This window comes from Dermochelys coriacea, chromosome 1 (genome assembly GCF_009764565.3).
Source record: "Dermochelys coriacea isolate rDerCor1 chromosome 1, rDerCor1.pri.v4, whole genome shotgun sequence".
Taxonomy (NCBI): domain Eukaryota; kingdom Metazoa; phylum Chordata; order Testudines; family Dermochelyidae; genus Dermochelys; species Dermochelys coriacea.
In genome coordinates, this window is record NC_050068.2 from 282,838,632 (window position 1) to 283,126,989 (window position 288,358).

General features: G+C 41.6%; 2 protein-coding genes across 9 annotated transcripts; one reads left to right on the top strand and one right to left on the bottom strand.

Moving 5' to 3' along the window:
• The first annotated feature begins 46,718 nt into the window (after positions 1-46,718).
• CSRP2 (cysteine and glycine rich protein 2) lies at positions 46,719-61,459 on the top strand. 4 transcript variants are annotated; one of them, XM_043492986.1, is made up of 6 exons: positions 46,719-46,862; positions 54,574-54,693; positions 57,180-57,348; positions 59,991-60,123; positions 60,667-60,760; positions 61,146-61,459. In XM_043492986.1, the coding sequence occupies exons 2-6, from the start codon at positions 54,582-54,584 to the stop codon at positions 61,220-61,222; spliced, it is 585 nt and encodes a 194-aa protein (XP_043348921.1). In that variant the 5' UTR covers positions 46,719-46,862; positions 54,574-54,581; the 3' UTR covers positions 61,223-61,459. The 4 variants fall into 4 exon arrangements, with proteins under 4 accessions (XP_043348921.1, XP_038243422.1, XP_038243423.1 ...); XM_038387494.2 differs by having other exon boundaries at positions 46,755-46,872; XM_038387495.2 differs by having other exon boundaries at positions 46,805-46,878; positions 54,575-54,693.
• Positions 61,460-78,498: 17,039 nt separating this feature from the next.
• Positions 78,499-211,110, bottom strand: ZDHHC17 (zinc finger DHHC-type palmitoyltransferase 17). Of its 5 annotated transcripts, XR_006274484.1 has the most exons (18): positions 208,486-211,110; positions 181,528-181,631; positions 161,128-161,250; positions 157,163-157,240; positions 155,402-155,546; positions 143,583-143,647; positions 142,775-142,937; positions 130,300-130,425; positions 127,032-127,174; positions 118,848-118,948; positions 107,484-107,608; positions 101,307-101,369; positions 95,339-95,432; positions 92,566-92,649; positions 91,760-91,917; positions 84,165-84,259; positions 81,747-81,896; positions 81,516-81,654 (listed from the first exon to the last, which is right to left on the bottom strand). XR_006274484.1 is itself a non-coding variant. In XM_038386999.2 (17 exons), the coding sequence occupies exons 1-17, from the start codon at positions 208,768-208,770 to the stop codon at positions 81,516-81,518; spliced, it is 2,091 nt and encodes a 696-aa protein (XP_038242927.2). In that variant the 5' UTR covers positions 208,771-211,110; the 3' UTR covers positions 78,499-81,515. The 5 variants fall into 5 exon arrangements, 4 of the variants coding, with proteins under 4 accessions (XP_038242927.2, XP_043348942.1, XP_043348937.1 ...); XM_038386999.2 differs by lacking the exon at positions 81,747-81,896 and having other exon boundaries at positions 78,499-81,654; XM_043493007.1 differs by lacking the exons at positions 81,747-81,896; positions 208,486-211,110 and adding an exon at positions 186,982-187,023 and having other exon boundaries at positions 78,499-81,654.
• Between the last annotated feature and the right edge of the window lie 77,248 nt (positions 211,111-288,358).

The following is a 288,358-nucleotide window of genomic DNA, read 5'->3' on the forward strand; positions in this document are numbered from 1 at the left end:
CTTGCCCCTCCCCATCCCTGGGGCTGCAGGACCACACTACCCGCTTCTGGGAGTGGCATGGGGCCAGGGGAGGTAGGGAGTCTGCCTTAGCAGCAGCCCTGCTACACCGCCAGAGATCACGATCGACTGGTTGGTGACCACTTCCTTAGAGCATGGAATGTCTTACAGACATTAGAAGTAGGATAAATACATGTAACAACTATAAGCATTTCATAAAGTCTAAGCACTAAACATGTTATAAGTCCAATACCCATCTTAACCATCCTAACACACAGGTGAGCTGGACTGGTTTCCAGAAATGAGTTTGCCAGTGCACAATTGAGGCCAAAAGCCTTGGCAAGAGCTGGCATCTGGTCTGCCAGCATCACATGGGTCATTTAAAAATGTTCCTTGATTTGAAATTTTGAATTTTGTCCAACAGTTCTTTGTTGTAGTCTAGCTGAAAAACAGCTTGTTACTCTATCTTCAAGTTTTCTGTATAGTTAAATCTCCCTGAAAACCTTGCACTGACTAAATTTAAGAAAGTAGCGGTTATTGCAGATAGTTTTAGGCCTAATTCTGCCATTGATTTTAATGTGACAGTGTTGATGTACAATGACTAGAGGGAGCTTGCTAAGCTGCAACAAGGAGCTCTTCCTTTAGTTAGGTTTACAGCAGAGGTTCTCAAACTGGGGTCTGTGGACCACCAGTGGTCCGCGAGCTCCATTCAGGTGGTCCGCAGATACTTCCCTGTAAGGTGTGCACCCGCACATGAGAGAATGAAGAGCCACCCATCTAATTAGTAGAGCCACAGCTGCACCGCTCCGCTAATTAGGTGCCTGGACACTGGAGAAGACGCACATGTAAGGTGAGGTGATGGCCTTGGGGGGCATAGGGTAGTTGGGAGGGGGCAGTGGGGTGAGAAGATGGGGTAGAGGGAATTTGGGATGTGCAGGGCTGTAGTGGCCAGAGAAAGAGGTAACTTTCCCCAGCTCAAGGGTGCGGCTGCGGGGGAGAGATGGCCCTCCTTCCCAGCCTCAACTCTGGGGCTGCCGTGGTGGGGGAGAGAGGACACATCCATCACATTAGAAAGCTCAGAGTACTACTATTAAAATGAGTTGTGTTTTTACACACCCCTGAGCAAGAAAGTTGTGGCGCTGTTAATTGCCAGTGTAGACAAGCCCTTAGTGCAAAATGCAAAATCCCTATGAAAGGTATTACCTCCTGTCCCTCAGAAAGGACTATCAAAACTAAATGGGCCATTGGGGGAAACCACAATACAAAGACTTTGCTAATTGCCCCTGTACACCCATAAAGAGTGCAGAAGGGCTCATTCTATCAGCTTGAATTCTGGAAGAAGGAAATAAAAATAGTTGACAAAAAAATTCATCTCTTTTGCTGTTTGGACTCTGGCAGGGCCGAAGCTATGAAACAAACAGAGATTCCCACGGTCAACTGGGTTAGTCCTCAAAGACATAGAGAGCTGACAGATTGTAGCACTCTGTCACCTTTTAAAACTATAGACTGTAACTCATTTGTGTATATATGTTTGCTTGCTTTAACCTTGTAATAATTCCCTCATTTCTTTTCTTACTTAATAAATCCTTAGTTCTTTTATTATTGTAGTGGCTAAAGCACTGCGTTTGATGTGAGATCTGAGGAACAAATTGACCTGAGATAAGTGACTGGAAGCAACCTGAATCTTTTGTGATCTTTGGTGTATGCAACCAACCATCACTAAACTCAGCTTGCCTGGGTGGCAAGATGGATTAGAATGACCAAACAGACTGTCTGTGACTCCATGGTAAGACTGCTATAGTGTGTCAGGAGTTCACATTGGTTACTGGTTTGGTGAAAGTGAACAGGGGAGTTTGAGAGAGGATGAAGGAGATCCCCCTGCTGAACAAACAAGGTGCGAGTACTAACCTTGGGGTGAGTGAGGTTTTTTGGCTGTTTGTGTTCATGTTTTTCTTTTTCTTTCAGGTTTTTCAGTTACAGGGTCAACTGGGATTGTGTGTTTGGGGACAGTTTGAGACGTTTTTCCCTTGATCAGCCTCAATCAGCCTTGTGATCACCCTCCCCTGTGTGATTAACGAGGGGGTAAGGCTGACCTAGGAGGGAAGGCCTTAAAAGCCAGAGGCTCAGCAACCAAGGGGAGCAAGCGAACAGGGGAGTTTGAGAGAGGGAGTTGGAGTTGTAATATAATCATTATGGTTAGGAAGGGCTGCATTGCCAGTGCCAACACAGCTCTTGTCTCCTCCACCTGCACCTGTATCCAGACAGAGAACCTTACCATGGATGATCTACCCAGATCCTGGTGTGGATTTGCAGAGATTGTGGCCTGCATTTCCCATTCTCAGAAAGCCAGGCTGGGGGCACCATCCAGTGTGAGAGATGCCTGCTGGTGGAATCTCTCAGGAAGCAGGTGGGAGAGCTACAGGAGGAGGTGGCCAGGCTGAGGAGCATCTGTGCGCATGAGGAATTCATTGACAGTATTTATATGGAGATTTCCAAGGCTGAGGACACGATCCAGCTAGAGAGGATTGCTGTCACACCACCAGGGGAGGAGGATAAGGCTCTGGTACAGGGAGGACACTGGCTGCTGGAAGGTATGCTGCCTGCCAGGGGCCCATATCCAAGCTGTTACACAGGGATTGTTGAGATCATCCAGCCCTCTGACTATTCTCCCATGCTACTCATCCACGTGGACGCTAATGATACTGCGATGTATGACCCTCAGCAGATCAGAAGTGACTACAGGGCTCTGGGAGTAAGGGTGAGAGAGTTTGGAATGCAGTTGGTGTTCTCTTAGAATAATAGAATAGTAGGATATTAGGGTTGGAAGAGACCTCAGGAGGTCATCTAGTCCAATTCCCTGCTCAAAGCAGAACCAACAGGACCTTCAGTCCTTCCAATCACGGGTAGGGGCCTCAGCAGAGACAGATGCATCCTGGAGGTGAATGCCTGGCTGCAAAGATGGTGTCGCCAGGAGGGCTTTGGCTTCCTTGACCACAGGATGCTGTTCCAGGAAGAAGGACTGCTAAACAGAGATAGGTGGACCTCATCGAGGAAGGGGAAGAGCATATTTGACTACAGACTGGCTAAGTTAGTGAGGAGGGCTTTAAACTAGGTTTGATGGGGGCATGTGACCAAAGCCCACAGGTAAATCAAAAACATGGAGACCTGGGAGAAGGGTTGGAATCTGGGGGGAGCATGTTCTATTATAGCAGAAAAAAGGGAGAGACAAGACAGAACTGCGGGGAGAGGGGGAGAATCAAATCAGTATCTTGGATGTCTGTATACTACTACAAGAAGTATGGGGAATATGCAGGAAGAACTCAAAATGCTAGTAAATAAACATAACTATGACCTAGTTGGCATCACGGAGACTTGGTGGGATAATGCACATAACTGAAATATTGGTATAGAAGGGTACAGCTTGCTCAGGAAAGACAGGCAGGGAAAAAAGGGAGGAGGTGTTGCCTTATATATTTAAAATGTATACACTTGGACTGAGGCTGAGATAGAAATAGGAGACAGACTTGTTGAAAGTCTCTGGGTTAGGATAAAAGGGGCAAAAAACAAGGGTGATGTCATGGTAAGAGTCTACAGACCACCAAACCAGGAAGAAGAGGTGGATGAGGTTTTTTTAACCAGCTAACAAAATCATCCAAAGCACAGGACTTGGTGGTGATGGGGGACTTCAACTACCCAGACATCTGCTGGGAAAATAACACAGAAGGGCACAGATTATCCAACAAGTTCTTGAAATGTATTGAAGACCATTTTTATTTGAGAAGGTGGACAAAGCTACTAGAGGGAAGGCTGTTCTAGATTTGATTTTGACAAATAGGGAAGAACTGGTTGAGAATTTGAAAGTGGAAGGCAACTTGGGTGAAAATGATCAAGAAATAGTAGAGCTCACTATTCTAAGAAATAGTAGGAGGGAGAACAGCACAATAAAGACAATGGATTTCAAAAAGGCAGACTTTAGCAAACTCAGAGAGTTGGTAGGTAAAATCCCATGGGAAGCAAGTCTAAGGGAAAAAACAACTGAAGACATTTGGCAGTTTTTCAAAGAGCCATTATTAAGGGCACAAGAGCAAACTATCCCACTGTGTAGGAAAGATAGGAAGTAGGGCAAGAGACCACCCTAGCTTAACCAGGAGACCTTCAATGATCTAAAATTCAAAAAGAGTACTACAAAAAGTGGAAACTTGGTCAAACTACAAAGGATGAATATAAAGAAATAACACAAGTATGTAGAGACAAAATTAGAAAAGCCAAGGCACAAAACAAGATCAAACTAGCTAGGGACATAAAAGGAAAAAAGAAAACATTCTACAAATACATTAGAAGCAAGAGGAAGGCCAAGGACAGAATAGGTCCATTACTCGGGGAGGGGGTGGGGAGAGGGAGAAGACAATAACAGAGAATGTGGAAATGGCAGCGGTGCTTAATGACTTCTTTGTTTCAGTTTTCACCAAGAAGGTTGGTGGCGATGGGACATCTAAAATAGTGAATGTCAGTGAAAATAAGGTAGATCAGAGTCTAAAATAGGGAAAGAATAAGTCAAAAATTGCTTAGACAAGTTAGATGTCTTCAAATCAGCAGGGCCTGATGGAATGCATTCTAGAATACTCAAGGAGCTTACTGAGGAGAGTCATTAACAATTATCTTTGAAAAGTCATGGAAGTTGGGGGACATTTTAGAAGACTAGAAAAGGGCAAATATAGTGCCCATCTATAAAAAGGGAAATAAGGTCAACCTGGGGAATTACAGACCAGTCATCTTAACTTCTGTACAAGGAAAGATAATGGAGCAAATAATTAAGCAATCCATTTGCAAACTCCTAGAAGATAATAAGATGATAAATAACAGTCAGCATGGATATGTCAAGAACAAATCATGTCAAACCAACCTGATAGCTTTCTTTGACAGGGTAACAAGCCTTGTGGTTGGGTCGGGAGTGGTAGATGTGGTGTATCTTGACTTGCGTGACCTTCTGATAAACAAACTAGGGAAATACAACCTAGATGGAGCTACTATATGGTGGGTGCATAACTGATTGGAAAACCATTCCCAGAGAGTAGTTATCAGTGGTTCACAATCATGCTGGAATGGCATAACAAGTGGGGTCCTGCAGGGATCAGTTCTGGGTTCAGTTCTGTTCAATATCTTCATCAATGATTTAGATAGTGGCAATAGAGAGTACACTTATAAAGTTTGCGCACAATATCAAGCTGGGAGGGGTTGCAAGTACTTTGGAAGATAAGATTAAAATTCAAAATGATCTGAAGAAACGGTCTGAAGTAAATAGGATGGAATTCAGTAAGAACAAATCCAAAGTACTCTGCTTAGGAAGGAACAATCAGTTGCACACATACAAAATGGGAAATGACTGCCTAGGAAGAAGTACTGTGGAAAGGGATCTGGGGGTTATAGTGGATCACAAGCTAAATATAATCAACAGTGTAATGCTGTTTCAAAAAAAGCAAACATTATTCTGGGATGTATTAGCAGGAATATTGTAAGCAAGACACAAGAAGTAATTCATCCATTCTGCTCCATACTGATCAGGATTCAACTGGAGTATTGTGTCCAGTTCTGGGTGCCACATTTCAGGAAAGATGTGAACAAACTGGAGACAGTTCAGAGAAGAGCAACAAAAATGCTTTTCTAGAAAACATGACTTATGAGGGAAGATTGAAAAAATTGGGTTTGTTTAGTCTGGAGAAGAAAAGACAGAGGGGACAGGATAACAGTTTTCAAGTACATAAAAGGTGGTTATAAGGAAGAGAGAGAAAAATTGTTCTTGTTAACCTCTGAGGATAGGACAAGGAGCAATGGTCTTAAATTGCAGCAAGGGCGGTTTAGGTTGGACATTAGGAAAAACTTCCTACCTGTCAGAGTGGTTAAGCACTGGAATAAATTGCCTAGACAGGTTGTGGAATCTCCATCATTGGGGATTTTTAAGAGCAGGTTGGACAAACAGCATCAGGGATGGTCTAGATAATACCTAGTCCTGCCTTGAGTGCAGGGGACTGGACAAGATGTCCTCTCGAGGTCCCTTCCAGTTCTATGATTCTACAGTTCTAATCATAGAACATACAACCAGCTTGGGGCCTCACCCGCTCTTATTGAGAGTCTGTCCTGAGGTTGGCACTCAGTCGTAAACCACTCAACAACCCATAACTCATTTTTCTGATAATCTTCAAACTTTGCAGAAACTCTCTCCTTGACCTTCAGAATAACTCTGGAAATTTTCTGGTCAAACCAATTTTCTAAGCCAAAGTTATGGGGAAAATGGAGTGCGTAAAATAGGGCCTCTTAACAGAAACTAGTTGCAACCTTAACTATGAAGAGACTACAGCCACAATCTAATATTGTTAGCAAAGATTATGTTGGAATCAAAGATTACTAAAATTTAATATTCTGGACCATCACTGTAAAATGTTGCATTTTCATATGGTTGATCCTAGCTGTTTCTTGGCTTTGAAATAAGCACTGGGAATAAAGGAGTCTCATCTGTGAGGTCTTTTGATTCTTACAGAGCCAGTTTCATTCCTTTTGTAACTCTACTTATTTCTGTGGCGTTACATAAGGAATGTATTTGGCCCAGTACCTATTATGCTCTGATGTCTCCTACACCATGCAGTTGCAAAACATTAATAGTTTTATTTTGAAGTGATTTCTGTTGATCAACATGCTTGGGTAATTCCAGGCTTTAAGACACTGACAATTGTCATTCCAAACAGGTTCAGGAGCAGACTGGAGTAACATCTGCTAATCTTTGGAAGAGAATTGACAGCACAGCAAGGAGTGCCTTGAATTTTTTTTTAACCTAAATAGGGAATTTGGGCATAATACATTCATCCATTTGTCACTTTCTCCATCACCAGGGAAAAATGTGCCAGTTTTCACAAAAAATTAAACATGAGCTGGTTGAACTATTTGTTTTGAATATTAGTTACAAATTTAGACCATTTTTTGTAAGCAAATCATCCACAAGCTACTCCTGGTTCTCCTCAGATGTATTTGTTATTTGTAAGTATCTGCAAAACAGTTTGGACAAATCATTTTCAGCTAATGAGTTATTCGCAAACTGCTTCAAAACTTGGCTATTTTTGTTGTGTGGTTGGTCATCTAAGTCACATGGTGTTGGTTCCTGCTCTCCGGATGATTGGAACTCTAAAAACAGGAGAATAGCAAACAATTTACAGTAGAACCTCAGAGTTACCAACACCAGAGTTACAAACTGACCGGTCAACCACATGCCTCATTTGGAACTGGAAGTACGCGATCAGGCAGCAGCAGAGACCCCCCTCCCAAAAAAAAGCAAGTACAGTACAGTACTGGGCTAAATGTAAACTACTAAAGAAAAATAAAGGGAAAATTTAAAAAAAAAGATTTGACAAGGTAAAGAAACTGTTTCATTTAAATTCAGATGGTTAAAACCAGCATTTTTCTTCTGCATAGTAAAGTTTCAAAGCTATATTAAGTCAATGTTCAGTTGTAAACTTTTGAAAGAACAACCATAACGTTTTGTTCAGAGTTAGAGTTAGGAACAGTTCAGAGTTACTAACAACTGCCATTCCCTAGGTGTTTGCAACTCTGAGGTTCTACTATATATCCAGCACACATTTTCAGATAAACTTTCATGCTGACATTCATGAAACTTGTCAAACGTTTTCATAAGTAGCTGGCATCTGTCCGAATATTGACTAATTATAAACTAACATGACCATAGCTAATCAAATCTGGCACTTTTATTGATTGAGAATATTTCTAAACCATTTTTAATAACACACCCTTCAAACAGCTCTAAAAAATTATGCTATGATCCATAATCCATTGAAGAAAATGGAAAGACTCCCACTGACTTCAATGGGTTTTGGATCAAGCTCTTAACAATAATATACAGTCTTAACCTGATGGAGAAAGGAACTTCTATGCACTTCAATGAGAATGTGCAAATTTTATTCAGGCAAAAATCAGGGCTCAATTCCCCCCCCCCCTTTTTTAAACAGATTCATTTAGAGAGCTATGAATATTTTAGGCTGTATAAACAATAAATTATTAATAATGATATTTCCTTATAAAGTTCAAATGATGCCAGTACTGATATCTCATCAGTCAAGAAAATAAGTATTTTTCTGAGGTATATTTTTATATCTTTAAATTTAAGGGCTTGGTGCTGTTGCAATCTATTTTACGATTGAAACCACAACCACGAAGGTGACTGTGTACTTGTTTAAGAAAAGTATGATGTGAAATTCTCATTTCCCCAAAGACTAATCACACATCCTTAAGGGTTTACTGAACTGAATCTTATAAGTTTCTACAAAAACACTGCTCAGGGAGTCCGAATTTTGACACGCACCACAATTATGAAAATCTTCTTCCTTGTGTCAGTCCATCAAATGGGGTCTGATCTATGAGTCCTCTCCCTTCAACAGTATGAAAATACAGGCACAAAAGAGGCAGTGAAGTGATGAATCATGTGAGCAACTCTGGATGGCATTTGACATACTGTTAATGGTCATATTGTTCTCAGTTTTACTGAACATTACCAGTTAATCTCTGGAAACTATGTGCTGTTGGGAATCTGTTCAAAGTTTTTATCAAAGCCACCTTACAATTAGTGGCAAATGAGTGTTCGTTCCTTTGGAATTCTTTGTCATAAGCCCACTTTGAACAGGGCCTGATCTTATTCATGTGGCTATGACATACAATTTCATGGGAAATCTGTTTTAATAGTGAATGTAATGGCAAGGGATTCATATAGCAAGCAACAATGATAAACCTTGCACTGTATGTAATGTTTTCATTATCAAAGGACTTTCCAAACATTAACCAATTAATCATCACAACACCCTGTGAGGTACACATGTAAGTAGTTTATCTCCGTTACTAAATTTATACCCGAAGTTAAATCAGTCCTGATGCTCGAGTCACATTGTGATCAGCTTTCTTCTCTACCAGGCAAGGACCACAGCGCAGGGCCCCAGAGCTGATGTGCTGCAGTGGTAAGGAAGGACTCCAGGGTCAGTACACAAGAACGGTTGGGGCAAGACTCCAATACCAACAAGCAGCAGTGGTTGGGGCAAGGCTCCAACACTGACATGCAGCAACAGGAGTACATAGCTCCAGAGGGCCAGGCCTCCAATGCCAGCATGCAAAAGTGGTGGCCCAGGACTCCAGCCAAAGGGCAGTGAACAGTAATTCAGAAATCCTCATCTCACTGAATAGTTCCTTTGTTTGTTAAAGTAGCATGTCATGGTCTGTCCTAGTCAATCATAGATAAAAAAATTTTCATTAAATAGTCTCTACTTTCATCATTTTCCTCTTCCACGTGCTTTTAACTAATTCATCCTCACAGTGGCCCTTTGAGATAATTGTTAGGATCCCCTTTCTGCAAGTGGGAAAACTGAAAGAGAGAATTTGAGTTGCTCAGCTCAGGTCTCAGTGTCAGAGCACAGATTAGGGTTCAGAAGTTTGGCCTAGATCCACAAAGATATTTAGGAATTAACAGAAGGTAGGAGCCTAAATCCCTTTGTGGATCTGGGCTTTTCTGCCCAGCAGTTTTGTGGGCACAGTGCTAGAAAACATCCCCCCACCCCCACCCCCCAATAAGTGATTTCTGTGCTAACCCTTTACTTCACACTCCATAAGAGACCTGATCTTGATTTTTCAGGTCTGGCTTCTCAAAGTTGTGTCAGCAGAGGCTAGGAAAGCCATAGACACGGTAGACTTGCTTTTGGGATCTGGCCAAGCTATAATTGGTGCAGAATTCTACTAAGGGCAGAGGTTGTGGTTACATCAGTTTTGCAGATCCCCAGTTCTGGGGCCAGTGTAATCTAGAACAGCTCAAAGGGCTGCTTTAATTTATGCTCAGCTGACTATGGTCCCAAGGGGACAGATGGAAGAGTGTAGAGAAACTCTGGCTGACCCCCATTTCTCCCAGCTATATACTGGGGGAATTCTCAGCTGGCCAGATCCCCTGGCTTTCTGTCCCCTTTGTGCTATTGGAGAAGTACAAAGGGGCTGTAGTGGAACAAGAAATTGGGATTGTATCTCCGGGTGACTGAAGACAGGAAAGGTCTTATATCACTTAGCAGCAATGCCTTCATCTGTTTCAAGAGTGGTACTGAGGGGCTACAAAAGGTCTCTTCAATAGGAAGTTAGGTTACTACCATACAGGGCCTTGAGGAAAAGATGTGATTAATAGTTATATAAATAGGTAGGATCTTCATTGGCCTGAAGAGGCACACAGATGGGGGAAATACTGTGCCTGATATAATTTCTTCTTTAAACGTTTGCCTAGCTTTGTTCATAACAATGTAATTCTTAGTATCACAGACCATGAGAAATGATCATCATCATCAATACAAAGTGCAAAATACTTGAATACAATTTATACAGCAAACTGCGGAAAACTTTTGATTTTCCTGTGGGTCAGTCAGAGTGAAGCAGATAATTTTTAAAAGACATCAAGACGTCCCTAACATATTTTTTCAGAAAATACATGATGTAGACTGCTGCCTTTAAGAATGTCAGTAATTTGATTAATGAAGAACTTAGAGGTTGAGAATGTAGCCTGGAAATCTTGATTAACAATCACAAAGTTAATGATTGCTAATGATTTATGAGGAACTGCTGCTAGCCCAAAATGAGTTCCTGTAGCAATTGGATGAAATTATATCGGAAGTTACTGTGCCCTGATACACTAGATAAATTATTCCCCAAGTGTGTATTTATAGAAGTAAACTGCACAAAGAAAGCAGCACAATAATTACCAGAACTAATCACTCCTGGAACTGGTGATCTTGTTTACTTTTCATTTGGGCTGTGAAACAGACCAACATAATATCTATGAAAAGCAGCATTCTGTTTAGTTGTGAGACTCAGCATCTGATAATGGGTGCTCGCTTAGAACTCTGCCTGTCTCATGACTAGAAAAATGTAATTTTCATGTTACCTGATGATTCTCTACTTTTAAAACATAACACAGACTTCTAGTAACACACAATTCTGTATTTTTCAGTTATAAAAGCAAGGGAATGGGAATGATTAATAATGAATGTTTCTCTTTTAGAACATTATCCTGCAACAAGATGCATGCAGATTGGCTCCTTGTCCACCCGTAGCTCCATAGAAATCAGTTCTCATGCTAAGATCAACCTTGCTTTTATCTCATTGTAGGATCAAGGCCTTTGACATTTATTCTACTTTGGCATTTTTGCATTAGTGTGAGGGAGGAAATGGCCTTATTTTATGTCTCAAAGAAAACATGTTGTGTACACAGGAAAAAAATTAAGTAATCATAAATTAGTAATGTGAAACTAATACAATTAAAGTAAAAGATGCTTTTCTATTTTATGAAACACAAACCTACAACAAACATGTAAAGCTTTTTGTCATGGGGCTAGATTCTATTTAACAGGATAATTTTATTCCTGAGTGAATGGATGATTCACATGGAAAAAAATGTTCTAAATAGTTAGCATCTGCAGGCAAGTATTGTTACAACATGTACATTGTTGTTTCAGTGAGAGCAGTTTGGCTTTGAAGTTGAATGTGGGCTTCGATGAAAAAAATTTCCCTGTACTACACAAAAATTATTCAAAATTTCAGAAATTAAACCTTATTCAAAGAAGAAATATTGGTCACTAGTTTCTTCTTTTTTCTGAAAGAGCCCTACAAAGTTTACTATATTGTGACAGGTTTCAGAGTAGCAGCCGTGTTAGTCTGTATTCGCAAAAAGAAAAGGAGTACTTGTGGCACCTTAGAGACTAACAAATTTATTAGAGCATAAGCTTTCGTGAGCTACAGTTCACTTCATCCGATGCATTTGGTGGAAAAAACAGAGGAGAGATTTATACACACACACACACACACACACACACACACACACAGAGAACATGAAACAATGGGTTTATCATACACACTGTAAGGAGAGTGATCACTTAAGATAAGCCATCACCAGCAGCAGGGGGGGGAAAGGAGGAAAACCTTTCATGGTGACAAGCAAGGTAGGCTAATTCCAGCAGTTAACAAGAATATCAGAGGAACAGTGGGGGGTGGGGTGGGAGGGAGAAATACCATGGGGAAATAGTTTTACTTTGTGAATGACTCATCCATTCCCAGTCTCTATTCAAGCCTAAGTTAATTGTATCCAGTTTGCAAATTAATTCCAATTCAGCAGTCTCTCGTTGGAGTCTGTTTTTGAAGCTTTTTTGTTGAAGGATAGCCACTCTTAGGTCTGTGATCGAGTGACCAGAGAGATTGAAGTGTTCTCCAACTGGTTTTTGAATGTTATAATTCTTGACGTCTGATTTGTGTCCATTCATTCTTTTGCGTAGAGACTGTCCAGTTTGGCCAATGTACATGGCAGAGGGGCATTGCTGGCACATGATGGCATATATCACATTGGTAGATGCGCAGGTGAACGAGCCTCTGATAGTGTGGCTGATGTGATTAGGCCCTATGATGGTATCCCCTGAATAGATATGTGGACAGAGTTGGCAACGGGCTTTGTTGCAAGGATAGGTTCCTGGGTTAGTGGTTCTGTTGTGTGGTGTGTGGTTGCTGGTGAGTATTTGCTCACGAAAGCTTATGCTCTAATAAATTTGTTAGTCTCTAAGGTGCCACAAGTACTCCTTTTCTATATTGTGACAGTGCGTTATAATATAGTCTTCTCTGACTATATAATAATATACAGTAATACAGTTTGGTCTTGCCAATGTGAGCACATCTAAATTATGTTACAACAATGCTATTGAACCATTCTACAACCCTAGTGTCCTGGTAAGATCTGGTCCTGTCCACACTAGTAAAACAAAATTATTATAACACTACAATATTATAATAATTTGCCCCATCACAATAAATTTAGTAGTGTAGACTGATCCAAAGTGTGAGTAAAATAGTGCCGTAAGTCATAAAACAGCAGTCTGAGAGAAATGCCAGATCACACACAAGTTCAATTTATCTTGTTGGGTTAGAACCCCCTAGCTCCATCGAAAGCAATGCTTCTTTTCTTCTTTGCCCACCATTTATTCAACACAGAAATCTCAATCCAAACTTCTAAAACCAAGAACGTGTTCTGCTAATGGCAAGAAAACCCTTCCCATTCTTCTTAAGAAGCTTCTCAGCTGAGAGCAATAGTGTGGATTACAACCCCATTTAGCTTTTTGGAACAAAAGACATGAAATTTGTTTGTTAGAAGGAGGTTTGTACCTACATTCAGATAATGTGGGAGTTGGATAAAGAAGGCTTTCCTTGAAGAGAGCCGTTGAATTCATGCCAGTAAGTTGAGGAAAAAGTATGGTAGTTCCTGATGGCTTTGGTGGCTGAAAAGAGCTCTCTAATGTTGGTAGTAAAGACATTTTGCATTTCTGAGATATGTATTAACTGTATGCCCCTACAGTAATGGATAGGCACATTTTAACAAATTATAACAGAAATTGTTTAAAGGCAAGAGGGATTCTACTGTACTGAAAAATAACCATATCCTGTCTCGCAGGACTCTCAGAAGGCAAGAGGCCAGAATTAAAATCTGCTCAGTTCATTATGGAACAAAGGGAATTTAAGGAAGCATCATTTCTGTCTTTCAATCTTAACTTCCTGAGAAGCAATGTTTGTGGCCAGCGCAAAGATGGAAATACCACAAACCTCTCGCCCTATCCCAAATGTAAGGCAACTCCTGTTTCAGTCCAGCAAAAATTAGCTACTGGGAAATCTTGCAAATAGGGGTAGACAGTTATCAACAGTCCTTTACTGGTGGCATATTCCTCCCTTCAGAATATATAAAGTATCTACATAAAGTATTCTTGCACTTCCTGATATAACTTATATTGCCAAATTTGTACTGTTAGATACACAGCAACCCCCAAAAAACCAAGCAAAGAACCAGCCTCATTTGAAATGGCTTTATTTGATAGTAAACAGGAAATAAACACTTTAATGTATGGATTTTGAGAACACTAGTGCAAGAACTTAAAAGCCATTTTTCCAGTTAATATCAGAGTAAGAACTGAGTTGCATGATAGAGGAGGAAGACAGCAGAAAACAGTATGAACCATTAAGTCCCTGACCAAACTGGGCTCAAAACCTGCAACCTACAACTGATTCGTGACTAGCAGCTTGTTACAGTGCAGAGAGACTAATACTTTGACACACATCTTTTGCCTTTGCAAATTAGGACTTGATCCTGTGCATTGCTGAATGCCTCCTATGAGGTGCTGAGTGCCCTCAACTCCCAATGATTCAAAACTCCCTTTCTGACAGTTCATGAAGATGTATTTAAGATGAAGGAAATACAGGTCCCAGTTACTCTTCCAACTTTCCTCTTCGGAGCCTTTTCAGGTCTGTGCAAATTCGGATCAGAGCTAAAACTAGCAGACCATCGCATGCTGATAGGAAAAATCCTGATTGCCTGGAAATGGGAGTTACAAGCAATTCCCTCAACGCCAGAACGGCTCCGCCAAGCTTGTCATGTAGCTGGAATGCACAAATTGAGCGGTGACCACAATGATGAAGTTCAAGAAAATGGCCCTAATTGGGATCCATTCTTTGAACATGCCAGAGAATTAAGTAAAACTGATGAGCCTGCAGTGACAACTATCCTGGAAATAACTACAGCAATGGAGCCAATCACAAGCCAGCCAAACAACTGAACCATGAAGAAACATTATCTGAGCTTATTATTTTGAAATTTATCTTGTATGCTCTACTAGAATCTAGCTGGCTTTTATCTAGTATTTCCCAGATGCTTAAGACTTCCCCCCACTTCCTGCATAGGTCCCTCATGACTCCACCCTCGTCTCCTTCAAAACGGTTTTTAAATCATATTTCTTTTGTCAGACATTTCAGCCCTAGTCTTCCTTTCATAATGTGTGAAATTCTCCACTTATACTTAGTCCATACTCAGGCAACTTTCTGAAGTTAGTGGGAGGTTTGACTGAGTACAAATGGAGTAAAGCGCTCAGGATTTGGCCCAGTAGTTGTATGTGTATATATTTTACTAACACTCAACTGTGAATTAATAACCAAAACATTAACATGAGCTTATTGTTGGACCCCTTTCCCAGCCTTCCCTACCTCCTGCCCCAAGTGCTTGTTACCCTCTCTCCTCAGACTGTGTCTTAACTCAGATTATAAATTAATTAGGACAGCTCTTCTACCTGAAATGCACACAGAGGGGTCCCTGAAACTGCAGATCTCTTCCACACACAATACTGGGGGAGCATTGCCCCTGGCACTGATTACTTATTCTTGGCTCCCATCCTAAGAGGGTCCTTAATGGATCAAGAATCTGTGCACAATGGTGACAGGTACACTGTACACATATATGCTATGCCACATCATCCTACCCCCAATCCTGCACAGTTGCAGATGCATTCTTAAGGGGCTAGGTGAGAAGCAGGGAGTCCAGGAACTGGTGCATAGGCCCCACGTGAAAACTGATTATGGATAGGGGATAGCTCTTCATTTTAAACTGGCTTCTCTCCCCTGCTCTAAACATACCTCATATAAGTTGCAGCAGATCAGATCAAAACTTGCTCCCTTCCTGAGGTTTGGTTTCATTTGCAAAATAAATTCTCCATCTTTTTTCTCCCATTCTCTCTCTCTCCCACCTATAGATTCATAGATATTAAGGTCAGAAGAGACCATTCTGATCATCTAGTCTGACCTCCTGCACAACGCAGGCCACAGAATCTCACCCACCCACTCCTACGAAAAACCTCACCTATGTCTGAGCTATTGAAGTCCTCAAATCGTGGTTTAAAGACTTCAAGGAGCAGAGAAGCCTCCCTCAAGTGACCCATGCCCCATGCTACAGAGGAAGGCGAAAAACCTCCAGGGCCTCTCCAATCTTCCCTGGAGGAAAATTCCTTTCCGACCCCAAATATGGCGATCAACTAAACCCTGAGCATATGGGCAAGATTCACCAGCCAAATACTACAGAAAATTCTTTCCTGGGTAACTCAGATCCCATCCATCTAATCTCCCATCTCAGGGGATTAGTCCTATTTACCCTAAATATTTAAAGATCAATTACTTACCAAAATCACATTATCCCATCATACCATCTCCTCCATAAACTTATCGAGTAGAATCTTAAAACCAGATAGATCTTTTGCCCCCACTGCTTCCCTTGGAAGGCTATTCCAAAACTTCATTCCTCTGATGGTTAGAAACCTGCATCTAATTTCAAGTCTAAACTTCCTGGTGGCAAGTTTATACCCATTTGTTCTTGTGTCCACATTGGTGCTGAGCTGAAATAATTCCTCTCCCTCTCCTGTATTTATCCCTCTGATATATTTATAGAGAGCAATCATATCTCCCCTCAATCTTCTTTTAGTTAGGCTAAACAAGCCAAGCTCCTTAAGTCTCCTTTCATAAGACAAGTTTTCCATTGCTCGGATCATCCTAGTAGCCCTTCTCTGTACCTGCTCCAGTTTGAATTCATCCTTTTTAAACATGGGAGACCAGAACTGCACACAGTATTCTAGGTGAGGTCTCACCAGTGCCTTGTAGAACGGTACTAAAACCTCCTTATCCCTACTGGAAATGCCTCTCCTGATGCATCCCAAAACCGCATTAGCTTTTTTCACAGCCATATCACATTGGCGGCTCATAGTCATCCTATGATCAACCAATATTCCAAGATCCTTCTCCTCTTCCGTTACTTCTAATTGATGCATCCCCAACTTATAACTAAAATTCTTCTTATTAATCTCTAAATGCATAACCTTACACTTCTCACTATTAAATTTCATCCTATTACTATTACTCCAGTTTACAAGGTCATCCAGATCCTCCTGTATAATATCCCGATCCTTCTCCGAATTGGCAATACCTCCCAGCTTTGTATCATCTGCAAACTTTATTAGCACACTCCCACTTTTTGTGCCAAGGTCAGTAATAAAAAGATTAAATAAGATTGGTCCCAAAACCGATCCCTGAGGAACTCCACTGGTAACCTCCCTCCAACCTGACAGTTTGCCTTTCAGTAGGACCCGTTGCAGTCTCCCCTTTAACCAATTCCTTATCCACCTTTTGATGTTCTTATTGATCCCCATCTTCTCCAATTTAACTAATAATTCCCCATGTGGCACGGTATCAAATGCCTTACTGAAATCTAGGTAAATTAGATCCACTGCATTTCCTTTATCTAAAAAATCTGTTACTTTTTCAAAAAAGGAGATTAGGTTGGTTTCGCATGATCTACCTTTTGTAAAACCATGTTGTATTTTGTCCCATTTACCATTGACTTCAATGTCCTTAACGAATTTCTCCTTCAAAATTTTTTCCAAGACCTTGCATACTACAAATGTCAAACTAACTGGCCTGTAGTTATCTGGATCACTTTTTTTTCCTTTCTTAAAAATAGGAACTATATTAGCAATTCTCCAATCATTCGGTACTACTCCTGAGTTTACAGATTCATTAAAAATTCTTGCTAATGGGCTTGCAATTTCAGGTGCCAATTCCTTTAATATTCTTGGATGAAGATTATCTGGGCCCCCCGATTTAGTCCCGTTAAGCTGTTTGAGTTTTGCTTCTACTTCAGATATGGTAATATCTACCTCCATATCCTCATTCCCATTTGTCATGCTACCATTATCCCTAAGATCCTCTTTAGCCTTATTAAAGACTGAGGCAAAGTATTTGTTTAGATATTGGGCCATGCCTAGATTATCTTTAACCTCCACTCCAGCCTCAGTGTTTAGCGGCCCCACTTCTTCTTTCTTAGTTTTCTTCTTATTTATATGGCTATAGAACCTTTTACTATTGCTTTTAATTCCCTTTGCAAGGTCCAACTCCACTAAAGTTAGCCTGTCTCACTTTATCCCTACATGTTCTGACCTCAATTAGGTAGCTTTCCTTGCTGATCCCTCCCATTTTCTACTCCCTGTATGCTTTCTGCTTCTTCTTAATCACCTCTCTAAGATGCTTGCTCATCCAGCTTGGTCTACAACTCCTTCCTATGAATTTTTTCCCCATTCTTGGGGTACAGGCTTCCGATAGCTTCTGCAGCTTTGATTTAAAGTAATCCCAGGCCTCCTCTACCTTTAGATCCATAAGTTCTTCAGTCCAATCCACTTCCTTAACTAATTTCCTTAATTTTTGAAAGTCAGCCCTTTTGAAATCAAAAACTCTAGTTGCAGATTTATTTTTGTTAATCCTTTCGTTCAGTTTGAACTGAATTAGCTTATGATCACTTGAGCCAAGATTATCCCCTACAACCATTTCTTCTATGAGGTCCTCGCTACTCACCAAAATTAAATCTAAAATGGCATCCTCTCTAGTCACTTCAGCAACTACTTGATGAAGGAATCCATCAGCTATCGCATCTAGGAAAATCTGAGCCCTATTATTATTACTAGCACTGGTCCTCCAGTCTATATCTGGGAAGTTAATGATCACGCAGTTTCCATTAATATTTACTTTATTAAAGACATTAAAAAGGGCTCTATCCATATCCAAAATAGATCCCGGAGGTCTATAGCACACCCCAAGGACTATCGTAGGAGAGGTTCTACTAGTTATCTTCCCCAATGTAATTTTTGCCCAGACGGACTCTGTCTTATCCATTGCATCGCTTATTTCTTTACATTCTACCTCATCATTGATATACAATGCTACTCCACCACCTTTACCTTTGTTTCTGTCTTTCCTAAACAGCACATACCCTTCAATACCTGTAGTGCAGTCATGACTAGTATTCCACCATGTTTCTGTTATCCCTATAATATCTGGTTTCACTTCCTGCACCAGTAGCTCTAGTTCCTCCATTTTGTTACCTAGGCTCCTCGCATTGGTATACAAACATCTTAATTTTTGCTGTTTGGCCTCGCTCACATTTTGTACCCTATTAGGCACAGTCCATCTACAGCCAGTATAACCTATTAGACTAGTATCCACACCGCCCTCGCTCCTTATATACATTCTCCTACCCACGGCTGTATCCTTTCTTACTTCGTCTTCTTCCCTCTCAATGCTAAAATCTGGCATGGAGATTACCTGGACATCTCCCAACCATCTCCCCCAAATTCCTAGTTTAAAGCTCTCTTTATCAGTTGTGCCAGCCTTGATCCTAGAATTCTATTTCTTTCCCTACTCAGATGAAGTCCATCCCGAGAGAACTGTCCTCTGTCTGTGAATGCCTCCCAGTGGCCATACATCCCAAAGACCTCCTCATAGCACCACTGCCTAAGCCATCTGTTGACAGTCATAATCTTGTCACACCTTTGTTGCCCTTCTCTAGGAACAGGAAGGATCCCACTAAAGATCACCTAAGCCTCAATTTCCTTAAGCGTCTTCCCCAGCCTAGCATAGTCTCCCTTAATACTTCCAGCGAGAATCTAGCCATATCATTTGTTCCCACATGAAGGATAATTAGGGGATTCTTTCCCACTCCCGTTAGGATCCTTTTCAACCTCAGGTCTACATCCCGTATCTTAGCACCCGGAAGACAGCACACCCTTCTATTCTCTGGATCAGCTCTAGTTACAGGCCTGTCTCTCTGGATCAGCTCTAGTTACAGGCCTGTCTATTCTTCTCAATAAAGAGTCCCCTATCACATAGACCTGCCTTTTCCAGGTGACAGTGCTATTCTCCAGTCTCTCCCCTGTTCCCTCTGGCTGCAAGTTCTTTCCATTCCTGTTTTCCCTTATAATCCTCTTCAACCCATCCTGTATCCTCCTGGGGCTCATATTTGGTGTAGTCTCCCTTGACTCTTCCGCTTTTCCTATAGGACTAGCCTCTCTTCTCTTCTTCCTTACCCTTCCACCTTCAACAAGTACCACTTCCTTTAATGAACACTGACAACACAGGTAGAACCCACTTATTTCCCAGCATAATCATTACCAGCTATGAATGTGGAGTTATCAGGCAAACAATGCCAGCCTGTTTTAAATATTTTCGTGAACAGGTATTTATGGGACCAATCTGGGAAACACACAGTTTATGCATGTAAATAGTTCCGGTGAGACTGCTTGTAGGTGGGAAGTTAAATACATGCATAAGTGTGGCAGGCTTAGGCCCTATGCAGGGAAACTCAGTATTAGGGATCAATCAAAAAATATCTCTATGGCAAAACTGGACAATTGGAGGGATCCATGTCGGTTGCTCAGATATTAAAAAATAATGGTGTGGCAAAATTTGGGAACATTTCAATTTAGAAGCATTCCAATCACATAACTATGTCTGACTGCAGAGCTTACCCAAGATAACTACAGACCCCAAAAGCAAACTATCCCAACCCTACCACCTTTACTGAACTGTCAAGAAAATGTGGAACCCAGCGAAACCAAAGGCATTGAGGATTCTCTGATGTATAGATGGGAACAGGAGATAAACTTCCCTCCCTTTACTGGGTCAAATCCTGAGCTCCTCCTTCAGGATGCAATTCTGCAACCCTAACTAATGTGAAGGAGCACTTGAGTAATTAGTCTCATTGACGCCAATGCATGTACAAAGATTACAGTATTGGGGCCTCAAAGTGAGGGCCCAATTCAGCAAACTAGTTAAGTACATTCTTAACTTTAAACACTTGCTTAAGTCTCATTCAAGCAAATAGGACTCAAGCATATGCTGAACTGGGGCCTTACTCGATCCCTACTCAAGCAAACTCACAAGGATGTCAATAGGAATTCCCGGAATCAAGACAACATAAAAACTGAGGCACCAATACAGCAAATTGCAGGCTGACCCCTACACCCTTTAGAGTCTCATTCACTTCCTGGGGCTCACTCAGACACAAGAGTCCAGCCATAAGGAGTGAATTAGACCCATAGATTTAGGAATCAAGTTCTTTATACTTACATGCCACATAGAAAATGGAACAAAACTTGCACCAGTGACCCAAAAAAAAAAACCATAATTGAGCCGTTTGTGTGTTATATGAAAATTAATATTTGATATCTAGTGAACAGCAACAATGACAGCCACTGATCTTGGAACAAATTATAAATGCTGACATTGCAATGAAGCAGGTATATTGCTGCACATGACCTGTAAATACCCCCCTCCCTGACAAAAAAAATTAAACCTTCTGGGAAGACATCCAAAAAAGATTACACCTAATACTAGGGACTAACAGCAACAGAAAATCTAAATCATAACAAAGCAAAATGTTTTTAAGAGCTATGTTGAGTGCCAAAAAACTAAATGAAAGACTTTATCTACTCCCAAAATAACAAACCGGTCTAGTGCCATAAATGGTTTAGCAGTTCTACAAAAAATATTATTTAATGCCAACAATAATAGACACCTTTAATCAAATAGGAACTCCTTACAGTGATTTACTATATATGACTAAGATAAAATTTAGTAAATCATACATGCCTGTGTCTAATCAACACATCCTATTATTTATAAGTATATTTAAATTCTAACATACCAGTAATATCCTGCATCACTGTTTTCCATTATATATTTAGTCTTCCAATAGTTCTTTCTTGTTCTACATCTAAAACATGAATAAAGAATTAAACTGTAAAAATGGAATGGAAAGGTGCTGCTGAAACAAACGAGAACAATACAGAGACTTGATCTGAGTTATTCAAAAAGTTCAATGCAATCAGATAGGAGAAAAGGGATTATTCAAAACTGCGAAAGCAATGAAAAGGATTGTGTGCTAGAGGATGACTTGATCTAGTGCTCACTGCAAGAATAAGAGGACACAAACTAAGAATAGGTTGGGCTCTAGAGGCATTTCATTATACAAAGAAAAAATGAATAAATTGCAAAGGGAATGGAAAGCAATAGGAACAACAACTAAGTTTGAATAATTTAGATGTGAGCTATGGATTTCAATTTCAAATTCAAATGAGGGCCCAGATCTTTCCTGACCAACTTTGATCTCTAGAATACCTCTTTTTCTTCTATTATGTGTTCTAAGATTAGATTTGTCACTGTATAGGCGCTGCTTTAAAGCACTTGGTAAAGCATGTGCTATGCTGTAAAGACCCATGCTGTCCCAACAGCCCATATGAAAATGCTGAACACAGTACATATGGCATTGATTTTTCATCTCATCTCAAACTGGGAATAGCAAAACTAGAAAAGAGCCAAAGAAGGGTTTACAGGTGTGTGGGTGAGAGAGCGGTAGAGCTCCCACACAAAGAGGGATTTAAAAGACGATGTACTGTAATGTGCCCAGCACTTCCCATAATGCAAGAACAACAGAGCATTTCATAGAATTAAAAGAAAAGTCAAGTAAAATGGATAAAAGAAAATACTTTTATATGCAAATAAGTAAACACTATAACAAATTGCCATGGACATTACTGAGGCAGTTAGCTTAGTTAAGAGTCAGGAAAGGGTTAGACTTATCTGAATAAAAACATCATCTGAAGATACAGTAGCTAGAAGAACCATTACAAAAAGCTACCAATTCTCCTCCTTCATGGTCACCCGCTGGAGTCAAGAAGAATTTTGTCCCATCATATAGTGTTGTGCAATTATGCAACATATAGAGACAGGAAAGTATTGATTCCAATGGCACTATGACAATTCACACCAGCTAAGGATCTAACTAGGATGCTGGACTATGTCAACCATTGGTCTGCTCTAGTATGGTGAGCCATAAGAGCTAAATTCACAAAGGAGCATAGGCATTGTGATGCTCAGTGTTGCAGTGATTAATTTTTAGGCAACTGGGGGTATGTCTACACTGTGTCTGATCAATGCCAGCTGACTTGGGCTTGCGGGGATGGGCTAAGGAGCTGCTTAATTGCAGCATAGAGGTTTGGGCTTGAGCTGCAGCCTGAGCTCTGGGACACTCCCACCTCTCAGCATCCTACAGCCTGAGCTCCAGCCTAAGCCAAAATGGCTACACCACAATTAAACAGCCTCTTAGCCCAAGCCCTGTGAGCCTGAGGCACCTGGCTTGGGCCAGCTGCGGGTTTTTAATTGCAGTGTAGACATATCCTAGAAAGCTAAGGGGATTCACAAAGAGAGATAGGTGCCTAAGAATCAGGTTTCAGAGTAGCAGCCGTGTTAGTCTGTATTCGCAAAAAGAAAAGGAGTACTTGTGGCACCTTAGAGACTAACAAATTTATTAGAGCATAAGCTTTCGTGAGCTACAGCTCACTTCATCGGATGCATTTGGTGGAAAAAAACAGAGGAGAGATTTATATACACACACACAGAGAACATGAAACAATGGGTTTATCATACACACTGTAAGGAGAGTGATCACTTAAGATAAGCCATCACCAACAGCAGGGGGGGGAAGGAGGAAAACCTTTCATGGTGACAAGCAGGTAGGCTAATTCCAGCAGTTAACAAGAATATCAGAGGAACAGTGGGGGGTGGGGTGGGAGGGAGAAATACCATGGGGAAATAGTTTTACTTTGTGTAATGACCCATCCATTCCCAGTCTCTATTAGCCCTCACCTGGGATATGAGAGAACTGAGGTTCAAGTCCCTGGTCTGCTGGAGGAGGAGAAGGGATTTAGAACAGGGATTTGCCACCTCTCAGCTGATGTGCTCTAAACACTGAGATATAGGATACTCTGATGTTGGGGCTCCCTCAGCCTCTCCTGTTAAAGATGTTACACTCTGGATAACTAAATAGTCATTAACAGGGGGACTGGATCCTCCACTGCCCCAGTGAGTGCCCTACCCACCAGGCTACAGAGTCACTCTCCTTCTGGCCCAGTGATGATTTATCCATCCATCCAAGCAGACCTATGACAACAGAGGAGATTGAGGGACAAGCCCATCCCACTATTCCATAGTCCAGTGGCAAGGCCTCTCACCTGAGAAGTAGCAGAGCCAAGTTCAAATCCCTGTTTGCCCCATCTGACAGAGTGGGGCTTGAAACCAGTGCTCTTCCGCAGCCCAGATGAACAGTCTAACTGGCCTAAAAGTTATAAAAGGGAAAGTCTTTTACCCCTCTCTGCTTTTTGTAGAGTTAGGTGGCCTCTGCGTACACCTACTAGGTCAGGCCCTACATGCAAGATAAGTGGAGTAAATCCTATCTTCCCCCCTGTTTGTGAATTGCACTGGGGCTTAGGCATCTAGATACCTAGACTGAGGCAGCAGTGTGCATGTTTATAGACACAGAGAACTTTTAGTGCAAAAATATAGGCATCAAGCGAGTTTAGGTGACTCCAGGGTTAGGTGGCAACTGAGTGGCAGTTTTGTGAATACTGGTGGAACCAAAATATGAGACTTATGTGCCTCAAGTGGCAGTTAGAGGCTTAGTCCCTTTGTGAGTCTAGCCCTAAATGCCTATGTAAAACTCTGTTAAGTATCACTATCAGAGCAGGGCCCTAGGCGAATTAAAGCATAATGGGCCTCTCCCCACCTATTACTGGGTTTCAAGTCTCTGTGGTGGTGGTGATATCTCCACAAGTGAACACAAAGGCTGCTTGAACACATACAATCCAACTACCAAGGCAGGAGCACAACAAGTAAAACAGGTACGTGAGCACACTGGAAAAAGTGTGTGGCATGGTGACATGCTAGCCCATGGCCTCATTGCCAGACTTTGAATGGGCAGGTTGGAAACAAAAGGTAAAATTTTCAAATGCCTAAGTGACTTAGAAGACTAAGCCCCATTTTCAAAAGACACTTAGGAACAGATTCTCAAAGGAATTTAAAGATGCAGCTAAGTGCCTAGAGGGATTTTCAAAAGTTCCTGAGAAAGTTAGGCAACTAATTCCCATTGCAACAAATGGGAGCTAGGCAGCTAATTGGGCTTTTGAAAATCTAGCAAGGTACCAATCTGCATCTTTAAGCACCTAAATATTTCTGAAAATCTGGACCGAAGGAGTTGAAGTCTCATCGAAAATCAGTGGGACTTAATCTCTGAAGTGCGTGCCCCATTTGAAAATGGGACTTAAGTTCCTAAATCTGTTAGGCACTTTTGAAAATTGTACCAAAGATGCTGAACAGAAAGGATGAACCACATATTGCTGAGCGAGCAGGTGGTCAGTACATCAGAGGCTCTGTTGCTGGGCACTGGATTTGCCGAGCCCTCTTTGAACTCAAAGCACAAGTGAATGGCTACTACTTGTATTTATCAGCAAATACAGTATCACCAACAATTAAAGTGCTTATTTCTCAGCTGATTTTCCCAGAAATTACTCAGTCTTTCCATTGATTTCAATAAGCTTTGATCCATAAAAAGTACAATCAAACAATAAAAAGTAGTTTTAGTCCATCTTGTGTTTATTTGAAATAAGAAATAGTTGTACTTTGTATTACATTTCACATAAAATGCCTGCTCAGTTTTGATTTTGTTAATATGTTTGGCTAAGAAATTGAAATTGAATTGAACTGAATTGAAAAAGATATCTGACTGCAAGACAAAATAGAAGGAATGTACATGTAAATAAATTAAAAAATAATTTAAATTGTGAATTTCAGAAACAGATAATTATTTGCTTAACATTCAAAGCTGGTTGTGAAGGAATATACACAGTGCCTGAAGGGCATAAGATGGAGTATTACTGCCAAGTAAGAACAGTCTGGAATGAAAGTTCCTGTGTTATAATGTACAATGAAATGTATAAGTTAGATTTCAGGATGCAAAAATAATACAAAACAAGCTTTAATATTACAAAATCCTGTTTGATGGTTATACTTTTGCTCCATTATTTTAGCTATGAAATGCTCCATTTTGTTAAGATACTCCAGGTTTGTTAAATTTTGAATGTTGCCCATGTGGCCAGTGGAGGGGAAAAAAATCTGAAATTGCAGACCAGAAATGAAAAACAGAAGGCTAAAGGAATGGTACCATAAGAATAACCCTGAGCACTTTACATCTTCAAAGTACCAGTTTGCGTATGGGTCTCATGATCTGGCCCTACCTATTTAGGCCTCACCACACCTCCTGTGAAGTTGGTTATTATTATTCCCGCTTACAGATGGGGGAAATTGACAGAGAAAAGGATTAATGGATGTCCAAAACTCACTGAAGTCATTGAGAGTCTTCTAATTTTCTTCACTGGGTTTTGGATTAGGCTCTGTCGTTTTGTCTAGACTAGGATTTAAAGGTATGTATTGTTAGAACATGCTTGCTGAAACATATTAAGTCTTTTGTATACAAGACAGTATAGACTTTAACACATGCTAAATTGGCTAAGCTAAAGCCTAGGTTCCTCACTAAGCTTTAACGTGACTAGTTAAGCATGTGTTAAATGGCATGTGCCTTTCTCTACTCTAGACTTTCAAAATATGTTAGCTAATGTGTTAGGTAGCATGCTTTAACAACATTCTCTGAAATCTTAGCTCTGGGGTTAGGTCGAATTTAGCCATGTTAGGTCGATTTTAAAATGACTGCATCTACACAACCAACCCCGTTCTGTCAACCTAAAGGGCTCTTAAAATCGACTTCTGTACTCCTCCCAAGTGAGGGGAGTAGTGCTAAAATCGACCTTGCTGGGTCGAATTTGGGGTAGTGCTGACACAATTTGACGGTATTGGCCTCTGGGAGCTATCCCAGAATGCTCCAATGTGACCGCTCTGGACAGCACTTTGAACTCTGATGCACTAGCCAGGTACACAGGAAAAGCCCTGAGAAATTTTGAATTTCATTTCCTGTTTGGTCAGTGTGGCGAGCTCAGCAGCACAGGTGACCATGCATTCCCCCCAGAATTACAAATGAGCTTCAGCATGAAGTGAATGGGAGACACGGGATCTGATTGTTGTATGGGGAGAAAAATCTGTGCAGGCTGAACTCCGATCTAAAAGAAGAAATGCTAATATATATGCCAAAATCGCATAGGGCATGGTGGAGAGAGGCTACAACAGGGACATACAGTAGTGCCGGATTAAAGTTAAGGAGCTCAGGCAAGCCTATGAAAAGACAAAGGAGGCAAACGGTCACTCCAGGTCAGAGCCCCATACATGCCGCTTCTATGATCAGCTGCATGCCATTCTAGTGGGGGACCCTACCACTACCCCACCACTGTCTGTGGACACCTGCAATGGGGGAGTCTCACACAACAGAGAGGAGGATTTTGTGGATGAGGAAGAGGAGGAGGAGGAGAATGCGCAGCAGGCAAGTGGTGAATTTGTTCTCCCCGGCAGTCAGGACCTTTTCATCACCCTGGAGCCAATACCCTCCCAAGGTGGGATCCCCGACCCTGAAGCCGGAGAAGGCACCTCTGGTGAGTGTACATTGGTAACTACAGTACAGGGTTTAAAAGCAATAGTGTTTAATGTTTGATTTGCCCTGAAGAATTGGGATGAATTTGCGGCCAGTACAGCTACTGGAAAAGTCTGTTAATGGAGCGGGAATCCTCCACGGACATCTCCATGAAGCTCTACTGGAGGTACTCTGAAAGCCTTTGCAGAAGGTTTCTGGGGAGGGCTACCTTATTTCGTCCTCCACGGTAGGACACTTTACCATGCCAAGCCAGTAGCAAGAAGTCTGGAATCATTGCAGCACAAAACATGGTAGCAAAAGGTCCTGGGTTTTGGTTACATTCAAGCACCATTTGGTCTTTATCTTTCTGTATTAGCCTCAGGAGAGTGATATCATTCATGGTCACCTGGCTGAAATAAGGGAATTTTTGTAAGGGAACAGTAAAAAGATCCTATTTATGCTGGGTTGTTTGCGCTTGGCTAAAAGGGATCATCCCAGAGAATAGCCACACAGTGGGGGGAGGGGTGAAGGGATCATTCCAGAGAATAGCCACACGGTGGGGTGTGGGAAAGCTCTGTGCTGCATATCCTCCCGTAAACCACAGCCCCTCCTTTTAAATGTGAAACCCAACCCATTGCTTGCTATGGGAAAGGATGGTGCTGCAGTTTGAAACCATTCCCACATGTTATGAAGGCGGAAGAAGCCAACCCCAGGTACCCTTTGGCTTATCGTGGCTGCCTGGAAACTGAATTCTGTTGCCCAGGCATGTGTGATGTGTCACCAAAGCAGCAGGCACTCAATATAAAAGGCAAAATGCAACCTTGTACCTAAAGCACATGTGCTGTCTGCTGTGAATTGCTTGATTCACTGTGAAAGAGTTTCCCTTTAGTTTTCAGAAATGTATCATCTTAAATTTTACTCTCCCTTTTTATCTCCCCTCAGGTGCAAATGTTTCTACACTCCCCATATCATCTCCATCCCTGAGGTTATTGCAGATTAGAAGGCGAAAAAACCACACTCATGATGACATGCAGTTCTCCCGAACTGACAGCTTAATATATGGAGGCATTCAGTGGCAGAGGCCAGGAAAGCATTAAGTGACCGCAAAGAGCAGAAGAAGGATGTGATGCTGAGGCTAATGGGGGAACAAACAGACATGATGAAGCATCTTTTGGAGTTGCAGGAAAGCCAACAAGAGCACAGACCCCTGCTGCATCCATTGTATAACCGCCCGCCCTTCTCCCCGAGTTCCATATCCTCCTCACCCAGATGCCCAAGAATGCGGGAGGAATGGGGGGGGGAGGCTCCAGGCACCCAGCCACTCCACTCCAGAGGATTGCCCAATCAACAGAAGGCTGTTATTCAAACAGTTTTGATTTCTAGTGTGGTTACAATAAGCAATGTGGCCTTGTCCTTCCCTCCTCCCGCACCCCACCTCACCTGGGCTACCTTGTCAGTTATCTCACTTTTTTTTTTAATTAATAAAGAAAGAATGCATGGTTTCAAAACAATAGTTACTTTATTTCCTTTGCCAGCTGTGATCGAAGTGGGGAGGGTGATTGGCTTACAGGGAATTAAAATCAACAAAGGAAGCAGGTTTGCAGCAAGGAGAAACACACTACTGTCACACGGAAGCCTGGCCAGTCATGAAACTGATTTTCAAAGCCTGATGGGGGAGCCTGCCTAGCTGTGCTCTTCTAATCGCCCTGGTGTCTGGCTGCTCAAAATCGGACGCCAGATGATTTGCCTCAACCTCCCATCCCGCCATAAACATCTCCCCCTTACTCTCAGATATTATGGAGCACAGAGCAAGCAGCAATAACAATGGGAATGTTGGTTGCGCTGAGGTCTAACCTAGTCAGCAAACAGCTCCAGCAAGCTTTTAAACATCCAAAGGCACATTTTACCACCATTCTGCACTTGCTCAGCCTATAGCTGAACTGCTCCTTACTACTGTCCAGGCTGTCTGTGCATGGCTTCATGAGCCATGGGAGCTGAACTGCTCCTTACTACTGTCCAGGCTGTCTGTGCATGGCTTCATGAGCCATGGGAGCAAGGGGTAGGCTGGGTCCCCAAGGAGAACTATTGGCATTGCAACATCCCCAATGGTAATTTTCTGGTCTGGGAAGTAAGTCCCTTCTTACAGCTGCTCGAACAGCCCAGAGTTCCTAAAGATGTGAGTGTCATGCACCTTTCCCGGCCATCCCACGTTGATGTCAGTGAAACGTCCCTTGTGATCCACCAGTGCTTGCAGCACCGTTGAGAAGTACCCCTTGCAGTTTATGTACTGGTTGGCAAGTTGGTCTGGTGCCAAGATAGGGATATGCGTTCCATCTATCGCCCCACCACAGTTAGGGAACCCCATTGCAGTAAAGCCATCCAGTATGACCTGAACATTTCCCAGAGTCACTACCCTTGATAACAGAATGTCAGTGACTGCATTGGCTACTTGGATCACAGCATTCCCCACTCCAAATTGATTACCGACTGACGGGTAGCAGTCAGGCATTGCAAGCTTCCACAGGGCTATCACCACTCGCTTCTCAACTGTCAGGGCAGCTCTCATCTTGATATTCCTGCGCTTTAGGGCGGGGGAAAGCAACTCACAAAGTTCAAGGAAAGTGGCCTTATGCATGCGAAAGTTTCGCAGCCACTGTGAATCATCCCATACCTGCAAAACTATGTGGTCCCAGTCTGTGCTTGTTTGCCGGACCCAGAATCGGCGTTCCACTGTATCAACCAGCCCCACTGCTGCCATGATGTCCCAATTACCACAGTCGATGCTTTCAGGAACGTCTGTGTCCATGTCCTCATCACAATCGTCCTCACGCTGGCGTCTCTTAGCCCAATTCTGCACATATTCCAGGATAATACGCAAGGTGTTTACAATGCTCACACCAGCAGCGGTGAGCTGAGCGGGCTCCATGCTTGCAGTACTATGGCGTCTGCGCAGGTAACTCAGGAAAAAAGGCATGAAACGATTGTCTGCCATTGCTTTCACAGAGAGAGGGAGGGAGAAAGGGAGGGGCAAATGACAGCATGTACCCAAAACCCACCCTCGACAATGTTTTTGCCCCATTAGGCATTGGGAGCTTAACCCAGAATTACAATGGGCAGCAGAGACTGCGGGAACTGTGGGATATCGACCTACAGTGCACCGTTCCGTAAGTCGATGCTAGCCATGATATTGAGGACACACTCCAACAACTTCATGCGCTTAGTGGGGTCATACAAAATTGACTCTATAAAATTGATTTCTAAAAATCGACTTCAATAAAATCAACCTAATTTTGTAGTGTAGACATACTCTTAGTCTAGACAAGCCTACAGCTTGTTCAACAAAACACATGAAGTTAATATCATAATCAGGATCAGAATTTAGGCATTCCTTTCTCCCAGACTTGTGTGTGTTCCCAGCACCACACTGTTTCTCTAAACAATAGCATGCTGCAGAATGGTCACAACAGGCACTTAGACTCATGAACTCGTAGATGTTAAGGCCAGAAGGGAACACTGTGATCATCTAATCAGACCTTCTGCACATTGCAGGCCACAGAACCACAACCACGCACTCCTGTAATAGACCCCTAACCTCTGGCTAAGTTATTGAAGACCTCAAATTATGGTTTAAAGTCTTCAGGTTACAGAGAATCCACCATTTACACTAGTTTAAACCTGCAAGTGACCTGTACCCTATGCTGCAGAGGAAGGTGAAAAACTCCCAGGGTCTCTGCCAATCAGACTGGGGGAAAATTCCTTCCCAACCCCAAATATGGTGATCAGTTGAACCCTGAACATTTCGGCAAGACCCACTAGCCAGACACCTGGGAAAGAATTCTCTGTAGTAACTTAGAACCCTCCCCATCTACAGTCCCATCTCTGCCATTGGGGATTTTTGCTTCTAGCATTCGCAGATGGCCCCATGCTATTGTAGGCAGTCTCATCATTCCATCCCCTCCATAAATTTTTCAAGCTCAGTCTTGAAGCCACTTAGGTTTTTTTGCCCCCACTGCTCCCCTTTGAAGGCTAGTCCAGAAGGTCCTCTGATGGTTAGAAACCTTTGTCTAATTTCAAGCCTAAACTTGTTGATGGCCAGTTTATATACATTTGTTCTTGTTTCCGCATTGGCCCTTAACTTAAATAACTCCTCTCCCACCCTGGTATTTATCCCTCTGGTGTAGTTATAGAAAGCAATCATATCTCTTCCCTCAGTTTTCCTGTGGTTAGGCTAAACAAGCCAACCTCCTTGAGTCTCTTCTTGTAAGGTAGGTTTTCCATTCCTCTGTCATCCTTCTCTGCACCTGTTCCAGTTTGAATTAATCTTTCTTAAACATGGAAAACCAGAATTGCACAGAGTATTCCAGACGATGTCTTTCTCCTCCTCTGCCACTTCCAACTGATACATCCCCAGCTTATAGCAAAAATTCTTGTTATTAGTTTTTAAGTGTATGACCTTGCACTTTGCACTATTAAATTTCTATTACTCCAGTTTTCAAGATCCTCCAGATCTTATTGTATGATATTCCAGTCCTCCTCCATATTGGCAATACCTCCCAACTTTGTGTCATCTGCAAATTTTATTAGCATGCTCCCATTTTTTGTGCCAAGGTGTGACATTATCCGATTAGAGTATGACCATGCAAATCATTATTGCTACCACTGTTACATAATTACAACGAATCTTATACAACATGTGACGCATGGCCAGAAAGGATTAAGCAGCTTGCAGGCTAACTGACCCAGATTCAACCTTTAGGAACATATTGGTAGATAATGTTTGTGGTTTTGTGTGTTTACATATTTATTGTTAGAGGTTAACAATGTAATCAAACGGTCCCTGTCTAGGCTGTATTTTGTTAATTCAGAGATCAAAAGGACATCTTAACATTTAAATGAACTGTAAACATAGTAATATCACTGTATTCATCTCTCTTTGAAATGTATAGCAAATCACCTTGAATGGTGGAAAAACAGGCAATTGCCTTATGTTAATCCCTGTAGCTAATTACTGCTGATGATTAGGAAATAGATCTACTTCAAAGTCTCCATGATTGCCTATTGTTCACTTAAGGGCTCCGACCTGTCAAGAGAAGGCCTAGAACTGTATAAAAACCCCTTGGGTCCTGATCCTTTTTACCTCAGATCTGCTTGATGCTTCATGCAGGGGAATTTAAGTCATAAAGCTGAGATCTCCAGTCCTAACTGGATTGCCCTGAACATGGACATTGGACTAATTCTGAAAGAACTCTTTGCAACTACAAAGCTCACCATCTCTACTATGACAGGTTTCAGAGTAGCAGCCGTGTTAGTCTGTATTCGCAAAAAGAAAAGGAGTACTTGTGGCACCTTAGAGACTAACAAATTTATTAGAGCATAAGCTTTCGTGAGCTACAGCTCACTTCATCGGATGCATTTGGTGGAAAAAACAGAGGAGAGATTTATATACACACACACACAGAGAACATGAAACAATGGGTTTATCATACACACTGTAAGGAGAGTGATCACTTAAGATAAGCCATCACCAGCAGCGGGGGGGGGGAAAGGAGGAAAACCTTTCATGGTGACAAGCAAGGTAGGCTAATTCCAGCAGTTAACAAGAATATCAGAGGAACAGTGGGGGGTGGGGTGGGGGGGGAGAAATACCATGGGGAAATAGTTTTACTTTGTGTAATGACCCATCCATTCCCAGTCTCTATTCAAGCCTAAGTTAATTGTATCCAGTTTGCAAATTAATTCCAATTCAGCAGTCTCTCGTTGGAGTCTGTTTTTGAAGCTTTTTTGTTGAAGGATAGCCACTCTTAGGTCTGTGATCGAGTGACCAGAGAGATTGAAGTGTTCTCCAACTGGTTTTTGAATGTTATAATTCTTGACGTCTGATTTGTGTCCATTCATTCTTTTACGTAGAGACTGTCCAGTTTGGCCAATGTACATGGCAGAGGGGCATTGCTGGCACATGATGGCATATATCACATTGGTAGATGCGCAGGTGAACGAGCTTCTGATAGTGTGGCTGATGTGATTAGGCCCTATGATGGTATCCCCTGAATAGATATGTGGACAGAGTTGGCAACGGGCTTTGTTGCAAGGATAGGTTCCTGGGTTAGTGGTTCTGTTGTGTGGTGTGTGGTTGCTGGTGAGTATTTGCTTCAGATTGGGGGGCTGTCTGTAAGCAAGGACTGGCCTGTCTCCCAAGATCTGTGAGAGATCCGTGAGATCTCCAAAAACCAGTTGGAGAACACTTCAATCTCTCTGGTCACTCGATCACAGACCTAAGAGTGGCTATCCTTCAACAAAAAAGCTTCAAAAACAGACTCCAACGAGAGACTGCTGAATTGGAATTAATTTGCAAACTGGATACAATTAACTTAGGCTTGAATAGAGACTGGGAATGGATGAGTCATTACACAAAGTAAAACTATTTCCCCATGGTATTTCTCCCTCCCCACCCCACCCCCCACTGTTCCTCTGATATTCTTGTTAACTGCTGGAATTAGCCTACCTTGCTTGTCACCATGAAAGGTTTTCCTCCTTTCCCCCCCCCTGCTGCTGGTGATGGCTTATCTTAAGTGATCACTCTCCTTACAGTGTGTATGATAAACCCATTGTTTCATGTTCTCTGTGTGTGTGCGTGTGTGTGTGTGTGTGTGTGTATAAATCTCTCCTCTGTTTTTTCCACCAAATGCATCCGATGAAGTGAGCTGTAGCTCACGAAAGCTTATGCTCTAATAAATTTGTTAGTCTCTAAGGTGCCACAAGTACTCCTTTTCTTTTTGCATCTCTACTATGAATCTGATCTCAGAACTGTACTCAGATCTGTATGTATATTGATTTTTTAACCAATACTCTCTCTTTTTTTAAAAATACATTTTAATAAGAATTGGCTGTAAATGTGTATTTGAGTAAGATCTGGGAGGTAATGTGTCCAATCCTTTGGGATGGGTAGAACTTTCTTATATGATGAATAAGATTTTCAGTAATCCTCATCATATTTGACTTTGGTGTCTGCGTGGAAGCCTGATGTTGGGTTGCTTTAAGGGAACTGTATTGTTGGCTTCAGAGTAACTAGTGAGGTACTATAGAAGCCCATATAATTTCCCATGTGGAACTCTATCAAATTCCTTACTGAAATCCAGGTAGATTAGATCTACTGCATTTCCTTTGTCTAAAAAAAAAAATCAGTTATCTCTTCAAAGAAAGAGATCAGGTTTGTCTGTCATGATCTACCTTTGTAAAACCACTATTATGGTTCAAACTTCTATAGCCCACATCCATTATAGCACAAGCTGCTTAGAATAGATTTAGCTGGAAAATCTGGTTTTGTATGTTTTAAACAGTCTGTTCAAAGCAGCCAGAAAGGAAATAAGAAGAAAGAAACAAGCAGGAAAACATTTGAAGAAATTTGGGAATCTATGAATTTATTTGTAGTAGTAATTAATCAGTAAGTAAAAGCAGGAAAGAATGTTTTACTTTAGGAAAGAAAACACTAGTAAAGGTACAGAAGATGCAAGGGGAAATATTGCAGGCCATAATTTGATACTTTAGCCAAAAGGGAACTGTAATTTAGAGAAGAAAAGGAATGAGGATCAATAGATAAAATCTCAGAAAAAAGATTTTCAGTGTCACTAGTCATATTTCCATTGGGTTGGGTTAGAAAAAGACAGTTTTTACTTAAATGGCCCACATCTGTTTCCACTAAAGTCTGCTGGGCAGAATAAATAACACTGTATGTGACTATGGTGAATGAAACTTCATTTTGTATATACTAAATCCTACTTAAAATTCTACCTGCTAAGTCAGTCTCTATAAACTTTATTTTTAGACAAATTACTTTTGCATACAGGAGATATACTTTTGGGGGATGAGTTAATAAAAATCATTGTTGATGGTAATAGAATATAAATCAATGGGCTGTTTATTAAGAATACAGGTAATGCACTTCTAGATACATTAAGAGAAGCATCAGAGTACCCAGGGAATTATTCTAACAACACAAGTGGGATGCAGCGCTCAGGAAGAATATAGAAAACTCCTGTGCTTTACAGAAAATGTTTTTACTTACTGAGGCGAGGCAGATGAGGCTATAAAATTAAGTTTCATTTTCGATAGAAAAGGTTTTACAAACCTACTATTAATAGAAGTTGGTATTATTTCTTTTTATTATTTCCAAAATATACCATTATCTTACTGTCCCTACTACTAAACCCTTTGTCAATGGTCTGGTCATCTCTTCCATTGATTACTGTAACTTTCCCCTGTTCAGCCTTCCTGCTTCTTACTGTATCAGATGTAGGCTGCCTCTCCGCATCTACAAGGCCCTACATAATCTTTCCATTACATACTTTTCTTCTCTTACTCCCCATCTTTCTTCTTTCTGCCATTTATGCTCTTATCCAGTCCTATTACATTTTTGCTTTCTTTGTCTTCTTTTGCCACTCTTGCCTTCTTCGTACCTTCTATTGTTCCTGTGATGTTACACCCCATATTCTTCATAGAAATATGGTTATGATATGAATATCTCCTAAGATATATTTTATGTAAGATGGGTCTTGTAAGGTATCATTGGAAAGGTTATATTTTACTGAATGTGATTATCCAATTTGTATGCATGCATCATTTCTGTATCTAAAGTTAGGAATATTGACTATAACAATTACAGCTGTGTGTGTATTTGGGAAACACACACCAGACAATGGGCCATCACAGCCTTGATGAGCTGAAACAATAAAACTGTGAAGATACTAATCTCTCCCCTTCCTGAGGGATGTCCTGGGACATACCTGTGACACCACTAAATCAGGTGGTAAGATCACCTGATACAAAATATCACCTTGGACACTGCTGGTACTTTTCCTCTGTAGGGGGATAGGGATCAAACAAAGGTTTCCCGCCATAGGTAAATCCTTTTTAAGGCTGGGGAGGGGGGTTAATCTGGACTCTCCTCCATTGCCTACCCAAGAAGAAAGACTGCTGAAAATACCTGAGGAAAAAGGCAGGGGTGAGTCCAGACTGAGATGGGGGTCCTGTCTGTAAGAAGAGATAACTGGAACTCTAAGCTACAGTAACTCTGCATCCAGCCTTATTCAACATTTAGGGTGAGAAATTACATTTTGTAACCTGTTTCTTTAGTGAATCAAGTTTAGTTTGAATGTTTTGTTTTATTTGCCTCGTAATCTGCTTTGTTCTGTTTCCTATCCCTTGATCACTTAAAATCTGTCTGTTGTAGTTAATAAACTTATTTCTTGTTTATAACATAACCCAGTTTGTGCAATCAATATCTGGGGGGGGGGGGAAGAAGCTGTGCACATGTCTCTTCACAGTGAGGGAGAGGGTGAATTTTTATGAACTTGCGCTGTGCAGATTTTTCTATACAGCACAAGACAATATACCTTTGGGCCTGCACTCCAAGGGAGGTGGTCACCTGAGTGCTGGGGCAAGTCCCTTGAGCTGAGTCTTCCCAGAGCTGATCTCAGTGTCTATCTCTTTCTGAAGCTGGGTTTGGCCCTGCCTGTGTGTGTGCTAGAGGAGGCTTAAGAGCCTGGCTCAGCAAAACAGGGTAAAGGGGGCCAGGCTGGCAGAACAGGTGGGCTCAGTGGCATCCCAGTATATCAGGTGGCAACTTAAAGGGAGGCAACCCGTCATGTTGCCTATAATGTTCCCCCTGTTCTCACCCCAAGCACCCTCCCTCATCACCATCGAGTCCCCTCTTAAATCCCACCTTTTCAAGCAATAATCCCCATAGTCACCCTCTCCTGAACTCCTGTCCTTGTGTCTCATTTTATTTACACTGCAAGTCTTTTGGGGAAGAGTGAGTGTCCTCCTACATGTGTAAAAGGCCATCGACTTTTAAAATTATTATTATTTACAGTTGAACCTAGAGGTCCCAACCAAGATTAATGCCCCATTGTGTGAGAAATTGCAATGAATTAATTATTTTCATGCACTGTAAGCAAATACAAATAAAATTCAGTTTGTTAAGCTAACCATTCCTCTGCAATGCTGGAAAAGCAAATACTACAGCCTTGTGCTGATGCATGTCAACCAAAATGATAAACTGACTTTCAACAGATAGCGAAATCGATCAGACGCAGAACATCTAAGCTCACTCTCCAGGCCCAATGAAATGTAAAAGCAAACCAATTAAATAAAAGAATTGATTCAAAAAACTATTTCAATCTCAATAATCAAAGTTGCTGCCAGAAGACAGATAAGGAAAACCTTGTAGGTTGTGTGGTTTTTATGTGAGGAATTTCCCTTTATCTGAAGATTCTTTATATCACTTGAAGAAAGAAGACAACATTCTATAGAAATCTCTTTAGTGCTTTCTTCTCTTTTCTACATGAGTGTTTTGTAGCTAGAGACGAGTGTACTGGACTTGTTCTGTTTTGTCTTGGAAAACTAGGTTTGTGTGCTGTTACACAGTGTGTGTTATGTAACTAGGTCCATTCAAAGTGGAGCGCATTGCTAAAGACAATTAATAAGTAAAGGCTTGAAAACAAACCGTCAACGACATGGAGAAGTGGCCCTGAATGCCACCGTACTGCTGTAGCTGTACTGCTGCTGTGGTCTTGTGCCAGGATATGAAGATCATTGCCAAGATTGTGCAATGCTGAGTGACCGTAGCTCTTAGTACTCTTCTTTGATGCACAGCTAGTTTTTCTCAATATGTGAGATAGGGAGTGATATAAATTATCATCCAAAGAAACCACACAAGAGAAGAATGCATTATGATGCCTGGTTACTCAGTGGTGGTACACAGTCTCGGATTAGGTGTCCTATTGACAATAATGAGGGCGCACTGTAGATTACGTTGGCCTATATGTCAACATTAGCTAATTACCATACAGTGACATCTGCAAGCATTCAGTCTTGACATACTTTTCCTGTTGAAACCTCCCCTTCTTTCCCCCTGCCACACACACACAATCAATGTTTCCAGGGTACATTTAATTATTCACACCAGTAAAAGTAGATAATTAATTAATAAAAGAAGTCATTATAATACCTTAAATACCATAAAATACCTAATTAATAAATTAAAAGCACCAACCATAGTAATTATAACACAGACTTAAGAATCATATGCTTCATTCCATTACACAGCATTGATGGGCGCTGCTGAGTTTAAGTTATACCTGGGAAAATACAGCTAAATGGAGTCATCATGTGATAGCTACCACTAACCCTACACACCAACTATACAGGTCAGGCAGAAAAGGGGGACAACTGCTCTCATATATTGTTGTCCCAAAGTAGTGGAATTTATGCCAAATTGGCTGCCTGTGTGTATCCTGTCAACCCCCTCAGAAGAGCCACAGGAATGCAGTGGCACCGGGGGAACAACAGGAGCATGGCTACTGAGCCTGCTGTACCACTAGGAAGCCAGAGAGAAGCAGCGGTACAGCTGCTGTGCACATAAAGACTGAGCTCCTCTGAATTTGAGCAATTCTTAGCCACACGTCCTCAGTCAATATGGACTGGAGACCATGCCCACTGCCCTTGTGGGGAGACGCTGCTATTTTTATATATAGATGTGGGGTATGGCTGCAGAGACCAAAGGTCATCCTCCATTTTGGTTATCCCAGATGTCAGAGGACAGAACAGACAATAGTCGGTTCTGGTTACTGTTAGGTAAAGTTTAAATAAAAATAACTGAATTGTTAAATAGAAGCTCCCTATGCTGTAATAAGAAGCAGAACAAAGCCCTTTCTGCAATGCCACATATTCAGCTTTGCCAGGTGATTAAGGCAGCACAATTCTGGCTCATCAGCAGCCCTTGTATCTTTGAGCATAAGTGTTCTTCTTCAGTAGGTTTTCCACAGAATGGAGAACATCCACCCTTCAATATTTTGCTACTGTGAACTGAAAATGAAGGATTTCTATGGTGTACCTCTGATGCTCCCTATCACAGGTGGAAGAGACAAAACAGGATGTGATCCCACCAAGCTCCTCTATAGAAACTCCATGTCATTAAAACTCTATAATTATGAGGAGACATGCTTGGGAAGAAAGGAGTTACAGAGCAACTACTCACTTCAGTTTACTCCCCTTAGGACCTGGCAGATTTCCTGCCAGAAATCTATTCAGGGAGTTAGTGCCCCTCCCTTTCCATTGCATCGGAGGGGAGAGGTAAGGGTGTGGTCGTTGTGAGGAAAAGACAGTGGCATCATGGATCGTAAGCAAGCCATGCTGCCAAAGGGAGGGAGGACAAAGAAACAGTGTGAAGAGGCCAGAATCCACAGAAATGAGGTATAATTTTCCAGTGAAGTTTAGAATGCTACTGAGTTTATAGATTACAACCCCTTGGCTTCTTCTGTGAGGTTCAGAGTCTCTCTCCGTTTATGGAAAGGTGCAAAGGAAATTCCACTAGGAGAATCTCATGGAATTTTGAATGGAACTTGTGACGCTTCCAGGAGCACCTAGGATCGTGAGGCACTTCACTACCATCTGCCCTTAGCATGAGGAAGCCTTGTCTGTGCCTGCTGTGAATCAGCTCCCCAACTCCACTGGCAACCACTCCCCTCTAGGCCTCACGGGCCTCGCCGTCACAATACAGTTTAGCAATTGGCACACCCCAACCCTCGAGCCCTCCAAGGTTCTGCCTGGAGTGTACAGCCCCTGGTCCCCTGCACACTCAGATTCACTTCTTCCAGAGAGACAGTGCACCCCATCTTACCAGATCCACCTCAGATCACTGCTTCACTTAGCACACACAGCATTTAGATATGTTTGTAGTGAAATGAAGTATAAGTTGAACAAGCAAAGCATAGAGATTCAAGTAGTAGCAAACACAAGTATTGAAAACAAATGGATACCTATAAAATAAATTTATAACATGCCTTCTAGGGCCTAGACTTAATTAGCAAGATACTCTCATGTCTATAGAGTATTGCTCATCCAAAATCCTTCCAGTGCTTTAGAGCCAGGCTGGCTGTGACCCTCCTTTCACGAGATAAGCATACTATGAGTATGCCTGCCAGGTGAAGTATTAAGTGTATCTTCTTGATTCCCAGATATACCACACTAATCCTGTATCTTTATTCATGAACAGGGCACTCCCTGTTGTTCAATTTAATCCCGTAGACTTCTTCTCTTGCAGATCTCTCAGTATTTCATTCATTCAATCCCTGGCTCAGTATGTAAATAGGTACACAGTGTGAGGTATACAATACACAAATGGCCAGACAGGAAGATAGATGTCTGTTACCTTCTGCCTGAAAGGAACATTTTCAAGTTACGTCATCTCCAGGTGACCAGCCTTAACTCCAAGACCTTAACAACATAAGCTACATATAGCTACATAATTCCTTAAATATTATCCATTTCACAATGATTATGATGACCAGTGGGCTACTGGCTCTCAGTAGAGACCTCACATGCCTCCCTTTGGTGAACTATTAGGCAGATATCTGATCCAGGGGATCCCTGTAAAATCCTATGGACTCCCTGTGCCCTCTGCCAGTTGGCACCAAAGGGATCCTTGGGTCCCTCCTCTTCTTTCCTACAAAAGCTTACAGTGGGTTGGGTCACCTAGGACCTCACAGTCAGCCAAGAAAATTAGATCTGAGGTGGGTATGAGAGGGGTTGGTTGCCAGCAAAAGAGGGGTAACACAACCAAGCCTGAAGTGATGCTCTCTAGTTAGCAAACAGAGAATGCAACAATAATCCCCTACTCTGGGGTATTTTCTTTTATGTTTTCTGCTCTTACAGGATATGAAGCTAGATGCAATGGTGCCGCAGTGCTTGGGCAAGCCATAGGGTGCTCATACTGGGAACAGATTTTGTGTAAATATGAGATTTATTTCCAATCTCATTGATCTATTTCGGTTTGTCTTCTGATTTTTCATCTCATGGCAATACTGCCATCTGCTAATCAGATGGTCCCATATCAGACACTGCTGTGTGACCAGTCTGGGCCCATCCCCAGCAAATCTCTCAGCAGTCATGCCACATTGTAGCAAAGTCAGCCCATTTCACCTTGATAGCCACTCGGTATCTGCTATCGAATATTAAAAGCACTTTGTTGCTGTCTTCAAAGAAAGTCACAGCATTATTGAAACAAGCTGTTTGGGACCTCAGCTTTAGTTCAGCACTAATGAAATTCTGTCAGACAGTGACAGCTCCTGTAAATCTCTGAGACCAGTTAAGCCCTCACCCACAGGTTTTTCCATGGCACAATCTGGCCTTGTAAGCAAAGTGAGTAAGTCAACCTTTATTAAGAAAACCAATGCTTTCAACCAAAATTATGTTCCCTGCCAGGAGAGTGATGTCATCACTAATACAGGTATTAGCATTCTGCTGAGCTGGCACCTTAAATGGAGTTCAAGTTTTGCTAAGCTTTTCTGAGATCTCTTCTGAAAACCTCAAACTTGAATGTAATAACTTCAATATTTTGCTCAGCTTCTAAAGCTCAATGACCCTGATAGCATCAGCACCAGCGGTCTGCATGGCAAGTTACTTCACTAGATGTATTTAGGATTAAATACAAATTGTATGTTTTTTTCATCTTCTTTGTGGGTTTTTGATAAGCCTACAGAGACCTCAACCAGGATTTAAACATGGGGTAGAAAAAACAGAATAAATATAAGACATCTGCCTCTTGAAGCAATGTATTATAAAAAGTTGCTTAAACAAGGAATTTCACTCCACTCACGCTTCTTTAATGAGGAGCTGAGCCATTTACAAGAATTCCTTTACAGCCCTGATCAAACTTAGCTGAAAATGTTTTGAAAGTCCACATCTAAGGATTGTAAAACAGTACAGCCTATTTGCAGGCATGTTTCAAAAAACTGAAGTCTTGTGGCTGCAGGCTGGCCTGCATGTGTAGAGCCCGGCACATATCAGGACCCCATTAAGTCAATGGCACTCCACCAGGGCATGAGGACAACTGAGCAGAACAGTTTGCTGAATTGGATTCTGAGAATATGATCCAAAGTTGAAAGATTCTCCTTGATATCCATGGGCTTTAGATCAGGTCCTAAGTACAGATGCAGGTCAGCATTAGTTATCATTTAGAACAAAGCTTATCCTTAAAAATAACCTTTTCTAATCTTAAAAGCAGGCAAATCTTCAATGAGAGCCAATGTGTGAATAACAAACTCCTTTGAAACTATTAGGCATTGAAAGTCATGCTGTATGTCATTCGCAAGGTCACTTTGCATAGACTTGAAATAAGGTCACAAATCTGACCTATGACCTTGATGTTGAGTAGCATCAATGATCTTCATGTAGGTAATATACAGGTAAGCAAAGATGCAATTGTTTGTAGATTTGATAGAACTGTATTGATTAAGGAGCAGAAGATCATGTAATTCAGTAATCATTAAAAAAGTAAGTGCTCATTGTCACTAGGTGATAATGATTTCCATACAGGTGAAACACATGTAAACAAACAGGGCTTTTTAGAGTAGCTAGAATGGTATGAATTTACAAAGAGAACCTCTAAGGTTAGGGGAATTACTTTTAAAAATGTAACTTACTTATACAGAAGCTTCCTTGGACATATATCTCTAACTAACTCTATATTTTGGAACTTAACAGCTCATTCAAAAGTCATAATCATAGATCTTTGTACAGTAAACTCTATAATTATGTTGCCTTCTTTGTGCATTTGTTCAAATTTTGTTGATTTATCATTAGTTTTATATTTTTGTTCAATAAATTAAACAGTTGGTTGAGATTATGACTGAAAAGCACTATGTATGAGGAAAGCACTATTAAAATGTATGCAAATTTAGACAAGGAAAAAGCATATCTGGTGAGGGGAAAATAAAGGTGACAGCATGAACTGCTTTCGCTTCTCTTTCTCACTAATACTGTGTAAAGCTTACTTTTCAATCCCCCTTTGCTATGAACAGGTTTTGAGAAATTAATTGAGATACTGAGGATATCACTGTTTAATACTTGGCCTTAAAGGTAATAGCAATGAGAAGTGCTACCTTTGGCTTTAAAATAATCTTTCATATTAAGTGGGGGGGAGGGATGATTTACAAATCTTTTTATTGTTGTTTTACTGACTACAATATATCAGAATTCACAAGAATACTTTTATTAATAGTACAGGATGCTCTGACTAATAACCAGGTCAGGGTATAACTATCAAGGCTCATTAAAATCCAGAAAGGGAGAACCACAATAATTCCCCACCACACACACACACACACACACACACACACACACACACACACAATAATAACAAGGAGCAGTAATAGAACAGCAGATTGACATTCTTTGTTATAAGTAGACAGAAGTTGGGGCAACACTTATAAAAGCAATCCAGGATAAGATGATCCCAGGTGGGTGGAAAGACCTTAGTGGTTTGTAAAAAGGCTGAAGATTGCAACATACAACAAATATTCTGGAAGCAAACTACGTCAGACAAACTGTGATTTATTCAGCCTAAAAAAAAAAAAAAAAAGAAGCAAAATCTACTGTCATATATTACAGCACAGCTATGACCAAAGATTTGGGGAGAGTGAGCATGCTTTGTTTCAACAGTTTTACAAGTGACGGGAGAGTGCTGCTTGTTTATACTTTCAGAAACTTTATAAAGTCATCAACACAGGCAAGGAAATCAGAAAGAAACAGAATAATACTTCCCTACCAACAATCTAAACCTATATATACCACTGCCATAAAGGGAGCAAAAAAGTCAGTAAATGTTTTCAAATCTTTTTGTCCAAACTTAAAACATTTTTCTAATTATAAATTGCTGAACTCAGAATGACTGCTGAATCCAGGTACCAGATCTGGATTTTTGTGGCTGTGGCACTCTTGCACCAAGGCATGTCAAAGGTTAGGGTAGGGTTTTTTTTACTGGAGAAGAGGGGGAGGGAGGGTTGTGTGTGCAATTGCAGCAGCCAGATTTGTTCTCCATTTAAGCCAGTAGTGGGCAACCTGCAGCCCGTCAGGGTAATCCACTGGTGATCCCAGCTATACAAAATTCTCAGATATACAATACTGTTAATTTTTTTTTCCTGGAGGATTTTGCTGTGTGTCAACACAGTCATTGATGTGTTAACAAACTTATGATTGTCTCCCTTTCCCCGATAGTTATGCCCCTACATTAGACTGACAAAAGATCAAAAGTGGGGAAACTTAGTCTTGGAATTAAGACTGTCAGCTAATTTATCTGAACTCCATAGTGTCAAGCTATTGTACAGGTCTCACCCTCTAGTTACAATAAGACAGTTATTAAAAACAGTGCCAATTGGTTTCTGAATTTCCTTGTGTTAGGTAGTTTCGGACTCTTAATAGAACTGTAAAGTCATTTTATTCTATTTAGATTTCCTTTGTTTATATTTATAATAGTCTTTAGAAAGCTTTATCAAAAGAAAAAACATTCTTAGCATCTGGAGGGGAACCATGGTGAAGTGATAAATATTCTATCTCCAAGGTAGCTCACTGTGGGGCTGGGAGTGGATTGGTCAGACTAGAGGAAATGTGCATTAGACATGATAAACAGAATCTGCAGTAGCCAAACTTCTGGCTCTGTCCCACCTCTTTTGTTCTTTCGGAGGAGATCCCTTCTCTTATTGCAGTGTCAAAGGAAGGACATGAAAGTCAGCTAACAACTGCTGCTTTTTTTCTTTTTCTCAAAAGCCCATAGGGCCTCTCATAACATAAATGCTAGCATTTTTTGTGCTGCATCACTGTGGAAAATCACTTTGGGGCAGACTGTCATGGTTACTTACAATGAGTACTATCTTACTCCACAAGAGAGCAAGCAATGAGTTTGATCCTGGACTAAAGCTCTAAGGAGTGCATAAGCAAGGCAGCAGAATGTGGCCCTTCATCATTCATTGCAGTGAGAAAGAAAAATAATAACAACGAAGGAAAATATCTGTAAGTAATCATCACAAACACAGGCAGCAACTTCTGAATACTAAGTGCTCCTATTATCTCATTCTAATGGGAGAGGCCAGCTAGCATTTGTTCTTGTTATTCACATGCCTGTTGTGCATGTAATTTTTAATCTTATAATACGGACAATTTATTGTATGAATGTGCAGCAGGTGTTGTGGTTTAGGGCTTACACAAAATGGTGCTATCAAAAATGCCATTTCACTTTAGAATAATTATAGTGTTTTGTAAGAAAATGCCCACACATAAAGAGTTTGCTGAGAAAGTACTCCCTGTGCTGAAATAAGATAAAGAGCACCTTTGTCTCAATACTCTGCTGATTTAGTGTTTGGTTAATAAACAGGGCTTCTTCTTGATCAGAGAAAACACTATAGATAGAAAGGAATCAGAAACAATCGACGCACTAGGTCCTGTTGATATTAAAGAAGGAGCCATGTTTAAAATGACATTAAAACACAATTCAAACATGGCTCCCAGAGAACTGTTTTCTAACACAGAATTAAACATTATTCAAAACCCACGTTCACCACTAGTCAATATGGAATTAAGACTTCAGCATGATTTCTTGAGGTGCTACACTGATGGAGGTGCAAGCCGTCTGATCAGATATAAATAGGAGGCTGTGCCCATTTGTGGGCAATAAAGATCCCTCAGCATTTGTGCAAGAGTATGGAGTTTTTAGCCAGGGTTAAATTGTAATTTGGATATGTACTTTTCTATCTCATTATTACGTATAGGGATTTTTCACATCCTGTCCTTCTATCCTGTAACTCAGATGCTACACTCTGCTCCAGAAGTGGCTGCATTTCAAAAGTGGGTGAACAGGTTTCAGAGTAGCAGCCGTGTTAGTCTGTATTCGCAAAAAGAAAAGGAGGACGTGTGGCACCTTAGAAACTAACACATTTATTTGAGCATAAGCTTTCGTGAGCTACAGCTCACTTCATCGGATGCATTGAAGTGAGCTGTAGCTCACGAAAGCTTATGCTCAAATAAGTTTGTTAGTCTCTAAGGTGCCACACGTCCACCTTTTCTTTTTGAAAAGTGGGTGAAGTGATTCATGGCCCATATGCCTTTTGTAAAACTCCTTCGGGTCCTCCTGAATGAAAGGTGCTGTAGAAAAGTAAGCTGCTTTGTCTTATTAGCAAATCTCTCTCTTCCGTAACAAGAAGTTATAGGTAACTGACTTTCAAGAGCAAGAAAAGTGCTGCTCGCACAATTATCTCCTCACACATGTATCCAAAAATAAGGGTTTTCTGCTAGACAGATCTTCTGCTTTACGGCTTTCTTTCTCGATGATTACCACCATCGTCTGACGTGGGCTCTGAAGGATCAGTGCTAAAGGAGCCCGAACACTTACTCCAGATGCCCGCCTTGCTATGGCAGAAAGCAGAGGGGCACGTGCAGTTTAGGGGGCTCACCCCGGATTGCCGTGGTAGGCGGCGTTCAGTCTAGCGAAGCTCAGCTGTCTGACACAGCTACGGGGAGAGAAGAGGGGGAGGGCTGGGAATAAGACCCCGTCTCCAAACTACCTGCACGCCCAGCCCTAGATTAACACACCCCCGTAGGGCCGCGGAGCCTTGAAATCCAGCTCCCCAGCTGGGCACTCCCAGAGCCGCCCGCGCTGAGCTGCTGCAAACCGGGACCCCCACCTTCCTGCACGAGACCTCCGGGGCCTGGGGCTGGGGGAGGGGCTGACGCGGAGGCCGCTGCTTCAAGGTCCCCGGCGGCTGGGGCGTGCGGCCGGGCAGGGGCCTGGCCGGGGAGGCGGGGCTGGGCTCCCCGCTCTAGCTCCGCCCCGGCCGCGCTAGGAGCCTTTAAAGCGGCGCCGGGGGCCGCCCCTAGCGGCGGCTGCCGAGAGCGAGTCCGGCCGCCTCCCCCGAGCTGCTGCGAGCGGAGACGCCGCGCCGCGCCGCGCCGCGGTGAGTCTCCGGCTGCCCCCGGGGCCGGGCCGCGTCCTGGCGCCTTGTGACGGGGGATCCGGCCGGTCCGGGGGCTCCCCCGCGCTGCTTAACAGCCCGAGCGCCCCGCCGCAGGGCGCGTGCCAGGCTTCGCGCTTCCCCCCCCCCCCCGCCGGCTTGCGGCGCGGGTCAGAGACGCCCCCCCCCCCCCCCCCGCCTGACTCCCTGGGTGGTGAGCGGGGCCCGCGGTGTCGGGCTGGGGCAGAGCGCGCCGCCGCCCTGCCCCGGGCGCCTCCTCACTGCCGCCTGTTCCCCAGCCGCGCTCACACCCCGGACACGGGGGCTGAAGCTGAGCCGCTCTCTGCCAGGTCCTGTCACGCCACCCTGCGTGTTGGGAAATCCCCCGCACCCTGGCGTCTCTCCCCGCCTTGGGGCGGGGCCGTCGTGTGGGGGGCCTGCCGCTGGCCCCGCCAGCCCTGGGGGCAGCTGCACCTCCAGGGAGTCGGCCGGGGATTTCAAATGGCTTTCGCTACCTAATGAGAACGAAGTACCACCGGCGTGGCTTTTGTTGTCTCCCAGCAAACCTGAGTACGTGCCCCCGCTGCTGGGCCTTTCTGCTAAACTATATTGGCTTAATTGGGCTAAGGGCTGCATTTGCACCCAAACGTGCCCCTAGGCACAGCATCTTCAGCGCCCACCCTGCCCACAGCTGACGCCCGTGTTGCACAGACCTTTAGAGAGGTCTGGTGCCCCTAGGCACCTGGCTAATGGGAAATCCGGCCCTGCCTTTCTCCTTGGCCAAACTAAATCCCTGGCTATGGGATGGTTAAATAATGCAGATAGCGGTGGGTGCTTGACTAATTAGTATTTTGCTAGTTTACTAGAAATGCCTTGAGCCTGACACATCCATATGGTTGGATATGCTACATTGATACTTGCAATAACTTAAGTCTCCTAAAACGGTGCCCTATAGCATTAAATTAGCTAAGTTCACTAACTGGCAGTTTCTGCGGGGTAATGGTAGTGTAGAATCAGTAGTCCAACTTTTGTTGTGGGGTACTGAGTTCAACCGTATCTTCTACTATCTCTGAATCTCCAACATCTTGGGGGGCCGAGAGAGCGAAGAGTTACTGCAAAATCACTTAAGAATAGTGGGTCTGGAGGGTTTGCATTTCAAAGTTTGAGTTGACGGAAGGCAGGAAGGTGTGAGTGGACTAACATACATGCATTCAAAACATCAGTTTATGAAGCAATCTAAATTCACTTGCTATCTGATACCTGTGGAAAAGAAGCACATACAGTAGAACCTCAGAGTTACAAACGCCTCAGGAATGGAGGTTGTTGGTAACTCTGAAATGTTGCTAAAGTCGTGGTGGTTCTTTCAAAAGTTTACAACTGAACATTGACTTAATACAGCTTGGAGACTTCACTATGCAGAAGAAAACGGCTGCTTTTAACCATCTTAATTTAAACAAAACTAGCACAGAAGAGTTTCTTCATCTTGTCTAACTTTTTTTTAAACTTTCCCTTTATTTTTTGTTAGTTTATGTTCACAGTATGGTACTGTATTTGCATTTTGTGCGGGGGTTTGTTTTGTTTGTTTCTGCTGCTGCCTGATTGTGTACTTCCAGTTCCAAATATGGTGCGTGGTTGACCAGTCAAGTCGAAACTCTGGTGCTCATAACTCTGAGGTTCCACTGTAGTGGATGTGTGTGCACATAGCATTAGCTTGCCCAACTGATTACTTATGTTCCTGGCCAAAACAATTCCATTTTTCAAAAATTGTATTTTTATCACAATGGTTACACTGTAACAAATTTTGAGTAGTTCATGGCTAGAATGGCTTGGTGTAGTCTCTTTTTAAAGCTACTAGAAAAGCTAATCTGATGTATATCTAAAACTGGCTTGATGTAAGATGAGTAGCTTGAAAGATTTTTCTCTACCTTCCCCCCCCCCCCCCCACGCTCTTCATAAGCAAGGGCTCACTTTCACGAAGAAGAGTTCACTTCCAGAAGTTCAAGTACATAGCAGGTAAAACTTGATTATCTAACTGTTAAGTGCTGACAGTGCTGTACAAGACAGTTCCTGCCCTAAGAAACTTGCATGGGGGTTTTTGGTTTTTTTTTTTTTTTGGAGGGGGAGGAATCTCATGCTACAACAGCCTATCAGTAGAAACTATAAATACTAAACACTAGATAGTAAATGCTTCACATTTCCCTGTTTCTAGGTTGCCATTTTATGAAAGCATCATGGAGTTTGTTTTTTATTTTTTTAAAAAACTGCATTGGGGGGGAAGTGTCTCTAAAAGTAGTGCAACATTTTCCAGATTCTTAGGTGAGGCGTTTTTTTTTTTTTTTTTTTTTTTTGGGGCAGTTTTGAGCAGTGTAGTTAAGTTTTGTGCAGATTTGGACAGTTGGGGTAAAGTCTCTTGCTATTTTGTCTGGTTCCATAACTGAATGCTTGAACCAGCTCCGAGTGCTCAGCAAACAAACTTGCAGGGCTTTTGCAGGAGACAGTCCTCTCATCCAGTGGAATGACGGAGAATATTGTGAAGCAACAGTCATCTTGTGGGGTTGAGGGCATGGGGGAATCTCCATTGGCTCAGAGAGCATCTTAGTTTTGCCCTGCTCTTTTTTTTAACAGGATTCCAAACGGCTTACTACCCCATGATCTATCCAAGCAGAAGTGTGTGTTTGTGGAGTTTTTTGTGTGGTGGTTTAGTATTGAAGGTGGCTAACTGCGCTCTTCTGTGCCATGGGGATATTGTACTAGTGCATGCTCTTGTATGGAAGTGTTGTAGTGATAACCCTAGTGTCTGCATACTTGTTACACACACCTAGTTGTAGAAGTGGGACAAATATTGAAGTGGAAAATGGAAAGTGTCAGTTTGGGGGGGCACAGCTGAGCAGGAGAAACTAAGTATAGTGAGCTGTAGCTCACGAAAGCTTATGCTCTAATAAATTTGTGAGTTGCTAAGGTGCCACAAGTACTCCTTTTCTTTTTATAGAAATGCTGCATTTTCTGGATTTTGGAGTCCTGGCCCATGGGAAACAGTTAATTGTTTGCAGTTAGCTTGTGAAGACAACTTGGTCGTGAACAGTTTATGACCATGTGAACACTTCATGCAGCTCTATGTAAAGTATTATGTGCATGGGAGTAGCCCCACTCTTTAAGTTCCTGTTGCTTTAATTTTATAGCTTTTCTGCTTCTGGCTGGCTCTGACAAAACTCTAGTCTTTTGACTGCATCCAGTGGAAACTCAAATCTAGGTATCATATTTTTTAATGTGTAGATAATGTATAAGGTTCCAGGATGGGGAGCTGCCCGGAAGGCATAGCTCTACCCATGCACCTCCTATTGTGTGTACGTATCTCTTCTTTTGGTAGCAAACAGGGTTGGGCACCTAATTGCAGGGCACAGTAGCTGCCTCTAGGTGTTCTTGAGGCATCCTCACTGCCTTGATCCCTTTGAATTGCATGGGAGTATGGCTTAGCACTTTCCCCATAGGCTGCTGTTTAGCATATTGCCTGTAAAATATCTCGATCAATTTTAGCTCTTGTGTCCTTCACTAGTACATTGAGTTCTGTCGTCATTGCTAAAACTTCTGAAGGGTTAAAGTTGGCTTCTTTTCCGGACTGCCGCTTAGGCAAGATGTCCTACTTGTGACTCTACACACTGCATGTTTAAATGCACAAAACAAGAATCCAGTCTTCAATAAGAATCAAAGCTTTAAGGTCAGCCGCCTACAGAATTTTTTCCCAACCCTCAGACAAATACTTTACTTAACCTAGTATGAAATGTGAGTTCCTAGACCAATCACTGAGCAAGGACAAGCAAATCCTTTTCATCTGTTTTTTAATGTAGAATGAAACATTTCAAACACTTGCATAAGTTTATTTTTCAAAAAATTGCTTAAATATTAGTGACTGCTGACTTAACATTATATTCCCATTGGAGAACGGCACCGAACTAGGGAATGGGAGCTGGGTAGTACAGTCATGGCTTTCAACGTGGTGTAAATAAGAGCACCACTCTGAGAAGGGGTGCAGGGGATAGAACTGAGTACTGCTTGGCAGATGCATACTGCAAGTCCAGGTGTATGCTCTCTGGAGAGGAGGGTGGCTGCCAAGAACTCATAAAAACAAAATAGGTCAGAATTATAGGGTACCATTGGCACAAACATCCGGAAAACTTAGTACCACGTCAGTGGCTCTTAAATTCATTAAAGGCCTACCTGAACTAGCAGAAGGCTTATCAAATTCTGCAAGCAGCTTTCATGAGCTACAACATCTTCACTACCCTTTGGAGAACCGAAATCAGAATGCTATTAATCTGCCTGTGGGGCTCTAATGTGTAGCATAGCTCGTATTAGAATAATGTAGACAGAACACATGACATCTAGCTTTTAAGTGGAAAGAATTGATCTTTAGGGCAGGACTGCATACCGTGTTCTCTAGCTGTCTGACCACTCTGAGGTGCTGTATGTGGAACAGATTAACAGACTGCTTCTCACTGAAGTCTGATTTGTCTAATCTTGACTGCTTGGGGATGACTTGTGCTGATAGCTCAAGGAATACTGCTATAGAAGCTCCTATGGAAATGTTAAAGGGGAGGACAGCTGGCCTTGGTCTCTTCAGAGACACCCACCTTCTTGAAGCACTAACCTTTGGTGAAGTTTGAAAATCAAAAGCCTTAAGAACATCAAATTCTGACTTCCTTTAAATTGTCTAGATACTTGCATAGCCTTTATCACAGTAGTATCTGTGCATCTTGTAATTCATAATGGATTTTATTCTCCCAGTGCTTCTCTGAGGTATGGCAGTGCTTTCCCTATTTTACAGCTGGGGAGCAGAGACAAAGGGTAGATTGACTCTCCCAGTAAGGCTGTGACTGAGCTGTGAACCTGGGTCTCAGCCCCTGTACCCAATCACTGGATCTGTCCTTCTTATTAAATATTCTTGTAAGAAAGAAGATGCAATTAAATAATGTGTGTACATAGTGGGGGTTCAAATGTGAAAACCAAAACAAAAGTCAGGTCAGTGCCAAAGCCCTGTGAGGCCCAAGAAAGAAGCTTATTTAATAAACAAAATTTCAACTTGGCCTGTTCTGAGATGCATACAAAGTGGGAAGGAATCTCTCCTCCATTCTGCAGTTAATGTACAAGGGTTTGGAAGAGGAATGCAGCCTGCATCCCTCTTTCAGAGGACCCTGTTTGCCATGATTGATGTCAGCTGCTGTTTGGTAGCACAGCCAAACACTTGAATAAAAGAAATGGAGTCTTAATTTTTAGAGTCTACAGTGATGCCAAGAATGACAAATAGTGGTGTCATAAAACAAATCTTACTAGCCCGCTCAGAATATTAGTTATTGCCAACCCATTGAGAAGCAACTGTGCTAACCTCTTGGAAAGGGTGCACAAAAATTCAGTAATTAAATTAATGTCACCACTACAAATGAACAGCTACTAAGCCACTTCTGTATTAAACGAAACATTTCCTTAAACCTCTGCTTAGGAATTCGCTTAAGATGTCCCAATTTGAGTTAATCAGTTAATCTTGTTTTCTCACATTCCACTAGTGGCTGTTCTTCTCTCTTCCCACCCCCCCATTGAGCAAAGGTCTCTTAGCAGTTACTAAGCAACATTCCTTTTGTAGGGCATGCTGTCACCCTTGTCCTGAAACTGTATTTTCCCCTCTGATCCCCCCAAGGACACTCACTTAAAGGTTTCCAGCTCCCAGCCCTTACCTCTCTGGGCAGAGACCTGTATCTCACTCCCTTCTGACTGGATTTTTTTTTTCAGGCTGTACAGTTCCCTGATCTACACTGTGATATCCCCAGCAAGCCAGTCTGCCTAAAGACTAGTGTCTACACTTGGCTTTCTCTCCAAGGGCTGTGAACAGTGTATTGCTAGCCATGATAAGTTACCACACAGCTCCTTCTAAGCAAGCACATTTACTCTTAAGGGAAAAACATTAGAGGTAGCATATAATAACAATAAAAGAACCTACATGCATGTTTAAAAGCACACCAAAGGTCACTCTAATGCCAGTTTGGGGCTCTGGTAGGTGTCAGTCCTTCAAATCCCACCACTGGGTTTTCCCTGTGGTTAAAGTTCTGATTTGTCTCTAGATCAAGAACCAGAATGAAGACCCCAAGTCAGTTTAAGGTCAGTCCATTTATCCCAAAATCCTTTGTCTATTAATCTCTGGAGAATCTGGTTTGAGCCTCCTAAGCAGGTGGCACTTCTCTGGAGGTGTTTATAACCACTGTGCTTTGCCTTAATCATCCCCGCTGTTGTTTTCAGTTCCTCAAGGAGCTGTGGTAACCCTGGACCCACAATCCTTGTCCTACAAAGATACATAAGCCATTCATACAGCATGGTGTCCCAAAGACAGTGACTCGGAAGCATTCCTTTATAGGACACTAGTCAGCCTTACATCTCCAATTCAAAACCCTGTAGACACAAGTGGAACTATGAAGAGCATGGGTGGTGGGTGGAGCCCCCCTTTGGAGAACTAACAATGTTTTTATCTTGACTGTCTGGAAAATTACATCTAATGAACAGTCTCGTTTAAGAAACACAATCCGGTTGTCCCAAGGGCCTCCCAGTGTCTACCTTAACTGTAGTGCTCTTCTGCTTAAATTGGAATTTTTTTTTCAGCAGTTAGCTTTTTGGCATTCATATAAGTGCCATCCTGCAGCACTAGTTTTCCTTTCTATAGCTGTAGGGGGTGGAGTCTCTCACTGGTTTGATACTTAAATATTTGCTAGTAAAGTGCAATAATGACGGTGTTCCTAAATTTAATGCAGTTTAGTACGTGACAAGAAATAATGCTACATGCTTGTGGTTGTCAGCCATTTTCTTTCACAAAATTACTACTTTCTGTTTGGGCTCACTGCACATGCCTGCCTGGTGAAGGTGAGATTTTTATGTCACTAGCACAAGGATGCCTCAGAAATGATCCCCATTAACCGCTAAATTTCAGACACTAGTTCAGAAAAACACTATTCTTAGCATAGCAAATTGCTCTCCAGTTAGGCAAACCTTATGGTTTATGCCATTTTCCAAGGCATAGACTCTGCAGAAAAACAAAATCCCTTTGTTGGCACAATTGGTTGGCTTCCATCAGAAGAGAGAAACCAGATTAATGAAGCATAGAAACTGAAATTACATCCGTCTGGGAGGGTGTTCATTCAAGGTACAGTAAAGCCATTATGCATGCAACTTTGTGCATATCCAATTCATGTAACTTTCAAAATTCTGAACAGGGAATGTAAAACAGGGAATGTGTTAATAAAAAAAAAAAATTATTTTTTGGGAGGCACTATAGTCTGTTTCCAGGTCTCCTGCTTAATGCACCAAGCCATATTGCATACAACAGTGGGAATTTAAATGTTTAAAGATTTGTTCCTTATGCTTAATTGGAGGCTCCTGCAGCATTACAGATAAGCCTATAAAGGCTATTTGACCCTATGAGTACTATCTGGAATGTAGAATGTGTTTAGTACTCACAATCTGACTACTATAAACACTTTCTTATAGAACTAGGCTCAGAACGGCCAAAAATCTGGCAGACCGGCAGCATTGTGCTAAATGACTACAGTTCTTAGCTCACACTCTTTTGTATTGACTCTTTGAGAACTGTACCTGTGAAATAATTCAGTGAACAATCTCAATCTTGCTGCTCTGTCTCTAAGTACTGGTGTATCTTCCACAGAGTCAGGATGCCAAACTGGGGAGGAGGTAACAAGTGCGGTGCCTGTGGACGAACAGTCTACCATGCTGAAGAGGTTCAGTGTGATGGGAGGAGCTTCCACAGATGCTGCTTTCTCTGCAGTAAGTATTCCTCACATGCTGCTTTTTGTGTTGTGCCAACTCTCGTCAATGAAAGTTTCAGTGGCTCTGTTGCATGTCAGACTGAACAGTGTCAGAGCAAGATGTTCTTCTACAAACTTATCCATAGGGGTTACATAATAAAGGCTCAAAGTTGGCACGTGAGAAACTGAATGGCAGTGCAAGTTACCAGAGTGGTCTAGTTTTGGGGGCCTCCAGAAATGCTATGAATGCTGTCAGATTTAGGTTAATTTGTCACCCTTTTCCTTATGCCTCATAAGGACCTCCATGTCAGTAAAGGGAGAGCTCATCCAGAACCACTGAAGAAAGGTGTTGGACTCTGGTGTGGGAGAGTTCATAAAGAGACTTGTTAAACTGAGCCTAGATCTTTCCTTCACAACCTTATGTCTGGAAAAAGGCAAGGAACATGTTTAGGAGTGAGAAACCTACATCTGAATTCTGTCCAAACAGGTAATGGCACAGCAAGAAGGCTGGATTTGTTTCGATACAGTTCTGTAGAGCCAAGCTTCTACCTCTGTATCTGTTGGAAAGTAGATGGAGGGCTGAAGGAATAATTGAGTCCTCCCTTTCCCTCTTTCACCCAGGTCCATGTAGATTGTGTAGGATATTAAAGCATCAGTAGTTTGGTTGAATTTCTAACTAATACATGTAGCGGAGCAAAAATCCTAGCCCTCCTTGGCATAGGCGGCTGTGGGTTATTTCAGGTGAATAGAGTCCAAGTCACTTTTTTTCAGTCTAACAACTCATTCAGGCATCAAAACTAGCTTTTTCTGCTGTAAAGGTTGTTTGTTAGTTGGAAAAAAGATATTCTTATAAATTCATAAACTGCCTGTCTAACACAATCAAAGTACTTCAACTTATTGCAAATATGCAGTGTCACTTTGCCCAGCTTTCTGGCCTCAACTATCTGGGGACAGAATTAGGGTTCAGCCTTGCTTTAAGGAAACTACAGTTACAAACAGGAAGACTTTCAAAATTAGCTTGCCACTAATATCTGCAACATCCCATCTATGGGATATAGATGTTTGTTCCTTTTCCTGGTACTCTACAGCAATTGTAGCAAATTATTTGGCTGTGGCTCAGTTGGCTCAAGTTCAGTTTTTATAGAAGTTTCTTCTATTAAAACTTGGAACATGCAGTCAAACAGTTGGTTGGTTTAGTATATTTCACTGAGTGAAGCCAAGATCATGTTTAGTTTTGCTGAATTTAAAACATAAAGACTTAGTGTATTTTAAAATTGATTAATTGCTCTTAATTACTATAAAATGCCATGTATCAACTGTCTACTGCAAGGGTTCTCAAACTTCATTGCATCATCTTCTGACAACACAAATTACTACCCCAGGAGTGGGGACTGAAGCCTGAGCCCTGCCACCTTGGGTGGGGGGGCTGAAGCTCAAGGGCTTCAGCCACAGGCAGGGGGCCTGTAACCTGAGCCTCACTGCCCAGGGTCGAAGCCCTCAGGCCTTGGCAAGTCTAATGCCAGCCATTAAAACAGGGTCATGACCCACTTTGGGGTCCTGACCCACAGTTGAGAACCACTGGTCTACTGAATAAACAACATGCAATAAACAAAGGTTTCTGTGTATTTTGAAGCTCTTGCAGCTTTTTTTTTTTAAACAAAGTCTTAGAGAACTGGGTTGTAGTTGGGCTTTCAGTCCAACCTGCATCCTGTACAGACATCAAAATGCTATGACTGAAGAAAGGGCACTAAACTTAGTTACAAGAGCAATGTTTAGAAGAGAGGAGCAGAAATAGCTGTATTCCTTACAATGTGACCTTGAACAAGTCTTAACTTCTGTCCTCCGATCAATCTGCATAATGCATCTAATTCTTTCTTGTCTGCTAAAATGTTGCATGTTCACACATGCTTTCATTCTTCCTGAAATTCTGCATTCCTCCGAAAAGGAATAGAAAGATGCCCAATAATTTCATCAGAGGCTACTGAAAGCAATCTGGTTCTTGGGTTTACAGTTCTAGTCTGGTATCCATAAAAAGTAAACTGAACCCCAGGATCTAGAATAGCAGTACAAAAGCTGTGGGGAAGCAACTTGTCCACGTGAACAGAGGGCCCTGAACTGTCAGACAATTAAATGCTTCTGCACTGATGCAGATGCTTGTTTCCATGCAATATGAAGCAAGAGTGGAAATGGATGACTTTAGTATCTGGTTTTCTGTGTAACCTCATTAATCAAACTACAACAAGTTTCCATTCTTTAAATATCATCACTATGAGGGTGGGAGGAAATAGAGCCTCTTTATGAAGCTAAACATAATTCACCAATTCAAAAGAGAAGCTGCCTCCTCTAATTTTCAGCAGTCCCACAGCTCATTAGGAAGAGTTTGTAAGGAAGAACTGTGGACAGGGGAACCCATGACATCTGGCATTTGACATTTTTGGTTTTCTGCATGTGCTATGGCTGAAAATTGCCCCTTCTGGCAATTTTTAAAACTTTTTTTTTCCCCAGTGGTTTGTCGGAAAAACTTAGACAGCACAACTGTAGCAATTCATGACGATGAGGTTTACTGCAAGTCCTGCTATGGAAAAAAGTATGGTCCTAAAGGTTATGGCTATGGCCAAGGAGCAGGCACGCTCAACATGGACAGAGGTGAGAGACTGGGCATCAAGCATGACAAGTAAGTTCAACTCTTCACTATATCTCCCTGCAAGATGTACAGTTGGCATGTGATCTTCATGTTGTGCTAAAGATTCTTCATGCAAGAATTAAAGGCCAAATGCTCTTACAGATGTATAATGTGGCTCTGCTCTAAACACACACCAAAATGCCAGCGTACCCCATAGCAGAATATTGAAGTAGAGAGACACTATAGGTCAGAGGTGCACTGAACCCATGATGTCTGTTCCTGCAGTCCTGCTGCACACAACTTCCACTGATATCAGTGGGAGTTACCTGTAGGCAAGTCTTCAGGATCAAGCTTTTAATCTCTCTGGATTATTAAAAATTATATTGTGCTGGTTACTGCCTTTATGCAAGTTTAAAGATTACTAAACATGGCTTGTTTAGTATTCAAATCCTACTTACTGGCTGATAGGCTCATACACTAAGCTTTGACAAGGTTGTGTTCTTTTTATGAATTAAAATAAAGGAGGATTTGAGGTGGTATAGAGATTTAATGTCTATATGGAAAACTTAATCCTGCTCTAAATGGAAGTGCCTTACTGCATTTCAGTCTGTCAGGTATAGCAACTAGTTTGCCAGGCAGTAGCAAAAGTGTGATAGAATTGGTTCTTTAAAGCAGGACAGGTAAAAGTATGTAAAGATGTATCAAAACCTGTTCGGAGTAGGAGTTTGCTATCTAAACAGCAAATGCCATAACTAGTACACACTTCTGATGACTTCATGAAAGGCTTAACTTGGACATCTAGTTCCATTAAAGTTCAACTGTTAGTAGCTCAGTCTTGCTAAAATTCCAGCTTCTAGATCTTTACAGTTGAGATGTAAATTCTCATGAGGTTGTTCATTCAGTATCTCCAAATTTAATTTAGAAACTGGCATATTGACATGGGCAATGGCTCACCAAGTCAGTATCCAGTATTAGATACTACTTTGTGGTGTTTACACCTTCTGGGTAACTGGGAAGTACTATGGCATGGAGGAAACTTAACATCATGTAGTCATTCACTAAATACAAGGGTCAGATAGGTCTATTATTATGCCAAATTACCTTAAAATAGCAGCTTCTCAGCATAGAAAACACCATTAATCAAACCAGTTCAGTGTCTTTTTTTTTTTTTTTTTTTTTTTTTTTTTTAAATCAAGATAAGGTGAGGGTGGATTTTAAAGACACATGCATGTGGCTGGGGCTGCAGTCATTATGGATTCTGCCAAAACCTAGGTGTATTTAGTTACAAATAATTATTTGTATGATCATAGAATCATAGAATCATAGAATATCAGGGTTGGAAGGGACCCCAGAAGGTCATCTAGTCCAACCCCCTGCTCAAAGCAGGACCAAGTCCCAGTTAAATCATCCCAGCCAGGGCTTTGTCAAGCCTGACCTTAAAAACCTCTAAGGAAGGAGATTCTACCACCTCCCTAGGTAACGCATTCCAGTGTTTCACCACCCTCTTAGTGAAAAAGTTTTTCCTAATATCCAATCTAAACCTCCCCCATTGCAACTTGAGACCATTACTCCTCGTTCTGTCATCTGCTACCATTGAGAACAGTCTAGAGCCATCCTCTTTGAAACCCCCTTTCAGGTAGTTGAAAGCAGCTATCAAATCCCCCCTCATTCTTCTCTTCTGCAGACTAAACAATCCCAGCTCCCTCAGCCTCTCCTCATAAGTCATGTGCTCTAGACCCCTAATCATTTTCGTTGCCCTTCGTTGTACTCTTTCCAATTTATCCACATCCTTCCTGTAGTGTGGGGCCCAAAACTGGACACAGTACTCCAGATGAGGCCTCACCAGTGTCGAATAGAGGGGAACGATCACGTCCCTCGATCTGCTCGCTATGCCCCTACTTATACAACCCAAAATGCCATTGGTCTTCTTGGCAACAAGGGCACACTGCTGACTCATATCCAGCTTCTCGTCCACTGTCACCCCTAGGTCCTTTTCCGCAGAACTGCTGCCGAGCCATTCGGTCCCTAGTCTGTAGCGGTGCATTGGATTCTTCCATCCTAAGTGCAGGACCCTGCATTTATCCTTATTGAACCTCATTAGATTTCTTTTGGCCCAATCCTCCAATTTGTCTAGGTCCTTCTGTATCCTATCCCTCCCCTCCAGCGTATCTACCACTCCTCCCAGTTTAGTATCATCCGCAAATTTGCGGAGAGTGCAATCCACACCATCCTCCAGATCATTTATGAAGATATTGAACAAAACGGGCCCCAGGACCGACCCCTGGGGCACTCCACTTGACACCTGATGTATTCAGATATCCCCCTGCTCTGCTCCTTTTAAAGCAGTGGTCTACAAACTGGGGTGTCCTCATTGAGGGGCATGGAGGAATGTTCAGGGGATGTGCCCGGGCTGGGAGGGAGCACCACCCAGCCCTGTTCTGCCCTCAGCTAGACTCTGGCCCTTGGCTCCTAGCCCTGACCACAGCTCTGGCCCCAGCCTAGGCCTCCTTACCCCTGTCCACCCTTCCCCTCAAGTTGCAGCCCCACTTCTGGCCCTGGTTCCTGACTGTGGCTTGAGGAAGGTGGGTACAGACAGGGGCAATGGGGGCTTTGACATGAAAAGCTTGGGGACCACTGTTTTAGAGGGTAAATAGGCATACAAGACTGACCTACTATATACCTCTTCCTTCTAGCACACCATCTCCTCACCGACCTACAACAAGTCCAAATACTTCAAAGTTTGCTCAGAAATTTGGAGGTGCAGAGAAATGCTCTCGATGTGGTGATTCTGTTTATGCTGCTGAGAAAGTAATAGGAGCTGGAAAGGTAAAGTAGATTTTGATAAAGTTCTTTGCTAAATAGGGTGTGGGGGGGCAGGGACACGCACACAATCTAAGCAAGGGTTGGCTAAAAACCTGTTGAGCATATTTAGCCAGAAAGAGTCAGGTAGGCCAATTACTGTGATGCAAAATTCCCTTAGTATAGCAGCTTCTCTGCATGGAAAACACCATTTAATCAAACCAGTTCAGTGTCATTTAAACCAAGATAAAGGTGGTGGGGGAGGGTTTTAAAGACAAATGCATGTGGCTGGGGCTGCAGTTGCGTTAGATTCTGGCAAAACCTAAATGTTTTATCTGAAGCATAATATTTCTTTGCTGACTTGCATCTGAAACAATCTGTTAAAAGAGCTGGTCTCTATCACCTATCATGTCTTTGCATTATTTAAGTGAGAAACAGAAAGAAAACTCCTAGAGTAGGATCCTTGTCTGCTTTAGGCTACAGGAGTCTGTGTACCTATCGCTATTTTAAAAGTTACTCTCAAGAGTGTCTAGTAAATACAATGACTTATACTCTTTTTGCTTCTCTTAGCCTTGGCATAAAAACTGTTTTCGATGTGCCAAGTGTGGGAAGAGTCTAGAATCCACAACCCTGACCGAGAAAGAAGGTGAAATTTACTGTAAAGGTAAGCTGAAGAAACATGCTGGAACCCTAACTGTCTACAGTTCAGAGTAGCATGTGCTCTAAGGAGCAGAGATCTCCAGTTTGGATCTGGAGTGGGAATCGTGTGCTGACATCTCAGAAGGATTCCTTCCTTTTGACAGGGTTCGGCACTTAGCACTGCAGTATTACTAAAAATTGTTCTGCAACTATGCAATATTACTTATTGATCTGTTTGAGGAATAGTTAAATGGCTCTAAATGTTCTCTTCTCTAGTATCCTTCCATGAACACTGCTTTGGAGCAAGCAGACTGCTGAGCAATCCTGAGCAATAGAAGTCCAGTAACTTGCAGGCATCCTAACATGTCTTTTCTGAAAACATTGCTTTTTTTTTTTTTCCTTCCTTTCAGGCTGCTATGCAAAGAACTTTGGCCCCAAAGGATTTGGATATGGACAGGGAGCAGGTGCCCTTGTTCATGCTCAGTGAAAGAGTAAAATCCAAGACTGATCATGATTCACAGAGACTCTTCCTCTGCAACAAGGCACAGCTTAAGTGTTACTAGTTACTGTGAAACTGACACTAGTGTATTATAATATTGCTTAGATCAAGCTTTTATCAAATACTAAAGCACTATATATTTCTCTATTTTTCTTGTGGACCACATGTTAATGAACACTATATTAGCACTGTCATTCCACTTCAATAAAGCTTTGCATATTGTGACTTTTTTGTTTAGTCTCTTTAAATTATCAGATAAAAACTGCTACCCTCTGACTCACCAGTATAAAGAGCTTGAGGCCAGTGCTGGATTAAGGCACTTGGACCTAGTGCCCCAGCACCTGAAGTCACATGGTTACACCAGTTTCTGCTTAACTTAAAAAGCTTCTAGCCCTTATGACTGGGGGAAGGAGGAGAGCCTTGAACTGCCCTGTGTATGCCATTGGGGGTGTTCATTCAGAGACATGCTGAATAGGGGCACCCTTGGCAACACCTACTCAGCAGAGGACACTGGCATGAGAAGTGGGGAGTGGGCCCTGCTCACTTACCCCACAACTAAAATGCATCTGCATGGGTAAGTACTAGAGGATGCAGGGGGTATTACTAGGTATTCAATATGGAGACAGAGCTGTGGGGGAGCATTGTGAATGTACCTAGGGCCTTGGGTTTGCCTTAATTTAGTCACATTTCTGTCTACGCTTCTGTTTGCTGCCCACTGTAGAAATATTTAAGTGAAATCTTGTCTCCTTTGAAGTCAATGACACAACTCCCAGTAACTTCAGTGGGTCCAGGATTTCACCAATAGGATATACAGTGCTAGACGTGAAGGATTCTTGGAGAACTAGTGACACTGCATCAGAAGAATAAAAACCTGGGGAAGTGACCATTTCTTTTGCCAAAGCTCTAAAGAAACAATGAGAAGGACTTGAGTCACTGATTTCCTGAGCTGAAAGCATAGGTCTCCACAGCTTGAGCTCAAGAGCCAGGCTCTGTTGGTGAAGGCTGTTAGGCTGATAACCTCTGTCTCAGGCACAGAAAGGGACACAACCCACACCCACTAATGGGATACATAAGCACCTCTGTCCACCCAAACTGGGCTGACAGCCCCTTTCCAAACTCTTTTTTTAGCTTGAAAACAGGGCACAAAGGACCAGCTTTCCCTAAAGTACACTCCTCTCTTCTCTTTTTCCCCCCCACCCCGATCCTGGGGGGGAAAACCCCTCAAGGCTTTCTTTATACATCCAAATAAACTCAGCTTCTCCTTTAAATTTTTAAAGGTGATTCAAAGTTCTACATTGATACTTGGAACTAGATTGGTAGGAAGATACTTTACTTGGAGACCAGTAACTCAAACACTTCAGACTTGATGCAGGCATGGTAGTTTTCCCTTCTGAACTTCATCCTTTTTTTGTGACCCAGCATTGTCCTAGCTAGCTCTTCCTCCACTCTCTTTGATAGAGCTACTGTCTGCAAAGCAGTGAGATTACACAAGGTTATCAGCATAAATAGAATAGTTCAAACTGCTAGCCATTACCAAATTGAAAATATTTCTGTAAGGCGAAAGGAACAGTTGAGTCACATGGAGTTATTTCAGTACTATAGTTAGTGTGTGTGGCTGTGGTCATGGCCTATGGTAGGGAAGAAGGTAAGGCTGTCTGTCTCCTCTTCTGCAGAAGTAATGAAAGCTAAAACTCCAGCTACTTTTACAAAAATAAGAATGGCCATACTGGGTCAGACCAAAGGTCCATCTAGCCCAATATCCTGTCTACCAACAGTGACCAATGCCAGGTGCCCCAGAGGGAGTTATCCTAACAGGTAGTGATCAACTGATCTCCTGCCATCCATCCATTTCCCCCTCTGACAAACAGACTAGGGACACTATTCCTTACCAATCCTGGGTAATAGCCATTAATGGACTTAACCTCCATGAATTTATCCAGTTCTCTTTTTTAAACCCTCTTACGGTCCTAGTCTTCATAATGTCCTCAGGCAAGGAATTCCACAGGTTGACTGTGCGCTGAGTGAAGAAGAACTTCCTTTTATTTGTTTTACACCTGCTGCCCACTAACTTCATTTGGTGGCCCCTAGTTCTTCTATTATAGGAACAAGTAAATAACTTTTCCTTATTCACTTTCTCCACACCACTCATGATTTTATATACCTCTATCATATCCCCCCCTTAGTCTCTTGTTTTCCAAGCTGAAAACTCCTAGCCTCTTTAATCTCTCCTCATATGGGACCCATTCCAAACCCTGAATCATTTTAGTTGCCCTCTTCTGAACCTTTTCTAATGCTGGTATATATTTTTTTGAGATGAGACCACATCTGTACACAGTATTCAAGATGTGGGCGTATCATGGATTTATATAAGGGCAATAAGATATTCTCTATCCCTTTTTAAATGATTCCTAACATCCTGTTTGCTTTGACTGCTACTGCATGACTTCTTCAGAGAACTATCCATGATGACTCCAAGATCTTTCTCCTGATTAGTTGTAGCTAAATTAGCCCCCATCACATTGGAAAAAATAACCCCAACTATACATACAATGTGCATTACTTTACATTTATCCTCATTAAATTTCACTTGCCATTTTGTTGCCCAATCCCTTAGTTTTGTGAGATCTTTTTGAAGCTCTTCAGTTGGCTTTGGTCTTGACTATTTTGAGCAGTTTAGAATCATCTGCAAACTTTGTCACCTCACTATTTACTCCTTTCTCCAGATTACTTTTGAATAAGTTGAATAGGATTGGTCCTCGGACTGACCCTTGGGGAACACCACTAGTTACCCCTCTCCATTCTGAAAATTTGCCATTTATTCCTACCCTTTATTCCCTGTCTTTTAACCAGTTCTCAATCAATGAAAGGATCTTCCCTCTTATCCCATGACAACTTAATTTACATATGAGCCTTTGGTGAGGGACCTTGTCAAAAGCTTTTCTGAAAATTTAAGTACACTATGTCCACTGGATCCGCCTTGTCCACATGTTTGTTTGACCCCTTCAAAGAACTCTAATCAATTAGTAAGACATTTCTCTTTACAGAAACTATGTTGACTTTTGCCCAACAATTTATGTTCTTCTATGTGTCTGACAATTTTATTCTTTACTATTGTTTCAACTAATTTGCTCAGTGCTGACAGACTACTGGTCTGTAATTGCCAGGATCACCTCTAGAGCCCTTCTTAAATATTGGTGTTACATTAGCTATCTTCCAGTCATTGGGTACAGAAGCTGATTTATAGGACAGGTTATCAACCTTGAGTTCTTTCAGAACTCTGGGGGGAATGCCATCTGGTCCTGGTGACTTGTTACTGTTAAGTTTCTCAATTAATTCAAAAACCTCCTCTAGTGACACTTCAATCTGTGACAGTTCCTCAGATTTGTCACCTACAAAAGACAGCTCAGGTTTGGGAATCTCCCTAAGCCGTGAAGACTGAAGCTAAGAATTCATTTAGTTTCTCTGCAATGACTTTATCGTCTTTATGTGCTCCTTTTGTATCTCGATGGACCCCTGGACGAACTGGTGGTTTAGCAGGCTTCCTGCTTCTGATGTACTTAAACATTTTGTTACCTTTTTGAGTTTTTGGCTAGCTGTTCTTCAACCTCCTTTTTGGCTTTTCATATTACATTTTTACATTTAATTTGGCAGTGTTTATGTTCCTTCCTATTTACCTCACTAGGAATTGACTTCCACTTTTTAAAAGATGCCTTTTTATCTCTAACTGCACAAACTAACAGTTAAAGTTGAAACAAATTGTTGTTAGCAGTCTTCTAAAACATGCCTGGGAGAACACTGCAGTCTTGTTCTAAAAAAGGAAAAGGAGTACTTGTGGCACCTTAGAGACTAACAAATTTATTTGAGCATAAGCTTTCGTGAGCTACAGTTCACTTCATCAGATGCATTTGGTGGAAAATACAGTGGGGAGATTTGCACACGCACACACAGAGAGAGAGAGAGAGACGGGGGAAAAAAAACATGAAACAATGGGTTTTATCATACACACTGTAAGGAGAGTGATCACTTAAGATGAGCTATTACCGGGAGGAAGGAGGAAAACCTTTTGTGGTGGTGATCAAGGTGGGCCATTTCCAGCAGTTAACAAGAACGTCTGAGGAACAGTGGGGGGTGGGGTGGCGGGAGAAATAACATGGGGAAATAGTTTTACTTTATGTAATGACCCATCCACTCCCAGTCTCTATTCAAGCCTAAGTTAATTGTATCCAGTTTTCAAATTAATTCCAATTCAGCAGTCTCTCGTTGGAGTCTGTTTTTGAAGCTTTTTTGTTTGAAGGATAGCCACTCTCGGGTCTATAATCGTGTGACCGGAGAGACTGAAGTGTTCTCCGACTGGTTTTTGAATGTTATAATTCTTGACGTCTGATTTGTGTCCATTCATTCTTTTACGTAGACTGTCCAGTTTGGCCAATGTACATGGCAGAGGGGCATTGCTGGCAAATGATGGCATATATCGCATTGGTAGATGTGCAGGTGAACAAGCCTCTGATAGTGTGGCTGATGTGATTAGGCCCTATGATGGTGTCCCCTGAATAGATATGTGGACCGAGTTGGCCACGGGCTTTGTTGCAAGGATAGGTTCCTGGGTTAGTGGTTCTGTTGTGTGGTTGCTGGTGAGTATTTGCTTCAGGTTGGGGGGCTGTCAGTAAGCAAGGACTGGCCTGTCTCCCAAGATCTGTGAGAGTGATGGGTCGTCCTTCAGGATAGGTTGTAGATCCTTGATGATGCATTGGAGAGGTTTTAGTTGGGGGCTGAAGATGATGGCTAGTGGCGTTCTGTTCTTTTCTTTGTTGGGCCTGTCCTGTAGCAGGTGACTTCTGGGTACTTTTCTGGCTCTGTCAATCTGTTTCTTCACTTCAGCAGGTGGGTATTGTAGTTGGAAGAATGCATGATAGAGATCTTGTAGGTGTTTGTTTCTGTCTGAGGAGTTGGAGCAAATGCAGTTATATCATAGAGCTTGGCTGTAGACAATGGATCGTGTGATGTGATCTGGATGAAAGCTAGAGGCATGTTGGTAGGAATAGCGGTCAGTAGGTTTCCGATATAGGGTGGTGTTTATTTGACCATCGCTTATTAGCACCGTAGTGTCCAGGAAGTGGATCTCTTGTGTGGACTGGTCCAGGCTGCGGTTGATGGTAGGATGGAAATTGTTGAAATCCTGGTGGAATTCCTCAAGAGCTTCTTTTCCATGGGTCCAGATGATGAAGATGTCATCAATGTAGCGCAAGTAGAGTAGGGGCATTAGGGGACGAGAGCTGAGGAAGCGTTGTTCTAAGTCAGCCATAAAAATGTTGGCATACTGTGGGGCCATGCAGGTACCCATCGCAGTGCCGTTGATTTGAAGGTATACATTGTCCCCAAATGTGAAATAGTTATGGGTGAGGACAAAGTCACAAAGTTCAGCCACCAGGTTAGCCGTGACATTATCGGGGATACTGTTCCGGATGGCTTGTAGTCCATCTTTGTGTGGAATGTTGGTGTAGAGGGCTTCTACATCCATAGTGGCTAGGATGGTGTTTTCAGGAAGATCACCGATGGATTGTAGTTCCCTCAGGAAGTCAGTGGTGTCTCGAAGATAGCTGGGAGTGCTGGTCGCGTAGGGCCTGAGGAGGGAGTCTACGTAGCCAGACAATCCTGCTGTCAGCGTGCCAAGGTCTGAGATGATGGGGCTTTCAGGATTTCCAGGTTTATGGATCTTGGGTAGCAGATAGAATACCCCAGCTCGGGGTTCCAGGGGTGTGTCTGTGCAGATTTGTTCTTGTGCTTTTTCAGGGAGTTTCTTGAGCAAATGGTGTAGTTTCTTTTGGTAACCCTCAGTGGGATCAGAGGGTAATGGCTTATAGAAAGTGGTGTTAGAGAGCTGCCTAGTAGCCTCTTGTTCATATTCCGACCTATTCTTAAATGATCACTCTCCTTACAGTGTGTATGATAAAACCCATTGTTTCATGTTCTGAGTGTGTGTATATAAATCTCCCCACTGTATTTTCCACCGAATGCATCCGATGAAGTGAGCTGTAGCTCACGAAAGCTTAAGCTCAAATATATTTGTTGGTCTCTAAGGTGCCACAAGTACTCCTTTTTCTTTTTTGTGAATACAGACTAACATGGTTGCTACTCTGAAACTTGAGTCTTGTTCTAATGCTTGAAAAACAGAAAATGGGTTAATAAACTGGTTAGACTTGAACTGACCAAGTGGGCAAGTAAGCCTTGCAAACAAGAACCCCTCCTTTTAATAAAAAAAAAAAAAAAAAAAAAAGTGATGAGGCAGTTAATGGATGTATTCCTTGAAATCCTGCAGCTCTGAAATCAACTATGTGACAGCCCCAAAGGTTGGGGAAGGGCTAGTTGTGTAGAATGGGGAAGAAGGTAACAAGCATTAATGCTGGAACTTCTTTAAAAGTATAGAGAAGATAGGCATGTTGTTCCTGCATTGTTTGTGCACACATCCAAAAACTGATTGACCTCTGCTGCTACTGACAAAATATTAAAAGGGCATCACTCAATCACATCTTATCAAGGAACTTTCACCAGTGTCTCTACATGTAATGACCATTCATATTTTCAGTCTTCCACACTACCATTGTCTCTTATTCTAGAGAATAAGATGGAGACAGCCCTTTTCAATTTTATGACACAAGCCCTTCATATTTCTCAGGCTGGCTCAGTTGAAATGCCAAAAGCAATTTGGGAAAAATTGTCTAAAAAATAGAACTCACTCCCTGCCTGAAATCAAAACTGCTAATCTGAAAACCAGGGATCTATATGACTGGTGTAGGGGACCCTGCTGAAAAACTTTAGAGGTCAGAAACATTTCCCCTTCTTTCTTCAACTTTCTGTGCCAGCCCCACATGCAGCCTCCGTAATGCCAGTATTGCCAATCCTGAATTTATACAGCAAGGCAGAATTCAACCAATTATACTTTGTAAATGTACGTCAAGGGTTGCCTGCAAGAGAGAGAAAAAGTACTGAGACCAGACCACAGTCCCATCCTGGGCTGTACCCAAGATGCACAGTGCTATGGGAGACAGGTCCTTTACACCCCCAATCGTGGGACAGGCCAAGCACCAATCTGGTCCTCAAGATAAATGTGGACAGCCTTAGGCGTGCTGTAATTTAACTCCTGGCTGCCAGTTCTCATAAGGAGCCAATCCAACAGCTGGGGAGTGCCAGGGCATGTTAATACCGCCTTTGCCCAGCTACACTAAAAACTACTTGAAGTGGGGTTGGCGATCCTCCTTTAGCTGATCAATCTGCTTTATGGCTGCTTTGTGCTACTAGAGTGACATGAAGCAGCCTTATTATGACTGAGGATATGGCCCCAAAAGGTTAATTGGGGCATCATTCTTAGTTTCTCAAGGTACATTAACAACTTGGGAAATTTACCTCATTGGCAGACCTAAGTGAGATAGATTTTTCAGGCTGAATGGTAAGTACCTTGCACTATAAAATAGCTCCATTGAGCAGAAAACCCATGAAGCTGCCTCTGCCAGGAGTGTATTTATTTTAAACATGAACTTGACTGGGGAACCATTAGTACTGTTCCTAGGTTGGATTAATTCTTGGTCTCCACATGATCTGTATTCCAGAGGGCATGAGTACATAGGCTACATTTATTAATTGTACATTAATTCTTTACACCTATACATGGAGTGAAGCCCTTCACGTTCTCAGGTGCATGCTGAAATGCTGATGCTGCACTGTACGCTACAAAGAGTCAAAACAATATACTTAAACATATCTGATATAGACTAAACAGAGCGTAATTCAAAGAGTCCTTATCAACTCATTTTCATTATTTGTTGTAGCTACAGTAAGTAGACACAAACATTCACAGACAACAGCATCAGCAAAATTAGGGGATGCTTGGTCTACAGCTGCACATTTTGACATATTGTGCATTGTTCACTTCACCATAAATAACACTGCTTTTAAGTCTTGGAAAGAAAATCAGAAGTGATTTACATCACAAAAATTGGGGGTTTTCTTGACATGCCTTATGGCAAGTCACAATAATTAGTCATGGCTCCATTTTGCTCCTAGTCCCCAGGGCATTATGTTATTTAAACCACAGAAAAGCAAGGAAGCAAAATATAACCATAATGATTGAAATTATGCCTCTCAACGTAATACAGTTAGACTATTATTGAAGTGACTTCATCCCTCTTTCACAGTTATTCCAAATGTTTCAGCAGCAACAAAAACTTTTTATGAAAATCTGCTCTGTCACCACACCTTACGTCTGGAGTAACCCCATTTACTTTAATGGAGTTACTCTGGATTTATACTGCTGCAAATTAAGAAAAATTTAGACCCAGGAGCAGTAATTAACTTGACATCGGTTTGTGGTCTAAAAGGCTCTTAACAGTACTTAGGAGTTTGGGTGATATAATTACAGGACAAAAGTTAAAGTAATTTAATTCCAAGAACTAAATTCAGCCTGGAGTTAGGAAGTCTGAGGGGAGACTGGGTGAGGAAAGTGGTCAGTGGAAGCACGTGACTAAAAGAACCAGGTAGAGGAAAAGACGAGCTAGTGAAGGAGAAAGAGCTCAAGAACATGTTTGGAGTTGGAAAATGAAGAAGGGCTCAGCAGGTAGTCACTGAAGGTGGAAGGGCAGGGAAGAAGAGAAGAGCAGCTAGTCCTACAGGAAAAGGGGAAGAGTCAGTGGAGACTACCCCAAATATGAGCCCCAGGAGGACACAGGATGGGTTGAAGAGGATTACAAGAGAGAATAGGAGTGGAAAGAACTTGCAGCCAGAGGGAACAGGGGATAGACTGGAGAAGAGCACCATCACCAGGAAAAGGCAGGTCTATGTGATCGGGGACTCTTTACTGAGAAGAATAGACAGGCCTGTAACCAGAGCTAATCCAGAGAATAGAAGGGTGTGCTGTCTTCCAAGTGCTAAGATACGGGATGTAGACCTGAGGTTGAAAAGGATCCTAAAGGGAGCGGGAAAGAATCCCCTAATTATCCTTCATGTGGGAACAAATGATACGTCTAGATTCTTGTTGGAAAGTATTAAGGGAGACTATGCTAGGCTGGGGAAGACGCTTAAGGAAATCGAGGCTGAGGTAATCTTTAGTGGGATTCTGCCTGTTCCTAGAGAAGGGCAACAAAGGTGTGATAAGATTCTGACTATCAACAGACGGCTTAGGCAGTGGTGCTATAAGGAAGGCTTTGGGATGCATGGCCACTAGGAGGCATTCAGAGACAGAGGACAGTTCTCTCGGGATGGACTTCATCTGAGTAGGGAAGGAAATAGACTTCTAGGATAGAGACTGGCACAACTGATTAAGAGAGCTTTAAACTAGGAATCTGGGGGAGATGGTTGGGAGATGTCTAGGTAATCTCCATGCCGGATTTTAGCATTGAGAGGGAAGAAAACGAAGTAAGAAAGGATACAGCCGTGGGTAGGAGAATGTATATGAGGAGGAAGGGCAGTGTGGATTCCAGTCTAATAGGTTACACTGGTTGTAGAATGACCGTGCCTAATAGGGTACAAAATGTGAGCGAGGCCAAACAGCAAAAATTAAGATGTTTGTACACCAATGGGAGGAGCCTAGGTAACAAAATGGAGGAACTAGAGTTACTGGTGCAGGAAGTGAAACCAGATATTATAGAGATAACAGAAACATGGTGGAATAGTAGTCATGACTGGACTACAGGTATTGAAGGGTATGTGCTGTTTAGGAAAGACCGAAATAAAGGTAAAGGTGGTAGAGTAGCATTGTATATCAATTATGAGGTAGAATGTAAAGAAATAAGAAGTGATGGAATGGATCAGACAGAGTCCGTCTGGGCAAAAATTATATTGGGGAAGAAAACTATTAGAGCCTCCATTGGGATAGTGCTTGGGGTGTGCTACAGACTGCCGGGATCTAATTTGGATATGGATAGAGCCTTTTTTAATGTTTTTAATAAAGTAAATACTAATGGAAACTGTGTGATCATGGGTGACTAACTTCCCAGATATAGACTGGAGGACCAGTGCTAGTAATAATAATAGGGCTCAGATTTTCCTAGATGCGATAGCTGATGGATTCCTTCATCAAGTAGTTGCTGAACCGACTAGATGGGATGCCACTTTAGATTTGGTTTTGGTGAGTAGTGAGCACCTCACAGAAGAATTGGTTGTAGGGGATAATCTTGGTTCAAGTGATCATGAGCTAATTTAGTTCAAACTGAACAGAAGGATTAACAAAAATAAATCTGCAACTAGGGTTTTTGATTTCAAAAGAGCTGAGTTTCAAAAATTAAGGAAATTAGTTAGGGAAGTGGATTGGACTGAAGAACTTATGGATCTAAAGGCAGGGGAGGCCTGGGATTTCTTTAAATCAAAGCTGCAGAAGCTATTGGAAGCCTGCATCCCAAGAAAAGGGAAAAAATTCATAGGCAGGAGTTGTAGACCAAGCTGGATGAGCAAGCATCTCAGAGAGGTGATTAAGAAAAAGCAGAAAGCATACAGGGAGTGGAAGATGGGAGCGATCAGCAAGGAAAGCTACCTTACTGAGGTCAGAACATGTAGGGATAAAGTGAGACAGGCTAAAAGTCAAGTAGAGTTGAACCTTGCAAAGGGAATTAAAACCAATAGTAAAAGGTTCTATAGCCATATAAATAAGAAGAAAACAAAGACTGAACCGGGACTGCTAAACACTGAGGATGGAGTGGCGGTCAAGGATAATCTAGGCATGGCCCAATATCTAAACAAATACTTTGCCTCAGTCTTTAATAAGGCTAAAGAGGATCTTAGGGATAATGGTAGCATGACAAATGGGAATGAGGATATGGAGGTAGATATTACCATATCTGAGGTTTAAGTGAAACTCAAACAGCTTAATGGGACTAAATCGGGGACCCAGATAATCTTCATCCAAGAATATTAAAGGAATTGGCACCCGAAATTGCAAGCCCATTAGCAAGAATTTTTAATGAATCTGTAAACTCAGGGGTTGTACAGTATGATTGGAGAATTGCTAACAGAGTTCCAATTTTTAAGAAAGGGGAAAAAAGTGATCCGGGTAACTACAGGCCTGTTAGTTTGACATCTGTAGTATGCAAGGTCTTGGAAAAAATTTTGAAGGAGAAATTCGTTAAGGACATTGAAGTCAATGGTAAATGGGACAAAATACAACATGGTTTTACAAAAGGTAGATCGTGCCAAACCAACCTGATCTCCTTCTTTGAGAAAATAACAGATTTTTTAGACAAAGGAAACGCAGTGGATCTTATTTACCTAGGTTTCAGAGTAGCAGCCGTGTTAGTCTGTATTCGCAAAAAGAAAAGGAGTACTTGTGGCACCTTAGAGACTAACAAATTTATTAGAGCATAAGCTTTCGTGAGCTACAGCTCACTTCATCGGATGCATTTGGTGGAAAAAACAGAGGAGAGATTTATATATACACACACAGAGAACATGAAACAATGGGTTTATCATACACACTGTAAGGAGAGTGATCACTTAAGATAAGCCATCACCAACAGCAGGGGGGGGGAAGGAGGAAAACCTTTCATGGTGACAAGCAGGTAGGCTAATTCCAGCAGTTAACAAGAATATCAGAGGAACAGTGGGGGGTGGGGTGGGAGGGAGAAATACCATGGGGAAATAGTTTTACTTTGTGTAATGACTCATCCATTCCCAGTCTCTATTCAAGCCTAAGTTAATTGTATCCAGTTTGCAAATTAATTCCAATTCAGCAGTCTCTCGTTGGAGTCTGTTTTTGAAGCTTTTTTGTTGAAGGATAGCCACTCTTAGGTCTGTGATCAAGTGACCAGAGAGATTGAAGTGTTCTCCAACTGGTTTTTGAATGTTATAATTCTTGACGTCTGATTTGTGTCCATTCATTCTTTTACGTAGAGACTGTCCAGTTTGGCCAATGTACATGGCAGAGGGGCATTGCTGGCACATGATGGCATATATCACATTGGTAGATGCGCAGATGAACGAGCCTCTGATAGTGTGGCTGATGTGATTAGGCCCTATGATGGTATCCCCTGAATAGATATGTGGACAGAGTTGGCAACGGGCTTTGTTGCAAGGATAGGTTCCTGGGTTAGTGGTTCTGTTGTGTGGTGTGTGGTTGCTGGTGAGTATTTGCTTCAGATTGGGGGGCTGTCTGTAAGCAAGGACTGGTCTGTCTCCCAAGATCTCAGAGAGCGATGGCTCGTCCTTCAGGATAGGTTGTAGATCCTTGATGATGCGTTGGAGGGGTTTTAGTTGGGGGCTGAAGGTGATGGCTAGTGGCGTTCTGTTGTTTTCTTTGTTGGGCCTGTCCTGTAGTAGGTGACTTCTGGGTACTCTTCTGGTCTGTCAATCTGTTTCTTCACTTCAGCAGGTGGGTACTGTAGTTGTAGGAATGCATGATAGAGATCTTGTAGGTGTTTGTCTCTGTCTGAGGGGTTGGAGCAAATGCGGTTATATCGTAGCGCTTGGCTGTAGACAATGGATCGAGTGGTATGATCTGGATGAAAGCTAGAGGCATGTAGGTAGGAATAGCGGTCAGTAGGTTTCCGATATAGGGTGGTGTTTATGTGACCACCGCTTATTAGCACCGTAGTGTCCAGGAAGTGGATCTCTTGTGTGGACTGGTCCAGGCTGAGGTTGATGGTGGGATGGAAATTGTTGAAATCATGGTGGAATTCCTCAAGAGCTTCTTTTCCATGGGTCCAGATGATGAAGATGTCATCAATGTAGCGCAAGTAGAGTAGGGGCATTAGGGAACGAGAGCTGAGGAAGCGTTGTTCTAAGTCAGCCATAAAAATGTTGGCATACTGTGGGGCCATGCGGGTACCCATCGCAGTGCCGCTGATTTGAAGGTATACATTGTCACCAAATGTGAAATAGCCTAATCACATCAGCCACACTATCAGAGGCTCGTTCACCTGCGCATCTACCAATGTGATATATGCCATCATGTGCCAGCAATGCCCCTCTGCCATGTACATTGGCCAAACTGGACAGTCTCTACGTAAAAGAATGAATGGACACAAATCAGACGTCAAGAATTATAACATTCAAAAACCAGTTGGAGAACACTTCAATCTCTCTGGTCACTCGATCACAGACCTAAGAGTGGCTATCCTTCAACAAAAAAGCTTCAAAAACAGACTCCAACGAGAGACTGCTGAATTGGAATTAATTTGCAAACTGGATACAATTAACTTAGGCTTGAATAGAGACTGGGAATGGATGAGTCATTACACAAAGTAAAACTATTTCCCCATGGTATTTCTCCCTCCCACCCCACCCCCCACTGTTCCTCTGATATTCTTGTTAACTGCTGGAATTAGCCTACCTGCTTGTCACCATGAAAGGTTTTCCTCCTTTCCCCCCCCTGCTGTTGGTGATGGCTTATCTTAAGTGATCACTCTCCTTACAGTGTGTATGATAAACCCATTGTTTCATGTTCTCTGTGTGTGTGTGTATATAAATCTCTCCTCTGTTTTTTCCACCAAATGCATCCGATGAAGTGAGCTGTAGCTCACGAAAGCTTATGCTCTAATAAATTTGTTAGTCTCTAAGGTGCCACAAGTACTCCTTTTCTTTTTATTTACCTAGATTTCAGTAAGGTGTTTGATACCTTGCCACATGGGGAATTATTAGTTAAATTGGAAAAGATGGGGATCAGTATGAAAATTGAAAGGTGGATAAGGAATTGGTTAAAGGGGAGACTGCAACGAGTCTTACTGAAAGGTGAACTGTCAGGCTGGAGGGAGGTTACCAGTGGAGTTCCTCAAGGATCAGTTTTGGGACCAATCTTATTTAATCTTTTTATTACTGACCTCAGCACAAAAAGTGGGAGTGTGCTAATAAAGTCTGCAGATGATACAAAGCTGGAAGGTATTGCCAATTTAGAGAAGGACCAGGATATCATACAGGAGGATCTGGATGACCTTGTAAACTGGAGTAATAGTAATAGGATGAAATTTAATAGTGAGAAGTGTAAGGTTATGCATTTAGGGATTAACAACAAGAATTTTCGTTATAAGCTGGAGACGCATCAATTAGAAGTAACGGAAGAGGAGAAGGACCTTGGAGTATTGGTTGATCATAGATGACTATGAGCCGCCAATGTGAAATGGCCGTGAAGAAAGTTAATACGGTCTTGGGATGCATCAGGAGAGGTATTTCCAGTAGAGATAAGGAGGTTTTAGTACCGTTATACAAGGCACTGGTGAGACCTCACCTGGAATACTGTGCACAGTTCTGGTCTCCCATGTTTAAGAAGGATGAATTCAAACTGGAACAGGTACAGAGAAGGGCTACTTAGGATGATCCGAGGAATGGAAAACTTGTCTTATGAAAGGAGACTCAAGGAGTTTGGCTTGTTTAGCCTAACTAAAAGAAGGCTGAGGGGAGATATGATTACTTTCTATAAATATATTAGAGGGATAAATACCGGAGAGGGAAAGGAATTATTTAAGCTCAGTACCAATGTGGACACAAGAACAGATGGATATAAACTGGTTATTGGGAAGTTTAGACTTGAAATTAGACAAAGGTTTCTAACCATCGGAGGAGTGAAGTTTTGGAATAGCCTTCCAAGGGAAGTAGTGGGGGCAAAAGATCTATCTGGCTTTAAGATTAAACTCGATAAGTTTATGGAGGAGATGGTGTGATGGGATAACATGATTCTGGTAATTAATTGATCTTTAAATATTCAGGGTAAATAGGCCTAATGGCCTGTGATGGGATGTTAGATGGAGTGGGATCTGAGTTGCCCAGGAAAGAATTTTGTGTAGTATCTGGCTGGTGAATCTTGCCCATACGCTCAGGGTTTAGCTGATCGCCATATTTGGGGTCAGGAAGGAATTTTCCTCCAGCGCAGATTGGAGAGGCCCTGGAGGTTTTTCGTCTTCCTCTGTAGCATGGGGCACGGGTCACTTGAGGGAGGCTTCTCTGCTCCTTGAAGTCTTTAAACCACGATTTGAGAACTTCAATAGCTCAGACATAGGTGAGAGGTTTTTCGCAGGAGTGAGTGGGTTAGATTCTGTGGCCTGCGTTGTTCAGGAGGTCGGACTAGATGATCAGAATGGTCCCTTCTGACTTAGTATCTATGAATCTAAAGTTTCTAGGGTTATGTCTACACTGCAGCTGAAGTAAGCCTCCCAGCCCAGGTAGACACACTTGTGCTACCAAGGCTCGAGCTAGCGTGTCAAAAATAGCAGACTGGACATTGCGGCTCCAACAGAGACCTGGACTAGCCATCTGAGACCACACCCAGCAGGTCCAAGCAGCCACCTGAACTGCAAGGTTCACATTGCTATTTTTAGCATGTTAGCTGAGCCCCACTAGCAAGAGTCTGTCTACCTGGCCTGGGAGACTCACTCCCAGCTGCAGGGTGGACATATCCTCGGTGGCAATCAGTGGTGTAAACTGCTCAGAAAACGATTGTGAATTATACTTGTGTAACTAGGACTAATTTGACATTAGGTGGGCTAATGGGAAAGCAGCCCCTGGGAGATTCCAAACTGTAGACATTCCATAGGGAGTTTGTGGAGGGTAGGGTTTATCTTAAATGACAGGTCTAGGAATCAACCTGAAAGCCCTCAAAAGCCACCCTCTCCCCAGCAATTCTCATTGCTGGCAGCTGTCTCAGAACTACCCACCGCCTATCCCCTTTTTAAAATGTGACTTTCCACAAGAGTGCCCTCTGATGGGAAGGGTCATTATCTTTCCTCCCTGATCTTCATAGAGCTAGTACAAGGACAATACACTTCCTCCTCCGTGACCACAAGGCAGGCTCTGGCCCCAGCCTCAGCCAACCCATTCTTCTCCTAACAGGTCCAAGGAAAAGCGGGAGAGCATTGCCTTGGAGATGCTGTCCCTTTACCTTTCTTCCCTGTGGGATGGGGAGATCAATGCAGAGAGGGTCCCTTCCATGTGCAGTTCTAAGGGGTCTAATCCAGCCTGGGGTATGCTACACATGTGTAACACATGCAGGCTGGCTGGAATAAAGGTGTACCAGGAACAGGAGGATGGAAGATACAGCATGGTCCAACCTCTGTTTCACACCTTGTTTTTGCTGCTGCAGAGTGTAAATTACATTTATATTGCCCATTTGCTAAAATATCTGATTAGTGCAAGTTACACTAATTTATCCCTTCTATTTTATTTTTGATCAATTGACATCACGATCCAATTCTCATCTCAGATTAGTATAAATCAGGACTAATTTCAGTCAGTGTGTCAAATGCTTGGCTGTGGTCATAAGCTACCTTTGCACTGTGCTGATCCCAAGGTCCATCCCAGCATTAGTTTGGTCCCTGATATAAATGACAACATCTTGGGCAAATTTAATTTGTCTGTCAGGAGCCTCAAGGAACTATTCTGAAAGTCCAGGATTTGGCAAGCATAAGGAAGTCTGGGCATACCCGTTTCTCTCCTCCATGTCCTCACATTCAGGAGCCAGGGGTGTGTTTAATTTGCTACTCAACTTTGCACTTAAATTCCGGTGGCTGGCTAAGCTGGCTTTAGGGCATGTTTGTGCTAGCAGAGTGGCACAAAGTTGCCCCAATATGCACAAGAATCAGGTCCAGTGGATGTGAGAAGAGATGTGAGAAGAACTGATGTGAGAAGAGACTCAGACTGCCACTAACTTCTGTGTCTTCTCAGAATCTGACATCAGGAATGGAAACAAGTTATTGTATCTACCAGTGAGGCTGAAGCAAAGATGCCCTTAAAGTTGTTTCCAGTCTTTATTATAGGTGAAGCAAAAGCAGGGGAAGTTTCTAATTTGCTTTCCGTCTCTGCAAAATTTAATTATTAAAAGAAAGGAACCCAGTTTTTCCTAAAAACAGGAATGGTGTGTTGCCAGCATATTCCACTTCAGAGAATGGTACAATTCATTGGTGGAAAGTATTTATTTTAAAACACAGAGCAGATTTACTTGATGCAACCCCACCAATGAAAAGAGAGGTGTGCCAACGTTTATGTTAGCACAGAATTTGGCTCATGCTATCTGTAAAACACTTGGGAATCTTTTTGGAAAGGTGCTACAAAAGTAAATATAAGGTATTACAGTATTATGATATTGCTATTTTTTTCTTCAAAACACTGTAGAAAACAATTATATTATCCTCTCTTCAGAATTACATTGGACAAAACAACATCTGGAAATGTCTTGTGCTGCACAATAAGTTCATTTAGACCCTGTCATGAGACAACTGTTCTCCCATATTGCTGATGGAGCTAGACAGCTTATTGAATAAACTCAGTGTGACACAAAAAGTCAAGACAAACACTGAAAGTAAGAGTCAATATTTATTTGATTAATAACTTACAAAAATTTCACAGATTTAATTTATGTAAGGAGAGCTAATTTATTAAACATTTTACAGATTTTTGTTCACCATGTAATACATCAAGATCCTGACGGTAGTAAAATGATACTTGGCACAGTTATAAATAAAGAAAATACAAAACAATGTATCCATAAGCTTAAAATGTAATGATGCTGTTTTATGCATATTAATTTTCAAAAAGAAAATCTGATGGACACCAAAGAACATAGAAACCTGCAAAGAAACAGCACATGTTTAGGGCTGAGACAAAATTTCCATTTACTCAACCTAGATGAGATAAATCTGATCTGATTTCAGTCTAGATCAGCTTCATGAAGTTTTGGAAGTGATGTAGTTTTGCTGTAATAAGCAAATTGTAAGTTTAATAGTTTACTTGACAGAAAAAGGCTGCAAAGATGGCTTTTCCCATTCTGATGGTTTCAGGTCATAGGTCTCAGTATTCCTCAAGACAATTAACTCTTTGTATTAGAATTATTTATATGCCCTAAATCCAGGACATTTGTAAGTTGATTCTAAACCTATTATATTTTCTATTGGCCAAACTGTGAATGAAGCAAAACTCCCACTAGGGAGCTATGCTCAATTAAAAACTGCAAAATTAACCTCACATTACCACCAAAGTCCACCCTTGTTTTGCAAACATTCTGGTACACAGACTTTGTTAGTTAATTGGACAACTAAAATAATAATGTACTTTACACATTAGATGACTGGTGCTATGAAATGTATTTACTAAAAACTTTCCATTGATTGAAGTTCTTTATGTCAGCCAACCCCAAATAGAAATGGGAAAAAAGTTTTTCCTGGAGGTGCAGAACATTACCTTTCATTGTAAAATAAGTAATGAAATTTTGAAAGCTTATTCCTGCTTTTTTTCCCATTTAGAAATTAAAACGATGAATAATGGTGTCATTTGTTTTTGTTCATGTTAACAGAATAATTGTTATAATTCTAAATTCTGACAAAATGGCACAAACCTCTTGCCACCCTGTAACCAATTCCTCCCAAATATTATATAAAAGATAATGTTGATTTTTCCCTCAGTATTAAACATTCAAGTACACTAACGTTACATTTCTGTAAATCTTGATATCTGGTACTTGCAAACTATGTGAGTGTCTTGTGATCAAAGAAACAGCTAAAGAAAAAAATGTCTACTTGCAAATACTGATCACCACCTATTTACAGTTTCACTGCTCCTCTTACTAAGGCAAGGGGTGGGAATACCACTAGATTGCTTTTATACTTGTAATCTGCATATTACAGAGAATGCTAATTTTGCCAAGCATCAAACATGCAGTGAATTTGCAGGGTATAACGCCTATTAACAGCAATATTGAACATCACTAAAAGCTCATTAGATATCTTCCTACACTTTTTGGTTGATAAAATGAAATGAGCAACTTTAAATATACTAACACGCACTCACAAAGAGAAAACTATTTGATAAATTATTTATATACAGATACACATTCTTTACAGTGGTCTCTATCAACTGCTTCCAGGTCCCCTCTGAAAACTCCCTTCACAGATTTCTCGAACCACTAGGTTGCTACAGCACTTAAAAGAGAACTAATCCAAGTCTCAGTCTCTCTGTAAACAATAGTTAAGGAAACAGTGAATAATTCACCATGAATATAGGAAAACGCCATAACAGAAAATCAGTGCATCACATTCAAAAACAAAAAGCCCATTTGGAATGAGATTTCAGATCATTCCTTACCTTTCAAACATATTTGCAGTGTGAGAACTTAACAGAAAAAAAAATCTCAAGGGTGATTTCCACTTGCTGACATACCATCTTCAGAATGTCCTATTAGATTTTCCATTCATATGTGCTATTAACAGAGATCACACTTTACTTAAGCTTGGATTCAATCATTTTATATGCTAACAAAATGAGTGTTAGTCAGTTTTCACGATTTGTTTTGCAATCACATGGAATTTAAAACTGTTATAAACCTTTCTTTTCCATTACTAAGATTTTGCATTCACATCTTTGGTACCCCTATGCAACTTCTCTTCAAACCTTTCCAGTCACTATGCAATATATTATACTGAATCACTCTTAGTATTAAATGGTTTATATCATTTGTTCAAAGATATCAAATTACATTCTGTTTTATTTTTTGCTGAATATCATATAGTATATATTGTGGTCTATTTTTAAAAGGTATATCATGCACTTAAGTAAAGCTCTTCTGTCGAAGTTAAAGCCCTGCTTACTTGTGCAACCGTTTATTTTCAGACTATACAACCTCGAAACAAGGTCATTACAAGTATTTCACTGTACCGGAAACAGATGGTCATAACTGCTGATAGCCATAAAATATAGGTAACACTTATTTGCGAACATTATATTATCCTCATGTGCCCTGCTTCCGAAGCTTAACACATTACAGTGGATCCCCAATAAAACCACATGATTTTAATCACAGTATTGAAATGCACATTTTCCCATGTACATAATACTATAGAAAATCAATATAAAATCACATTACAGGAACTTAAATGCAGCAATCTTAATGAAGTCTGACTGCATTGTGAAATTTAGTTTTAGACTCCAGATTCTTGCTCCAATGGAATTATTCAAATTGGGAAATTAATATTTCTGTTCAGCACAACATGACTAGGTATGTCAATACTTTAATAATCTCATGCTCCTTTGTAAAAGGTGTTAAATAAAAAAATCCAACAACAAATGCAGTGAATATGTTGTGAATAATTCTCATGTTAAGAATGGTTAAAATCCCTTTTTGATCTTCCTCCTCTTCCTTATCAGGGTTGGCAGTTTATTCTGTCCATTTTTACCTTCGTTAATAAAACTCTGATAAAGAGAAGGTATCATAAGATTCATCGTTAGCCCTACACATAGCATGCTACGGTTCAAAGGATGTGGATTCGAGAGAGAGAAATTTTCAGGCACCACTCAGATATGGTATGCTCACAGGACGAAGGTGGTGCTACACTAGTTGGTAGCCTGCTCCTGAAGTTTGGTCATATTCTATTGTATACTGCCTTGTCCAGTCCACAATAACAGGACGAAAAAGACCACAGCATCTGAATTCAAAGAAGTCTATAATATTCCTTAGACATCCATGGCTAAAAAAAACAACCAAACAAGACGACATATGTTAGTAAGTAACATCACAATTCACTTAGCATAGTACAAGTTTGTCTATCTCCAAATTTACCATGTCTGCTTGCTCTCCAAAAAGTTCCCCAAATGTAGAAAACCCAAAGTGGACGCCGAATCTCTGAGAACACAACTGACTCTTTAACCTTAAATCAGCCATTCCCCAAGTATGCCGGGGTTATATAACAACCACTGGACATCATCCTATCTTAAAGTTAAGAAAAAATGAGAGGGAAATAAAGACTTACTAGAATATATTTGATAGACAAAGCAAACAATAGCAACAACAGAACATTAAATAAAAACAATTGCAGCACTATCCCGCCTTTAATTTCAGATAATGCTATTTTATTTTTTCCATTTTATAATATGTGAATATTACAACTTCTAAGCATAGACTGTAAAATTACATGAACCCAAAAATAACAAAACTGAATCAGCTCAAGAGAAATCCCTGAACCATGAACCAATCTCTACCCCACAGGCAATAGTGTGAACCAATATAACAGGCATTACAATGCATCCTGAAGGTCATACTCTGTTGAACCAACAGGAAAGCAAAGTTCAGAGATGAGTGCAATCCACTAAGATCACAAATAAAATTGAAATTTAGGGAAATATGAGAACAAGAGCTTCCAAAGTACGGAGCATGAGAAGAAGTGGTATTTAGGATAGCTAAGACACAAACTATCTAGAGATTTCAGAGTAGCAGCCGTGTTAGTCTGTATTCACAAAAAGAAAAGGAGTACTTGTGGCACCTTAGAGACTAACAAATTTATTTGAGCATGATGAAGTGAGCTGTAGCTCACGAAAGCTTATGCTCAAATAAATTTGTTAGTCTCTAAGGTGCCACAAGTACTCCTTTTCTTTTTATCTAGAGATTTATAGACAAAAATCAACACCTTGAACTCCACCCAGTGATGAACTGGAAGCCAAGGTAATCTGCAGTGCACAGATGTAATATATTCTATGCCACAAACACTGCTAACTGGGAGGCCTAGCTTAGTGAAGTAGCAGCATCCCCTACAAGGAAGGTGCTTTCCATTTCTTTACCAAGAGAAAGACTATTACCCTCCAGGGAGCAAAAAAAAATTTTATGTTAAATCATCAATGGCTGGATTCATTTAGAAATATTAATAGTAATTGTAATTCACTTTCCATAATCAGATACATTGGCTTATGGTAAAAATAGCTGTTCAAATTCAGCGTTTAAATACTGAAATTTTGGGATCCTATTTTACGCTATCTGAAGTTTCAGAATGGTCTTGAAAGCTAGTCCCACACAGAGTGTACTGGAGCATACCATTCTGGAAGTGGCAAAGGCATGGATAACTTTGTAAGTCCCCTATCCAAAAGGAATCGTTGCACCATTAAGAAGTGCCAGACATGAATATGAAGTGATTGTCCTCCCAGGGTCACCTTCAATATAATTAATACTGGTCTTCAGATTATGTGGTGGTTCAAAGATCAGTGTGAACCCCTGAACACTACAAAATATAGAGTATACACATCTCTGTGGACCTAGACAAGAGCGATAGCTTCCAAGTCCAGCAGCTGTTAAATCATAGAGCTCATGGTCAATTTCTTAAAGTTTTACAGTCTCTAATATGTACAAAAATCTCAGGAAGGAAATTTATTTTTCATCAGAAAGTTTCTGGAAATCAAAGGCCTTGATTTTCTGGAAATCAAAACTTAGGTAACAGGATGTAGACTAGAAAGATCAGAAGTAACAACGAGAATATCTGAATTCCTGAAAGGACATTAAGTAAACAAACCATGGTTGACACCTTTGCTCCATCTTGTAGGCAGTGCTTATTTAGTCAGTTCAAACACTTGTTTCATGATTTTAAGAAGCAAATATTCTAAAAGCTCCTAAGCTGATAGAAATGGCTACAGGATGTGGAATTTGAAATCACTGAGGAAAGCAATGCATTGCATCTGCTCTGGGCACAGCCTTGTGTTCCCCAGACAAAAAGAAATCCGATTCTAAAGCTGCAGCACAGCCGCAAAGGTCATGACCATAAGAAGTCATGTTACTAGTCTCACTTGCTAATTTCTTTTGCATGGTGGGACCTGAGAAGAAATGTTGAAGGCAAGTCCTTTTACTAGCACAAAAACTAGCTTAGTGAAGTAGCAGCATCCCCTACAAGGAAGGTGCTTTCCATTTCTTTACCAAGAGAAAGACTATTACCCTCCAGGGAGCAAAAAAAATTTTTATGTTAAATCATCAATGGCTGGATTCATTTAGAAATATTAATAGTAATTATAAGTCACTTTCCATAATCAGATACATTGGCTTATGGTAAAAATAGCTGTTCAAATTCAGCTTTTAAAATCTGAAATTTTGGGATCCTATCAGCATATGGAAGACAGTTTTCAGCATTCAGCTCAGTTCTGTTGCATTCAGTTGTGAAGTTCATTTGTGGTTTGGCTATCCAAACGAGAAATAGCGTTTTACACATTTTTATAAACTTACTTGAATGGGCTTTCAATAGATGTTGTTGTGACTTTAAAGTGCTTGTATCGTCTTGCATTCATCCTTTCATTTGTAGTGATACCTAAACAAGATATCTAGAAAAGATGGGAGATAAGCAAACAAACACTTAGAATTTCCAAAATTAAAAGCAAACCAGGAGAGAGAAAGGCTGGAAAAAAACCTCCACATTTATTTGCTACTTTATGGTCTTAATTGTGAAGGACTATTTGGTGCTTGTGAAAGTGAGGGGCTGTTTAGTGTGGGACCACACACAATTCAAGCTGCATCGCTCTGCCTGTACATTTCAACACCTGCATTATTCGAGTCTTTCTTGAGTGAACAGAACCAGCTGTGTCAAATTGTGTAGTAGTTTTCATTTTTAATAAATCCTGATATCCAGAAGAAAAATCCCTAATAATCTATATTGGAGATAATAAATAAGATAAGCAATTATTTTTATTATAGGAATATTTAATTATATATTAAATATATATATATATATATATATATATATTATATAATATATACGATATTTAGGAATTATCTTAATCAATTTTGAAACAACTTTTCTTCTTTCTTGGCACTGATACTTAAAGTAACTGAGATATTTTTGTAATTTTTTCCCCTGTATAATTTTGTCTCAATAACAAGAAGTTCTAAGAAATAATAAATTGGGCTGAAAACACCTTCTGCATGGGTCACTTGGCTCAAGAAGTGTTAACAGTTTTCAACAACTACTCCATCATTGTTTTGACCTAAAGAGGGGGAGTCTGAAGAAGTCTTAAATTATGCAAGGCTTGGATTTATGTAGCGTATTGCATGTGCAATACTGGAAACAAAGGTAGCAGAACTCCCTTAACAATTGGGAGCACTATCATAAGCTAAAACATTAGAATTCTTAGTATCATATGGTAACTCAGTCCCATGTTATGGGATCAACAAGCCAGGTCTGATCATCCTGAGCATTCAGGAAATTACACTCAGGTTTACTTGCCTTTTCTGGATATACTGAAGTTCTGTCCCTTTAACAGACAGGTATCTAAAGAAAGAGGACATGATTTAAAAAAAATGAAAGCCTAAAGTTAAGCACCTATTGCCAGGTTCTCTAAGAAGAGGCCTGATTTTCAAAAATGAATGAGAACTTCTGAGTACTCATATTCTCTTTTGAAAAATCAAGCCACTTATTTAGGAGTTTAACTTTAGGAAACCATTTTTGAAAATCTTGGTTAGGTCTTTTAATCTTCTCCAGGGAATAAGGAAGCTGTTTGGAAGACAGGACAGAGAGTGGCAAAGAATGACAGGAGAGTGATCCCATCAGAATGGTCAGTCAAGGGATCAGTCAACTTTACTTTCAAGCCATCAAAGAGGAATCAAGAGAGGGGCTGTGGAGTTAAAAAAGCAGAGAACAAAGCTCCTAAGAAAGGCCAAGTTAGGATCTCTAAGAATAGATTTTGGCAAGTTCTTTTAAGTTACTTTTTATCTTCCTTCACACAATTGTAAAAATAATTATTTGGACACATTTAATAATAAAGTTATTGCACGTTTCATTTTTCATATTTCCTCCACTGCACGTTTTCTGCCTTATAAATAGTATTAAATACTACAATTATAATAATTTTGCCTTCATCACATTTAAGGGTGCAAAGCATTTCATGAGGCACCGTGAGAAAAGTGTTCTTCCAGGTTCCATAGAATTTGAAGAAATATCTACCAACATATCCCATTCTAAAGTAATTTATGTATGAAGTTTAATGGATCCTTGGATTACTGGGGATTGGAAAGCGCACTGTAAAGTTGCATGTTCACATTACTTTAGTACTCTGGTGCTTTATATTGGTTTGGAAGCCACACTGAATAGATGTGGTCACCCTGGCTCATTTATCTTGGGCAGGAAATCTCACTGGAAGGTAGTGTGGTGGCCCTGGTTCACAAGTATAAACTTGGAATCTATATTGGTGGTTGCTCTAAATCATCGTTACAGGAGAGAAGGAAAAAGCTGAGATGCCTGATAGTTTACTTCAAAGTTTGGAGTGTGGATCTTATTTCTGATATAACTGGAAACACTGAAGTGGTAACTAAGCCCTTGTGAAGAGACTTGTGATAAGACTTTGTTCTTTACTGTTAGAATAGATAGGGAAAATACAGCTAATGTGATGTATTTGAATATTATTTTCCTGTCTAAACCTGTAGTTGATAATTCCATTAACTACAAATACTCGGCCTATGATTTTGTTAGGATATTTTAATAAACTTTCTTCCTTTGGCTTTTGTACTGACAGATTGTGCAAAACACACAATGGTCTCATTAGATGGGCAGACATGGGAACATCTGAAATACAGATCCCAGCTCCCACAGAACATATTGAACTGTTTGGCTCATTCCAAGACTACTCAGACAGATTGTTCATCCATGCTACTGTTTTGGGTATTGGTTAGAGTTTCAGTCTGTGTTACAAGAGTGCTGGTCAGACATGGTAATGAGGTGTCTGGGAAGGAAGACTGACAATTACATTCAAAGGAAAAGCTAAATGTCTGATCACAAGAGATCTCTAGTATGAGAAAATTCAAAGAATCTATTTGTATTTTAGCATATAGAATTACATATTATATGAACATATTCATTGATTTCAGTGGGATACGTGATGCTCAGTGATTCTTAGTGAGGAAAATGCACACAATGCATGACAATTGTTTCAGTATAGTGCATCTTTTACTCCTGACAGAATTCTGCACCTCTCTAGGGGCACAGAATTTATATGGTCCGCATATTTCTGTGCCCCACCCCCTGGGCACAGAAAAATACAAAAAAAATCTGCAGGGGGACATACACCTCTTCCCTGGCAATGCGTGTGTTCCAGTGTGCCTGTAGCAGACTCAGACATGCAAATCACTGGGGGGAAGAGGGCTGGGTGTGTGTGCCTGCATGGGAGACCACCATCAGTGGGTAGGGCTAGGCGTGTGTACCTGCCAACAAGTGAGAGAAACTCTGTCCCTCTCACTTGCTACTAAGGCTTGCCTGGCGTGGAGGGGTAGGACTTTTTATTATGCATGAGGTAGACTTTGTCCTGGAGGCAGAAATGTAGCAGCCTGCTTGCATAGTAATATTGTGAATGTTCCTATTGTTAGTTAACTGTTCCCATTCTCAGACAATTCCCCCAGAAGCATAAAACCTCTAAAGTTTTAAGGCCCCTACATTGCCAGAGTGATGTAAAGCCTTATAAATGATGGGAATCAGTAAGGGAATCAGCTAGGAAGATTTATGTGCTTTCTCATTTTTTTCCTGTGCCAAAGTGGCACAATGGAGTTAGTTAGATTACAGCTCAGAATTTATTTTACTTATCCATTTAAAAAAAAAAAAAAAAAAAGACTGCGGGCAAATAAAATATTTACCAAGCAATCAGTACAATGTCAGGGCAATCAGAACCAAGCACTTCCCAAAGTACCCAGCCAGGTCCAGGACAATGATTAGCAAAGCTGAATGACTTTCGTGTGTGAAAGTCTGAGCAATTTAAAATGACATTCTACTCCCCCCCCCCCCCCCGGTTTGGTGTTCTGTAATGTAATTTAAATGAAAATCCAGGATTATACCTGGAATGCAGGATGTCAGTTACCAAGTATTTGTAACTTATCTTTCATGTGTTCAGGTAATGCTGAATAGTTATTGTGACTTTTTTCTGTATTGTAGTTTAAATAAATTACCAAAACAATTGAAACTAGTCTGATTATACTGCATTATTTTGACAAATAAATATGCAGAATTTTGCAGGATTATTAATTTTTTGGTGCAGAATCCCTCCAGGAGTACTCTTTTCCCAATGGAACAGGTGCACAGCTCTTTCCTTGTCTAGATGTCTGTTTAACCCTCCCATGCATGTGTATGGCTCCCATTATCATTTTTGAGAGGTTTAAAAATGGATTTATAACTGCCACCATCCTTTCCCACAAACTATACCAAAATATATGTAAATAACCTATTAACTTTGAAAAATTAATATAGTTCTTGGTATGAGAAATATTACCTGCATAATATCAACTTTGATGTTTTGTATTGTACTTTACAGAGATGTATACATAGACTTTTTTGGAAGAGTAAAGTTAGGTTTACAAAACTGGATCTCATCTGTAACTACTCTGATCTACAGCAAATACACACAATTTCTTTCTTTATTATATGCATTTGTAGTTCTATTACTTTTATTTTATGTAACCAGCCAAGAGCCTGAACTAATTTTGCATTGAGCTAACAATATGTAGACCCAACTTACTATTTTTAGACTATATATGTACTAGGAAAATCACCACTGCTGACAATAGTTAACAATGGGTCCCCTCGACTGGTGCTGGAAACTGTTTAACTACTAGTGTAGATTCCATTGAAAAGGTTTTGTCTACTTAGTTATACAATGCACAACTGACACCAGACTTGCACAGCTTGCATGCACTCACAGTACTGAACAGTTTTAATCATGTTTCACTCTTGCCTTCTGCAATGGTGTTAAATATTTTTGTCCCATTACACAAGCAATTAAACAGTTTGCAAACACGAGTTGAAAAAGAGACAGTGAAGACCTACTACTGACAACCACTATCAGCAATGGGCTAGTTTACCAATGTAGACAAACCTATAGTCTAGGGGTAGGCAACACATACTCTGCTGCAAGCTAAATGCAACATCTGTGGCAAAGCCATTCATATCTGTGTGCTCCAGCAAGAGAAACTGGAAATTCTGTGGCAGTTTCTGCTAAACTAAGGATGAATGTTTTTACTAAATTAAGATGAAATTGAATAATACAATTAGTACAGTATTGCATCTATAATTTATTTTGATATCAAATTTAATTTATTTTAATCCTCTATATTTTCCCTGGGCCACAGGGTTTTTTTAGGGCTGTCAATTAATCACAGTTAGCTCACATGATTAACTAAGAAAAAAACTAATCGTGATAAAAAAATTAATCACACTTAAACAGAATACCAACTGAAATTTATTAAATATTTTTGGATGTTTTTCTACAGTTTCAAATATATTGATTTCTATTGCAACACAGAATGCAAAGTGTACAGTGCTCACTTTATATTATTTTTTATTAAAAATATTTGCATTGTAAAAACGATAAACAAAAGAAATTGTATTTTTCAATTCACCTCATACAAGGACTATCGTGTTATCTCTGTAAACTGTAACTTACAAATGTAGAAATTTTTTGCTATATAACTGCACTCAAAAACAAAACAATGTAAAACTTTAGAGCCTACAAATCCACTCTGTCCTGCTTCTTGTCAAGCCAATTGCTAAGACAAAAAAGTTTGTTTACATTTATGGGAGATACTGCTGCCAGCTTCTTATTTACAATGTCACCTGAAATTGAGAACAGGTTTGGATAGCACTTTTGTAGTCTGATTTGCAAGGTATTTACATGCCAGATACGCAAAACATTCATATAACCCTTCATGCTTTGGCCACCATTCCATGCTGATGATGCTCATTAAAAATTAATGCATTTGTTAAATTTGTGACTGAATTCCTTGGGGGAGAACTATATGTCTCCTGCTATGTTTTACCTGCATTCTGCCATGTATTTCATGTTATATCAGTCTCGGATAATGACCCAACACGTTTGTTTTAAGAATATTGCATAGCAGATCTGACAAAACGCAAAGAAGGTACCAATGTGAGATTTCTAAAAACTGCTACAGCACTCAACCCAAGTTTTAAGATTCTGAAGTGCCGTCCAAAATCTGAGAGGAACGAGGTGCGGAGCACGCTTTAAGAAGTCTTAAAAGAGCAACACTCTGATACGGAAACTACTGAACCTGAACCACCAAAAAAGAAAATCAACCTTCTGCTGGTGGCATCGGACTTGGATGATGAAAATGAACATGTCTCAGTTCGCACTGCTTTAGATCATTATCGAGCAGAACCCACCTTCAGCATGGATGCAAGTTCTCTGGAATGGTGGTTGAAACATGAAGGGACATATGAATCTTTAGCACATCTTGCACGTAAATATCTTGCAACGCCGGCTACAACAGTACCATGCGAATGCCTGTTCTCACTTTCAGGTGACATTGTGAACAAGAAGCCAGCAGCATTATCTCCTGCAAATTGTAACCAAACTTGTTTGTCTGAGCGATTGGCTGAACAAGAAGTAGGACTGAATGGACTTGTAGGCTCTAAAATTTTACATTTTTTAATTTTTGAATGCAGGGGGGGTTTTTTTGCACATAATTCTACATTTGTAAGTTCAACTTTCATGATAAAGAAATTGCACTACAAATTTGTATTAGGTGAATTTATTTTGTTTTTTACAGTGCAAATATTTGTTTTAAAAATAAATATTAAGTGAGCACTGTATACTTTGTATTCTGTGTTGTAATTGAAATCAATATATTTGAAAATGTAGAAAACATACAAAAATATTTAAATAAGTGGTATTCTATTATTGTTTAACAGCGCGATTAATTTTTTTAATCACTTGACAGTCCTAGTTTTTTTTATGACAAGGAACTACATGGAAAATGTTGTAAGCGGAAAAATCTGGAAATTTGGTAAGTTGGGGACCTCAGCACCTGGGAGGACCCTGGTGGGAGTCAATTTAGCTGGAAGCTTCTGCTAAAATCATTAACAATGAACAGTTACTGTTGACATATAAACCATTGCACTGAATTTTTGAAACAAGACTATGCAGATGCAAATTAGATACCTTTTAGAGCATGCCAGCAGGGTCTATCCGGGGCAATTAGACCCCAACATGTTACAGTGCTTTATAAATCACACCCCTCTAGAGAGCTGTGCCGTGCCATGTAGACAAGCCAAGCAGTCTCAAGTTCTTGATGACTGCTCCACTAAAAGCTAGGAGCGTCATGAAGGTGATAGGTGAAAGAGTATCCCCATTTAAGTCTCTTTGAGTGCCATTTAAAAGCACTAATAATTTGCAACAGGCTTTACCATGTAATATGAAATAAGGGTACAGTTTTCAAAAGCACTTAAGTGACTGAGGAGCCTAAGTCCCATTTTGAAAAGTGACTTAGGAGGCTAACTCTCACTGAAAGTCAATGGACTTCGGAGCTTGAATTGTGTGAATTGAAGTGCCTGAATTGCTCTTAAAAATGGGACTTAGGCACTTTTGAAAAAAATTATCCAAGGTTTCAAACCAAGAAAATGTCAGCCCAAAGTGATTGAAGAAAGCCTTCTAATCTAATTCAATGACTGTCCTATTTAAACTATCTTCGCTTGTATGGCTGTCAAGGGAGCTACTGAATAGCGACTTCTGATCCCTTTCACTCTTACTAAAATGATCATTTGTACAGGTATACAAAGAACTTCACACTCTTTCAAATCCCAGTAAGACAATCCCCCTTTTGGTTGGTGACCCTAGATCCCCTCCCTATCCTAAATGAGGCAACCCCTATGACTGACAACACAAGCAGCTTTCTATTCCCTCTGCAAACCTTGTTTCTGTGATCACTGAACCTTGTTTTATAACAATGTTAAGTAAACTGAAAAAGGAATATTTGATGTAATGGGAATGCAAATTTACTTTTAATATTCAGGGTTGACTATAATAAGTAACAAATAAAGTGCCTTTTCATACCTGATACATCTGACACATAAGTAATACAGCCACCCACATGAAATGAAACACACTATTTAGAAACATCCAAAACATCCAAGGTGAACAGGTGGCAATTTGCGTAATATATGTCCACAATCCATCCTTTGTGTAAGTAGTCTCACAGTGGATTCCCCAGTCTGGAAGAAGAAAAAAAATTATAGATTTAAAAATCATATAAAATCCTCAGATCACACATTTTTTCTATATATCAATGTAGTATTTAAATTTGAACTGATCAGAAAACTGACAAAAGGCAATTTTTTTAATGAAATATGGAAATAATTTGCAAAAATCTTCCCAATTTCTCCCTCCTTTTCTAAGCAGCTGTAATTTAAATTCACAGAGATGAAAGTAAGTTAATAAAGGGCATGGAATAATAGTAACAAGGACTACATAGAATTCTTAATTAGACATTTTTCCTAGAATAACTAGGTATTCTTCTATTCTAGAACACCTAACCTGGGCAGTTACTAAAGCATACCTCAATTCCTGGAGGCAACTGGAATGGGTTACCTAGGGAGGTGGTGGAATCTCCTTTCTTAGAGGTTTTTAAGGTCAGGCTTGACAAAGCCCTGGCTGGGATGACTCAGTTGGGGATTGGTCCTGCTTTGAGCAGGGGGTTGGACTAGATGACCTCCTGAGGTTCCTTCCAACCCTGATATTCTATGATTCTATGATCCCAATACAAAAATGGTATCAAAGTATAACTCTGATAGTGCAAACACTCATACGAGGAACTAAATGAAATATTGTACTTAAAAACAATTAAGAAAAAATTTACTCACAAGAGATACAGCCATAAATCATCCAACAGATCATAAAAAGCAAAAAGAACAGATAGCCCATGAAATAGCGATGGTTCCCTGCCCCTAAAGATGAACACAAACAACAGGAATTAATTTTTTCCACCTTGAGAAAAGGTCAGTGACTTTCAATCTATGACTTCTTAGAAGCTTGAAAATAAGTGTTTTTCTGCCTTACAACTTTGCCCTTTCAATAGGGCCAAACATTGTTTTATTTTTCTGTGCTCCTACCATACTGCAGCTGAAATTCACACATGCTTGTTTAATTTACAATCTGCTTTATTGATATCAACGCAACTTTAGTTAGTTAACAGCTGTTAAAGAGCCAGGAAGAGCTCAAAAGCTGTTTTGGTATGTCTCAAAAATACTGAATTTCTTTTGTTTCTTGACAGCAGAGGGCAGGTATTTTTAATAAGATGGACAGAAAATAGAAATCTGGACAAAAATCCACATCCTCTTTTGACAATTAAAGGTATAGGAAAAGTTGACCTTAAACCGCTTGACAGCCAACTGAAAAGAAAACATACAAAAGATGGATAGACAACAATTTAGGTAAACAAGTTGTTAAAAAAACTGATTACATTAATGAATGAAACTTAAAAAAAAATTCTACTTGTAATTGAATTTAAAATTGAGTGAATGACACATACCATAACAGCATTTGCTCAAAATGAAACCACTTTTACATGTGTTAATATAGCCGATAGATGCATTTCTAATATCGTAATACGTTTATTTGTATATATACACTATTCGGAACTTCTCAACTTTCCCTCAATTTGTAGAATACATTCACTAGTACAGCACTCCAATGACTCTAGGATGTGCACTAACCACACAGACACTGCAGATGATAATAGGCTACAAAAGATGTGTCCCTCTGTATCCAAGCAGCAGAGCATTTATGTCAAATATTTTGCCGATTAAACCAAGAGCTTCCTCCAGAGGCAAAAAATAATCAAGTGCTTTTAACAAGTGAAATGAACAAATAAATAAGCAGAAGCAGAAAACCCAAACATACAAATTAGAACAAGCACACAAGGCACTTCCTTCTTCCAAAATCAAACAGCTTCCTTCTCATCTGTAAACATGCTGTACTGTTGCTTTTATAAGCAAAGAAGGTGAGTGTGAGAGACACAGAGACTCTGTGTGTGTGTGTGTGTGTGTGTGTGTGTGTGTGTGTGTGTGTGTGTGTGTGTGTGTGTGTGAGAGAGAGAGAGAGAGAGAGAGAGAGAGAAGGGGCACCTGAACATATGCTGCTGGCTGTGCACACTCTGCTTATCAACTGGGAGGCACTTTAATCTCTCCTGCGCAGCCATCCAAGTGCACAGCTTACAGGGAACAGTTTCAGGGCCACATGGGGACAGGGTGGTGCAGGGAAACATGGGGATGGGGGTGGGGTAGAAGTATGGGGGCAGATGTGCCTGACTGAACGAGAGTCAAGAGAATTGTTCTATACTTCTGTCACCCACACCCAACAACCCTCCAGGTTCACTGCCAGGGTCCTTCCCAGCAATTACTTCCCTTTCCCTCTCCCTCAGCTCCCCTGACTCCCCCAAGCCTTTGTACTGCTTCTGAGGGATGCAGGAAATACTGTATTGTAGTTTAAATGAATTATTATGCAAAGTTTGTATTAATATGCCTAGTAAGGAATCTATTTGTCAAAAAAACATTTCCTGAATCTTTTTTGTTGTCTTTATTATTTCAGACTTCCTTGCTGACAAGTATTTTGAAATAATTTACCAAAATAACTGAAACTGGCATGATTATACTGTGTTATTTTGACAAATGAACTATTCAGCATTGTGCAGAATTTTAAAATATTGTGCACAGAATTTCTTTTTTTTGTGCAGAAATTCCCCAGGAGTAGAAAATCCACCTAGATGGGAAGCCATTTTGAATCTACTGACACATAGCAAGAATTAATTGAGCACTTGACTACAGTTCCCTAATGGAAAATACTTGTTTGTGAGTTTCCTGGTTACCCAGACTTTAATTTCCTAGTACTCCATGCTTCACCTCATATATATTAAAGAGAATAGTTACCACTGCAGTCAGTATATGCACTCTTGTTTTTGTAGGAAATAAAAAAGCTGCTGTATTGATAAGTAACTGAAAAAGTGATTAACGATTTGCTTTAGAGTTCATATTTGACAAAAACATACTTACATACTGTTTATGTGGTGTTATAATTATAGCTGAAATAAAATGTTTAAAAATTAATAAGGATGAAAGCAATTTACTTAGGACTTGTCTACACAGAGCAGAAATGTGCACCAAAGGGGTTTGCTTTCTAAAGCACACTTACGTGTCGTATGTGAAGTGGCCTGTGTAGAGTCTGTTGATGCAAACATTTTAGTTCATGTCAGCAGGAACACCATGGGTCAGTTAGTGCACATCCCTCTAGTGCACATTTCTGCTCCATATAGACAAGCCCTTAGAAACGAAGCTAGAAGTACTTATGCGTGGATTGGTAACAGAGAGGAGAACTGTGAATAATGCAATGAATCAGAAAAAAAGAAAATTTAGGTTGAACATCAAGATGCTTTTGGTGAAATTGAAGACCTAGAATAGTCTCTCTCAGGAAGTTGTCAGAAACCATGTTATTGTGGTCATTTAAAACAAGAATATACAATGTACAGAGGAATATACTGTAGAGAACGAGCCTGCATTGAGAAAGGGGTGGACAAACTGACCTAACTGTATTTTTTCCCCTCTCTATTTGTTAAGATTCCATATTTGAGCAATCACTTACCTACACAGTTACCCACCCACGGGCAATGGTGGTCAAACTTTGCTATACATCGATTGCACACGCCACAATGTTTAGACCTCACTGGCTTCCGTATCTGTTTGACAGATATTTATGGACATATAATTACAAAAAGCTTTACAGCAAAGTGAAAGGAAAAATCTGACATTTATACTGGTGGAAAAAAAATGAATTTTAATACATGTTAAAATACTTTGCTGCTGTTAATCCCTTAGATCAAGGTCAACAGGAATTTAAAAGCCTAATGGGTAATTCAGATTCCATTAAACAATTAGTGTCTTAAAATTTCATCATACGTCAGCTATGATATGCGTGGTATAAAAATCTATTTAAAATATTTTCCCTTAAATAAAAATGTCATATCATAAAAAGTATCAAATATTTATTTCTCTTTCCATCCACCCAAAGCCCTCTAAATCCTCTAGGTATCTGAGTTTTGGGTACAGATTTGTTTCATTTCAGCTATTTTATATTGACAGAGTATTACATTATGATTGAGATGATTCTTTGGGCATTATTCATAAATGAACCCTAATATAAACAGAATGCTGTTAATGAAGCCTATTTACCAAAGACAAGAATATGAATTTAAAGAGAACTTCCAATAGGACTTTTGCTCCAATGTTCACTTTGACAATTTTGAAAACCACTCCCAAACTGAATATATTTTGTAAATTAAATACAACATGGTTATAATGAAAAATCAAGAATACATGAACAAACCTTGAAATACAAAATATATGAACAAACCTTGACATTAAAATACATTTAAACTTTAAAACTAAATATTTAAAAAACAACTTAATTACTTATCCCTTTAAATCTGAGTTTAAAGTTCTATATTTATTATACAAAAATTAATGACATCATAAACGTTATAGAAAAAGTATTTCCATTAGCTGTTTGCCATGTCATTAATTCTTCCATGGGAAGCAAAATGTATACTTCAGGTCTCAGTAGGTAAGTCCAGGAAGAAATTATTTTTTAAACAGTTTGTTTCAAAATGTAAACATAACTTGCAAGTCTAAGCAACTAATCCACAGACAATTAGGAAATGTTAAAACACTTCAGGATTTAAAGAAACTTTCCAGTTAACCTGGAAAATATCTAGACAGTTTTGACACAAAGCAAAAGATACTTCTTTTTCAGGCTCAACGTGTCATTTAACCCAAAGTTTGTTCTAGCCCCATTTTAAAATAAAATAATTGTTTTGAAAGGCTTTGTGAAGCTTACTTATCTCTTAAGAGCCTTTCCCAAATAGATTTTATTGTACATAGGTCCTGAAACAACTAATCTGCAATGCATATACCCAGAGGGGTTTTCCTTTTTACGGTAGAAGGGAGTATAACACAACAGTTCAAGAAGCTTTTACAATAACTAATTATGATTTTGTGATGTTGCCTATATGGATCAACAAAAGACAAAGCCCCATGTGACTAAATTGTATGCAGACCCACATACACGTATGTACGTAGGTACAGCACGTTACAATACATCAGAAAAATCGAAGTACTTCAGTTTCACAAAACCTCTGAAAGTATTCAGAGTAGCAGCCATGTTAGTCTGTATTCGCAAAAAGAAAAGGAATACTTGTGGCACCTTAGAGACTAACAAATTAATGATGCATCCAATGAAGTGAGCTGTAGCTCGTGAAAGCTTATGCTCAAATACATTTGTTAGTCCCTAAGGTGCCACAAGTACTCCTTTTCTTCTTTCTGAAAGTATTAAAATTTTTAAAAAAACATTACAATTCTCATGATTCAGTAGAAAAAGGCCTAAACATTTTGTTAAACCAGCAACGGCAATTCTGAGTCAAACTGAAATGTTTACTGCAAATATTCATAATTCTCCCCTTTCCCCCACCCCCCAAAAAATCACAGAATACAAAGGTACATAAACTTCTCCACATACTTTTCTTTTTTATAATACAAAACTTCTTCAACCAGGATACTTGGGAGAAACTGAATGCTTGTTCAAAATATAACAGTTTTGCTACATAGCTTGAAGTTGCTGTAAGGATACAACAACCAATCACATTGGTTTATTTCAATAAACCTTTTATAAAAAGTTATTTTTATTTGTCAAAACTTTGCAGCTTCTCACAAGACGTGTCCAGTATAAAGGCCAGAAGGGGACACTGTCATCATCTAGTCTGACTTCCTGTCCAACACAGGCCATAGAACTTCCTCACTCTTGTGGCTCTTCTCTCAACCCTCTCCAATTTATCAACATCCTTCTTAACTTGTGGGCACCAAAACTGAACACAGTATTCCAGTAGGGGTCGCACAAGTGCCAAATACAGAGGTAAAAGAACCTCTCTACTCCTACTCGAGATTCCCATCTCCTTTAACCGCAGCATCATGCTGGATGCGCACATTCAGATGATTATCTCCCACATCCCCCATATATTTTTCAGAGTCACTGCTTCTCAGGATAGTCTCCCCCATCCTTTAAGTATGGCCTACATTTTGTTCCTATGTGTTTCCATTTAGCTGTATTAAAATACATAGTTTGTTCACACCCAGAATACCAAGCGATCCAGATGCTCTTCATTATTTATAAAAAGAAAAGGAGAACTTGTGGCACCTTAGAGACTAAAATTTATTTGAGCATAAGCTTTCGTGAGCTACAGCTCACTTCATCGGATGCTTTGTTAGTCTCTAAGGTGCCACAAGTTCTCCTTTTCTTTTCATTATTTATAGCTCCCCCAGTTTTTGTATCATCTGCCTAAATATGGATTCTGATGCCCAAGATTAAGGTAGCCAACTTTGAAAAGGTTGCCAACTGTAGAAACAGGCCCACATTAGGCTTAAGCAGGCTATGGTTTCAAACTGAGTGTGGATTTTTAGCATGAGTGGTAGGACTGAAGCATGTAAAAGGATGAGATCATGAGAAAACACAAGTTATTTGTGTTAATCTTGTAGTGACCCTTAAAAATACCAGTGTTATCTCATTTAAAGTTTGGGTTGAGGTAACAGAAATAAAGAAAATATGGCTAATTGGGCACCAGGCATTGTAAATAATTGGTTTGTTTAGTTTAGTATAAAGAAACGTGTAGTTTGGTATTCAAAGAGAAATGCAGCCAAACGAGATAAGATGCAAACCTTGAAGAAAGAGGCCCAGTCATTAATCTTGTCTTGACCAGGGCAGAGGACAAGGTTCAAACTTAGCTGCTTCATCTGGCGTTAGTAAGGTCTGACAACAAACAATGACATCACCTGTTTGTTATAGTGTATTAAAAAAGCAAGGTTTTCTAGGGGTACTTTGTCAGTGCATTTCCGTATTCCTCTGGAGTCACCCTATGATGGGAAGGTCCCTCGCAGAGCTGATCTTGCTGAGAGTATTTTGGCCAGTATTTATAACTGTATTGCTGTTGGGTACATAATACAAGAGTATATGCTTATGCTCGTACATTGGGTGTAATTATCACTAAGTGGCCATTGAATTAATGAATTAATGAATGAATTAATGCTTGTGTGGAAACCGAGTCGTGGTAAACCTTAATGAACTCATTAAGAACATAATTTCCAATACCAATAATACAATTTTGCATGTTCTTTGATCTTGATTTGCTTTTTCCATGCCAATGCCACATAACAGACTGCTACAAAGGACATTATGCAGCTGTCCCTTCTGTTGGCACTAGAGAGGCAGCAGGCCTTTTGTTATATGGCAGATAGCTCCTACTCCCAACTGCATGGAACTTTAGGTAACAAGATGGGTTCTGCAGCTCAGATAGAACCATTACTATTAAAATGGGGTTAAGATTATTAGTTAAGTGATTTATCTTAATAGCAGCAAAAGGCCAATGCTTGGCCATTTGGATGAATAAAACTGTACTGTATGTGTACATATTGAAGATTTGACAATTTTTTAAAAAGTTGGCATTTTGTTATTAGTATTCCATCTCATGCAAAGCATGAGTATGTACTATTAGTAGACTTTATAGTCTTTTATATTTGCTAATCACACTTTAAAAGGAATGTGTATATTATGTTTTCTTGTGGAACTGGATAGCTGCCCTTGTTTTCTTGAAGCTGATTTCCATTTTAAAATGTTTTGTGAAGGGATGTGAAAATTAGTATTTTTTCTTTTTAAGATTATAGCCAAATTTAAAAAGTCCAGCTTACTTTTGAAGGAAACTATTTTCACGCTCTAAAGGAGATTTTAGTTATGGCAATGCCAGACAGAATGTTGTAAAGTCCAACATCAGAAAAAAAAATGGACACATCAATGTAAAATATTATTATTGAGTTACTAGAAACTTTAAAAAACCGGATTGAATAGAGCATTTAAAAACTGTATAAAATTAGTTATCCAATTCTCCTTTTAATAAAAAATTTAAACGCACATATTTCCTTTAACGCTCTGTCCTTTCTAGTTAGCCTAACAATCTGAAAGTCCTAGAAATGTGAAGATCGAGGAATGGTTCACTAGTTTTCCCAAACTGAAGCAATTACATTTAGTCTGGTTTGGTTTAGATATCCTTCAAAGTTAAACTAAGGTGTTCACAAAGATACAAGATTTAGCGCAAATTTTGTTCCCTAATAAACACGAAGTTAAAACAAAGACCTTGATCCTCCAACTAAGAGCATGGGGGTATACTTTTGAGCCTGCGTGGAAGTTAACTGACTTCCAGTGGGCTCTGCATGGATGCAGCTATCTATTTACACGATATCAGTTGCAGGACTGTGTCAAAGTTAGCAAAACTCAATCCATAGGGTGTTCTCCATCACAATTTTTACCCCATGAGGTTCCTTGATTTTACCTGCTGCTATAGAAACTATCATTTTATCTATAGAAATAGCTAATACCTCATTAATGAGAAAAACAATTTTACATTATACAAAGGCATAATTTAAAGTTGTCATCTTTTTTTTACTGTCAGACAATTATCTAAAGAAAAATGGTTCCTCATACTGAATGACTCCATAAATGATTGTATGCCATATGGAAACTGGTAATCAAAGCACTCCTTTAATATCGTTGATTAAAAAGTATGCTCTTCCAAATAATTATCAAAACACGAAAGGGTTTAAAAGTGTACAGGTATTAAGAAAACAATAATGCTTATAAAGTCATCGGCAAGCAGGCCTGGAAGTAGAAAATACATTTGTTAGTAGCGTGAACTGAGGGTCAAAGCTCTCTCATCAGTGCATTAGCTAAACACAATAAAAAATGAAATGCGAGTTCTTAACTGCAACCCAATAATTGGATATTATTAATCAACTTGCAGAAGTGAAAAAACTATTAAACTAAATTCTGTGGCTAAATGTTTCAGCTCAAGGCAATCAGGATACTGAAGAAACTATTTAACTATAACATTTATCAACAGCATTTAATTTCATTAGTTTTACTGAAATTTCACAAGTCAGTGAATTTAGGAAGCAAAAGACGAAAAGGTGGAAACAGTATCAATTTGAAGAAGGAAAAATGAGCCAACCTATATACAAACTAAACAAGCACGTTAGATGTGAGTCAATGAGATCAAATATTGGGCTAAATTTTGCTCTCATTTATATCAATCAGTACATTCCCATTTACTTCAGACTGGTTGCACAGAGAGAGCAGAATTTCACCCCACAATCTTCATAATATGTAGCATGCCCAGCAAATAATTTTTTACTGGGTAAAGACACTTAGAGTCTAGCAGTGTGTTAAGATTAATAAATTCTCTGCATAAAGTCAAAATTATCTCCCCCCTGACATTACCATAATTCTTATGAACAGACCCACTTGAGCTTTTTGGAAAATACTATTTTGATGCAAGTTTTTTTAAATAACGTTCATCTCTGAAATAACATGGAGAAAAGGGATGGTGGTGTCTCATTTATTATATAAATATCCAGTTTTGCCCACCACACACAACCTCCCACCCCCAACACTGATATTTACATGTCAATTAAATGGAAACAAAAAATAAATAAATAAAAATAAAAAAGTATACTACCAAACAGGTACTGCAGAATATACTGAGGTCCAGACTTCCTGTCTCTGCAAGTTCAACTATTGTCTTCAAAAGAAACAAGAAATAAAATTAGTATTTAAACTTTTAAACACATACCCATCAAATTTCCAATGTTAAATTATTTCTGTAGTTCATATTCAAGCCTGTATGCTCAATCTATCTCAGGCTTTGCCTACACACGGAATATTTAATTTAAATAAATTTTAAACCTATTTAAACTGGAGCAAAACTCTATGTAGACATTTATTTCCAATTAAAAGTGGCTTATTTAGTTTACCTGAAACCTATTCTTAGTTGATTTAAGCTAAATAGATATAAAGCAGGTTTAGACTGACTTAGAACATCCACACAGAATTTAGTACACAGGTTTAACTAAATTGATTTTAAAATCACACATTTAAACAAACTATTTTGCATATTGATAAATCCTCAGAGATTACCTTCCAGTCAGGACCCACCAGTCAAGAAGGAGAAATTTAAATTCAGTGGTATACAGTCCAAAGTCTCAAAGCTGCAATTACCTACTCCATAGAATGTTCTTCTCGTAACCACAAAAGTAGTAATAAAAGCCAAACCTCCAACCCTCTATGCATCATGCTACGCTTATGGCTCAAGTGATATACAATGGTGGATTTCAGTTACAACATCCCAGTTTCCTTACATTAAATTAGATCCTTTCATTTTATATGTCCTTCCAGTATCTATTTTGTTATTGCAATAGTGGTGACTTATTACTCTAGGAAATGAAAATAGTCTACATTTCCAACAAACTTTATATTTCAGCAGCTGAAGATTGTGCCACAAGAGGCTTTTATATAAAGTCTGCAGTGTATGGAAAATGTATATTCACAGGAATTGTCCTGAAAATGTCTTTTGCCAAAGCTACTTTTCTTGGCCCAGGAAGAATTCAGTCTGATTAGCATGATTAGTTAAGGAATAAAATTAAAGACCAATACGCTTGTCTAATGTGTACCTTCAGCCATAGTACACAAAATATATTTTAACCATGGTTCTAGGTTTTAAATGCCCTGTCATGTTGGTGTCTTTGGATCCATATGATTTTAACTCCTTCCTCACCTCTCTCGATTAGAAAAGGAGCAGAAGGTACTTATGACTATTCTGTCAGTGGAACCAAATGAAGGTGGTATGCAAGAACTTGCTAGTTTAGATGATGGCCACCAAGGGGGATACCTCAATCAAAGATCCCCAAATGCCTTCTCAATTCTTCCAAGACACTACATGGAGGAACTGGCAGGGGGTGAATATGGAAATACACTAGACCCTGGGGCTCCTTCTCCAAAGCAACCAGTAAAAGCTACAGTCAAGGGTTCAGGGACAAACCAGGGCCTTATAGTCCTCTCTGCAAAAATCAAAGGAACTAACTGTGGCACGAGGACCAGTAGCCTCTCCTCCCTCCTCCAAACGGGAAGCAGTAGCAGTTTCCTTCTCCCCTTACTCAATCCTCTCTCTAACAATCCCTTCCTCTACGCTACAATTCAATTCCAAGTGACTCCTCCAAAAAACTAATATAAATAAAACAAACAGATGAAAAACAAAATACACAGAACTAACAGGAGGCATGTCTACCATCACTGTGATCACTTTGGGCTGGCTTTTGATACTGTCTTGCATGTTTGGGACCTCTCCAAAGTAGTTCCATTGAATTCGGGGAGTAATTGTAGAATAAAGCACTATTCAACATGGTCCGTTGCTTATACACTGCATGCCTTTTACTCTTTAGGGACTGTTTTCCTGTACGTTTGTTCAGTGACACAATCCAGGCCAGATCCTGATTGGTGCCTTTGGGCACTACCATAATAAAAGTAAATAAATTGCTACTACTACAACTAATAATAATTTGAATGCAGTTTGGAAAGCAGGGAGTTGCCTGAACTACTTCAAATTAGTCTAGGAAGCAGAAAAACGTCACTGAAAAGGGCAAGCATGTCAAAAGAAAAAACATCTGGAAACTCTGAAGCTGCTGGCATTTCCAGATATACTTACCGTGGTCTGCTGGATTGCCTTGCCTATTTGTTCAACAGGGAGGGGAAGCACAAATTATTTGGTGCCCTGACTTTGGTTCACTTTAAGGTAAGTTACGAAGCAATGTGAGGAAACTACTACAATGCCCAGAATATTTTAGCTGGTCATTTTTATGATGGTCCATTCTAGAGCTGAATTAGTTACAAAGTGTGTGCATCAAAAAATCCATAACATTAGCACAATGACAAAATCCTGATGGAAGAAGAATGGAAACTGGCTGATTTTTTTAGACCCTGATTCAGCAAAGCACTGAGGCATGTGCTTAATTTGAAGTAGGTGAGCTGTCCCATTGTCTTCAATGGGACTCCTATGTTTATGTGGTTTGCTGAACTGAGGCCACAAAGGGGCTTACTTACTACTCTACAACGTGTTAAAATTCTACTTACCGTAATTATTTAGTCCTGCTGAAGGAATGGTACTTAGATTGGACTAACCCAGCATCCAACTTGGTGGATGTACAGTAACGGAAAAGCGGTTCTGTATGCCTGAATCTGCACGTTCACTGATATTAAAGAAACAACTGATCTATCATGTAAACAAAAATAATCTAACCAATCACAACCTCATCAGAGATTACTACTCAGCACACGGACAAATATATAATTCCAGGCAGCCTGTAGTCATTCCACTGTGATTTGCAGTGAGTTGCATAGCATGCTGGAGAGTGGGATTCCTAGGTTTGATTGCTCAAAAACTTCATTTAAAAAAAGGGCAAGTTAGAACTGCTAACAGTAACGGGCTTGAATATCAGAAAATGATCATGGTAAAAGATTATAAATGCATCTGGTCATTAATTATATGCCAAGATGAATTACTCTCAAATGCCAATGAAAGCTAATCACAGATGTCTATCTCAACATCAGAACCAAAGAAGAAGCTTAACTCTAAAAGAAGTCAATATTTTGTCAGTAGAAACTCTAGCTTTATTGGTGTAGTATATTTAAATTACAGTAACTTGTAAGTTTTATTCATTTTTAAAACAGAATTGGCAAAATCTTTAAGCAATGACATTTAAAGTGACAGCTAGTGTAACACTGAAAGACCCCGGTCATCAGGATTGAACCTGGGACCTCTGGAGCTTAGTGCATGAGCCTCTACAGCATGAATTAAAAGACAACTGCTTTTTAGCTAAGGCTGTAGAGCAGACATTTAACTCTCTCTAAGTGGTCTTGGTGCCACTAGATGGGACAGAACACCACACCCAGGAGATGTGTGGGTTACATACTTCCCTTAGTGAGGAAGCGCATCCCGAGCTTCAGAGACTTCCCAGTTGAAATCCGGACAAGCTCTTACTTAGAACGCAGACAGACCCCGGTCGTCATTGGGCAGGATCAAACCGGGGACCTCTGGAGCTTAGTGCATGAGCCTCTACAGCAGACTCATTTAATTCTCTCTAAGGGACCTTGGTGCCACTTGATGGGACAGAACACCAGACCCAGAAGGTGTGTGGGATAGATTAGTATTAGAGACAAGATGAGTGAGATAATATCTTTTATTCAACCAGCTTCTGTTGGTGAGAGATACAAACTTTCAAGCTTACACAAAACTCTTCTTGAGGACTGGGAAATGTACTCAGAGGGTATGTCTACAATGCAATTAGACACCGATGGCTAGCCCTTATCAGCTGGCTCAGGATCCTAGGACTTGAAATAAGGGGCTGTTTAATTGGGGTGTAGATGTCTGCGGTTGGGCTGGAGCCCGGCTCTAGGACACTGCAAGGTGGGAAAATCTAAGAGCTTGGGCTGCAGCCTGAACCCAAACGTCTACATCACAATTGAACAGCTACTTAGGCTATGTCTACATTAGACCTTAAGCTGACAGGAAAGAGCTCTCCTGTCAACATAATTAAACCGCCTCCAAAGAGTGGTGGTGGCTATGTCGGCATGAGAAGTTCTCGCGCTGACACTGTGCTGTGCACACTACCAATTATGCTGGAGAAACTTGTTACTCAGGGGCGTATTTTTTTCACACCCGAGCAACAGAAGTTTTGCTGACATAAGTGGTACAGTAGATATGGCCTCAACCTGAGTCAGCTGACATAGGACAGCTGCGGGTGTCTAACTGCAGCATAGACATGAGTCACAATTAAATACAAGGTGGAATAGATTGTTTAGCATAAACAGTTAAAACATATTTCACAGGATCATTCAAGGTGAAGTGGCCAGTTAACACCTCTCCAGTCATGGGGGAAAGCTGGGATGGGTGTTAGTGGGTTATAGATCGGGGTGGGCAAAATACGGCCTGTGCACCAGATCCGGCCCATCTAACATTTCTGTCCAGCCTGCCAGGCTTTTTGGTTGCCCCCTCGAAAAAACTCTGGGCAGCTAAACGTCCCGCAGTGCAGTGGGGGCTCAGACAGGCTGCTTGCCTGCCGTGGCCCCACGCTGCTCCTGGAAGTGGCCGGCTGCTGCTGGCACGTCTCTGCACGCCTCTGGCGGGCAGGGGAGGCGGCTTCGCATGCTACCCCTACCCCCAGCACTGTCCTCACAGTTCCCATTGGCCAGAAACTGCAGGGGGCGGTGCTTGTGGGCACTGGAGCACATGGAGACCCGCTGCCCCCCTCCCTCCAAGGGGCACACAGAGACATGCCAGCAGTTGCTGGCTGCAGCCACTTCCAGAGCCCTGCTGCGCTGTGGTCCGGGGGGCCACCTGTAGTAAGCACCACCCGGCCAGAGCCTGCACCTTGCACCCCCTCCCTCACCCTGCCCCAGGTCGGAATCCCCTCCTGCACCCAAACTCCCTCTCAGACCCTGCATCCCCTCCTGCACTCTGCCTCAGCCCGGAGCCCCCTCCTGCACCTAACTCCCTTCCAGAGTCCACACCCGTCACCCTCTCCTGCACCTCAACATTCTGCACCGGCCCGGAGCTCCCTCCTGCACCCCAATTCCCTCCCAGACCGTGAGCCCCCTCCATTAATATAGTAGAAATGTGCGGCCCATGACAACTTACCAAAAGCTGCGGAGTGGCCCCTGTGAAAATTATTGCCCACTCCTGTTATAGATTGTTGTAATAAGTCATAAATCCAGTGCTTCTACTCGGTCCATGATTTTTAGTGTCTAGCAAAGTTATGAATTTAAGCTTCCAGGCTGGTCTTTTGAAGGTACTGTGCACCTTTGTTTGAGGATGGGGACAGAGTCTGATATAGAGTGATCTCTTTGTGAAAACTGGAGATGATATAGTGCTTTTGTCATTTTTCTGTGCGAGTTCATTCAAGAGCATAGTGATTGACTGGGTTTCACGCACATAGTTGCTATTGATGCATTTAGTACATTGTGAGGTACACCACATGTTGTGATTAGCATGTATAAGATGCAAGGATCTTGAAAGGTATGTTGTGGAGGTGTTGATTACCCCCCGCCCCTAGCTTTTTTCCCCTCCTTTCTTCTGGAGAGGTGTTCACTGGACACTTACCTTAATGGTCCCTTGAAATACATGTTAACTACTCATGCTAAACAATATGTTCAACCTTATATTTAGCTGCGACACGGAGTACATTTCCCAGAATTGAAGAGCTGTGTAAGCTTGAAAGTTCATCTCTTTCACCAATAGAAGTTGGTTCAATAAAAGATATTATCTCACCCAACTTCTCTCTTCAATATCCTGGGACCAACATGGCTATAACAACATTGTATACAGCTAATATTAAGTTAGTCCCATAATTAAGTACATTAGGTACTCAGGTACTACTGCAATGAGAGAGGTACAAGAACTTATGTAGAACAGAGCAGATTTTTAGGCTTCTATAAATGAATCTGGATTACCTAATTTATCATCACTTTCAACCTCATCTCCTCACTTCTTTAACCTAATATAAAGACTTACACTACCATCTCATTAAATTTAAACTATAATTTTGTTAATTAAAACATCATGAATGTTAAATTTAGAAAGTAAGAACTGCACACTATTTGCAAATAAAGACAAGGAAATGTGTAAGATAAATGCAGAATCAACCTTTTGATATTGCTTTTCTTTTGTTTCACAACAATTTACTCTTATTTCCCTGTGCTAAACAGCAAGTGACTCAACATTTGGAAACACACAGGTAACTCATCCTTGAAAAAGGACATGTTATTTTCTCCCCATCCTCCTAAAAAAGTCTGTCGTATTTTTTACCTTTTTCTTTTGTTCTTCTGTGGCTTTAATGATTCCTGGGTCTGATTTCCAGGATTTTCCAAAATTGTAGAAAAGTGCAACGCTATTGGCAAGGAATGGAAGATGTATAAAGAGAAAATTGAGATGTGTTTAAAGTCAAGGAATCTAAAGAAGTTCAAAATGAAAAAAATTATAGAAAGACCAAACTGGGCTGAATTATTAACATGTGTCAATTTGAAATAAGATGACCAAGAATAATTTTGTTCTAAAAAGTTGCCAAAATCAACGACACTTAAAATAAGCACAAAATATTGTGTCCTAAGGACTTCTATTGTACTCTATAGTCTGTAGAAGTTTTCTTAAGGCAGTTTGACTGCCTGTTTATAACTATTTACACTGTGTTAAAATATGAATTATCATAATTCAGTTATTCCTATCTGTTCTTTGTTTTTAATTTAAATTCCATATAATATTATCTCCTTAAAGTATTTCCTGATTTTACAGTAAACATCTAGAAGTTCTATTTATAAGATGCTCATTTGACTGCTTGTCTTCATTGTCTTAGAATTCCAGTAAAATCACCAAAAAGAATGCTTTTAACCATATAAGGGATTGTCTAACAGAGAATGATGTTACACGGCCATAATCCCTCAACCTATGCTCATTTCCAAGATACTCAACTCAGAATTTATACACTAATTTGAAAGCTCTCTCAGGGTAAAGCAAAATAATTGAAAAAGCAAAACTATTGGGTTTTTTGGGTTCTGTTTGAAACATGATCCTCTTATAAGCAAATACTCATATTTCAGACCAATGAAAGCCATTTTAAAATATATAATCCAATACCTATAAAATAAGAATTCTTAGTATTTCTGAAAGTATTTAAAAATTCAAGAGCAATATAAATTCAAGGAATAACCACTAGTTTAAAAATGTTTCCTATGCTAGAATATACACAGCTTTATAATGGTTTAAATCATAGAATTAATAGATTTCCTAGTAATAGCCAATAATGAGCATGAAGTACAGCACTTCTGAGGGACCCAAAAATCTGGCATGCTGGTGTACCATTCCGACTAACATGTACATGAGTAAAGTCACTCGTGTGTGAAGTCCCACTGACTTCAGTTGTCATTGGGACTACCCATATGAGTAAAGTTTGTTATTTATGTACATTTTTGCAGCATCAAACCCTGAATATGGATTGATATGCATAGTGTTTTACATGGCTGTATGTACTAAAATTGGCATCTGAACATTTTATGCATTGATAATCTGTAAAATTTTATGTAAGGAATTTTATGGAAAACTCCAAGAATCAAGCCCACAGTATTTAAACAATTGTTTGCTGAAATGAAGCATATTTCATTAATTCTGTACGTCTTGTACCCTATAGTACCCTAAACAAATTTCCTTGCTCTGATTCGGTTCTCTGAAGGAAGAAACTAGTTGTAGATTTGAACTGTAACTGAAAATGTTTAATAAGCTAATTTTAATTTTTAATATTGTGCTCTTTACAGTAGCCTCTTAGCATTTTAGCTCACTATAAAGACTAATTAACCTTGAATAACAAGCTCTTTTTATACCCCCATGTACACCATAACTTACTATATGCCCCACTGCATTTGATCTCTACTGATTAAAAGCTGAGTTTAATCTTTTTTTTTTTACTAACTCAGTTTCTTGCTAAGTGCATTTTTTGAAATTAGCTCTTGCCAAAAATAAGTTCACTTTATTTATATTGCTTTAAGAGTTTACATTTTCTCTAAAATACTTACTATTTTCACTGATATTTGTGTCATAACAATAAAAAAAGCAGAAACATAATTGAAACATCTTCTATTTAAAATCCCTTAAACAGACATCTGCTATGAACAATAAGGTACAATTGAAAAAAATTACGATTCATTCCAAATTACTAAACGTCACGTCTAGACCGCTAAAAAGAAATAAGCAGAACGACAATATATTTTCTGTCCAGTAAAATGGATTTATAACCTTCAGTTTGTGGCCTTACTTTTAATCCACTGTATTAAATCTACTGTATAAAATTTGGACAACATGTTCCTGTGACCAAAAAACTGCTCATGCACCTGGGCCCCACAAGCAGTAACCCAGAGATTTTTTTTTTTCTGCATGTTCCTCTCACCCTGTGTACCCTTCACTCACACAGATTATATGGATAGAGTCTAAGGATATGTCTACACTACAAAATTATGTCAATCTAAGTTATGGCGACGTATAGCCACCACAGTAATTAAATTGCTTGGGCATGTCCTCACTACGCTCCTTGCGTTGTGGTGTGCGTCGTCACCAGGAGCACTTGCATCAATTTAACTGTCAGTGTTTGGCATTGTGGGATGGCTTCTGAAAGGCAGCAACAATCAAGGTAAGCAATGGAGTATCTACACTGACACCTCATCAACCTAACTACATCAACACTGACTCTATGCCTCTTGTGGAAGTGGAGTTATTAAGTCAGTGTAGTGGGCGAGTTAAATCGGTGGGAGTGACATATTAGTGTAGACACTTACAGAATTAGGTGGATGTAAGTTGCCTTACATCAACCTAACTCTGTAGTGTAGACCAGGCCTAACAGTCCTAAGATAAAATGGCAAAGTTCAACCCCTCCCTTGCTATCTTTTATTAGGAAGACTCCATAAGATAAGTGCAGCATTGATAGAGAAACCATCCTCGTGAAGACAGAAAACAGGCCATTTGCATACTGAAACTGAAAGGAAGGCTGAATGGGGAAGTAGGATTACGGAGGAATGATAAGGTGGTGGGAGTAGGTCAAATCTCAGCAGAGAATTTTGGGAAAAATGAAAACAGGGAGCAAAAAAGTGATGTGATCAAAGAAGAATCTGAGTAGGGGAAGGTTATGCTGTCAGAGGCAATTCAGAAGCCTCCTGGGGAAAAGGGCAGGCACACTCTGGACGGCAGAGTAATTTACTTCAAGGAAGACCTATGGCAATTTACAGAACTTTTAGGACACCTGCAGTGTATGTGGAAAAACACATAACGCTTTGAAACATCTACAGAATAGGTGACATTCTACCTGGAGGCAAAGCACTGATGGCTGGAGCGGGATGAAATTTTCTGGATGAAGAATTTATTTATCAGAAAATGCAGTTTCAGATCTACGAACTATTTGTGAATTCATACCAAGTTCATGGACTAATTTTGATGGAACCAAAAGAATCAAAACGCTTTGTTAATATCAAAATGAAACTTTTGTTTGGACTTTTAGACAGACATTTTCACAACAGCAAGCAAAGGATTCACAAAGATGGTGTCTTTCCCACCAAAAGAGTTAGCCCAGTGGTTAACATGCTCTTATGGGAAGCAGGGAGACTCAGGTTCAAGTCCACACACTAACTGATGAGGAAAAGGGATTTAAACTTGGGATTCCCACATCACTGGACAGTGCCCTAGCCACTGTGCTAAGGGATATTGTGAGATGGGCCTTTTTCACCCTTCCCTCTGGAAGCTGTTTTCTTTTCTTTAAAGGAGCTTATAAGGGAGGCCCCACCTACCACTTCCCTGCTGCCACTTTTGTTTGCTTGCTTTCGTCAAAATGCCTGAACATCTGAATGAAATTTTTCAGGTTAAAAGTAAACATTTCCTTTTGACATTACCAGAATGTTTTGTGTTGAAATTTTTCATTTCGGTAACATTAAAACATTGTGATTACCCCCCCCCCCCCTTTTTTTTTTTTTAATTTCTACACACTGAAAAATTTAAACAACCGTTTTTGGATCAAGCTGAAACTATTTATTTTCTTTATTTTTCAAAACTCCCAATGAACTCAAAACTCCGTTATCTACCCAGCAAAAGTTGTGGCCTCACTTCTTTTCAGCCCTAATATTTTTCTCACACAGACCCAAGTAGAGAGAAGTACACAGCTGTAGAGGTGGCTGCAAAGCTGAAGCATAATGTTGGCAGCAACTGCCCCTCTGCAGATTTCCCACTTGGCAACTTTCTATGCAGTAAAGGGTTAAATAAGAAATATTTAGGTCTTAACCCTAAAGCAAAATACTAAAATGAACTTAACCAAGACACTTTCGAATTTTCATTGTGTGAGACAAAGTGCAAAAATCTATGACCCATTTATTACCTTACTACAAAGTAACACCTTTCACTGTAATTATCAGAGCGCTCTGAACAATTATTACTGTCCCATTTAAGTGACAGAATGCATAAATGGTGATGTGAATATTTGATTAGCTAAGTTCGATCCAAAACTGCAACCTATTTAGTGGCTTCAATTACACACAAATTGCTGTTAATTTACAACAACATATCAAGCAAAATATTGATTGGAACCAGAGCTATACATTGAAGGAGGGGGCCAGAGGTGGGAGAGAAAGAGAGAGAGTGTATGCAAGTGTATGTATATAAACACTGACATATCAGGACACTCTCCCAGAGCATTCTGAAGAAATCCAATTACTCAACAATCCAATTACTCAAATCTACACTTCCAAAACTAGTAGCCTCTTTGTTCTTTTCTTGGATTTGTCTCTATAATTTTGACTGTATGTACGTGGGATGCCTTCATTTTGTAAAGTTTTATTAAAAAAAACTATGATCATCTTATCTGTTCAGCTATCAGCATTAACTGGCCAGCTAGTAGAAATTTGGGGAAGGAATTTCAAAAGCATCTAAGGGAGCTAGAGGTCTAACTCCCATTGAAAGTGAATGAAAGTTTATGCCTAACTCCCTTATCTGCTTCTCAAAATCTGACATTCGGTCATTATAACATGAGGGGATATCAAAGGTGCAGAAAGGCATAAAAATGATATAATGTACTCAGTTTTTAATTGGACTATTGATTGCCATTGATTTCTTTTTTTGACTTACCAGTAAAAATTGTACTAGAAAGGCAGATCTGCTGTATAAACAAAAGGGTTTTCAAGCAGCATTTCTTGAAATAGACTTCATATTGTTCCTAATTCTTTCAGATTGGTGAAGCAAGGCTAACTGCTTAGTAGGATGCACACATGAAGTGCAAGATCAATATATGGTGGAAAATGAAACTTATCTGTTGTTTGGAAGCCAGATAGTATCACGTTCAATTTTTGGCAAATAAGCGCCAAAATGCAGAATCCTTAGACACTGATGATGAACTAAACCATCTCAGATTTGTTTCCCTCTCCTTACAGGTTTTCTTTTGGTTTTTCTTCAGTTGTTTACTTGTTAGATCTTTACTTGGGAATTACATGCCAAGTAAGAACATTCACTGGCAAATAAATGTAGTAAACACAAGAAACTAGATAGTATTATATTGTTTTTTAAAAAGTTAAAGTTGTAGATCATTAACCGTCATTTTGACATTTAAAGGTAAGAGCCTATAAGCCTTTGCAACAACATCATTGTATTCAAAAGTGACATTGTGAAAACTAAGTTACTATTAGTATTTTTTCATTAGGGATGAGTGTTTTGTGACAAGCTAGTTGAGAGACTGAGCTCTGTAAGCTGTCATACTTTAATTGATAATTTTAAGTTAGAAGTCTTTGTAATAAGATGCCAAATTCATTCTAGTTCTTCTGGCAAATTGCCCTATAGCTTTATTGAAAAAAAGAAATTACATGCCTGCTTTATTTTTGTAGCATAAGACAGAGAACTGTGGTCAGAGTAAGAATCTTTATATTTTTACAGCTTTACATGATTACTTAGAGCAGAGCACAATATTTCTTTATTCTCTGTAGTGTTGGTAAAGTGATATCTGATGAAATTCTTCTTTGTGACAGTTTTCATGAAATGAATCTGGCAAGTCATTTTACTCAAAAACACTTCCAAAAGGATTCATTACACATCAAGTTGCTTTATGGGGACTTTCAATGCAATAATATTAAGTAAAAATAATACTTTGCATTTCCACATGATCTCAAGATCTGTTTAGTTTTCATGATCTGTTCTATTTTAAATTTATGTTCATTTCTGAAAGTGTTATAAAGTAATATTTAACATTCCATATGTTTTATAATAAGCACTCTTATTTATATAGATAACAATTCAGTATACACAATTCAATTTCCAGTTAAGGTAATACAACTTTCTACTTCAGAAGCCAGTGAGTTAAGAAACTGAGTATCATGACAAATATTTAAAAACTTTAAGATTAACAGCTGATTTTCTGCAATTCCAGGGTAGTCACACAAAAAGTTAAGCAACTTAGCTAAATCACAAGGTTTCACACATTAGGCTTTCTGTTGTATCTTAAACTATTAAAACTGATTTGTTTGTTCCAATCCCTGTCTGATGTGGCTCTAAATGATGAGAGTGATCACACCATGCAAACAAAATTTATGTTTATTTCTGTGGAAGTGAACTAAAATAATTTAAAAGTAATTTACCTGAAATTACATTATTATAGTAATATGTGATACAGCGGGTCACGGTGTAAGTCGGGGTTGTGTTCCTGAGAAGGGCGACGGATACCGAAACGACATATACCGGGGACCCGCTGGTAGAACAGTGGTATAGGCAGAAGGGGACACTTGGGTGAGAGCCAGAGGGGTAGGAGTGTTCTGGCCAGGGGCTCCTGGAAAAATGGGGGGAGCCGTAAAAATGCACCCCCGCACCACCACCTGCTCTTCCCCCCCTCCCCCAGTGCTCGGGGCTTGACCCACTCTGCCTGGCACTCCTACTGGGAAGGGAGTGGGATCGGGGTGCAGGGGCTTGCCCCACTCCGCGCTCCAGCCAGGGAGTAGGGGTTGGGGACTTGGAAGCCCTCGGACCCTGAACCCACTCCTCGGCAGGAGAGCAGGATGAGCAGAGCAGGGCAAGCCCCCGACCCCACTCCGCAGCTGGAGAGCTGGAGCTAGGCAAGCCCCGGTGCCCCAACCCCGCTCCTCAGCTAGAGTGCTGGGCGGGCAGCGTGGGGCAAGTGCTGAAGCGGGAGCAGAGCCAGAACTGGGGAGGGGTGGGCCTGGATGTTAAGTAGGTGGACTGCGGCCCACCCATGACTACACATAGCTGTCACTCATCAATAGGGAAACGTGTTCCAATTTATGTCAGTCCCAATCCACATATCCATGGTTTGCAACTTACTGCAAATGATGGATATGCGGCTCGGGACGGACGTGAATCGGAACACGTTCCCCTATTGATGAGTGATAGATATACAAAACAACAGCTAAGAGGGAGACATATACCCCTCCCAGCAGTAATTGAAAATGGCTCCATGTGTCCCACTTTGTTTTTTTAGTGTTTACAAGTGGAATTTCTCCCCATATCTGTTGTAAAAATACAGGATATAAAGTAGTGTATGAATAATAAAGCTGTTCGTGCAATCTCTTCTCAAATACAGCTGAGTAAGATGTTTGCAAATAATCCCTAACAAATATCAGAATGCTCTTTTTTAGGAATAATTTTCCAGGATATCTGCATTTCATAAACTAAACTGTTCACAGTATCATTTTTCTCTGTTTAGCCATAGCGTGCAACTGATTTTAGATATTTTCTAGCCTCCCTTTTATACAATGCAAGATTTATAACTTAAAGCAGCTTACAGAATGTGAGCCAAGTTAATTCCAGGCAAAAGAAGTTTATAGTTAAATTTCTCCACTGATATGAAAAGGCATTCCCATTTGTGTATTTTAACTTGACAAGAAAGAGACCAGAAATTTCTTTTTAAATTGGTCAATTTTGCAGGGGAAAGGGGAACAAAGATACTATGTGCAGCATATTATTTCATATTAGGTGTTTTTTTAAGTAACAGTGCTGAATGCAAGACAGTTCATCATGATTTTCAGATACAAATCAAAGAGCCTTCTATAGCGTTATAGAATGTGCATTGTGCTTAAAATTTTAGTGTGTAGCCTTCATTCTTTTCCATATTGTATCTGGAAATGAGAGTCATCAAATTGCATAAAGCCACATTAAAGCAAATGAACACACATCAGCTGGATAAAGAGGATTTAATCTATACGTCTGCTTCCATTTTCATAACATAGCCATATAATACTATAGCCAGTTATTTAGTACAATAATCAGAAAAAACAGACCTAAAATTCTCTTTCCCTTGGTTTGCACAAACATTTTCTATTTGGTTGACACTGCTTCTGTTGCATAGATCATCCATTGTGGATTCTCAGCATGTGTTCAGAGGTAAAATAATTTGCCCCAAACATTCTAATATCCAGCATTCATTCTTCTCACTACTTTTTATACTAGATGATTAATTTCTACACTTATAGACGAGGAGATTACTTATCTGTAATCGGAAGTTCTTTGAGATGTGTGGTCTTTATCTGTATTCTACTGAGGGTTTATGGATGTGCACCATGCATCCAGAGCTGGAGATTTTTCTTGTAATAGTGTTCATTGATCCATACGTGCACCCGTGGCTCACCTCATGGTTTCATCCGAGGTCATAAAAGCTGGGGCAGACTGACTGTGTCTCCAGTTCCTTCTCTACCGCAAATCAAACAGATCTGCAGCAGAGGAAGGAGGGTGGGAAATGGAATACAGATAGGGACCACACATGCTGAAGAACCTCCAACTACAGGTAAGTAACCTCCTCTCCTTTGAGTGATGACCCCCTATTGTATTCCACTGAGGGTGATTAACAAGCAGTATCTAAGTCAGAAGAGGGTGCAAGGACGAGAACAGTTGAGCATAGAACACCATGATGAATGAGGCATCTGTCGCAGAGTTCTGCACCAAGGCATAATGTGTGGCAAAGGTATGTACTGAACTCCATGTGTTCGCTCTACATATATCCTGAGGCAGCACATCACGGAGGATGGCTGTGGTTAAAACAGCAGAGGCAGTATTGATCTTGCTTGCTGACCTAGAAGAAATGTGGGCAGGAGGAACAGATTTTTAAAGCCTGGATTTTTGGCATAGTCCAGTACCCGCACGTGGGTACGGTAGTGAGGGTATTCACGGGGATCAACAATTGGGCCAGCAGAATGGATCCGGAGGATGCTGAGGAGCGCCTTATGGCACAGGAAACCAGTGGCTCTGCAGCAGCTGGAGTGGAGCATACTGCCACAATGTAGAAAGGCTCTGTTGGTACTCATGGTGGCAGGAAAAGATGGATGCCCCCTGACTTTCATTCAAGTCCTCCAAGCAAGAAAACTCAGAGGCTGGTTTACTGGTGGAATCGGCAGAATTGTGTACACAGTCAGAGTGGGGGGCGAGCAAGGCCTCAAAAGTGGCATGTCTGGTGCCAGAGATGATATCTCCCTGGAAATAGAGGGCCCCAGAAGGTGTGGAGACCTTGGCTCTCCAAGGCAAACACTGATTGGAGCTCTGGCACTTCTCCCAACCTCCCCCGAGTCAAGTCCCGGGAACTGGAGCAACAGTCTTTCCCAGAGCGGATGATTCTCTGGCTCTGAGGGATGCCGAAGTGTGTGCTAGTTCCACTTGATACCAGTGGATCCATCAATTTATGTGGCTTCTTTTTGTTTGTGTGCTTTAGGGCACTCTGTCCCTATGACTGAAACTCATGGAAGGAGTCTCTCCCTTCTTAGGCTTAGAGGAAGATTTATAACCTTACCTCCTGACTAGACCCTGGTGCAGGGAACCACAATGGTGGTACTGTTGGTGCCTGCCTCAGACTTTGTAATTAGAGGTGCACTCCTGGCAGCCTCAAACCAATATATCGGGGGGAGAGGGAGGTTGCTTGGCCAGGGTCTGAATGAGGTCTTATAGCGACTTCCCCAGGTGCTTCCATAGCGGAGAGTCTGGCATTCTCAGGTACTACTTGGAAAGGGCTGGTAGATAATGCACCTGGATGAAATGTGGGCTTCTCCCACACAGTAGAGACAGTATTGATCTTCCTTGCCACAACTACCCCAAAAAGGAGCCCCAATCCTACTCCTAAAACTATCAATCTACTAAAGATTACTATAAAAACAATAAAAACGGTAAAAACTGTAAAACTAATTATGAACAACTGTATATTTTTAAAGTGCGTCACATGTAAGAGGACACTAATAGTTCCAACCCAGATAATGAGATGGTGAGAAGGAACTGGAGACGCAGTCTGTCCGCCTTGCCCTTTATCACCTCGGACGAAACCATGAGGTGAGCCAAGGGCACATGCACAGATCAACGGACACTAGTACTTAAAAAATCTCCAGCTCCGGATGTGTGGTGCAGATGTGTAAACCCTCAGTGGAATCCAGTAGGGACCATCACTCAAAGAAGAACTTAACGTTACATATCTTTGACTGATTATGTTAGACAATATTTTAACACTTTTAAACAAGATTCTCAGAGATTTTAGGCACAGTGGCACTCAAACTTGTATGTTTACATCCTAAGAGACATGAAAGACCCAAAAAGAAAAACAAAATTTGCAACACTACTTTTTAACCTCAATGTTGGGCTTAAATAGTATCTAGGAGTAACAGATCACTCTTTAAGCATGAAAAAGCATTGGTAATCAAAGGTATATCAGTGACTGCAGTGATATTGGATTGTCGAGCCATTATCTTTCATAAGCATTACATTCATTTAAAAATACTTAAAACTAGGAGCATTAAGTAAAAATTAAACAGGAGTTAATACAATGTGTTTGTTAATTCTTTGTTCAAATGATAAAATATTATTAAAATGTGTGATCCCAGAGAAAGTAGAATAGAATTAATTCGATTAATATGGTAAACTGAATTTTTGATGAAATCTGACTCAATGTCTACTTTCTTTCTGAACATGGTAAGTTTATGTCTAGGCAGATCTAGTTATATGTTCTGTCTGGTGGCTAATATTTATAAAGATGTGATGTTGTCACATCCCAGCAATTCTAATTATTTTTGTAGAACGTATTCTATTCAGTTTCATAAGCTGTATGTAATATTTTATTTAACACATTTTTGAAGTCCATATAAAATGGAACTTGCAAACTACTTAGGAATAGCTAGTTATGACTGCACTGCCAGTAAAAATGACACCAGAAGTGATAAATATGAGTGAATAGGAAAAATGAAGTTAACTGTTTATCCTAGGAAAAGCATATATGCTATTGAAGTTTAAAGACTATAGGTCATCGTGAGTTCATGCAATTATAACCTTTTTGGCAACATATGGCCTTGATATGTCTATACAACCACTTGCATTTCTCTGCTAAAGAAATGAAAAAAAACCAGAGAAAGTTTGGATAGACATTTTTAAGGAAAAGGTTTGAGGAAAACATTGTTACTGGCATAAAGAAATAATGTAATTTTAAAGCAGTACAAAAATAACCATTAAGAGTTTTGATTACTATGGCATAGTAAAGTTCTATTTTAACAAAACCAATTAAGCATTAAGAATTTTAAACGGTTTTAGTTATTTTTAAATTACTATTCATTCTTTACTTTTGAGGTCATATTTAGAACTCAGCACTGATGTTAAACATATACAAATCACTAAAATGAAAAAGGATATCATTCCAAAACCAGAAAAACCATGTCACATACATCCAGAATTTAGTTGCCAGGTATATTCCAAGAGGCAGTGCACTATGCATTGAGTGATCAAAGAATGATCTGTAAAACAACAGAAGTGATGTCATCACATAGTATGTTCTTTTATACGTAATTTAAATTCAGTATCAGTACACATGAAAAACTTCCTTTTATGTAACACATTAAATAACAATTAGATCTCCAAATACAGTTAGTAAAAGATTTTGCTTCTGGAGATCTTCAGAGCCTGTAGAAGTCCCATTTTTCAAGTTGCCCTGATGCAGAAGGATGGATGAGAGTCAGTTAATGTCACTCCTCAGATGGTCAAAGGGGTAACTATGGTGTAATATAAGACACAAGGGAAACGGGGCTGATATGAATCAAACAATGTTAATGTTTTATGCTATCCCTAGGTCAATGCATAAACTCGTAAAAAGCAATTGTAAATCTAGTCTAAAATAAGATTTTAATGGTTGGACTCAATCTGCATTGAGTTGGACGCAGTTACCCCATTCTCCTCTATGTTCATAGACATCATATCATTTCCTATTAATAGATTCCAAGACCAAAAGAGACCACTGTGATCATTTAGTCTGAACTTCTACAAAACAGAGGTCAAAGAACTTTTCCTCACTGTTAAAAATGTATATCTTATTTCCAGTCTGAAGTTCCAGCCACTGGATTGTGCTATATCTTTCTCTGCTCGATGCAAGAGCTCATTATCAAATATTTTTCCCCCTGTAGGTACTGATGGACTATGACCAAGTCACCTCTTAATCTTCTAGCTGTTAAGCTAAATAGATAGAGCTCTTGGAGTCTACTATTATAAGGCATGTTTTCTAATCCTTTAATCATTCTCATGGCTACTCTCTCAACCCTCTCCAATATATCAACATCCTCCTTGAATTGTGGGCACCACAACTGAACACAATATTCCAGCAAGGATCCCACCAATGACAAATACAGGGGTAAAATAAGCTCTGCTCCTACTTGAGATTCCCGTTTATGCATCCAAGGACTGCCATTAGCCCTTTTGGCCAGAGAATCGCACTGTCAGCTCATGTTCAGCTGATTATCCACCTCAACCCCCTAATTTTTTTTTCAGAGTCACTGCTTCCAAGGATAGAGTCCCTTATCATGCAAGTATGGCCTGTATTCTTTGTTTCTAGAGACATATATTTATCTTTATACATTTTATTTATATATTCATATTTAGACATATTAAAATATGTATTGTTTGCTTGTACCCATCTTACCAATGATCTGTTCTCATTATTTATCACTCCTCCAATTTGTGTGTCACCTGCAAACTTTAACAGTGATGATTTTGTGTTTTCGTCCAGGTCACTGATAAAAATGTTAAACAACATAAGGCCAAAAACTGATTCCCATGGGACCCCACTAGAAAACATACCGCCTCAATGATGATTCCCCATTTACAATTATATTTGGAGACTTATCAGTTAGCCACCTGAATCTTATAAATTACATGTGTAATCAGTGATCAGGCTCTTCACTTTTTTCACAGAAACATCATCAACAACAAAACAAAGAAAAAGGCATTCAATCTTCTGAATAATCAACAAAAATCTTTGAATTGATTATTTTGAAGTTGCTCACACAAGTGTCATGTTGCCTTAATCAGTGACTCAAAATATTTTTAGTAGGATAACATGCTTAGATTATAATACAATACTTCATATGCCACTGACATTACACCATTTTAGAACTGTTGATGAAATGGAGAAGTCTTAACAAATGTTTACTCTAAAGCCATATGCTGACAGCAGTTAGAAATCACTGCTAAAATGCTCACTCAGCAATATTCACGTTGTGGTTATTTTAATAGAGTTTGAAGTGAATTCCTAGCCAAGAGAATGGACAGAAGTTGTGAATCACATTTACACAGGAGATTCCAATGTCAGAGTATTCAAGAAAACCATATAACACAATATATTTTTCAAAAATATATCTAAAAAAGGAAATATATATGCCTTGTTTTCCTCAGTCTGTAGTTACAACAAAAATGTCTGTTTTCTTCTATCTCTTGCTTTTCTCTCATTACAGCTTCAGGCAGAGACTCTTCACAGAGAAATTATCAGAAGGAAAACAGCAGAGTCAGTTTTCCGTTTCATATAATTCACTTATTTCTAAGACAGGAAGCTAGTTCTTCAATTAAGACAAAAAGAAATTTAAGCACTGCATATATGCCAGCTAATTCTCAAGAGCTGTTCTGAGTTCCAGCTAAGAATACCTATGAAAACATTTACCATTAAAAACAATCTCAACTATACATATAAAATGATGGAGTACAAATTAGCTGTTACCACTCAAGAAAGATATCTCGGAGTCATTGTGAATAGTTCTCTGAAAACATCCTCTCAATGTGAAGCGGCAGTCAAAAAAGCTAACAGAATATTGGGAATCATTAAGAAAGGGATAGATAGTAAGACAGAAAATATCATATTGCCTCTATATAAATCCCTGGAAGGCCCACATCTTGAATACTGCGTGCAGATGTGGTTGCCCCATCTCAAAAAAGATACATCGGAATTGGAAAAGGTTCAGAAAAGGGCACAAAAATAATTAGGGGCGTTGAACAGCTTCCGTATGAGGCGAGATTAATAAGACTGGGACTTTTCATCTTGGAAAAAGAGATGACTAAGGAGGGATATGAAAGAGGTCTATAAAATCATGACTGGTGTGGAGAAAGTAAATAAGGAAGTATTATTTACTCCCTCTCATAACACAACACAAGAACTAGGGCTCACCAAATGAAATTAATACGCAGTAGGTTTAAAACAAATAAAAGGAAGTATTTCTTCACACAATGCACAGTTAACCTTTGGAACTCTTTGCCAGAGAACATTGCGAAGGCCAAGACTATAACAGGGTTCAAAAAAGAACTAGATAAATTCATGGAGGATAGGTCCATTAATGGCTATTTGCCAGGATGGGCAGGGATGGTATCCCTAGCCTCTGTTTGCCAGAAGGTGGGAATGGGCGACGGGATAGATCATTTGATAATTACCTGTTCTGTTCATTCCCTCTGGGACCTGGCATTGGCCATTGTCGGATGACAGGATACTGGGCTAGATGGACCTTTGTTCTGACCCAGTATGGCCATTCTTATGTTTTAATGAAAAAAATTGAGCCTACCTGTCACAGAATAGGTCAATCACTGGGAAGCAGGCCATTCAAGGACACACCTCAAGGTTCCTCTCCACAACACCGAACAACTTAAACATCCTTCCCACATCCTGCCTTCCATCATACCTACATAAAATAGTCACCCTCATCCAATGTTCCCTCTAATTTTTTTTCTATCCACATGCAGAATGAATTTGGTTATGTGCACCATATTGAGGTAATGTGCAGATGTGTGCCACCAGTAGAAACAAAAAACCTAGATATAATATATATTTTTAAAAAGTTACCATGGGGATAATTACTCCAGCCAGGACAGGTTAGGCATTTTAGAACTCACTATTCAAACAATTAAATTTAAGCGTAAGAGAAATAAAAATTATGAAATCACAGATCAGTCAAAAAACTAAAATAGTACACTTTGAAAGTAGTATCAACAAGTAACACCACCACCATAAGTATGTGTTGGGAGGTGAGAGAGAGAAACAGACTGTGTGTGAGAGAGAGAGAGAGAGAGAGAGAGAGACTTGCCCCTTTAAACAGATTGGCACTCACCAGGCTAAAGCCTGCTTGTTCAGACACAGCAGCAGCTACCAGCAAGCTCTCTCCGTCCCACTCCTGAGCCCCGTTGTGTCCTGTCCCCGAGCTCTGTGGAGATGGGGTATGGGATGGGGGGGGGCACCCTGACATCAGCAGCCCCCTCCTACTTCCCCACTCTGCAAAGCAAGCAGGAGGTTCCTGTGAGCAGCTGGCCAGGGGCTGCAATGCAGAGGCAGGAGCAGTGAGCTAGTAGCAGGAGGGGCACCTCAAGTGCATGGCACTTGATAGATTGCTGAGTGGCCACGCAGCTTAGAGAGAACTTAGCCCTCATCTACATCACACATTTACACCAAGGGGACTCCCTGGTGGGGACACCCATCTTTAGAAGAATCTTGCTTTATGATTAAAAGGAAAAAAGAAAATTAGCTTTTAGTTTTTTTCAAAAATTTACTTCTGGGGTGCTTTATAATCAGTTTGTAAACTGCTCTGAGGCTCTCCTCTTGAAATTAGCATGCTTCAATCAGAGCTGTGAAACAGAAATAAAACAGACACCAGACTGAGGAACCCTATAACTCTCAAAGGCAACTTTGGAGACAATCAGAAACTTACTGAAGTGGCAACTGTGAAAAGTAAAAACTCCTTTTTCCATAAGTAATTATTATATGATTGCTAAATATATCTAGCACAGTACGTGTCCTACAAACTATCCACAAGGCAGACTGAAAGGGCTTCCAAACATCTTTCTTAGGAAAACCAGCTACACATGCATTTGCTAAACTTTCCTGAATACTTACTTACAGATTGATCTGGGAGTTTGTTTTTAGGTTAAGAATTTAGAATGCTATGTAAGTTTATCTAGACACAAAGAAATCACCACCACAGGAATCAGATAAATATTGTAGCAGTAATATTATATTGTAGCCATCCAATAAAATATTCTTTCCTTAAAAAATAAACAAGGAAGCTAAATACAAAGAGGTTAATTTAATAACATTACAATTATAATGAATCAATAGAAAGTAAGGACTTCAAATTTAAAGGTATTCTGTACCCAAAATTTACACTGAGAGTTTTCTGTTGTAATTTGGTAACCTGTTGTTTGCTCTATGGTGTTGAGACAAAATTGGTGTCTAAAATCTGTATTTAACCTGAAAACTATCAAAATAATACAAGTCTAAAGAAAAAAAAACCTTATAATTATTTGGATTAATTAATTCTAGTTGTAATTTCCCATCATTTTAAATGACTGTGAAACATATAGTATGGCAGCACTAATATTACAGAACATATTAACTTTTCTTCTTACAGTATAGAAGAATCACTGATAATTATATAAAAAGGCAAAGAAAAATGTAATAATAATAATAATTTGGTATACACCTGGTTTGAACTTTAACCCAATCACCAATTCTCATATCCTTTCAACCTAACTCGTTCACATATCCACCAGCCTACTCCCGCAAGCTCACTCACCTGTTTACCAAGACATCCAGTAGGAACAATCCCAGGTTCTGTTCCACTATCTTGCTGTCTGACCACCACTTTATCACCAAAACATGTGTGTCAGCGGTTAATACCCACCCTCCAATGGCTAAGAGACTATTCTTTATTACCTCTCATTTACCCAGAATGGGAGAAAAATTTGTACTAACATCCTGGATTTACACAATTACATTTCTCTTCCAGTCAACTGTTATCCATGCATTATCTTGCTTTTCTTCTCAGTTTGTCTCATATTCTCACTAGAAAGACAAGGTGGGTGAGGCAATATCTTTTATTAAGAGACAAGCTTTCTCTTTCACCGTCAGAAGTTGGTCCAATAAAAGATAATACCTAACTCACACTCTTGTCTCTCTAATATCCTGGGACCAACATGGCTACAGTAACACTGCAAATAACAACGGATCATATCCTTACTGTTATTTAAGTTTGTTTTTAAAAAGAGAGGTTACTTACCAGTAACTGCTGTTCTTTGAGAGTGTCGCCTCTGTGTATTCACACTTGTGGGATTGGCACCTCCAGTCCAAGATAGGGGAGTCTACCAATGTCACTGGGTCTTTGCTGACCCTGAAGCAGAACTGGAAATAATGTGTGTTGTCCTTGGTAATAATGAGACCTAGCTGGGACTTACTCCCCTTGTATAACAAATACTGCCAGACTTATACCTAAGACATTTGTGCTGCTGTACAAAAATTCTGTTTAAATAATCTGCCTGGACATAATTTTTCTCTGGCAAAAAGTTTTGGTCTTGAGCAAAGGGAGAGAGTCTTGCAGGCTAGGCAACCAGCTTTCAACTCCAGAACCATGATGTGTAGACAACTCCTAGAGAGTCCACAAACATTGAAAAGACTGAAAAACAAGGAGAACATGCCAGTCCACTATGTGGAAACAACACACTAAAGGTAAAAGAGGTGAGAAGAGAATTCTCTAATAAGCTTGTGCTATTTTCACCTTTTGCATTTTCTATGAACCAAGACATTAATAGGCCAGGTGTAAGTAGAATAAGAAGCAGTACCTTTGCTATCAGTCTTATGAAGGCACAGACATAGCCTGGATAGTAGTATCATCCAGTTACATTGTTACGGAACGTGTTTGTGGATCAAAGTCTAGAAACTTGTGAAATCATGAACTTGTTGCCACTTACACCATATATCAAACCATTTCAGGCAAGTGGCTTATCAGAGTCAATTGTGCTGAAACCTCAACACCAGACTCAGTCAACCTAAATGGATCCAAAGACCAGGTAGACCTTTGGGGAGGGCAAGCAGGATGGTTGCCCTGGATACCAACTTTTGGAGGTACCTCATCACTATGCCTGTTTTTTTTTCTCCCACTCAGCTTCTCAGGGGGCACCGAAAACATTTACCATTCTGAGAGGAAAAATATCTAGGGCCAGCCCTGCTGAGGACTAATGTCACTTGTATTGGTACTGGATCACTTCACTGAGAAGTTCACCAGAGTCCAGGATGCTGGATTCTAGACACTAGACTCAGTCGACCTAGATGGATCCAGAGATCTGAGTGCCACAAACAGTATGCACTGAACCACTCCTAGTTCTCTAGTCCATGGTGCCAAAGTTTTGGTGCCAGTGCCAAGACTTTGGCACCAAATTAGGTAGACAAGTCCAGATTTGTGGACTCTGGTACTGTGATGGTGCCAGAACCTTCGTACTGAATTATAACAATCCAGCCAGAGCCATATCTAAGGGACTAAGACCACAGTACTGAATTAGATCAACCTGGAGGAATCCGGGGATCTCGGTGCCTTGTTCATGGTTTAAGAACCTTGGAAATGACTGCCAACCAATTAAGACTGAGGAGTTGGATAATATGTAAGCCAGACACAGAGCCACTTAGGTTAGCACATTGCCAGACTTAGCTGACCAGGCCTGAGGAATCTCTTTTAGCAGTAGGGATGTGTGAGGTAACCCTCGTGGTCCACATAGTTCTAGATGAAACCTGTGCAAACAGATATCATTTCTTATTTGTTCTTTTAAATAAAGAAACCCATAGTGACAATTTAACTAAAACAAAAACAGCCCTGAAAGGGCAGAAGAAAACCACTGAGAAAAGAAGTGAGGACACTGCATGTGACCCAAACTAACTACCTCTTTTGGCAGTTAAGAAGGAACTGAGGGACAGTTTTATACCTTTGAAATCCTCCACATGGGGCAAAAGAGGAAGAAGAAAGTAGCCATAGAGGACACTGGGTCACTCAGTGCCAGGGAACACCAAGCTCACATGTGGGAATATTCAGAGGCTACTCAAAGAATATAATGTATAGTACTGAGAAGTAGATTAAGGGTCAAACAGTCCATATACTTTGCAAGTCCTCTGGAGAGCTATGGAGGATACCGATATTTACAGTCATTATTCAAAACATACAACATAATTATTTTAGTGACTGGATAACAGATTTAAAACAACAGATTTAACTAACTTTCTGTTTGACAGTCATCTCTTCTGGCCACAGCAATAATTCCTGATGCTGTATTCCACTTTGTATCAGTTTCTGAATGACTTTCAAAATGTTGCAGAATTTTAGTTCTGAACAGTAATTAATTATTAACCTATTTACAATTCTACCTTGCTTCCCCTATCCCTCTCTAATAACTTTCCTCGACTGTTCCCTTCACAGTTTACACCAATGGTTTAACAGACATCCAGTACCCTCCCTCTGGAGACTGAATGTTTCTCTGCTCCTAGCCTTATTAGATCAGTGCCTTTCATCTAAAATTAATTCAAAGGCTACATTTCTGAGATGACAAAGCATTAGAAAGCCAAATCACACAGACCTTCTTCTGAAATGTAACAGTGATAAAACAGAAGTTCTTGCAAAGAATGCTATATATCCAAAATATGCATACAGATCTGTCAAAGAAATCTAGTACAACTTTTATTAAGTAAATGAACAAGACATATATTAAACATTTGTCTGGGTGTACTAGATTGAAAAAGTTGCCTGATAAAATACTTACTTTGAAAGAAACTGTACCATAGCCCATACACCACCATACATTAGCCCTTTAATGAGCCACGAATCAACATCTAGGTCTGCTATAAACCCAACCAGCCAAATAACTAGGAATGGAGTTCCTAGCATCACCTTCTGACGAAATTCCTGCACAGAAACAAATATTTCAGTAAGCAATTTACAGTTCTTGTAGGAAGTGGTTACACAATCTAACTAAAACAGTCATAACTCATTTCAGTCTAAGCGCCTTAGTATGGTAAGGGAGAAAAAAAGCTGCTTTTCTAAATGTATATTTCTTCTTTTAAGCATGCTCATATTATGCAAGCCATTTCTTTCCTAAATGGAAACTAGAGATTTCCTACTAAAAGATGTCCTGATTTCTCTTCTAGCATCAGTGATTAGTCAAACAATTTTCATGTGTAAAATGCTGTTATATTCAGTTAGACTAGTTAAAGACCAAATTCAGAATTCATAATTTTTGAGCAAATCAAGTAGCACCGTTGACCTCTGTAGATACTTGAGTTGTTCAAATTGGCAACTATGTTTTACACACTAAGAAAAACAAACAAAAGTCATAATGCAATTAGGTTGGAAGTTAGAGACGAATTAAGAAAGTAATTTATTTAAAACATGGAAAATTGTAAAATCATTTGCAGCATTGCATACTGAAATCTAGTTAATAGTAGATTGATATACAAGGGGCAAAAGCAACTATAGTAAAGTGGAGTGGAAAATGGCTAAAAATAGTACCATGATGTTCCACATTTGTCTCTCAATGACCTTAATATCAAAAGTGCTAAGATTAGAACTAAAACGATTTTATACTTGCCATAGCTGCAAACTCACTCTGGGATATAAAGTCAAGTCATGTTCTTTCCGACTAGCACATTATCTCCAGTAACCTTTACCCAACTAAAATATATTTTACGTGTAGCACAGGAGCTATTGAGATGTATAGCTCTATACATCTTGAGGTAAATATTCTCCAGTTGGAATTTAGTTAACAATTCTGCTGATCATGCCCAAGTGGGAACAAAATCCAGCTCACTATCAGTACCATAGGGGCTCTGCTATCCTAACAGGACAGAAGAATAGTAGAAACTTATTGCTGTCAGTAGGCTAATCTAACACATAGGAAGCAGGTTTATGGGATGAGAAAGTTCTACGTTTACATAATCACCTTTTTCACTTTTGTCTCTGTGACAATAGCCACAGTTTAAAGCAAACCTTTTATTTCAGTTATCCCAATAGTGCAGAGCCAGTACACTGAAATTACATAAAGATACCCCAATAGAGATGGGTGGAAACAACTCTCTGCATTGTACTAGACAGTGACATGAAGCACAGGTGACATGCTCAAGAACTCAAAAAGGGTGTTAGCCACACTACCTACAAGAGGCCTTATAACTCTAAGAACAGAATACCAATGACATCTTATCATGAAAGGGCATGGAGTTTAGTGTATATGATGAGAAAAGCAACAACTAAAGCGTAAAAACAAAATAAAAAGATGAAAGTGGTTCATTTTGGTGCACAAATATCACACAAGAACACTACTTTCATGGTAACTCTTGATGATCTGACATATAAGCAAAGTGTAGGTGGTAACTAATAGCCAATTACAATCTAAATATGCAGTTAGGTCAGAATACAGGCTACATGCAAGTTATCAAGCAATCAGCAGAATTACGCAATTACTATGTATTATACGCAAAAAGAAAAGGAGTACTTGTGGCACCTTAGAGACTAACAAATTTATTAGAGCATAAGCTTTCGTGAGCTACAGCTCACTTCATCGGATACATCCGATGAAGTGAGCTGTAGCTCACGAAAGCTTATGCTCTAATAAATTTGTTAGTCTCTAAGGTGCCACAAGTACTCCTTTTCTTTTTGCGAATACAGACTAACACGGCTGCTACTCTGAAACCTATGTATTATACAGTAAATGTTATGAAGCTTAAAAAAAGTAAAACTGCTTACCTAATATTCATGCAACTTTGATCTCATATAGTTAGATTATAAGCATTTTGGGATGGGCCATCTTTTAGTCGTGTGTGTCTATACTGCACAGAGGGGACCCAATTACTGATTGGTATACCAATCCTTAATTGGGGCCTCTAGGCACTACCACAATACGAATAAAGACTAACAATTTAAGTATTTACAAGTCTTAACTTAAAAAGCCTGAGAAAAGATTTTCTCAAAGACTGTAGCTAAGGTTTTCATTACCAAGATACACTATCTTGAAACCAAGAAACAATAATTTCAAGCCACATGTGCCGCATTGAGAGAATATCTGGCATCACAGCCATCTCACTAACAGATAAAAATTAATTCTAAATGGAAATCCCCTGTATATATTTATATAGATAGCTATTTATTACAGAGACTGACAGATATCTCTCCTAAACACCTCCATTTCCCAGTCCTCCTCAAAGATCCTACAATGTATTCCATCCATTCTCCGTCTAAGATTTTAAGTCAGTAAACACCACTCAGCTCAGGTCCAATATTCTTCCTGTGCACAGAGTTTGAAAATAAGCCTAGGCTCTAAATTGTCATTCCCTGGGTAAACAAAAGATTAAAATGTCATTAGCCCACCAGGCCAGTGCACTACAAAACAATTTTTAAAAGCAGTTCATTTTTGTAGAAAATGTATGTTTTTGTTAAATTGAGCTGCTTATTTTTAAAGCTGACAGGTGAATTGCTTATCCATCAAACTAATACCACTGCTAAGGTTAAATATTCCAATTAGGATTCTACCTTACGATCAAATAAAAAGCCTTTGAAAACTAGGGAGCTTCATATGCCACCATTATACTGTTGCAGTCAGCCTCCATGTTGCTTCACTTTGTCATACAACACTCACCAGCACTTACACAGGAGAGCAAAGTTTAGAAAACAGCCTGAAACTTCTATTATATGAGGGTGATTGAGTATCAGATTTGTCGAAGTATCTTGGCTCTCCGCAGGAAGCGTACTGCATTGCTCCGAAGGCACTCTCCCTGCTGCTCAGTCAATGCAATAGCATTGCCGTTGACCCTTGGAAAAAACTACAAGGTTGCTATGGCAGTGATATAGAAGATGGATATAAGACGACGATATGAGATAATCCCCAAACTGAAACATGGGAAAAAGTTCTTGTTAATATCTATCTACACGAGCTCTTGTGCTATGCCAACCACTGTAGTATTGAAGCACCTTTTTTGAAAAGGGAGGAATATGCCAAAAATATGGTTTTACATAATGAAAAATGTGAGGTTTCTTCTCACCTTATCAGCCTTTAGCTTTCTGAGAAATGATGGATTGTCGTATCCCTTTGCCTGTCTTGCCTCCTGTAAGTGGTTGATCATCCAAACATTTTTTCTCTGTTTTGCCAAATCAAGCGGTGATTCTCCCTGCCAGGAGTTTGAAAAATGGGAGAAATTTAATTTAAAAATAGAAAGTACTCAGATCAGTTTTACTTTTAAAATAGAAAATCACCCACATAAAATTATCATCATATTGAAAAGACATTAAATAATATTCTGGTATTATTTCACTCTGATGCTTACTTTGACACCACATAGACCGTTCACTCCCTCCAGTCTTTTTCTTTTCATTTCCCTTATAACTGCGTGAGTGATGAGCACAATGCTAAATCCATGCTCATGACATAATTTCTATGTCTCAAATGTGGCAACAACTGTTGCCTTTAGGGATCCTCTGGCAAAACAAATCTGTGTTTAAATGTCCTGAACGCTCAGTATGCTTATCTGTGTTCCCCCCCAACTATTGACAGGCAGCAGAAACTAAACCAAAAAAAATATGCATTTGTTTCCCACTGGATCATGGAAACTCTCCACTGTGTATGATTACTCCTCGGTTACTTCTCTATCTCAAGGATGACATCATCACTAGAAGACACTAGTACTACAAAATGTTTTCTGTGAGAAAAGTTTCTCACAATTTAATGTTACTAGGTCAGCCCCAGCCTTTGTGGTCCTAGGAAGAAAATGGAAAAGGACAGAAAGTATATTGATTGCTGGCATCCAGTTTATCCTACCATTATGAGGTCCTTATGCTTGGCTTGTGCCAGGTTCTTCACTTATCTTGAAGGGTCCCAAGGCAGCAATGACATTGTCCTAGTTTCTCTCTCATTGCACACTCAGGAGGGGAGTTAGAGAGAGAGTGAGAGAGCGAGCGCATGGACTAAATGGATTTCCATCCACAGAGATTGACATCTGTTTTCTACTCCAAGAAAAAGAGCTAAATGAAAATTCGTGACTAGGGTCAGATGTTATAGCGGAGGCAAGAGACAACCAATTGCAGGTACCTCCAGCTCCAGTTTCGCATTTGACTCCTCCTCTCTTCTACTCGAGTTAACTCCCCTCCTAAACAAAGCATTCATGGAGGCTTGAAAAATAGCTGAATCCTCCATCACTCGGCCATGCCTAAAAAAAAATGAGACAGGTACCAGAAACTGAAGTTACCCAGAAAGGGCACAGTGTACTAGCAACTGAGGAGGAGCCTTTCAAAGGCACATAGGACAGTCACCTAACTACCACTGAATGCCAATGGGAGTTGGGCACCTAACTTCCATTTGAGCCTTTGAAAGTCTCATCCTGAGTCTCCATTAAGGAATTAAGTAGTACATAATGGAAACCCTGAAGTGCATTTTTGTGGCTCCTCTCGGGAGTTTCCTTCCACTTCCTATGTACGAGTGTTGAGCCAGCCTAGTCCATCAGAAAACTTACACCAAAAGTTATCCTTATCCTCATTATTATTCAACCAGAGTATTAAAATATAGGTTAAGCTAGCTCAACCCTCTGAGGAAACAGAAAATTTTGGGGATCAACCATGGTGAATACCCTGTCTAGTCACAGATCGATTGGTTTCTTGGATCACTAATCTCTGGAAAACCCTTGGACACTAAGTTTTTGGTGTCATTTTACGTATCCAAACTATAAAGATTACCTGTGGACAAGTAATCCCCTCTAGGAGTTGCTCTCCTAAGTAAATCCTGCACTTGCCTCAGGGTTCAGCTGATCATCCCTTCTACTAGAGGGCCATGTGACACCTAGTGACTGCTTAGATAAAAAGACTGCAGGAGCTTTAAAGAAATCCTTTGACTATCTTTCTAATGAACTGGCCATTTTAGTATATTCCTGTTATTAATATGGAGGCATGACTGATTTATTAAATACATTTTAATATTTATAACCTACATCAGGAATATCAATTCTGGTCTATCAATACACTTATCTCTGTGCCAGCAAGTAATAACTATTTAGCTTGATGTGTTTCATCATGTGTGATCTTAATGATCTGAAGAAAACAATAGTCTAAGGGCACATTAACAGGACATTCATAGTCAAGCCTTTAAAAGACATGACTGAAACCTCATACCAAGAAAACACATCAAGGATCCACTCTAAGATTCACTAGTAGATTCAGTTAATTCCTCTTTCAGTAAATGCTCTCCTTATTTTAGAAATTCATGATTTAATAGCATAATTATTACTTTCATTCTTCCTTTGGAAATGGAAGACTTTACAAGTATTCAAATAAGATTTCCACTGATTTGTTTTAATAGACAAAATACTTGCCTCATCTATGAGACTACCTCAGTCAGTTCAATAAAGTACGGGTAAAAATACTGGATAACTGTGAGAGAATCATTATAACATGGGGTTACTGCCTAAGATTCAGGCCTTTCTCTCAGTAATGAAAGTCATTCTATCTCCATTCCAATCCAATCCTCAAAGGAAAAGAATATGATCTTACCAACAGGAAGAGTTATTTATCTTCTTATTTTTATTGTTAAAAAAAAAGTTGAAACGGACAACCCCATATTAATTAAATTAGAAATGGCAAATTGATGCTATATCGTCAACCCAGGATACTGCCTAGTGTCATCAGTTCTCCAAGATCTGAGTCTCCATGTCTCTAAGTATCAAGCTGACCAGATTCACTCTAGAAGCTTTTCCATTTCAGTAGAGAGCACTGATTTTTCTCCCTACTGCCTCTTGATCATTGACCAAAATCCTGGAGGTTGTTTTTCTATTCAAAAGAAAACTATTGCCTTACTTGGATAACTGGTTCTGACCTGGGTCAACTCCCTCAAAAAACCTTAGAAGGTAGTGTGATGTCATTTACTAACATTTTTAGTGCCTGGAGCTGACTGCAAACTTTTCAAAAAGTTTGAGCTCACTTGTAACATTTCAGTCTCTAACAAATCAGGAAATAAGATGGGTTTTCCATCCAGAGGATTCAAGAAATACTTTAGCTATACTACATTTTCAGTCAATTCCAAAAAGCTCTCTGAGGAAAGAATTTTACTAGGCAGGGTTATGGATATGTCCAAATCACCATCTGTTCCACATCAACAGTTCAGAACTGATAAAAGATCTGAAAAAAAAAAATCAAAATCTGATTTACAGATAACTAGCTATGATTAAAAAGGCAGGAAAATCTAAAGTTGAAGCATTAGTCAACAGAAAAAGTGGGAACAAGATGGGGCTGACTGTGGACCAATTTTCTTCTATTATGGACATCATCAACTTAATTTAAACCTACATTTCTAAAACAAATTATTCTGAAAAACGTTCCTGTAACAGAAAGCCAGATTTTTGTAACCAGGCCTCCTCAAACTCAGTAAGGGGAACCTACAAATGTAAAAGAGAGAGAACAGTTATTTATTTTACAGTAACTGTTGTTTTTTGAGATGGTGTAGTCAGTGTGGATCCTCATGTAGGTGTGTACGTGCCTTGTGTATGAGACTGGATTCTATAAAATAGAATCTGTTGAAACCATGCATGAGCGTGTGCCTCCTTTTGCTCCCAGACAAGGGCATCAAGGGAGAAGCAGCTGCAATCCTCTCTCACTTCCCTTGCAATTCAAAGCCTCTAGAGCAGAAATTCTGATATTTAGTGTTGTCCTGCATGGCACAAAGATCTATTATGGGAACCTCTAATGATGGGTATACGCTTTATGATGGATCTCCAGAGGGACCACTCATGATTAGCAATAGACTATTTGTTCCAGAAGTCTGTCAGGTCGCTGCTCATTCGCAGGAGGTATAGAGCCATTGGGTATGCCTACGCTGAAATGAAAAACCCGTGGTTGGCCAGTGCTCAGGCTGCGGAACTGTTTCATTGTAATTTAGACTTCCAGGCTCAGGCTGGAGCCCAGGCTCTATGACAACTGCAAGGTGGGAGGGTCCCAGAGCTTAGGCTGCTGCGGAAACACAGAAATCTACACTGCAATGAAACAGCCCCATCACCCAAGTCCCGCAAGCTCAAGTTGGCTGCCATGGACCAGCCACAGGTGTCTATTTGCAGTGTAGACATACCCATTGGGGTAACCCATTTCAGTGATACCATGTCCAGAACTTGATGGCCCCTAGAAAGAGAGGAGACAAGCATGCACCTCCTTGCTTGTTGACATAGTACTTTGAGCTGTTACAGTTGCTCAGTGTTTCTATTCGTGGAACTCCAGTGTTATTAACACAAGCATAGAATGCGGCTTGCTAATTCAGCAAACCTTGATGTTATTCAGAAATAACTCCAGGCATGGTTCAGTGACAAAGGCACTTGGCGAGGTTTATTGCCCTTAAGGCACAGTCCCAGCACCCTGGCTCCACGGTTACAGGTACGCTAAAACGTGAGTGCCCTGTGGTAAGGAGCGGTTCAGTCAGCAACAGGAGTCTCTACTGTCCCCAAGACCACACAAAGGGTTAAGGCAAGGTACCCCAACATTTATAGACTAAGACAAACAACTTGTGTACCTCCTTACATGTTTCATAACATCCACTTGTTACCTCTCGTTGTACCTTGCTTACAGATGTCCCAGGCAAAACATCTCTATTCATCATTTCTGTCAAACCCTCTTATCTGGTGTCAAGTCACGAGGTACCTGGGCTAATCTTTTGGAGTGTGTTTACACACATACCCAGTATTTGTTGCTTCTTAGGAATACTTGTATTTTAGCAACACTAACAATACCTTTGCCAAGGTGATGTATCAGACAGTAAACTTGTAAGGATCTGCTTTAATACATGGCCTGACTTTGGTTCATGGCCTAACTTTGCTGACTATGGTTCAGGCCTCAGATTTTTCACCAAGCCCAGTGCTCCAGGCTCTCTTTCTCCTACAATGTGGAGACCTAGGTCTTCTGAAGAACAGGTCCCCTGAATTTGTAGATGGTACAGATGGGTTTCCCAACCATGACTGATACATTGATGTTAAAGGTCTTGCTGGATTGGTGGAAGAGAATGAAATCCTCTCACTACGAACATTCTTGGTTTTCTTCCACCACCTCAGTTCTGTGATGACATGAGAAGGAACCAAAATATTCTTGTTCAGCTGGTGTCTCAACAGTGAATAGACAGAGCTAGGGTGGCCACAGGTGAAGCCTGGCAAGTGGCATTATGTACATGCACACTGACATATGGCCGAGTAATCACAGACGCACCCATACTGTCAAGGTCAGGTTCATTTTTATTCTGAGTAACAGCAACTGCACCCACAGAAATCTGTTGTCAGGAACATATGCTCTCGCCGACCTAGAATTGACCAAGGTTCCTATGAAGTCGTGTGTCTGATGGGATAAATGATTTTTCATAATTGTCTCAGCTATGCCTCCTGGTGAACCCCTATATGCCAGGCTAACTGCCGTCTCCTTCTAGGATCTCCCCTTGATCAATGAATTCTTGAATTAAGAATAGATTTGAAAGCCCTTCTTTTTGAGATGGTCTGCTACTATGCGAGGCACTTTGTGAAGACTTCGGTGCCATGGAGAATATGAGTGACAGCACCTTGTACTTGTAATGAGCGAATCTTAGATACTTCCTGTGGGACAGGTAGATGGCATATGGAAGTACATATCCTGTAAGCTGAGAGGCACAGATAAGTCTTGAGTCTGAAAAGACGGGATGGTAAAAGCACTATTATACTAAATCTGAGGCAGTATATGTTTTTGTTCAGTCTCCTCAGGTCTAGGGTAGGACAAAGACACTCTTTCTTCTTTGAGATAAGAAAATAAAGGTTCTAGAAGCTTCATCCCTTGTAGTCTGCAGATACCTTTTCTATGGCTCTTATTTCTTCTATGGTTCCCAGCTGAAGCAATGAGGCTATTTCTGTTTGTAATAGTGTCTCATGAGAATGAACCTGAAGAGCGGTGGGGAAAAGGGTGGGTTCAGGGTAATGTGTGGAAATGGACAGGACAACTGTGAACAAGGATGTCTGGCACCCATTTGTCAGCTGTAATTACCACCCAAGCCCAGTGGAAAGGGGCAAGGCAGTTCCCAAAGACACATGTAGGCTCCTGATTGACTCCAGAATGACTCGATTCTCCTGTCAAATTTGCTGCCTCTGAGAGGGAGTCAGGTTAGTAGAGAAAGTGGAAGATAGGCACTTTCTGGAGAACATTACCTTCTTTCTTGTGGATACTTTGGCTGACAACCCTCTGAGTATGATGGAGTCCTCTGCCGGGGCTGGTATTTGTAAGACTTCCTATAAGGGGCAGCATATAATTCTGAAGGACTGTAGTGCTGCCCATGAAGTTCTTGAGGGAATGGAGTGTGTTGTCCACTTTCTGTCTGAAATGCTCAATTCCCATTGACCAGGGGGTTGCGTCACATGTGTCCATGGCCATGTGTAGTGATCGTCTCTCAAACATTTGGCCCTTCTTAATTTTTTCCTTTAAGTCACCCCTGTTCTCTTACAAGATTTTAGATAGGAAAGGAAGGACCCTCTCCCAAGTGAAAAAATTGTATTTAGTAAACGGGGCTTGGTAATTTGCCACCTGGAGGTAGAGTAAAGCTGATGAATATGCCTTGTGCAAAAAAACACAAAAAAACAAAAAAATGGGGGGGAGGGCGGAGGGAGGGGTGGGCCATCCAGTTTTTCGGATCTTTGTCCTTGGGTGTGCCTTTTGTGGACTCTGATTTTTTCCAGTGCTATTGAAAAAATCGGGGACCCCGAGTATGGATTAGCATAAAAATGTTCAAAGCTCTTTGGCTACATCTAATATTCCTCCTCCATTTTTCTGAAGTGAAAGCAAGAATAGTGTAATCCTTTAACTGGTTCCAATATCCCTTCATCAAATCAAAGAGTCTGTGAGATTTCTCACCAATGTAGAAATGTAGTCTCAATATCTAAGGCCTCCATAATGCAGGACAGGAAGCCTTGAAAAGCTTTGAAAACAATTTATTTGAAGTCTGTGGTTGGGGCTGGTGTCACCACCTTGTCCAGTGAGGAAGATGACATCTTGTGTGGAGATGGGGGTTGTTGTGATCCCTCTGTCACTGCTCACCCTTGGGGCTCACATTAAGTTCTGATGTGGGTGGCCTGGCTAATGAGGCCACCAAGGAATGGGATCTCCTTTTCAGGGAAATAGGGAGGAGAAAGGGAGGGAAAATCTGTTCCTTGACATGAGAGAGACAGCAGTCCCCAGTAATTCCAGTATGACCAGGATGGTATGCCATATGGGTACTGGCCAGATCAGTGCCACTCACACCCCAGTACTCTCTTTGGGAGTTGCATTCTTAAGGCAGAGGAGAGGAATCTCCACTTGATGCCCACAAGAAGGAATTTATCTCCTCTTTAAATGTCAGTGCTGTAGAGAGAGATAGTATCAGGACTGGTTCCAGTACAGGAAACACCTCTACACATGATCCAAATTCCTCCAGGGGGTATCTCGCACTCATGCTAGGCTCTCCTTCACAGATTCTGGTGCAGAGGTCAGCCACAAGGGTCTCATTCCCCGTGCTGTTTCCAATCTGACTGAGGAATCCGACACTCTATTCTTTGAAGAGTGATGTTTTGTGCCTGTCTTCCAGAACTTCCCTTCACATACGGAGCTATAATTGGCCTCCATGGGTGAATGCTGTCTTTACGTACAGGCACAGGTGCTCACTTAACTGCCTGGGATGCGGGCGCTATAGCTGCCAATGCCAAGGCTGTCAATACTAAGGCTTTTGGTGCTGAGATTTCCAGGGCTGAGGGCTTTGTCTATGTTGATGTAGCTGCTGTTGAATTAATTGATGCCAGTTCCACTGGTGCTTCTTTTTACCTTCTTTCCAGTGCCTGACCTTGGGGTCTAATTGTGTTTGTGGGAGAATTGGCCAATTCTGGCTTGTCTGGTAGTGACCATCACATCCAGGTCTAACATGGACTGCTCTAGCACATGTAGCTTGAGTCAGGCATCCCTGGATTTGTGGGTCCTGGATCAAAAGCATTTGCCCACAGAGCACCTGTCCAGGATGTGACTCTATCCTATCATCCACCGTGTTCATCCTTAATAGGGATCGGTCTGTCATAGGACGGGCAGGGTTTAAATCCTGAAGGTTTGCAGTCTGCCGTGAGGCATGGTGGATGGTGCGAAGTGCCTTGCCCCGCTGTACGGAGGGGTCTGTATTAACTTTTCTTCCATTTTTTTTTTTCTTTTTTTGTGATACATCCAATGAAAGGATTGTGAAGATGTTTTCTTCACAAACGTAATGAAAGAAATGGTTTTAATGTTTATAAGAAAAGTAGCAGGTTGGACACTTGTTAGTTTCTGTTCCACTGTCACAGGTGATCAGAGGGAGGGTCGTGGCTACCTGCCCTTTATGACCTCTCATAGCAGCATGAAGCAGCACATGTGCAGCCCTAATGGACACTACTATTCAAAAGAATGATCTTGCACCCATGAAGCAAATGTGCACCTTCAGAGAGATCCAAACTGATACACATACGAAGAAGAATCTCAGATTTCGTGTTTTAACCAATAGAGTTGATAGAAAAAATAAATGAAAAATCATCAAAACCTTGTTTTTTCAACATTTTCTGACAAGCTCTAGATAAAAAGGTCTAACCTTTTCCTTGCAAAGATAACCTTGAAAATGCAAGCTGACAAAAGCCACTGTAGAACAACTGCTAGATCTGAATGTACATTACTGTCTTTTCTAGGAATCACAGCTTATTCATGGTTTCACTTATAGCCACTTGGGGGTTCATCTCTGGGAGGGCCCAGAGTAGGACACAGACATGCTGCCAAAGCTGGCATTAGGGCCTGTGCAAGTTCTCTCCCAGTCAGTTATATACAGTGGTCCCTTTTCTGAGCAGAAAGCATAACCATTTGGCCACAAGGAGGAAGAGCGCAATAGCATGCTGTGAGCACAGTAGCACAGGTGGGAAGAATGAATCCAGATCTGGAATAGCAGAGACTTTTTAGCCTTCTCTGAGGGTAAAAGAAACTCGCCCAGACCTTTCAACAGCTGAGGAAAACGGATGAAGAGACAAATCTCTTCACCTGCCATAAAGGGAAGGCACTTCACATTTATCTGACACCTATTACCAAAGGTTGCTATGAAAGACAAAAAAGTCTCTACCTCTTTAGAGAAAGCAACATGGCAAAATTTCAGCAATTACCCACTTCCAAGCGCACAGGTTTTGGAATCTAACTGGGATGGTAGACCCTGGACTTTGATGATAGATTCTTCCCCTCATGTCTCTGATATTTACTAGTAGGTTTAGTTTTTCAGCTAGTGGCTATCTACTAAAGTATTTGAGCCTCACCTCTCCCTCTAATTCTCATGCACAATGCAACAAGAAATTAACTTAAGACACAGCCTGAGCCACTATTAGTGGTTACAGAATTGCCACGGATTTGGTATGCATATTTATGATATCTAATCAGCAGAGATCTTCTATAATTCTACTCCTGAAAACCATGTCCCTTTTATAAGAACTACCAAAGCTTACAGAGAGATAGAACAAGGACTAAGCTAGTCCATTAGACCAGCCTAGTAAAGTTAGAGAGACTCTCATAAAATCTAACTCTGAAAATTACTGAGTCTGATGATTTGTCACATGGAAGCATATTAAGAGTATTATTCCCAATGTGTATTGCATTACATACAAATGTTGTTATTCTTACAAGGGGACACTAGGTAAGAAGTTGCTCTTTGGGTTCAATATTTATTACTGTCTATCTTTACACTCGACATGTAGTTGTGATCCTTTACTCACACACCTTTACAGAACAGACTGCATTTAAAACTCCCTTAAATCTATTGTACTTATCTGGAGTTCTAACTTTCCCCTGAGAAAGTTCTGTCACACTAGATTAGACAATCAAGAAGATCTCAGTTTTTCTTACCCTTGAAAGCATTTTTCTTAAATTGTTTTCCCAGCGTGAAGGGGGATAAACTGCTGGCCCTTTCCTGAAAATTTCCTTTTATAGTGCTCTTGCAAGAAAAAGTTGTTCAAAGGCCAGAGCTTACATTTACTCTGAGAGTTTACTAAGATCTTCATTTAAATCAGGACATGCCCATGCCTCTTTCCCTCCTTCCCCCCCTGCAAAAAAAAAAAATACCCAAAAAACAAAACACCCCCAGCTTTATACCTGGAGTGAGTATTAAAGTTGAACGTTTGGGCTTCGAGACTGTTTGTATTTTGCAGGAGTCACAAAATGGAGCTATCATTTCCAAAACTCAAATTGCCTGATTAGTTCTATAATGTACTAATAAGGACTATTTATGACAAAAAAAGATTCCTTGTCCAATTTCTATTAAAATTAATTATGTCAAAGTTATGGGTTTGTCCTAGGTAGAAAAAGGAGACACTTCCGTACATGAAATATGTACATGGTCATAGTATGGTCTCTCTCACTCCATTATTTTATTAAGTAACACAGTAATAGGAGCTTTTGCCGCAAGACTTGGACAGCTGCTGTGTCTGTTCAGAATCTACCCACACTGTCTACAAAGACCACAGAACTTCACATTAGTGAACCAAGTGTGCCATAAGAGTCATGACCATTTGTTTTCATGACCACAATTAGCTTATTCTTACTAATAAATAAGATCTTTCTGGCTATTTTATTACACAATAGTTTATCCAGCTTTTTAGATCAGTGGTTACATATTTTCTTCTATTCATTTGTAGTTCCTTTCTATATTTGACTTTGAAAATCATAGACTAGGGAGTAAGCACCTATGATAGAGAAAGAATGTCTGTGGAGAACATACCATGATCCAGCAGGTTAAAAGCCTATTTTCTGTCTGACTGCTGCTGCCTGCCAATAACCGAGGAGACGATACAATATACTGTTCCAGACTAAAGGATATCTCTTTATGAAAAGCAATATTTTTAAGTGAAGTGATTATATATAATACTATATATACACTGCATATATGGTCATTTTATAATTAATAGTTGAAGAGATGCCATAGAAAATAGGCACATGTGTGGGCTTGTAAGAGTTGAGGCTGAAAATATAATACATCCATGGTTAACTATACAGGTAACTAGTAGAGTATTACAGCATAGTCATGCAAGCAAATGTGTGAGGCTAGCCACTTTGGTTCAATGCATGGAAAAAGCAAAGTAGACTTTGTGATGAATTTTCATTCAAGACCACCAAGATTTGTGATCGTCTAGAATGCAATAACACAGCTTCAATTGCTGTAAACTTATATTGCACTTGCTTCTAGGTCTGACCCACACTTGCCAAGAAAATGGATACCCTTAACAATACTGTGTGAATTCAAATAAAATATGTATATTACTTAAAGTTCACAAGTTGATTGTCTCTGCGGCTGACAACATAAGACAAATGCCTTGATCACCTCGAGTGAACCCATAGAACAAATTAACTGACCTATACCACATGCAGTATGTAATAATTGCAAACATCGGACTGGGTTCTCCAGTCTGTCCATCCTTATTGTGCCACCCAGGATTCAAGCTAAAAATGGCCACTGGGGAATCCCCCTTGTGGAGATGAACACATCTCTGGCATGCACAAGCAGTAGAGCCTGTTTTTATGCCAGCTGCCACAACTCTAGCACACATGGTGTGCTGAAAAATGGCTGAGGTGTTGCAACTCCATTATTCCAATTATCTATTGATCCCTTAGGGTACATTGCAATAAAAAACGGGTGGTGCAGAGTCTCAGAACCCAAGTTAGGTGACTCTAGCTTGCACAGCTCAGGTTGGGGGACTAAAAATAGCAGTGTAGATGTTCAGGCTCAGGCTGGAGCCTGGGCTTGAGACCCACCCCCCTCCAGGGAGTCTGAGCCCAAACATCTACATCACAGTTTTATAGCCCTGCAGCCTGAGCCAGCTGACTCAGCCCACCATGGCTGTGCCACGGGTCTTTTATTGCAGTGTAGACATAGGGCCTTTGTGCCAGTGGCATAAGTTGGAGCAGCTACTTGGCTGTTCTAATGTTAAACCACAGAACTGTAACTGGTTCCCTGATGACTCCACCCCATCCCTACCATCAAGCAAAACTTAGTCACATGGGAGAAAAATGAGAATTATTTTCCTTTAACCAATATTCTGCAGTTATGGAACATTCTGACTGCCTTGTGAGAAGGTGGCAAATTGGAGCTTCTGTCCTCTTTCCAGAAAGTAGCGAACATCCCACACCTCAAATCACCCCAAAACTTTTAGCAAGATTAAATTTTCAGTCACACTCTTTCAATTTTATACTCAGAAGCATATGCTCCCACAAAAACTGATATGCACATCTTTGAGTGCACAAAACTATTGCTTATGTGTTTTTGCAGATACACATAGTCAAAAATGTATTTTTGCAGATGCAGAATTAGAGAGTATGGGCCACTCTTGCTGAAAAACGGGTCCCAAATTTAAACAATATAGTTGCATAGTTTGCTAAGTATCATCATGACCCCACATCACCTCCTAGCAATTATCTAACTTCTAGTAATAATATTACTGTACATCACTTATAATAAAAGATTAAAATGTTTACCTTGATATTTTGGGCATCAACATTAGCTCCAGCTTCTAGTAGAAGACTAATGACAGTAGTATTTCCTGCTAGCACAGCCCAATGTAGTGCTGTATTTTTGTGATATTTGTCACCAAGATTAATGGAAACATTAAAAGTAAGCAGCAATCGAGTTGGATCCACACTAGAAAAGTAAAAGCTTGATTAAATCTACAAAGAATTAAAAATCACAATGCACTTTGTCCATGGGTTTGATCTACTTAAGCATCTTAGTGCATCAACTCAGACAATATTAATCAGAATACCCCTTTTTTATAGTGTTAAGTACTAATGGCCAATTCTGCTTCCACTGAAATAAATTATAAAACTACTTTTGAATCCAATGGAATCTGCACAGGGCTATAAATTAGTCAATAAGTGTAACAAAGCTTCTTCTAGATGGTAGCAGAGCACATATTTTCACATAAATTCTTGTTTTCTCATGTATCACAAAAAAGTCACAGTATCATTAAAATATAGAATACCATGCAAATGTCTACGTATTTGATGCATAGCAATGAGGGTACAAAACTTCTCTCGTTCCTCATCATCACACAACTCCTATAGAAGCAGCAGCAGAGGAGGGAGAGGGAAGAAAACACAGTAATAATGTTAAACAATGCCCTCTCTTCTTCACTAATTGTCATAAATCAGGCAAATTACAGCAGGGTTGATGGCATTATGGGAATAATTTAGCTAGCTAAAAAGATAGTGACTTGTCTTTGTATTTTATATTGTCTGACTAAGGCAAAGTGCTTTGAACAGGTCTGTATTATAATGAGGTTATTACCTATGTGTTCTGTAAGCTGCCCACATTAAAGGTGTCATTCCATTTTGATCCATCATATCTACATCCTGATAAAAAGAAAAGCGTTAGTGAGATAAGCAAAAACTGCTACAATTTCAGTATACTATAGGAACAGAGGATTTGCCATGCTGGATCAGATATTGGTCATTTAAGTCTCGTATTCAATCTTCAATGTAGACACTGAGGACTTGTCTACACAGCCCCACGGTTAGGACTACAGGGGGATGGACTGCAGCATGCACCAAAGTGCTGTGCTGTAACTGCCCCACCAACTCTGCTGATGCAAACCAAAAGATACCTAGTTTTATAGCACTGGTCTGGAACGGCTGTTAATGCAAACCATGCACCTTTTAGTTCATGCCAACACTGCCCACATGGGTGAATTACAGCACAACTCTTTGGCGAGTGCTGCAATTCACACCCATGTAGTGCATATTGCAGTGCAGTACAGACATAGCCAAACTGATGCTTCACAAGAAAACAAAATATAATGAAGTTGTGCAATGCAAAACCTGGGAGCAAGAGACTTTTCCCCCCCTCTGTACTTGGCATAAATAAGATAATGCCCTAATATTTAAGATTTGATGAATGCCTGCAGGAAGCACAATCAAGCACTTCTGCATTTTAATACATCTTTTGTATTTACAACTCCAGCTTTTGTATCCACAAAAATCAGTATTGAATTAAACTTCTCTCCTCCAGGATATTTGTATTAACTACTGTTGAAGAATACTGGCACAAGTAACATCAACTGTAAAATTAGTGAGCAAGTCCATAAAAAAGCGATATTGCAGTAAACTGCACTTGAGAATGGTTTTAACTGGCAGAAAGAATCCTTACAAGGAAATTTTTAAATATGACAATTCTAAACAGTACCATGTTATAAATAACATATTTTAGTTAGATGAAATGAATGAGGCAACAGAATGTAGTTAGTGACAATGTTAGGTTCTCAGAATGATAACTACTGGCTAAGTGTAAAGTATTTGTGTTTAATTATTTGTGGACAATCATTAAATGAATAGTATGAACATGCTTTCATTCTTTTTCATTTTTGTGTATTAGCAGCCATTTTATTTTCTGAATACTTAAAATACCTTATTTCCCCCTTCATTCTGCTTTTAAATAACATTAATGGTAGGAAAAGGATGTTATATCCAACAACAAAAAATCACTTTTTAAAACAAAATAGATATTATGTATACATATGTCCATACACATAATCCCTGGAATACATATCATAGATCACTGATTATGTTCTCTCTTTTGTAAATTTGAACAAGCTATTTGCTTAGAAAAATGACTGACTGACTTTCTACAATGTCTGGAGTCTGGCTGACACTTAAACCTTTTTTTTTTTTTTTTTTTTTAAAGTATCATGGCCAATTAGTTACATGATCCCTAGCCCAATTCCTGCAATATTTTTGGCTTTGTATCACCACCAAATAAATTATATTATTGGTTTTGAGCCACTGGGGCTGTTTGACATTATTGTAACTAATTTTCCTTCAATTCTTGAATGTGGGCTGCCTTAAACTGCACCATAAGAAACATGTAATTCAAACAACCTAATTTCCCTTTTTGTGTCTGTGATAGATGGTGTCCAACTTGCCAAATATGAATGGTGGCTCCTAAATAATTTTAATACTTAGTATTCTATAGTTATGTTTATGATCAGCTATGCTTTTTAGGTTAACTGCAAAGAGGGTATATCTCAATTTGTATAGCAACAAAGCATTCTAAAAGGGTCTAAAGGCCATCAACTGGATTAATATACGCCAGTCATCTACAAATGGTCAAAAATTTCTGGCTAAAAATGTTCTTTTTGCAAAACTGAAGTTTTCCATATGAAAGTTTTGATTTTCCAACAGGAAAATTGTAATGTTGGCACCTTGGCTGCTTGTCCAAAAGGCTCTTGTCAATTTCACTTTCTGCTAGTGAAACTGAAAAGCTTTCCCTTAGGACTAGTGAAGCACAGAACCCCGCTTGCCTGTTGCCTGTCTCTCCCGTATCCCCATCCCAGCCAGGGGAGCTGGAGAGGCAGAGAGCTCTGATGACAGGAAAACATGAGAAATTCCGCTACCATGGGAGGTGTAGTCTTGTCCAGGAGGATGGCTCACAGAGATCACTGCCAGGTGTGTTCTTACTGAACTGAAGGATACACTTTATAATTTTAAAGGAAGTAAATAGTCCAGTACAACTGAATTTGGAGCTGCTACTGGAGAAATCCAATGGTGCCTTGTCCACATAGAAAATCTCTTCCACTGGGCTTTGTATGCCACTCTGGTTCAGGGTTTCTTGCTTTGGACCAAGATGTCTTGAAAATGCAGCCGAGCAGCTTTTTCTACAGATGTCAGCCAGCTAACATCCAAGATGCCAGATTCAGGGATGTCTGATTTGGATGCAGGACTGGGCCATTGTTCTGCAAGACCAGATTCAATAGGACCAGCAAGGTCATGGGTCTCCATACTTACAGGTTAATAAGGTTTGAGTACCAAATTGTCTAGCCCGTGTTTGTGCTATCATAATGACCTGAACTGTGTACTGCCTCAATTTCCTGAAGAACCTGGGTATCATGGGCATTGATGAAGAGAGGTATAATAGACCAGGAGCCCAAAGAATAAGGAAGGCATCCAAAAGGAAACCTGGGCTCATGTCTCCCTGAGTAGAAGCTCAGGCACTTGTGACATGGTGCAAACTTTTGTAAATCCCTATTTGTGTAAGATGCTTAAGAAGGGCTGCAATCTTGAGGCACAACTGAGGGTTCTCTGATGAGTCAGTCCACCAGTTTGTTCTGGAGCCTAGGAGATGCAGAGCAACATGAGATCCACCAATCCATGGGATCCAGAGAGGGGAATCATAGACGCAAGGGTAGCCATATGGAATTTGAAACAAGCAAAGAAGGTTGAGATAAAGATCAAGGATGGGTCTCCAACCCCTTTCTTCTTTTTGATTAAGAAACAGTTGGAATAAAATCCCTTGCTTCTGAACACTGTGGCATTTCCTCTACCCATCCCAGTTAAATGAAGTAGTCCACTTCTTGCTTAAACAGTCTCCCATGAGAAGGGTTCCTGAAGATGGACAGGATGGGTGAGGAGGGAACAGTAACGTTTTGAAACTGGATAGGATATCCCTTGTTGATTATCTGAAGGAGCCACAGATCTGAGGTTATTCCATGCCAGGCGATTGCCAAAAGGAGTGTTGGACAAACAAAGATGTAAAGGTGATCCAGCCACAGTCTCAACACACATCAAACCTGGTTCTTTCCCGAAGTCCCAAGTTGTGAAGCAACCAAGGAAGAAGCAAAAGGTTGCCTCTCGTAAAATTACTGCTTCTTCCTCAGGATCTCCTCGGACAGTTGCTTAGTACCATACTGAGATTGTGGTCTCTGTTGGTAGAACAGCTGCAGTTGTTTTGGATTCTTCCTCATTGGAGGCTGGGACATACAGACCCAAGAATCTGAAGGTTGTTCTGGAGTCTTTAAAAGTATATGAAGCAATTCATACGTACCACTATTAAAGAGGTAATTCCCCTTGAATAGGGGGCCCTCAATGGTAACCTGGACCTTCCTTGGAATTCCCAATGCCTTAAAACTAAGCAGACTTCTTCATCACTATGGCATCTACCATTGTCCTGGCTGTTGTGTCTGATACACTGAATGCTCCTTGGAGAGCCATTCAGGCTGTGAGCTGGCCTTCTGTCAAAGGGGATTTCACTTCCTCATGCTGGTTTTTCAGGAGTCTGTCCATAAAATTGCAATGTTTGTCCCATATTAAAAAAAAAAAAGCATTTGGGGAACAGCGCCTGATAATTCGTTACTCTCATCTGCAGGCTTGCTATGGGGTACACCTTCCTCCCAAAGAGGTCTAATTTCTGGTCTTTCTCCCAAGGGATGGTCTTAAAGCAGCCTGACTTCTCATGAGGACTATGGTGTTGGTAAAAATATTCCAACCGTACAGCAGGCACCTCTCAGCACTTTTTGATGTGATGTGTCTAAGGCCAGCCTATGTCAAATCACTTTGGCCATTTCAAACAGTCTGTTATTAATGGGCAAGGCTGATTGTCCCATAGAGGAAGACTGCACTATACCCAGAAGTATGTGTTGCTTCTCCTGGGTAACCTGCAACAGGATAAGCAGCATCTCCATGAATCTTTTTAGCAAGTCCTTTTAGCTCATCCACAGAAGCGGTGGATGGAGGCTTAACCACTCTGTCTGGACAGAATGAACTGACTGGAGGTTGATATACTGCTGGAGAGTAGTATATTTTCACCCTCCAGATGCTGAGTTCAATACTGAAGTGGAACCCGAGATGTCTGAGCGGCTTCTTTGGCAAGAGGGACCTGGCTCTCAAGACTGTGGATAAAGCCAGCTTTCTGGAATAGGGATTCACCCCCACTCGGGGGACCAGTATAGCCTCCATTGGTAGGGATAATGAGGATGGCTCATGAGTGGGTAGAAGGTGGAGTGTGCTCTATGGGTCCATGATGATCTTCTGGTGCCCCTCAAATATTCTTCCTTGGATTCTCTGCCTGATTCTCACTGTGACACTCACAGAGGTGTGGGAGCAACTCCAGAGAAGAAGCTCTGCTATGTACCTCTGGGGAAAAAGAAAAAACATAAGCCTCTTCCAACAATGGGACAGATCTATCAGGTGTACTCCATCTTGTGGGCAAGTACCTTAGCGGGTTTGGCAATTACGCCCCATAGTCTCTCAATGAGAGGTGAGTACAATACCATTCCTACAGAGAGATGTCTCACCAGTGGAGAGTGTGGAGGGTAGTGGTGCCGACAGAGAGTTGGCACACAGTCAAAACTGAAGTCAAGGAAAGAGATCTGATTACACAGACACTTGGTGCCATAATTCCCAGTGCCTGCGTGAACAGTGCCAAGATGCTTGATGATGATACATTTGGTGCCAAAGTCTGTGTCTTTCTGTCAAACCTGGAGACAGCACTGTCCTTGGTATAGGAAGAGGCCATTTACAGCAACTTTGGGTTTGGTGCTGGGGCACCGGTATAGGATTCCACTTCAAGGCTTTTGGAGGAACGAGTTTTCTCCGTCCCATGCTTGGAGAGGGGGATTGGTGCCTACCCTGGTCCCTGAAGCGGTGCTTTTTAGGGTCCGTTTCTGAACACATCATCATCTATGTGGCTGACAAGTGGGTCTTATGAAAAGCCACCAAGAGTGGCATCTCAATTCATCAGGGCATTGGCAGCATGGAGCTGACCAGACACCTGGAGCGTCTCTGAAGATCCAATGAGGCTTGCATCTTTCCAAGAGGAAGAGTTTCAGCTTTGCCTCTGTCGTCTGAGTCCTCTTGAAGTATGACATGCAGATTAAGCAGCACTCAAGAGCACAGCCCTCTTCAAAGGACAGCAGACAAAAGGAGTGTCTGTTGTTCATGGGCATAGCAATGTCGCAGGAGTAGATCTTTACTTAGTGACTTAGAGTTAACCATTGTACAAGGGGGCTCTGCACAAAGGAGAGATCTCTTGTATAGAAAGGAAGTGGGAACTATCATTACTATATATAAAACTAAGTACTTCAAGCAATGGGCAAAGAAAATTTATCAACAAGAACTAATGCTAAACTTTTCCTAGTGAGAGAAAGAATTGTGCTAGCTACTTGCTAAGATCAAAGAATGTGGATATTACAAGGTCTAACAGTCACAAGCAATAAAAAGGAACTAACTGCAGGTTGTGGCTGGCCCACACTTTATCATTTCAGATTCAGGGAGCGAAAGTGCACTAAGGGCACAAGCATGGACCCAGTGGACACTGCTATTCAAAGGAATCCAACCTCACATGCCTGAGTTACATGTGCACCCAGAGTGGAATCTGTGTGGATAAATTGCTCAAAGAAAAAATTCCAGTTTCCACACATTTTTACTCCTAATGGTGCAGTGGGAACTGCCCAGGGGAAAAGGGATGACGGTTGGGGCATGCTTATATCCCATTGATCCCTGGCTGCCAGAATGGTCCTTGGAGCCAGGGACATCCACTAATGCTTAGAGCAGCCTCATAGCTTTAGTTGTTCAAGAGAGCCAAGCCCAGAAACACAGGGCCCAAGATTCATGAGTGCAAAGGTTACTTAGGGTCACTACATATATACACACACACACATACACACTCACTCTCCACCTGCCAAGTAGTCCTTGGCACTGCTCAGAATCAGAGTTTCTGAGCAGTACTGCAGCTATGAATGTCAAAAAAATGACTTGGTGCTTGGCAAGGTCTTCATGATCTTTCAACAATTTATGTAAGCAACCTTTGAAATTGGTTTGTACCACTTTATGTAGTGACAAGATAAACAAGTACAGTGGTTTTATTTTAAAAACACCTTACTTCAAGTTTTTCCTCTCTATTTCATTGATCTGTAGAAAGAATCTGTTTTTACCTATAACAACCTAAACTGGGTTGTAGATTCTGATACTTGTGTACAGCTAGTGACAGGAGTCTTGGAGAGACACTGAACACTTGGTAGAGGAAGGTCAAAATTCACAAGTAACACCATAAGGATCCTATCTGGGTAACAGTAATTGCAATTTCCATTCTCAAACAGTGCTATAAAGAAGCAGGTGGGAACCAGAGTGAACATAGGGAGAGCTGAGTGACTTTAGGGCATCAATCCTGCAAACACTTCTGCAAATGAGTAACTAACTTCCTGGATCTGAGTATTCCTATTGAACTTACTCAGTGGGGCTAGTCGTATGCGCGGTTACTTGCATCCATTTACAGGATGAGAGTTTACAAGTGCAATGGCAGAATATTTTCATAAAAGGCTGTATAAAAGTTTTGCTTTTAAAATACACATAGAAGTGTGGTTTTGTAAATTTTCCATTATCTTTCTCTATTACAAAACATGAAATAGTATTTTAACTTCAATAACCATAAATATGTAAAAACATACCTAAATACATAACACCACAATGTTATTGATTAAATTACTATGGATTTTGATAACACATGCAGGCTCAATGCATAATTTTTCAACTTCATTTTCTCAGCCGTTTTCCAAAATAGCCAGAGTAATTAATAGAGATTATAGATTCATCATGTAAGATTAAACAGACATTGTGAAGGCAAAATTGACACTATTTTTAGGTTTAGTAGCAATAATCTTTTACAAAACTCGTGACCAGGAGAAATGTTTCCATGAGGATATTTTTAAATTCCAAAAGAAACAAAATACAGCTACATACCCATACATTCATACCCCCCCTACACACAGTTTCTTTTGAAATAAAATTATATATGTATTTATATAATATGTAACAATTATAAAGAAACATTTCTTTGATGTTTCTGCAACTAATACACAAGTTTTTAATTTATTTATTTATACATTTGTAGTTTGATTGCAATAAATATATATTTTAAACCCAACAGTGCTGCTTTAACCAATGACTTTTGAAAGAAAAAACACTATGCATGTATTACACATACATAAAAAACCTTACCAAAAGTCACTGTTTTACACACACACACACACACACACACACACACACACACTCACACACACACACACACACTTCATTAACAAAATGCATGATTACGGAATTTGCCGATGCAGGGTGAGATCCTTATTAAAAATTCTATTGATTTCTGTCTACACCATTTATGCTGTTCTAACACACGTTTATCTACTATGTTAGGTCAACATCTTCACGAGTATCTTACTGCATAATGAACAGTATAACAAACTTTTTATCTGTTTAACTACACAGAAACGGTTTAATAAAAATTGCACGGCTGTTAATTAACCTCAGTTAACTCATGCAATTAACTAAAAATTAATTGTGATTAATCACATTTATAATAGAATACCAATTGAAATTTATTAAATTTTTGAATGTTTTTCTACATTTTCAATATTGATTTCAATTACAACATAGAATACAAAGTGCACAGTGCTCATTTTGTATTATTTTTGATCACAAATATATAAACTGTAAAAACGATAAACAAAAGAAATAGTATTTTTCAATTCACCTCATACAAGTATTGAAGTGCAATCTCTTTATCGTGAAAGTGTAACTTATAAATGCAGATTTTTTTGGGGGGGGGTTACATAACAGCACTCAAAAATAAAACAATGTAAAACTTTAGAGCCTACAAGTTCACCCAGTCCTACTTCTTCTTCTGCCAATCTCTAAGACAAACAAGATTGTTTACATTGACATGAGATACTACTGCCTGCTTCTAATTTACAATGTCACTTGAAAGTGAGAACAGGCATTTGCATGGCACATTTCTAGCCGGCATTGCAAGGTATTTACATGCCAGATATGCTAAACATTTGTGTGCCCCTTTATCCTTCAGCCATCATTCCAGAGGACATGCTTGCATGCTGATGATGCTCGTTAAAAAAAAATGTGTCAATTAAATTTGTGATTGTATCCTTGGGGGGAGAATTGTATGTCTCCTGCTCTGTTTTACCCACATTCTGCCATATATTTCATGTTATAGCAGTCTCGGATGACCCAGCACATGTTCGTTTTAAGAACACTTTCACAGCAGATTTGACAAAACACAAAGAAGGTACCAATGTGAGATTTCTAAAAATAGCTACAGCACTAGATCCAAGGTTTAAGAATCTGAAGTGCCATCCAAAATCTGAGAGGGATGAGGCGTGGAACATGCTTTAAGAAGTCTTAAAAAAGCAACACTCTGATACGGAAACTACAGAACCTGAACCACCAAAAAAGAAAATCAACCTTCTGCTGGTGGCATCGGACTCGGATGATGAAAATGAACATGTCTCAGTTCGCACTGCTTTAGATCATTATCGAGCAGAACCCATCATCAGCATGGAAGCATGTCCTCTGGAATGGTGGTTGAAGCATGAAGGGACATATGAATCTTTAGCACATCTGCCACATAAATATCTTCCAACGCCAGCTACAATGGGGCCATGTGAATGCCTGTTCTCACTTTCAGGTGATATTGTAAACAAGCAGCATTATCTCCTGCAAATTGTAACCAACCTTGTTTGTCTGAGTGACTGGCTGACCAAGATTTAGGACTGAGTGGACTTGTAGGCTCTAAGGTTTTATATTGTTTTGTTTTTGAATGCAGGTTCTTTTGCACATAATTCTACGTCTGTAAATTCAATTTTCATGATAAAGAGATTGCACTACAGTACTTGTATGAGGTGAATTGAAAAATACTTTTTTGTTTTTTACAGTAAAAATACTTAATCAAAAATAAATACAAGTGAGCACTGTACACTTTGTATTCTGTGTTGTAATTGAAATCAATATATTTGAAAATGTAGTAAACATTCAAAAATATTTAAAATAAATGGTATTCTATTGTTGTTTAACAGCATGATTAATTGCACGATTAATCACAATTATTTTTTAATCACTTGACAGCCCTAAAAATTGATTACTGAAAGCAATAGCTTTGAAAAAGTATTTTAAAAGATAAAAAGAATATACCAAGACCATTTTCTGCTATTGTTGACACTATACAGCAGAATCTAAGTAGAAAGTAAATATGAGGTAAGGATTGATATATAGCAATATGAGATTGAAGATAGTTATCTGTGCTACAGCACCATCTGCTGTTTCATTTCAGCTATTTTATAAAGGAACTAAATATAATACAATATACTCCCAATTATCCAAATAGCATGGGGGACATGGATTTTATCTGGATAAACTAGCGTGTGAATAATCAAGAGGGTAGAAAACATTCAGTAGTGGGATAGCCTCCCCAGCAGCCGGAGTCTCGTCATCATCGTCGTCCTCCTCCTCCTTGCAGTCCTGGCCAGGGGTCTCTGCTCTGCCCGGCTCCACTCACTCACTCCCCTGACAACAGGGCTGCAGAAGGCTCCCTGAATTATTGAAGGTCTGGTGACACCCAGTCTCTGCAGGGGCAAAGTGTGGGGCAGAGCACAGACCCTGGGGCTGGGACTCTGCTCTGCCCTCCAGGACTTCAGTCTTCCCTACACCTTGTGCCTTTAGGGATTGGGTGCCACTGGCCCTGCAGCAGGGCAGGGAGCCTTCTACCGCTCTGTAGTCATGGTCCAACTCATTCACTCCCATGATAGCAGGATGCAGAGGGTTCCCTGTGCTGCTGCAAGAGCAATTTAGCAGCAGGGTAGCCTCCTTCATGGCCGGGAGCTCCGCCTCTTCCTCACAGTCCTGTTCAGGGGGTCTCTGTTCTATTATCCAAACCTTCACATTATCTGAATCCCTTCTTTATGCCCCAGTATGTGATACATGGTGGACAAGAACGGGATTCAGAAAATGCAGAGGTTTGGATAACAGAGTTTTGGATAAATGGGAGTATACTATACATGTTTACAAGGTCAAAGCAGCCAGAAAACAAGAATAAAGTGGAAAAAAGGTTGTTGGAGCTCAGTTATGTCTGGATAGTCATTGCCTGCTACATAGCATTTACCTGGAATGTATTGTTTTTAATTACACAATATGCTGATACTTAAATAGCTATAGGATTATTTGCACAAAGACACCAATTCTACAGGGATAGATCTGTTAGATTCACTAGATTTTGTTGTATTGCTTAAAAGATTGTTTACTACAAACAATGGGTTATAGTATGTAATGATGCGATGTTATTAAATTATTTCAACTTATATTTTACATAAATGCATAAGTGGTAACAGACTCCTTAATTTTTTGTAACTGACTTTTATGGTCATGTTAAATTTCATCAGACTGATTTGAATGAACAGCAGCATAACAAAGATACACAATTGGAAGTACCTAGTAAAAAAAAGAGGGGATTTTTTTTTTTTTAAAATGAGTTATGGAGAGCATACCTGAACTCTCCTCTACCAAGAACAAAACAGTGCTGAGTCATGTGTGCAAGCTAGCCAATAATTAAGGCGAAGATATTTTCATGGATATTTTTTAGTGAAAGTCACAAACAGGTCATGGGCAATAAAGAAAAATTCACGGAAGTCCGTGACCTATCTGTGACTTTTACTAAACATATCCCTGACAAAATGGGGAGCCCAGCTGTGGGGTCTCCACACTGCCAGCAGAAGTTTTGGCAGCTGCAAGGACCACTCTGAGCTATGGGGTCCCCCCGCCACTCCTAGCCGCCAGGGCTCAATTCACAGAGGTTGCTTGAGTCACGGATCCCGTGACTTCTGCAACCTCTGTGGAAAAAAAGAAAATCTTAGCCTTATCTATAATTTACTTTGAAAATACTAATGGTGACTTTGGTTTAATGATAACTTTCAGACACACAAAATGAAGGATTGTGGGTCATTAGATGATTTAATCTGAGAAGCAAATTATTTTTTATAGATGTATTGATACATCCCACAGCAAGGATGGGGAGATTGTTTTATTAATTGTTTTGTTGGGTGTATGCACAAAGGTGTTCAGGGAGCTAAAACAAAAATGTTCAGTCTCATGATATCATCATGCCTCTTTTGCCTTGTTTACTGTTTACGTGAGGTTTCAATGTTTTGGAGATTTGTGGATAAGTGAAATACACTTAATTAAAATGATATTCAATGAAAGTAAGGAAAATAATATATAAATTCACTAGTATTTACACATATTATACTGGCATTAGACACATGTGAACAAAAGCCAAAAAGTGCTCACACAACTGTTAACAGATGGAATATGCTTCAATTAAAATGCAGTAGTCTAAAAGTACAACACAGTAATAATACAAAAAGACATTACAGTTTCCAAAATGACAGAACATTATATTACTCAAATTGTAAGCACAGTTTTTAACTGTTTTCTTACTACTGAAATATTCTCTTTAGGAGTCTATTTATTAAAATGTGTTATTTTATTTGAATTTACCTGTCCCTTTGCTATCAGGTAAGCAACAATAGACGTATGCCCGAACTGGGCAGCCAAGTGAATACAGCTGCACCCTTCCCCATCAATTAGTGATGGATCTGCACCATACTTCATCAGTTGTACAACCATGGATAAGTGACCCTGTCTAAACATAACAGTGAACACAAACACACCTGGTTAATTTTATATATATAAAATTTGGTAACATATTTGGATAAGAAAAATGTTAAATTCAGACATTTTTAATTAAACAATTATATCATTATACCACTCTGAATTTAAGATTAAGATAACTTTTCCTTTGAAAATGATCACTATGCATCTGATTCTGCAAACATGTGAACAACCAAGTATGAGACTACTTAATTTTAAATGTTGTGTGTGTTTTTTTTTTTTTTAAAAAGTATACAAACAGATTAGTTGATTTTTTTAAATTTTATTTTTGCAGGGAGGAGATGCAACGTATCCTTCTATTACGGGGAAAACAAGTGCTGCTTTCGGGCCGACACTTTTCCTGCACTGCAGTAAAAGCATCCATAAAATCTTTTTAGCATAATAGCCATCAGGGTTCTCACCATTTTTGTGATAAGGTGCCAAATATGCACAGCTGTCAGTTAGTGCATAGCTGCAACACCACAAAACAGGCCCTTCCAGTCAATCAGAATATGGCTTTGGTCAATTAGTGTTCAAAGTGACACAAATATTCTCTGAACCTGACTTAATGTAGAGCAATAATAATCTGTTTATATAGGTATTATAAGATGAACTCTTAATCAAATATGATCTTTAACCCAAAAGGAATAAATTAGTTTTAATATTTAAACTAAGCCTAACACATTAGCCTAATGAGTAGATTTTTCATTGCAAAGTATCAACATAATTTAATATTTTAAATGTTCCAAAGGCCAATATCCCAGGCCTTCTTTTTGCAGTACATAATTATGAATATTAGTACATATATACTTCCTTTCCCATTCATTTCTACTCAACTGTATCTGAAGGAGTAACTATTAGAAGATAGTTGTCTGTCAAGTACTGTACACAGGAGTTCATCCACCCCTTTTATTCTTTGACAGTGTCCTACATAATAATTCTGGTCTCCCCTGGTGTTTAAAATGCACCTTTAATAATCTCCTGAATTTATGAGGCAATGCTCTGGCCCGCATCAGACACAAACTGTCTCTTGACTGTCATCCTCCACTTCTGTATTACTAGATACCACCAGATACTCAAGAGCAAGATACCCAAAGCAACAGTAAAGAGCCGCAAATCGACCGCTGACTCCAATTTTTATACAATATATATCCTCGCTTATCATAACGATCAGTCTCTTCTACATCTATTGACCAGTTTGCTAGTTTCAGATGAACTGAATGTCCCGTCCTTAGAGACCAAACATATAAATGTACTCAGTTACTGCCACCAACCTAGATTTCAGAAGAGCAACTGTGTTAGTCTGTATTCGCAAAAAGAAAAGGAGTACTTGTGGCACTTTAGAGACTAACAGATTTATTAGAGCATAAGCTTTCGTGAGCTACAGCTCACTTCATCCGATGAAGTGAGCTGTAGCTCACGAAAGCTTATGCTCTAATAAATTTGTTAGTCTCTAAGGTGCCACAAGTACTCCTTTTCTTTTTGCCACCAACCTAGTTTCTCAAGTTCACTCGTACAAGTATATAATGGAATTTAATTCAAATAATAAACAACAAATTACTGTCTAATTAAACTGGGAGTACAGAAAATCCAATAATTTTTCCCCACCTCGTTGCCCAGTGAAGTGGGGTGGAATTTAAATCTCCTCCTAGCTGATCAACAATAGCACCCTTTGATATGTAGAATCTAAAAAAATAATGAAAAACATACATTTAATCTAAATTGTTTTGATTACAATCATAAACATGAAAGATAAGTGACAAATATATAATTAAAAAGAGACATAAGATGAAAGTTTAAAAAAAAAATATTTCCAGCCTTCCTATAACAGATCTTCTCCTTGAAAATGCAGGTCTTGAATTTTTGACACACACAGCTTTTTGCTGGTCTAGTCTTATTTTAACATTACTTTTATTAACAGCAAGATTGCTAATTTAGTTATCACTATATGTGTTAATGTAAAAAGATTTACATTATTGTCAATAGAGGGAAGGTTATTTACAATATTTTTTTAAAAAACTAAGTTATAATTAAAGTAAGTTCAATGGAGTAAAAGATCTTTGTGTTTGACTATGGAAAACAGACAGGAATATTTGCAGAATTTTAGTGACGGTAAAATACAGTTTTAGACAATTCAATTTGTAGCATGTGTTATCACTGGAATGTCCCTACTGAAATCATTGTTCCAAGAATGAATGTTTCTGTTATGCTTTTAACCAAGTGTAAAGATTTTACACGCTTCTCAATTACAGTTATTAGACAGAGGACAAAAAAAATTAGATACTTTAAAAATGACTGGATCGAAATTAATTTTTCTGAAAAACATTTTTAAGCAGACTAACCACCTGTAGGACAAATTGAATTATCCACATTTAATCTGTAGCAATTCATATTTATAACATATGTGCAGTTTTTGTGAGCTGAGATAATTCTTTTCCCTACTGAAATATGCTTTCCCTGAGAGCTTAAATTAGTAAAATGAGGAAGACAATGTAAGTCATAGCTAACTAATAAAAAAGGCAAACTTTTTTTTTAAAACACAAGTCTTGGTCAGAAATTTTAACAATACAGTTACTTCAATGCAGGTCAATGGAAACCTCTAACAGTTAAAGCTGAATCTTACATGCAAAATTTGGTCTCAGATCCAGATTTCAGGCATCTTAAAATTGGAGGTGTTCAGATCTAAGTTTCTAGTTCAGCCCAGTATAAAGCAAGAAACCATCTGTAAAATTCCGATCTGAACTCCAAAACAACCCTCCAATCCATCACTAACCTGGTGGATGTTTAGATCTGTCATTTTGGTTCATTACCCTCTCAATTTTCAATAAGATACTTTGCTAGTAAATCATGTATGAAGAAATCATACGATAGGGCTCAAAACAACTAGTTACAAGAACATCTAAAATAGAAGAAACATGGAGAATATTGGGTCTCTTTTTTAAATTCTAGATGCCAACAAAGAGAAGTTGTATATCACTGTTTGCCTCTTTCACAGTGAGGCAGGCCTGCATGCAGCCAGTTAGGAATGACATAACTACCAGGTTTACATTTGCTTTTAAATTTAATAAAGAAAGAGGGGAGCAAGTGCATAGTCAGGAGGGAGGTTTTTCATATACAATTTTGCAGATGAATTTAGTGCTTATGAAAGTGAGTGAATAACTACACTACTCAGAACTAGCCATCATGCAGGCATGGTACTGTGCAGAACTTCCTCATTAACTTCAATTCTCACCTACATCACTTCTATACTTTCAGCAAATCCCTGACAAAGGAATGACCTTGGAGGGGAGAATAGTTCTGTTTTTGGAGGGAAGAACAGTTCTGTTTCAGTGCTCATTCAGCCTTTGGACTCTATTAAGAACAGTACCAATTGAGAGGGGAGTATTTGTAAAACAAGCACATGTCATCGAGGATCTCAACATTGGTCAACCCTTGGATTTACTGAATGAATAAGAAAATACAAGCAAGATTACTTTTTAACAATGGCTTTCAGATGCTACTGTACCATTTTAATAAAGTAATATAGATACCAGACAAAAAAAAATACATATATGTTGGTACTTTAAGTTGTTTAAGACTTCTTTGACATTCCAGCCACTGCAGTTGTCACACAAGCCAGAAGGAGAAGGAAAATAAGAAAGGGTCTAAAGAAAGGGAAGAAAAGCAGGAAGAAGAGTCCTGGTTGCTTAAAGAATTCAGGTGTCTTACATTTTATCAATTCTGTACATAGACTCTCCCTCAAAATGATAGGGAGAGGTAGAAGACTGCCTGTTTTTTTATCTAAAAGAAAATGGACATAAACTTGAATTTAGAGATACAGCCACTATCAGTGTGGTTATCCTTTTACACTTTTCCATGACAGTGTAAAAGGAGATTAGTTGCCTTTGCCATGGGAGCTGCAATAACACTTGTTCTTCTGTCTTTCAAAACCAATGACTAATGTACTTCCATGTCTGTATTTCTCCTTCAGCGGTTCTGCATAACGGAAGGCAAAATGAACTGCAACAGGAAAAAAGTGCCCTTAAAAAGCAAATCATTACAACAACTGTTGCTTCGTGAAGGATCTGGTGGCCAAAGAACCTATAACAACAGTCAGGACCTAGAAACTACCTGGAGAATCTCTTTATGCCTCATTTTTGCCTTTTCACATTTGGTTTTGTGTGTGGTTGCACATGCACATTAACAGAGTAGAACTATTTTGAAACCTGCCACTGGGTCAGCGAACTTCATGTCAAGTGCTCTTGGCATCCTGCCAACCCCCAGGTTATACTGACTACCTATCTAGTGTATACACTTAGCTCATTTTTTTAATTAATGTAAAAGGAATCATGTACCATTCACACACCTATGACTTTGCAGAGTAACTAACACTAATGATTATTCCTTACTTACTTTAGTCTCTGTTCTAAAAACCTAAAGGATTTTTTCTTTGGTCATCACTTCTTGTATTGTAGAAGACAAAAAAAAACTGAAATAAGGGAATACTAGAGTTCTTTTTTGTATTAGATCAAAGGCACTTATAAAAACTTAGCTGTCTAGAAAATTCATTACCTTTTTCCATAAGATTTCCTTTCCTCAGGAAGGGAAAATTGATAGTCACAAAAAGAATGAGATATTTCAAGGTCATTGGTTGCAAGAAACCTGTTCTGCTATATCATCTACTGAAAACTAGAAGTGCCATTCACTGGACCTGAGAATTTTCCAGTAGCATACTTGCACTGCAAATGCTGCAACTAAACAGCTGCTCTGACCAGGCCTGGACTTGGCTACTGGGCATATAACCGGTCTTATTCTTGGGTACTACGGCATCACAGAGATTCTGCAAAACATCTAGACTGCGGTTTCTGGCTTTTATTTTTTACTAGGGCTGTCAAGCTATTAAAAATATTAATCACAATTAATTGTGCTGTTAATCAATAATAGAATACTATTTATTTAAATATTTTTGGACGTTTTCTACATTTTCAAATATATTGATTTCAGTTACAAGATGGAATACAAAATGTATTTTAGATTTATTTTTATTACAAATATTTGCACTGTAAAAAAACCCAAAAGAAATAATATTTTTCAATTCCCCCATTACAAGTACTGTAGTGCAATCTCTTTACCATGAAAGTTGAACTTACAAATGTAGAATTATTTACTTTGGAACAAAACTGGTGTACATACAGTACTTGTATGAGGGGAATAGAAAAATATTTCTTTTATCATTTTACAGTGCAAATATTTGTAATAAAAATAATATAAATTGAGCACTGTACACATTGTATTCTGAGCTGTAATTGAAGTCAATATATTTTAAAATGTAGAAAAACATTCAAAAATATTTAATACATTTCAATTGAGATTCTATTGTTTAACAGTGTGATTAATCATGATTCATTTTTTTAATTGCAATTAATTTTTGAGTTAATTACATGAGTTAACTGCGATCAACAGCCCTATTTTTTACCCTTAAAATTGAGAACGAGTGGGCTTAAAAAGGAACTATGAAATCTATTTAGCATTATAGACAAACTCAAAAATTACTTAAAGACATCACTGATGTTTAGCTATATGTTAATACATACTTCACCAGATCTATTCTGTTGTTGATTGCAGCCCAGTGGAGAAGTGTAACGTTTTCTTTGTCTGGCTGCCGTACATCATAACCTGCTTCCACCAACTCTCTACATCGTTCATATATTCCATACCTTGAAGAAAAAAAAATTTTCAACTTATTATCATAAGCAAAAAAACAACATGTAGGAAACAATCAGGTACTTAGATACCAGAGAGATGAGCACAATATAAGAACATATGCAATTACAAGATTGTTCTCACCTGCTGGAGATAACAAAAAGTGAGTAAGAAACAGCAAATTTCTTATGCAGAGGGATTACCATGACAAAGTTTTCTTTTTTCCACCTGCTGCTAATAGGAGGAGAAGCATGAAGATAAGAAACTTGTGCACAAATAAGATGAGACAATCAGTCAACTGCATAAGGAGTTCTTGAAAGACTATATTATGTCTGTGAAAGAAACCAAGATTTTGCTCCTCTGCCATAGAATTTCATTTGTGAACTAATTAACCAATCTAGGTCAACCCGAGACTACAGTTTTCCACCAAGAAGTGCTCTCTTCCCACTTCCCTGGAAAAGAAACCCCAGACAATATAATCTCAGTTTATGGAAGAATCACACAAACAGAAGCACTGAAAGCAGTGACCCTGTGCAACCACATGGAAAACTGATTGTTCTTCATGGATAGTCAATACTATCTGGGACCAAAGTTGACCGACATCAACACTTCCTTTCAGGAAGAAAGCTTACTAATGTTCAGAAGCATGTAGCTGCTTGGGCAGAATTCAAAAAAGTACTACTAGCTACTGATAACCCAGCTAGCTACTATCCTGTCTCCATTCTCCTTTTCATGGGCAAAATTACAGGGAAAATTATGACAATACCTGTACTCTATTAATGTTTGAGTCCTACGTGCTCAGGTTCCAGACTTTGATAAGGAATCGTGACAGCTCGGGTTGCACTAGTCTAGCTCAATGTCACAGTTGAAACACAAACTTTCTTGCTGATGCACCTATCAGCAGCTCTCAACCAAGTTTATCAAGAAGAACTGCGCTGGAACCACAACTCTGAACTCATTTGGAGCTTTGGGGGGGGGTAACATAATGCAGATTGTTGCATTTAATACACAGCCAGCTAAAGGATTATGCCCATCTGTCCCCTCCTCACAGGGGGCAAAGTGACCTGATCTCTCAATTCCTTCACCACTCAGAGTTTCAAGTGGAGTTTCTGAGCTGCAAGTATGGATGATGGGGTCATGGGATCCACATGCACAAAACATCTCAAAGCACACCACTTACTATAAGGTAAGTAACTGTTTCTTTTTCTTCAAGTTCCTCTGCATGTGGTTCCCACTTATGGTGATTAAATAGCAGTTTGGTAAGCTAAGCAGTGAGAGATAGGAGCTCATCTGAACATGGACAGTAGAACTGGTCTTCTAAACTCAGCATACACCCCAGATGCTGATACTAGAGAGTAATGGTTGGTAAACATGCAAACTGCAGACCATGTCACTGCTCTACAAATTTCAATGACCAGAACTCTACTGAGGTAGCTTGGGTACTGGTAGAATGAGCTGTCACTCGAGTTGGTAGCTGTAACTTATTGACGACATATGAAATCTTGATACAGTTCACAATCCATTTGGTTAATATCTGAGATGAGTTTTGTCTTCATTTTGATACATTTAAAGCAGTGGTTTTCAAACTGTGGGTCATGACCCAGTACTGGGTTGCAGAATGTAAAGCACTGAGTTGCAGCAGTTCTGGTCAGCACCGCCGACCGGGCCTGTTCCGACACCACGCTGTGCCCTGGAAGCAGCCAGCAGCAGGTCAGGCTCCTAGGTGAGGGGGCCATTAGGCTCCGTGTGTTGCCCCCACCCGGAGCACCAGCCAGTGGGAGCTGGGGAGGCGGTGCCTGCAGGCAAGAGTTGCGTGGAGCCGTTTGCGCACCTCCGCCTAGGAGCCAGACCTGCTGCTGGCAGCTTCTGGGGCACAACGCAGTCCCCGGTGCTAGATCAGGCGGAAACCCTGCCTCTGCACCACGCCTGTGCCTCTTACTGGGAGCCGCCCGAGGTAAGCCCGCACCCCAATCCCCTGCCCCAGGCCTGTTCTCCCCCCCTTCAAGCCCGTAGCCCCTTCCTGCATCCCAAACCCCTCATTCCCAGCCCCATCCCAGAGCCCTGACTCCCTCCCACACCCCAACTCCCTGCCCCAGCCCTGAGCCCCCCCAAACCCAGAGCCTCCTCATGCACTCCAAATTCCTCATTCCCAGCCGAGTCCTGATCCCCTCCGACATCCCAACCTTCTTCCTCAGTCCAGAGCCCCCGCCCACACCCTGAACCCCTCATTCCCAGCCCTACACCACAGCCCTCACCCCCACAACCCAACCCTCTGCCCCAGCCCTGAGCCCCTCCAACATCCCAAACCCCTCATCCCCAGCTCCATTGGGTCACGGGCATCAACAATTTTCTTCAACTGGGTCACCAGAAAAAAAGGTTGAAAACCACTGCTGTAAAGAGTTTAAGAGATTGTCCAAATGATCTCATTCTAAGATAGTACAATAGGGCTCTTAAATATTTTGACAGTTGTATAAATAAAACACAAAGAACCTTGAACAAAAGGATGAAAGTCTGAGATTGCAATTTTGATGAAGTTAAGCAAAAGTCCTGACTTTAAGCAGCAGAAGATATACCATTAATCCTGGACTAGATGCTCAGAGGCGATCAGATTATTTTGAACATATCCTTAAGGAAAAAAAAAATTTTTTTTGAGCTATGTATGTTTTCCTAGTCAAAGTTTTTCTAACTTTCCATGAAAATTCTCTCGACTTCATTGAAAAATTCTTTATCCAATCATACTAACTTTACATGTTAACTATCCAATCATGTTAACTTTTCCTGGGGGAATTCTGTGCCACTGCAAAATGCAGAATTTTTCAGAAATTAATGTTGGGCATTCAAAATTGCCCCCACCCCCAAAATGGGCTGCAGAGATGTTGGCTGCCACTAGGGGTCACTGGACCCGGCAGAGGCCAGCTCCCAAATAGAAGGCCAGGGGGAAGGAACCGGAGGGTTCCCAGCAGCTTCAGTTCCAAGCATGCCCTGAAGAAAGGAGGAGGCAGAATGCAAGAAACTCCTTGCAAGCCCAGGGACCCAGCATCAAGCTGTTTCTCCCTCTGGATCCCTGGCCTCTAGGAGGGTAGGGTCTAGGAGTGTCTGGGCTGCAGCTGGGCTCTGGAGGGTGTGAGTGTTTGGGCTGGGGGGGCAGAGGATGTGTGTCTGGGCCCGAGGGGGGTGAGATGTGTGTCTGGACTTTCGGGGGTAGGGGGTGTGAATATCTTGGCTGGGGTGGGCCCCATGGCGGGGCTCTGGGGCAGAGGGAGCAGAGAAGCAGGAACTGGGTTGTCATAGGGGTTTCTTTAACTCTCTATTCCTGGGGGAATTTTGTTGTGTGTCTGTATTGTTACAGACATACTTGCTGACAGGTATTTTGAAATAAATTACCAAAATAATTGAACCTGGCATGATTATATAGTGTTATTTTGAAAAATAAAATTTGCAGAGTTTTATAATATTGTGCAAGGAATTTTTAATTTTTTGGTGCAGAATTGCCTCAGAAGTATAACTTGGAAGTTTCCAGGTTGTGAGGTGAAGACACAGTGGGTCCAGATACAGCAGGGGTCAGAAACCTATGGCACGCGTGCTAAAGATGGCACATGAACCAATTTTTAATGGCACGCCGGGTCCCAGCCACTGGCCCGGCTCAGCCCGCTGCCAAACCCAGGCCGGCAGTGAGCTGAGGGGTGCTGGCGGCTAGGACCCCAGCAGGCAGCAGCATGCCATTAAAAATCCTGCCTGCCCTGGTCTGCTCTTCTCTGCCTCCGGCCCCAGGAGCGGGGTGAAGAAGCTTGGTCCTGCTGGCTGCTGCTGCAAGGCAGGCAAGTTCCCCCCTCCCCTGCCTCTTCCCCCAGCATGCTAGGTTCCTGCCCCTCCTCCCCTCCCTCCCTGCCACTGATCAGCTGATGGCCCTTGGGAGGGAGGGGGAGAAGTGGAGCCGGAGCATGTTCGCTGCTCTGGGAAGGAGGAGGAGAAGAGGTGGGGATGGGGCCGAGGAAAATGGGGGTGGGGTGGGGTGGGGACAGGGCATATCCCCTCCAGCCCCCTGCTGTGAGCCGCTCTTGGCTGGGAGCACTCTCAGGACCATAGCCCACAACCCCAGCCCTCTGCCCTGACCCCTACATCCCCCCACACATACCTCAGCCCCATGCCCTGACTCCTGCACTCCCCATACATACCCAACCCCCCCACCCCATGCCCTGACCCCTGCACTCCCCACACATACCCAACCCTCCCCACCCCATGCCCTGACTCCTGCATCCTCTATACTCCCACCCCCAACCTGAGCACCGAACAGAAGCTCCTGCACCCCACCCCACATTCCCACCTGCACCCCTTGCACCAAATGGGAGCTTCCCAGGTAAGCACTCCACACCCAAACCTCCTGCCCCAACCCTGAGCCCCCTCCCTCATTCTAGCTCCTGGCCAGACCCTACACCCCAACTCCCAGCCTGCTCCTTCACCCCCCAGCCCTGTGCTCTGTGCACTCCTACCCTCAGCTCAGTGCTGAGAGAAAGGAAGAGAATGGGCTAGAACCACAGAGAAGGTAGGTACCCACTCTATGTGGGCAGGACCGGGATCCCAGACCAGCAGCGGGCTGAGTGGCAGTAGGCTGAGCCGCTCAGCCCACTGCAGGTCTGGGGTCCCGGCCACCGGCCCCACTCAGCTCACTGCCAGCCCAGGGTTCTGGCTGCTGGCCCCTTGCCAGCCAGCGTCCCAGCCGCAAGCCCTGCTCAGCCTGCTGCCAGCCTAGGTGAACAGACCCCTAGGCTGTCAGCGGGCTGAGCGGGGCCGCGGCGTAAGATCAGCATTTTAATTTAATTTTAAATGAAGCTTCTTAAACATTTTGAAAACCTTGTTTAATTTACATACAACAATAGTTTAGTTATATAATATATAGACTTATAGAGATCTTCTAAAAACCGTTAAAATGTATTACTGGCACGCGAAACCTTAAATTAAAAAGTGAATAAATGAAGACTTAGCACACCACTTTTGAAAGGTTGCTGACTCCTGAGACAGAATATCCATTCTGAGTCACGAGAGTTTATGTCTGATAGAAATGGGAGTTATTGGACAAAATGATTGGAAAGCTACAGTAGATCTGGATACCAAAACTGATGTGTCCATCCTGGGGGTACAAGAATCATCTAAGCACTGTCCTGCTGCACTTTTCTTAGAATCCTGGAAAGTAAAGGAAGCGGGGGAGAACAGACAGTGGGATGTGACCCGGAGATTAGAAACTCATCTGCTAGAGCAGTGGTCTCCAAACTTTTTTGATCGCGCATCCTTATCAGTAAAAATTTTTTGAGCACTCACCCCCAATATATGTATATTTATTTATGTATAAATTATATACATGTACTACTGTACTAATATATTGTGTAAATTGTAAAACACAAAAAAAAACCGATGAGAAAGATGAAATAAACAGTATTTTTAAAATAAAATTTTATTTATTAACGGTACAAAAAACCTTTTTGCTCTCACTAAAAAATTAATAACAATATTTTTAGTGAAAGCAATGTGATTGACTATGCTTTACTATATTTGAAAATCTTGGCTTGACACTTTGTGATACAGCAGGCGCTCAGGGTGGGGTGCAGGGTCTGGGAGGAAGTTAGGGTATGGGAGGGCACTCAGGGTAGGGGTGCAAGAGGAGGCTCAGAGCACTTACCTGGGGCAGCTCCTGTTTGGTGCAGGGGGTGTGCAGGTGGCTCTCCGCAGCGCAGCACCATCTCCATGGCCACAATTCTGGGAGCTGCCCCCGCCCCCGCCCGGCAAGGCCACCGGGAATGCAGGGATTCTAAGAGCTTCAGGGCCCTGGGCTAAGTGGGCCTTGGCCTGCAGCTCTAAAGCCCCTTTCAGAATGCGGCCCTAAGAGCACGGGTCGGAGGACTCAGTAGGAGCAGGGGAAGCTACGCAGCCAGAGAGAAGCAGTGCTTTTCCCTTCAAAGCGCCACTTCTCTTCGGTCAGCTTTGAAGGGGAAAGTGCCGCTTCTTTCTAGCCGCTGGTTGCGCGGCTGCCCCTGCTCCTCCACAGGCTGGAGGACTCAGGGCCACCCCCCCTCCCCCTTTTTTCCCCCTCCGGCGGTGCTCCTTCTGCCGCGCCACCCTTTTGCTCCAGCTGCACTCCTCCTGCTGCGCCCCCCAATCGATCGTCTTGCGCACCCCCTGGGGTATGTGCACCCCACTTTGGAGACCACTGTGCTAGAGAACCCAGACCCCTTGAGAGCAAAAGAGGGCATTTTTTCTTATCCTTGGATGCAAAGATATCTATTTTCTGAAATCCCCATTTTGGAAGATATGCGTTAGCAACGACTCCTTCAGAGACTATTAGTGAAAGGAGCAACTTCTCCTCGTTCATCTGCCAGAGCGTTCGATTCCTTTGGGAGACATATCACTAGGAGAGCTATGCAGTTACTGATGCACCATTCCCAGAGTAGAATGGTTTCTTGACAGAGAGTGACTGAATTTTGTTCCTCCCTGTCTGTTTATGTAATACATTATTGTGACGTTCTCCGTTAAAATCTGTACAGTTTGGTTTCTCCACAACAGTAGGAACCATTTGCAAGCAAAACAAAAAGCTCTTAGCTCCAGCACATTTATGTGAGTTGATAGAGCTACTGAGGTTCACAGGCTGAGAGTCTGGAACTGACCCAAATGTGCACCCCAGCTGCTAATATCAGGGTGGAAGATATGGGGGAGAAGGGCATTCCTAACAAATATTGTTTGGCTCTAACCACTAATGAAGGGACAAGAGTATCAACTGAGGGATCATGATTTGCTGGTTCGTCCTGTGAATGCTTGGATCCAAGATCATAGAATCATAGAATATCAGGGTTGGAAGGGACCCCAGAAGGTCATCTAGTCCAACCCCCTGCTCAAAGCAGGACCAAGTCCCAGTTAAATCATCCCAGCCAGGGCTTTGTCAAGCCTGACCTTAAAAAACCTCTAAGGAAGGAGATTCTACCACCTCCCTAGGTAACGCATTCCAGTGTTTCACCACCCTCTTAGTGAAAAAGTTTTTCCTAATATCCAATCTAAACCTCCCCCATTGCAACTTGAGACCATTACTCCTCGTTCTGTCATCTGCTACCATTGAGAACAGTCTAGAGCCATCCTCTTTGAAACCCCCTTTCAGGTAGTTGAAAGCAGCTATCAAATCCCCCCTCATTCTTCTCTTCTGCAGACTAAACAATCCCAGCTCCCTCAGCCTCTCCTCATAAGTCATGTGCTCTAGACCCCTAATCATTTTTGTTGCCCTTCGTTGTACTCTTTCCAATTTATCCACATCCTTCCTGTAGTGTGGGGCCCAAAACTGGACACAGTACTCCAGATGAGGCCTCACCAGTGTCGAATAGAGGGGAACGATCACGTCCCTCGATCTGCTCGCTATGCCCCTACTTATACATCCCAAAATGCCATTGGCCTTCTTGGCAACAAGGGCACACTGCTGACTCATATCCAGCTTCTCGTCCACTGTCACCCCTAGGTCCTTTTCCGCAGAACTGCTGCCGAGCCATTCGGTCCCTAGTCTGTAGCGGTGCATTGGATTCTTCCATCCTAAGTGCAGGACCCTGCACTTATCCTTATTGAACCTCATTAGATTTCTTTTGGCCCAATCCTCCAATTTGTCTAGGTCCTTCTGTATCCTATCCCTCCCCTCCAGCGTATCTACCACTCCTCCCAGTTTAGTATCATCCGCAAATTTGCTGAGAGTGCAATCCACACCATCCTCCAGATCATTTATGAAGATATTGAACAAAACGGGCCCCAGGACCGACCCCTGGGGCACTCCACTTGACACCGGCTGCCAACTAGACATGGAGCCATTGATCACTACCCGTTGAGCCCGACAATCTAGCCAGCTTTCTACCCACCTTATAGTGCATTCATCCAGCCCATACTTCCTTAACTTGCTGACAAGAATGCTGTGGGAGACCGTGTCAAAAGCTTTGCTAAAGTCAAGAAACAATACATCCACTGCTTTCCCTTCATCCACAGAACCAGTAATCTCATCATAAAAGGCGATTAGATTAGTCAGGCATGACCTTCCCTTGGTGAATCCATGCTGACTGTTCCTGATCACTTTCCTCTCCTCTAAGTGCTTCAGGATTGATTCTTTGAGGACCTGCTCCATGATTTTTCCAGGGACTGAGGTGAGGCTGACTGGCCTGTAGTTCCCAGGATCCTCCTTCTTCCCTTTTTTAAAGATGGGCACTACATTAGCCTTTTTCCAGTCATCCGGGACTTCCCCCGTTCGCCACGAGTTTTCAAAGATAATGGCCAAGGGCTCTGCAATCACAGCCGCCAATTCCTTCAGCACTCTCGGATGCAATTCGTCCGGCCCCATGGACTTGTGCACGTCCAGCTTTTCTAAATAGTCCCTAACCACCTCTATCTCTACAGAGGGCTGGCCATCTCTTCCCCATTTTGTGTTGCCCAGCACAGCAGTCTGGGAGCTGACCTTGTTAGTGAAAACAGAGGCAAAAAAAGCATTGAGTACATTAGCTTTTTCCACATCCTCTGTCACTAGCTTGCCTCCCTCATTCAGTAAGGGGCCCACACTTTCCTTGGCTTTCTTCTTGTTGCCAACATACCTGAAGAAACCCTTCTTGTTACTCTTGACATCTCTTGCTAGTTGCAGCTCCAGGTGCGATTTGGCCCTCCTGATATCTTTCCTACATGCCCGAGCAATATTTTTATACTCTTCCCTGGTCATATGTCCAACCTTCCACTTCTTGTAAGCTTCTTTTTTATGTTTAAGATCCGCTAGGATTTCACCATTAAGCCAAGCTGGTCGCCTGCCATATTTACTATTCTTTCGACTCATCGGGATGGTTTGTCCCTGTAACCTCAACAGGGATTCCTTGAAATACAGCCAGCTCTCCTGGACTCCCTTCCCTTTCATGTTAGTCCTCCAGGGGATCCTGGCCATCTGTTCCCTGAGGGAGTCAAAGTCTGCTTTCCTGAAGTCCAGGGTCCGTATCCTGCTGCTTACCTTTCTTCCCTGCGTCAGGATCCTGAACTCAACCAACTCATGGTCACTGCCTCCCAGATTCCCATCCACTTTTGCTTCCCCCACTAATTCTACCCGGTTTGTGAGCAGCAGGTCAAGAAAAGCGCTCCCCCTAGTTGGCTCCCCTAGCACTTGCACCAGGAAATTGTCCCCTACGCTTTCCAAAAACTTCCTGGATTGTCTATGCACCGCTGTATTGCTCTCCCAGCAGATATCAGAAGATAGAAAAGGTCTCAGTCTCAATCTGACAAAAGATGTCACCTGGGTGTAAGAGCCATGTGACCTAGTAGCCTTAAGGCTACTGAGGGTGTGACTGAAGCAACAGGATCAGATGGGAAAGATTCTGAAATCTCTCCATAGGCAAGCCCTAAAGGTGACACTTCTCAGGGCACCCAGTGCTGAGTCTTTTGTTATCACCTGTCTCCAGTGCAAGGGAGTCTTGCCTGTGTTAGCTGGGTGTTAGAGCCACAATGCAACCAGCCTGTCAGATACTCAAGCACTCTTCTTTGGGCTACACCAGCCCTTTCGTTGCCTTTCAGGTTGACAATATATGCCCCTGAGTCCCTTCAAAGTATCCCCCTGTGGAATCCAGCCTCCGATCACAGGATACCCACAGAAATTCCAGATCCTCTGGTCCCAAAGGAACATAGCTTACCAGTTTTACCTTATTTCAGAGTAGCAGCCGTGTTAGTCTGTATTCGCAAAAAAGAAAAGGAATACTTGTGGCACCTTCGAGACTAACAAATTTATTTGAGCACAAGCTTTCATGAGCTACAGCTCACTTCATCGGATGCATTCGGTGGAAAATACAGTGGGGAGATTTATATACACACACAGAGAACATGAAACATATTTTCACTGTATTTTCCAGAATGCATCTGATGAAGTGAGCTGTAGCTCACGAAAGCTTATGCTCAAATAAATGTGTTATTCTCCAAGGTGCCACAAGTACTCCTTTTCAGTTTTACCTCAGATCACCACTCCTGTATTACACACAGCAATTGAATTCAATTATAAAACAAAAAAATTCATTTAAGAAAGAATAGAGATTAAAATAAAAACTAGCTTAATAGATGGGAACAAATGGTTACATATCAAACAAAATCATAACACACATTCTAAACTTACGAAGTGGATATTCACCCACAAAAGCTTATGCTCCAATACATCTGTTAGTCTATAAGGTACCACAGGACTCCAGGAAGTTTAGACTTGAAATTAGACAAAGGTTTCTAACCATCAGAGGAGTGAAGTTTTGGAATAGCCTTCCAAGGGAAGCAGTGGGGGCAAAAGAGCTATCTGGCTTTAAGATTCTACTCGATAAGTTTATGGAGGAGATGGTATGACGGGATAATGTGATTTTGGTAAGTAATTGATCTTTAAATATTTAGGGTAAATAGACCTAATCCCCTGAGATGGGATATTAGATGGGTGGGATCTGAGTTATCCAGGAAAGAATTTTCTGTAGTATCTGGATGGTGAATCTTGCCCATATGCTCAGGGTTTAGCTGATCGCCATATTTGGGGTCGGGAAGGAATTTTCCTCCAGGGCAGATTGGAAGAGGCCCTGGAGGTTTTTCGTCTTCCTCTATAGCATGGGGCATTAGTCCCATTCAAATAACAAACTAAAGCCCTTTTTGCATTTAAAATATGCAACCTATTTCCACCTGCATGTCCATGCAGTCTTATGGGAGGGAGCAATACTGACAGATTAGTAACTTAGTCAATACTATAGGTAGGAACCTGGGATGGGGACATAGGACAACCTTATCTTTATGGAATACAATAAATGGCAGACCAGCCATAAGGGCTTTCAGTGCAGCCTCTTTAAAACAGGAAGTGTAATTTTGTTCTTGGATGGAGAACCAAGGACGTCAAAGATGCGGCAAGAGACATTTCCACTACTATTACCGAGGGAATTTTCAGAGTAGTGGTCAGCTATTTCATGAAATACTGCATCCTCTAACAAAGACGTGATTCCCATATTTTTATCCAGATGCTTCTGGTCTTCCCGTTCAAATCTGTTTCTTTATGTTCTTCGACCACCCCAGGTTCATCCTCTTCTGAGAGCATGTCTGATGCAATAGTTGGGGATTGCTCTCTTTCCCTGTGAATTGCAGACAGATCCATGAGCTTTGGATCCAATGAATGAAATCTTCGCAAAGCTCTCAAAAGAGAAAAATTCCTTCTGTAATGGGTATACTGTCATTCTTGGTAATGCCTGGGAGAGGGCCAAGAGGGCCATCCAACTCATGGGGGGTGCCAATCCAGCCAACCGTCCATTGCTATTCAATCTCACATTATCTGCTACAGCATGCATCTTTTCCACATTTGTTCAGCAATATATCTTCCCTTAAGAAACCGACAATGTGGCAATTGAGTGGGTTAATCTCTGATTCCAAGTCTGACTGCACATCTGATTTCTGATCCAAGCACGATAGTAAAGGAGAGATTAGAAGTTGTACCATTATACTGGAAGAGCGCAGGGGAGTATTAGGTGGCAGAAGAGGTGGTGAGAGACAATAGCTCCTCTATCCTTCGCTTCTCTGGAGGGGAAATAGTAGTACATAGATCCAAAGAATCTCCTCTCTCTCATGTCTTTATCAGTCCCCTCCAGATCCAAGGTAAGACAGGGCTAAGGATTTTTTCAGTGGATTTGAACTACTACTGTTATGGGAGATTGCTGAGCAGGCTTGAACTGAGTCTGATCTGTGGGACCACATATTAACTGCCTGCTGCATTACATGTTCAGGATACTTTTCTCAATTTAGGATCCAATGATCTGGGATTAAAAGACACTGGATCCACCAATTTCCCCACGTATCTTTTGAATCATTCTTACACACCGAGTCTCCCCTGAACCCAAGGTCCTGGATTTGAGGGAGGTTGCTCCTACAAAATGGCTCCGCTTACAGAGGCTATCCCAATGAAGTCTCTCTGCTTTTCAATTTCAGGCGCAAAGATCTGAGATCTTTGTTAGATACCACAGGGTTCTTGGAGCTTGGAACCAAAGAAAGTTCACACTTTTTGAATCTAGGACTCTTGACTTTCAGACCCAGCATTTGATCCCAACAGCAGAACTGAAGCTCCACATAACAACTAACTAGAAAACTTTAAGAAACAAAACCCAATACTAAAACTAAATAACTATTTACACTATAATCTAATCTAAAATAAAAGATAAAAGCATAACAAGCCACTGTTCAAGGTAAGGATCTTGGCCACTGGCCCCGAATGGTTCCTGATCCACCGGCTGCGGAGGTTGGAAGAACTACAGTAACCAGTAAGAAAGAAGAAGTGGGGCCGCTAAACACTGAGGATGGAGTGGAGGTTAAGGATAATCTATGTATGGCCCAATATCTAAACAAATACTTTGCTTCAGACTTTAATAAGGCTAAAGAGGATCTTGGGGATAATGGTAGCATGACAAATGGGAATGAGGATATGGAGGCAGATATTACTATATCTGAGGCAGAAGTGAAACTGAAACAGCTTAATGGGACTAACTCGGGGAGCCCAGATAATCTTCATCCAAGAATATTAAAGGAATTGGCACCTGAAATTGCAAGCCCATTAGCAAGAATTTTTAATCAATCTGTACACTCAGGAGTAGTACCGAATGACTGGAGAATTGCTAATATAGTTCCTATTTTTAAAAAAGGAAAAAAAAGTGATCCGGGTAACTACAGGCCAGTTAGTTTGACATCTGTAGTATGCAACGTCTTGGAAAAAATTTTGAAGGAGAAATTCGTTAAGGACATTGAAGTCAATGGTAAATGGGACAAAATACAACATGGTTTTACAAAAAGTAGATCGTGCCAAACCAACCTAATCTCCTTTTTTGAAAAAGTAACAGATTTTTTAGACAAAGGAAATGCAGTGTATCTAATTTACCTAGATTTCAGTAAGGCGTTTGATACCGTGCCACATGAGGAATTATTAGTTAAATTGGAAAAGATGGGGATCAATATGAACATCGAAAGGTAGATAAGGAATTGGTTAAAGGGGAGACTACAGCGGGTCCTACTGAAAGGTGAACTGTCAGGCTAGAGGGAGGTTACTAGTGGAGTTCCTCAGGGATCAGTTTTGGGACCAATCTTTTTATTACTGATCTCGGCACAAAAAGTGGGAGTGTGCTAATAAAGTTTGCGGATGATACAAAACTGGGAGGTATTGCCAATTCAAAGAAGGATCGGGATATCATACAGGAGGATCTGGATGACCTGGTAAACTGGAGTAATAGTAATAGGATGAAATTTAATAGTGAGAAGTGTAAGGTTATACATTTAGGGATTAATAACAAGAATTTTAGTTATAAGCTGGGGACGCATCAATTAGAAGTAACAGAAGAAGAGAAGGACCTTGGAGTATTGGTTGATCGTAAGATGACTATGAGCTGCCAATGTGATATGCCTGTGAAAAAAAAGCTAATGCAGTCTTGGGATGCATCAGGAGAGGTATTTCCAGTAGAGATAAGGAGGTTCTAGTACCTTTATACAAAGCACTAGTGAGACCTCACCTGGTGCAGTTCTGGTCTCCCATGTTTAAAAAGGATGAATTCAAACTGGAACAGGTACAGAGAAAGGCTACTAGGATGATCCGAGGAATGGAAAACTTGTCTTATGAAAGGAGACTCAAGGAGCTTGGCTTGTTTAGCCTAACTAAAAGAAGGCTGAGGGGAAGATACGATTGCTCTCTATTAATAGATCAGAGGGATATATACCGGAGAGGGAGAGGAATTATTTAAGCTCAGTACCAATGTGGACAAAAGAACAAATGGGTATAAACTGGCCACCAGGAAGTTTAGACTTGAAATTAGACAAAGGTTTCTAACCATCAGAGGAGTGAAGTTTTGGAATAGCCTTCCAAGGGAAGTAGTGGGGGCAAAAGATCTATCTGGCTTTAAGATTCTACTAGATACGTTTATGGAGGAGATGGTATGATGGGATAATGTGATTTTGGTAATTAATTGATCTTTAAATATTCAGGGTAAATAATCCCCTGAGATGGGATATTAGATGGGTGGGATCTGAGTTATCCAGAAAATAATTTTCTGTAGCATCTGGCTGGTGAATCTTGCCCATATGCTCAGGGTTTAGTTGATCGCCGTATTTGGGGTCAGGAAGGAATTTTCCTCCAGGGCAGATTGGAAGAAGCCCTGGAGGTTTTTTGCCTTCCTCTGTAGCATGGGGCACAGGTCACTTGAGGGAGGCTTCTCTGCTCCTTGAAGTCTTTAAACCATGATTTGAGGACTTCAATAGCTCAGACATAGGGGAGGTTTTTTGTAAGAGTGGGTGGGTGAGATTCTGTGGCCTGCATTGTGCAGGTGGTCTGACTAGATGATCAGAATGGTCCCCTCTGACCTTAATATCTATAAATCTATAAACCACAGACCCCCTTTTATAGCCTCATCCGTTGTGACATTATCGTGGGTAAAATCAGGACTGATAATAGCTGTGTCCTCTCAGTTCTCCAGGCTAGGATGCCTTTTACACTGCTTTGCTGTGAGAGCAACCACTGCTGGCTAGCTCACACACAGCCTCCAGCATGTCAATTACTCCCAGTTATACTCCAAGAGTGCTACAGCCAGGCCACTCTTTATTTACACTGCAGAGCAACACCAGCAAATCCCCAGTCCCAGACTTCCTCCCAGAAGTGTGTCTTGTATTGCTCAGCACTCTCCTGGACAATAGAAGCTCATATAAAGTCCATCATTTTATTAATTGAAAATTATATGCATAAATCTGTTACCCCAAATGGAGCTTCCCAAATACTTCAATCCAAAAATACTGGTCTAAATAAAATAATACAAGTTTATTCACTTATAATATATCTTTTGTAGTTATTACAAGTAATGAAGCATAAAAGTCAGAATTGGTTACAAGAAAATAGAAGTAAATTGCAACTAATGCCTAACTTAAACTAGTGTGAATTCAAAATAAATGTCTCCCTCAGCACATGTTTTAGCAGTCTTACTGGCTGAAGACTAAAGAAAATAGTTTTGGACTGGGGAAGAGTGTGGGGGGGGGGGGACACCAATCAGGATCCCTCCCCCAGTCCAAAGCTATTTCCTTTATTCTTCAGGTGTTGTGGATGCCATGGGTAGAGAGACAGGAGGAATCAATTGCCGTGTCTCCGCTCCTCTCTTTATAGCTCTTTCTCTTCTTTGAGAATCATCTCCAGCTGAGGTTCAGGAGATGGAAAGTCTGTGTGGATGGGAACCCAGCTGCTTCTTTCTCAAGATGTAAATTTTACTCACATCCTCTTCCTCCCAAAGAATAGCTATTTAATCAGGTGACATCCATTTAATTTTGCTGACACCTGACTGAGGAATTGGCTAACCTTTTGTCTCTGGGGAATTGGTTTGTGGCTGCTCCCCCCAGACTTGGAACAAGTCTAGCAATGCCATACAAAGGAATCTTATAACTTTACATGCAACATTGCCACACATATTTTACCAGGACAATAATGATTAGTAAATTATGAGTTTTCACACGATATCTCACAAGACATACTTTGTATGAAATTTATCATAATCTTGTAAAAGGGGTGAACACAGGGGTACAGATGGTCATACCCTCAGAGCATTCAGGAGCACTAAGAACAGAGGATGTGAGACGGCTCTAATTGGCACTGCTACGAAAAGGTTCCACCATCAAAGCAACACCAGTGGCACAACCAATGAGTGGGAATATTCTGAGAAAACTGAAAGAAGAATGTATAATTTAGATAGAATTATGCTTTCCAATATTTTTACTGATAGCGATAAAAAGAGAGCTGGAAGGTGGCAAATTCTTTCACTGAAAAATGGACTTTGCCATACTAAACTATTCCAATGGTCCACATAATTAGTATCCTGTCTTCAACAGTGGCCAACACTAATCAGATGTCGGAATTACTAGGTTATTTGATTTGTCCAAGATATAAATTAGTGGAATACCCTGACTCCCATACACAATAGGTGTCTCACCTGTGAAATTCATGGCCTACTGAAACTAAAGATACTCTGCATGTCTCATCATTTCAGGACAGAGTAAAGAAATCTCAGGGTACTTCTACACTGGGAAAAAACCCATCAACCAACCAAAACATGGCAGTGAGTCTCAGAGCTGGGCTCAAGCAATTCAGGCTAGTACTACAGAACTAAAAATAGCAGTGAAGACATTACCGCTAGAGCTGGAGACCAACCCCCTTTACTGGGTTCCAGAGCCTGCGCTCTTGCCCAAGCAAGAACATCTAATGCTCCCATTTTTATTAAAAAGAAAAGGAGTTCTTGTGGCACCGTAGAGACTAACAAATTTATTTGAGCATAAGCTTTCGTGAGCTACAGCTCACTTCACTGGATACATTCAGTGGAAAATACAGTGGGGAGATTTATATATTTTTTTATTTTTATTGTAGCACGAGCCCTGCAAGCCCAAGTCAGTTGAGTCAGGCTGTAAGACTCACTACCACAATGGGGTTTTTTGCAGTGTAAACGTATCCTAGGTTAATATTATACTTTATAATTATATAATTATATATAATTAATTATACCTTATAATTGTTAATCACTGAAAATTACATTCTTCTTATTATTATTAGTAGTAGTAGTAGTAGTAGTAGAGCACCAAGAGACATTGTTGTGATGAAGGCAATACAAGTTGTTGATGATGATTTCACCAGCAAACCTAATACTAGCTAGTGGCTGATCTGATAGATGTAATCACTGCAACATCATTTATTTGCCTACTGTTTTGCAACTGCACAATGTATCTTTGGGCATTGAGTCCAGAAGTACAGATTTTGAGACTTCCACTACTATAAAAACACTAACTAGTCCAGTAATAAGGCATATTAATGGTTAAGCCAGTTAAGGAACGAATAATTTCAGTACATTTACAATATCCAGTGAAATCACTGATGACTGTGAAACTTGTAAGTCAGCCAGGCCCCAGAATGGGAAAGTTACATTTCCATATTAAAGGGGTTTAAACTACAACAGCAACTCTATAGTAAAATGAGATGGTATTTTTAATCATGGGTGTCAATTATCACCATCTAGGTCAGTTTCTGATATTTTTAACATGTTTTCAAATGTTGTCCAATCATATATCACTGCTCAAGTCTTCTGTATAAAACAAAGAGCTTGGATCCTTTTTTGTGCTTCCAACCCCTCAGCACTGGGGCAAACAGGATGGATTCTGATTTTAAATATCTAGTGGAAAATTCTCCAAGTGGAGGGGAACTTCTCGGCAACAAAGGTAGCAGAGCTGACTCCTGAGCCAGCCATCTTTTGATTCTCAAGCGTGTATGACAACACAGAGATGGGGCTGCTAGGTACACAGTTTACCTCTCCCCTGCTACTCCCATTGGCTTAAGGGCCCTCTAAAACCTAAGCTATTGTAACATGTCTGGACCAGGCACATATAACATCATAACCGGCTCCCTGATGGCCCCTTTTCCCCTCCACAGTGCTAAGAAGAGCTCAGATAAAAGGGAAAATTGAGCCTCAAATATTTAATAGGCAAGAAAGCACAAAAGTCTCTGAGAAAGGGGTTAAGTTGCTATTATTATAATAATTTAAAGAGTAACAAATTTACAAGCCATACAATTAACTTTAAAAACACTCTGCAGAAGAAAAAAAATATCGAGTTCTACATGTGCACACACATTTTAAACAGTAATCTTCCACCCCCACTGTTCTCTCTCCCTGCACTGTTTCTTGTAACTATTCACATTTCTTTCATGCCTTCAGACTCAACTACTGATATGGCAATATGTATCCAGCTAGTGTCAGAGATGTATAGTACACTCCACCATTTCTGTATCTTTTACAGGTGTGTAAGAGCCTCTTCTTGAATGGCCTTAAGATGTGAGAATTGGGGTATTATAAAAATTACCTCTGTATAGTTATAAAACCCTAATAAGACATTCAAGGAAGCAATCACATAGAAGCAGGAGCCACAGAAGCACTTGTCATTGATATCATTGAATCTTAATATTTATTTTTAACTAATGTTAATAATGGTTATTTACCACACTCTCAACAAACAGGAAATAGCTCAACTCCACTGTGAATATGTATGTCTACTGAGATTTTTTTTGAAGGCAATGCAAATCATGAAATAATTATTTAAATAGCTCATGTTTCTCCCTCCTAAATATAAGAAATATTTTTCACCTACGCAGCTTTATAGGTTTACTTTTAAAATAAAACAAATATGAGGCTGCATGCTTTAAGTTTTATTATGCTAACATGGTATTTCTGATTACAATTATAGTCATGTTATTTAAAATGACATTCCAGAGTTGTGTTTTGAGGGGACTATAAAAACTATAAAAATCAAAACAAAACACACTTTCAGGGTTGTCCAAAGCCCCCATATTGCAAATTTCCTTTGTTTACTGGAACAGGGGTGATATGAAAGTAAGGAGCAGGGTGCCCATCAGCCCCATAATCTCCCCTTCAATGTGTGCAAGGATCTGGGGGCCCTTGCCTCACTGGTTGTCTGAGCCCGTCTCTCAGCCTGTCATGTGGAAGATGGGATCTGGGGGTCCTTTCTCCTCGGGAGCCCCTCTCCTTCCCCGCCAGCACATGCATTGGGATTGATGCCCTGTCCCTCTGGGAGGGATCTGAGCTCCTCTCCCTGCCTCCCGGTATGCACAGGGATCAGGGGAGTCCTGCCAATATAAAGGGTCTGAGCCCCTCTTTCTCTGCCCTTTATGTATCTGAGGGACCATATCCCTCTGTTGAGGATCTGATCTCCTCTCCCTGGCCTCCCATGTAAGCTGGCATGGGGGAAGCCCCCTGCCCTACTGACACAACCATATCTTATTCTGCACAATGACCAATAGTAGCCAAAGCTTATTAAAAAACTGTTTTCCCCAGAAAATATAAAACTTTCCCTCTTTACATTAAGAAAATTAGGCAAACTCAGCCTCCCCATCTACCTCCAAAAAGTCAGTGTTCACAAAGAATTAAATATTGGCTGGCTACAGTTCACTAAAGAAATTACCCAGGCTACATCCACCCTCCAGCACTTACAGCAGCACAGCTGTGCCACTACAGAGTGTGTGGTGGAGATGCTCTAAGCTGACGGGAGAACTTTCTCCTGTCAGCTTAATAACTCCTGCCTCTGTGAGAGGCAGTAGCTATGTTAGCCAGAGAAGCTCTCCCACTGACATAGTGCTGTCTAACTGGCGTTTAGGTCGGTATAACTTATGTCACTCAGGTGTGTGAGCAACATAAGTTATATCGAAGCAACCAGTAGTCAAGGTCTCAGTCACATGCAAATGTAAATTTGTTAGTCTCTAAGGTGCCACAAGGACCACTAGTTGTTTTTGCTGATACAGACTAACACGGCTACCACTCTGAAACCTGTAAAAGAATAACGTTTCAATTCATTTACCATGTCAACTAAAGTACAAGTGAGGTTATCTTCACTGTGTTGCAGAAAAGATGTTGCATTGTTGTCACATGGAGATAAACAAAAATAACCACAGCAGTTTAGCAAGCCAAACAAAAAGGCTCAGTGTATTGTCATATTTTCTCTCATACTACTCACAACACAACTCTATATTGTATTGCATGCACTCTGATATTATAATTATGAAAATCATATAAGCATCCAAACTGCAGGAGAAACCACCAGCCTCCCTCTCCACTTTCTGCATTGTGTATTAATATAAAATAACTGCTTCATATTTGAGATAATCTGTTTTTTATGTAATTTAGCACCTATATAAAAATACTTATCCCAGTGATTCATTAGTACAGTCAATGATTAATTGCTACTGTACTACTTGGCAACCAATTTACAGTTTTATGGCAGTGATGAAATTGTAGATTTAAAGGTGATCAGGGGAATCCTTCCTGTGCTCTAATGGTCTAAACACCTAAAATCACAAGCATTTTGTAACTGTGTATGATCCACCCCATCTAGTAATTTATTTGTATTTTAAAACATAAGGAACACCATGAACAGAAAGAAAAACTAATTTCAGAAAGCATTTAATCTCTTCTCCATCATCCAACCAAGCAATAATCTAAATCTCAACACTCTGCATAAATGCTTCTGTATATTTTTATACAGTGTGCATAAATTTTTTTAAATTCATTTTTCAAATCGTGTACTATAATCCACCAGCCCAGGATTGCTGTTTCTGAGGATACAAAAAATAAATTATTCATTCAAAGTTTATGCAACTAAAACAAAAGAGATTTTCATTTTACTATCATTCCACTAATGGAGATATTGACAAATTTAAAACTGCAAAAAAATACACTTACTGTGTAGCTTTGACAATGTCCCATGTGCTGTAATCATCAATGTGGCTTTTCCGTCCAAGAGAATCACTGTATCCATGGTTATAATGGCTTTGGGGCTTGATTTCCTACAAAATGGAAATCTGCTATTAGGACATGAGATTTAGGTTTACTGCTAGAATTCTTAAAATATTTGTAACTGAACAGCATTTATTCTGAAATATTTCCATATGAATATAAAAATACTATATCCAGTTGAACACAGAATAAAATCAGTTAAATCTGGCCAGGATACATGATCAAAACTTTTTAAATGTTGTGAAATGTACCACAGTATTCTTTAATAATTACATTTCAAGACCTTAGTTTTAGGTCTCATTCAAGAGATGGCACACCTGCAGCAGTGCAGTATCACCAAATCCCATGCTGCAGGCATTCATTCAGTACTGTTTTAGAAGACAGAGTGCCTCCTCAATCATAATGGCCATCTTTACAAGTATGTAAAATATGACACCTGATAGCTTTTTAATTATATATCAACACAATCAAAAATGAATATCAAATGTATGATTGTTTACTTTTTGTTGAATTCTGTAACTGTACACTGTTAAACAGCTGCCATATTTCACCCCACAGACGATGCCTATTATATGTGTAGTAGTAAAGTGCTTTTGGGATCATTACTACTATGGTGACTATAACCTAGTTTTTATATTTTATTGTAGCTCTCTGATCATAACTAGGAGCTTATCAACTGGGCAACAGAAATCGCGTTTTAAGACTCTGAGACATACAAAATACCCTACTAACGTGAAAGTGAAAAGAAAAAACTAACAGGAAACGTCCTCATCTTACTTCAAGGGGGGGGGGGGAGGAGTGAGAGTGAAATAGGGATGTAAATATTGATTTAAAAAGTTAACCAGTTAAACAATTAAAATTATATCGTTTAACAGGTTAACCGGGGTTGCTCCAGCTGGCCTGGTGCAGGGAAGCCAGGGCTGGGGGTCCCGCTGCTCAGGCCCAGACAGGGCCAGGGATCCCACCAGCCCATTGCAGCCGGGGCCGCTCCGGCCAGCACAGCCAGGGCCAGGGTCACTCTGGCCGGGCTGAGGATCCGCTGGCACGGCCAGGGCTGGGGTCCCGCCAGCCAGTGCTGCCAGGGCCGGGGCCGCTCCAGCCGGCACGGCGCAGCCGGGGCCGCTCCAGCCGGCACGGCGCAGCCGGGGCCGCTCCAGCCGGGCTGGCGCAGCCAGGGCTAAGGTCCCACCAGCACAGCTGGGGCTGGAGTCGCTTCAGTTGGCTGGGCCTGGGGTCCCACCGGCCCGTCCGGCACTTCACTGCGGGGGTCATTCCAACCAGCCAGCCCGGCCTGGCCACCAGAGCTAGTCCCCCTCTGGCTAGTGCAGGGCTGCCGGGGTTAATGGTTAAGGTCGGTTAACAGTAAGCCTAATACTTACCAATTAACCTTTTACCTCCCTAGAATGAAAGTGAGAGAATGAGAATGTGTGTGTAGACAGCTATTCTCAATTATATAAAAAACATATGACCTTACAAAAATTGGATCTACCAAAAGAGTTAAGAGGTCTAGGCTTCAAAGCAAAAATGGCCTAGTCTGTTCATTGTACAACCTTGATTTAGCACATACATTTCCTAAGTCAGAGACCATGTTTTCCTCTGAGTTGTAGCGCTCAAATTGTCAACATGCAAATAACTGTCAGCTGCAGTGTGTCTCAGCTATTAATTGCTTTAGCTATATCATACCACCTCCCTTTAAATAAGTTTTTTTGTTCTCCATCGTTACTATAGTGTTATCCTGGAGAGCATGAATTCACTCTCATCCTCATCAGCACATTAAGTACTGATAAGCAAAAAATCATACTTAGTAGTCCAAACCAAACAAAAAGACTGCTTTCCCCACCCTAAGTTATAATTTACATAACATTTTAAAAGAAAGATTAAATGTCAGTTATTTCATTTAGAAATGTAGTTTACTACAACTTACAGTGCTGTAAAAGAATGGCTGAACAGCTAGATAATACAGAAAATGTGATTCTTTTCAGCAAGTCTGCAGAATAATGGGCTCAATGCAGCAGAAAACAGGCTTCACAAATAACTTCAACTATTTCCTATTCGGAGAAGAAAGTACCTTTTCCTACAGCAGTTTAGGAATGTTATATTAATAATTTTGCAGCTGCTCCCTTCCTGGGGCAAAGTTTGTAATGGATGATTGTTTGCTCACTCACCACACTTCAATAGGTCCTGACATCCTATTCTTTCCAGTTAACTGAACATTTTGGAAGTCAGACAGTTAAATTGAGAGGGGAACTGTGCGGCCTAAAAATTGTCACTCCTAGCCCTCCTACCCCCAAAGAATGAATCAATGAGGTGACAAATAGGGGAACCAATGTTAGAAAGAACACACATCCAACCTGATTTAACAATAGTTTAACAATAAAAAGAAACTAATGACTCAATTTCCTCATTGTTAAACCAGTAGCTAATAAAGCAGATTAGAAATGGACTCCCAATCACTTCTATTGAGTTTATGGGACAACGTTGTAAATGCCATACTTCAGCAAAATGGTAACCTCCAGCATCAGGCTCAATTGTTCATATTGTATCTTTAAACTTCTAAGGCAAACAAAACATCTTAGTTTATTCATGGTGAAGTGCTTCTTTAACTTGTGACATTTCAGATTGTTGGGATGAATGCAGTTTTACTTAGCAATTTTTCTATTAATATTATCACTTGGTCTCCTTAGCAACACAGTCAATAGAATTTCACCCAGAAATTTCTGCATCAAGCCCAATAACCTAGGCTTGAACCAGAACATATATTTTAGGAGATAAACGTCAGGAGAACTGGAGTGAAAACACAAAACAAATAAGTTCTCAATCCCACTTCTGTGAAAATGTATCCATGTGTCCCACCACAGGATCATAATACCTGCAGCAAAGTTTGTTGTTCTGCCTTGATGGAAATGAGTCCCACTTGAGGTCACAGCCCTGTTTTACTCAACTACCTGGGATTCCCATGAAGCAAGATTCAGAAATCAGACATCGCAGAACATGAGTCAATTCACCCTGCAGGCAGAAATTTTCCAGTTTCGGTCTCTTTCTGGAGGTGAATGATTTAGAAAGTCTGAGCAAAAACTTTTGATCTCAGCATGATGGAAAACTTATTTTTTCCACATCAAAAATTATTGAAAGGGTTTTTTCTTTTTAAACAGGTCTATCACTGGAACAACTGGAGATTCAAAAGTGAAATTTTACTTAGGGATTTTCATCGTAAAGAGAAATACTTCTGAGTGAATTGTTTAATTACAAGCCTCTGGAAAAAAAATGCACTTTGCACATGTATGGGACAAGTGATACTACTTTTACCACACTTGTCCATGAATATTCAGAGAGGATGAATATACAGAACTCCTTAACTTCATGGATTATTCCAAAACTGCCAGGGCAATTTCCACAAGTTTTATGGCAATGCCAGACAGTGTTCCAATCTAGCAGGTTACCAATAAAGTTGAAAGCAAAAATCAGCAAAAATCAACTTGCTCCAGTTCTGAGCTCGGGTTGCCAACATTCTAAACGCACAAAACCGAACACCCTTGCCCCACCCCCCACTCACTCCATCCCCATGCCCCGTCACTCGCTCTCCCCCACCCTCACTCACTTTCACTGGGCTGGGGTTGAGGGTGCAGGCTCTGGGGTGGGGCTGGGTATGAAGGATTTGGGGTACAAGAGGGGGCTCCAGGCTGGAGCTGAGGGGTTGGGAGTGCAGGAGGGGGTTCAGGGCTGGGGTAGTGGGTTGAGGTGCGGGCTGGGGTGCGGGCTCCAGCTGAGGGTGTGGGGTGCAGGAGGCAGTGCCAGGACTGGGAGAGAGTTTGGATGCAGGAGGGGGCTCAGGGCTGGGGTGCAGGCTCTAGGGAGAAGCCTGGGTGTGGGAGGGGGCTCAAAGCTCACGAAGGGGGTTGGGGTGCAGGAGGGGGCTCAGAGTTTTGGCACGGTGGGAGGGGAGGTTCGGGGTGTGGGCTACAGCCAGGCGGAGCTTACCTCAAGTGGCTCCCAGAAGCAGCCAGCATGTCCAGCTCCTAGGCAGAGGGGCCATGGGGCTCTATGTGCTGCCGGGCTCTGCCCCCACAGCTCCTACTGGCTGTGGTTCCCAGCCAATGGGAGCTGCGGAGCCAGTGCTTTTGGTGGGGGCAGTGAAAAGAGCCCCCTGGCTCCTGTGCTTAAGAGCTGGACATGCCAGCCGCATCTGTAAGCCGTATGGAGCCAGGGCAGGCAGGGAGCCTGCCTTCGCCCCACTGCATCACTGACGGAACTTTTAGCAGCCCAGTCAGCACAGGGTCCCTTTTCGACCAGGCGTTCCAGTCAAAAACCAGATGCCTGGCAATCCTACTCTGGGCAATAAAGTTTAATATGTCCTAAAATTTACAGGACAAATACACGATAAGTGTGATGGGTCGTGCAACCCACACAAGGCTTGAAGGGGCCAGGAAAGCCAATTAACTCCCCAGGCTGCATCTGGAGAAGGAGTCAGGGAGCAGGGATCGATTAAATGAAACTCAGCTGGGCAAAAACAGGAGGGGTCTGTATAAAGCCCAGGAACTGAGAGCAGAAGGGTGCTGTAGTGAAGTAGTCTGCAGTCACTCCCTGGGGGAAGGGAGGTGTGTTTGGGGCTAGAGATAGGTTGCCTACAGTTACTCCCTGGGAGAAGGGAGCTTGGACTAGCAAACCCAAGGAAGGGGGAGAACCAGAAAGGCAGGAAAGGGTAAAGGCAGCAAGGTGTGGGGTACGGAAGACCTTGACTGCTGAGAGGGCCCCTCAGCTGGAATCCAGAGTAAAGGGCGGTCCCAGGTTCCCCTACTAGCCACTGAGGAAGTAGTGCAGACCAGACAGTGGAGAGCAGACTGCCTGGGACAGTTCTCCTTGGAAGGTTTTGATATCCAGGAAGAGGAGGACCCCAGTGACCTGGCTAGAGTGCCAAGTGACGAAGAGGAAGCTGCAGCTCCTGGAGCAAGAGGAACTGCAGGATGAGAGAAGATGGGGAGATATCCAGGTGGAGAGATATCCAGAGGAAGGTCTAGCACCTGGAAGGAGATAATCTCCAAGAGCAGCCATGAGGAGCCCTAAAAGACATACAAGGGGCACTAAAAGACAATATTTAATACCTATACTCAAGAGTAACTCAAACCAAACCACACAAGATGATCTAAATTTATGTTTCTATAGAACTTCCTTGTTCCATAGAGCAAACACAGTCCATAATGCTTTGGGGGGAAGGGGAGGGGAGAGATAGGGAAAGAGTAAGAACTTAGTCACCATACTGTACGTCTAATGTTTGTTACACTTTTCAGATTAGTCAGAATGACAACATAAGAATACAACACCTTTGTTTCCTCGATGCCATCCTGAAGATAAAGGATGTAAACCCGTAGAGAATCTATGAAATAAACTTGACCTTATGCTTACACTGGCAGTATTCGTTAGCAAACACATCTGGTACCCAAATCATCAACACATGGAGCATGTTTTCCCATTTCACGGTCACACTACTTCAAACATAGTTCAGTCCTTTCAACATTCCATTAGCCTGAAAGCTAAACAGAAATCTCTATATTCCAGTGCTATGCTGCCATCTATGCAAGAGCCCTAATAATAGCAGCAGGGCACCTACTGCCAAACCAAATGGGGACCAGGCATATTACAGCTGTTGCTCCAGGTGTCTGGGAAGGGAGCCACATTATGTCTGCAAAGGAGGAAGCAGCTTTGCAGAAACTCTCTTTGCTGTCTCAGAATAAATCAGGCTCTCTTATATGGAGGAATAGTGCTGAAAAAAGTGCCAAATATAGAAAGAGTTGTAAGATGCAAATCAAGGCCTAAAATAAAGTAAGACAAAATCCAAACTTAAATGCCTGGATGTTGCCCTTTTTACTTTGAATTTAAAAGGTGATGCCATGCAAAATTATCAAAGTGCCAGTAACTGTATCAGCACTGTTCACCTACAGCTACACTAAGCAACAAGGATTTTGCATACCACAAATCACAGTAATCAGAGCTTGAAAAGCCTACCGGATACATAACTAATGTGAGGATAAACCAAGTAGAGAACAGTTAGTACAAAAGATGACACTACAGAATTCCAGCACAGTACTCTAGTTCAGCCTATTTCTTGCCCTTTCTCAGATGCTTATAGATGGACCATCTCTTTTTCCTATTCGAGCCTCCTAACTGCTGTAAAGCAGACGTTAAGGCTGGAAAACTTCACTATTTCCCCAATCTCCTCCCAGATGTTACTTGGGGGAGTCATGCAACTATGTAGGTTAAGTATTAAATCAGAGGGAAGAGTCTTCCCAACTTAGATATCACTTTCCACAGCACTTTAGTTTTCCATGGTAGCCTTTCCTTCAAATAATGACTAAGCCAATTGTGCTTATTGTATAAAGCCCGTCAGGATTATGGGCCTAAACTCACTATAATCTGTAAATAATCATTTAAACAACATGAATATTATTTTTTTAAGTGGTACATGTTTGCTGGTGAAGTTTTAAAGAAAGTCAAATCATTGGACTTATGGAAGCCCTGGAACAGCGTTGAAGTGCTAAATCAGCTTTTAGCAGTCAGTAGCGCCTTCTGCAGGCCTAGAAAGAATATTTTCTTCATTTCAATTTCTTCAATGAGTTCAGTTTAATGACTAGTTCAAAGCTGAGAAACTGACTGGAAGTTGAAAAAGCAGGAAAGCTTGTTTTCCTCTTCCAGTCTACGAATAAAAACTAGGTGTGAGAGAATGACAGCTACTATAGTGCCAAAGTCTTGAAGGTCAGGGTGACCAGAAACAGTTTAATTCACTAGCTTCAGCTTTAACAAATCAGTTAGTTTTAAATGCAAAATATGTTTTGATAAACTCACTTTTTCTTATATATCCAGCACATTTAAAGAGGTTCTATTTAACTAGTACAATTTTTAAAACGTTGTTTTTATGCGTTAATTGAATTCCAATTTCCATCCAAATGCAGCTTGACACAATTTCATGAATAATTCATCATCATCTAGTAAATGTTAGTAAATGTAACATAAGCAAATGTAAAAGTTAAAAATGTGAATATATGTTTACCTATATAATAGCTTAAATGTATGCGTGTATACACATATATATAGGTATACAGAGAGAGAGAGAATCATCCTGATTACCAGTCTTAACAAATTTAGTGTACTGTAAAGGCTATAGTTTTTGTAAATACACGTTTTAATGGTTGCCAACTAGAGCAGCGTTTCCCAAACTTGGGACGCCACTTGTTCAGGGAAAGCCCCTGGGGGGCCAAGCCAATTTGTTTACCTGCCACATGCGCAGGTTCGGCCGATCGCAGCTTCTACTGGAAGCATGTCCTCCTGGAATGGTGGCCATAGCATGAAGGAGCATGCAAATGTTTAGCATGTCTGGCACGTAAATACCTTGCAATGCCGGTTACACTCTTTCAAGTACGCAGTCCTAGCTCTGTTTTGTAGTTACAGATATTTCACTTACAGTACATTATTGCACCTGGTGCCACTAACATTAAGATGCCTCTACCCTTGTAACCATTTTCAGAACTGGACCTGTGCTAGGTCCTGCTTCTGAAGTCAAAATAGTTGGAACACAATATGGGGAGAAATGTGTAAGAGAAGGGGAGTAGAGAAGTACTTGAGGACCCTCTTACTTTAAAATTTTATTTCATTTGCAGGCAATTTTTAAGTTACTTCCTTTGTGTAAAAACAAGTGAACTGAATTAACAAAATTACAGAAGCTAATTACATTATATATATCTAAATATGAATAAATCTTTGCTGAACAGTAGTGATATTTCAAAAAAAGATCTCTAGTATAAAGTATACAAAAATACGTACAAAAGAGACTTCTCACTGACTCCCCTCTAAGATTTTAGAGAGAGGAGAGAATTCTGCAGACTGATAAGATCAAATCAACTGCAACCACCATGATTTCAACAATTTCCATCCCACCATCAACCGCAGCCTGGACCAGTCCACACAAGAGATCCACTTCCTGGACACTACGGTGCTAATAAGCGATGGTCACATAAACACCACCCTATACCCAAAACCTACTGACCGCTGTTCCTACCTACATGCCTCTAGCTTTCATCCAGATCATACCATACGATTCGTTGTCTACAGCCAAGATCTACGATACAAACTCATTTGCTCCAACCCATCAGACAGAGACAGACAAACACCTACAAGATCTCTATCATGCATTCCTACAACTACAATACCCACCTGCTGAAGTGAAGAAACAGATTGACAGAGCCAGAAGAGTACCCAGAACTCACCTACTACAGGACAGGCCCAACAAAGAAAACAACAGAACGCCACTAGCCATCACCTTCAGTCCCCAACTAAAACCCCTCCAACTCATCATCAAGGATCTACAACCTATCCTGAAGGATGACCCATCACTCTCTCAGATCTTGGGAGACAGGCCAGTCCTTGCTTATAGACAGCCCCCCAACCTGAAGCAAATACTCACCAGCAACCACACACTACACAATAGAACCACTAACCCAGGAACCTATCCTTGCAACAAAGACCGTTGCCAACTGTGCCCACATATCTAGTCAGGGGACACCATCATAGGGCTTAATCACATCAGCCACACTATCAGAGGCTCCTTCACCTGCACATCTACCAATGTGATATGTGCCAGCAATGCCCCTCTGCCATGTACATTGGTCAAACTGGACAGTCTCTACGTAAAGAATAAATGGACACAAATCAGACGTCAAGAATTATAACATTCAAAAACCAGTTTGAGCATACTTCAATCTCTCTGGTCACTCGATTACACACCTAAGAGTGGCTATTCTTCAACAAAAAAACTTCAAAAACAGACTGCAACGAGAGACTGCTGAATTGGAATTCATTTGCAAACTGGATACAATTAACTTAGGCTGGAACAGAGACTAGGAGTGGATGGGTCATTACACAAAGTAAAACTATTTCCCCATGTTATTCCCCCGCACCCTTCACTGTTCCTCAGACCTTCTTGTCAACTGCTGGAAATGGCCCACATTGATTATTACTACAAAAAGGTTTTCTTCCTTCCCCCACCCTGCTCTCCTGCTGGTAATAGCTCATTTTAAATGATCACTCTCCTTGCAGTGTGTATGGTAACACCCATTGTTTCATGTTCTCTGTGTATATAAATCTCCCCACTGTATTTTCCACTGAATGCATCTGATGAAGTGAGCTGTAGCTCACAAAAGCTTATGCTCAAATAAATTTGTTAGTCTCTAAGGTGCCACAAGTACTCCTTTTCTTTTTGTAACCACATCATCTTCATACATAATTACACTCTCGCTCTCAAAAAAAAAAAAGCTTACTAAAATTAAAGGCACTGTAATGGCTCGTTTTCAACTATTAAACTATTGAATCACATAAAACGCATTGTCACTTAAATTTACTTTTTAGGTTTTTACACTTTTTTTTTGGTAATACAGGTTTCAGAGTAGCAGCCGTGTTAGTCTGTATTCGCAAAAAGAAAAGGAGTACTTGTGGCACCTTAGAGACTAACAGATTTATTAGAGCATAAGCTTTCGTGAGCTACAGCTCACTTCATAAATGCATCCGATGAAGTGAGCCGTAGCTCACGAAAGCTTATGCTCTAATAAATTTGTTAGTCTCTAAGGTGCCACAAGTACTCCTTTTCTTTTTGGTAATACAGTCATAGAAGCTAGAAAATTTGTTCCCCTGCCAGCACAGCCCTTTTCCATTTCCCAAACATTTTCTTATACTTTGAGAGATTAATTTAATATGGCTTTTTAAACTTAAATTTTAAATTATTTCAATTTTAAAAGTACTGGATGTCAAAACACAATATCTGTACACCATCATATTGATTATGACCTTGACCCTGCAAGTGCTCCACACAGACAGACCCCTCAATCTGCCTGGAACCCTAGGGAAGTTAATAGGAAGCTAACCAAATGAAGCAGCCTGTCAATCTGATTTTAGAATAGACCAAATTCATCCCAGGTGTCACTGAATTAAATGGATTTATACAAGGGTTGAGTTTGGCCCAATAAATTAATCAACTGTTTTTATTTTCTGGTGGAATGGAAGATTAAAGCATGTGAAAATACAGATTACTTTCCGCACAGTTAACTTAAAGGGAAACTATCAAATTACAAATCCTACTCTCAGAATGTTTTACCTACCATTATTAAAGTAAGACAGACAACAGTAACAAAGATTAACAAAAAATAGCTTCTCATTCCACCCTACTTTGTTTACTTTGTGCATTTGACATGTCTTTATATAGTCAGTTTCATTATTTCGCTGTCACCATTTTTTAGCTTTATGTGCGTTCTTACTCAATAGCAAGGGAAAGAAAAAGATTTTTAAAAACCGGAAAATATGGCTGCAACACACAAAACTGAGAGGTGCAGGTTTAGCATCAGAAGCTTTTTTTTTTTTTTTTTTACTTATTTTTTTAATTGAATTCATTTCAAATTGATGGTGAGTCAACATTTATGTCAAATTTTTACCCTAAAATTTTGTCACTCTCTCTCTTCACAGATGGGGTTCAGAACCTTTCCAACCTAAACAGAAGAGATATTCTCAGTATTTTTCCACATCTAGTGACGAAGATATTCTCTCTGAGAATCATCTTTGAAACATAAGCCCATTAAGAAACCAACAATTTCTAACTCTGTGGCTGCAAAGAAAAAACACCCAACATTAATCAACCAATGCAGTATTGCCTTCCAAATTCAGGAGGACTCCAATCCATCTGTTGCCGCTCAAAGCTTTTACTAATTTCAGCAGTTAAAACTGACCAGATTGTTGTCTGTTTTCATTTCTAATAGTCAGAATGGCAACAGTGAAACTGTCAAGAAGGAGCTCAGTTGAACTCTGCTGCAGATTGGGAAGACTACAATGCTGCAGAAGAGGGAAGGATTGCTGCTACTCAGTAGCACCCTGCTCCCTCTGAATTAGTGAAAAAATTCTCACACTAATTTCATTAGTGCAAGATCCAGACCCAGGGAGGAATACTCATAAATGTGGGGGAAGGGTAGAGAAATGGAGAACCTCACCCAAATTTGTACCAGCCAGGTGGCTCTGAAGTTTGGTGGGTGAAGAATGGAGGAGGAAGCTCCTTCCTTCCACACAAGTGAGGCTTCCACTTACTAGCCAGACATAGTCCAATCCCAAATGTCTACACAGCAATTAAACAAACCCTTAGCCTGTGCCCAGCAAGCCCTAGTCAGCTGACACGGGGCAGCTCTGGATGTTTAATTCCAGTGGTGACATATCCAAAGTGGCTTTTCTGAGAATGAAGAAAATCTTACACACCACTGATGAGTAGGACCAGTTTAAATGGAGATTTACTGACGTGTGGGTTTAAGCTTTCAACCTTAACTTTGAATTAATTTTTTGTAGATACATTTTCTTGTTTCTTTTTAGAAACAGAAACAAGTGATTAGCATTTAAAAAAAAATCAACCTTTCCCACAAAATACACATTGCACAAACAATCCTGCCTGACCATCTTCCATCCAAAGACAAATGCAAATTTCCCCAGTTTTTCAGTAGTAGATGAGGAAAGGGGAGAAGTTTGCTAAGCACATATAGAAGAGGATCCATAGGAAATGTTTTTTTAAAAAGAAGTTTTAAGGTTGTGTGAATAAGTGGTCTAAGCACAGAATACTGAAGCAGTAGCAACTCCAAAGTATATATAGCAAGAGGCAACAAGTAGGTCAACATGCCTGCTTGCGACATAAGGAGTGGAGTAAAATACTGTTGCTTACATGAGTTACATATGGTTGTGGAGGACAAAAACAGATGGCTAGGACTCTTGTTCCTTTAAAATGTTGAGTAATATTGCTGCCAAGGGGTAATGTGATCAAATTTGTACAGTCAGATTCTGGTTTCTGACAAAAAAAGGAGTACTTGTGGCACCTTAGAGACTTGCACATTTATTTGAGCATAAGCTTTCGTGAGCTACAGCTCACTTCATCGGATGCATCTGGTGGAAAATACAGTGGGGAGATTTATATACACACACAGAGAACATGAAACAATGGGTTTTATCATACACACTGTAAGGAGAGTGATCACTTAAGATGAGCTATTACCAGCAGGAGCGGGAGGAAGAAAACCTTTTGTGGTGATAATCAATGTGGGCCATTTCCAGCAGTTGACAAGAACATCTGAGGAACAGTGGGGTGTGGGGTGGGGGGGAGAAATACCATGGGGAAATAGTTTTACTTTGTGTAATGACTCATCCACTCCCAGTCTCTATTCAAGCCTAAGTTAATTGTATCCAGTTTGCAAATTAATTCCAATTCAGCAGTCTCTCATTGGAGTCTGTTTTTGAAGGTTTTTTTTGTTGAAGAATAGCCACTCTCAGGTCTGTAATCGAGTGACCAGAGAGACTGAAGTGTTCTCCGACTGGTTTTTGAAAGTTATAATTCTTGACGTCTGATTTGTGTCCATTTATTTTTTTACGTAGAGACTGTCCAATTTGGCCAATGTACATGGCAGAGGGGCATTGCTGGCACATATCACATTGGTAGATGGAGATTCCACCACCTCCCTAGGTAACCCATTCCAGTGCTTCACCACCCTTCTAGTGAAAAAGTTTTTCTTAGGCCAGGTTTAACACATGGTAACTAAGCCTGACCTAAACATACCTGTATCTATGCTAGGAAAAAGGTTAACACATGTAGCACGATTTTAGCTGGTCATGGAGTAGCCTCGGCTAAAACTCAAACAGATAAAACCTTGGTTTAAAGAGATACCATGAACTTGCGTGCATACATGTGTACACACACTTTCATTGGGAATTTTTTTTCCTACTGTATCACAATATTTTTACTGCTACAAGGTAAGTAGCAAAAATGACAAAAAAATAAGCCCTCTATTCTCCAATAGTCATTATTCAGTTTGTTTACTTTGTGCATTTGAAAACACTTTGGGTATAACCTACTTCCCTTGTACATCAGTTTCTCTTAATTGTGGGGGTCTTTCACACAGTAATAAGGGAGAATACTTTTTAAAAAAAATTAAAGCTAGAAAGTGTGATTGCAGGGAAAGTTTTGTACCCGAAACAAGATTTAACTTTTTTTGGAAACTGAAAAAAGTTCAAGTGGACAGCGTTTCCTTTAAAAAAAAAAAAAAAAAAAAAAGTCAGAAAAACATATTTGAAAAAGCCTTCTGTTATTTTAATTTCAAGCTTTCCAAAATAATCCTTTCACTGAACGCAAAAATTGAAAGTGGAAAAATTCTTCTTTGCAAAGTCAACCACCAAACTAAATGATTAATCCTGCACATTTCCCAATGCAGATGCAAATTTTTACATTACAAAGGGGTGGATAAAGATACTCAACTGGAGACATTAAGCCAGAGGTGGGCCACATGCGGCCTGCGGGACCGTCCTGCCTGGCTCCTGAGCTCCCGGCCGGGGAGGCTAGCCCCCGGCCCTTCCCCTGCTGTCCCTCCTCCCCCACAGCCACGCCGCCGCATGGGCAGCACAGCTTGCACCCACCCACCTCCCATGCTTTCCAATAAACCTGTCCTGCCGCTCTAAGCGGCATGGTAAGGGGGCAGGGGGAGGTTGGATAAGGGGCAGGAGGTCCCGAGGGGCACTCGGGATGGTTGGATGGGATGGAGGTTTGGGGGGGATCAAGAGACAGGGAGGGTTGGATAGGGGGTGGGGTTCCAGGGACAGGGGTCCTGAGAGGAGGCGGTCAGGGGACAAGGAGCAGGGGGGGGTCGATGGTCAGGGATTTTGAGGGGGGCAGTCAGGGTGCAGGAGTGGGAGGGGGCCAGGCTGTTTGCGGCGGCACAGCCTTCCCTACCCGGCCCTCCATACCATTTTGCAACCACGATGTGGCCCTTGGGCCAAAAAGTTTGTCCACCCCTACATTAAGCCAGCCACTGTATTTGGAGGTCAGAAAAATCATGGGATTTCATGAAGAGATGAAGGAGTAAGTCGTGCTTGTTCAAAAGTGAGGGCTTGACTACACTTACACAACAGCAGCACCAGTGCTGTAGCACCTAGTGAAAACACTACCTATGCCGATAGTAGAGCTCTGTCTACACCAGGAGTTAGGTTGGTATACTTTTGTCACGCAGAAGTGTGGATTTTCCACACCCCTGAGCAACATAGTAATATCAACATAAGTTTGTAGTGTGGACCAGGTCTAGTCTACATTACAGCAGTACATTCCTGTGGCACATTTAGTGAAGATGAGCTATGAGCATGGGAAAATGCTCTCCAGTTGGCATAATTACTCCACCTCAATGAGAGGCAGAAGCCATGTCAGCAGGAGTGTGTCTCCCACTGACATAGCGCAGTGCAGACAATGCTTTAAGTTAATGCAACTTACGTCTCTCAGAGGGATGGCTTTTTCACACCTCTGAGCAACATAAAGCTACACTGACTTAAACGTTAGTGTAGACAAGCTGTAAGTGTCCAAAATTGGACCATTCTGATTAGCTGACTTCTAGTCATTCAGTGCCTTTAAAAGCACCTCAAAATTAAAGGATAATATTCATTTTAATACACAAAAATAGTTAAGACATTTTAAAAAGGTATTTCCAAAATATCCAATATTTGAGCACACATTATAATCGTGAGGTATTATTTAAAGACAAACATACATACATTGAAGTTTTACAAACATAGGCAAGGCAAATTTTTTTTAAAAATTGAGTACAAAGCTTGAGCTATTTAAATTAGGAAGTAAGCTAAAAAGGTTAAAATAGTATTTTATAATAAATTAATATTGAGTTTCATAAACTATATAGAAGATCTAAAATTATTTTCCAACAGGAGCTCTTTATATTCATCTTCAAATGTTTAAGCAAAAATATTAACTCCTAATGAGTTTGAATTAAAGTATTTTGTATGCTATTTACTGATTTATTAAAATTATTTTAACAATGCACAAATCCTCACTTTACAGGAATCTACTTATACAGCAATATTTAGCAACTGAATCAAACCTTTGCCATGGCTGTAAGTAACGCAGTATTTCATATCAACACATCTCCAAACTTTAGTTTAAGTTATTAAAGCCCTTCTGCAATGTATGGTACTTGATACAAAATACAGTGCTAAAAACTGAACTTTGTTAACTAGAGGTAGAAGCTTCTTCAGAAACATATTGGTAGTGCGATCACTGTTTTAGTTTTAGTTAACAACAAAAAATACTATGGTGAAGCTGTGCCAGGTTGGACAGGTTCTGAGAAGCGTTGTAGAAATTCCCTCAGTACACGTGATTTCTCCCCTCTCTCGCCTGGGATTGTGATTAAATTATACAAATGGCAGCATCATCTGCTCAGCACCAAAAACTACTGTAAATGAACTGATTACTCCATTCTAACCCAGCATTTTTCTTTACAATAGCAACAACTTACAACACTTTCATAGGTGCCAACACCAATGCAGCTTTTTCCAATTAGTTTGACTAGAGTACTGAGAAAATTTTGTTGAAATCCTCCCTTTAAAGACTTCGCTCTTCAACACTTCTCCTTGTATCTGCAGGGTACATTTGTATATTCAATACTCCTTCTGCTCTCCCAAAAAAATAGCCATGCACACACCTTAAACCTTGCTAAGTGACAACAACATAGTTACTTATGATTTGCACAAAACCTAAATACTTAAAAGCAAGGATATGAATAGTTAAGGACAAAAATATATATCACTGTTCACCAAAAAGCTCACTTCTATTCAAGTATAAAATATTCATAACACAACAACCTTAATCTCAGACCTCTGGATTACAGTGGGTTTATTTTTGTATGTATGTGTTATTGGATATCAGAATCAAAGTATTTTCTTTTAAGCAATGCTTTTAAATGGACAATATTTGCAGTTAAATCAACTGACAGTAATTTTTTTGGTAAAGTTCTCATCACTGCTGTTTCTTGAGAATAATCTTGAACAGGTAGTTATTCAGAAAAGCACATAACTAACATTACGTATGTACAGAAGTTTGCCTTATCAATTTATGTTATTAATGTGTACATATAGAGTTTTCAGTTTCTTTTTCAGGAGGATTGTGTGTTGTGTTTTCATCAGTACTTTCAACATTTATTTTGGATCAGTGTTAAGGTTGTATTGTGATGAAAAATATTTTTTTAAAAAATAAAAACCAGAAGCCTTCATCTTTCAAAAGTAACAAGGGATTTTTGAGCATTCAACTTGACGCTTTAAAAAAGCCTGATTTTCTGAGAGTTGGAGGGGGCCAACACAACTGTTTCGTTTGGCAAAAGAGACACCCAGAATTTCTAATCACTTTAGCATATAGGAAGTTTTAGGATTAATTATACCCTTCAATTATTCATTTCCCTGCTTTTAAGTGATGAGTTGTTGTGTATGTTGTGATAGGTATGCATATTATCGATTTATCAAACTGGCTTTTCAAATGAAGACTTCTGGGTTTTGGAATTTCCTGATTTGGGAATTTACAAACGCATGTTTCTTTTTTGTAGGTAAATGACGATACTTCATTTTTCATAAATAAATGGGATGATGATTAAAATAAAGGGTGCTTGTCAAGCTAATAACAACTCCTGAAAGACAGCCTCATTCAATGCAAACCTAACAAGATGCATTCTTTCACTTTGTAGCTAAATTCTCCACATATTTGCTGAACACCCTAACTTGACTTCGAGCAGTAGCAGAAAGATTAAACCAAAGAATACAACATGTGTCTTCTGGCAGAGAGAAACTGACGTAAATAGATTAGGACAAAGTTGTGGAACCAAGCCACTGACTCTCTTTGTTCATGGGGAATTTGACTGGGGAGAGAGAAAAAAAAAAAAAATCAAGTATACATATACATAGTACATCTGAAGAGCTCAGGGCACTTTACAAGTGTGGATAAGCATTTTAATTTGATCTCAGAACTGCATGAGAGGCACTGTAGCATAATCGTTAAGCCAAGTGTTTTGGGCATTAGAAATCATGATTTGTTCAGAGCTCCTCCATAAACTCCCTTAGACCTTTGGACAATTATCCTTCTGTTCTTCAGACACTCACCTGTAACAGACTTGTGCAACTCCTCCCTCAGGTCAGAGGACAGTTGAAGGGAACGTGTGAGTGAGGAAAAGTAATTTTACCTTATTCTGTTTCTTTTAGGGTTTGAAAAGTAGCCCAAGACAATGCAAATGACAAGGATGAAATTATCCACCATCAAGATTTACTTCCCATATCTGTCAACTTCAATGACAGAACAGTGTCTAGTTTTCAACAGCCATTTTTAAAATACTGTACTATCCCTACCCTTGAAGACTACCTCTTGTTAAAACTTATTTGTGTCAAATTTTGTAGTGTAAAGTTATTTTGTTGGGAAGACAGAGGAACACTATGAAATATTACATATTTTACAAAAAATTCAAAATTGAGACATTTTACTCTTTAGTTCATGAGAATTTCTCTCACATACCCTGTATTTTGCTTTTGGGATTTTTTTTTTTTTTATTACAAGCAAGATCACAATCAACCACAGCGAACGTCTACATATGTGCTGGGAGGTGCAATTCCCAGCTCATGCAGACATACCCGTAATAGCTCTCCTTGAGCTAACATGCTAAAAATACCACTATAGCCAGGGTAGCAAAGGCAGCAGCTTCAGTTAGCAGCCCAAATGCATACTCCCCTGACCTCCTGGGAATGTACTCAGGAGGCTAGCACAAGCCTTTGGAAACAATGCAATCCTGGACAGTCATTAAATCACTGCTGTACTTCAAGTAAATTTATTACCTAATCCATTAAGCATCTTTTCAAGTAACAGGCAAAGGCAACAAATTCCACTCCTAAAAGATGCCAAATACTGAAAAACTAGTTAGAAATAAAAACTAAATCCAACTGCTAACTTCAGCTAACGTAAGTATTTATTGTTAAAAACAACAGCACTTCAATATTTGAAAGCATTTTTTTGCAATTTGCTGCTGCATCATTAGTGATGTGGCAACACCCCAGTGGAGAGTCCCAACATTTCTACAGTCAAGCAGTACATACTATCCTGTAAATAAACACAAATCTATTATACGGCATATACTGTAAGCTCTTTGAGGCAGGAACTGCCTTCATTTTTTGTGGTCTTAGGCCGAACTGAGCAAGCTATCAACTCTAAGAGTAACAGACGAATGTGATTAACATATTCTATCAGACACAGATGAAATTGCAGTAATATATGAGCATTTTCTCTAAAATTCTTTAGTTTAGATGGGTTTCAGAGTAGCAGCCGTGTTAGTCTGTATTTGCAAAAAGAAAAGGAGTACTTGTGGCACCTTAGAGACTAACAAATTTATTTGAGCATAAGATTCCGTGAGCTACAGCTCACTTCATCGGATGCATCCAAGTCTCTAAGGTGCCACAAGTACTCCTTTTCTTTTTAGTTTAAATGCAGATTTTTTTTTCCATAGTGTAGCCCCAAGGAGCCTCACTGTGCTAGGCATTGTATAAACACAGAACAAAAAGATGGTACCTGCCTAAGTTCCCTCTAAGTTGCACAACCACACAGCAGACTGTAAAGGGCCACACAGATGTGCAGCCACAGGGGCCTGGAGAGAAGGTGGATGGGGAGGGGTGCCTCTCCCCCGGCCCCAGAGTTGTGGCCAGCAGGGAGAGGTGCCTCTCCCCCAGTGCTGCTGCAGTGAGAGGGCTGGGGAGGGACTCCTCTCTCCCCAGGGAAGCCTGCACCCAAACCCCTCATCCCTGGCCCCACCCCACAGCCCTCACCCCCTCCTGCATTCCAACCCTCTGCCCCAGCCCTGAACCCTCTTGCGAACCCTGAACCCCTCATCCCCAGCCCAGAACCTGCACCCCCAGCTGGATCCCTCACACATCCCCGCACCCCAACCCTCTCCCTCAGCCCCCTCCCATACCCCAAACCCCTCATCCCCAGCCCCACCCCAGAGCCCACACCCCTGCCAGAGCCCTCACCCCTCTGCACCCCAAGTCTAACCCTCTGCCCTAGCCCTGAGTCTTGTCCTGCACCCCAAACCCCTCAACCCTGGTCTCACCCCAGAGCCCACACTCCCAGCCAGAGCCCTCAACCCCTTGCACCCCAACCCTCTGCCCCAGCCCTGAGCCCGCTACCACACTCCGAACCTCTCTGCCCCACCCCTGCTGGACATCACCCCCATATTGATGCACATAACACAAATCATTCCGCACACGGATGTAAAAAAATTAGAGGGAACACTTTGTCCCTGCCCCAAAGAGCTTACTATCAAAGTAACAAGTTTAGATTTTCAGCACTTTTCTCCATCTCTGTCCCTTATGCCAAAATTCATTATTAATCTCTTGTTTTGCGGCTGAGCTTCTTGTCAACACAAAAATATCAAGTTTTGTCACTTGGACAGGAATTTGTGTCTTTCAACGTTTTTCTGTAAAGGTAACGTTCTACAGTCTACAAAATCCTCCTTAATACTGAGCTGGCAGCGTTGGTGTCCAACATAGCTCGGTCCTTAGCCATAAGGTAATTGGACAAAAAACAAAACAAGTTGTACCAAAAAAAAAAAAATAAAATAAAAATACTGAATTATAAAAAATACCAAAGTAAAATACATGAAAGACCCTTACTGGAAATGGATTACTCTAGCAGGAAAAAAATATATCTCAGAAACAAGAAAGGATCGTCCATATTCTCACATAAAAACAATTCAATTTTGAATTTACCCAAATGAAAAAAATTGATTAGAAGGTGCAGTATGTACTTCAGTATTTATGTTCTAAAGATCTGGAGTCAATGATTCTTTAAAAAGTACCTGGGGATATCTGAGTATTTATGCCCCTATCCTTCAAACACTGAACAAGTAGTCCCAACTGTCTTCAGTAAGATATGCCTGTGCAGAGCTGTCAGACAAGCAAGCGGTTCACAGGATCTTGTGAGTACAACTATTGAATGTCTCTTTTTCAATTCCAGCATCATCATCCATATTCATATCTCTTCTGCTTTAAAAATCATCTGTATTAGGGATTCCAGGACCCGATCCAATGCCCAGTGAAATCAGTGGAAAGACGACAGACTGACTTAAGGAGAGAGAGAGTCTAAAATTCAGTCCTCTGGTTGAAATCTAACCGTACAAAGTAATACTGGACTGTCATTTTCTTCTTTGGATTTAAACAGAAGTCTCCTTCGGTAACATTTTAAAATTTGGTTTGGGTAGAGGCTAGGAGGAAGAGCACAGTTATTGTTTACGCTACTTATTCTATCATTACTTTGTAAACTATTCATTTTCAGAAACCAAAGAAACAGTATCTGATTTTACTTATCACCTTATCACCACCACCTTGGCATATAAAACAAATATGCAAGCAACGTTGAGAATACCTTTGTTTACAATGAACTCTGCAAATATAATTATTCCAAATCAGTAAACAATTTTCAGCTCACAGTAATTCTCCTAACAATTTGTACGTGCTTTATTTATTTGTTCCTTCATATTTTGTCCATCTGTAAATTAGGATTCTGACCTTGCAATGTGATCAGCACAGGCAGACCTTTGCAACTCTCTGAGGACTTCATGTTTTCTCCAATTTTAGAATATTTGACCAATATTTTCCCTTACATCTCACTCCAAAGGAGAAAGTATCAACTACAGAAGAAGGTTACACAAATACCTTAGGCCAATTTTGAAAACTCCATTCATAAAAAGAGATAACGTAGAACTTCTAATACCAAGAGTATTTATTCCAAGTTAGAAAGGAGGTGATCTCCTAGCATGGATAACAATAAGCAACATGCAGCATATTTACTTGCACTCCACCCAAGCTACCATCAAAGGACCTGTTTGCAGAGCACTGCTTGTCAATTAGGCATTGCAATGTCTGATTTTGGAGCCTAGATCTAATTTTTAAATGAGATTTAGGCATTTAGGAGCATACTCCTGTTGACTGTGAATGGTTCCTAAGTGTCAAAAGCCTTGATGAAAATAAGAAGGGCAAACAGTCACATTTAGCACTATAGTGTCTTTTTAGATATCAAAAAGAAAAGGAGTACTTGTGGCACCTTAGAGACTAACAAATTTATTAGAGCATAAGCTTTCGTGAGCTACAGCTCATTTCATCGGATGCATTTGGTGGAAAAAACAGAGGAGAGATTTATATACACACACAGAGAACATGAAACAATGGGTTTATCATACACACTGTAAGGAGAGTAATCACTTAAGATGAGCTATTACCAGCAGGAGCGCGAGGAAGAAAACCTTTTGTGGTGATAATCAATGTGGGCCATTTCCAGCAGTTGACAAGAACATCTGAGGAACAGTGGGGGGTGGGGTGGGAGAAATACCATGGGGAAATAGTTTTACTTTGTGTAATGACTCATCCATTCCCAGTCTCTATTCAAGCCTAAGTTAATTGTATCCAGTTTGCAAATTAATTCCAATTCAGCAGTCTCTCGTTGGAGTCTGTTTTTGAAGCTTTTTTGTTGAAGGATAGCCACCCTCAGGTCTGTAATCGAGTGACCAGAGAGATTGAAGTGTTCTCCAACTGGTTTTTGAATGTTATAATTCTTGAGGTCTGATTTGTGTCCATTCATTCTTTTGCATAGAGACTGTCCAGTTTGGCCAATGTACATGGCAGAGGGGCATTGCTGGCACATGATGGCATATATCACATTGGTAGATGCGCAGGTGAAGGAGCCTCTGATAGTGTGGCTGATGTGATTAAGCCCTATGATGGTATCCCCTGAATAGATATGTGGACAGAGTTGGCAACGGGCTTTGTTGCAAGGATAGAAACTCGCACAGATACAGACAGACATCATCTTCCTCTCCAAATGCAAACAGATGGACATCATACCGAAAGGACTGAAGGTAAAAAATCCATTACAATCTACATACCACACAGACTATGCTGACAGCTTGTGCCACACACTCTCAAAGAAACTGCGGAACCACCTGATCAACATCCTCTATAGCAAACATGGAAAGATTAAGAATGAGCTCTCAAAACTGGATACTCTCATAAAGAACCAACCTTCCACACAAACTTCCTCGTGGCTGGACTTTACAAAAACTAGACAAGCCATTTACAACACACACTTTGCTTCTCTACAAAAGAAAAAGGACACTAAGCTATCTAAACTACTATATGCCACAAGGGGCCACAACAATGGTTCCCGTAACCCACCCAGCAATATTGTTAATCTAGCCAACTATACTCTTAGCCCAGCAGAAGAATCTGTCCTATCTCGGGGCCTCTCCTTTTGCCCCTCCATCCCCACGAACATGATACAGTTCTGTGGTGACCTAGAATCCTATTTTCGACGTCTCAGACTCAAGGAATATTTCCAACACACCTCTGACCAACATATTAACCCACAGAGACCTTCCTGCCAACTCTACAAAAAGAAGGATTCTGGGTGGACTCCTCCTGAAGGTCGAAACAGCAGCCTGGATTTCTACATAGAGTGCTTCCACCGACGTGCACGAGCTGAAATTGTGGAAAAGCAGCATCGCTTACCCCATAACCTCAGCCATGCAGAACACAGTGCCATCCACAGCCTCAGAAACAACTCTGACATCATAATCAAAAAGGCTGACAAAGGAGGTGCTGTCGTCATCATGAATAGGTCGGAGTATGAACAAGAGGCTACGAGGCAGCTCTCCAACACCACTTTCTACAAGCCATTACCCTCTGATCCCACTGAGAGTTACCAAAAGAAACTACAGCATTTGCTCAAGAAACTCCCTGAAAAAGCACAAGAACAAATCCGCACAGACACACCCCTAGAACCCCAACCTGGGGTATTCTATCTGCTACCCAAGATCCATAAACCTGGAAATCCTGGACGCCCCATCATCTCAGGCATTGGCACCCTGACAGCAGGATTGTCTGGCTATGTAGACTCCCTCCTCAGGCCCTTCGTTACCAGCACTCCCAGCTATCTTCGAGACACCACTGACTTCCTGAGGAAACTACAGTCCATTGGTGATCTTCCTAAAAACACCATCCTAGCTACTATGGATGTAGAAGCCCTCTACACCAACATTCCACACAAAGATGGACTACAAGCCGTCAGGAACAGTATCCCCGATACTGTCACGGCTAACCTGGTGGCTGAACTTTGTGACTTTGTCCTCACCCATAACTATTTCACATTTGGGGACAATGTATACCTTCAAATCAGCGGCACTGCGATGGGTACCCGCATGGCCCCACAGTATGCCAACATTTCTATGGCTGACTTAGAACAACGCTTCCTCAGCTCTCGTCCCCTAATGCCCCTACTCTACTTGCGCTACATTGATGACATCTTCATCATCTGGACCCATGGAAAAGAAGCTCTTGAGGAATTCCACCGTGATTTCAACAATTTTCATCCCACCATCAACCGCAGCCTGGACCAGTCCACACAAGAAATCTACTTCCTGGACACTACGATGCTAATAAGCGATGGTCACATACCCATCACCCTATACCAGAAACCTGCTGACTGCTATACTTACCTACATGCCTCCAGCTTCCATCCAGGACACATCACATGATCCACTGTCTACAGCCAAGCCCTAAGATACAACTGCATTTGCTCCAACCCCTCAGACAGAGACAAACACCTACAAGATCTCTATCATGCATTCCTACAACTACAATACCCACCTGCTGAAGTGAAGAAACAGATTGACAGAGCCAGAAGAGTACCCAGAAGTCACCTACTACAGGACAGGCCCAACAAAGAAAACAACAGAACGCCACTAGCCATCACCTTCAGCCCCCAACTAAAACCTCTCCAACGCATCATCAAGGATCTACAACCTATCCTGAAGGACGAGCCATCGCTCTCTGAGATCTTGGGAGACAGACCAGTCCTTGCTTACAGACAGCCCCCCAATCTGAAGCAAATACTCACCAGCAACCACACACCACACAACAGAACCACTAACCCAGGAACCTATCCTTGCAACAAAGCCCGTTGCCAACTCTGTCCACATATCTATTCAGGGGATACCATCATAGGGCCTAATCACATCAGCCACACTATCAGAGGCTCGTTCACCTGCGCATCTACCAATGTGATATATGCCATCATGTGCCAGCAATGCCCCTCTGCCATGTACATTGGCCAAACTGGACAGTCTCTACGTAAAAGAATGAATGGACACAAATCAGACGTCAAGAATTATAACATTCAAAAACCAGTTGGAGAACACTTCAATCTCTCTGGTCACTCGATCACAGACCTAAGAGTGGCTATCCTTCAACAAAAAAGCTTCAAAAACAGACTCCAAGGAGAGACTGCTGAATTGGAATTCATTTGCAAACTGGATACAATTAACTTAGGCTTGAATAGAGACTGGGAATGGATGAGTCATTACACAAAGTAAAACTATTTCCCCATGTTTCAGAGTAGCAGCCGTGTTAGTCTGTATTCGCAAAAAGAAAAGGAGTACTTGTGGCACCTTAGAGACTAACAAATTTATTAGAGCATAAGCTTTCGTGAGCTACAGCTCACTTCATCGGATGCATTTGGTGGAAAAAACAGAGGAGAGATTTATATACACACACACAGAGAACATGAAACAATGGGTTTATCATACACACTGTAAGGAGAGTGATCACTTAAGATAAGCCATCACCAACAGCAGGGGGGGGAAAGGAGGAAAACCTTTCATGGTGACAAGCAGGTAGGCTAATTCCAGCAGTTAACAAGAATATCAGAGGAACAGTGGGGGGTGGGGTGGGAGGGAGAAATACCATGGGGAAATAGTTTTACTTTGTGTAATGACTCATCCATTCCCAGTCTCTATTCAAGCCTAAGTTAATTGTATCCAATTTGCAAATTAATTCCAATTCAGCAGTCTCTCGTTGGAGTCTGTTTTTGAAGCTTTTTTGTTGAAGTATAGCCACTCTTAGGTCTGTGATCGAGTGACCAGAGAGATTGAAGTGTTCTCCAACTGGTTTTTGAATGTTATAATTCTTGACGTCTGATTTGTGTCCATTCATTCTTTTACGTAGAGACTGTCCAGTTTGGCCAATGTACATGGCAGAGGGGCATTGCTGGCACATGATGGCATATATCACATTGGTAGATGCGCAGGTGAACGAGCCTCTGATAGTGTGGCTGATGTGATTAGGCCCTATGATGGTATCCCCTGAATAGATATGTGGACAGAGTTGGCAACGGGCTTTGTTGCAAGGATAGGTTCCTGGGTTAGTGGTTCTGTTGTGTGGGTGTGGTTGCTGGTGAGTATTTGCTTCAGATTGGGGGGCTGTCTGTAAGCAAGGACTGGTCTGTCTCCCAAGATCTGAGAGAGCGATGGCTCGTCCTTCAGGATAGGTTGTAGATCCTTGATGATGCGTTGGAGGGGTTTTAGTTGGGGGCTGAAGGTGATGGCTAGTGGCGTTCTGTTGTTTTCTTTGTTGGGCCTGTCCTGTAGTAGGTGACTTCTGGGTACTCTTCTGGCTCTGTCAATCTGTTTCTTCACTTCAGCAGGTGGGTACTGTAGTTGTAGGAATGCATGATAGAGATCATTTCCCCATGGTATTTCTCCCTCCCACCCCACCCCCCCACTGTTCCTCTGATATTCTTGTTAACTGCTGGAATTAGCCTACCTTGCTTGTCACCATGAAAGGTTTTCCTCCTTTCCCCCCCCCTGCTGCTGGTGATGGCTTATCTTAAGTGATCACTCTCCTTACAGTGTGTATGATAAACCCATTGTTTCATGTTCTCTGTGTGTGTATATAAATCTCTCCTCTGCTTTTTCCACCAAATGCATCCAATGAAGTGAGCTGTAGCTCACGAAAGCTTATGCTCTAATAAATTTGTTAGTCTCTAAGGTGCCACAAGTACTCCTTTTCTTTTTGCGAATACAGACTAACAGGGCTGCTACTCTGAAACCTTTAGATATCAAGAAACCTAAAAGGTTCTTTAAAATATTTGTTTTGGAAAAGTAATACCATCTGTTTGACAAAACCTGGTACTTGGCACACCTATTTATCTTTTCATAGGCTAAGAAAATAAGCCTTACAATCCTCACCATATTAGGTGGGTAAGAGATAACACACAAAACTTTTGTTTATACTATTTACAATGTCCTTCAAAACCATCAGAGGGGATCTGGAGAATGTTTATACATGGTTGACACACAAAAAAAGGACTCTCTTTCAGTATGATACATTACCTAAAGTGACCTTTACATATTATTGAGAGGTTACAGTTTTATTAAAGCAAATATTAAAAAACATGTAGTACACAGATTAAGAAAAGAGCGTCTGTACAATTACTCCAGCTCTTGTCCACATATGTATTGTGCACTGAGGGGGGTGAGGCGGAGTAAAGACAAACACACACAGCCCAGCAAGTTCAGGACTGAGTCGGACCAGGCCCAATTTCTTACAGCAAACTGCAGATCAAGAACAGTAGGAAGCGTTTATTCCAGGTCTGAACCCTTTGCCACCAGTAGCTTAGCGGTAACCCTCCTATGCTGTAAAAACAAGCCCTGCGGTGTCACGGATGGTGGGGAGGAGGGTGCAGCTCCGCCAGGCACCGAGGGATGCTGTGCGGAGCTATGTGCATTGCGGAGTCTCCCACAGGGCCCTGCACGGCTGTGCCCGACCAGCGGAGCGTTCACCTGTGGACCGGGCAGGGATGCCACAGCCTGCGCCTCTCCCCGCGGCTGGGAGGGGACAAGCGCCCCGCTCGCAGGGCCGCTCGCCACCCCGGACGCACCCCGGCGGGACTTTCCCCTCGGCGTCCCGAGGCGGTGACAGGGCGCGGCCCCGCCAACCCTTGGCCCCGGGCTAAGGGAAACGACGGCGGCCCCCTCCCGCAGCGCAGCCGCCCCCGCTCCCCGCTCCCCGCCCGGCCCCCAGGCCAAGGCAGCCGCGGCCAGCGCCCTCCATCCACCCCCGCTCCGGCGGCCGAGCCACCCGCACAGCAGCCGTCCCGGGCCGGGAGCGGAGAACGGGCGGGCAGCCGCGCCACCCACAGCCGGGCGCGGCGGGCCTCACCTCGGGGTGCAGGATGGGGACGCAGCCCGCTTCTTTCTCGTACTCATCCAGAGGCGCCGCCATCTTGGTGCGAGCCCGGCGCCCGCTGCATGCTGGGTAGCGCGCTCCCCCCGCGCCGGGGTGGGGGAAGGGAGGGAGGCCCGGAGCGGGCGGCCGCGGCCGGGACGCTGCGCTGTGGGAGGGGCCGACAGGCGCGAAGCTGGTGACCCAGACTCGCGCCCCTCCCCCCCCCTCCCGGCTCGAGCCCCCTGTGGCGGGAGCTGGGTGGGGAGCGCCCCCAGCCATGACCCGCCCGGGGACGGGGTCCGCTCTCTGCTCCCCCGCGGCTCCGGCTGGTCCCGAGCCCTCGCTCCTTCCGCGGGCAAGCGGGCAGCCCCTCGGGAGCAGCGGCCCTGGGCCAGCCAAGAGCCGAACCCAGCGGGAGGGGGCGCGAGCAGGGCCAGGGTCTTTCCTCCTGGCTAGCCGGAGTCGGCGTGCGCCCGGTCAGGGCGGTGAGAAGGCTGCTGGCCCCCAGCCGCCTGTCACGATGAGTTATAAGGGCTATGTCTGCCCTGCAAAGATAAGTCGACCTAGGCAAGGTCGACTTACCGCGGAGGGCTCCGCCGTGAAACTGGCAAGAATGACCGTCAACCGTCAGGGTAAGGACCACGCCGTCGCTGCACCGACATAAGCCCTACGCCTCTGGATGAGGCGGTTTTATTATGGCAGCAGCGCGGGGAAGTTACATCAGCGGGAGGAGCATCTCGGTATGTACAGCTCCACTGTTCGGGCCACACAACCGTGTGCTGTTGGCAAGGCTTCAGTAATGTGGCTCCAGCACCTCCTCGCAGCCTGGCAGGCACGGGGAAGGGGGAACAATTGTACCAGGAGCCTGCACTCATCCTCCCCTTTCCCTCCTGGTCTGCGATATTTGTGTAAGTAAACCAAAATGGGACAGGTGGGGCGTCATGAATATGATGTACAAGGGCTCCAAATTTCTCTCCAGGGGCCTGAAGGCTAGTCAAACACCCAGCATTGTAACTGGCACGAGTGTCGACATGCTCAGCATGCAAACCAAGGACTGAAAAGGGACAGGATGCTGACTTACTCCTCCCAGCCTGAGGCAGGTTGACACCTGCGTACAGAAGCTTCCACTACCCATTCTTTGGCAAATAGCTTCATAGAGTCTAAGGCTTGTTGATCTCTAGTCTGACCTGTATAACATAGCCAGCCATAGAACTTCCCCCAAATAATTCCTGTAGTACATCTGTTAGAAAAACATCCAATCTTGATTTAAAAGTTGCCAGTGATGGATAATCTGCCAAAAGCTTTGTTAAATTGATTCAATTGTTAATTACTCATACTGTTAAAAATTTATGCTTTATTTCCAGTCTGAATTTGTCTAGCTTCAGCTTCCAGCCATTGGATCGTGTTATACTTTTCTCCGCTAGACTGCTAGGACTTCATCAAGGGCTGTCAAATCTTTCCTGAACAGTAAATTAATTTAAAAACAAATGAAAACTACTTGAGCAAATTATTTATAACTGTTTGAATATGCTTTGAGCCCAGCAGAAGTAGAGGGTTACATTATTATATGGTAGTTAATGGTTTATTTGTGTTTCCTCATTGTTGGGCATCCAACTTGAGAAATCTAAGGTTTAAAAGGGCTAAAATGTAGTCTAGCAAACAGAGCCCTGGATTAGGATGCTGGAGATCACTGTTCCATTCCTAGCTTTACCACAGGTCTGCTGTGCCACCTGAGGCAAAATCACTCCCCCTCTCTATGCTTCAGTTTTCCCATGTATAAAATGGGGATAATGTTACCAACTTCCTTTGTAAGGTGCTTTGAGATCTACTGACAAATATCTAACTGCTATTACTTTTCAGAGGTCTGAGGTTTCTTATAGAGGATACCTAAAGCCAGTGGACATGTTTAAAAAATTTTTGCCCTATTTTTCTGTTTCTAAATTCTTATTTTATAATGCAGTCATTTGAGGTTTTTAATGATCTAGATGAACTGGAAAGCAAAAGGCCCTTGCAGGTCTTAGTCACTCATAGAAAGAAAGAAAGAACCCTCACTTAGAACTGTACTTCCCCAGGCAACTATTTTATTTGCCAACATTCTACCCTTGAAGGCTGAAAGTTGGTAGGCAATGGCTCATTTTAGAAACAAGTTATATTTTACTAAAATATGTTTCTTTTACAGTAAGGGGCAATATTTTATTCTGTAAAAATTTGGTGTTCATGCAAATCAGATAGTTGTAGCACTGACTAGACACAGACACATTACTGGCAGACTTTCACATCTTCCCCACATAGCTATGTCTGGGTACCTACTCTGGAAGATCTTCTGTAAAAGACAGCAGTCATAGCGTATTCTGCCAAATTATGTGTTGGTTTTGTGATGTGCACAAATGTCCACGAGAGTGGCGGTTTTCAACCTGTAGTCCGCGGACTATGTTTAAGATTGCCAAAGGGGTCCACACCTCCATTTGAAATATTTGCAAATGAAAAAAGGTTGAAAACCACTTCACAAGGGATTAAATGAGACTACCATATTCATTTCACTGATTAATTATTTTTGTAAGATTGTTCCAATCTTCTCTTGAGGTTCTCTTGGTGGACCCTTATAATATCTTTTGTCTACATAGAAAGAAAGAATTAAAAAAAATATTTTCTGTATCAACTTTAAGAATAGATTTTAAAATCCTATTAGTTATATGAAGGTCCACAAAGTGTTCTTTCTGATCCTTCAAATCTAACTGAACTGATTGTTTTTTATATCCTGTCATATATCCTGTCCATATTGCCAAGCTACTGTATATACAGCAGATTTCAGGAGTCAAATTAGAGCTTCTGGGAACTAGGTTTTTTATTTTTCATATTTTCTGTTATGAGCTATGCAATAGACATTCAATCCATGGTAGAAATTCTGAGACTGTATGAGTAGTCAAAACCCACACCCTTTTAAATTAACTTTTTTATAATTTTTTGTATTATGATATGTTATTGCTGATTAGATTGTTGCTTTATGTTGTTACTATCTATAGTGCTCTCATTTGTCTTTGTGAAGAGACAAATGATACAACTGTTCATTACTCACTACTGGTTTCATAAAATATAGCAGAAAAGCATCAGTAAAAATATAGACCATTCTAATAATGTTAAAGCTATAAATACCTTTTGCTACGTAAACATATTTATATTTACAACTGTCAAGAAGAAGGAGGATATAAGACTTAGAAACAGCAGGTGGGAAAGGTGACAAAAACCACAGGTATGAAGCCTTGAGATACAGAAGTGACAGATTTCAGAGCAGCAGCCGTGTTAGTCTGTATTCGCAAAAAGAAAAACACGGCTACTACTCTGAAACCTGTCAGTTTGGGGAGGTTAGCCTGGGGCCCACCCCTTCTGCCCGAGGCCCCTTCCCCCCACCAGCCCAGATTTCCCCCCCCCACACACACACACACAGAGCCCACAGTCATCGCCCCCCCCCCCCCGAACCCTAGACTACCGTTTGGCATGCGGCTCCCCAGAGCACTGGGCGGTGCACTGCTCCCCAGAGCAACAAGCAGGCGCCAGGCCCCCCAGCCCCAGAGTACTGGGTGGGCAGACCCCCCCCCCAGCCCTGAAATGGCATGCAGTCCCCCCTCCCTATCAGCCCTGGAGCGTGGGGCGGCGCAGCCCCAGTGGAAGCCCCCCCCCCTCCCAGCACTGGGCTACCCCAAGTCCCAGCCGCACTAGCCCCAGCAGGCTTCCCTTCCCAGAAGAGGAGCAGTGGCTGGGGCCAACTAGCAGCTGGAGGGGGCCTCCGGATGGAGTATGATTGGGGCCACACAGGGCTGTTTGGGGAGGCACAGCCTTCCCCGCTTATTAGACTCGCAGCCTATGGTGGGGTGGTAAGTGACAAATAGGGGTGTGGAGTTTCTTTTTCCTGTATTGAGCTGGCTCTAGGGTATTTGGGTGGCCCATTCCACAATGTAATCTACTTCTCTAGTGGAGTGTCATCGTTTAGTGAAGGTAGTTTTAAGTGTGTATCCCAGACTTTGTCTTCAGAGCAAATTCTGTGGTATCTGAGTGCCTAGCTGTAGATAACAAATTTCTTTGTGTGTCTGGGGTAGTTGCTGGATCTGTGGAGATAAGTACGGTGATCTGTGGGGTTCTTATATATAGTTGTTTGTAGGTTTCTGTTGTTGAAGCTGATTGTGGTGTCCAGAAAGTTAATGCTGGTGTAGAAGAAATGGTTACTTACTGTAACTATGGTTCTTAGAGATGTGATGCAGACATGTATTCCAAGTAGGTATATGCATGCCCTGCATGCCAGAGACTTTTGCCTAGCAGTACCTGTACCTCATGCCTGTAGCCCCACCCCTGGCCCTGTGAGGCAGCGCCTCGCTAATCCCCCTCAGTTTGTTCGCACTGAACATCCAGGGAAGACTCCGATGCAAAGGGGACAGAGGGTGGGTCGTGGATTACATGTCTGCATCACATCTTGAAGAACCACAGTTACAATAAGTAGCCATTTCTTCTGCTTCCATTAGATGCAGACATGTATTCCAAGTAGGTGACTAGCAAGCAGTACCTACATATGGAGGTGGGGCTTGGAGTCTACTTGAGTAAGGATCACAAGACCATGCTTCCAACATTAGCATCTGCTCTGGAAAATTGTGATCACATAATGGTCCATAAACACGTGTGTGGATGACTGCATAGCCACTCTACAAATGTCCAATATGGAAATGTCATTGCGGAACACCACTGACATTGTCTGTGCTCTTGTTAAATGTGCCCATATTTGCTGAGGAGTCATAGCCGACACTATCTTTTATGCAGTCTTGATGCAAGACGTTATCCATCTAGAGATGGTCCACACAGAGACTGCATATCCCTTTGTGCAATCTGCATCTGATATGAACAGGTGAGGTGAAGCATGAAATTGTTCAGATAGATGCTGTCTAGCCTTCTAACATCTTGTGTATGGAGGCATTGCTCCTCCAGGGAGGAATGGGGCTTGGGGGGAAAATACAGGCAAATATGCCACCTGGTTCAAATGAAACTGAGAGACCACCTTGGATACAAACTTCAGATGTGCCACTTTGCCCCTGGAGAACTGCATGTAAAGAGGTCCAGTCATCAGAGCTTGCAACTCACAGACCCACAGGGACAAAAGGCTGGAGAATGTCCACAAGTTTACGAGTATTCTCCTAGAGAAACTCTTCCTAAATACCCAGGGATGAGGCCACCTGATCTAACATGTCCTGAAGTCCTCCAGATGGACAGGGAGGATGAACCAAGCAACACCACATCATGCAGGGATAAGAACGAGGCTGTTGGCTGGACTACAGGCAGGTCTCCAGACAAGGAAACTCCTGTGGCTCCATGGGAATGGGAACCATAGGCGACTGTACTTGCAGATGATCTGTTGGCCACCACTTGCTGATGGCCACCAATGTAGCATAGGCAGGGGATCTCGCATTTGACTTTGATGGCAACTGAGACCTCCTGGAACAAGGAGCTTCCCTTTAGACCCAAGGCAGCCACTGGTAGGGGTTAGGCATTGGTGGCCAATAGGCGCTCGACCAGGGACCCCTATCCCACCCTTGAGGCACATGCTAACCTTGGTAACCATATTCGTCCATCGGTAGCCACCACACTGCCCCCGGTGAAGTAGAGCGGGAGGATGAGGAGCCTGATTTAGAAGCAGAGGGGTCCTGGGACCTTGGAGACATGGGAAGAGAGACTCCAGAGAGATCTAGTAGGCAATCTGACTTATATGTAGCTCAGAACAAGGTCAGGATTGGTGCTCCTGATGTGGATGAAGGTAGTAGTCAGCACCACCAGTGCTGAAAAGGTCGGTGCCACAGGCAAAGTTGGTCCCAGTACAAACAATGGTAGCAGGGCAACTGTGTGCCTCGATGTCGAGGGCAGCAACAGCCTCCAAGGAACCATCTGTGGCGTCGACTGTGGTAACCTAAGATATACATTCATGAGGTTATAAGCACCAACAGCACAGATCTCTGACTCCAGCCAATAGGCTGTGAGAAGGAACTGAGGGGGTGTGGTTAGGGCAGCACTGCCTCAAACAGCCAGGGGAAGGGATATAGGCGTGAGGCATGAGCACTGCCCCATTATCAATACTGCCAGGCAAAAGTCTCCAGTGCACGGCGCGCGCGTGTGCGCGCGCACACACGCACCACTTGGAATACGTGTCTGCATATACTCGAAGAAGAACCAGCACTCTAGGGATAATTTGATTGATGGGTGAATGTAGTGAAGTGGAGTGGCCTCCCATGGACCCAGAGGGAGAGGAGCCCTTCAGTGAGCCCTGGTGGGCAGAGCCAGACCATGCTCACCCCTCCCGCCAGAAGTCTGTGGGTGGGACAGGAAGTATAAAAGGCGGGTCTGGGAACTCAGTTGGGCTACAGCTGCCAGAGAAGCCAGGCATCTCCCAGCTACTGAGCTGGAAGACTGCTGCAGGCTTCTGGGGATCTGAGGACTGGCCGGAGCCATATGCTGATCAGACCATGGAGGAATTGTTAGGACTATCACAGGCCTTCTACCCTGATGATCTGGACAACACTCTACAGACCTAGGTACACCCTGAGGGGGAGTTAGGAAGTGGCCCAAGGGCAGCAGACCTACTCTGGCTGCAGCACCGCCTGAGCTTATGTCAGCGTGTTGCAGTCAGGATCTCCGCTGACTCAGTGGCAAATCCCACTGCCACTCTTAGGGCCCTGAGCCGGGGCGCTGTGGAGTGGGTGGGTCTGTGCCTCCCCTGCCACCCAATCTCTAGGCTGAGAAGCCAGTGCTTATTGACCATCTGCCAGAGTTAGGATGCCTGAACCCCTTGTTGCTCGACCCTGAACACAGCCTGAGCGATAAACTCTCATTGCCCCGCCCTGCCTAAGGGCCTGGGCTCCTTGACTGTCTTTGCTGCTTGACCCCTGACCACAGGCCTAAGCTATAGACTTGAGCTGTAGACTGTTGTTGGCAACAAACAGAGATGAAGTGAGGCGAACTGGCCTCCCACAGACCCAGAGGGGGGTAGAGTCCCTGCCACTAAACCACTACACTTGGTGGAGAATACAGGCACCAGCCCAATCCCTTCAGTGAGGGGTCTCGCAGCAGCCCACCATCAAGATCCCTGATGGAAAAAAGAATGGAGCTTGACAAACTCATTAAATATCTGTCCAAGAGCCTGCAGCAGCTGGGGGCCCAACAGCAGCAACTGGTCTGGGAATTGGGGCCCAACACCAGGAGCAACAGTACCTCCAGCAACTCGTGACTCTTCTGCCCAGACCTAGTGGGCCACCATCAGGGGGTGTGGTTAATCCCCCCGCTTATAAGACTTTCCAAGATGGGACCCGAAGCATTCCTCGTAACCTCTGAGCGGGTCGTAGTGGTTGCGGGGTGGCACCCAGAGCAGTACCCTGTGGAGTACTGGATCTAAGGAGAGAGGCCTGGGAACACACCCTGTCAGCCTCACAGGGGCTTCTACAATATGTCCTATGATTGCAAGACCAACTTGCTCAGGCAGGGGCCCTTGCCCAGGAGAATCTCCAGACAGCCCAAGGGTTCAGGAGCAATAATATAACCAAGAGGCTTGAGACTGAACCTTTGAGCCCAGTGACCAAGTATTCCTCCTTCTCCCCTCAGAGGAGTCAAAACTCCTTGCCCAATGGCAGAGCCCCTACGAAGTGGTCCAGCGAGTTGGGCCGGTCACATATGAAATCCACCAACCAGACCGAAGAACGAAAAAGCAGGTTTATCACATGAACCTTCTGAAGCCCTGGCATGCATGGGAAGGATTGCTGGTCACCCCATATCCTCTTGAGCCAGCCTTAGGTCCTCAGGTCCCGGACATGTCCAAGATCGAGGAGCCCCAGTTGGGGGGACCCCCTCTCACCAGCACAACAGAAAGAGGCTCAGTGCCTGTTGAATGCCTTCCATACTACTTTCACTGCACTCCCAGGCCAGACTAGCGTCGTACAGCCCACCATCCAGATGAACCCTGGAGAGATGAACCCTGGTTCAAGAGACCACCTGCCCACTCCTGCATCAGACATGAGAGAAGGAAGTGTGTGTGGATGGAACTGTGAGTTGTAGAGTGATCGCAGAGCAAGTGGCGTAGTCCCATCATGCTGATTCCGAACCCTGCCGGGACCCTCTGATTCTGCGTAGATTTCTGAAGGGTAAATGCGATCTCAAAATTCGATGCACACCGGATGCCCAGAATCCCGAGCTCCAGGGAGAAAACTGCGTTTGCCACTCCAAGTGGGTTATATCATTTCACCCAGATGCCTTTCGGCCTCCATGGAGCCCTGGCGATCTTCCAGCACCTGATGGACCACCTCCTGAACCCCCACATGGAGAATGCCATGGCCTACTTGGACAAAGTAGTGATCTACAGCCATCAGGGGAACAGTCATTTAAACCAGGTGGCTGCTGTCCTCTGGACCCTGCGAGGGGTTGGACTCACTGCCAATCCAAAAAAATGTTGAATCGACTGGCAAAAGACTACATACCTGGGATATACCCTTGGCCAGGGTCCTGTCTGCCCCCTCATAGGAAAGGTACAGGCGCAAGTGTTACCCCAGATTTTGGACCCAAGGCACTTCAATATTGGTCTTCCTATAATTATAAATTGATTTCTTAATTTATTCTGTCCAAATGGGGAGAAAGGTAGTGACCCGCCCTAAGGGAATTGCCAGGATATTATCAGGAAGTTTGTCTCTGACCCACAGAGGACTCCCCAGAGCAAACTAATCCTGCTAACCCTTGAAAGGACACGGATAAGGCCTCTGATCAAGAATAGGCATACAAGCAGCAATACTTTGAAAACAGAGTCTTATTTATTAAAGGAAAGTTAGATGGTTACAATGTATCTAATAAAGAAGGAAAAGAAAAAGACATTACAATGTAGGCAATAAGGCACAATTGGATTACTTTAAAAAATCATGCATTTAAGAGACTACACAGACAGTTAAGACAAATACAATGTTGCAATATCAGTACACTCTGAACTTTTCATACATATGCTTAAGGCCTATAATACAATTAACCTTAGATGCATTACAATATACCATACAAGTACCTGATGCATATGCATAAAACAGTGTTACAATATAGCATTAAACAAACATGAAACAATTAACAATTACCATTCTGCAAGCAGTGGCGGGTTGCCTACAACAGTGGTCTCCAAACTGGGGTGCGTGAGATGATCCCAGGGGGTGTGCGGCAGCAGGAGCACCGCCAGACGGCACTCCGCCTTTTTTTTTTTTTTCTTCGGCAGCAGCTCTGCATGTCCACGGCTCGTATTCCCCTCCAGCGGACTGCCTGCGACAGGTCTTCCAGCCCTCTTCTGTAGGCAGCGCACCTGTGGCAGGTCTTCTGGTCTTCACTCTGGAGGTGCGTGAGCCAAGAAGTTTGGAGACCACTGGCCTACAAGATTGGGTGGGGCAGTTCTCATTCAGCAGCAGGCATCCGGCTTTATTGACAGGCATACACACAAGCGGTCCTTTTGAATTAAGCAAAAATCAGACTTACACCCCTTGTCTCAGTCCCTCTGATTCATCTTAAGGTCCTTCTGCTCTGTCATTCTTGCACATTCTCCAGTCTCTGATCTCCTCCCTCTTCCTCCGATCTCCCCTCTCTTGGGGGGAGGGATAGCTCAGTGGTTTGAGCATTGGCTTGCTAAACCCAGGGTTGTGAGTTCAATCCTTGAGGGGGCCATTTAGGGATTTGGGGCAAAAATTGGGGATTGGTTCTGCTTTGAGCAGGGGGTTGGACTAGATGATCTCCTGAGGTCCCTTCCAACCCTGATATTCTATGATTCTATGATTCTAGTTTTCTTCTGCTGCTTCTCAATGATCTTCTCCTTCTCTCCCTCCTCCTCTTACCAGACAACTTCTAGCTTGCCAGCTGTCTCCTTCTGTTCAGTTCTCTGACCTTTCCTGATTGGTTGACCTTTCAAGCTGCCTGCTCCCTGCATGGTGACAATTCATTCAGCCAGTCAGCTTTACCCTTACCTCATAGCTACTCCTCTGTTTGACACTTGTTTCTGATTTGCTATTCAGCAATTTAGTCTGTCCTCCATCTTGGGAATTCCTAATAGAAAATAATAGCAGTGACCATGTTGGATTTTTAACTACAAACTATTATTAATTATACTTTCCCTAAAGCATCCAGCTTAAAACTAACTACTATTTTTTGCACACTAAAGCACTCTGATGCTAACACTACCTTTGAAATGCTAATTTGGAGAGGTAAATTGTTAGTCTCTCTCTCTGTCACTCACACACACACACACACACACACACACACACACACACACACACACACACACAGAGAGAGAGAGTTGTCAGTATTTCTCAGAAGTTAAACAAGTGAAAAAGAAAGGTAAAAGCAAACCTCTGGTAACAACAGGCCTGCCCGGCCCCAGCGACAAAGCAACAGGTAGAACAGTTCCTAGGTCTGGGTACTACTGATGGTTTTTACCCCAATTTGCATCGATCCAAATGCCCCTCACGGCACTCCTCACCAAGGACAGCCCACACTGGGTATGCTGATCAACTGACTGTGAAGATGCCTTCTGGACCCTCAAGGAAAGTCTGTGTCGGGAACCTGTCTTATTCAGCCCCAACTTCAATCGGTAGTTTCTGGTGCAGACAGATGTTTTGGAGGTGGGGCTCAGGGCAGTCCTCTCCCAGGAGGTGGATGGAGAAGAGCATCCCATCCTCTATCTTAGCCACAAGCTCTTCCCCTGTGAATGTAAATACTCAGTCACAAAGAAGGAGGCCCTTGCTGTCAAGTGGGGTGATAGACGTGCTCCAGTATTATCTTCTGGGAGTGCCCTTTGTCCTGATCACCTGCCATGTACTCCTTAAGTGGCTTAACACCATGAAGAACTCCAACACCAGGCTGATGCGCTTGTACCTTACCCTCCAGCAATATGCCTTTACAGTCAGGCACCAGCCAGGTAAGGAAAATGCCAATGCTGACTTTTTCCTCCCAAGAACCAAGAAGCCAGCCCTGAAGACCGGGAGCTGGACTAGAGGGCATGTGTGTGTGCAGTGAGGTGGAGTGGCCTCCCATGGACCTGGAGAAGGACAAGCCCCTCACTGAGCCCTGGTGGGCAGAGCCAAGCTATGCTCACCCCTCCTGCTGGAAGTCTGTGGGTGGGACAGGAAGTATAAAAGGCAGGTCTGGGAACTCAGTCGGGCTGCAGCTGCTGGAGGATCCACACACCTCCTGCTTGCTACCGAGCTGGGAGACTGCTGCAGGCCCCTGGGGAGCTGAGGACTGGCCAGAGCCACCAGAGCTGTTTGCTGACCAGACGACAGAGGAGTTGTCAGGACTTCTGCAAGCCTTCTACCCTGACGATCTGGACCCTCTACAGACCCAAGTACTGAGGGGAAGTTGCGAAGTGGCGCAGGGGCAGCAGACCCTAGTCTGGCTGCAGCACTACCTGAACTTAGGTCAGCATGTTGCGGTCACGTTCCCTGCTGACCCAGTGGCAAATCCCACTGCCACACTAGGGCCCTGGGCTGGGGTGGCAGTCTCCCCCCACTCTAGGCTGAGAAGCCAGTGCTTGTAAGCCATCTGCCAGAACTAGGATGCCTGAACCCCTTGTTGCTTGACCCCGAACACAGGCCCGAGCAATAGACCCTCATTGCCCTGCCCTGATTAAGGGCCTGGGCTATCCAACTGTATTTGTTGTTTATAGCTCAGGCCTGCGGTTAGGGCCAGACGTGAGCTGTAGACTATTGTCAGCCCACTAATTCCCCATGGTAGGTGATGAACAGAGATGTATTGAGGAGTACTGGACTCCCACAGACCTGGAGTGGGGGGAGCCCCCACCACTAAACCACTACAGTGGTATTTTTTTGAAGTTGTGGTGGAACTCTATCAGGGAGTTTAGATCTTATGTCCAGAGGATGAAAATATCATCAATATATCTCGGGTATATCACTGGTTTCCTGGTCCATTTTTCCAGAAATTTTTCCTCAAGATGACCTATAAAGAGATTAGCATATTGTGGAGCCATTGTAGTACTAATAGCTGTTCCCATGCGTGACAGGGCAATGCTTTGTACCCTTCCTCTGATGCCCCAGAAACCACTCAGACCCACTGTCTTTTAATGTGTAGTCTGTATTTTATTCCAACCTCTTCTACCAACACCAGTACAGTGCAAGTTTTTAATCCCTATGTCTTTCATTCCCTCTTTACCAGGGCTGTAGGAGGAAAAGAGATCTCCCTGTCCTGGAAATCTGGGCTCAACTAGTCCTGTCCTCCCTGCTCCTGATTTTTGTGTTATGTGAAGGAATATATAACACTTCCTTTTTCACTTTCTCCACACCATTCATGATTTTATAGACCTCTTATCATATCCCCCCATTGTCATCTCATTCTCTTGTCTAACATGAACAGTGCGAATCATTTTGATCTCTCCTCATATGGAAGTTGTTTCATACCTCTAATCCTTTTTGTTGCCCTTTTCCAATTCTAATATATCCTTTTTGAGATGGGGTGAGCAGAACTGCACACAGTACTCAACGTGTGGACTTATATAGTGGCATTATGATAATAAGACAGAAACGATCTATCCCTTTCCTAATGGTTCATAACATTCTATTAGCTTTTTTGACTGCTGCTGTACATTGAACAGATGTTTTTCAGAAAACGATCCACAATGACTCCAAGATTTCTTTCTTGAGTGGTAACAGCTAATTTAGACCCCAGGGGCTCTTGTATATAGAGTTGGGATTATGTTTTCCAATGTGCATTACTTTGCATTTATCAGCATTGAATTTCATCTGCCATTTTGTTGCCCAGTCACCCAGTTTTGTGAGATCCCTTTGTAACTCTTTGCAATCAGCTTTGGACTTAATTATCTTCAGTAATTTTGTAAATCATCTGTAAACTTTGCCATCTCAAAGTCCTACCCCTTTTCCCAGATCATTTATGACTAAGCTACAATTTTGTCAGGGAGGCAGTGGAAGTCATGGAATCCTTGACTTCCAAAGACCTCTGTGACTTCAGCCCTGGTGGGGTACCCCGCAGCTCCCAGCCTCCGTGGGCAAGGGGTTCCCCGCAGCTCCCAGTTGTTGCCAGTGGCAGCAGGATTCCCACAGCTCCCTGGCACGGCAGTAGCAGGGGGATCCCTGCAGGTCCCCAGATGCTGCCATGCCAGGGGGGCACCTGCAGCTCTCCGCTAGCCGTGGCAGGAGAGGGGAACCCCGGCAGCTCTCCACCAGCTGCGGTGGGGCAGGGGGAACCCAGCAGTTCCCCCCACCATGGCAGGGCAGAGAGACCCTGCCAGCTCTCTGCCGTGGAAGGGGATCGCCGCAGCTCTCTGGCATGGCAGGGGGACTCTGCACCTCTGAGCCCCTAAAGGTGGTGGGGGCCGTAAGAGCTCCCAGGCACCCCACAGCTGCCCAGCCCCTTCCCATTTTGTCATGGATATTTTTAGTAAAAGTCAGGGACAGGTCACAGGCTTCCATGAATTTTTCTTTATTGCCCATGACCTGTCTGTGACTTTTATTAAAAATACCATGACAAAATCTTAACCTTATTTATGACTATGTTGAACAGCACGTTGACTCTTCCCCAACATATTATTGTCATTTATATGGCTGATAATTCTATTCTTTACTATAGTTTTAACCCATTTGCCTGGTATTGAAGTTAGGCTTATTGGCCTGTAATTGCCAGGATCACCTCTTGAGTCTTTTTAAAAAATTGACATTATATTAGCTATCCTCCAGTTATCTGGTACAGAGACTGATTTGAGCTGTAGCTCATGAAAGCTTATGCTCAAATAAATTCGTTAGTCTCTAAGGTGCCACAAGTACTCCTTTTCTTTTTGCGAATACAGACCAACACGGCTGCTACTCTGAAACCTGACATACCACAGTTATTAGTTCTGTAATTTCATATTTGAGTTCCTTCAGGACTCAAGTGAATGCCATTTGGCCCTGGTGACTTATTTTTCAATTTATTCCAAAACCTCCTCTATTGACACCTCAATCTGGGACAGTTCCTCAGATTTGTCACCTAAAAAGAATGGCTTCCTCTGCAATGAAGTCTGATGCAAAGAATTCGTTTAGCTTTTTCACAATGGAAAAGTACTTCCGTTGTCCACTGATTTTCCTTCTTCTGATGTCGTAAAAAAAAAAATTGCTCTTAGTTTGTGTGTCATTGCTAGCTGCTCTTCAGATGCTTTTTTTGGCCTGCCTAATTATACTTTTACACTTGACTTGCCACAGTTTATATTCCTTTCTAATTTCCTCAGTTGGATTTGATTTCCTGTTTTTTTTCAAAATGTCTTTTTGTCTTTAACTACCTCTTTTACTCTGTTAAGCCAATGTGGCTTGTTGTTTTTTAGGGGGTCCTCTTACAGTTTATTTTTAAACTTGGGGTATTGTTACCTATGAGCTCTGTGTTCTTGGGGAACCTGGGTGCAGTATTCAGTCTGTCTGATGAAAGACCTTCCCCACCCCGCCCAGCCTCTACTTGAACCAAAGCCGATCAGAAGAAAGACTTGCGAAAAGCAATGAAAAGGCAGTAGTAGACTCATCTAAATCCCTCCAGACAAGGGTGACAGGATTAAGGAAACTTCCCCATGCTTCATTTGCATCAATGATGGAACAGGGAGGCATCTCTAATGGAGAAGAGAGATTCCAAGGCAAGAACCGCACTGAACTCTGGGACCAGAAAAGCAGGAAAGCACTGCATGATGGGGAATCCCTGCTCCGGATGTTAATGAACACATGCCTGCACACTCCCAGCTCAGTAATTATCAGACCAATTCTAATAATGAATCCTTTATTGGTATCCAAAATACTGAAGCTGCCTAATTGTATTGTGAGCTCCCTCGAAGAAACACCGTCCATAGCCTAGAATGATCAGTTCCTATTGTCTACCCTGAACAAAACAATTTTGGTATACTCCCTTGAGCCATCAGTTTACCCATAAACAAATCTAGTGTTCCTCCTTGAACCGCTGTTCTTTCCCTACAAAAACCGCTACCCAGGCTCAAGTAAGTGCTCTGACGCCTGGATCCAACTGATCTGCATCAGTTCCATTGGGACTTCATCTTCTCCTGACTGACCCTGCTGGGGGCTCTGCCTGTCTCCAGCACTCCGGATTCTCAGCTATCACCACCACCTGGGAACCCCGATCGATTCAAGCTTCACGGAGTGGTGAGAACCTCTCTCTCTCTCGGTATAGCCTTCTGCCCCTGATTTATGTGATCAGTTATAGTTTTCTAAACCTGACTTTTGTAATCAAATTTAATTTAGGTTTAATATTATAACTGTTTTGTTTGTTTGGCTCTCCTTGTATGGTTATTATCTGGAAATAAATAACTTTTATGGTTAAGCTCATTGCTTTTTTTCCCCCCTCTCCCTCACCTTCTTTCCTAAGCTAAAGAGCCCTGTAGTGTCCAAAAATCCTGTAGGGTTTGCTCATCAGGTGAGTTACTACCAGAACAATTGTAATGTGAAATTGGGGATATAGACGTGCTGAACCTGAGGCATATAAGGGTGGCAGCTTGGAAGTGCTGCTCTACTCAGCCTGCTGAGTCCAGGGACATATAAGGGGTCAGCTTGGGAGTGCTGATTAACCCGGTCCTCTCAGATGTGCTCTGTTAATATATATATATGTGTGTGTGTGTGTGTGTGTGTGTGTGTGTGTGTGATTCTGGGGCTGGAAGAACCCAGCCCTGGGGAACCTAGATCCTGCAGAATAGCCCCATTGGGAAGGGATTTGCAGAAGGGAGAAGAGCAGCTCTGTATGAGAACACAAGTGACACAAGCAGTACATTGATAGAATTACAGACACTCCCTTCCCCCCCCGAAGAGTAACCTTAATAAATGAGCATACCCCAAAGTACGGGCAAATCTGGTAACAGTATACATATAGTTTGAACCTGTATTATGCTGTTTTTTAAAAGTTTCCAGGCAGTTTGCAGACATTTCACTCTTGTGAACTGTTCCTTTTACTTTCTATTTAACTAGCCTCCTCATTTTTGTGTAGTTTCCCTTTTTGAAGTTAAATGCTACAGTAGTGGGTTTCTTTTATGTTTTTCCCCTACAAAGATGTTAAATATAATTATATTATGTTCACCGTTACCAAGCAGTGCAGCTGTATTCACCTCTTGGACCAGATAAAATCTCTTTGGTCAATATGGAAAACCTTTCACACATCAGATATTGATCATTCATGGTGGCTAAGCATAAGAGATTTTATCAAATGCTTTTTGGTTTTCATGAAGTAAGGACGAAGTAGGGCAAGCCTATAATCTTGGCAAATCATGGCATCCACTGCAAAATTAAGTTAGATTCCAGTCTGATACTATTCATGAATATCAAGAACTCACAATATTGTCTTTCATTTGTTCCTCTTTTTGGGTTAAATTCACTCCTATGCAGAAGGACACACAAGGTTTACACTATTTAATTCCCACTTAAAATTTCAAAATAGACCATGACTGGAATTTAAGAGGTGCACAAGCTTTGTGCTGACTATTAAAATAGATTAATAATTAAAAAATTAATTACTACATGTTTAATAGATACTATTAATTAATATATTAAACTATTAAGATAAAAGTAACTTTTGCAGAGGTAACAAGATCTAATTTACTTAATTATACATATTGAAGCAAAGAGCATAGTATGAGTAATGCCTGCTTGATAATTCCAGCTCATATCTTTTGAGTTGTGAAATTTGATAGTGAAATAAAAAAACGTCCATGATCTGCTTATACTAATTTTAACATATATAATGTCACTGCAATATTTTTATTAGCACATAACAACTAAAAGTGCAATTAAACTGTTTACCTTGCAATTGAAATCTGCAATTAAAGCTAAATGTCTGTGCTCTGCTGTCCCAGCAGTCAAAAACTTAAAATGGCAACGGATGTTAATGCAAACAAACAAAAATAGGTGCTAAGATTAAAATGTGTACAAGAGCAAATATATTATTTTAAAGGGGCATGGTGTTTCTTCTCTTATTTTGCACATGTAACTCCCATTAATACCACTCAAATTAAATTATCATGGGACAAATTCACCCATCTGTTCTACATTCTGGCTGCTTTGCATCCCTCAGTAAACATGAAGCAGACAAACCCATCTTTACTGCCAGTGGTTTAAATATTTAGTGCAGTCTTATGACCCTATTGCATGATGTGAAAGGGCTCTAAAGCAGAATAAGTGAGTGATTTAATGTGGGGTAAGTAACATACAGTATGCATGAAATCCTCAAAACCCCTGAATTTGAATAAAATTATGGGCCTTGTTCTTTTATCTTTATGATTAAACATCTATGTACAGTTTAATCCTTTGAAGCATCCATCTAATACAGTGGTTCTCAATTTGCGGCCCACAGGTTGCATGCGGCCCAATTAGCACACAGCTCAGCTATGTGCTAAGGGCTGGCCCATGTGCCAGGGTCTGCCAGGTTTCCAGCTGCCCAGCGCAGAAGGGTTCAGGATGTCCTGCCGCCTAGTGCTGTGAGGACGGGACTGTGTAGCCGGCCGGCCGCCCTGGCCCTACAAGGTCCAGAGTCCCACACAGCAGGGATCCAGGGTCGGGGTTGGGATCTGGGCTGCTGCTGCCCTGCCACCAGGCCTCTGTGGCCCAGGTGGCAGATTGTGGGTCGCGATAAAGTGACAACTATTGATCTAATACATTTGAATTTCTGCAGGTTAAAATACTGCAGCACTGGCCTATTGCTGAGAGCTTCTTTAAGCATGAACTGGCCTAACTAACAGACTATGCCTCACAAGCTCTGTAGGGCTTTCTTCTCTGTGGGGATTGGCATCTTTATAATTGCCCTAACATCTGCATGACTGAGGCTCACTTGCTGAGACCTCACCGTATGTTTCATGTATTGCACTTCAACAACTTTGTACTATTTCTTTATTATAGGTAAAGTTTCCTCAGTAGTTCCATTCCAGCCCCCTGCTCTGAGTCACTTAGAACTTCTAGAAACTCTCAACCACCAGACCTTATCGCTGCATGAATATCAATGATTTGAGGAAAGTTGATACAAAACAACTCAACCATTTTTGACTCAGGGAGTGTGAAAAATGTTTTCTCCCATTTCATTTGTGACCACCTCTAGCACTGAAGGAACTGGAAGTAGGAGTAGAAAACTGAAGTTTGGTATGGACATGTCTTACACAGGAGAGGTATTTTGGGCATTTGAGAGAAAACATTGATTTGACTGAGGTATGAGCCTGTGCACATGCATTGTGTAGTTCATAGCTTTTTTAAAGAAAAAACCCACCATGTTTGCAATTAAAGGTGCTATATGGTGCAGTTGTTGTGTATCTTAAAAGTAGTTCCAGGAATGATTTCCAAAGACTCATAACAATGTCAAACCTAAATGAGTTTTCAATGGACGATTCAAAGACGCTTCTCCTCAGTAAGACCCTTTGCCTTATTCAGTGGGTAAATTGGAACATGTATGGGATAGGATATTTTTGGTTCTTTTTAGTTAAATATTTCCATATTATAAAGTGTCTTTTTTATTCCTTTTTTTTTCTAAAAGTTACATTTTAAAAGAAGTAATCTAGGTTAAGAAAATGTTACAAATACATGGCTAAACACTCAAGTCAGGAATAGTGAGGTTGGGCCTATGCACAACAACAAAGATTGATTCTACTCATACACCAGTTTTACACCAGTGTGACTACAATGTAAATCATGACTAACTCTCCTAAAATCAATGTGTCCAGAAAGGAAAATCAGGCTCAGTGTCTTTAATTACATGATCACATACTATTTTGCTAATATTACTATATACCATCCAACTTCAGATAAACGGAACTGTGAGGTGCTACCCTAGTGTGCTACTGGGCATGCCAAACAGAATCAGAAGTCACTAGAAAAGAAATATACACAATAAATGGAGGAGATTTTCATAGATTCATAGATACTAAGGTCAGAAGGGACCATTCTGATCATCTAGTCTGACCTCCTGCACAGTGCAGGCCACAGAATCTCACCCACCCACTCCTATGAAAAACCTCACCCATGTCTGAGCTATTGAAGTCCTTAAATCATGGTTTAAAGACTTCAAGGAGCAGAGAAGCCTCCCTCAAGTCAACCATGCCCCATGCTACAGAGGAAGGCGAAAAACCTCCAGGACCTCTCCAATCTGCCCTGGAGGAAAATTCCTTCCTGACCCCAAATATGGCGATCAGCTAAACCCTGAGCATATGGGCAAGATTCACCAGCCACATACTGCAGAAAATTCTTTCCTGGGTAACTCAGATCCCATCCATCTAATATCCCATCTCAGGGGATTTGGCCTATTTACCCTGAATATTTAAAGATCAATTACTTACCAAAATCCCATTATCCCATCATACCATCTCCTCCATAAACTTATCAAGTAGAATCTTAAAACCAGATAAATCTTTTGCCCCCACTGCTTCCCTTGGAAGGCTATTCCAAAACTTCACTCCTCTGATGGTTAAAAACCTTCGTCTGATTTCAAGTCTAAACTTCCTGGTGGCCAGTTTATACCCAGTTGTTCTTGTGTCCACTTTGGTGCTGAGCTGAAATAATTCCTCTCCCTCTCCGGTATTTATCCCTCTGATATATTTATAGAGAGCAATCATATCTCCCCTCAACCTTCTTTTAGTTAGGCTAAACAAGACAAGCTCCTTAAGTCTCCTTTCATAAGACAAGTTTTCCATTCCTCGGATCATCCTAGTAGCCCTTCTCTGTACCTGCTCCAGCTTGAATTCATCCTTTTTAAACATGGGAGACCAGAACTGCACAGAGTATTCTAGGTGAGGTCTCACCAGTGCCTTGTATAACGGTACTAAAACCTCCTTATCCCTACTGGAAATGCCTCTCCTGATGCATCCCAAAACCGCATTAGCTTTTTTCACAGCCATATCACATTGGCAGCTCATAGTCATCCTATGATCAACCAATACTCCAAGGTCCTTCTGCTCTTCCGTTACTTCTAATTGATGCATCCCCAATTTATAACTAAAATTCTTGTTATTAATCCCTAAATGCATAACCTTACACTTCTCACTATTAAATTTCATCCTATTACTATTACACCAGTTTACAAGGTCATCCAGATCCTCCTGTATAATATCCCGATCCTTCTCCGAATTGGCAATACCTCCCAGCTTTGTATCATCTGCAAACTTTATTAGTACACTCCCACTTTTTGTGCCAAGGTCAGTAATAAAAAGATTAAATAAGATTGGTCCCAAAACCGATCCCTGAGGAACGCCACTGGTAACCTCCCTCCAACCTGACAGTTCGCCTTTCAGTAGGACCCGTTGCAGTCTTCCCTTTAACCAATTCCTTATCCACCTTTTGATGTTCATATTGATCCCTATCTTCTCCAATTTAACTAATAATTCCCCATGTGGCACGGTATCAGCTGGCTTTTACATTGTAGGAAAATGTGTTCTCGGGGTTAAAAACAGCTTCCAAATGACGACCCTTCAGTTATTCTCTGTACCCAGAAGAAGTAACTGCTAACTTGGCTCAAGGACTCATGTAGCCAGTGAGTTTATTTCTTGATCTAATCTTTTTATTAAAATCCAGTTTAAGTAAAGGTGATTAAACTCCTGCCTTAATGCAGGCTATCAATGACAAGCACTTTTTTCAAAAGGAGCGATTAGGCTTCAGTTTGGCCCAGGTTGCCTGGCTTTTTGTATCTCACAGTTGAGCAATACCTGTTGCCTGTTCAGTTCCCTTGGGGAATGTTATTAGTGCTTTAAGGTGAAAAGGGGAGAGGGTGTCATGGGGGGGGGGGCGGCAGCAGGGTGAGGAGGCGAGCGGTGAGCCAGCAGCACAGCAAGTGGCGGGGGGGGGTCTCATGGCGGGTGGGAAAAGGGTCTGGCAGGGGGGTGAGGAGACAACCAGCAGGTAGGCGAGCAGCGGGCAGGGGAGGAGGTGAGCAGAGGGGGGAATTTCAGGGGGGGGGTGAAGAGATCATTGGCAAGTCAGCAGTGGGTGGGGATGGGGCCTGGGGCACAGCAGGGGTGGAGTGTGGGCAGAGCTGTGGGCCGAAGAGGCAGGACAAGGAGCTTGCCTCCCCAGGGGAAGTTTCACCCACTGCCCATGCCCCAAACCCCTCATCCCCGGCCCAATCCCAGAGCCTGCATTCCCAGCTAGAGCCCTCACCCCCTCTTGCACCGCAGTCCCTTGCCCCAGCCCATTGAAAATGACCAACTGAGTGAGATGGGGGAGAGCGAGCGACGGAGGGAGGGGGGATGGAGTGAGCAGGGGCAGGGACTCAGAGAAGGGGTGGGGCAAAGATGTTTGGTTTTCCACAGTCAGAAAGTTGGCAACCCTCAGCAGAAGGGAAGCCACAGAAAAATAATAACTTCTCAGGCCATATTATATTTTCAGACTAATCAAGCCAATCACAGGTTGATGTGCATCTCAACTTCCCCAGCCAAAAAATGCTCCAAGGGCGGGCGCTGCCACAGAGGTCGCTGACCTCTCCTTTTGCACACAGAGGGCCATCCTCCATATGCAGATCCTGGCAGATCAAATCCAAAATTACCAAATTTATATGATCAGAAGAGTTCTGTGTTTAGTTTAAGATATCCAAGAACATTATGACAATCAAATTAGCATAAGCGGAGAAGGATAAAAAAATGAAAGATGCTATATGCATATCTAAAAAAAATGATTGTGTTTGAGAAATAACTGATACGTAATTAATGATTACTATACTGTGAACACACAAGGTGAAGGATTAAACTACTGTCTTTGGAGTGTTTCATTACGCAAACTTGATATTCTCTTAGGCCTTGTCTACACTGCCACTTTACAGCATGAAACTTTATTGCTCAGGGGTGTGAAAAGACACGAGTGATGCAAAGTGGCAGCGTAGACAGTGATCAGCACTGGGAGCTACTCCCCTCGTGGGGATGGTGCCGTGACTACACAGGCACATTAAAGATTTGCCGCGGCAGCACTTTAACATTGATAGTGAAGACATACCCTTAGTATAGGCTTTTGAATGTAATTATAATTTAATGATTGTATATTGTGCAATAGATATGCATGAAGTGTAGGTGTTCACTAAACATAACATACTAATCTCTAGCGTGCCATTGTTTTTCCTCATCTTATTCTGTTTTCATTAACTGGCAGAATAATCATGCTGTAGTGAATGTTTGCACCCCATCAGTATAATAAAAAAATATAATTCTTTTTCTAGAAGATTTCCTTTGTTGACTTAATGCCAAATGGAATCTGACAAATTTTGTGCAGATCCCTTGGTGTTTTAAATGTATGGAGAGTAAGTGATGTTTTATCTATCTTTACTTCCGAGTGCCTATCTTTTTCATCAAAGATGCTGAAAATCTCTTTGCCAGTCAGCTTGCTTTAAACATCCCCTGCTGCTGGTACCATATAAATGTCTGTGAATGACTTTGTTCAATGCTTTAAAGTCAAAGGACACTCTCAACTCTCTCTGCATGTTACAAGTAGAGTTCTCATTACCTCAGGGAAAATCTGGTTTCTTCATAATTTGGGCACTGTCCCGGCTGCTTACCATTTAAGTGTTTCTAATATCATTACTACCACCACCGAAGCTCAAATCTGACAAGGGACTTAGGCATTACAATACTGCGAGTCCCCCTCTCATGGATCTAGGAAGTTTCTTTCAAGACCAATGACAGTGCACATCTAACTCTACACAACATGGCCAGGGTGGGGAGCAGGAGGCCCCCTTTGCAACTATTTGACCAGGGTGTGGGAGACTGTGGGAGACCACAGTTCAATTCTCCCCTTTTTCCTGATGAAGAGAAGGGATTTGAACATGGGTTTCCAACCTCTCAGGTGAGTGCCCTAACCAGAGGTCAATAGAATTCTCTCTGGCCCAATGCATACTTAATTTTATAGATTCATAGAGATTAAGGCCAGAAGAGACCACCAAATCATCTAGTCTGACCTCCTCTATATCACAGGCCACTAACACCATCCAGCATCTAAACCCAACAACCAAAATATTACAGCCCACAGAGAGAGAATAGAAAGGTCTGAGATGCATTTAAGCCCCCATAATGATAGAGAAAGGATTAAATGATACCTAGATATTTCAGCAAGTGACCCACACCCACAGGCTGCAGAGGAAGGCAAAAACCCCTCAAAGTCACTGCCAATTCCTTCCCAGACTGAGCATGAACCAGCCAGCTAAGCACCTGAGAGCGGGAATGCTCAGTGCCACCTCAGAGCCCTGGCCCACTTCATCCAGTAACCCATCACCAGTCACAGCCATGGTTCAGAGGAAGGAGACCAAAAAACCCTAGAATACATGGGGGAGGGGGAGAAATCCCTTCCTGACCACTGAACCATGAGCTTCAGGAACATAAGAAGTAAACCAAAAGGTACCTGAAGGGCTGTCAAGCTTTGCATCCCTTCCCCACCATAACAAGCAATCCTGTCATACAATCACACTCATATATTTATCTATTTATACATAATGGAACAGCTTCAATAGGAGAGATTGAGAGAGACCCACATCAAAATATCCCCCCCCAGCTCAATTATTAATACCTTTGTGGATTTGGACCCAGATCTAGAACTTTTTCATGCTTAAATGTAGAAGACAATCTGTGATGTAGAAATGAAAGTCATTTTGTACCACTGATAACATTGGGGCTAAATTTAGTATCTGTAAGTAGAAACCAAACAAATATGAAATGTAACCTATGAATCTAACTGAAGGGTTTAAATCCATTGCTGATGTAATAACCTGTGTGGCTGCAAACGATCTGTATACAGACCCAAAGTCCAGAGTCTGGTCAAGAGGTAGAGGCCTAGCAATAGCTAAAGAAAGCAAAATAACCAAAGATAACCTTGCTTTTGCTAAGATATGCCTGGTCAGCAAAACACCAGATGCTGGGGGCAATAATTGTGTCTTATTCAAAGTTGCAAATAGAACAAAGAAGCCCTGTTTCTGTTGTGTTCGTTTCTTCCATAGAGAGATGTTCTTCCCACACATCCAACCTTGAGTTTATGAAAGATTGGAACATGTCAGTATAAGATATGGCCTCCTCCCACCTCCCTTTCCCAGGAACCAATGCCTGCCTTAAAACACAAATAAGCAACTTAAAAGACAATCTTTATTGCCATATACTTTCACTGTTTCTTTGCTTTTACCCCTAGATTTGTATCTGTTGGACAATCAAAGGAGCTACTTCATTCCTATAAACCCCAAATTAAATCCAACATATATTCTATACTAATACATTTATTAAAGTACTAATTAAATGCTAAATGTTAATTTGTTAACTTGAGACCATGGGCAGAGACATTATGTAACCTTTTGACCATTAGCTACCGTGCTATCATGTCTTGCAGCTAAACCTATCCGAGGGTGTGGGACTGCCTACCCCGTCACTTTCCCCACTCATAAAAAATCCATATATTCCATTGTAATCAGTTAATTGACAGTGTCTCTGAGCCTAATAAGTGAGGTGACACTCCGTCAGTGCTGTACGTAATAAACTCCTATGCTTGACCTCTACCTATGGTTTAAGCCAGAGATTTGGAGTGGAGTTGAGATGGCTGAGCTCAGAGTGGTGGAGCAGTTCATCCCCATGCTTCCGGCTAGGGGGAGGGACTGGCTGTTCAAACACCATCCCGAGTCCATAGGTAATCCAGATCATTGAAAAAGTATTTATCTGCAGAAACAGCTCTGGTCACATCACCTGACCAAATGCCTGAGGGCAAGGGGCCTCTTGACTCAAAGGAGAACCAGCAAACACACAGTATGGACTATGAAGTGCCAGCCTCTAAGGGGCTCAGGAGGCCACCAGGCCCTGAACTGAATGCCATTGGGAAATCCCAGCATCTCAGGTCGCAGCCTGGCCTAAAGCCCTTGCGATTCCTGCAGGCTCCTCCAGTGGAAAGTCAGGAGGTGGAAGCAGACTAGCCACACACAGAAGGGCTATTTCAGACATTAGGCTCACGGCCACAGTGGGGGCCCACAGTGGGGGCTTGCTTTTTATGTGGACAGCTGGGTCATCATTATCATGAGCTCCCCTATATGGAGTGTGGGTATGAACATCAGAAAGCCATGCCCATAAGCAAATGCCACCTAAAGTAATGGTCCTTGCTCAGATAAATAGAGCTGAAGTAATAGGGCTGATGGATTGCAGAGGTAGGCAGACCCTGCTCTGGGAGGACTTGGTCCCAAACCCTGAGGCCCACAGAGAGACTATCCACATGTGCAATGGACTGTGGTGCAATAACAAAATAGCTTGTAGTAGGGCTGGCTTTGCCATTAGCCTAGACCATTATCTTGCGGCGGAACTGGGAGTATTTCTGTGAGGAGGTTTAAAGCAGCCCCTGAGGGAGTAACTGAGGTGACCAAGGAGGCAAGATCTCAAACCCTGCAGAGCCAGACCCTGGAAAGGAGGGATCCAGCCAAGGGGAAGCTCTTCCAGAAGGGCCACCTAACAAAGCAATATTGCCCCCTCCTACAGGAGAGGGACATCCTAACTAAAGAGACAGACTTGATAAAAGGACCAGAGGGAGGATGAAACCTTGAACTAAGCTTATGACCAGCTTCCAGTGGTTAACAGGGAGGTGACAGACCCACAATGAGCAGAGCAGTACACCAGGTTTAAGCTCCAGCTAGAGCGACTCTACTGGCTGCAGAAAGACTCACTGATGGGAGAATTTTGGTCACAGCTCATCACTCCCAAGCCACATAGGTGTGAAGTCATGAAACTAGCTCACGCTATCCCCTCTGCAGATCACCTCAGTCATGAGAAGACCCTGGCCAGGATTTTGGATCACTTCTTTTTGGCCTGGCATTCACCAGGAAGTTTGGGACTGTTGTAGCTCCTGGCCTCAATGCCAATCTGTAGCACTTAAGTGAATGACAAACACCCCTCTGGTCCCATTCCCCACAGTCAACCTCCCGTTGGAGGTACATCCCTCTCCTTTCATTGGGCCCTGAGAAAATGTGCAGCTAGGTACAAACATGTATTTGTTATAGCTGATTACATCACTCACTCTCCTGAGGTAATCCCACTTTGCAATACCCATGCAAAGACTATTGCAGCAGAACTGCCAGAAGTCTGTCAGAGTACAGGTACGTAAGGAGAGCTTCACTGATCAAAGCACCAGCTTTACATCACAGCTGCTGAAGGAGATATATGATCTACTAAAATAAAGACTTGGCGTACATCTGTCTATCATCCACAAACAGATTTGACTTATTCAACCAGACCCTGAAAAGAATATTAAAGTTGATTGCTGAGGACCTTTGTATGACGCTGTATGGAATATTTGGGACAGTTTATGATATTGTTAATAACAATATTATAAAATTGCAAGGAATCTGACCAGATATGCCATGTGAGCTATCTGCAAAAATATTATAATTTGCCAAGTATGATAATCTTCTTTATATATTTGTATCACCTTTGTATTATGAGTTATAGATATGTATATTTCCCAACTTGTGCTGTGTTTCTTGGTGACACACCCAGACAGATTGGCATCAGCTCTGCCTAGCCTGTTTGATAGCACATCAAGGGTCATCAGCTGTACAGTGAACACATTGAAAGGCCAGGGACTACACCTTATGAGTCAACAAGACTTGTAGGGGCATGCACAGGGACAGAGAAAAACTGCTTCTTACCTCTGGAGTAACTTTTCTACAAACTGAAGCTCTGGACAAAGCACTGAATGACCCACACAAGCTTTGGATACATTCCAGAGGGACTTTCAAGCCAGCAAACTCACCAATACTGCTAAGAACTTGATATATGGACTTTGAAGTCTCTGTACATATTTGACTGCTTTACCATTTAACAACTCTCTTCTTGTTCTCTTTTTTCTTTATAATAAGCCTTTAGTTTTACATTAAAGGACTGGCTAGCACTGCGATATTTTGGGTAACATCCAACCTAATATTAACCTGTCAACATGGCTGACCCTTCGGGGTTCAAAAGAACATTTTGTATAGTGAGCAAAATTTTTTATATTACTTCTTACTGTACTGGACCTAGGTGCTGAGTGGGAGCCAGAGAACTGGAATACAATAAAGGGGGATATTTGATTTTTTTTTTAAGCTTCTTGATAACCAGGGTTGGAGATCAGAAGCACAATTTGTGACTGGGTTGGTGAGTTTAAGTTCCGTGTTAACCACCAATTTTGGGAGTATCTGCTCTCCCTTTTGCAGCCTGCCCTGCCCTTGGAATTTTCAGTGAGGACTGCCCCAGGCACATCGGGTCACACCCCGTCATTGGGGCAGCTGATCCTTCTTGAGTTATTTGCTATTTGAGAAGTTACCTTAGAATATACTGGCTTCTCCATGTTTGAACTCATATATGGGAGACAGGCACGGGGACTTCTTGACCAGGTTCAAGAGATGTGGGAGGAACAGACTGAAGCTTGGGGACAGGACTGAAAATCTACTGGCCTTTTGCCTTTGCAGGCCCAGGAGCGAGCCTATAATAAAGGGGCACATATACACATATTTAAGCAGAGCCATCAGATACTTCTACTCCTGAGTGCAGAATCCAAATTACTTGCTAAAAATGGCAAGGAACATATGCAGTCGTCTGCAAAGTTGTGCCAGTTAACTATGAAATCAGTCAGCCCAACAAGAGGAAACTAACTCACGTCTACCATGTTAACCTCCCAACACCTGGAAGGAGCAAGAGAGCTTATTTACCACTCTTTATCCCCCTGTGTCAGACCTGGGGGCTCAAGTGCTCACCTTCGAACAGAGGGCCCAGGTGAGAAGCTTAGTAAAAGCCTTCTCAAAGATGTTTGTCTTCTGGCTGGGAAGGCTCATCTCGTGCAACACTGTATCTAAATAGAACCTGGGCAACTCATCTGGGAGAACCCAGAGCCACTCCCCGCAAAATGGAGGAGGCCATGAGGCAAAAGGTCCAGGCATTTGTTATATTAAAACTGCTGGCTATTCTGGATTATTTAGATTGTTGGACAAAAAGAAAATAAGCCAACACTACTCACAAAACCCTTTCTAGAACGGGAGGCAAAGTGTAGCATAGATTCCCAGTTTATTTAAAAGAATGGTTCTTTAAAATATTTGCATGCAGGCAAGTACAATATGTGTAGACCCTAACACAATCAGCTGTGCTATGCTTCAACAAGGAAAGTTGGTGGTAGCTGAACGATCTTTTTGCCCTTTGGAGAGTGCACAAAATGCTAAATTAAAAAAAAAATCTAACCACTTTTAAAATAAAAGGCATCTCCAGTTAGAGCATATGCTTCAGTCCAGTCACTAACACAATCCATCACCATTAACACATGATGCAACTTCTGTATCTCACCTGTAAAACAAAAATAGTACAGTGCGAATATAATGTATTCTGGATCTCTAAAGACTGATTTCACTAAAATGTTAAGTTTAGGAGGCATATAGGATAATCAGCTCCATACTAGAAATGGCAGAAAATGAACCATTTGCATGAGGCTCACTTTTTGGAATTACACAAGAGAACTTGACTATCGCTTTACAGCTGACAATACTGATCCACATTCTAATCTTAAGTGCAAAGATGAGTGCCACAAGGTGAGGGAAATCCATAAATCTCATGTTCCAAGACTGGTTCACTAAAGTGTCAAATGATAAGACAATACCTATGATCAGAAACATTAAAAGCTACAGGGAAAACAAACAATTAGTTGTTTTAATTGTCTTATCCTTCCCAGCTTTTCTGAAAGCGTGCCTATGTGTTAGAGCAATATGCTTAGAATAAAGTGTCTGTCTTGCACTATTTCTGTATTCTACTATAACAAAAACTTTCTTTCAAATTGTTTTATTCAATAGCGAATCTGCACCACTGGCAAGTTTAATATTCTTAGGTTCCAATCCTGTAAGGCAATACCCCCTGAGATGTGCTAGCTGTTCTCAGATCACATGAGCTATGTGTAGCGACATGCATCGATGAAAGGCTCTCGCAGAGGGAAGGCAGCAGGTAAAGGCTTCAGCTGCACCCTGTAGTGGAGCCTTTCTTTACAGTGAGGAAAGGCAGTGGTAGAGGAAGGCAGTTGGGAAAGGCTTTGGATTCCTCACTGCCGGAGTGTCTTACCCTGTGGCAGGTAAAGGCTCCCGAAGCAGAGAGGCAGCCGACCACTACACTGCTATGGGGAACCACACTGTGGGTGAGTAAACAACCATGCAGGGTATGTACTTGAATTCATACCCCCACCCTTCAGGCATGCCTTTACTCACTTAAACCATGCCTCATGGTCTACATGGCTAATTTTTACCCATGCTAAGGGGGCTAGACATGTGGGTACTCTACACTCCGCTGAAGGAGACATGCAGTGCAGACGTAGGAGTTCACAGCACTCCATCTTGCAGATCAGGCCCTCACTCATTTTGTGCTGTAGGTACATTTTAAATCTTTTATTTTTAGCCTGGGCCTTGCCTCCTCCTCCCCCACTTAGCCTTTCAGATAGATAGTGTAACTGCAAGGTTTGGCACACTGCATGAACAGAGCACAGGCATTGAACAGAAGAGAGTATAATTGCACTTTTAGCTGTTACAAATGGATATATATATTGTAGTACAGTGATAGAAAATAATTGAACTGACATTTTATTATACCATAGCCTGCTGCTGTTAGTTTGCTCCCTATTTATCTTAGGCTTAGCAATTTCTGGTAGCTTATACATATGCTTTCAAAAAAGTCTGCAAGGAAAGCTGCACTGGAAAATTGAATTTTAATGAGAAGAGGGTTGACAGCAAAAACAATCAGTGACATTTACAAAGCTACAGATGAACATATTTAAAACGCTCTAGGTTGTAACAAGGTTGGACTTCTCCCCAGTTTCCAATACCCACTGCCATGCCCAGAGTCTCTTTTGAGCAGTTTTATTGTCCAAACTTAAACAAAGCCAGTTCCCCAGCTAAGCTTAGGCTACAACCCACAAAGGATGTTACCCCTTTACCTCTCAGGCTCTCATTGCCTCCCCTCCCAGGCAACTCTGGTAGTGCTGCTTCTATGCTATGTTCTCAGAGCAACACCATCCTGGGTGTTTCTCCAGTAAGGCCCCTTTTAAGAATAGTTTCCCCCCCCAGGGAACTCTGGTGCTGCAGTTTCCTATCTTTGACTCACTGAATTTCCCTATTTTTCCAAGCCCAGCTGCCCTCTTTTAAACTTAATTGGGGACAGCTAACAAGGCACAGGTGCACTGACCCTGTTCCCTCTTAAAGGACCAGTGTCATCCATGACAGGTCTCATACAGATACAAACTCCCCTGCGTAACATACTCAGTATGAAAAATTCCAGTGTCCACCTCAGGAAAGGCCAACATCTGTCCCATGTTATTGGGGATTGGTCCTGCTTTGAGCAGGGGGTTGGACTAGATGACCTCCTGAGGTCCCTTCCAACCCTGATATTCTATGATTCTATGTTATTCAAGTTCTTAGAAATATCTTCATTTTCCTCTATAATCTCAGTCTACCTGTGCTTAGAATCTTCAGTTCCCAACTCTTGTAGCTCCTCTCCTCGCTTGGCAAATGAACAGATAGGCTTGTTGATGAGTCTGACTAGATATTGCAGGGTCCACGTTAAAGGTCTCTTTGCACTTGAAGCTCCACTTTTCATCTTCAAAGTGCATGGAAAATATTCAGTTATATTTAAGTTACCCAAAGTTAAACAGAGAGAAAAATTAACTGCAATCCAATTTATTTTAGCATAATCCATATCTCTGGAATAAAGTAACTATAAACCATTCGAAATATGCCATTTTCCCTAAAGCAAAGCAAAATTGCTTGGCCGCACCATCTAGTGACACTGACAGCTTCATATTAGAAGCAAACTTTCAAGTATTAATAGTAATGCTGTTATAGTATAACATTTTCAAAAGCAGCTAAGTGACTTAGGAACCCAAGTCTCATTTTTAAAAGTGACAAGCTCCTAAGTCATTTAGATGCTTTTGAAATTTTAGCTCTAACTAAAAGCTTTTGGATTGAATTAAGGCCAGACTTTATTCTGGAGTCATATCTCAAGAGGTTCTTAAATGATCGCACTCATTTTCCTAGTCCTAATCAATTTCACCATCCTTCCTCTGTGAATCAAAGTGAACAAGGTCAAAAGCAATTAGGGATGAGTAAATTTGTAAGGACAAAATGGGAATTTCCTGAAGCTTGAGCTGAACCAACCTGAAATAATTTTCTAATTTTTCTGAAAAAGCAAAGTAAATTGGTTAAAATATATATATATATATAAATATATATATATATTTTGTACCACCACTTTATTTTTGGCCAGGACCAGATAATCCCTCTCCCCGAAAAAACCCTACCCTCTTGCAAGTTTGACCTTACCAAGACCAGGACATTTTGAAAATATTGCAAGAATCGCTATTGTTTTTAAGATTTGCAGCTTTATTTTTCAACCAGTGTTCATCTTGTCCTCTCTCCTCCAGGTTTCCCTCTCCAGTCCCACCTGCCCCGCTATCTGCCTTTTCCCATCTTCTTCTCTGATTCTAATAAACTTCTGTAGTCCTCTACAATCAGAGAACATCATAGAGAATAGTAGCTAACTGGTAGGACACTTCCCAAGATAGTGAAAATGGCTCGTCTAGCCCGATTCCTTCCCATGTGATATGGCTGTAATCCAGTAAGATATGCATTCTTAAAAATCTCTTTTTGAAAATGCTGCATCTATGAGACATGCCCTGTGCTGAGCATGTGAAGAGCCATCTCTTGTGACACAGGGAATTTTGAAAATTATTACTGCTGAGAACATAGCAGTGCCCAAAAATATCACAATGTGAAATAAAGATGCAAAGCATTTTAATTAAGTAAAAAATAATCTTTTAACAGTTTTCTTAATTCTTTGCGGGAGAGGAGGAATCTTTTTCTACATATTTAGAGTATCCCAGTTTCCAAACAAATTACTTATTGCCATCCAAAGTTAGAGAAGCGTAGAAACTAGGGCTTAGGATGGAATTCTATATTCAACTCTAACCACAGTCACACTTGCTGCCTTAATTTTAAAACAGGGAATCTGAGGTTGGGTTCTTAGAAATTCTGCTTTATTGGCCATGGAAAGTTGGGAGAATTTGAGAGAGGTTATGAAGATTGTCCCTGGAAGAACACTGTCTGCAGGTGTTTTTGTGGGAGCTTTTTATTGTAGCACTAGCATAAGTGCCCTATGGATAAAGCTTTACAGTATAGGAAAGGGACACATTTATTAGAACAGGGAGAAATGGTAGTCAAAATTAAAAAGCAGTGAACTGCCTTCCCATAGCATCCCTTAGGTATAGTTAGAAAGGCTGAAAAGAGGGAAATGGAAAGCTTTTGTTCTAATGACTGTGGTGTCCTTGCTGCAAAGGAAGAGGAAAGAAATAGGTGCTCTGCTCGTCGGTCATGAATCCACAAAAAGGAAATCTATGGCAGGAAGTGTGTTTTTATGGGGACATTGGACATCATAAATTGTTCTTTTTTTTTAAAATCTGATTTATCACTGGGGTTCATTTTTTCCTGGATTTATAGTTGTGACTTCTATTGGGAACAATTGCAAGGAAACAATATGCCTCTGTTGTCCTGATCTAAATTTGCAATAAAATCTAGTGACTGGAAAAAATTTTTGAATCCGTAAGGGAGAAAATATAACATCCTGATAACTGTTTAGCAATGGTAAAACACTGAGGATGCTGTAGGGTTATGAGGCATGAAATTATAGTTCTAATACCTTGCATTTAACAGACATAATTAATTGAGATGTTTCATAATACATTGAATCACCATGAACTAAAACCTGATAAATTGTGTCTCATTTTGTTAGTCTTCTTAAAAGAACAGAAAGCAATGATCAAATATTTTCTCTAAGGATTTAAGGATTATTTTTCTTCTCTGTTTTTGAGACAGAACCTGGATTGCCACCTCTAAAAGCACACAAGTACTGGGATAAAATCTAACTACTATGGTTTGAAGTGATAAAAACCCAAGCGAAACACAATTTTAGAAAATGCTTGGGAAAAAAAAAATCGGTGGGCCTGAGCCACCACTGTTAGGCCAGTTACACTGATGTAAACTAAAATAACTCAATTGAAATCAATGGAGTTACTGGTGTAAAACTGATAAATCAGGCTCAGGATGTGAATGACTGTGTCTTTTCTTAAAGTTAACATACAGAGGCAAATTCTTAGTTACACCAATATAAATCTAGTGAGGCTCCACTGGCATGAATGAAGTTATTCCAGATTCACATTTGTGTACTGAGATCAGAACCTGCCGCCCATTGCCCTTCCCAGTCCAGTGGAATACCATTATTAGATATCTGTGCTTAATAGATTAGACACTAATAAATAATTACAACCTTAAGAGCTATGATAGAGTAAGATAGATTCTAAACAGGTTGGGGGTGGGGGGCTGAGGGAGGGAGAAGGAGAACATTCTCAAGGTGATTAGGCTTCAACTGGAGTATTGTGTCCAGTTCTGGGTGCCACATTTCAGGAAAGATTTGGACCAACTGGAGAAAGTCCAGAGAAGAGTGACAAAAATGATTAAAGGTCAAGAAAACATGACCTATGAGGGAAGATTGAAGGAATTGGCTTTGTTTAGTCTGGAACAGAGAAGACTGAGAGGGGACATGATAACAGTTTTCAAGTACGTAAAAGGTTGTTACAAGGAGGAGGGAGAAAAATTGTTTTTCTTAACTTCTGAGAATAGGACAAGAAGCAATGGGCTTAAATTGCAGCAAGGGAGGCTTAGAAAATTAGGAAAAATTCCTAACTGTCAGTGCAATATATCACATCAGATAGCTTGAGAGGCTCTGGTCTAGATAATACTTAGTCCTGCCATTAGTGCAGGGGACCGGACTAGATGCCCTCTCAAGTCCCTTCCAGTCCTATGATTTTATGATTCTGTGATAAGGTACTTACTTTCCAAGATGCTCATGTTACTTGCCTAGTTTTCTGTCTACAAGGGCACAGTGCAAAGTCTACTAGGTGTACTAAGCTGCTAAAGCCTTCAAGAGTCCATCCTCTGGTGCGGAGTCAGATCTTGCACTATGCTAGTAGCCTGGCATTGTCTTGGTTCCGTCTCAATGAATTTGCCAAGAAGTAAAGCCGGGGAAAGAATAAGATAAGCTGGAAGAGGCAGAGCTACAGGTGAGCACAAGAGAAACCAGAAGAGCAGTGGTCAGACAGGGAAGAAAATAAATCAGTAAAGATGAAGTGAAAGAGAGCCAAAGGAAAAGAAGGCAGACCGTAAAAGAGATATGGGGAAGAAATAATGAAAAGAGAAAGAGCACACTGGTTCATAGAGGAAAACAAGGATTCCCTGTCAGTCTATCTAATGGTGCAAATCTTTAATTTTCATCAGTTGCTCTCCTGTCAGAAAGCTACTGCCCTTTTTCTGAAATGCTCTCTATCGTCTCACATAGAAATGTATGTAGCCAGGGGAGATAACGAGTTCTCGTTAATTTTATATGGAGTATGAGTCAGAATCCCTTTTTCCTTTTGCTGGCTACACAGTATTTGAGTTTTAACTTAATTGACTTTTGAAATGCCAAGAATAAAGTCTGTGGCTTTGGTCTGTCCATCCTCTCCAGAAACTCACAGCGTTGGCTACTGAAAAGTAGCTGCTCTTCTTCCAAATGTCTCGGGATGGAAAGGATGTTTTACAAAGAAATGCAAATAGAATTAGAAAAGCAGACAGCAGAGCCTCCCTTTCTCGTAAGCAGCTGTTATCAAATCCAAGGACTGTGTGCACAGTGTAAGATTATTGCAGTTCCAAAAGACGTGGAGCGTGTGCATAAAAAGCCTTACACATCTCATGCATAACTGCATGAGCAAAAGATATTAATTTAAGAGTCTAAGGTGCAGAGGGGGCTGGAGCCACCTCTGTGCTAGGGGGCGAGAACGGCACCATGAGATGCAGCAAGTCATGAACAATCTCGAAAACCTCCGGTGTTGAGGAGAGTCGCAGTGGCTGGCAAGTAGGGTCAGGCAATCATGATGGGCCCAGACTCAACTGACTCGCCTGGGTGGGAGTTGACGTGGCCCTGCCCGGGGAGCTGGTGCTGTGGCCCAACTGGGGTCTCACAGCTGTTGGCTCCTTATACTTAGCTCTGGGAGAATGCTCCCTCTTCAGTTTCTTCTTCTGAGGAACTGGTGACTGAGACCGGTGCCTGGCCAACTGGCCACAGGAGGAGCCATGCCAGCGCCAACCATCTCGGGAGGAGTTCTTTTTCAGCATCGATTCCCAGGATGAAGTGCTGGGGCACTTCACCTTGACGAAGACATGCTGGGTGCGGTGTTCGTCAGGGTCTGAGTAGGGGTGAAGAGTTGCCTCCATTAGGAAAACCTTAAGCTGCTGTTCCCTTTCTCTAATAGTTCTGGGATGGAACTTGCAGCAGATCCTACACAGGTCCTTTTGGGTTACCTTGCCCTAGGCACCTTAGACAAGAAGTGTGGGGGTCACTCTTTGGCATGTGCTTAGTGCAGACTTACAGGTTTTGAAACCTGGGGACCACAGCATACCCTGGTTCTGGAGAGTCGGAAGGGTGGGGAAACCCCCAACTAACTAACTACCTACTATACAACTAGAGAGAATGATATACAAAAAAGTGAGATAAAGGCACTTGCTAAGCAAGGGCTATGGAACATTCCAGCTGTTTACATCTCTCCACTGTGAAAACTGAACAGTTATTCCTACCCTTTATTTCCTACACGGCTGCTACCCTGAAACCTATATTTTAAACAGTTACTGATTTATGAGAGGACGTTCCCTCTTATCCCATGACTGACTATTTGCTTAAAAGCCTTTGGTGAGGGATCTAGCCAAAGGCTTTTTGAAAGTCCAAGCATGCTATATCTACTGGATCACCTGGTTTGACCCTCTCAAAGAATTATAATAGACTGGGAAGGCATAATTACCTTTTACAAAAGCTGTGTTGACTCTTCCCCAACATATTATATTCATCTACGTGTCTGATAATTCTGTTCTTTACTATAGTTTCAGCCAATTTGGCTGGTACTGAAATTAGGCTTACTGGCCTGTAATGACCAGCATCACCTCTAGAATCTTTTTAAAAATTGACAAGGTTATGTTAGCTATCTATCAGTCATGTGGTACGGAGGCTGATTTAAGTGATAGGTCATGTATCATAGTTAGTTCTGCAATTTTATATTTGAGTTTCTGCAGAACTCTTGGGTGAACACCCTCTGATTGTGATGACTTACTAGTTTAAGTTTAGGGCTGTAAGTGATTAAAAAATTAATAGTGATTAATCAGTGTTAACAGAATAGATTTCTACATTTTCAAATGATTTCAATTACAAAGAAGAATAAAAAGTGTACAGTGCTCACTTGATATTTACTTTTATTATAAATATTTGTGTTGGAAAAAATATTTTTCAATTCACCTCACACAAGTAATGTAATGCAATCTCCTTATCATGAAAGTTGAACTTACAAATGTGGAATTATGTACAAAAAACCCCCCTACATTCAAAAATAAAACAATGTAAAACTTTAGAGCCCTAAAAGTCCACTCAGTCCTACTTCTTGTTCAGCCAGTCACTCAAAAAAACAAGTTGGTTTACATTTGCAGGAGATAATACTGCCTGTTTGTTTACAATATCACCCGAAAGTCAGAACAGGCATTCACATGGCACTGTTGTAGCTGGCATTGCAAGATATTTACGTGCAAGTTGTACTAAAGTTTCATATGTCCCTTCATGCTTCAACCACCATTCCAGAAGACATGTCCATGCTGATGATGGGTTCTGCTCAATAACAATCCAAATCAGTGCAGACCAATGCATGTTCACTTTCATTAGCTGAGTCAGATGCCACCAGCAGAAAGTTGATTTTCTTTTTTGATAGTTTGGGTTCTGTAGTTTCTGCATCAGAGTGTTGCTCTTTTAAGACTTAGATTCATAGATATTAAGGTCAGAAGGGACCATTATAATCATCTAGTCTGACCTCCTGCACAACACAGGCCACAGAATCTCACCCACCCACTCCTGCAAAAAACCTCTCACCTATGTCTGAGCTAATGAAGTCCTCAAATTGTGGTTTAAAGACTTCAAGGAGCAGAGAATCCTCCAGCAAGTGACCTGTGCCCCATGCTACAGAGGGGGGCGAAAAACTTCCAGGGCCTCTTTTCAGATGTTGGAAGGCACTTCAGATTCTTAAACCTTGAGTCAAGTGTTGTAGCCATCTTTAGAAATCTCACATTGGTACCTTCTTTGTGTTTTGTCAAATCTGCAGTGAAAATGTTCTTAAAATGAACAACATGTGCTGGGTCATCATCCAAGACTGCTATAACATGGAATATATGGCAGAATGAGGGTAAAACAGAGCAGGAGACCTGCAATTCTCCCCCCAAGGAGTTCAGTCAAAATTTAATTAATGCATTTTTTTTTTAATGAGCATCAGCATGGAAGCATATCCTCTGGAATGGTGACTGAAGCATGTAGGGGCATACGAATGTTTAGCGTATCTAGCACATAAATACCTTGCAATGCTGCTACAAGTGTGCTATGCAAATGCATGTTCCCAATTTCAGTTGGCATAAATAAGAAGCCAGCAGCATTATCTCCCATAAATGTAAATAAACTTGTTTGTCTTAGCAATTTGCTAAGAAGTAAGACTGAGTGGACTTGTTGGCTCTAAAGTTTTACATTATTTTGTTTGAGTGCAGTTGTGTAACAAAACAAGTCTACATTTTTAAGTTGCACTTTCACAATAAAGAGATTGTATTACTGTACTTGTATGAGGTGAATTGAAAAATACAATTTCTTTTCATTTTTAGTGCAAATATTCATAATAAAAATATAAAGAGTGCTGTAAGCTTTGTATTCTGTTGTAATTTAAATCAATATATTTTAAAATGTAGAAAAACATCCAAAAATATTTAATTTCAATTGGCATTCTATTTAACAGTGCGATTAAAACTGATTAATCAGGATTAATTTTTTTTAATCGTGATTAATCGCAGTAACTCATGCGATTACCTCAAAAAAAAAAAGCCCTATTTAATTTATCAGCTTGTTCCAAAACCTCCTCTAGTCACACCTCAACCTGGGACAGTTCTTCAGATTTGTCATTTTTATAAAAAAAAAAAAAAGCTCAGGTTTGGGAATCTTCCTCCCATCCTCTGGAGTGAAGACTAATGCAAAGAATTCATCTAGCTTCTGCCCAACAACCTTGTCTTCCTGGAGTGCTCCTTCAGCACCTCAATCATCCAGTGGCCCCACTGACTGTTTGGCAGGCTTCCTACTTCTGAAATACTTAAATTTGCTGTTAGTTTGTATCTTTTTCTAGTTGCATTTAAAATTCTTTTGTTGGCCTGCCATTGAAAGATGAAACAAAAAAAGAAGGTCTCTTGAAAATACTGCAAACTTAGAGTAAAGAACATTTCTGAATATAAAATGAGCCAGGAAAGAGTCATGCAGGCTATAATATGTTGTAGTATGAAAGGTTTTAATATAATCTGGAGAATTAGAAGTAGAAGTTACTTATTGGCTTGTATTTCACTGGACATTTATGGCTATCTACACAAGTAGAGTGATGCACATGTCTCTTTATTAAAAGGATTCCAATGTGAACCATCCAGACCTGCAAACCACCATGTTTTAGGGAGTTAACCTCTCTAATTTTCTTGGTTCAGTTAAAGTTCTTTCTACACACATGCTGATTACATCACTCCAGCTAATGAATTATACATTTGTTCTATGCAGATAAACAGACTACTCTATTCACCATGAAATGAGTTTCACAGACATTCCTCAATTTACTTTTAAACAAAGAGTTAAGGTACATTTGATGCACCATTAAAATTGCCTTGATTAGGTACTTACACAGTAAATGCAGTTATACAAGTGGAAAATGTAGCTCTTTAGTAAAATACAATAACTTTGGCTGCAAAGTAAGAATGAAAAACTTCTAAATCTCTGCTCTTGTGTGTGCATGTCTCCTCTCCAGTGGCTTTGATTTTGCCTCTTTTCCACTCCAAAAGGTCAGATTGGAAAAGTTACATCTTGTTTGAAATTTTTCATCAATTGGAATTATCTTCCAGGTTACACTTTCATATGACAAATTTTTAGTCCTGGGGGAATTTTGCATCACTGCATGTGCAGAATTTGTCCTGCATAGAAATTTTTTCTCTGCAGAAAATACATTCTACCAGACAGGTGCTGCAGTTATGCCTTTTGTCCACTAGGGGCTGCTGTAGTGTCAGAACAGCAAGCACCCAACCCTGGGCAGGAGCAGCCCCAGCTGTGGATAGAGAAGAGTCTGCATTCCTCGCAGCTCCCTGCCCATGGGGCCAGCTCAGGAGACATGGGATATGGAGGGATGGACTGCATGAGGCACGTGGGGCTGCTGGGGGAATCACAGACTGGTTCAGAAGGGCTAGTTGGGGGACAGACTGGGGCAGGGAGTGAATGGGTGTGGGGGTGCAGGGACACATGGGGACACAGGGTGCACTAACACATGGGGATGGGGCAGATGTGCCTGACTGAATGAGAAATGCTAGAGGTGAACCAGTCCACTTTTCCTCCTTCCCATTGAAATTGAGCACACAAGGCACTGGTATTTTCATCTTTCACTAACATTTATTTAAATGATAAACTACTAAGAAGCAAATCCTGCTTCTTCCTCTGCAGTGCAGAAGGCCCTACATGTAGCAGAACAAGTGTGGTTCTACTTCACAGTGAGGGATAAGAGGGTCAGAGATAGAGAACCCTCATACAGAGACATCCCTGTGGACTCCCTATGTCCTTATTACACAATAGGATTTGCAGGGTAGAGGCAGGTTGGGGAATGAGTAGGGCAAGTTTGTGGATCCATCAGCCATCATCCTTACAAGTGAGAATGGAAGTATTAGTGCTGCAGTAGCACACACTGTGCAGCCCAATAAGGATTCCATCCTACCTGGAACACCATCCTGTGTGGGATGGATTAGCCTTTTCTGAATAAAGTAATAGCTACATCTTCTTAATGATGACTATTAAACATAATATGCAATATACTATCCTGACTTGTACCCCATGACAACTATAGGTCAGGAAAAAATGTGGCCCAAACAGACTGGATAAAGTTAGGATGGTTTTAATTCCATATACTGCCATTTCCCCTAAATTTGGTAGAGATGCTGCTTTCCTGCAACTTTCAAGGGAACAATAACAACTTACTTACATGTCTACTGTCTCTATTTTATGGTAAGAGGTTTAAGAGCTTCAGGAACGGTTACAGAATTCTTGTTTCTATCTAAGGATCTTAACTTGCCTCACCCATCCTCATTTTTCTCCTTAATCTCTCTTTCATCACGTTCCTTCCCCTCACAATACAAATATGGTTTGGTTTTACCCATCTTAAAAGGTAATGAACCTCAATTCCATCTCTCCCTCAAATGACTGCCTCATCTCTGTTCTCCCTTTCTTTTCCAAAGTTACTGAGCATGTAGTCTTAAGACAGCAGTTGTAGTTCCTCTCCTCTAATTCCTTTCTCTGCCATCTTAAATTCTGCTCCCAACACTCCACCAAAACAGCTTCTTTTGGCTTTTTTCTGGACAAATTTCAGGGGTGATACTCCATTCTCAACCTCTGACCTACTGGCTGCCTTTGACAGTGTTGACCACATTCTTCTTTTCAGAAGTCTATCATCCCTGGGCTTTTGTTATTCCATCCTCTCTTGGTTCTCCTCAATTCACTCCTTTACTGTCTCATTCTATGGGTCATCTTCCTCCCCTCTCCTGCTTTCAGGGAGGGATCCCTCAGAGCTCCATTCTTGGCCCCCTCCTCTTCTCTCTCTGTATCCTATCTCTGGCACAAACATGTTTTAAATACAACCTTTATGCTGATCTATGCTATCACAAATCTACAGCTCTCTCAACCTGTTCTCCATCCAAATTTAAAATCTTGTCCTGCCTTTCTGACATCTCATGGAGCGTCAAATGAAACTTAACTGATTTTTTTCCCCCAAGCCCTCTCCTCACCTATTTCTATCATGCTGGACAACAAAACTATCCTCCCTGTCACTCAGGCTTGTCATCTTGGCTTCATCTTTGACTTATCCCTCTTCTCAGACCCCAACAACCAGACTGTCTAAATCCTGTTGCTTCTTCCTGCCCAACATCTTCAAGAGCCAAACATTCCCCTCTACCCATGCTGCTAAACTTGTCCAAACCCTGATCATCTCTTATCTTGTCTACGTTCATCTCCATCTCTTTGGCCTTAATCCCTGCAATCTTGCCTCTCTCCCTCAGATCCATTCAAAATGCTGCTGCTAAAAGTCTCTTCTTGGGTCACCATTGACTACATCATTGTGCACTAAGTCTCTCCATTGGCTCTCCTTCTTCCTATGTAGCAAACACAAGCTTATTGTGGAGGGCTTTGAAAGAAAGGACAATTTTGCCTATTTTATCATAATGTCAACTTCCACCTTTATTCTGTCAATGATGCTGACCTCAATCACCCTTCATATCTCTGAGAAGCATGGTGGTACTTACTTCCATGCCACTACTTACAAGATGGAAGAGCTCCCAGACAAAATCCACAGAGCCATTACCTCCAATCCTTCCTCACCTAGCTCACCTTGGATAGAATGTTTATGGTAACGTACAGCCTGAAAACAATTAGGCAGGTGGCAAACTGATCACTACTGTTAAATGGCTAAGAATTTGCACAACCTATTATACTTGTTACCCCATCTCATCCACCTTTTATATCTTCCCCTTTAAACTGTAAGGTGTTTGGGGAAGGGACTATAATTTGACTGTGGCACTTACCACAATGGGGCCAAATTTGGTTGTGGCCTTTAGGTGGTACCTCAGTATAAATTTTAAACAATAAAATAATTGGAAGGGCAAGTCTAGTTCCTTTAGTTTACAGAATGGTCTATAATTTCTCTTGGATTAGATTTATACTAGATTCCTAAACCCAGATGTAGAACAATAGGGTTCAATCCTGCCCCATGCAAGTCCTCTCCAGCTACTCTGATGAGTCTTAGGAAGCTCACAGCCAACCATGGTCTTAGGAACATCACTGGAAACTTTCCCAAACTTTTACTCTAATGCAAGCCTCAAAAGGCTCATTGGTAGCCCCCAGCTGCCAGCCCTACAAATTTAGAGAGCCAACATAATTGCAGAGCCACTGGTCCATGTTCTAATAATGCTAGTAGATTGAGTCCAAACAAGCAAGCCTTTTTTTGGAGTAAGATTTAAGACTTGTTTCCTCCAATACTATCAAATTTCTACTAAATATAATAATTTTTCTTAAAGTGCACTCTGAGACAGAACAATCCTCTGGGTATTGAGTTCAATCTGTGTGGTCTAGCTTTTCTGATTGCCAGCCCTGGGCACATTGTGTCTTCCTTTGGGGCTTGTACAGTTTTGAGAATGCTCTGGTGCTTAAAAACCAAATAATACTAAATCATAGGGCTGGGAGTCAGGAGACTCTAATCCTAGCTCTGATACTGACTAAGAGTATGACCTGGGGGAGGGCTTTTAGGAGGATTATTTGATTAATATATGTGAAACACTGTGATATCCTCAGATGGAAATCACTGTGGAAGTTCAATTAAGATGAGATCTTACAAATTGAGGAATTCAAAATTAGGGACATTCAGTGCATAGAGTAAAAGTACTTTGTAGATGCACCAATACTGTTGACTAAACTACAACAAACTATTCCTACCTTATTCCTGCTAGTCACAAAAGTGGCTCTGTCCAATTACAAAATAAGTTGGAGAAATTGGAAATATAACTAGTTTTCAGTATCCTATAAATCAGTTTTAGCAAGTGGAAAATTAAACGGCCCTCTGAGTTTAAAATGCCTATATGGTAGTGTTGAACAATAAACAAAAAAAATACAGCTTAGTTCAATATAGGCCCAATGAAGAATGAATTAAACCTCTGGTAGGTAGACAAGAAAACAATAAAACCTTAGTCTATAAGACAAAATACATGCAATAAAAATATACATACTTCCTACAATTCTGTGTATAATTAATGAGATTCCCTGAGCCGTATACAGTAAATATTTCTGATTTTAACAAGCAGTTTTCAATATTTGGGAGATGGGAAAATTTCTCATTTAACAAGCTGTATTAATTGCAAATGCACAAAAGATGAAAGATTCAAGCTTCATTCTGAAAATATATAATGAACCATTTACAACAAGGCATACATGGGCTAAAGCAAACTGATAAATCTAGTTATAAAAGAAACAAGTGTCAAACATTTTCCCTCTAAATTAGTTTTAAGCACAACACACATCAGACACTAATGGTTCTCGTATTATAATCTGAAGGGCCCTTCCTAGGGCACAGCCAGGCAGCCAAAATGCCAGTCTGTCTTGCTGATAGAAACTTCTCTTTACATGGGAGAATTAGTGGATGGCATAATTCCACTGTAGTATTTCCTATACTACCCCTCCAAGCCACTGACACAATGGACATGGCCAAAGAAAGGGGTAGGGGTCATTTACAGAAATGGAGCTACACCGATTCACCTAGCTGAGCTATATAATTACATATATACTAGGGTTACCCTATTTGAACATTCAAAAAAGGACACTCAACGAGGGGGGGGGGATTTGCTTGTGCTCCCCAGCCCCACCCCCATTCCAACCCCTTCCCCATTGGGCCCCTTCCCCCAAATCCCTGCCCCAGCCCTGACTCCTCACCTGAGTGTGCTGTGTCTCTCCCGCCCCCTCCCCACCAGCAGTGCAAAACAGCTGTTTCACAGAGCAAGCACTGGGAGCTGGGGGGGGGGGAAAGGAGGCACTCTCTTGAGTGATTAACATTCACTCTCTTTCTTGAATGATCAACTCTTCTTTGGGGGAAAAATAATAATGGCAAAATCCCAGACATTGTTAGACTTAAATTCCTCCTGGACAGCGATTTAAGAACCAAAAAGTCGGATATGTCTGGGAAAATATGAGCGTAACCCTAAAAAAAACAAAAAACCACACACACACACACACAGCTTGCTAGTGTTGGGAGTTTTGCCCTAACTGGTGCAGTAATGATAAACCAGAGATATTGGGACTACTAGAAGTAACCTCGAATCAATTTCCAGTCTCCTAGTCCTCCAGTTTGCTATTTATGATTTTAAAATTGCACACTTGAGGGGGAAGGGATGTAACTGTACTCACTGAAAACTGGAAATAAGTTTTAATGATCCACTAAGGCAATTCTGTCAAATCTTGGAAATTGTCATTGTAATTCAGAGTCATCCATCCAATCTGGTAATGGTAATTGTGTTGACAATCATTAATCATGCAATATAAAAATTGGGTTTATTAATGTAGAACAATCCTTTAAACAAAGACATAGCTCATTAATATTGCATACCTAATTGATATATTGCTTTTGGTATCCTCCCCAGATGACAGCAGAAGACAGAGGGCCAAATTCATTCCAGGTGTCAGTCCACTGACATCAATGCACAGTGAATCTGACTGAATATTCTTCCTATACTTGAACCAATTGCAAATAGATCATTTTGACTAATATAAAAAAAAGTATGAGATCAACTGTAGACAGGATTTTGAAAGCTATATGATTGAGAATCACACTGATCCTAGACTCTATATGTTACATATATTGATAAACCCTTTCCACTGGATCCTTATTATCCATTTGACTGCTGCTGTTGAATATTGTAGATATTTCCTTGTGAATCTGTCTGCTGTGCTGCTGAATATATCTGGTCTCCGATTTCCATGACATACTAATGGACCATATCAGAGCAGCAGGCACCATGCTATGTAGATGATCTGCAGTGAAAGGGTTAAGTTAGTACAAATACATGAATGTTTTCTAAGTAGACATCACTGTAAAACTTCCAATGGAGTGTCAAACAAAATGCACTGATCCTTGAAAACTACAGAATTACACCTGTTCTTAGAATGAAATTCACCCTGGTGTTAAGAACCAGTGTGCCATATGAGCCCCACTTCAGCCCTATTTTGTCTCTCTGCACATGGCTGAAATTCATCCCTAAGAATTAGAAATCTCTTCCTGGTGTTCTAAACAAAGTAATGTTTATACAGTCACCGATTCTGAGCTGAGTCAAGCCACTGCTACTTAGTGTACCAAAGATGAAGCACTGATCATGCATGCACATCAGACAGCAATTCTAGGGGGTGGGATTGTACAGAGCTCACTTGTATTTCAAAATAATGAAACACTTTCAAGATCTCTTATTAAATATATACCAAAAATTTAAATCTATTTACCTATTTGGAATATCAAGATAAGAAGGGCGTAATTTTAAAGCTCAGATTCAGACCTTTCAAATGCTGGGACAGATTCTGCAGCTTATTACAGCCCCTTTGCACCACTCTAGCAGCAGAAAGGGATTGTAAAACCAGTTTAAATGGCCTCCTAAAGATTCCCCCAGTGCAGAACAATCCTCAGCTAACTTAGAGCAAGCACACCTAACTCCAAAGTCCCATACCTCCTTTCTCTGCAGTGCTCTGGAACAGTCCTTTGGGGTTATGGGTCATTGAACACATTTTAGAGCAGCCTGGAAGCTGCTCTAAGTTGCACCCCAGCCAGCCTCAGGACTGGGGGAAAATGCAGAGATGATGTAAAGCCACCTTTGTTTCATCCTTGGGGTCTGCACTGAGCAGAGCTCAGCCAGCCAGAAGAATGAGCCCTGAGATTTCTAACTGATTATCTATAGAGTGAGATTATATAAAAACGAATAAAGCCACTGGCAGATTTTAAAATCTTTAAGTATAAAGAACACACCCCCCCCTCCACATTTTTCCTATAAAAGGAGAACATGTGTGTCAAATATAAAGGGAAGGCTAACCACCTTTAAATCCCTCCTGGCCAGAGGAAAAACCCTTTCACCTGTAAAGGGTTAAGAAGCTAAAGATAAGCTCACTGGGACCTAACCAAAATGGCTAATGAGGACACAAGATATTTTCAAAGCTGGAGGTGGGGGGGGGGAACACGACAAAGGTTTCTCTCGGTCTGTGTGTTGCTTTTGCTGGGACCAGAGCAGGAATGCAGGTCAGCACTCCTGTAAAGGGTTAATAAGTATCTAGTTAGATATGCCTTAGATTCTGTTTTGTTTAAATGGCTGATAAAATAAGCTGTGCTGAATGGAATGTATATTCCTGTTTGTGTTTTTTTATAACTTAAGGTTTTGCCTAGAGGGATTCTCTATGTTTTGAATCTGATTACTCTGTAAGGTATTTACCATCCTGATTTTACAGAGGTGAGTCTTTTTTTTCTTCAATTAAAATTCTTCTTTTTTTTCCCTTGTTCTTAAGATCCAAGGGTTTGGGTCTGTGTTCACCTATGCAAATTGGTGAGGATTTTTATCAAGCCTTCCCCAGGAAAGGAGGTGTAGGGCTTGCGGGGGGGGGGGCGGGGAAAAGAGGTTTCCAAGTGGGCTCTTTCCCCATTATATTTGTTAGACGCTTGGAGGTGGCAGCAATAAAGTCCAGGGACAAAAGCAAAAATAGTTTGTTCCTTGGGGAAGTTTTAACCTAAGCTTGTAAAAATAAGCTTAGGGGTTTTCATGTAGGTCCCCACATCTGTACCCTAGAGTTCAGAGTGGGGAAGGAACCTTGACAATGTGTTAGAAAAGGCATTGCCAATTTTGTAAATAATTATACTAAGCATTTATATTGTGCTATTCTTCTTCAAAGAGTTTCAAATCTAACTAAATCATCCTGTGGCATACTGGCAAGAAAAACATTTTAGTAAAGTAGAAAAAATTACTAATCAACCACTTCCACACAAAATTTGACAAGGTAAAAGGGTATGTTAACCAGCTGTATTAAAAGCTCATGTCTCATGTCCAATGCATTTGAAATGGGTGTGGTGAACACATGCTGCATAATAATACTTATTAGAACCTTTGGGGGCATATATTCCTGTGTCTTGCAAGGCAAATGGAACAAGGTAACACCAAAGGTACATTTTATAGCAGGCTGAGGGGTAGAATACCATGTTCAAGATAGCATTGCAAGAGCCATTAAGCAGTAGAGCCACATTTGTCCAGGAGGGGTGGGAAGAAGGAGTGTAGCCAAAAGACTACCACATGAAGTCAGACAAGAAACCAAAAGTTTAGCATCATCTCCTTAAAAGCAGCACAATAAGTGACAACAAGAATAGGAAGTTTGCCAGCATCAGAGACAGAGCCCAGAAGGAATACAATGAACTCCAAGCAGTGTTGCACCCCAGACACAGTAAGAAAAGTACAGTGCCTTGGCAAGCATCAGCAAAAATCAGGACCCTATGACTTTAAAAAAAAAAAAAGTCAGACCAGGTAAACTAAATGCCAATGTAAGGGACCATAGTGCAGAGACTTGTATAGTAATCACATGTGTGCATTGTGCAGGTGCGCAGATACTCTGGGGATGTATGTAGTATAAACGTCTAGATAGAGTAGATGCAAATAGTGATGTTCCAATGACTCGATGCTTGTGAGATTTCTTTGTTTCTGCTGTACTGCTTCACATGCCCCATACATGTGTCTGAAGTGGACAGAAGCCTAACAGTGCCCTACCCATTATTAGTTCCTGCGGCAGACTACCAACCCTCCAGGGTTGCCAATCTTCCAGGATTGTCCTGGAGTCTCCATTATGTCATGTGACGAAACCTTCAAGAATATGTCCAAACAAAACTGGCAACGTTAACTGCACTGCTGTGTATTTCTTATGATGCCTTTCATGCTTTTCCCCGAGCCTGTAATGTGTTCCTTCCAATCATTTTGTTTCTCATTCTGTAATACTTTATTACAAACTGGTTTTCTTTGTAGCTCAGTGGTATCATAAGAGGTTGCACTTCTAATTTTTCTTTTTTTAAAGCAAAATAAATCTCTGCCACCTCATCAGACACTTCATGCAAATGGAAACAAATGGTCATTAGTCTGAGGCACAGCATTATGGGGATCTGGATTCTTGTAAATTTCATACTTGTGCCTTTTGCTACATTATAACACGTGCCAGTTTGTGCCGGGGTGGCACTACTCTGCAAGCAGAGCAGAGCCGACAGCAGCCCATCAGGTCAACAAAACATTCAGCAACTGGTTTTGTTTGGGTAGCTGTGGGCCGGTGAGGGGAGAACATTTGATGGCGTACCCTAAGGCAACAGAATGTCTAGAGACTCTCAAGCTGCATCTCATGGCTAGTGTGTGCCACCAGTTCACAGCCTAGTTCTATACCGCCTCCAAGGGCGCAGTAGTTTTCTGTTGGCCTGTTCCACAGCAGATTTCTGTCTTTGCTCCACTCTACCAGCTGGCATCTTACAAGGTGGGACAGCCATGATCCTGCCCGCTCCCTACTGACCCACTCTGTGAGGAGTTGGGGAAGCGGAAGGTGCACAGTGCCTGTTTATCCCTGTGCAATCTAATCCAAGGTAGCCCATGCAGGGGCTTATGGATGCGAGGCAGTCTTACTGTCCCTTACACTCTGACTTTAGCACATAAGCCAAGAGATCATCTACCCCCATTGATTGGTCTCTTGTCCCTGAAAAAGTATCATTAAACAAAATCAAAAACCGAGTGGGGCACAAAGAGGCTTACAGGATATCTGTTTCTAAAAACACGTATGCCAACACTGAGAAACATTGTCTCATGGAACAAAGAAAAATGCAATAATGGAACATCCAAATCTACCAATATCAATGCGGGCAAGACACTGCCACCTTTCCTTGCAGGGATAGCTGTGGCTGCCTGAAGTGCCTATGCAGACAGACTGCAAGGGGGGCCCAAGGGGAGAACTATACAAGCTCTAAGATAGCAGGACAAAGATCTTTCAGTCACTCCCCTTCATTCAGATGTCAAGACCTCCGTGTATTTGATGTTAATCCCCATGAGAAGTGCCTTACTCTAGGAGTAGTCCTGCTGAAGTCAATGGGGACCACTCGTGGGACAAGTTACTGCAAGGAATCTGCACTGGGTAAATCGGCTAGTGCGCTCTTAATCCTGTTCTGAGAGGACAAAGCTCACCAGCAGGGCAGGTTCTGTGCAAGTTGGAAAGGGGCTAGGGAGGAGTGGGGCTCAGAGCCTGGGCAGGTAGGGGGGCCCTGGGAGAAGTGTGGGGTTGCACACAGCTTGGTTGGGTGCTATTTGTGACTCACCCGGTGCTAGAGTTTTAGCAGCTGAAGTGCCTACAGTGCTTGTCTGAGACACGATACGCCTGGCACACTACTAGGGTCTGTTTCAAGACAGAGTTTGATGGCCGCATTACTCCCCCATGAGGCACAATGATTGCAGTATCGTTTGGTGTGAGCCAGAGTACCAGCATCTGACTCTGAATTCCTAAGAGATTGATATCAAATGAAGTTATAAAAAGCACAGCGAAAAGCTAGCACCCAAAAATGGAAAACTAAATAGCATTGCCAGTGACACAAAGGGACTGTAAATAGTGGCTCTCACTCAACACCAGAGGACACTAAAGCAAAGCCAGTTCCTCCAATAGCTTCAGAAGAAAAAATTGCAATTGAAGTCTAGGATGTCCTTTCTGTACCCTTTAAAGAATATGATTGAATCATTCTGAGGGGTTTTAAGAATAACTTGTTAATCAAAGTGGTTTTCCCCCTGAAATAAGGACATGAGACCCCAATATATGGATATACAAGGAATTTTGAAAGAAACAAAATTTCTTAACTTGGCAGGGTTACATTTTACTTTCCTTTAAACTTGTGCAATTGATGGGTTTCCACTAAGGTAATAGACATCAGACTTTGGCCTGTCCATTGTTCTCAGAAGACTGACTTTACAAACTGCCATAAGCAAGAGCAAACTGTGACCCGAAGAAGAGCACTGTGTGGCTCGGAATCTTGTTGCTCTCACCCACCTTGTCTCTGTGAAACAAAGACATTTAGCACTTCTCTGGGTCTATATTATGTGCGATAGTTTTACATCAAGTTAGCTGCCAAAAACTGAAATATACAAAGAGTGAGGATTTAAAAAAAAAAACAAAAAAAACCCCACCCCTCCCCCCCCACACACACACAGAGGAAAAAGGAGCTTGTGGGGCCGGCCGGCCGGCCCAGATCCTCGATCCTGCGGAGCCAGCCGGCAGCCACAGACCCCTCCCCCAACCCCCCCTGCCAACTCCCAATCCCATGGGGCTATCTGGGAGCCTCGCCCCTGAAACCCTCCCCCACACAGGGTTGGCCGTCAGCCCTGACCCTGACCCCACCGCACTGGGTGGCAGGATAGCCCAGCCCCCATGGTGCTGGACAGCCAGGAACCTGGACCCCGCCAAGCAGTCTGGCCTTTAGCACACAGCTGAGCTGGGTTGCTAATTTTGGTTGGACATATTCCTGGAGGTTTCAGCAGATGATATAATCTTTAATCAAAGATTAATCTTTAATTCGTTGAGACTCCCGGACAATCCTGGAGGGTTGGCAACCATACATGCGGCCCGCAGGCTCCTGGCTGAGAGCCACTACTTTAGAGGAACTAGAGAATTGTCTGAGTTACAGATTCAGGTCTGAACCCAGTTCTGTATTTCCACAATGTTTGAGGGTGTTCAGATGCAGGCTTTTCAGTCAGGAATATTTTGACTATGAACCAGATTGGGGAACAAAGTAAAAGATAATAATGATCAAAATTTTGCACCTATATAGTGCTTTTCATCTGAGAATCTCAGGATGTAAAGAATCTATTTTGGGGGCCCAATGGTAGCAGCATGCTCTGGGTCGAAGGACAGGAAAACAGAGAAGGAAAACAATGATCCCCTCGCCATTGTGTAAGGCTAGCAACTATTTTTTAGGAAAGGTTCAGGACTGGAGTACCAAGGGCTTTGCAGGTCACAACTGGGGATACATTAGGTAAGCTGTGTGAGAGAATCTGTATAGGCCCTGCCTTCATAATGGCTCTGGACTGTGTTTTTAATAACACTTTTCCATGAACATCAAATTCACACAAAGTCATGACACTATAATGGGTTAATGAGATTTATGTGAAATATGCCTCATACTATGCACCTAGAGAATCTTTTAGGACAGGAACAGAGATCAGTCCTTGGGTTTATTGCCCTAAGAGCCCGATGGCACCAGTTTTCATCTTGCCTTCTCCATTTTCCTGCCTTTGTTTGTTATTCCATCCCACCTTCTAAAGTCTGCTGCTTTTCTGCTGTGTAAAACCTGCACCACCAAACAGGGCTTTATGTCAATCACTCTAAAGGAGCTGCTTTTCTAGGTGCTGACTCAGGGATCAAGGCAGGAGGGGCCAGAGATGGATAGCTGATGTGAGAAGGAGGACAGGATGAGGGGTTTTAAAATGTCTGATCGCTATTTTCAGAAGCTTAGAAAGCATTTATAAACTGTGGAGGGTTATTCTACCTCCGACAACCTTCCTGCATGTTTGTTTACCCTGTACATTGTGAAGATACTTTTGATTGTATAATCCAAGCACCACTATTTCAAAGGGGTCTAGTTTCCCTACGGGACTTGCACAACCTTGACAAACTCCTGCTGACATTAAAGTCTTGATTTTCTTTCCTCCCACTTTCCTCCATTCTTGTTTTCCATAGCCCTTTCCAGCCAGTTCTCTCATTCATGGCCAAACCAATGAGCTCAGCAACAGCATGCTACACCCACTGCTGCTTGGGCATAGTGGAGAATCTGGTCCTTATTCTCTGCCCCCAAGTGACTTTTTTCTCAAAGTCAGAGCAAGTGTTTTCAGTGCTCAAAGGGCTGGGGGGTATGTGGCTGAAGTTTGGCATTGAAATATCTCTCAGCGAGGGGAAGTGCCTTTGAATGCTCTAGTTAAAGTTGGTTTTCACTTGAGTGCATTGAGCAGGGACAATAATATTTGTGCTGGACAGGAGACTTTTGTGTAGCTACTGATACAATATCACATAGCAACAATTCAATTGTATGTAGAAGTATCAAATCAAATGAGTCAATAAAAAAAATTAAGTTCTATTCTCAGTGAACATCAAACAGTGAATCTGTAAAAAACTGACCTCTAAGCCCACATTCTGTACCTGCTCTTTCATTATAGATTCTTACACAATATTCTAGCAGGAAGAGGCTCAGAATGACCCTTGCATTCTATGTAACTTCTTTGCCTGGATTAATATTTTAAGCTTCATTGACAAGTTTTCCTTCCCCACTGTTCTTTCAACTCCTAAATTCCTATGCATTTAATATCAGATCAATTTCTCCACTGTGATTGCCCATTATCATAGCTGCAATCATTTTGCAAGAGGAGAGGTTCCTGAGGTTACCATCCATCATCCTATACTGCCATTTTAATTGTCATTATGGTCATCATCATTAATAGGGGCCACTCTTCTTTATGCATTATGATGTTTAAGATATTAAACATGTTCTACCTGTCCCAAAACAGTTCTAGAAATATACCTACTTGTAAAAACCTGCCAAAATGCTTCATTTGTGTTGCCCAGACTACCCCTCAATTACAAAAGTGATAAACATTAGCAGTGTGAAGAATCAATGTCACTAGAAAAAAGTTAAATACAGAGAGAAGATTAAACCACTACCCAAGAAATATTAAATATTGTTGATGGAAATAGATCAGGCGACTGTCCACATTTACTGCACCATAGCCCATTCATAGTGGACTTTTCTTAGGGGTTGCTGTTTGTGATGCCATCTCCTCTACTGGGATTGCTGGGTACAAATGATCACTGTCTTCCACCCCACTGTCCTAACAGTTGTGAGCTGTTGAGGCCACACGTACCCTTGTGTCACTGAGCATAAACTGGTGGGGCTAATGCAGGCATGCTTCATTGCCAGGGCCAGTTGGCATTGGTTTTGATGCCTCTGTGTAGATTGCCACAGTTGATTGGTGTTTTTGCCGACACTGATGTCTTTACCTTGGCAGGAAGCTGCTGTAAGCATCTCTCCTAGGGGGCTGACTTTCATATTCTCTATGAGGAATAAGCAAAGCATCCACCCTCTTGAGGGCAAATCCCCTCTCTGAGTTTGCAACCTTTTCCCCCATCTGAGTTTCCTCCTGGATGTTATTTTTTCCTTCTTATGGTGATGACTTTACCCTTTCTTACCTTTACTGGATTATTAAGACAACATTTTCTTTGATCTTACCCTCATATACAGCTGCTGAGTCAGGAATGATATTAGTAACACTGTGGCATAATAGAAATTATGCCACACCCCCTTACAAATTATATTTTTCTCTCCAGGCCCCATGCACATCTCCAGAGTCCCCCACTGCCTTCAACATCATCCCAGCTCAGAAAATGAAATATTTATGCTGAGTGTCTGAGATACTAATATCATGAGGGACAATCCCTTATAAACAGGCTCACCTTTCTTCCTACTTTCCAGACCATTCCTTAAGCGTCTCATAGCCTAGGCTTCTTTCTCTCCTAACCCCCACGAGTGTATATCCCAGGGGGTGGTTGATTCTTTTGGAACAGCCTCACTGGGCACAACTGGCTCCTTGACAGTATACATTCATCCTCAAGATCTGGCTCTTTTCCACAGACCATGATTTCTAACAAAACAACCAAATCCTACTCCAAGACTTTCCTCAGGATCAGCTCAGTGATTCCTCCACAAGCTTTGCTTGTACCCCAACCTGGTGCTAGCATGTGTAGCTATAAAGGTGGCCTAAATTTACACACTTACATGGGAGAACCAGCCCTTAGCACCCCAAGAATCTCAGGGGATAAAGGTGCTAAACAGGTGTCAAGTTCAACTTATCCAGACTCAAGGTTAGGCATCTTTAACTCTAGAAAATGCAATGTGGCCACAATGCTAGAAAAATATAAGGAGTCAGATTCTCCATACCGTTATGTCTATTATACACTGGTGTAACTCCAATTGAATGAGTGTTATACTGGCATAAAACTGGTCCACGGATTATTATTTACTTATTTATTGTTAAATAATGATCTTGTTAAAAGCTTTGAAACACCTTTTTTTAAGCTAGACATTTTAATATGCACTTGCCATCTAGACTTTTCCTTACATCAAACTTAGAGGAGGAGCCCTCCATTGCTAGGGAAAACCTCATTATTTTGCTCTTCAATGGAGCACAGGACTTGGTTTATTTTACCTACTAAATTTTAAACTGGCCCATCTGAGCCTTGGCTTGCAGTGACCACCAAGTTGGACTTTTAACTTTACCAGATGCTGTCTGATCACCACAGAAAATCCTGCCATTCTTATATTATATCTCTGTGTAATTACAGCTCTTTAGTTCAGTAGGGTATTATTAGCTCAAGCTGTAATTCGTTGACTGCACAATAATTACAGTGCACTCAGCCTGACAGTCAGCTATCACCCAGAAAGGGTGTGTTCCCAGTATTATTTTTAACAATCTGTTGGCAGCACTTGTTACCCGGGTTTTCAATAAAAACATCTGAAACTGGACAGACATTTGGCAGCCTCATTAGCAGATGCTCTAAATCAAACCTCTCTGGATGTTCCTAAGTGGTTTTCAGGTTGCTCTCATTTTTCTCTCTCTCACTGTCACTGTTCCTTCATTGAGAAATTGACAAACAGAACAAAAAACAAAATTGTGGAATCCTACTCCACTGGATCATAAATGTTTGCAGGTGTAGGAAGGGGCTTTATCTGTTAATGCTACCTTGCAAAAGGATGGGGAGCTACACCAGCTGACTCCACCCCCTGTATGCTGCCACGCTCAATTCTGTGTTTGTCAAGTTCATCATCCAGCCCTTAGGTTGGGGCCTCAGGACTATGGGGAGTTGGAAGTTCCATGACTCTAGTGGAGGCTAGACAGCCCTAGGTCTCCTGGGTTTATAGGCTTCTTCTCCAAAGTCCTTGGCTAAAGGAGGTAGGGGAACCCAGGCCCATCCACTCTACTGGGTTACAGTTCAGGGCCTTGCTTTGGAATAGCCAGAATCAATCCTTCTCAGTCCCTGGCCACACCTTGAGATACCTCCTATCTCTGTGGGCTTTCCCAGACTCTTTGTTTCTTCCTCTTTGGAGGGTTGACTTCCCAGGCAGCTTCCCATCAATCTGCTGGAAGGATCCTCTCCCTCTACATTCTCTCTAACAGCTGCCTTTCTTCTCAAGAGATTCCTCTCTAACGGAGGTCCTTAATCTTTTATCATGCCCAGGCCCTTCCCTGCCTAATTAACTGCCTCCCAGTTGCTCAGGGTGTTAACTACTTCCAGGTGAACCTGAGCTGCCTCATTCTCCCTATGTGGAGCCGGCCTGAGGTAGAGTGGACCCTATTCCTTCAAAGGGTTAGCTACCCTCTGACAGGGTGGTCCCCCTTTAAAAATTCTAGTGATTTCATTTTTAAAAATTTGGAGTCTACTAAAATTCAGAGTTTGATCCTTGGGAATATCTAAATTATACACTTGCATTAAATATTGTAGTATCAGAGGTGGTCCAAGGTAAAACTCTGACATCTATGATCTTTTATGGGGAACCTACTGTCATTAGAGGCACCAGATGCTTAATGGCTGGCTCTCATAAAACGTGGTTTAAACTAAAACCCTTTGATGTCACTTTAGAACTTACATATGTATAAAGTAATGGCTCTAATAAAAAGTCAGTCTAAAGAACCGTCTCTCTCCCCTTGTTGCATGGGAGACTTATGCAGCTCATTTCAGTTAATGCTAGTGGAAGTTATTGGATAAAGATGAGCATAAATCCCACCATCCAAGTGTACAAGAGGAATCAACTAATTAAAACTGTAGTGGTGGTTTTGTGATGTAAAAATGTATTCACTAAACCAGGGATTGGCAACCTTTGGCACGTGGCCCATCAGGAAAATCCGCTGGCGGGCCGGGCCGGTTTGTTTACCTTCAGCATCCACAGGTTCATCCGATCGCAGCTCCTACTGGCCATTGTTCGCCATTCCCGGCCAATAGGAGCTGCGGGAAGTGGCAATCAGCACATCCCTTCCACACCCCACACCCCTGCCTCAGCCTGGAGCCCCTTCCTGATCTCCAACCCCTCATTCCTGGCTACATCCCTGAGCCTGCATCCTCAGCCAGAGCCCTCACCCCCTCTCGCATACCAACTCACTGCCTCTGCCCAGAGCCCCCTCCCGCATCCTGAACTCATTTCTGGCCCCACCCCGGAGTCCACACCCGCAGCTAGAGCCCTCATCCCCTCCCGCACCCCAACACCCTGTGCTAGCCCAGTGAAAATGAGCAAGTGAGGGTGGGGAGAGCAAGCGACAGAGGGAGGGGAGATGGAGTGATCAGAAGGTAGGGTAAGGGTGTTCGGTTCTGTGCAAGTAGAAAGTTGGCAACCCTAGATAGCTAGATAAATGGAAAATGGCAAACTGCATAATGTCAGATGAGAATATATCATGAGTGAATCTGCACAAATAAAGCCTCATTTTTGACTTAGACAAAGGTGTTCTGAAGCTAGATTTTGGTGTGTGAAAAGAGAGGTTTGCTGACCGTAGTAAATGGACACAACTCTCCTTCGGTCAGATAACTGAAAACAAAAGATCAGATTAAACACTCCAGCTTGCCACGAACTAAATGTTTGTGTAGATAAGCCCTACATCACCCAAAACTCCTGTGAAGGAAGCTTTATTATGCCCATTTTAAAGATGGCTGAACTGAGGCACAGAGAGGCTCAGGATAAAATAGTGGCTTTGTGCCATTGCTTGAATTGCAGGGGTGAGGAGGACCTGTATGCCTGGGGCTGTTCCTAGAGGCATTTCATCAGAAGCAAACACAATGCCCCGAGGAGCACTGGAGAAGCACACACAGCAGCTCTTACGGCTACATCCTTTTATGGGGTGACCTTGTGCTCAGCCTACGTTAATATAGCTCTTGGACATTGGAGTGGGCAGGAGAATCATAATCCCACCATTGCCCCATCCTGCCATGTTTGCTTCTGGAGTGCCATTGCTGGAGTGCAACGGTGGGAAAGGTTTCTTGAGCCCTCCTTATCCACAGAAGGCTATGTACAATCTAGCTGTAACTAGTGAGTAGCAAACCTGGGAAGGTTTCAGAGTAGCAGCCGTGTTAGTCTGTATTCGCAAAAAGAAAAGGAGTACTTGTGGCACCTTAGAGACTAACAAATAACAGAACCCAGGAGTCCTGGCTCTTCTACCGCCTTCTTTAAACATACACAAAACCATCTGAGAAGCTTACTATGGATACAGAAGAACACATTGATTCTAGAATGCTGACCACAAATTCAGCACTAGTCCATCTCCTCCAAGGATAAATTTGTGTTTTGTCTAGGCATTGAAAGTTAGTCACATAGTTATATGCTAAGAAGTCCATTTCCATTTTTCTCCTGACCCTCTTCCTTCTGTTTCTTGTTGTTAATTGTATTTAACCTCTCTGGAATATCCCACAGCCATAAAGAAAGTGTAATGAAGCTTGCACTACCAGCATCCTGTTTCTTCAACTGTCTTCCTTTCTGTTTTGGTCCAGAATAGAATGGATAATTTAGATGATTTCACTGATGATTGAACATTACTGTCACTTCAGCACAGCCAACATTGCAGGAAAAGTAATAGGCATAATTGTCCTGAAGCAGCACTTAATCTAGGGATCTTGAGGGCAAATTCTTCTAGAAAGAAACATTTGTATAAAATATGTTGTTTGACACAGTCTTTAAATGTGTGGCAAATTGCAATTTCTCACTTTAAAACTGACTTTCTAAAGTCTCACAGGAACTATTATAACCTTTTTTCCATTTATTTCCTTTGCCAGTCTTCCTTTTTATAATTTCAACCTCTCTTCTTTCCTATAATCCTGATTTTTCCCCCTATATCTTTGTGCCTTTTTTCTGTTTACTCTTCTGTTTCTAGTCTCCTCTACTTTCATCTAGTACATAGGGTGAGGTAAACGATTAATTTAAAAACACTTTGATGAATTTTGCCACTTTTTCTATTTGTAAACTAATTTGTAGTCTATTTGTAAAATGACCCTATGTCCTAATTTTACCAGGACAGTCCTGTTCTTTTTCATATGATCTCCTTGTTTCCCAGGATCATCTTTCAGGACACCTGAAATGTCTTCCTAGCCCTCGCCTCTTTACCCATACAGTCCTAGCTCCCAACCCCTGCCGTCCTCTACTAGCTCCCGGTCCTAATCTATGCCCTCTGCCCCTGAGCCTAGAACAGGGATGGCCAAACTTTTTGGCCCGAGGGCCACACTGGGATGCAAAACTGTATGGAGGACCGGGTAGGGAAAGCTGTGCCTCCCCAAACAGCCTGGCCCCCACCCCGATCCATCCCCACGCACTTCCCGCCCCCTGACTTCCCCCCTCAGAATTCCCCCCCATCCAACCCCCCTTTGCTCCTTGTCCCCTGACCGCCCCCTCCCCGGGACCCCACCCCCTATCCAACCCTCCCTGTACCCCATCCCCCCCAAACCTCTGCCCTATCCAACCACTCCCGGCTCCCTGTCCCCTGACTGCCCCCCAGAGTCCCCTGCCTCATATTCAACCCTCTGGCCCCCTTACCATGTGGCTCAGAGCAGCATGTCTGGAGCTGTACCACCTGGCTGAAGCCAGACGTGCTGCCCTGCATGAGCGCGCAGCCCCGTCGCCCAGAGTGCTGAGGCTATGGGGGAAGGGGGAACAGCAGGGGAGAGGCTGGGGGCTAGCCTCCCCAGCAACAAGCTCAGGGGCTGGACAGGATGGTCCCGTGGGCTGTAGCTTGCCCACCTCTGGTCTCGAAAGTGCAGCTCTGCCCTTGCATCCCTGGGCTGCAGCATGCTCAGCACAGACAGACAGACTGGAGAATTAAGCTGCTGAACTCTAAGAAGTCTGTACTGAGCATCTGTGAACTGAGATATTTCAGGGACAGCTAGCCTGGCCACATTTGTGCTGGTCTTGTGAAAAACAGTCCACGACAAATCCCTGACATAAGCAGGGCCCGCTTGCCAGATTTCAAGTCCCTGCTCCAAAGCCTGGAGGTGAGTGCTGGAAGTCTCAAAAAACTGGCATCAACAATGTTTTTTTGACTTGAGCAAAACAGTGTATTTTCCCCTAACTTTAGTCTCAGAAACAGCTGAATAATTTTTGCTGAAACTTTCAAAAAAAAAAAATCAGCCTGAGGCAGATACCTGGCATGGAAAATTTCAGCTTGACTGGTTAAAATGTGGCAACATTATAAGCCACTGTAAACAGGGTCTTATAACAGGATGTGTCAGGCAGCCTTATCCATAAGCAGTGCTATAAACTCTCCCTATAATTAGTAAAATTCATTACTCTGAGCAATATGAAAAATAAGCAGTAAACATTTAAATAAGGCAACAGAGTACAGAGAGGAGCTTGTGTACTAGAAATCCACTTAGTTCCATGCACATTATTCACAAGGCAAGTAGAATGAATCAAATGAGTATTCAAAGTGGCAGGGAGATGGACAAAATGACCTGATGAGTCTTTTTCATCTCTAATTTCTGTGAAGTGAGTCAATTAATCTCAGGCAAGGTATACAAGTTTACAAAGGCAGCAACTAATGAGACAGGAAAATGAGTTAATGTAACACAAACCCTCCATTTCTCTGATCCTTTTCAAAATCCACAAAGGGCTGCCATATGTCATAGTAGCTCAAAGAAGCCAGACCAGCCTTATACACTCATCAGCATAGTTAAGCCAGTGCACAAATGAGGAGATAATCACAGACTCTCCATTCACTCACACTTTTCTTGCCAAAAAGAGCACACTGTATAGTGGAAGCTCATCAGGCCAACTCTGGTAATGTGCTGGCCTATGTCAATGTGTATCACTGCCCTCTGCTGGACAGAATCACACTGGACTGAGTGTTTTGTGGTCTGTCATTGTCTAATCCAGTGATTGATCTGCGAAAGAAAGTGATTGTGTGATCCCTTCCACTCAGCTCTTTTTCCCACCCCCAAATACTGACCCCTTTCCTCTTAAGATGTGAAGATGAAGTATGTTCCTCCCATTCAAGTACTCTTATTTTCCTATCGTGACTAGCCTAGGGTGTCAATCTATTTCCCAGGGTACTGGGAACCTTCTTCAGTCAGAACAAAGTCAATGAGTTGAGTGCCTAACCCCTTTAGGCTCCTTTGAAGAACTCAGTCCATGTTTGTGCTGAGTATTCACATAGCACAGACCAAACTCCCAATATCTTGCCCCAGGATTCACCAAGCTGCTGTAAAACCTGGGATGGATTCTCTGGGGACAGTGTAGTCAGTATTTGTTCCAACATCCTGGTCATGAGTGACATTCCCCTACTACTAGAGAAAACTTATGAAGGTTTGCTTTTAGTTCACACAGGGTTGATTTGAGTAGATGGTGTCCCCATGCAGTACACACTGTACTGCACTTTTGCATCTTCTTTGTACAGCACTTTGGCAACAGAAGAGGCATAACTGGCCAGCTGAGGATTCCCAAAATCCCTCTGTTGCTTAAAATTGGTGTAGCTGGCTCCTGTGCCCCCTCCCTGACCCACAGTATAAGGCTTGTATGGGAACATGGCTGGAGTGCTGCTGCACTCTATTGATCCTTGGCCATTGCCAGCAGAAATAATATAGGCTGCTGTAAAATATACCAGGGATGGTGGAAACTGTCCCCGTGATCAGGGAGCTGCAAGTGGCTCCTTTGGGGCTCCATCATTTAGCTGTGCCCAAAGCTTATTGAGCACAGCTGAAGACTGAGCCCTCCATATTTTGTTACGACAAAGGCCATGCTTATAATAATATTTTTGTAAAGATTTGGGTGGAGTCATTATGACATGTCAGAAGGATATTTCTTGAGTGGTTCACCACCATGTACAGTAGCAACACTTGCAGGTTGGCTATCCCAAGGACCTGAAGACCATGTGCAGATTTCTAGTAATGACGTGTCTTAATGTAAACTGACCAAATCCTTCTCAGACACTATAAATGCCAGGATAACTGCAACCACACTACTTCTCTTTGGGTCTAGTCTAACGTCCCAATCCTGGGGAACTGTACTGGCACAGATCAGACAAAATGAACAATGCTACTTTTGAATATTTCACTGGACACATTAAATGAAAAACTGACCTTGCACATTCAACCAGAGGTGATTGTTATGAATGCAGCTGTGGAGAACAGTCTTCAGTGTGCAAGGCCATGCTCTCCCAGGGATCAAAGGAAAAAAACAATTCCTTCCCCTCTGTGTTCTCTCTCCTTCCCATCAGCCTATCAGCCCCTAAACCATGCCATTGATGGAAACTTAACCACATATGGAAGAGAAGGAGTAAGTGTTGTGTTTACATTTAATACAGTGCCTCAGCCAGGTAGTGCTGAGGGCAGTTGGACTGTCTCAGCGCCAAAGGGAACATTAGCAGGACCGGCCAAATAGCTAAGAAAAGCCTGTCCCTTCCATGCACTGACAACACCTATTACTAAGGGCAGCTTGAGGAAAGGATTTGGCCCATTGATTTAGTAAAAAGCGTGTTAAACCGGAAGACTGCCATGCTGTATCCTACATAAAAACCTTGAGAGCATTGGTACTCAGTCATAAAGAATTTGAGTAATACAATTGTGTCAAAATGCAGTGACATTCCATATTGCTGCACTACCCCAGTACAAATATTATAATGCATTGCTATTATATCATTCGCAACTCTGTTCATGGCTGTAGCTACTCTTACTCATCTCCCTCACCTTCCTGGCTGTTGAGACCAGGGGGTATTTTCTCCTTTGTTTCCTCCTCCCTTTCTACATTGGTCATTGTTCCCTTAAACGCTTAAGGGTGTTTCAAATTCTCTCATAGTAGGTAGCACATCTTCATAGAGAACTTGCCTCAGAGCCCCCATCTCTCCCATTCAGAATCACTTAACATCCACACGGCAATACTGCAGTTGCCTAGATGGAAAAGTAACCTTAAGAAAGTATGTAATATACTGTCTATTAATATATCTTAGCAACTGGAAATGAAGAGGAGGAACCAGCGCTATGTAACAGCTCTCTATGGACTATCAACAATTGCTCTGTGGATCACAGTTTGAGCCTATAAAGTTTCTAATATAATAGACATAGAAGCAGCTCATATTCCATGGTCAGATAACACAATTGCAGATGCGATCACTGAATATTCTTCCTTTTAGCTGGCTATACTTCTCAAAAGGCTTTCCAAGGTGAACTCAGTGAAGATAGAAATGCCTTTAACAAATCAACTAAGCTACTAAAGAAATACATGTTAATGAAATGTGCTGTCTTGTCTGTGGACCAGCATCACACCATGTACACATTTCCTCCTTTATAACTGCTATCTGGAGTTTTATTATACAATATTTATTATTATTAATTTGTATTATTGTAGTGCCTCTGACATCTTAAAAATGTATGGTCCCTGATTCTAGGAAAGATGCAAAGACTTAAACACATAAACAATTATTATTGCACAATGATCAAGTGCACCAACAGCATTATGGGCATTTTCCCCGAAGGTGCAGTTTGCCCTGTTGAACTTTTCCAGCTTATTTATTACTTGTTAGAATACTTCGCCCCACCTCAAAGTCATTAGAATCAAGAGCACTAAGGTAGAAGCCTCTCCTCTACAGCACTTTTGGAGAAAAATGGTAGAAACTATTACATTTTGAAAGTGAATTTTAAAGAAGAGGAGAGGGCATTGGGTAAATGAAAATAGCTTATGTATGAACCAGATCTCCCACCAGGAGCCAATGGGCCCAATTCTCCACTGCCTGGCATCTTGTATAGGCATTTATATCTGTGGAAAATGAGTGTGCAAAGTCGGCATAAAAACAATGCCAAATTAGATTGTCTGTGTTTTACACCCACTTTATGCAGGTAGAAATGACTACACAAAGTGAAATGACTACACTAGCTAAGGGTACGTCTACACTTAAAACACTAGAGTGGCAGAGTATGTGATACTTATTACAGTGATGGGGGCGGGTGGGGGATCCTCCCATTGCCATTGTTAATTCACCTCCCAGAGAGGTAGTAGCTAGGTCAACAGAAGAATTCTTCTGTCAATCTAGCACTATCTACACTAGGGGTTGGGTTGGAATTGCTGTCTCTCGAGGTGTGACTTTTTCACCCCCCCCCAAGAGACATACCTATGCTAATGAAAGTTTTCAGTGTAGACTTAAAAGTACTCTTCGCTTAGTGATAGAAGAATAAATGGTTAATACATTACCTTTCTAAAATTTGGGGGAAATATCTACTCTCCTTGACTATCTTCAGTCAGACAGGCTGTCTCCCAGGTCTTTCCCCTACTCCTTCAGCCAACTTGTTTTTAAATCCCTGGATCCAGGTCATCTCATATCAGTTTATCATCTCTCAGAGTGAGGTTACAGCAACCTTTCCACATGGTATTGCTTGATCCAGTACACTTTAATACTCTCTATTCTCCATACAATAATTCCACCTGTCTTGAATATTTATCTTAGATACTTATATGGCCCCCTATATCACACTATGGAAGTGCCTCACAGCCTTTAGTGTCTTTATCTTCCCAACACACTTGTGAGATGGGATAAGAGTTCTTTCCAATTTTACAGATGGGGAAATTGAGGCACAAAGAGGCCAAGTGACCTGTACAATATCACATAAGAAATCTGTGGTGAAGAAGGGAACTGAATTGGGCTGTCCCAAGTCCCAGGGCAGTGCCCTAGCCACTGGGCCAATTATTATTGTCCCATTGTTCAGGTATCAACTCCGCATCTAGCTCTAGAAGGTTCCCCCACCTTCCTATCTCCAATCTGACCCCTCAACTGAGACCAAGTGGACAACTCAAACCAATTAATTCCTGGTTTCAGAGTAGCAGCCGTGTTAGTCTGTATTCACAAAAAGAAAAGGAGTACTTGTGGCACCTTAGAGACTAACACATTTATTAGAGCATAAGCTTTCGTGAGCTACAGCTCACTTCATCGGATGCATTTGGTGGAAAATGTGATATATGCCATCATGTGCCAGCAATGCCCCTCTGCCATGTACATTGGCCAAACTGGATAGTCTCTACGTAAAAGAATGAATGGACACAAATCAGACATCAAGAATTATAACATTCAAAAACCAGTGGAGAACACTTCAATCTCTCTGGCTCACTCGATTACAGACCTAAGAGTGGCTACCCTTCAACAAAAAAGCTTCAAAAACAGACTCCAACGAGAGACTGCTGGAATTGGAATTAATTTGCAAACTGGATACAATTAACTTAGGCTTGAATAGAGACTGGGAATGGATGAGTCATTACACAAGTGTAAAACTATTTCCCCATGGTATTTCTCCCCCCCACCCCACCCCACCCCCCACTGTCCTCAGATATTCTTGTTAACTGCTGGAAATAGCCTACCTTGCTTGTCACCATGAAAGGTTTTCCTCCTTGTCCCCCCCTGCTGCTGGTGATGGCTCATCTTAAGTGATCACACTCCTTACAGTGTGTATGATAAAACCCATTGTTTCATGTTCTCTGTGTGTGTATATCAATCTCCTCTCTGTATTTTCCACCAAATGCATCCGATGAAGTGAACTGTAGCTCACGAAAGCTTATGCTCTAATAAATTTGTTAGTCTCTAAGGTGCCACAAGTACTCCTTTTCTTTTTGCAATTAATTCTTGTTTCCCCTCTTCATTCTCTGAGGGTTAGATTGTGACTAGAGCTACAGTCCTGAGCAAGGAGTGGCTCAGGCTATCCCAGGAAGCATTGTGCCTTGGAGACACACTGGAGTCACATTCTTTTCCTTCTTGCTCCCTTGGCAGCAGTCAATTATAACCTCTTTTGCCCAGGTTGTCTCAGCTGTGCTGGCCAGCAAGTAGGGTAGAGTGGAGCCAAGGCTCTATCCTTCCCTGCCTACCTGCTCCAGGGAGGGAATGAGAAGGTAGGTAGCGCTAGCATAGTCTTATTCCCTTGCATGGGCATGTAGTCCATTTCACAATCTATCCCTGAGTCTGACTCTATACCCAGAGCTCCAAAGCCTACTTGCCAGCTTTCAGCTGCACTGGTACACACCAGAAAGCTCAGTGTGCTGCTCTTGCTGTGTCTGAAAGGAGGAAAGCCTTCTGGTGCCTATTAGTGCTACTGTGAGTGGGAAGGCAACAGGTGTAAAACTGGTGTAAAAGCTTTGGGGACATCAATGATCCTTCAAGAACAGCCAGCAGAAATAAGTACATCTAAACAGTAAAAAACATCAATGCTCCTTATCTGCTCACAGTTATTAAGGATCTGTTTATGCTGCCTTCCCTCACACTGAATAGAATGTGTGACAGAGGGACTGGTCTCTGTCAGTAAGCCATATTTAATAGGGAGGAATTGAGGGTAAATCTGAGTTTTGGAAGGCTGTTAATTACTTCTCTGAACCTGGACAAAAGATGTGGACTGAAGCTGACCGAGCAGCCAAGAAGCTATCTGCTGGAGTAAGATTCTAAACATTTGTAAGGGGATTAATTAGCATCTTCTTATAGATTCATAGTTTGTAAAGCCAGAATGGACCACTCTGATTATCTATGGTAACACCCATTGTTTCATGTTCTCTGTGTATATAAATCTCTCCACTGTATTTTCCACTGAATGCATCCGATGAAGTGAGCTGTAGGTCACGAAAGCTTATGCTCAAATAAATTTGTTATTCTCTAAGGTGCCACAAGTACTCCTTTTCTTTTTGCAGATACATACTAACACGGCTGCTACTCTGAAATCTGATTATCTAGTGTGACCTCCTGTATAACACAGGCCGCAGAACTTCCCCCAAATAATTCCTGTCTGAACTACAGTATGTGTTTTAGAAAAACATCCTCTCTTGATTTTAAAATTGCCAGTGATGGAGAATCCACTAAAACTCCAGGTACGTTGTTCCAATTATTAATTACCCTCACTGTTAAAAATACTACATCTTATCTCCAGTCTGAATTTGTCTAGCTTCAACTTCCAGCCACTGTATCATGTTGTGTCTTTGTCTGCTAGACTGAGGAGCCCATTATATATATTTGATCCACATATAGGTGCTTATAGACTGTGATCAAGTCACCCCTTAACCTCCTCTTTGCTAAACTCAATGGATTGAGCTCCTTGCATCTCTCACTATAAAGCACATTTCTAATCCTTAAATTATTCTCATGGCTTTTCTCTGAACCCTCTCCAATTTATCACCATTCTTCTTAAATTGTGTACAGGGGTGTAGGTGACAGCACCTTACTTTGCGAGTTGTCCTATTGCTTTTAATGTAACAGCTTGCAAAATAAGGTACTTAAAGTGAGTAAGCACAGTAGAATCAGGCCCTACTAAGAAGTATTTTACTATTTATCACATATTGTAAAATCAATTAACACAAAAACCTCTTCAGCACAAGTTACTCTAAGGATCATCAGGACTTGAACTCAGAGCGATCTGGCAACCACTAGCACCATACTGCCACCCGGAAGCAGCTGTAATCTGTTACTCCCTGTGACCCAAAGTCCACAGAGGTGCAACACTACTGGACATTCTATCTCAAGAGATCTGACTGACAGTGGTCTTAGTGATCCCTGGCTGGCTCCTTGTCCCTATATAAATCCATGGTGTATACCAGGAAGTGTCCAGGACACAATGTGGATTCCTAGCTTGCTGCCGTGACTGAATTCTTCCATTAGCCTAAATACCATCTGATTACCTACAGCAAGAGGAAAGCACCTCCCGTCAACTGCAGGTCTACGCTGAAGCGCTACAGAGGCCCAGCTACAGCTGTGTCATTGGCATTTTAAATGTAGACATAGCTGGAGTTTCTAAAATTGCTGGAACAAAAAACCCTAATATTTTAAGGGAGGACTGCTGTTACCCCATGTAATGCTGCTTTTACAAATGGTCTTGGGATTATATTGGTTATAGATTAGAGCCTAGTGGTTAAAATGAGAGGAGACACGAATCAATCCATGTTCTGAGTTTATGCAACATGTATGGGTTGATGGAGTGTGATGCTTCTTACAGTTAAGGCTTATATCACAAGAGAAAACCAAATACCATAAAAATCTAAGTATATTCAAAGATGCCAATTCAGCCAATAATTCAGGAATAATATAACAAAGTATATAATATATAAAGATCTATATTGTGTATAGAACACCACAAGTGTACATAGTGCTTTACTATAGGCCTGATTCTCCATTCTCTTGCACCAGTTTTATGCCAATGAACTTATACTGCTGTAAAGAGTTTTCAGTCTAGTTCAGATATATCTGATATACCATTTTAGCTAGATAGGGGTTGCAGACGTTGTCAGTTAACAGACCAGCATTAAGCAGCGCTGCAGAAGAAGAGGTTTAAAGAGAGATTTAAGAAGCAATAAAGTAAATAAAAAAGAACTGCCCTAATAGAGTTCCAATTTAGAGTTATCATTCTAGCAAGGAAATTAATAGTCCCACTGCTGTAGTAACTGAGCACCTCAGAAATATTAAGATATCCACACAATTCCTTTGCGAGGTGGGGAAGTATTATTCCCAATTTACAGGTGAGGAACAGACGCACAGAGTGATTAAGTAACATATTTAAGGATACACACAATAACGTTTATGGCAGAGCCAGGAGTTAAAACCCTCATCTCCTGAGTCCTGGTTTAATGTCTTAGCCACAAGACAGTGGATAACTGCAGTTAAATAATCAGAGTTGCACAATCTTCATTGTAAATGATTTTTTAAAAATTAGAAATGTGGCTTTCAACTTAAAATAAGGATTTGAGCACAACATTTGAATCATCAGAAAAGCTCTCCTTGCTCTCTGGAGTCTGAAATGCACCTCAACTGGCAGTGGGTTTAACAAGCAACTACTTGTCCTCTCTGATATCCCTAGGTTGGAGAATCCAATCCAATCCCTACCGATGCAAATGCAGACTCCCATTGATTGAAAAAGAAACTGGATCTGGCCCTCTGTTAGCTTGCTGTGTTAGTGAGAACACCCTGCCCTCTGCTGGACAGAAGATCTATTCTGGCTCCCTTTTATTTGCTGTCTCCAGTTGTACCTTCTTATTTTTTCCTCCAAAGCCAGATGTTCTGGTTACAGTTTTTATTTTGATTTTTTTAAAAGCAAGTTATTTGTTATTAGTTACAGTGCTACTCCTGATTTTTTTATTATCTTGTGGGTGTAGTTTCTTGGTTAATTCCTTTTATGTGTTGTACCTACTTTTTGTCTTAAATGTTCTGCTCTAGTCTCAAACTTCCAGGACTAATTAGCTCTTTGAGGACATTCGTGGAGCATAATTCTCCACTGTGGTTGGACATAAAACATCCAGTTAACATGAATGTACGGTGGTTATAGACAAAAGGGCTTATGTCACAGTATTTTCTTTATACGGATTTAGGCACAGGATGAATCAATTTAATACAATGATCCTGCAAAACCAGCTTGTTAAGCTGACCAGAACAGAATCCAAAGTCGTATATCCTGAAGTAGTTTTCCAACGCACTACAGCTCTTTATTAATGGCTTTACCCACAACATCTCTTTAGACCACTCAGAGAGCAAGAAGTAGTAGTTTCTGGATGTCTCAGTACAGCAATGGAAATAACAGAGCTGCCCTAGATCCTTTGTTCAACCACAGTACAGGTGGGCTGAGCAGCTTAACTGAACAGATGTGCCTGTTTCAGCAAATATGCTTTTCCATGCATTAGATTATCTAAGAATGAAAACGAAGAAAGGAATATAGGACTAATTTCAGCACATCCTCACCAACTATAAAACTATACCTTCCTTTTCTTTAGGAAGCAATACAGCAAAAACAGCAGGAACCAACGTAGGACTGGCTTTATTTTATACTGCCTGTCATTTGCAGTGCAATGCAGTGACTCATGTAAAAGATTGGTAGGTTCTGGTTTTGTATTCCCAGTTCAGAAAGTGAGCTCTCACAGCGGGAACCCAATTCTTTGGGATCCCTGGCACTACTGTTTTTCTGCGGGACTTCAAGCTAGCACGTGCCATAGACAAAGCACAAAAACCAGGCTTGATAGGTTTTTCCATCCTAGGGTATCTGGCATCTGTTTAAACTTCTTGAGGCTATATGGAGAACACACCAATTATAGCATGAGTTCAGTTAAAAAAATATTAATTCGTGCTTCCCTGTTTACCCTAGAAAGTAGGGTATTATTCTACAGCTTTATTAAAGACAACAGAAGCTATCACATTTGCCTCAGTAAGCAGGTGCTTCAAACACAGGGCATGTGTGTACCCACACATGTCCTGTTTCCTGTCTGACCTCCCCAAGTAATGTAGGTTTGATAGCTACAGGCTTCTATCTGTTTCACTTGTACCCATTTTAATGTGAGTCATTCTCCATTCTGTACTAAGCCCAAGAATAGAGATAAATTGAGTGTGGTTGCTAGAGTCTTACAGAGCCCCTTTATACTGTCAACACATATAAATGCAAAATAAGTTTTTATTTTCTATATAAACACTGCTGATATTTACTCCCAAAATAAACCTGGCTTTTCAGTATGATGCAACATCACACTATGCTCTAAAAAGCAACAATACAGCTACACATATGGAGAGCTTTCCCCACCACTCAATCCCACAGCTTAGATATCTAAGCCAAACAGGTAGGTGCTTATACTTGCCTAAATGTAGGCACCCAATTCCGAAAATCTTAATTTATAGTTCAATAGTTTCCAAAAGTATCATTCTTAAATAATTTTTTAAATCAGAACCATAAAAATGGCTGTTTGCAGTAGCTGTGGCAGTGTTGTCTCTCTAATCAAAAATATTGTTAATCACTCCAGTGGCATGTAAATCAAGAAAACCAAACACTAAAGCCACATAGGTTGAAAACATTGGTACTCTGCTTAGTGCACATTTAGAATTGTCAAAAACTCAGATCTTTTATGTCCTGATGAACAACTGCCTATATTATAAAGTAATAAAACAATCAGGGACAGTATCAAAATAAAGAACAAGGTAGTGTAAGTAGCACCAGTCCTATATATTATTTATTTCTTCAAATGTACAAAATACAGCTATAGGCGATTATCCTATGGTCTGGGAACTTACCCCTAGGTTAAAAATACAAAATAATGCAAAAGGGCTGCCCATGAATATAGCCAACACAATCCACAGCCTGTTCTCTCCTAAATAGCTGGTGAAAATAGAGAAAAAAAAAAAACCCCCAAACAAAAATAAAAAAAAAAAAAGATAGACTTTCCAGTGTACCCAGAAGGTTAACAAATCCCTCTCTGGCAAACCATGAAGTTCCTAACAAATTTACTATATTACACAGGTCAAGTGCATGCTGACAGTGACGAGGAGCCTGAATTTTATCACAAAGACTCTAACCTGTAGCAGAAGCTGTGTGGCACACCTCCGTGCTCTATTTTGGCAGTTATAATATCCTAGCATTTTTCATGGTCTTCCGCCTAATACCTAAGGCACTTGAGACAGGACAAATTTCTCCCCCCCCCCCCACGGCAGCATGATCCTGCTGCTGTAGATTATAATTGCCTCATGAACAGCCAGAAAAAACGATACAGGGCCCGTGTGGTGCCATAGCTTAGAATGATAATTATTTTGATTTGAAGCCATGTAAAGACATGACAAAATATCAATATATAAAACGTTCCTTAGCTGTGTTGTATGTACACTTAATAGAGCATCATACACTCAAGCAATGTCAGTATTGTTAAAAAATTAAGAGGGAGTTAGGAGATACTACTTACTCAAGGGGAATGTTGGTTTTGATTATGATTTACCAGACTCTGGCATCTTCTAAATATACTGATTTTGAGATTATAATACTGGAGCTATCTTTCTATTAGCTCATCTCAACACAATGTACCAAATTAAAACCTTCAAAAGCTGGTATTGCCCAAAGATGGTATAGTAACTTGAAATATTTTAAAATGTACCCATTTCCAGCCATCTAGTCAAATTAGAAATTTATTTTAGAATGTGTGAAAGAGATGTACAAATGGGAGATGTGGAAGAATCAGTAAAGCTGAATATCTGCCAAGGCTTTTTTGTTAGAGACAAAGTTCATGAGGCAATACCTTTTATTGGGCCAACTTGATGGGTGAAAGAGACAGGCTTGCGAGCTTAAACGGAGTTCTTCTTCACATCGGGAAACTAACTCACAGTATTATTGCTAAATACAAGGTGAACAGAGGTTTAATACAAGTAGTTAACACATTGCAAGGGACCATTCAAGGTAAAATGGCCGATAACAATGTCCCAGTCATAGGGAGGAAAGGAAAAGGGAGAAGTTGCTAGTGGGCTATAGATTGTTGTAATAAGTCATAAATCCAGTGTCTCTATTCAGTCCATGATTTTTAGTGTCTAGCTGTGGGGTTTCATGCGAGCTGGACAAAGCACAACAGCCAATATGGTTGGTAGCTAAGCGTTTATCTGTTATTTTCTCATTGCTTTTATACACTCCTCTCATAATATTCTCAACCCCTCCAAAGTCCATCACCCGATCACGGAGACATCCCATTGGTCGAGCAGCCTCAGCACGGGTTATGCACATGCGTCCTTCCTCTTGATTGGAGCATAGCTGTCCACTATCTGTTGTCAACAAGGTCTGGTGTTGCCAGTTTGCCTGGGTCACGTTCCAGCCTGTAACTATTTCTCAATAGTTCATTAAAGGTTCACCGCGACCTTAACTAGCTCATAAATATTCTTAACTATCTCACAAATACACCATGTTCCCACATCTCCCTCCTTTTTATTACATGATACACGGACCGGTCACTTGCGTAGTAGTTCCATCCAATTTCGTTCATTAACGGGTGACCCAACGGGGGGCGGAGCAATGCATTTTACGGAATATATCAAACAAGGAGGGGAGACATTGCAGACAGCAACAAAGGCAAATAAGACCAATACATACAAAACTATAATTCCAAATAACTGCCGAAGACCCCAAAGAAGGCAACCACCCTGTAAGCCGTCCCAAAATCCCGCAAACCCGGTATCTTGACGGATGTGTGCTCAGTGAGAGAAGTCAACTCAGCCAGGCGCTCCTCAATGGATCGGCTATTATCCGTAAGGTTAAAGCAACACATATTTAAAAGAATCACATCCCATATGATGCTTAAGCAATATAGAAATCAATCGCAGCTCGATTATCTAAAATGGCTTCTCTCAATTCCTGCTGTTCCATATTTAAAAGAGCAATTCCTGTGATGTAGCATTAAGCGCCTTAACAGCAAAGCAAGCTAATGCATTCAAAGTCTGTACCGTGTAATAAGTTGAAAAACCAGGAATACCTGCAACGGCATTCATTAAGGCCAAATATTCCGAGTGACTATATAAGTTAACATCGGCTGAACACGTATCTTGCAGGGTCGCACTCCGCCGACTTCGCCGCTGATTCTTTCCAGGCAACAAAAGGGTCATTCGGCTAAGACAACATAAGGTATTATGACTTAAATTAGCAGGAATATAACTGAAAGTCCGTGCGCCGCAGGTAAAAAGCCAACCAGACGGCAAAATAATATGTCCATAATTAAAAGAAACATTAACCGCATTAGTACAATTCAAAAAGGGGCGCTTACGGTTGGCAGCCCACGGGTACTTTTGCGCGTGTGCAATTAACCACTCGCGCACACGTTACATTATCCGCCCCGGCTGGATACGGGGTATGTAAAGATAGGGCCCCAGGGAGCAAGGAATAATTGGCGGGGCCCCAATTTGTCATGTTCGAATACTGTGAAGACAAATTGGCATAAGATGCAAGCATGGTGTTATTGCCACTTTCTTCGGGATGATGACATATGGGCACAAGACAAGTGCCCAGTAGTCCCGGCTGCCACAGAATCAGACAAACAAAAGTGTGTGACATTGGCTATCAATGCTAGATGTTCCCATAGGTTATACGTCATTCGCACATGTAGGGTAAAGGAGCCCCCTTGCAACCCAAGCAATATACTATAACAATTTTGGCAACCCACATCCTCATTCTGGAAATAAACAGGATATGGCCGCAAGCACAACCTCCTCTGATGCTTCCTCTCCAAGCGCGGGATCTTGTTCTCCAGGCGCCGGGTTCAAGGGCGAGCGAGGTTGCTGTAGCCACGGACGTACCCACTTGGCTGGGATCCACCAGGGACCTGCATCAGTAGAAACACAAGCATATCCTCTTCCCCATGTTAACAATTCCACCGGCCCTTTCCACATCTGTTGGCGATAGTCAAACCAGCGCATTTGGGGCCGGGCGATTTGTTCATCCCGGGTCAACCCAAAGAGGTGCCGGAACACGGGGGGTGTGTCATGTTGGCCAGGCTGTAACCAATTTAAAACATATAATGCCTTTAACAGACGGGCCTGCGGGGTATGCTCAAGTGCATCTGAATGTGGGTCAGGGGTTACTCCCCCTTTTTGTTTAAGTAATAAAGATTTAAGCGAAGCGTGAGTACGTTCAATAATAGCTTGACCATAGAATTACCGGGAACCCGGTGATATGGGATACACCCCAACGAGCAAGAAAACGAGCCGTGCGGCAAGATATATAACCGGCACCATTATCCGTTTTAATAGTGGTCGGAATGCCCATAGTGGCAAAGCAACTTTGCCAGTGGCGAATAACATCGCGAGTGCCGGTCGAAGAAAGGGCAGTAGCCCAAACATAGCCGGAAAAAGTGTCAATAGACACATGAACGGAGCGAAGGTGGCCAAACTCAGGGAAAATAGTAATGTCGGTCTGCCATAGTTGGAGGGAGGCAAGACCGCGAGGATTAACACCGAAAGAAAGGGGTAGAGAATGCCTCTGACAATCTGAACAAGAGGCAACAATCGCACGGGTATCTGCAAGGGTAATCGAAACTGACGCGCAAGAGCGCGTGCAGATTGGTGAAAAAAGTCATGGGAAAGACGAGCCTGAGCAAAGGAATTAGGAAGCTGAGCATATAATTGTGGGGGATTAACAAACGCATCGGCTCACGCGTTACCCTCCGTGAGGAGCCCAGGAAGACCGGAATGGCTACGGATATGCATAATAAAATAGGGGACCAAACGAGCATTAAGGAGGTGCCATAATCGTAAAAAGGCACGCCAGAGGACAGGATTAGGAACGCGGCGAAGAAAGGCACGTTCCATCCGGCATACCACCCCAACAACATACAGGGAATCGGTAACAATATTAAGAGGTGTGGTAGGCCATTTTTCAAAAGCACGAATAACGGCACAAAATTCAAGAACTTGGACAGAACCTTCCGCTACAGCGGCCTCATGGCACCAGCGGTCAGCACTACGCCAAGAAAGGCCGGCATGGGCAACGCGGCCACTGGCATCAGTAAAGACCGTAAGGCCAGAGAGAGGCGCCAGAGAAAGAAGCGGCAGACGTTCCAACGGAAGGGGAGCAGAGAAAAGACGGTGCGGGGGGTAATGATTGTCCAGACGGCCAGCGTAATTCAAGAGGGCGAACGCAAAAGGCAAGGATTCCGCAAGTAAACGAGTGAGGGTGCGGGAATCATAGGGGAGATAAATAATGAACGGGTCACAACCCGCGAGGGACACCAAGCGATCTCGAGCACTTATGAGAAGCCGGGCAATAGCATCGACACGAGTGGTGATTGTACAGGAGTAACGCGAGGGCGGGAAGATCCATTCTATCACAATGAGAGGATCAGAGAGACAGGAGTCCCACTGAAATAAAAGGGCCTCCAGAGAGGCATCGTGGGAGAGTAGGGCGATACAAAAGGGGAGATCAGGAGCAATACGGCCAGAATATTGACGCGCAACCTTATCCGCAATTTTTTGAAGGGCCACGATATGAGCCGGAGAAAGTGAACGGGGATCGGTAGGAGTTTTTTCCGCCTTGAAGCAGACTAAAGAGGGGTTGCAAATCATCATTAGTAATACCGCATATAGAGCGGACCCACTGGAGATCTCCAAGCAAATGTTGTACATCGTAAAGGGAGTGGATATCAGTATGAAAGGTAAGCTTTTGGGGCCGCACAATGGCATCAGTAATTTCCATGCCCAAGTATTGAAAAGGGGAACTCTGCTGAATTTTATCAGGGGCAACTACAAGGTCAGCCACCTGGAGGGTGGATCGAATTTCTTGAATAGCTGTATCGGGACACAAATCAATACCAGCAAATAGGAGATCATCCGTATAAAATGGTAAATAAGCCAGCGAGGGTGCGCGTGGCGAAGGGAAGCAATGGCCCAGGCCACAAAAAGCTGGCAAATGGTAGGAGAATTTTTCATGCCCTGTGGGAGTACGGTCCACTGAAAACGATCAGCAGGCTCAGCTTTATTCAGTGACAGGACCGAAAAGGCGAATTTCTTGCGGTCCATCGGATGTAGGGGAATAGTAAAAAAAAGCATTCTTTCAAATCAACAATAAGAAGGGGCCAATCGCGGGGGATCATGGTAGGGGTTGGCAGCCCAGGCTGCAGGGCACCCATATCTTTCATAACACCGTTGACCGCACGGAGGTCCTGTAATAAACGCCATTGTCCAGATTTTTTGGGAATGGTAAAAATAGGAGTGTTCCAGGGACTAGTGGAAGGCTCTAAATGACCCGCCAATAACTGTTCATTTACAAGTCTTAACATGGGCGAGCTTTTCTGTTGTAAGCGGCCACTGTGCAACCCACACAGGAGAGTCGGTCAACCATTCGAGTCGAGGGGTTGGTCGCCCATCAGTGGCTGCTAAGCAAAAAGGGGTTCATTTTGTAGCGTGACGCCCCATTGGTTCAAACAATCCCAGCCTAGGAGCCAAACAGAAGTAGCAATAACATATGGGCATATCCACGCAACAGTAGAGGGGTTTTGAGTGTCAGTAACAGCAATAAATTCAGTACTAATATGGGTATTCTGAGTTCCCCCGATGCCACGCACGGGGGTGCTAAGTTCTTGCAGGGGCCAATTTGAAGGCCATGATTGGAGTGGGAGAACAGTAACATCGGCCCCGGTGTCTAAAAGGGCATCATGATAAAGCAAGTGTCCGTCGGGGCCCTTATAACATACGGCTCGAAGCGGTTTGCTGGCAGTTATTCTCATAGCAAAAGCGATCTCAGGAATTCCAGTAGACCCAAAACCACCAGAGCCTCGACGAACTGGATTAGTATGGGGAACTGCGCTCTGAAAAGGGATTAATTGTGCGATACGAGTGCCTGCTGAAATGAGGACAGGAGGACAAAAAACACGCACCATGATCTTTATCGGGCCGGTATAATCTGCATCGACAAGGCCCGGAAGAACAAAAATACCTTGTCGGGAGGCGGAGGAGCGACCAATTATCAGGGCGCTCAGCCCATATCCCAAGGGTCCCGTGGCTGTGGACGGGAGAACATGCACTTGCTCATCATTTATGGAAGTGTCAGTGGCGAGGGCCAGGTACACTACGGCACTGCCGGTGGTGGCTCTTGTGAGGTGTTCCAAACAGCCGGACGAGGGGGAGGCATTTGTATCCGCGCGCCTCTCCGTTGAGCGCTCATCTGTCCGTTTCCCGGTAGGGGGGTTCCATCCTCTTATAGCGAGCGAGAACGGCATTCCGAAGCACGATGCCCAAACTTATCACAGCGATTGCATGTGCCAGCAAATGGGCGAGAAGAGATGGAAGGCGCAACCTGTTGCCCACCCCTGTCGTTTGTTGGGACAATCTCGTTTCATATGGCTGGGGCGCCCGCAGGCAAAACACAAACCTGGGGGTCGAACGGGTCCGCGGGCCCCAGGGGCACGGCCAATGAGTGGTTTAAGAGCGATGGCTAAGGCTGTCGCTTGGGCCTGCGCATGAATAGTAGCCTTTTCCGCCTCCTCAACCGCCGTGGCACGGTTACATGCCTCAATCATCTCCATTAAGGAGGCTGTTTTTGGCAATGAGGCCAAAATGCGACGGCAAGTAGGGTTAGCATTCTGCGTTGCTAAGTCCATTCCCACCGCCGCTCTGACGTCCTCCGTCAAGTTAGGGGATCTTTCTAAGGCCTGCCGAAGGCGGTCCAAAAAGGCGGAATATGGCTCCGACGCGCCCTGAACAATTTTTGCATAAGGAAGGGAAGGTTTTCCCATCTGGGGTACCTCTTTAAACGCCGCCAACGCCAGACCCTGTGCCTGCTGCAGGATGCCAGGGTCTAGGCAGGCCTGGAGTTGAGGGTTGGTATATTCCCCAGTGCCCATCAAAACATCTAGGGTGACCGCCCGTAAGGGGCTGTCGTCCGGCTGATCCACATTACGAATAATCGCCACCTCAGCCCTGCGACGCCAGCTATCCTTCCATAATAGGCGCTGGGTCGGGGTCAACAGCATATCTGCAAATTTTTGCGCGTCATAAGGACACATAACTTGACTAGTGAACACTTGCTCAATTAGAGATTGGACATAATGATTATCTAAACCATACGCCATAACGGATTTCTGTGCTTCTCTAATCAATTTTCAATCAAGGGGGGCCCACCTTCGGCGCCCGTTGGCATCCGTAGTAACAGGGTAAAGCACAGGCAACTCAAGCACTACTGGGTACGCCGAAGGGGAAAAGCTCCCCTTCGATAATCGCATCCTTTATCACCCCGTGCCAGCGTCGTGCCGGATTTGGGGGGCCCTTTCCCCGCTTCTGCCCCAGGAACTCAGGGGATTCCTTCTCCTCATCAGAGGAGTAGACCGGGGGTGGGGACGAACCACCCCGAGTCCCTAATACTTTCGCCACCTGAGAAGGGCCAGGAGGCGGATCACCTGCCATAAGGGCCAACTGCCGAAGCATGTCAGTCAGCTGCTGGCCCTGCTGGCGCATCTCCTGCAGAAACGCGTCGGATTTAGTCAATTTAGTAAAATCGGGAGAGGCAGGCTGGGAGGCATGTTGGGGAACAACAGCGGGAGAAGTATTTGCAAAGGGCACTGACTGCCCCGGATCCCACTGAAGCGTATCTGAAACGACAGGGTGGGGGGTCATATGTAGGCATATCTCTAACCCAAGAACGGTCGACATGCTCGGTGGCATCCATAGGCACATCATCTGGTGGGAGCGGAACAGTACTTGGGTCTGGCGCCGGGACGGGCGCGGAGGGAGCCACAGGAATTACGGTCTCAGGGGCACCGAAAAAGTCTCGAGCCCCCACAGGAAGAACCTGTGGGGGATCATCCTTAGGTTTGGGGCGGAACATCTCAGTAACCGTCGCTTGCACCTCCGCCTCAGCTGCAAGGGCCGCTATAGCTTTCTTAACCTTGCGCCAGGTCTGGCTAAGGGACTCAGCCTCCTTATTCCCATGGGCAACGGAGTCCCAAAGATCCTGTCCCAATCGCTCCCACACTTGTCCATCAAAAGCATGGTTTGGCCTCTTCAGAAACCCTCTCCTCTGTCCCCATTTCTGCAGATGAGACAAGGATTCTGCAGTTACTTTCTCGCCCTGTTTCTCTATGGTACGAAGTAAAAATTCATGCACGGTTTTCTCTTCGGCTGATACAGCGGTACCAATTGTTACTTAAAGCCGCTCACCTGTGCGCACTTGCGTCACTCTCGGACGCCCAGGAGCCGAAAAGCCGGTGCCTCCTGCCGCGGCTAGAACCCTCATTTTTTCAGAAGGGATCACGTCGGGGTCACCATTTGTGGGGTTTCATGCGAGCCGGACAAAGCACAACAGCCAATATGGTTGGTAGCTAAGCCGTTTATCTGTTATTTTCTCATTGCTTTTATACACTCCTCTTACATAATATTCTCAACCCCTCCAAAGTCCATCACCCGATCACGGAGACATCCCGTTGGTCGAGCAGCCTCAGCACGGGTTATGCATGTGCGTCCTTCCTTTTGATTGGAGCATAGCTGTCCGCTATCTGTTGTCAACAAGGTCTGGTGTTGCCAGTTTGCCTGGGTCACGTTCCAGCCTGTAACTATTTCTCAATAGTTCATTAAAGGTTCACCGCGATCTTAACTAGCTCATAAATATTCTTAACTAGCTCACAAATACACCATGTTCCCACATCTAGCAAAGTTATGAATTTAGGCTCTGCGGCTCATCTTTTGAAAGCATTGTGCAGGTTTCCTTTGAGGATGAGGACAGATAGGTCAGACAGAGCAACTGGTTTGTGAAAAGTGCTCATCAGTAGGTTACAGGGTGTATTTGTCTGTATCATTTTCCTGTGTGAGTTCATGAGAAAGAAGAGATTGTCTGGTTTCACCACATTTTTGCTATTAGGGCATTTAGCACCTTGGATGAGGTATACCAGATGTTGGCAAGCATATGTAACACCCATGGATCTTGAACAGTGTGTTGGTGGGGGTGTTGATCATTGTAGCAGCAGAGATATGTCTGCAGGTTTTGCATCTGTTGTTCTGGCGCCACTTTGAGTTGTTCTGCTCTGGTCTATGGGGAGCTTGCTCCTGATGGTAAACTTGGAGAGATTGGGGGATTGTTTAAAAGCCAGAAGAGGGGGGTTCAGGAAAGATTTATTTCAGGATGTGGTCCCCCTTGAGGATGGGTTGTATTTGCTTGATGATACCCCAGTATGGGTTCCACTATGGGGTGGTAGGTAACAACTAGGGGCGTGCAGTCAGAGGGAGGTTTATTTCTGTATTGAAGTAGGTTTTCTCGGGATATTTGGGTGGCTCATGTCATTTCACTTCTTTGGTAATGTCCTTGTTTGGTGAAGTCAGTTTTGAATGTCTTAAGGTATATATATATCCATCCCAGACTTTCTCCCCAGAGTATATTCTGTGATATCCGAGTGCCTGGCATATTTCTTGGTGTGTTTGGGGTGGTTACTGGCTCTGTGAAGGTGGGTGTGGTGATCCATGGGTCTCTTGTATATAGTTGGCTGTAGGGTTCCATTGTTGAAGTTGTAGACCAGGACACATCAACTCAAAGCAGCACCAGACCCTGCCAGAAAAAAACAAACAGATACAAAACCTTCAGGCATATCTCCGCGGCTACAATGATCAACACCCCCCCACAACCACAGGCACCGGCTTTCTCTGGACCCCAGGGATGCTGAACACCCTGCTCTTCCCCAGGCTCCACTCCCACCCAACACTTTCCTCCAAACTCCTACCCCACCTCTTCCCACCCCTGCTCCACCCCCAGCTCTGCCCCTTCCACCCATGCCCTCCCCCCAGCTGGAGCCCCAAGACTTCCTGCCCCTCCCACAGAGCCAGAGCCACAATCCCTCCCCAGGCCAGGAGTGCCCCCTCCTCGCCACCCACA

Excerpts from the sequence above, each read along its gene's own strand:
- CSRP2 (XM_043492986.1), top strand. The coding sequence starts at position 54,582 with ATGCCAAACTGGGGAGGAGGTAACAAGTGCGGTGCCTGTGGACGAACA. Across the intron at positions 57,349-59,990 it reads CTGGGCATCAAGCATGACAA|CACACCATCTCCTCACCGAC; the intron begins GTAAGTTCAACT and ends TCTTCCTTCTAG. Across the intron at positions 60,124-60,666 it reads AAGTAATAGGAGCTGGAAAG|CCTTGGCATAAAAACTGTTT; the intron begins GTAAAGTAGATT and ends TGCTTCTCTTAG.
- ZDHHC17 (XM_038386999.2), bottom strand. The coding sequence starts at position 208,770 with ATGGCTGGGGGCGCTCCCCACCCAGCTCCCGCCACAGGGGGCTCGAGC. Across the intron at positions 107,609-118,847 it reads GTTTTTCTGGTTTTGGAATG|ATCTCAATTTTCTCTTTATA; the intron begins ATATCCTTTTTC and ends GACTTTAAACAC. Across the intron at positions 84,260-91,759 it reads TTATGTGTCAGATGTATCAG|ATATCTTGTTTAGGTATCAC; the intron begins GTATGAAAAGGC and ends CATCTTTTCTAG.